This window comes from Platichthys flesus, chromosome 6 (genome assembly GCF_949316205.1).
Source record: "Platichthys flesus chromosome 6, fPlaFle2.1, whole genome shotgun sequence".
Classification (NCBI taxonomy): domain Eukaryota; kingdom Metazoa; phylum Chordata; class Actinopteri; order Pleuronectiformes; family Pleuronectidae; genus Platichthys; species Platichthys flesus.
The window spans coordinates 10184403-10471475 of NC_084950.1; the positions used below are offsets into that span (position 1 = coordinate 10184403).

Sequence of the window (287073 nt, forward strand, 5' to 3'; positions counted from 1 at the left end):
TTTATTGTAAATGTTATTGACAAAAAAGTGTTATTCAAATCATGTATAATCAGTTCAAGCACAGTCAGTTGTTGAACTTCAGTAATAAAACTCCTCTGTTGATACCATAAAGATAAAAATACTACTGGTGTGTTGTACGCATGTCTAAGATTTGTTAAACACACAACTCACTCATATCAGGAATTCATTAGGACCAAGTGGGGAGTCTTTGAGGAAGTCCTGACTGAAAACAACAATCCTGTTGGACCTACATTCAATGAAAGCATCACGCAAAACCATAGAGATGCATTTTGTAAACACCACCAGAAGCACAACATGTCTCATGATGTCCATCGCATTATGATTAATACTTTTATTGGAAGGGGTTGACATGTTCCTAGAAAGATGGTTTCCTGGAAAGCCTAAAGTGAACACTCCCTCGAGGCTGTGGAATTAAAAGCTCTTTCTAAGGCTTACGACTGAATGAGACACGTTCTCATATACATGTTCAAAAATAATAATAAAAACATGTGTAAACAGCAGAGGGATTCAGGATTCAAGAGTTTGTTATCAAATGCACAGAGATAACATTAAGCAGTCGCTGGCCATGAAATGCTTGAGTCACAGGCTCTCTTCTACCAATGCTAAATAATTACAACAGAAAAAAAATTAAATTTGAATAAAGTAGTATAAAATAGAACATAAAAAAATAAAGAAATAAATTATATATATTTAAATCTTTTTATGGCTGGGGTGAAAGGGGTCTCTAATAATCTGGTTGCTCTTTTTCCTGCACCGCTGGGTGTAGAGGTGCTCCATGGATGGAAGCGCCGTCCTGGTGATGTGCTGGACAGACTTCACCACCCTCTGTAAAGCCTTTACGGTCCAGGGTGGTACAACTGCCGTAAAAGGCGGTGATGCAGCCAGTCAAGATGCTATGGTGCACCTGTAGAAGTAGCAGAGAATCCTGTCATCCACGTGGAGCTTCCGCAGCTTGCGGAGGAAGAAGATCCGCTGCCTGGCCGTCTTCCTGATGGAGTCTGTGTGATGGGTCCAGGTCAGGTCATCACTGATGTTGACCCCGGGGAACCTGAAGCTGCTGACTCGCTCCACCGTGGTCCCGTTGATGGCAAGGGGAGCGTGTTCCTCTCCTTGTCTCTTCCTGTAGTCCACATTCAGCTCCTTCATTTTGCTGACGTTGAGATGAAGGTTTTTGTCCTGTCAACAAGATGTCAGGGCTCTGACCGCCTCTCTGTAAGCCTTCTCATCGTTGCCAGTGATCAGGCCTATTATACTATACCGAACAATCAGCTAACTGATTTTGATTAGGTCGAAACAAATGTTGCACCAGTTGTGTCCCTAACATTTCAAAAGAGAGATTCGTTGTCCATAAAAGAAAATCTTTATTATCCTTCAAGGGCAATTTGATGTACAACTAGCAACCAATGCACGACAAAAATAACCAATATCAGAAAGCACAGCAAGTAGAGGAGGAGAAGACAGATCAATATAGAGGCAAGAATCACCCCGAATTTAAAATCTTGCCTAGGGCACCAACATTGCCAGGGCCGGGCCTGCTACCACTGCTACTGACGTCATTTGTCAATATTTGGGGGCGTGGCTTGTTGGAAAGCCTGCGGACAGCCTGTGATGTCAGCCTGTGATGTCAGCCTGTGATGTCAGCTGTCCTGGATGCCTGTGTTCTCTTTAGTGAGGGCGTTCTCCCTTTACTGTGTGCTCTTTAGTGCATGTTCTCTTTTGTGTGTGTTCTTCCTCTAGTTGAGGTAGTGAATGTTTGAAGTAGTCCAGGCAAACAGAGAGAGCACTTACCATACCCAGGAATCAACCTGATTTTTAAAAGCTAAGCCAATACCAGAAGTATTGAAAAACAATATCAGAAACAAGAATATGGATATCAACAGCATTTTACCCATTGTGACATCCTATTTCAAAGGCATGACTTCAAACCAATGGAATCTTTCGAAAGCAGGCAAACCTGATGTGGCCACAATAACCACACTGGGAGAGAAACTGCTGGAAATTGTCTTTTTGGTGACACAATCCATCCTAAAGAGTCATGTGAGCACCGCTGGGCCTGTGTCTCTGAATGGTGTGATTTGCTCTTTGGGCAACACACTTCCTCAGATTTTTGCTCAGGCTCTTGATGTTCCAGATGAGGTCAAGCTGGCCAGCTCAGACAAGTTGACAAGGTTGATTGCTAAAGAGATTGCAGAGTGTGTCAACTCTGTCCTTTCCATGAGCGTGGACAGTGTGAAGGAAACTATTCCTCGTATAACACCTCCAAAAAGACTACAATGTCTGATTCAACAGGCCGGCAAAATGATCCAAGGACTCATGAGGAATCTGAAAAACCAACAACTGGTCAATAAAGAAGACAGTCAGGCATCATCCTCATCCCGGAAGACAATCTCAGAAGACAGAGAAAGTCTTCTGTCTGCAACATCCAAAACTGTCCAAGAGATCATTAAGGATGAGGTCTCTCACTTCACCAAATCTTCTTCTGATGGATTTTTTTACTTTGATTATGAGCAGTTGGAATCTGGCTCCACTCTGGAGATTAAGAATGTAGCAGATGACGTTGCTGAGGTGATTGTGGATGAAATCATGTCGCAAAACCAAGTTGATCTAGAATCAGCCCAAAGCACACCCTCTCTGAAGAAAATGTGTGGAAGGATTAAGAAATGCGCTGCAAAGCAGTTTGCCCAAGCGTCCATTTGTCTTATTGTGGAGAGACTGAATATCAAGTACTTTGACAGCCCTGACAACCCAGCTTTTGACAAGGTTTTAAGTAGGCAGTCAATGCAGTCTGTCATTAGTGATATTGACGCTCTGCTTCCAACAGTAGTTGGTGAGATACAGCAGGGGCAGAATGTGTCTCAATGGATTGATGATATTTACAGTGGTGAAATCCTGGAGTTAACCAATGAGCTGAAAAATATCCTCATCAATCACATTGATAGGATGAGACCTCAGACCACCTCAGGACCAAAGCGCACAAGCTTAATGGTTTTACCGCCACGTGCTCTCCTATCAGCTGACATCCTTGCCATGGCGTGGTGTTTCCTTGGAGTAATGAGGTGGTGGCTTCACACACAGGCAGAACCTCTTACTTCCTGGGTGATAACAAAAAGTTTAGAAAAATCTGTGTCATGGGACCCGATCGGATTGGCCAGTCTGGTTTTTTCAGATAGTAAAGGGTCTGTCTTAACAAGCGAGGTGACCACTTCTGCAGATAGTCAAGGGTCTGGCCCTGAAAGCGAGGTGAAAACTTCTGAATCCGAGGAAGAACACAGCGAAGAGCAAGAGGACGGAAGGAAATCCCTCATCAGGATAATTGTTATGAAGCTGGTTCGGAGCATCTTTGATAAAGCAAAGGTGTTAGTAGAGCTCAGATCACCAAACACCATCATCGAGCGTCTGATCGAAAAAATATGGATCGAAATCAAGGATGAAGATTTGGAGATCACCCCAAGAACCATGAAACACATTGACAAAGTAATTTTCAAAAAAATCTGCAAAAAGTTTCACGGTGTTGGAAGTGTGCTTTTGGAATTAGAAATGAAAGACCCACTACTTGAAGAATATATTGTATCTTCCTTCAAAGATCAGCTTATGTCGCCAAGTTCCTGTGGATTTTTCTCCTTTTTTTGCTTCTCCAAATACTTTTCATTAAAAACTATTTTCTCTTAACAACAATGTAGTTTCTCTTGTGTTTGGGCTTTTTAGACAGATTGCTCCCCTCTGGGCCTCTGTGTAAGTCTCCTGTTGTTCGGGTTTCCTCCTACTTTGCCCCCCACTTAGTTAACACAATACAGAATCTCCCAACTGAGAGTGTGTTTATGTGCGTGTGTGAGAGTGAGTGAGGGAAACAGGGGGGAAAAAAATAAGAGAGAGTGTATTGAGGGAATGGGGGAGAAGGAGGGTTGTTTATGAACAGCGAGGCGTAGCTTGATGTGAGTTGTAAACTGACAGGTGACTTGTTGGTCTAACCTTGCAACTTGAATCCAAACAACTGAAGCAAGCACATGAGTGCACACACACACACACAAACACACACACACACAGATAAGTGTGACACGAGCGGCCGTGGGAGCACAATGTTTATCAGACCCCAAAGATTTGCACAGTAATAATTGACTTTCTCCCGTGTGTGTGTGTGTGTGTGTGTGTGTGTGTGTGTGTGTGTGTATATATGTGTGTGTGTTTGTCTGTTTTGTTGAAGGCACTGGTGAACTCTTGTGTGAACCTATCTCTCTTTCCACCTCCGTACCTCCTTCCCTCTTTCTCGATCACCCCTCCATCTCACAAACTGACACCTCCTTCATTTCATTGACACCCTCTTCTCTCACATTCTCATTAATATGACTGTGAGAGGATACTTCACGAAGTACAAAGGGATTTATTTTATATTAACAACAACTTGGATTGACAAGAGCTCTTTTGATTTGCCACCTATCATTTCCATGGCGATTCACCGTTAACTTGACATCTATCCACTGCCCTGGCTGCAGCAGGATGGTTTCTGTTTACACCGTGTGACTCACTCTGCTGCTGGCAGCTGGAAAATGGCAGGAAAAATAAATCTAGAAAAGACACAAAAGTATAACTTAATCACATTATGAGAAAGTAGCTGAGGCTACACAGCATCAGTGGTCACGTCTCCATAGTAACGCTGCTCTTGTCGGAATGTCAGGGACATCTAGAAAAATAAAATAAAAGGAACAACGCATGTTGCAATTGTTGTGGACATTAAAAAAAAATGTATGTATTTTTACTAATGATCAACTTTTATTTAAATTTTTACTTAAATTTAATTTTTTTCATATTAAATATTTTTATTATACATATCTTTTTTTTAATTTTGAACTTTATGTTGAGTTATTGTGAGTTATTCTTATTTCCCTTGTGTTAAAAGACCTGATGGGTGTAGAATACTTACAATAAAACAATTATAATTACACGTCACATTACATTCCTTAGGCCACATCGCCCACACGGTACATCTAGGATTCATTAAACACTTTAGCACTAACTGTCAAGGTAAAAGTACTTTTAAACCTGCTTGAATTAAACATATATTTATACAGTCACAATATATATGCTTATACATATACTTTAGAGCCCATTAATTAATTTGAAATTCTATATAATTATTATACTGATATGTAATTCTACATAGAATTATATAGAATTTCAACATAATTATTATATTGATATAAAATTTATATATATAGAATTATATAGAATTTCCAATTAATTAATGGGCTGAATTGTATCACACTGGACTAGAAATGATTAAAATGATTCTATCTCAGGTTAGATAATAGCCTTTTTATTTCAATTGAATAAACAACATTATTAGATTGTTGTTGTTGTCTTTGTTGTAATTTACCACCCGTATGTTGAATGGCTATATTTTTAGTTGTTGGTGCACATAGAGAGACCAACAACTATAAGATTATTTTATAAGTCCCGCAGTAAAGACTGCACTGGACAGATGTCAGCCTAGTTTAGCGTTTATTATGGACTCATGAGTCACCTCCTCATTCTAAACACTAGATGGCAGACATGACTTATTCAGAAACAAGATTCCAAGCGGCTTCTCAATCTCCTGATATACATTCAGGTAATTATCACAGATAATAAAGTCACAAAGTTACTTTCAAACAGCTGCTGAATGCACCATTTTTGTCAGAGCTGTTATGCTAATTATCAATCATATGAAAGTATTAAAGTTGAGAGTTATATCTGCAAAAAGGATGTACATCTAATTGTCATGTTCCACAAAACTGTCTCTGGAAAGAAGAAGGCCTGTGATATTTCTCGACCTGTCCACGTGGCATACCACCTCGTGCCCACACACACACACACACAAACACACCCCCCTGAGACCCTCAAAGGATAAGCAGTGTAAAAGAAGGGTTGATGGAGTATTGGCACAACTCTCACTAAGCAGTAAGTTTTCAACAGCCAACAACATGCAGTCCACTTGTTTAAGTTTTCAAATCTCAACCTCTATATCTTTTAATGCTATAGGCTCTTCAAAGAATGATCTTAACGCTGGAAAAAATGCATTTCAAATAAACTCCCATCACTGTCAAATGGTTAGAGATAAGATGTTGAAGTCCATGAATATTATATCTGTCCCTCCTCTGTGATGCAGACATTGTGAAACAGCAACATGGAGGAGCTGGCAGAGAGTGTGAGCGTGAACCTGGAACTTGATGGCTCTGTCTTGGGTTTCACCTGCTCGCATATTACACCACAGCCGCCCAGCTACTCCTGTCTCTCCTCCATGCGACTTGTCAAGCTTGTGCATATTTAATTGTTTGTCCACTGGGCTGCTATCAGATGAACCTAAGTAGGTGAAGGGGTGGTGCTGCATGGGGAGGTGATGATGAGGATGATGATGACGATAAAGATGATGATGTGTTGGGTGAGGGGCTGGGTTTTGGAAAACCAGCTCCACCTGCCCCTCCTCACCAGTGATGGATGAGTTATGAGATGGAGAGGAGATCTGAGCGGAGCCTTCAGTTCAGCTGCAGACAACGGGGTCTCATAATGCCCAGACATTAAAAAGTGGAAGCTACGCTTTTATTTATTGTTTGCCTTATGTATCAGTCTTGGATGGATCTTTTGGAGATTAATGTTCCCGAGGCTCTGACCGAACGGCACTTTGGAAGGAGGAGTACTTCAACACCATCTCTGAATCAGCTCTGAAAAGCAGACCAAGTCTGTGCTACCTCCGAGGGACCCTTGGCACCACTCTGAGGTGGAGCCAGCCACCGGTGCCACAAACTCAGTGAAGATGGAGAAAGGCTTCTAGCAGATTTCATTTTTTATTTTTCTCATACAAAGTGTGCCAGTGAGGTATCAAGACGCTGTTTTGAGACAAAGGTGGAGAGAGAAGTGAGAAGATCCAGGGAAAATGCCTTTTGGTGGGTTGAAAGGTTTGAAGGAGCAGGTGTTGAAGCCTGGGAAGGAGGAGGTGAAGAGCAGTGTGGGCGACTCTATGGGAAAACTGCAAAGGTGAGTGGGTTTATGTGGAGAGTGGTTTTGAGGGATGTTTCATCCACACCCCACAGTTTTTTCGAAGATATTGTTCGACTGCATGTAATAAGGTTAGGCTTTTCACTCATTGTCCGTGTATTACATTCACAGTGGAGATTAAAACAACTATACGAGAGCAGAAATATCTAGTGTCACTGAGCCTGGAGGCGAGCCCATTAAGCCCAGCGTGTTCTTAGAGATCCTGACGATAAATAAATATTTGATTCTTGTGCTTGCCAGGCAATCCCTGTGATGCAATCAGAGATTTTATTTTAAGACATTGATACATATTTCATATCTGATGCATATGTCACAGTAGGACGTGTGTGTGTGCTGGAGGTGGGAGCCTTCATATAGAATGGAATTTAAGGGATAAAACACTTAGATGGCAATTGCCTGGAAGATGAGTTTTGTGTGTGTGGCATTAATATGTATATGCTCTGTCATCATTTAGAAATACAGTAATCCATTATGAAGAAATGAAACATAAGAAGAAATTAATAATAATAACAATAATGTTATAAAAATGTCCCCATCATTTCGGATTTACGAAATGTAATCGTGAGTTTTTTTTACTCCTGGGTAAATTATTTTGTATTGATGCCAAAAGATAAAAGTGGTTTTAGCCGATATCAACATGAGACAGATTTAAATAAGATAGCATTTTTTATTAGTTTCTTAATTAATCCACCAGCTTACAACATATTTACAGCCTGATCACATGAAGTCAGTGACCAGACAGAAGCTGTTAATGCTTCTTTGCTGCTTTTTGAAAATATCATCTTCGTTTTTTTGCAATTTATGATTTACGATTTTTTTTATGATTACTACACCCTTTCTCTGAGTAAAAAGTGTAATGCATATTATCTCTGAAAGGATTATTTTATTTTGAGTACAGCGATGCGTGCTGCAGCTGTTTACATGCTGCTCTACAGGTGACATCGACTAACAGGGCTGTTTATTCGAAGACAAAGGAATTAAATGTCAATTATCAGGTCCATGTTGAATAAAAGTAAAATGTAGCTGAAGCCTTTTTAGTCTAATTTGACTACAACACAGACTATTTTTTTTACCCATTGCTTTTATAACTGACATTGTTTTAAAAATCTTGGGCCATTTTAACTCATGATTATTTACTTTTCCAGTGCGTTAGTCCATAAATACATAAAATTACCAGTTGACACTTCTGTGAGCATTGGTTGCTCATCAAATACTGAGATAATAAAGGCAGGATTTCATAACTTGATAACAAAGAACTTCCCAGTTTCTTGCTAATATCTGTCCTGGTGGACGAACTGCATAAGAGGTCTTCTGCAGGAGGATGAGAGCATTGGAGCAGCGACATAGTAAAAGAGATGGGTCTTTGGTTGTGGAGCAGGTGCTGAAAGCAACCTGATCATGGCAGATCTGTGACCCTTTACCTTGCGTGTCATGGCCTCCCCTCCTGCCCTCTGCAAGAGAGTGCAGAGACTTGTGTTACTCTGCTGTTTGGTTGCCAAAAGCAACAGGACACGACATTATCAAGTGAATAATGCAGAAATCCTTACTTGACTTGTGGCCAAATTCGGATATCATAGAATTTAGCCACAAAAGACACTGACAATAATAATTTTTTTACTTCAGGATACTCGGATGACAAATACTGTGTTCCCTGCTATTTGCTCCTAAGGAAAATAGATGGGAGCAACGTAGAAGAAGAGGACAATATTGAGCTGACAGAGGATGGGCGCCCCGTGCGATCAGCAGCACTTCCTGCCCCGCTGGTGGACTGCAGCTGTGGCGGTATCCCTAAACGATACATCATCGCCATCCTCAGTGGCCTGGGCTTCTGCATCTCCTTTGGCATTCGGTGCAATCTTGGTGTGGCCATTGTGGAGATGGTGAACAACAACACTGTCTATATCAATGGGACTCCAGTGCTTCAGGTACTCACAGGACCCTTTGGTTTATAGTTTTTGAAGACATTTTACAAATAGTGACTGTCTGGCCTTCACAGACTAAATTATAGGTTACTTAAAATAAAACAACTATTTTTTCTCAGTCCCCATTAATTCTATCAGGCTGCACCAAATCACACACACCTATAGAAATTAGTCCCCTAAGATCCATTGATTGTTTCCTGGGAAATCTGAACATTTTGAGAAATGCCAGATTTTCCTAGTTCCTGGATCTGCCCGCTGATCTAGATCCAAGCCAAAAATGAAATGAGTCCAATCCTTTTGTATTGAATTGAGAGACTGTGTTTTGCTGATTATGAGTTCAACATTGCATTTTTAATTTTGAGACACATATTTTCATCTTTTAAGTTCCTCATCTTCCTCTATAAGCCATTTTTCTTTCTCCTTCTGCAGATGGCTCAGTTCAACTGGGATCCAGAGACAGTGGGGCTGATCCACGGCTCCTTCTTCTGGGGCTACATCGTCACTCAAATCCCCGGTGGCTTCATCTCCAACAAGCTCTTTGCCAACAGGTCACTCACTGGCTTCACGGCTGATTGTGATTTCCCTGTAGCACTGTTTACTCAGCTTTACCAACTAAAGAGACTGTTTGACAGAAAGAAACTAAGCTATTTTATGGTGATGACGATTTGACTCCGGGTTTTTGTGACAGAGATTATTCTCTTTTGTCTGACACATTTTGAACAGAGGATTAATCACTTCTGTAAAATATTGTTGTTGTTGGCTGCCTCGGATACAGTGCAGAGGAAAGTGATGATGTTGATGTTGAAACAGTTTGATAAGAGTGAGGGGTGCTGAGTCAGATGATGCTTTGAGTCATGGTCACCACAGGCCCAGATCAAATGTTAAGAGATGATCACAGCAAAGGTCTATAAAACCAAATGAAGGTGTTTTTTTGGGGGGGGTGGGGGAGCACCTGCGCAGCGACTCGCAGTTAAAGGGTTAAAGCTGTACGGTGTGGTGAGCGGTGCTGATGGAGCAGATAGCGGTCCTGTAATGAAAGCTTCACAGGAAAAGAGGACACGCCACTGACAGAGTTAATAATGAAAGATCCTACCTCTGATTTCTCTCGGCAACACCAGCCACTGGAATATTACAAGTGTCACTTACACACTGTTTTGGAAAAAGAGGAGGACGGGGGGATGAGGTGAAGGAGAAAAGAGAAGGGAGCTATGTAGCACGGCGGTGATGAAGCAGAAACTTGGGGATTGAAAGGGATGTCTTTATCTCAGCCGGTGACCGGGAGAGGGATGAGACGTGTCTCATTGTGAGGCCGACTGTCAGATATGTGGAGATATACAGGATCCCAATATCACATATCTTTCAGACACTGGGTTTCATGTGTTGTTGTGTTTTTACCTCTTACAGACAGATCACAACACAGTTAAGGTGGTAAAGTATTGCAGGACTGTGTTATATCTTAAATGAGTTGAGAAATTAAATATTAAAACAGATAATTTCTCTTTAATTTCCTGAGACAAAAAAATTATTTTCACTTTTTAGTTTCACTTTAGCTTCGCTTCTGGGGTTGTCCTCATGTCGTCCATCCTTGTATAGGCTACCGTCATTATCTTGCTAGCTTAGCACAAATAGTTGTGGACTGTCTCAATGAAACAAAAAAAGGTTGGCTAAATACTGTCTTAGTATTTAATGGTGGTTGCAACAAATTGTCTTTCTTGCACTTTTAGTTCACATCAAACAAATTTCATATAATGTTATCAATCAATAACCTGTGGAAGGACCCGAACACAGCCATGCTAGCTCCCTCCTTTCTTTCTTATCTTTACGCTAAGCTAAACTTAGCCAACAACTTATTCCATCGTGACTAAGCATGATTCCAATAACTATTCTTGTTTTCTGTGAATGATACATGTGGACGTTGATGTTTTAAGCTCTTCTCTTTTTTACACCAAATGTTTTGCTACAGGGTGTTTGGGGCGGCCATTTTCCTGACCTCAGTGCTGAATATGTTTATTCCAGCAGCAGCAAGGGCTCACTACGGCTGCGTCATGTTTGTCCGCATCCTGCAGGGCTTGGTCGAGGTAAGACAGAAATGTTGGAGGCAAATAAAGGAGAATGCACACTGGGTCACTGAAACAATGGTTCCACATTCGGGGAAATATGAATATTTGTTTTGTGGTGAGAAATAAAATCAACATTCACAACTGTAGTATAAATGTGAAGCAGTAAGCATATATCAGCAGTAGCTGGTTAACTTATCTTAGCATAAACCCTGAACACGGTCCCCCAAAGTTCATACAATCTACACTGGAAAATCTCTAGGGCTTATATTCAGCAACATATTTTCTCATTTAACATATTAAGATTTCAGTGTCAGCTCAAGAAACAAAATCTAACATCCTCAAAACAAAACAAACAAGTGTTTCCCAAAATATAGACAACGTGTATCAGTGAATTCCAGGCTTCATCCCAAGTCAAGCTTAACTTTGACCTTTGACATCTTCCACGACATGTCCCTCCTACAGGGTGTCACCTACCCAGCATGCCATGGGATGTGGTCCAAATGGGCACCACCTCTTGAGCGGAGTCGACTGGCCACCACTTCATTCTGTGGTGAGTGATATTTCTGTTTCTTCCTCTTATGGAAAATGCTCCAGAAAACACCATGAATCAAAACCCTCTTAAATTGACATTAATTGGACATAGCCCACCTGCGTCCTCTGACTGAGGGTCTCCATCTCCTGTGCGTTGTTCACTGTCCTAATGCTCCCTTCCTGCCACATTAGAAAACACATTAAAACAGCGTCTCTGTCAAGGCACTGCCAATGGCTCATTTCAACGCTGTAACACTGAAAACAGTGTTATTCAAACCTTTTTTTGGTCAGTCTTTTTTTGGGTTGGTGAAAATATTGTGATCTGACTGAAAAGGTTTACAGAGATTTGAGATACGATGTTTATTTCAGACACATTTTCACGCTACAGTTTCGATTGAATTCGCTACAATCACATGACATTAATTTTTGTTTTTTATAAAATGCAAAGTTGTGAAAAGGAAATATAAACAAGAGACAACATCCTTTTTTATTTGACATTTTTGTCCTTGGTTCCCAGGATCCTATGCGGGAGCAGTGATCGCCATGCCTTTAGCTGGAGTGCTCGTTCAGTATGTTGGCTGGTCTTCAGTCTTTTACATCTATGGTAAGAGAGATCTGTTATGAACACACACATTAAAGAGGCAAAGGTCCAAAGAATGAAGAGTCCAGAGTCGTAACAGTCCAGAGTCATGACAACCTTTCAGGGTATACCTAATTCAATTGGTGCCACTTCTTAGTAATCTTAATAATTTTTTTGTAAATGGTCAGTAAGTAAATGTTTTCTTTTGACTATTTAATAACTCAGGTTGTTTCACATATGACTTGTAAGCCTTTATTGAAATACAATTTTCGACCGGCTAGAAAAACCTTTTAGGAATCTGGTCAAAATTACATTTAGTAAATACTTTATAACGTTTATATTTCATGCTTATTCGGGAAAATGTATTTGACAGAGGAGCCCGAGTTTGATTCATAAAGCCTCCGTCAGCCATTAATAAAGCTACAAGCCATATATGTTCACGTTGATTAAATACCCCTGGGTTCATGACGTCCTGATCCCTGACTCATGTTGCTCTGTGGCAGTTACACTTAGTCTGCTCTGCACAATAACTGCTATCTGAATTGCTTTTGAGTTTGATTAAACGGATTAACACTCGCACAAAATTTATACCTCGCCAAACGTGTTTTAATAAAAAATCTACTCTGCTTCTGCTGTGATACAATCTCTTGATTTATTGATGTGAATTAGCATTTTCCTGTCTGGGGCTCCGTGACTCATGCCTTACTCATTTAATTTTAATAATGAAAGTTATTGCAGCCCAACGAGGGTCTGGGGTTGTTTTAATTAGTCTGTCCTGTCCTCACGCTGCTCGGCAACACTTTACAGAGCCGTCACCTCAAAGATATGCATCTATTAGTGCACGTGTATAAATTCATCTGCTCTCTTGTCACTATCTTTTCATGAAAAGGAGTTTTTGGGATCCTGTGGTACATACTGTGGCTCCTGCTGGCGTACGGAAGTCCTGCCGAACATCCCACAATCACCGAAGAGGAGCGGATGTACATCGAGACGACCATCGGAGAAACAATCCACCAACTGAGTGCAACTGAGGTTTGTACACACAGTGTTGAACAGTGCCTTGCAACTGCACACACACTGCATCGATGACACACGCTGACATCTGTCCGTCAATCACAGAAATTCAAGACTCCATGGCGTCGATTCTTCACCTCCATGCCCGTTTACGCCATCATCGTGGCCAACTTCTGCCGCAGCTGGACCTTCTACCTGCTCCTCATCAGCCAGCCGGCTTACTTTGAGGAAGTTTTCGGTTTTCCCATCAGCAAGGTTGGTCTCGAAGTGTCGCCAAAGTAATTCCACCATCAGTGAGAAACATCCATGATGACAGATTGTTTGTCACATTCACCATGTACTGTCCTGAATGTGTGACCTGTCGACAGGTGGGGATCCTGTCTGCTGTCCCTCACATGGTGATGACAATTGTGGTCCCTATCGGGGGTCAGCTGGCTGACTACTTACGCATCAACAAAATCATGTCGACCACAAATGTGAGAAAACTCATGAACTGTGGAGGTACGTGATGGTAAACTAGAAGCAACACATTCTTTCTTTCTTGACACTGGAAATCCATGACTTGATAGGCTGCTATCTCTTCTCCTTTGCCACATATTTTTCATTAAAAGTTTTTTTACGATTCCATTGTGAACGAGTCAAGCAGAATCTATGCAAGATACTTTTAAACCTCAGACTCACTGATTCAAACACTTAGATGCACATTTTGTTTATTTTACGCACTAATCTCCTCCATGGTCTGGTCCTGTGTTTCCTCAGGTTTCGGGATGGAGGCCACTCTGCTGCTGGTCGTTGGGTTTTCTCACACTCGAGGAGTCGCCATCTCCTTCCTCGTTCTGGCTGTGGGCTTCAGTGGATTTGCCATTTCAGGTATTACAACATCTGCAAACAAAGATAAATCTGTGCCTCAACTGAAATCTGAAGTGTTTAGTTTGACTCCAAACAGAACTAAAGCAATTAAGGTTTTGCTTGAATGCTTTTTTAAAGTTCTGTCATTTCATCTGTCTATTTGATTATGAAAAAATCTAAAATGAAAATGCAGTACTTTTTCTTTGGATGTAACACTGTGTCCATGCCTCATCCTGCCAAACCTTCTCACTGTCCTCTCTTTTCACCATTTTATAGATTTACAGATAGAAATGTGCAGTCGGAACTGAATCATATTCAGTTTTACAAAATACAGAAATCTTTTTTTTCACATTAATCAAACACCGTTTCGTGTGCTCTGTGTTCAGGTTTTAATGTCAATCATCTGGATATTGCTCCTCGCTATGCCAGCATCCTGATGGGTATTTCTAACGGTGTTGGAACCCTCTCTGGGATGGTGTGTCCCCTGATTGTTGGAGCTTTGACGAAACACAAGGTACATGTGATTCTCAACACTTTTACTACACTATGTAATATATTAGCATATGTTTATTAGTTGTTTGCTCATATTTTGATTGCAACTGAATATGTTTTTACATAGGTCAGTTGTTGATCTCATATTCTACAGAATTTCATATTCTGTTGGAATTCTTTAATGTATTATTAATTATTGTATGTTTGGTCTGTGTATTAAAACAACGTCTGAGACTGAAACTCTGTCCTTAGATTTCCCTCATTAAATAAAAATAATACTTCCTTCTTGGTTCTATACTTAACTTGTATTTATAAATAATATAGCTGTGAAATGTATTACACACACTGCAGCTGTAGTATTTCCAATGCCATTAGTAATTCAGAGGCTTTACAGAGCTCATCCTCAGAGCTATATCATCATAAGATCACTGACTCCATTCATCTCCCCCACAGACTCGTCTGGAGTGGCAGAATGTCTTTGTTATTGCGTCCATGGTGCATTACACAGGGGTCATCTTCTATGCCATCTTTGCCTCGGGAGAGCAGCAGGTCTGGGCCAACCCCGAGAGCACAAGTGAGGAAAAATGTGGCATCATTGATGAAGACGAGCTGGCTGAAGAGACAGAGCTCCAAAGCGAAAACCCTGTGGCCCCCAAAATGAGTTATGGCACAACAGACAATTCATCTGGCCGAAGACATGGCTGGAAAAAGAAGAGAGGTGTGACCATGCAAGAGGAGGAGGAACATTGCGGGAATGGGGACTTCCAGGACGGGTACCAGTGAGCCTGGACTTCCTGAGCACTGGAATCTGATCATAGATGAATTTCCCACCTGTGGAATGTCATCGACATCTTTGAAGAAGCAAGAGATCAAACGTACCTCAAGACTGCTCTGTTTTTTTTTTTGGGGGGGGGGGGGGGGTGTCAATGTAGCATTTTAAATGTAAAGTTCAACAATCCACAATTTCTAGAAAACAATCATATGGGAACAGAACAATTACAAGGGCAGGCAGTGGAACACAAACCTCTGCCAAGGTCGACAGTCTCCTTAAATCCAATCGAGCTGTGTTGAATTGCACACCCTCATAGACACCAATCCCCTTAATATGCCCCACTTTAAACATTCATGCTTTATCCCCTGGAAAATAAGTGAAAATGTCAAAACATCTTTGTCCGGATCCAGGACGAAATGATATGGGTTCTTTCTTGGCCCACGTCCCATCCTTCCTCCGTGTTTCATGGAAAACTGTCTTTTAGTTTTAGAGTAATATTCCTGACAACCAACCAACCAACCAACAGGCAGACATGGGTGAAATGTAAACAAATAAAATGCTGAAATCAAATGTTATCTTATAAAAATCCTGCTTGAGCAAAATAAGAAACATCTACAAATACACAATGAAATCAGAAGTTGAACATTAAATCCAATTCTACATATACTTTAAACAAGTATTCTTATTAATAGACTAAAGAAGTGACATCAAACATCCAAACATCCATGGAGAAGCGGCTTCAATCCAGACTTGATTTCCACCTTCATCCTGTGCTGATCGTTCTCCGCCTGTGCAAACGTTTACTGGACCTTATGTAGCTTTCCTCTGAACATGTAAATAGTTTTTGACATTCTTCATGTCCGCTATGCAATGTGAATGTAATAATGGGTTTGACAGCAGACCACAGTGTAAATGTTATGAGCCTTCTTGTTTGTTGGTTTTTGCTCGTATGTATTTGCTGCTGCTGAATGATTACACTCTGTCACCGCTCGCCTCCCCTTGTCCATCAGATCTCAGTTCTCCATCCATTTGTAAGGCGCGTCTTCCAGCATTTTATCAGCTCCATTATTTATAGTGTGCTGAGCTCATAATGGGCTGAAATGGATGGTGACATAACTCTGTGAAGCTTTTAGTGTAACTCTATTTATTCTTTTGGTGTTTGTCTTTTTGCAACCCCTCAATGTTTGATACATTGAGACCCAGAATGTTTCCAAAAAACGCTGGAGGCTGATGTTTCACTTTGATCCTAGAAGAGTAAAGAAGTTCACACTCATTCTTCCTCAGCACTGCTAATGATGAGACAGTAGAGTATGATCATATTGTTTGAGGGGGCTTGGATTTGATTTGCACTTTACTTGAACACACCACAGATGTAATGAACAACATTTCTGTTCTGTATGCCGAATGTTTAGAAACATAAAATCCATCGAGAGCGTCAAGGTCCTGGATTTGTCATGTGACTTGGTGTATTCAAAAACATATATATAAATGATTTATCATCAAATGACAAATTGTTCTGTTGATGTAAGGGGAACCTGTACCAAATTATGATTTTCTGCTTCTCTTCTCCACTTCTCTGAGACACTTTCTCTTTGTGCATGAAGAGACATCTGTGTCTATAACAGTGCATATTGTAAATAGGCACATATAATTATTAACTAGTCCCCTTGACATAACAGTGAAACACCACACCACTGACTTCAGACACGTTTTTTAATGGTCAATCGCTTTCCACTGCCTTAAGTTAGTATTGCACCAACAATGCTACTGACCGAACCTCATTATAAAGGAGACATATTATGACTATATTAGGGTTCGTAATTTCAGTTAGTGTCTTTACTTGAATGTTTTAAATGCTCTAATGTTAAGAAAAGGTCTCACTTTCCTCTAACGTGCATTGCTGCAGCTCCTCTTTTCAGCCTCTGTCTGAAAAACGTCATGACATCATGATCATCTGGATGTGTCAGCCGTAGTACTGACGAGGTGTTTCAGGAGTTTCAGTGTTTTCTGCTCATAGAAACAATGATAAAAGTGGTGATTATAAAGTAACTTAAAATATTTGCTAATTAGCAAATAACCCTAACCCTAACCCTAACCCATACCTAAATGTCTTAGGACGAAAATCTGACTGTGAAATCTATAAAACAGTTGTTAAGATATTTCAGTCTGGAATCAAAGTGTCCTCTCTGGAGCCACAGAGGGGTAAATAACTGAGAGGCTAACAGGCTGGTATAAAACTTTCCCACTCTAGTGTAGGCCTTCAGTTCCATTATTATAGTTTTATTTTATTTGATTGTTCCCTTCACTTCATCTTATTTCTGAACTTATTCCTCACACAAAGCTGCCATGAAGTCAGTGTCACGTCTAGGTTAACTCCTCGTTATCTTCTGACAGTGTGAGCTATCCCTAACACGGCCTGTTTTTGTTAGCGTGCCTAGATATTCCAAGGGCTCCTCTGGTTCCCATCACTCTGTGGTAAACATCCTTTGTCTTATCTGACTTCATCCGTCTGCTTCATTTTCACCACGAGGACGATAATTACTGTACAGGATCTTCCTCGCCAGAGTCAAACTCGCGCCTCACATATACACGTAACAGTTCCAAATCATTTCTGTGCATTTGGTGGTCAATGAATAGTGTATTGATTATTTCCTCTTGCATGTTGATGATAAAGCTTCAAGGCCACGGACTTTGTTGCTGGTCCCGACCCTGCTCCTGCGTCCTTGAGCGCATGTGGTCGATTATGTCACTCGCCAGGATTTGTTTCTGTTGTTCTCACAGTGTATCTGGAATGAGAAACATCACACTGAGGTGAAAGGAAAGACGATAAAAAAAAGACCAGATCTAGTATGCCCCCTGGTCCTCAAGAAACTAAATTAAAAATAGTTTTAAACCTCATCAATACTTGTGAGAACCTCGACTACTGTACGTGTCCTCCGCTCCCCAGCGGACGCCCCTGCCAGCTCATTCCTCACATGCTGTCAAACACAGACCACATAGTCCACAAACAGCCAATGGCAAAGGTTCTGTTTATTTCAAAGAGACTTCTGTTGACTCAGAAGGGCCTTTGGATTGAGCAACAACCCATCAATGATTAAGCTTTTGTTTTTTGGGGGGGGATGAATTTAGGATTATAAAGACATCAGGGGAATTGAATTGCAGCGTGCATGCTGATCTTGGAGTGCACAAAGACACCAGGGCCGGTCCACTGAGGTATGAAGGTGCCAATATCAACAAATGTGGCGTAAACTGGCCGTGCACAGGCCAGTGACAAGATAAAAGGACTTCTACCATTTCAAGGACGATTACCACACATTTTAGTTTTATGTGATAGCCTCAATTTCCTGGTATGCTGATGGAAATATACTGTGAAACAACCACGAAAATGATTTGACACACAAAGCACATCATCCTCCTGTATTTCTATTCAAAGATTTAAAATCACATTTTAACTGTTGGACTTTGGACTGATAGCAGCTCATCTGCTCAGCTCAGATGTTTGTGTAATGCCGATGACTGGATGTAGGCTCCATGTGTGATGTTGGTGTATGTGGGTGGGATTTGTGACCCTCGGCTGTTAAGAGGGAATTCATTAGGAAGACTCTTGTCTTGTTATGATAAAGCGGGATTTTTTTCCTCTTCTTGTGTTTAGTTCGGGGTGGGGGGGGGGGTTTTGACATGGACAGTTTAATTAATAACCACCATCCATTTCTCCCTGACCTCAACTAGTCACACATGTTCTCACTGGAAATCCAGATACAAGCGACCGTATGTTCCTCAGCGGCTACTTATGGAGCTGTAGAATCACACTGTGGATAATCAGAAACCAGGAAAGAAAAGGAACAACTGGTACCAAGCAGGGATTGAGTATTAACCGACTGGAATAAGGTAAGAACTGCAATATTGAGGATTTATGTATTTCATGTTCACGAACCTGTGACTTCCTATGAGCTACTGGCGAGCCTCTGAATCTGACAGGTGGAGAGGTGCATGCTTGGCTGTTGTGTGGGCTGTAAATGTGGACTGGAGTTTTTTTTTCCATAGACCTTGTGGGCTGCTTTTCTCCTCTCAGGGGAAATTACGCTGCGTTGATTAAAAAAGAAATGTGCCAAGTGAGGTCCACACAAGTAATGTTTCAGTAGAGGACCTTGTATAACTTTGAAAACATGTCTGTTATTCATGAAATATAAGCACATCTACAGTGCAGCTTTTACAATAATATTAAAGGAGTTGTATGTGCAAACGGAGACTTTAGAAGATTATATTATTTTCAGAAAAATTACCTTAAAAAGACGACCATCTTTAGAGATACGTGCTATCAAGCGGCCCCTACAGACGTAATGTGTACTGGATATGGAATGGAATAAGACACACAATATATTTACTGCTTAGTCAGAGCGTAGATAGTAAAGTCTCCTGTCTTGGCGTTTTCTCTGGGAGGCCTCGCTGTGGTCTGACTTCCATCCCCCACCTCTCCGCAGGCAGCTACCAGACAGATCCCCCCCTGTGTGGGTGAGGAGACCTGTCTGGTGGGTTGATGTGGAGACACCCGGGCTGATGTTTAATTACTCTGTGGCGCAGGAGTGCTCAGGAGATTTGTTTCTCTTGTTACCATGTTCCACAAATACATACATTTTATGTTCTTGTTACAGCAGCTAACAGAGGGCTACCACGGTTCTGCGGCACGGTGCAAATCTGTGTTTTTTTTTTCCTGTGCTGGTGCCCGACGACCCTCCTGAATGAATGAGTGGGTGGGTCCCGACATCAATGTGGTGGGGCCGCTGCAGATCCCACCCAGCGATGAGTTCTCCATCTCAGAGAGCGCCCACTTGTTTGGTAAGTCTGCTAGGCCGAAAGTAGCTCATTTGAAGAGCTACATGCTAATATTGGCATAGAAATATAGTGACATGCTGTAGGTTGAATGGGAACAAACTAGTACTGCTAACACACTGCTAAGGCTCGTGTGAATAGTGATACTTGTTTTGAAGGAAAACTGAAATCTTGACCACATTATGATTCTAGATCGAAAGGCATCACAAGAATTATTACAGTTCTTCAACAAACTTTCACAGCAAACCGTCCAATAGCTATTGCGACATTTCTCTCAACCACAAGCGCCAACCTCATGGTGCTGCGAGAGGAGACATGCCATGATCATCACCACCATTACTTGGGTGCTCCCACTGGAAACCAGTTACTGTTATAGTGATCCAGTCTAATTGAAAGGAATGGGTTGGAAAAAAAGAACAGAAACCCCTGCCTACTACACAATTATACTCCTAAATGATGATGTAAAGTGAAATCAACAGTTTCACATTATACATCTCTGGTATGAGGATGAACTTTAGAAGGCTGTGGTTTATTATTACAACAACCAATCAGCTACCAGATGCAACAGGCTGATTATTCAAGATCCACCATCAACCGACCAGAAGCAGTTGTAACACTATGTGCTGCAGTTGAGAGGGAAAGCAGAACGTGAAATACAAAGCTAAAATAAACTGTTCCTAAAAGGTAATAAACTATTAAAAAGAAGGTAGATAACAGTTGCATCCATAAACTCGTAAGTGTGCACATGTTCCTCATACTAATTACATAGACAAACAATTTTCTCAGTAATCTCTGGCTCACAAATCCAGGCACAGCGCACAGTAGCAGTCCGCCGGTACCATCGCCCCAATCGGGAAAATGACTTTAAACATTAGCCGGCTACTTGTAATTATGTAAAGACATGTGATTTTTCGTGGTTAATGAGTAGCCGCGCCAACCTTTGCTCCCCTTGGGATTTCTCAAGCAAGCGCCAGACCGGCTTTGTTCTTCATCAGCTGTTCTCACGTCTTTCGATGACGAGTTTTCTCCATTAGCATAAACGAATGGCGGACGATTTCTTTTTAGTCGGGCAAGAAGAAAGGACTGACCCACAGAACAGAGGTGCACTGGGGAGATCAGAGAGTAGAGCCTCTGACAAGTGTGTCTGGTCACACTGAGATGAGCATGGTCCAGAAGAAGTCCTCAAGAGGTCAGTGATACGTAAAGTTTACAGATATTGAACTAGTAGAAAGAGTAGCTGCTTGTTTTAATGCTAATCTTTCAGTTCAGTCGAGGGATCATTGTTTTAAATTCTCTCCTCATCGCCCCCCCCCCCCCCCCGGACGTTTTTAAAGGAAATGTCATGTCATGAATTCTATACCAGCTGGGAAATCAGTAAAGCTGAAACAACATAATAGGATCACATGAACATTCGTGTATCAGTTTCAAAATTGCCAACTTGTTTGGAGTGGAGTTACATGTCATTCTAAAAGACACAGTGTGCCCTGTGCAAGCCAGCCGTTAATCATTTATGGGTTTATAGTATGTGTTGTGTGTGTTGCCGACTACTGCTGAGCCCGTCTCTTCTCTCACGAGTCCTTCAAATCAAACCAATAGTTTGGTTTTTTTTATCATAGTTCATGTTTCAAGGATAAATGTGTTGAATGTTGATCAGGTTTTAAAGTAAGAGGCGATAAATGATAAAAAATTCAATTCTAACTTGATTTCCTTTGCTATCTGGCTGATATTTTCTCTTCAGCGGCATCAGCTCTTATTTCAGTAAAATAATGATATTAAAGCAACATTACACAATATCTTTATTACCTCAGCCAATGAAGTGTGTCTGTTGGTTGTTTTGTTTGATTGTAAGCAAGAAACTTAGCGGAAAGATTAGTCACGAGCAATATTTGCTAAATTTAAAAATACATGCAGATTCATATGCACAAAATGTAAAAAAAAAATCACTGAGGGGAAAACGGAAAACATTATAAAACAGAAGCAACACAGCTTTACCTTAACACACCCTATGTCCAGCATTCAGGCCACCAACACTTATGATATCATGATATAACTATATACTGTATATATCACTGATTAGATTAAAAGTTGATAACTCTAAGTCTACAATGCCAGGAAAAGAGAGGGAGTTACGAGGACTCCAACTGACCTCCCTTCCTGGTTGGTGCAGTCCAGGTTTTATGATGTTGAATCATGTACATGTTGCTGAGAGTGAAAGTTCATTCATGACCTTGAAAATGTCAGTTTAATATTTACTCAAGGTCCATTTACAACTTTTTTCCTAAGCTTTCTACAACATTTTATGATCTTTCTCAACACATCAAATTTGCAGTCACCTGAAATCCAAATTTATGCCGTGTGATAACAACTTGCCTACCTCAACCTGCCAAGGAGGAAACCAGAGCTATTTATTCAAAAGCTCTGAAGAAAGACATTGTTTTATTGATCTTTTTTCTTGGTCAAACTTATGTTATTTATCCTCCTCCTCCTCTTGTCTCAGATATTCTGGCAGATCACGGCAGTTCGCTCCTGCAGGATCCCGACGTCTTACCCTTCACCGTCTACCCCGGCATGCAGTACCCGTCCATGGAGCCAACCATGCCTCCCGCACCATACTACTCCAGTCAGAACTACTACCCCCAGTACAACGGAGACGAGTGGTACTCAAACACAGGGATATATGAACTGAGGAAGGGAGCCCTGGAGGTCAGCTACGATGCTGAGATGGAGGACACGTCTGCTGTGGTGTCCACCGTGTGCAAGAGGACCCGGCACATGTCGCAAGCTGGACGGGTCAAAGGGGAGGAGCTGTGTGTTGTGTGTGGGGACAAGGCCTCTGGATATCACTATAACGCTCTCACCTGTGAGGGCTGTAAAGGTGAGATTGGAAATCAAAACATACACACATTGAGTAGCAGGCCTGTAAAGAAGTCACCATGAATTCCTTTGTGTGTGTGTGTGTGTGTGTGTGTGTGTGTGTGTGTGTGTGTGTGTATGTGTGGCACTCAGATGATAAAGTTAACCACTTTTCAGGGATATGATTATTTTCTTCATTGAACAAATATTTTCGCTTAATCAAAGCAATAAATTCCTGCCCTAATTTATCAAAAGATGATACAAAATAACCAATTAAACCCAACATAACATTTCAAGTCGCTATTAATTCAATCAAGACTTAAAACTGGTCAAGCTTTGAATTAATCAACTAATAAATTCGAAGAACACATTTGTGCACAGTTGTGAGTATTTTTGTTCAGTTTTATATGATTTTATCTGAGCCAGGCCGCATTTGCACTTTTTAAAGCAAACGTCCCGTCCCAGTCGAGGCAGTTTACATATGAGCAGGATGACATTTGGCCGACATTCCAAAATTAAGTTAATGTGTGTAGCTGTTGACTTTTAGGGGCCAGCCATGACAGGGCCGCTCGTATCTACAGTCCAAATAGAAGCTGGTGAAGAGGAATATGTGGACAACATGAATATTCTCTGTGTCTGCAAAAATAAATACATGTCTGATTAAATCATGTTTAGCTGCTACCGCTGACATTTTGCTGCTGATTCCATGTTCAGCTACAGGCCAAGGAACATGAAGTTTAACAAACCACTCAGGCGTGTCCCAAGTGAACAGATGACACTGTAAATGAGGAAATATCTCACTTACACTTTACAACCACGTAAATGTTCTCCACCTGGTGACAGTAAGGTTGTGGCCTTTAGCGGCTGCTCCCCATGTTTTATGACACTGTGAAATGTGCCGTGATTCCTGCCAACTGCAGGGTGAATGGATATGAGTGTAATTCCACACGGTGAGGTTGGACAATGCCTGGAGGGCAGCGGGGCCTGTCCTGCCGTTTGACGGAGAATGGGCTCAGGTCTACCTGGTACCGCTGCCAGATTGGGTTCCCTCTCAGCTTTCTGCTGCACAATGCAGGAGCAACCTGAGCTCAGTTACTCTAATGCATGACATTGTGCTTAATGTTGGATGTCAGAATGTCTAATGACTGTTCCAACGTTATTGTGTGTGTGTGTGTGTTGTGTGTGTCTGTGTGTGTGTGTGTGTTTGTGTGTATGTGTGTGTGTGTGTGTGTGTGTGTGCATGTGTGCGTGTGTTATAGGGATTCTCTGTGTGACATAATTAGAACAGTGTGTGACCTGTGAAACTGTAGTTTTATTTATTGATTAGATTCTTTACTTTTGAATATTTGTGGTTTCAAGAAAAAAGGCAGAATCTGCACTGTGGTGGAAGAACCTTTATTTTGAAAAGCATCATTATCGCACCAATTAAAAAAAATACTCAATTGCATTGCATAGGTATGAATTAATTATCAGGCGAATATTCTCAAAGTATCAACATATTAAAATCAATGATGCAGAAAGTATATATATTCTATTATTTAAGGATTATGATTATTAATATGATTGAATAGACCTCTAGGGGATTGAACCACTGACCTTCTGGTTGATGGATGACACGTTCTACCTCCTTAGCCAAAGGCAACCATTAATACAGCATTAATATATAAGCAGCATTTTAAGTAGCTGGTGGAGCTACTTTTTAATACTGTATCTACTGATGGATGGTGTAGAAGAATCTATGATAATTCAAAAAAGAAAGTAACTAATTTAGACGATTTTAGTTTTTTTAAAGATACATTTGTGTTTGCTCTATAAAACGGAAATAAGTACTTGATGAACACTTGATAAACACTTGAAATTGATAGTTAAGTTAAGTATTAGAGCACTGAACGTTACTTTCCATCACAACACTATGGAGCAACAGAATATAGAATATACTACTGTATGCATTCAATTTCTTTATGATAGTGCCAAATGTCTTGGCTTTGACCAGCATCTTTTTGTACCAGGCACATAACAATTCTTTGTCTTTCCCGTGCGCAGGTTTCTTCAGACGGAGCATAACAAAGAAAGCGGTGTACAAATGCAAGAATGGAGGAAACTGTGAGATGGACATGTACATGCGCAGGAAATGTCAGGAGTGCCGGCTCAGAAAGTGCAGAGAGATGGGGATGCTGGCTGAGTGTGAGTATCCCTGCTCGTCCGGAGCCTCTGGTGCTGACGAGGCTCTGAACATTCACGTTGGTTAACCTGATGACATGTTTCTATTGACTGTCATGCATCGATTCAAACTGATTTGCAGCATTCACACGAACACCGTCTCTTTAGTTGGTGAACCCCCATTTTCCCCTCTGACATGGGCTGTTTCATTTTACTGAGGATTGAATATCACATAAAAGTCAATGGAGAGGGCCTGGTTTTGTTGCAGTTACAGGAATAGCAGCAGTAGACAGACACCTTACGCTTCATAAAAAAAAAAACTGACAATAAAAGAAATTTACTCCAGAATTATTTTGGTCTCAAAGGTCTCAAGTATGAAGTGTTCCACACATTTCTGCGACTCTTCAGGGGATTATTAGTTGCTGGGTCCATTACGAGCCGTCAGTTGAAAAGAGCAGGAGGATAGACTGGACTCCTGTTGCTCATAAATAGTGCAGGGAAGCCGTGATGAGTATTGCAGGGTGGCTTTCACGACTTCACCTGCAGGCAACAAATTAAACCTTTTAAGTGTGAAAAGACCGATGATGATTTACTGGAGACATCGATGTTTTATCTCTTTCATTTCTTTCCATTTCTTTCCTCTCTCCGAATCACTTCTTTTGTTAAAAGGGGACTATCTTTCTTTTTGATTGAAATTAACAACAGAGACATGGAGATGTGAAGGGACTGCATTTCTTATTATCAGACGTTATGGGACGATGGACTTGAGAGGCCAAAAAAGGTTGCGAGGCCAATGTGACCTTTGATCTTTTCCCACCCAAATCGTGTCAGTTATCGTTTATAACTGCATGACACGGCTGTTGAATGAAGAGGTGAGATCTCTTCAACATACATAATGAAGCCCTCCTCACTGCTGGCAGGTCTGCTGACAGAGATCCAGTGTAAATCTAAACGGCTTCGGAAGAACACCAAGGCGTCGCCGGGACAGTCCACTGGAGACGAGACGGAGGGGGTGGACAACACAGACAGCAAGCAGGTCACCTCAACCACCAAACTGACAAAGGTCATCACAAATACACCGATTTTGTCACACACATTGTGATGGAAAAGTGTGCGTCACTTCTGAATGACTGATTTTTTTCTGTTTTTTTTTTAATTCAGGAAAAAGTTGAAATCAGCAAAGCGCAGCGGGCCCTCATGAAGGTCATCGTAGATGCTTATAACAGACACAAAATTCCTCAAGACGTGGCCAAAAAACTGGTACATTACCCTTAATGTTGTTTCAAACTTCATACTCTATTCTGATTAATGTCATTAATAATGTCCACGGATGTGCTGTTTACAGGTTGCAACAGAGAGTTGCACATTAGTACCATGGCCCTGAAGATAAATAAAACAAATAAAAAACCTCAGCGACAGGCATTTCTCCATTAGAAGTTAATGCTGTTGGGTTTTCTCATTTGCAGTTATTTGCCTGTCAGGGCCACCCTACATGCATCAGTACAAACATCAGACTACTGGTGCTCATCTGCTAAAGTTTGCACTCTAACATGTTTAGGAGTGGATTGTTAACATCATCATAGATAAGACCCAGAACACCAGCACCACACTAATGGTGTGAACTGTTTACTGCTGTGCTTCCCCCGCAGCTACAGGACCAGTACAGTGCCGAGGAAAACTTCCTCCTGCTGACGGAGATGGCAACGAGTCAAGTTCAAGTTCTGGTGGAGTTCACCAAAAATATTCCAGGTATTTTTGATTGTTTTCAGATGCTGTCGAATACAAATGGTTTTATGAATGTATCTCAAACTGGAGACCATTACACCCTCTGGTAGTTGCCTCGTTATTTCTTTCTCACAATGTGTGGTATCGTCTCTCTGGCAGGGTTTTTGTCTCTGAATCACGAAGATCAGATCGCCCTGCTGAAGGGTTCGGCTGTGGAAGCCATGTTCCTGCGCTCGGCTCAGGTTTTCAGCCAGAAGATGCCCAACGGACACACAGAGGTTTTAGAAGAGAGGATACGCAAGAGTGGTGAGTCAGCGGATGTAGTGGACCTGAAAATGTCTGTTTCTGTGACGCACCAGAGTTCTTACTTAGCACAGTGTGAACTAGAATAGAGCTCATAGGACCACCAAGGCCCAGCAGTCCCTTTAAATCAACCTGAACCCGCATGGATCCGCAACAAAATTCCAATGGGCTCTTCCCTGACCCACACCACATCCATCCCCTGGGTTTTTATGCTAGTTTTTGTATAATGCTGCAAACGACCAGCATCTGTACGTTCATCAGCTAAAATCTAGTGACACCTGCGCATCAAACCACAGAATGTTAACTCCTGATTCACGGCCTTCAAGCCTCCTGGGCCTTTGCTCCACCAGCTGCAGCAGGTTGAAGGTGCAGCATCCTGGCAGTCGTGGTTCCACCTGCAGTCAAGCTGCCAGGTCTGCTCGGATCCTCCTTGAATAATTGATCTGCCTGATCTGTCTGATGCAGGTGGGAGACGTGTGCTGATCTGTTGATCTCCAGTGGGGTGTGGGTTACACGCGCACACACACCCGCACTGGGTATAGTTTCACTGCTTTTAGATGTGTGTGTGTGTGTGTAAGTGTGTGTCCGTGTGTGCAGGGAAACTCACAGCCAATTTTAACCAAAGTGGCACTAGGTTGAATTCATTAAACCCTCATATATGATGTTTCTGCTATGGGAAGTTATAGTTCTCATAAACAGCCGTCTCTCTATCATAAGTCAATCAAATAGTTGATTGAGTGGTGGTTTAAAAAAATCCTTGATATGTATGCGAGGTGTCATTGTGTCAACCAGGCTGGACAGTTAGACAGGCAGCGGCAGTGATGGCAAGTGTGTGTGTGTGTGAGTGTGGGTGTGTGTGGGTGTGTTTGGGGGGGTCCCTTGGCACTTGGCTGGCGTGAATAGTAGGGATGGGAGATATTCACACTAAAGGCCAGTCTGGGAGAATCAGGGAGCAGAGCTGTCTGAAGAGACCATTGTTTCCTATCAGCACATCTAGAATGCTATTGTCCACTTCTCTCCCTCTGAGCCCCACTGGCATTTCTGAACGCTCGATGATGGGTCCGAGCAGACAGACCCCCACCCGCCCCTGTCGGTTTGAAAACTCAATGCAAACATTTATAATCAAATAGAGGGTTTAATATTAAATCTTTATTTACTGTTGAACCATTGTAAGAAGAGAAGTTGATTTGATATGAGTGTTAACATTAAAAGAACAATACCTGAATGAAATTAGCTCTTACTACAGTGACCTGTGCTCCCAGTTGTGTTTATAAGATTTGTTTGGTCTTTGGTCAGAGTTGTGTTGTTTTTCGGTAAAATGACACCAAGCACAATACATGAGTTTATGTGTAGTGGTAGATCTGCTTCTGAACCTTTTGTGTAGAAAGTATTTAATTGTCTCGGCTGTGGATGATCATTCAGGATGTAGATGAATAATGATGCAGATCAGAGAGGACTGTCGATTGACTGTCCCAGCTCAAAGTACAGATTGTTGTGCAAGACAAACTCCACTTTCATTTCCCGCATCTCATTCTTTAGATTAAGTCTTATCTCCATCACTGAGAGTGTATTTTCACTCCGTTTGTAACTTCTGCCAAGGAGGCTACTTGTTGGTTTGTAATCAAGATTACACGACAATGACCGTAAAGATTATCACAAAACTTGGATGGAAAGATCTTTCTAAAAATATTTGGATCATGGTGCAGATCCAATAAAAATGATTTTCTTTCCACAATGGGAGATTGAGTGTTTTATGACCTTTTCACCATTTTATCACAGAATAATTAATGGGTCTTGATGAGTTTATTAACATTAGTTCAATATAGTGCTGAGCGATGACAGTAGATTTAAAACTCAAACTGTTGTAAAACTTCATGAGACAGAATCTCATGTGACAGTTCTGCTACTGCCGTTTTCTGTTGTGTGAGTTGTAACCACGAATCCTTACTTTAATCGAGTTTGAATGTCGTGCTTACGAGTGAATTTTCATTTTTAGTTTAACTATCCCTTTAGAGACAGCTCTTAATCCAAGGTCTGAACTCAACTTTTGAGTTTTTAAAGACAGCTTCTTGTTCATAAAAGAAAGAATATAAAGAATATAATAAATTGTCATTTTCTGCAGGTATATCAGAGGAATTCATGACACCCATGTTCAACTTTTACAAAAGCATCGGGGAACTCCACATGATAGAGGAGGAACAGGCTCTCATCACAGCCATCACCATCTTAACACCAGGTATCAACGACTTCTTACCCCCAGACAGGCTGTGTCACTTTGTGAGCTGTTTAACTCAACATCTACAATCTTTGATCCCCTAAAAGACGTATCACTCTTCCCGTCTCCAGATCGTCCCTTCGTGAAGGACCAGCAGGCTGTGGAGAGACTTCAGGAGCCCATGCTGGAGGTGCTGAGGAAGCTGTGCGTCCTGCAGCATCCGCAGGAGCCGCAGTACTTCGCTCGTCTCCTGGGCCGTCTGACGGAGCTGAGAACACTCAACCATTACCACGCGGAGATGCTCACATCGTGGAGGATGAACGACCACAAATTTACCCCCCTGCTCTGTGAGATATGGGACGTGCAGTAGGAAACGGAAAGAGAGAGATGACATTTAGACCTGTGAGACAAAAGTCACCATTCAACTACATGATGAAGGAATTAAGTCCCTGCAAAACCTGTGTTGCAGCACCTTGATATGTAGGGACTCTGTGAGTTCAGATTATTGCTCTACTCACACCCTCATTATGTCTATTTACTCACACATGCAGAGGAACTTGAAATGATGGAGGTGTTTCCAGCAGAGGAAACTGTTCAAGGGTTTGGCTGAAGCAGATTAAGACGTCTAACTGCTGTGGACATCATGTTAAACCCTCATGTAAAACTTCATGTAAAACATGTTGAAGGCCCGGCGTGATTCGTCAGGCAAGTGCAAACACTGGAACTCATTCAAAGCGAAGGGGTGCTCATATCAAGTGTAAGGGTTTTAGACGACATTCAGTTTGATATTAGCTTTGTTTATTTTATAGTCGTAAAAGAAAACTTCATACAACTTGCTTCATTTAAATGCTGTAAATATGCAAATGTTTTATGTTCTGCCTCAATAAATTTTAAGATGAAAAAGTAAAAGATGAGGCTTGTTTTCATTCATGTTTGTACAAAGGGAGGAACCAGCTTTTTCAATGAGGAGAAGATCTAGAGGTAAATCACCTGGTACATGAGAAGAATTATGATATGATTAATAAATTAAACTTAGGATCATAAATTTAAACAAATCTAAAGTTTCTCTGATTAGATATGGATTCCCTTGCATAACCTAAAACAGCAAACACACAGAATTTTTTTTAATTAATTACTTATGTCCATATCTAATATTTCATTTCAGTGGGGTATCGAAAAAATACTGTTGACAATTTCTTATCATTAAGTTATGAAAACAGGATTTTTCTCTCTTTCTTCCTTTCATTCTGTTGTTAATTGTGGTAGCAGTGGCCTGACTGGTTGTTGCAGGGACACGTCATTCATCCAGTTTATCTCTCATTTGTCCTTTCAGTGCTGACAACATAACTTTACCTTAAAATTTAATTGACCTCGTTCCGAGGGCAATTTTTTTTTTAAAGAAAACAATAAAGTTTTTAATCGATTAAAATGTAGGTATTTATTGATGCTAGCCTGAAATGCACAAAGCACAATTACAGATACAGTTTATCCACAAAAAATAAATTCCATATGAATCACAACTTTCCCTCACGACTCATGATGTATCTCAGCCTCATTTTTAGCACTTTACAGCAAATAAACTTTACATGATTTACATTATTGTCTTAATGTCACATATAATCAATTTGACATGTTAAACAAAAAAAATGAAATAGAAACACATGTATATGAGATCCAAAACCCGATTTTTATTATAAACACCCATATTATATCATCTTTCTCTGTTTTACAGTTAATTGCACGTTAAAGACATAAATAACCATCCTGCGGGTCATGTCCATGATTGTGTCATAGCACCATCTTGTGGAGTTATTTGGCAATAAATATTGCAGCTGGGATGGGATTATGTTCTATAAAAGAAAAGAAACAGAGTAGTAAATGAACTGACGCTATACTGACCACGGATTCAAGATTTAGAGTCAAGATTAGAAACAACCTACAGATGGTCTGCAAAAACAATTTTTTCTTTTTTATCCTTTTCTGCTGTTTTGACAAGAAGACATCTAGAGGTGAGTTCTGTCCTGGTTGGTCGGAGATGTGAAAAGTTCTGCTTCAGGATAAACCAGGAATCCAGAGAAGGTGGTGTAGCGCCCCTGGTTGCTGTAGACGGCGTAGCGCTCGTCCTGCTGACTGTACAGCCACACGCTGTCGCCCCGACGGAGAGACAGCAGCAGACTCTGACTCTGCATCTCCCGCCTCTTCGACGTGTCCTCGTCAAACACCATCGCCTGCACCTCGCCCTTCCCGGTCATCAGCTTCACGGACACGGCCTTACGGGGGTGTTTCCCCACAGTGAAGGCAAAGAAGTAAGCCCCTGGGTAGTGGCAGGTGAAAAGGCCTGAGCTTTTGTTGAAATGACCCCCGATGTTGACATACTCCACGTCAAAGGTCAGAGGGGGCTTGTCCTGCAACCTGCTGCTCTGACCCATGAGTGTGGACGTCCGTGCCACAGAGAAGGCAGAGCGTGGCTGCTCGGACGCCTCGGGAGGGCACTGGGGGTGGGACAGGCCCGGTGGGGACAGGTGGTTGCTGATGTAGCTGGCTGTGGGGGCGTCAGGGTAGATGAGGTAACCAGAGAATGTGATGTAAGGCCCAGCGTTGCTGTACAAAGCATACTGAGGACTCTGCTGTAGAAGCAGCCACACTGTGTCCATCTCCTTCAAGCCGATCATGACACTCTGACTCTGAACTTTCCTTCCTTTCTTGCGGTAGTCATCGTACGCTATCGCCTGCACCTCCTCCCCGTTCTTCACCAGTATGACAGAAAGCATTTTCTTTGGAAACTTCCCCACTGAGAAGGAGAAGTAGTACGCCCCAGGGATGCGACAGCGGAAGCGACCAAGGTCTGGATTGAAATCCCCTCCGATGTTGACCAAGAGCCTGTTGAAGGTCACGGCCTTCTGCTTGCCTCCCACTACGCTGCTGGTTTGTGTGGCGGAGAAGGCAGAGCGCACACTGGTTGTTACTGGGGGAGCATGAAGGGGAGAAACTGGTCCAGAGAAGGTGAGCATGATGAAAACACATGCCAGGAGGCAGTGTGTGCTCCAATGAGCTAAAAGAAAGGAAACCAAGGAAATAACAGTTACAGATGACAGACACAAATCACTGTGAGGGAGTTAGAATATTTAAGTTTTTTGATGTTCCAAAAACAAATCTTGTCTGGGATGCCAGGACAACCAGAGGATTCACAAGATAAATCTGACATCATCAGATGGATGGAATGGGAAACACAAACATTCAATTAATAATAAACACTTCATATCAGGTTTGTTTATTATTTGCATTAAAAGAAGCAACATTTCCTGTTTTATCTGGCGTAATGTACTTATTTCTTTCTTATTTCTTGGTGATAAAGTTCTAGATGGTGGATTTTTGTTACTGTTGCCTAATATGAGATTAGTATTGATTTTCTCATTTAACTCCCCACAAGAAAATTAAAAGACATATTTATTTTTCAATAAAGGGGGGGGGGGAAACAATATGTCAGAGAAAGTTCTCTATTCTCTCTGGCCTCTCTATTGTCTTTGGTTGTTTCTTATAAAACGCTATATGCGTCTTAAAATACTTAAATGAAACCTGATCAACAATAAAGTAAGACAGTTAGTCAGTCAGTCAGTTAGTTAGTTGGTTTCTTAGTTACTTAGTTAGTTAGTTAGTTTGTTGAACTGCTCACAGCTCAAAATATATCACATTGCATTTTGACCTTGCTTCATATAACTCTACAACAATAGGCCGAGTCTTTTATATCAGCCTGACCTCGACCCTTAATGTCTCAGAGACAAATGTTCTGAGTTGATATGGAAGTCTGTCTAAACCCTGTCAACACAGATGTTCCTGCTGGAATCCGGCGCTCAGTGTGAGCAGCAGCCCCTGTAATGTGGCTGATACTGCCTGTTCTCTCTGTGCACTGAGAGACGGGACCAGATTAACAGCTGGTTCATCTGCTCCTGTGTGTGTTGAACAATGGTACATTTCAGGGGGGACGGTGAGGTGAGGTGGGGCAGGTTAGAGAGCTGAAAGACACCCCCGCAAAGTATAAATGGAGCATTACATTGAAGTGTGGATGAGTGTCGGCAAATCGGTTTGTGCTAATACGATATACCGGTAATACTTGGAGAATTGTGGATTTTTGAAATCTTTTGAGGACCTCATTTGTTACCATACCTGAAAATCTGGTAGTTTATTAAACACATTCGGATTACATTAGAAAATACTTTTCTTTTAGACTGAGCTACTGAAGAAGCCATAAAAATACTTTGATGAAATGTGCAGAAACAGATAATTTTTTTAAATCAAGCATGGTCAGAGGAGCTTCCGTGGTCAAGACATGAGCATAAACGTTGCACCTGTAAAGGCAGAAAACATGAGTTGTAGTTACAGGCTCAGATTGGACACCTGCCTGTTTCCCCCTCTGCTGCCTGTAATACACAGAGTTTACAAAATACTTATGATAGATGTTAAACGCTAAACTGTGGCGTCTATCCCAGGGTCAGGAAATGAGTGAAATAGCAAAGGAAAAGTTTGAATCTCCTGTGCAACGTACTGTGTTGGTACTGCAGCAGAACTGTGAAATGTTAAATAAACTGAGAATCGCTTATAATTCTAAAAAAGCTTAACTAACTCCACCATGTCTGGAGACTACTGTTGAGGCAAATTATAAAAAATCAGTACATTTTCAATTCTATTTCTACGTAGCATTTGTGCTAAAAAGATGAACCCATTACAAAAATATGAAACCCACCTGTTGAGCGATGTTGGAGCAGGAACGACATGCTGGACCTCTTCTTCTTCTCGGTCGGAAATTTCAAAGAAAGTTGTTCCAAGTTTGCTGCACTGCTGATGTCCACGTAACAGACCTGACACCCGAAGGGACAAAGCTTTTGTCCGTGCAGATGCGTCAGGGAGGAGCTCCACACTCTCCCATCTATAGCTGCCATTCCAACCTGCAAAAAACAAAGGGGGAAAGTAGCTGTGTCAGGCAGCTTTAAGAGTTGTGTCTAATCCACACTTTCTTTGGTTGGAAACAAGTGGAGCAGCACAACACACGCAGACTTAGATAAGAACACCACAACAAATGTGCTGACAATTTAGACTCAGTTGAAAATTTATATTCACAGTAAAATCTCATGAAAATACCTTTTCTTATCGTTTTCAAATTAATCAATAATGAATGTGTTAAATGATTGTAATCACCATTTTAGTGTTGTAAATGAAAGATTTTGAATGCAATAATTTTTTCTTTGTGGGATATGCAGATGCAGTCATACACACGATATTATGCAGTTCTGCGTAGAGTCTTTGTATAGACGCAGTTGTACATGGAGTATTTGTATGAATGCAATTGTACATTAAGTATTTACATAGATGCAGTAGTACATGATCTCTTTATAAAGATTCAGTTGTAATTGTGGTCTAAGATGCAGTTGTACATGATGTGCTTATATTGATTGAGTTGTACATGTAGTCTTTGTAATAAGAAAGCTGCATTTTAAGTCTTTATATAGATGCAGGTGTACATTCCCTTTTTGAATAGATGCAGTGATACTTTATTTATTTATAAATTCAGTAGTACATGATGTGTATATATAGATGCGGTAGTACATGATGTGTATATATAGATGCGGTAGTACATGATGTTTACATAAATGCAGTAGTACATGGTGTGTTTATATAGAGGCAGTAGTATCTGTGTCTGTATATAGATGCGGTAGTATATGCAGCAGTACATGATGTAATTATATAGATGCAGTAGTACATGTTGTCTGTACATAGATTCAGTAGTACATAGATGCAGTATCATTTGCAGTCGTACATGTTGTCTGTAAATAGATGCAGTAGTATATCGTCACCCTCTTAAACGAATGGCCCAAGTAATTTTTTCAGGTTTCTCAGAAAACACCAAAGAAATGATCAAATATTGAATATATGATATTTATTAAACATTTCAGTCAACAAGGTTATGAAAAAAATGCAAAAAACGCAACAGTCGCTCCACCCTTTGACCTCCTTGAGTTCTCTATGGTTTTGGATCACACCGTCAAAGGACTCGTCACAGAATGGGGTATAGTCTGGATCGCTGATGACATCATCCTTATCAGATCCGTCCTCTTCATGGTGTGGATGTGTTTGCTCGGCATCTTCAACAACATCAACTAGTGTTTAAGGTCTTGTCTGCTCCATCTAAAACAGTGTGTTGGCCTGGTACGTGCTGCTTCATCTCTTCTCATTGTCCTTTTCAGTGGATGAGGCCTGATCAGTGTCAGAATTGCCAAGTGCATCTCCTACAGAAAAGGATAAACATTTCAACATATGGAGCTGTACAGTCACAAATGTGTGACCATTCTGAAAAACAGTCATTGCCTTGTGGTCACTATTAAGCCACAGATTCTAGAGCCTTTCCACTCTTTGCTAAATGCTACGTTCGTGGACTTAGCTATTTTGCTGACTAATATGCTGAATAAAAACAATGAATAACTATGCAATATTTATAGCTTAGTCTATATTAAAGTAACCTCATCACTTAGCGATGGGGACGAGCCCTGAATCATGGAAATAACTTAAGTGACTAGGTCGATTTTTGTTCTTCTTGATGCAGCCGCCATCTTGAAAAGCTTGTAAAAGTCAAACTCTTGACATAGGCCATTATTCAACAGGCTCAGATGATCTGTTCAACTGAAGATGTAGGCGATTTCACCAGAGGTGACCAACCAGCATCATTAGGGGATGATTTAGGCAAAAAAAAAAAAAAAAATGACTAAGACCATTAATTTAGGAAGGTGAAAATATGATGTGTTTATATAGATGCAGAAGTGCATCATGTATTTAAATAGATGTAATAGTTCACGGTGTATTTATATAGTTGCAGTAGTAGGCTACATGTTATCTGTACATATATTCAGTAGTATATGATGTGTTTATATGGATGCAGTAATACATGATGTGTTAATATAGTTGCATTAGCACATGTTATCTGTACATATATGCAGTAGTATATAGATGCAGTAGTACACGCAGCAGTACACGTAGCGTGTGTTTGTCCCCGATCTGCTGATCTGCTCCTCATCCTCTGTCAGGACGCACAGGACCCGGAAGACGTGTGTTCGCTGTCAATGCCAACGACGGAGAGAAGACACCGAGACCTGAAAGCCCTCATTTAAGACAAGATGGCAGGTCTGCCCCGTAGGATCACCAAGGTAAGGATTCACACCGTGAACAGAGACTTTTCTGAGGCGAACTAAACACACGTTCTCAGAATGAAGCTCCGCCGGTGGACAGTTTTGCATGCTAACGTTAGCATCTAGCTCGCCAACGCTGGTGTGCTAAAGTAACTTCCGCTTCACTCCTCGGCTCACATACACGGGCGCTTTTTTAAGATGGCGGATATAAATGTGCTCTGGGTCGGGCTCCTGTCTTCTCAAAATACCTCTGAAGCTCTTTAGTTTTTATTCAGACCAGACTAGTCTGCTAACTGAGTGGCTTGCTAACCGGGCTAACTAAGCTAACAAACAGCTCTAAACGGACATTAGCTAACCCGGGCTAGCTGAGTGTTAGCTGTGTTTCTCGATTGGAAAAACAAGAACACCCTGTTAGTCGGGTTCTCCCGGCTTTAGACATTTAATCTGGCTACATGCGAATTGAAGATGACACGGTTGCCTCTTTACTAGTCCTCTTGTTATATTCTTATTAAATTGCTACTCTGTACCAACCAGTAGCTGAGCATTAGCATCTTAACGTGGTCATAAATAGTATTAACTAAGCCAGCAGGATGATAGTCCTGGTGCATCAGACTCCATGGAGCAGTATCACCTGATGTTGGCTCGCTAAACAAATATGATCCATTATTATCTGCGCCACACAAACCCACAGCTACCTTATTTGAATGGTGACGTCATGGTGAGCCATAAGTGCAATGTGCAGGGACACATCTAAATGAAATGAATATTTAGTGGGGGACCCCCCCCCCCCCTGTTTTGTGGGTTGACTCAAGCATCTTGGAGAAATTGCCCCATTTCTTCTGTGGGTTTAAGCTGCCTTGGGTGCATCTGTCTTTTCACGCAATCCCATAATGATGCTTTAATTTCTGGGTCTTAAGAGCTCCAGCCGAACTGTCTGCACCACAGTGGAGCACCATTACTATCTCTCCACCACTGTGGTTGCTGTCATGTTTTATATTTGCATGAATTCAATCTCATTTACCATCTATTGAGAAAAAAAACTAGAGCTTGCCTATTTTGTAAAGGAAGTGGGCCTACCTTTGTATTGAGCCTGATTTAAAAAAAAAAATGCATCATGGGAGCATGATTAGTGTCTAAGAGGAGTTTGCACAGGTGGGTTTGTAAGCAAACCACAGATCAAGGGGTTGGTGGGAAGGCTGGGAAAAGGTGCTCAGAGACTCGAGCCCTTGAGCCCTTCGACCGTGTGACTGGGACTGGGAGCCCCTCTACTGTCTGTGTTTTCACTGCATGGTTTTGTCTGGGAGTTATCTGAAATATTTCAGGAATCTCACCCCCAGTGGAATTCAGGAGAAGAGGGTCCAAAACAAGAGGGGTGACCTTTGAAAACGATGGTTTTCATACATCGCTGGTGATTTCACATTTATGTGTTTATTATCCAGATGTAGTCAGCTGTGATATGGTGACGAGGCTACATTAACAATGAACAACATCAAAGGGCCTTGAAGAGCAGGATAAGTGTTGCACAGATCTACATTGTAGCATCCAGACTGCACAGTACAGAGTATTAGACTGTAGTTTCCTTGTTTCAGGGACCTCTCAGGTGTGGCACTCGCATACCACAAGCCTGCTTCTCTTTCACTGGAGAGGTGTGATTCTGTAGGTCACTTGTCTCTCAGAAGAAGTTGGGTGTTGCCAAGCTCCCCTGGCTGATGAGACTGTCAGAAATGTTCTCTTTCCTGCGTAGTGTTGTGAAGCGGCCACCTCCGTCCAATTTATTGATGCCTCCTGACAAAATTCAACTAATTGTTACTCCTATCATACAGAAGCTACGCAATTCAGTTATAGTAGTAAACCCCTTATATTGATTATTAGTCATGGACAAAGGGGCTCCCTGTGAGCAGTTTCCCTCGTACTAGAATAACTGTTGATAATTTAGTTTGTCGGTTTAATGAATACACCTTGAGGTGACTGTACCAAGGCTTAATACACCTGCCTAATTTTCAGCTAGGAAAAAGCCTGCTGCTGTGCGGTGGCTGAGTCAGTGTCACCTCTAAAAGACAGTTAAGTGCTGCACAGATTCACAGCATTGAGTCACTATTGCAGTCAACGCCTCCCTTCTTCCTTTCCTCCCTTGTTGTTAGAACCAAAATGACAGTGACTCTTTTGCAGGTCTCAACAGGGATTTTAACATCTTTCCAATTAATACTTACATTCATTTTTATATACTCATATATCATTTTGTTTGTTTCTTTGTTTTTCTTTTACCAGGAAACTCAGCGCTTGCTTACAGAGCCTGTCCCAGGCATCAGGGCAGAGCCAGATGAGAGCAACTCCCGCTACTTCCATGTGGTCATTGCCGGACCTCAGGATTCACCATTTGAGGGTGGCACGTTTAAACTTGAACTCTTTTTACCGGAGGAATATCCCATGGCAGCTCCTAAAGTGCGCTTCATGACCAAAATATATCATCCCAATGTCGACAAGTTGGGAAGAATATGTCTTGACATTTTGAAAGGTAAGTCAGCACATTAATGTCAATGTTACTTCTTGTGCACCTAGAAGATTGTGTTTTATGACCTTTTGAGTTGGATGGGTTGGTTCTAAAATGCGACAGACACAAAAATGAAATCAGGTCAGAAAAGAAAAGAAATATCTTGCGGTGAATATCTCTATACAGCAGAGTAAATAAGTCACTTCCTGTCTCTGCCTGCTGCACCCGGCTGCTCCACCTCTCGCCTGAATAATGTGGAGGATTCAATGCTGTTATGAAGGTGTCTGTGCAGAGAACCTCCCGCTGTGTTGTGCATATGGGAAAGGCAAAATCTGGGTAAACTCCATAGTCAATTTTCCGATATTTTACCCGGAGGTCATGTCTGTAAACGGCTCAACAATCAGGGTGACGCTTCCCACAGGAGATCATACCTTGACTCACCAAAAGCATTGATAGATAACAGGCATTTGGGTGAGCAGTGGGTGAACTATCAAACTCATTGTCACCTGCTATTTTAAGGTAAAACAGTTGCTTTAATATACATGTTCCTCATCAGATAGTTACAATAACACTTGACAGAATGTGTATCTTCCCAAGCAGCTTTAATAGGAACTTTGCATTGGCATTGTTGAGTCAGGCTTTTGACTGTAGGAAAGCATTGTAGTTATTGTGCTCTTGATGTTTGATCTATGAGTGACTTGACAATTTCAGCTTATTCAAAACTTGTGTTACACTTTTTACCCTGAAATGGAGGTTCTAGCCACAATGGTTGCATATCACCTCTGTCACTTCACAACTCCAGCAGCTTTAAAATAGATGAACTATTCCTGTGTTTTTTCTTTTACTCTACTTTCATCATATTAAACTTGATTGTCACTTTGCTTATCTTATTCTCTATTTTGGTCTAGTAAATATCTTTTATTTTTATTTTCCCCCAGATAAATGGTCTCCAGCTCTGCAGATTCGCACAGTGCTGCTTTCGATCCAGGCGCTTCTAAGCGCGCCGAACCCTGATGATCCTCTTGCAAATGATGTTGCAGAGAGGTGGAAGGCTGACGAAGCTGAAGCCATTGGAATAGGTGAGAACTAACTGAGTAGGCTGTGGCTGGGGGGGGGCTTTGTGCAGAGCTTTGTAACTTCTACACTCAGCCATTACAAGCCTCACCCACTTCATTTTTAACACAGAGCCATGTTTACTGCACTCTATATCCAGCTCTTGTCTGGTCTGCTGTCCATTTAGGCAAAATCTCAGCATTACATCCTTGAGTCCAACTGAATGTTTGTACCAAAATTAATAAATACCATCAAGGGTTCATGAAACATTCTGTTCACCAGAGCGGGAAATTATAATGCCTCAGCTCACAGGCTGTTGCTGGTGCAGAGACATACAAAGTTAACGTCCTGTCCTGACTATATATATCAGTTACTGGAATATGATGAAACGGCAACACTCTCACATTTTAGTAAACTGTGAAACTCTATTTAAAAGGTAGTTTTCTTTATGAAAAGTTTTTTAAATAGTCCTCATGACAGAAAAGTCCAGAGGGTAAATGTGATATATGACTTGTAGTGTCAGTTCAGAGCTCAATGACAAATTTACAAATCAAGTTGAAAAAATATGAAATTACGTCTGTTGGTGATGTTAGTTTTTCTAATATATTTTACTCCTGACTTGGCAATAAAGCTGTTTCTAATCAAAGTTGTCTCAGTGCGGTCAACTTTCATCAGTTTGTGTTTTCATGGTGTTTGTTTGTTTTTCCCTTTTACAGCCAAGGCTTGGACCAGGCTTTACGCCGGAAGCAGGAATGAAGTGTAGAGCAGCCTGACAAGTGGAGACACAAGCGGAAGTCAAGTGTGAACACAGCTCTTCACGTTCTTCCAGGACCTCTTCCTACTTCATTTGCATTTAAAGGACACAGTCTTACATGAGTAAATATCGAAATTAATATCTCTAATATAAATACACACACATACACGTTTGTTACAAAAATAATAATGAATATAGCGTAAAGGAAAAAAAAACTGCTGACAACTGGTGATTTGAATGCACACTAGAGATTAAATGGCTTGTCCTTGTCCTAACCCACTACTGTTGAAATGCATGGGCAGAGGTTTTAGATCTTCTCACCTGGCTTTCTTCGTCCATTGATTTCTTTTGGGGAGGATTTTTCCAACCGTGCTCAAACATACATGTTTAGGGGGGAAGAGGGTGTTCTGTGTAGGGGATGGCGTGAGATGGGTGGAGAGGAGAGATTTGCTAGATTTGGTCAATACGGTATACATTTTATGTTTGTCTACTTTTTTTTTTTTTTTAAAGGAGCTTTGTTTTATTGTGCTGTTGTGTGTTTATTAAAAGCAGCTAACCGCTACTAACCCGCTGCAAACACTCACCTGGAGTCCGAGCAGAGTTTCATCCTGTGAAGGTGATGCAGCAGGACACATTAGTAATTATAATCACGCGTCTTCTTTAAGTCAAATCTGGCTTTATTAAGTTAAAAATAAAATGACTAAAAAAAATATACTCGCCTAGCCTGCCACATTAACTTTCAACCACTCTGTAGACCTGGATATAAGCTTGGGAAGTTGAGGTTGAATGCAGAGGGTGCGGTGGACATTGAGGACCTTTAGTTTTAGCGCATAGTGTTTGTTTTACTACCATATCCAGCCTTTTATTTGTGAATCGTTCTAATGCCATACTAACTCCTCTTCTTGTTGTTTCCCCTGTGTGTCACCTCAGTCTAATACTTCAAGACGGTGGTCTACTTTTTCCAATGGCATTTATTTCACAAAGCAGGGATTATACGTGAGCTGTCCTCTGTTTGATAATTTGAGTGGGTGTTGCGGGGCTGACCTGTTTGGGACATAATGCTTAGTAGTTGCGGGATCAAACTCCAAATGATCGGGGGAGGGCCGTTGGGACTCGTGATGGTCGTAGTTGGTCTTTGGCTGCAAAGTCTGTATTCAATTCACTGTCTGTAAATTCATTCTCTCTATTCATCTGGAGTGGAAATGTCTTCCTGCTCCCAGGATGCTATGGAACAGTTCACCTGCATACTTTTATGTTCTGTAAATAAAATCTATTGATTAATAAACAGCTATCCGTGTGGGACTCTTGATTGAAAGGACATTTGAGGGTGAAACCTTCTGTTGATGTATATGATCGTTTGTAGGAGGGCTTACAGGTCGGATTTCGAGACCTTGGTCGGACAGCTCATGAGCAAAGCCAGTGAGGAAATAAGTATGTTTATAAAGTACCAACTTCAAAATCCAGTGTGGAATTTAGGTGATGCATGAAATACCACTATATCAACAATTACTTTATTGTTATTTGAGAATAATCACCTGAAACTAAGAATTGTGTCCTTTAGAATCAGGACTTTATATCAGGAGCTGGTCCTCTTCCACAGAATTGTCCAAGTCTTCTGCTTATTAATTATTTATTTGTGTAAACATGGTTTGATCCTTGACTTTCCACACACCTTTTAAACCTCATAGTGTTGTTTTGGATCTGGATCAGCATCACTTCCATCATTCCCAAATTCACGATGATTGGGTTATTTATTTCATTTAGAAATAAAAATAGCAATAGTTATTATTAGGGCCCCAGCACTGATAGGCACTGACAGGCCCTATTGAAATTGTAAGGATTATTATTTATTTATTATTCAACATGCTCAAATTCTTACCAAAATTTGCAGAAAATCAGAAAGTTGTTAAAAAGTACCTCCAGAACTGCGCAGGGTTCATTTAATTAAAAAAAAATAATTTACACAGTTTAAGATATTGTGCAATGAATAGGTGGTTGACGTTCTGCCAAATTAAGAGGTTCAGTATCTTGCCAAGGACACTTCAGCATGCAGATGGGGAAGAGTGGGATTGGAACCGCCAACCGTCTTGTTGGAGAACGACCACCCTTCCCTTTAGGCCAAACGACCTACTATCACGAGAAACTAAGCCCACTAGAAAATGGACACATTATTGTGTGTGTGTGTGTTTGTGTCGGTGTCATTCTATGCTTTTTTTGATTCACATTTCAGAGAAAACCATTGTATTTTCTACTTTACTACATATATTTGACATCCTTACTTTAAAGTTACTTTTATATTTTTGGATTTTAGGTACTGGATGGTTTAACATGCTTTAAAAACCTATTGTTAGAGAATAACCCAGTTATTTCCAACCTTGGCTTCTGACACCTTAAAAGAACGGTGCCCCGAGACCCCCAGAACATGTTCACATTGACCGATCTTCACAAAAATCGATGTATCACATGTATCGCTTGACCAGGCGAACAAAAAAGTATGAAGGTGCAATTTCGAAATACGCAACAGGAAGGCTGCTATTTTGTATTTAGCGGCCATTTTGACCATATTCCACATTTTTACTTTGAGGTACTTCTACCAGGGCTTACATCAGATCAACTTCAAATTGAGATGAGTGAGAACAACAAAAGGAAACATGGGAGCTGTGAGATGAAATAATTAACTTGTTTTTATACAATGTAACAGCTCATTAGCTCAAGTGGTAACAAATACCTGGTTATTATTATTAATAGTGATCTCTTCTTGTGCTTCCAAATGTCTGTGGTCCTAACAGTCAGGCACGTGCACAGATAGACCCCTAGTGGTGCTCAAGCACTGGCCCTTTTGCCCTGGATGAGAAAAGTGCCCTTCTGCTGGAGCCCAATTTTTTCTTCATTCATCAATATTTAAGAATAAAAATTACTCTCTCTCTGTCATCAATTGATGATTGCTGGTTGTACATCAAATGACGTTTGTCATGTTTAATGAAGAGAGAGACGGAGTGAGATACCGACAGGTAGACAGGCAGACAGACAGACAGACAGATAATTTAAAGGCAGTTTTACTGTTCTACAAATTAGACAAGTTCACTAGTAATTATTGAAATGAAAGGTAGGTCTTAAGTTGAGCTACATGACAGTCTGGTGAGGTAAATTGTGGTATATTTCTAGTGTAATGCTGCTTATGCTTCCACTCTGTCAGAAAACAGTAAAAAAAAATATGTGTGTACTGTGTTGTCAGCTTTATAGAGATTATATAAGTCACTCTTGATAATTATGCACAACATTGATTTATCTCATTTACAAAATTTGCAGCATAATGCCAAGAAAAGAGAGACTCCAAGAGCAGAAGGCTAGGGAACTGCAGCAAGCAGCTCAGGGTAGCAGTTCTCTTTTATCTTGGATCAGGCCATCAACTTGTAAAACAGATGAGGGAGAATCAGTAACCCTACCTAGTCCAGAGGAGCCCATTACATCACTAACCCTAACATTAACATATTATTTGGTTATTCAATATGGCCTTGTTTTGTCTGTTTTTGCCTGTTATTCATTTATTTATTCAAAAATAAATGAATACGTTTTTTATTTATTATTATTATTTTTAATGTCATAAACAATTTTGGCGATGGATGCCCTTTTTTTGGTTTGAGCACCTGCCCCCCAAAATGTCTGCACGTGCCTGCTAACAGTCTACAATGGGAACACGTCAACACACTGACACATTGTCACTTTGAACACGTCTAATGGATGCAGAGTGGATGACATCCACTAGAGGGACACCGTCCTGAGCTTTGTACCTTCTATACTCAGCAGAAACACGTTTCAGTCCTCAACCACTTCACCAGAAGAAGCTCAGTTTTACCACCAGGCTGCGTCACTGCTCTGACAGTGGTTTAAACATTGAGTTTAATAGTTATTTGTCCTTAAATCCGCAGGAAATTACCTAATGTTTCCTTTCAGATATTATGAGAAATGGGGCAAACCTAAATGCAGATTTAAGTTCATATGAATAATATTTAACAAATATTTACCTATAGTTGCTAAGATATAAATCAAGTGAGTCATACAGGTGGAACATGCATCAATAGGCAATGGCCAAACTTGATTAATTTCACTTTTAAACGATACAAATAACACAATGTCAAATGTAGTGTAAAAAAAAGCTCATATATGCTTTCAAATAAGCACTCAATGTTATTTATATGTATCTCCTCCCTGTAAATGATCACATTTCTGTATAAGTAATGCAAATTGGAGAGATAACGCTCTTCTATGGGTAACATAGAGGAACCTCAGTTATAGAGGATGAAATGTAGGGGGTTTCTATAGAAAGATGATCATAAATGTTTTCACACATTATTGTAGTACTGGGAATAAAACAACAAATAGACTTAAATGGCCTTAAACTAAAAATGATCTTCAAAGCAATTGAAAGCAGCATTAGATGCATCACTAAGGCCTGGTGATTCCTGATCAGTTTAAAGGAAGAACATGAATAAAGACACTTGATGCATGTTTGGCTCATTACTGCGTGTGTGTGTGTGTGTGTTGTGTGTGTATGCTTATATGCTTGTGTTTGTGGGGCAGCTGGTGGCAGCTCGCCCACCCCAGATGTGAGTGAGAGTGTGTGTGTGCGTGTGTGTGGTTTACAGCGGCTCTGCTCCTCCATGGTGTACACTGACTCCATATATCCACACACACTCACACACACACACACACACATGCAGAGTGACAGGGTGACGTGGTGTCGGGGCTCAGAGATGAATGAATGAACCGAGGCTCCGGCTCCTCTTGTTCACTCAGACCGTGTGAAGAGGCTCAGTCTGGGGACAAACTGCGGGGACACCACGCTGCTCCCGCGGAGAACACAACCCCCTCCTCTCCAGTGCGTGTTGAAGAGCCGGTCCTTCTCGGTTCACAGCTGTTATCTTCTTCATATTGAACGTTTGCTGGCGCTGGACGAAGACTTCGGACATTTATGATGAAGTTTAAGCCCAACCAGACCAGGACGTACGACGGAGAGGGCTTCAAGAGGAGGGCAGCGTGTCTGTGTTTCAGAAACGACCAGGAGGACGAGGTGAGGGGTGTGTGTGTGTGTGTGTGAGTGTGTGTGTGTGTGTAATGTGTCTGTGGGTGTTATATCCAGGTATTACTCATATCCTGTAGACCCAAATCCGTCCACACGGTCACATTAAAGGGACTTGTCCTCCTTGTGGGGTCAGGTTCCCCATCATGTGAATAAAGAAAGTTTAAGACGAGGACAGGTTTGTGTTAGGTTAGGTTAAAGTTTGATTCAGGTAAGAATAGGTTAAGTTATGGTTAAGGTTTGTTTAGCCTATTGTTAGAGTCGGGTACGATTAGGTTAAGGTAAGGGTCAGGGTTGGGTTATAGGTTACGGTTAACTTTAGGTCAATTTTGGTTAGTGTTTGGTTAAGATAGGAGTGAGTCTGCAGGAAATCAAAGAAAATGTATTTAATATCCTCTGAAGTCATAGAGAAAGACGTTTGTGTGTGTGTGTCTGTATGTGTGTTTGTTTGTTTGTGTGTGTGGTTGTGTGTGTGTGTAACCTCTTAATGGAATAATATAAATTCTAAGATCCTTGTTCTGGTGAAGGTTAATGTTTTGCTAAGCTGTCCACAATCAATGCAGTTTCCTAACAAGGATTTATGTTTGTGTGTGTGTGTGTGTGAGGAGGTAACATTTACCTACATCCTTTCCATTTTTATACAGTTTCTGCCAAAGTCCTGAACTCTGTTTTATCAGCACAATTTAACAGACCTTTCACACACATGCACATTGTCTCAATGTGTGTGTGAGTGTGTGCATTCACGTGTGTGATGTTAGCTGAGGTGAGCATAACTTGGCTGAGGGGCCAAATGTTCGACCTATTAAACAACGGGGGGTCTCATAACCTGGCAACCGCAGGAACCAGCAGCCCAGCCGGAGACCCATCACTTTCATTTTGTGTACAGGAGGAATTCCAGATAAGTCATTACTCATGAAGAAGAGGCCTCCTCACTGTGTCCCGATAGAAACTGTGTGAAATACTGTCAGTGACACTCAAGAGGGCAGCTCATGACATCCTGTGTTAACTGCAGATGCATTTATAGGTCTAATGTTACATGTGATTATAGGTGTTCAAGAACCTTTAGCAGAGACAGGACTCAAACACCCACTCAAAAGTTGTTACCCTTTTACCTAGAATGGCACACAGTAGAGTGCATACTAAGCCGACTCAACAACCCCTTTAAAATTCAATCAAGTTGCACCTAATTGCACACACTCAGATAATTATGCTTGTTTTTTTCCCATCCAGATCTTTGCATTATTTCTTGAGTTAGAGAGAAACTATTGAAAAACTCAATGTTAAAGAAAGTGGGGGGGAAATCCTGTATCCACCTTCATAATAAAACTCCAACAGTTAATGGGTTCCTCCTTGGCCTATGTCCCATCCTTCCACCAAGTTTCAACAAAATCTGCTCAGTGGTTTTTTTCGTGAAAATTAGACAAAGAGTCCGATAGCAATGAAAACATCACCTCCCCGGCAGAAGTAATTAATGTGGGGAGTGCTGTAGTTCACTATCAAAGGCTATGTGTTCTCTTATTAATATGAAAGTGATCATACCATGTAACAGGCTTGTGTGGCTAATGAGAAACTGAATAAGTAATTAACACTGACACTACTGACATTATAAATAACCATGTTGGAATATGATTCATTCAATCATAAAATAAACCTGTCACTTTCTGGAACATATGATGCTATTTGGTTTCTTATTAGGCTTGATAATAAGTTGTTTGTACATACGAAAGTACACTGGGGGCAGATGGGTGTCCTAGATCACAACGTGTCTGCCCAGTGACGGCAGGCCATCTCAGGACCACATGTGATAGGGGGAGTGGGGTTGGGGGGGGGGGGGGGGGGGGGTGTAGAGTGTTACACTGTGTGCGAAACACCAAGTGACCTATCGGCTGCAATTTATAGAAACAAGGTGCAGGCACTTGCTGTCCCCTGACAGATTTTCTTTCCTGCTCCCAGTGCCCTCACAGTACTTCTGTCTCTCTCTCTCTCTCTCTCTCTCTCTCTCTCTCTCTCTCTCTCTCTCTCTCTCTCTCTCTCTCTCTCTCGTCTCTTTTTCTCTCCTCTCCCTTCTATTCTTCTGTGACGTCTGTGCTGAGAGTCACGTTGATTATTGTTGATTGCAATAAAAGAGGCAATGAGAGGAGAAGGATCTGTTCCAGCTTCGAGTCCCATGTTGTAATCTATCCATCCAGTCTGCATACCTGGTTTACAGTCTCTTCCTCAACATGTCAGCTGGAGCCCAGGCGGACAGGGGCAAACTAAATATATATACATATAAAAAATAGGGATGGAATGTTACTATTTGTTATTGATCGTGTTAACATAACTGTAAAACAGTACGCTATATTTCCCCCCAGTATGTTTCTGCTAAAAGCCAGTGAACTATATTGAACAGACTTGTTACTGGATCTTTCTGGGGAATAATATCAACAAAATGTTTAAATATTACAGAAAGTATCAGCGTCAGAAGTCACTGGACCAGAAATCAAGATGATATTCTGAAAGAATTGGAGCTTCCATTTTCTCATGATGCCTGTGTTACATCAGTCCCAGGCTCTTGAGCTGGCTTGTGATCAGGTGGGATCACCCTAAAGCGGACGTACATGTCCCGACTCAATGATCATCCTCACTCTGAACCCTCAGTGAGGTGTGCTAGTTCCTGTCGGGGTCATTCACCTTCTCTGCTATAAGCTCCTTTGTTTTCATACAGAAAAGCAACTGCTGATCCAGTAGTTTTTGAAAAGCCTTTTGGCTGCGTGTGTGTGTACGAGTAGCTGCCTACGTGTTCCACGTGGTGTTTGTGTGAAATTGCGCATGCATGTGTGTGTGTTGTGTCTGTTCAACAGCAGCCAGTGTTTCTACAGTGCAGGGGCACAGACAGACTAGTTGTCATAGGCAGTGAATTCTAGGTTTACTTATTTAGTGTCTGCTACAATAATTCAAGCAGGAAGGTGCAGGATTGATTTATGCTTCCTCATCTACTCAATGTTTTGCATTGTCATATTACTGTCCATACTACCTCATGTTTTTCTAAGAGGCGAAAGCTCTAACTCAGCAGGTTTAAGTGAGTCAGCAGCTCCTGCAGACGCAGGTCATTGAATGTAATATGTCACTCATACCTCAATATTGACAGTTGTCTGTGTTAGGAAGAAGTTTGTAAATGCAGCAACAGATACAGAGAACACACTTTGTCACACCCATGAACCCATGTTAGAATTCTCCACGCAGTTAACGATAATCTCGGCTGACAGTGAGCCTGTCAGAATATAGTTCTCATGGATTTCAAGCTTTACACTCGGTACAGATATGAGAGGGATTTCCAGAGCTGCTGAACGTAGTGGCTGCACGTGTCTGGTTAGCTGAAGGCAGGATTCAGGAAGTATTCACATGTGAACTTAATGTGGGTCAGCGTGATGCCAGATGGGGTTTGAGGTCAGATAACTGCCTTCTGGAAAAATACCAAACTGCACGTGATGGAGGTCAGGTAAACATTGTGTGTGGCTTAAGTTGTTGTTTCAGATTAGCTCAAGGATTTGGTCAAAAGTTAATTTTATTTTGAGGTTGTTGTTCATGATAATATTTAATTGTTTTGTAATATGTGAAAAGGTTAAGCTAAATTTAGCTTTTATACGGGCCTAACCTAGTCATATCTTAAATGAGTGGGGCTGTTGTGTTTCAGACGCATACTTTCTTTACTTGTAATGTGTTCTTTTTGATTATCAGTCATTACTTATAATGTGGAAACAACATGTTGGTTGATGAAAAATCACACAAATTGCCCTCATTCCCTTAGTTTAACTACGTGGTGACGAGTGTGTCACGTACAATAGTCCAGTCAAGTGAATGATATGTGAGATGTTCACTACTCGTCCTGGTAGAATTTGTGAGCAGGCATATTGTATAACAAGCAGTTTTGCTGTAATCACAGTCCATGATCAGCCCCCCGCCCACAAACATGATCCACCACCAGCACTGACAATCCACGGTCACGATCCACCATCACAATCACTGCTTTATGAAGACAACGGGCAAGAAGTCAAGTCAGTTACATGTATTGATGTTAGTCATTAATGTGATAAAGAGGGAGAAAAGGAAAGAGAAGCTCCATGTGTCATGTGATGATAGACTCCTTGGCACCCTGAGCTCAGCTGCAGAGACCTAACTGAGGCCTCTCTTCTCTGGTAGGTGCTGCTGGTGAGCAGCAGTCGACACCCGGACCAGTGGATTGTGCCGGGAGGAGGAGTGGAGCCCGAGGAGGAGCCCTGTGGCGCAGCCGTCAGGGAGGTGTATGAAGAGGTGAGGTCACACACACACACTCTCACACTGTCACACTTTCACACTTTCAAACTGTCTCACACACACACACACACACGCACACACACACAGAAATCCTCCATGTTTGCCTTTCTGTTGTACAATGTGTGGTTAAACTTTATCCAGGTCCATACTGGTTTCACATGGTCGTTGTTTCCTGAAGCATTGTGCTTCCACTTCCCCACAGCAGAACATGAAAATCTTCTTTCAGAGACTTGGAATTAACTTGAGAGTGGTAATTTATCGAAGCTTTATTTACTCTTCAAGGTTGGCATATTTTTAAAACTCATTCAGGATAATACAGATTAGAGTAGGAGCTTTTTGTTGCTGCGCGCATTCTGTTTTTGGGATTGCACTGAGGTTTGATGCCGAAGCAGTGGCGGATAAAGAATTTCTCTCAACCAGGGGCCATAAAGGGGCAACAATTAACTCAGAGGGGCCAATTATATGTCAAACAACCAATTCAGTAAGGTGCACGTTTAGGTCATTCCTTGTTTACCATTGTCTCTATAGCTTTGAGCAAAGCCAAAGATCCTTTGCTTTATTTTTATGTTCTGGCACACAAAGAATTTCCTGCGCAATTATAGTATTGTTTTGTCAGTATTGTTAGTAAGTGCCACTGCCCCTCTGGCCCCGCCCTTGTGTGGAAGCCGACTCCCTGATAATGGAATTCACCACAATCATTGAATGGATCAAGAAGAAAGGTTTTTCAAATTCCATATCTGCACTGCACGGCCCTGGGATGATAACGTCGACATAATAAAACCACTGGTTTGAGCATTCGACTTCACCTAACACAAACAAAAACTTGTCATCTTCATTGGGTAATCTTCATTGACGACTCAGTAACAAAAAATATGTATTCATTAGCCAGTGGCCCACACCACATTGTCATTAGCAGAAATTCTTGGCAGTTGTCGTTGTCACTGTTCAGTGTGAGACACTCCCCGAAGCTGGATCCAGATGACGGATAGAAATATTTGCCGGCGATGCATAAATGACCACTAAGTTGTTCTGTGGTTTAGTGCAGGCGTTGCTGGTTGTTGGCCAGTACGTGTCCACAGCGGAGTGAGCTGTGAGCCTCTGCCCAATGTGCTGACAGCTTTTGAAGTATGGCAGTGACATTTGGGAAGGGTTTCCAGTTACCCAGCGTCCTGTGCTTCCCAGACCAATCGTGTATCTGAATATAGATGAGCTGCAAACCAGCCTCTGTGGCGAGCTAACGAGTCAAATCGTCATGTTTTGATAGGCCGCCGTCGAGCTCAGCACATCAGCCAACATCACGTCCATGTGGTAGTTTTAATTTGTGCACCTGTGAGATGTTAGCGATCCTATTAGGAGAATGCAATCTTAAAATCCAGATTGACAAAAGTCTTGCTGGAGAAAAATCAACTGAATGAGTTTTGAGCAACGTTCAGAACTGGTGATACAACACTGTCGAAAGGAAATTGACTTGTAAATGTACTGAATGAGTCTAGAACTATTTTCTTCATGTGTGTGCAGGCTGGTGTGAAGGGGAAGCTTGGCAGACTACTTGGGATATTTGAGGTGAGCTTGTTAAACTGTCATGGAAAATTAACAAATTCTCATGCGGTGGTTATATTAAAATATTTTACACTGTTCAAAGTTCTGTGTCAACTGTTAACTCCACTACTATGTGTAGTATGCCTTTATAAATATGTCGGTTCATTCGTCAGTTAGCATGAAGATCACAATATTTCTGTAAAAGAAGCAGTGCAGTAAATCACCGTTTTCAAATCGCTTTGTATAAAAGCGTGTGCATGTTTTGCTTTGACACTGATCTGAGGTCGTTTGTTCATCTGAACCGTTGCAGCATAATCAGGACAGAAAGCACAGGACGTACGTCTACACGCTCATAGTGACAGAGACGCTGGAGGCCTGGGAGGACTCTGTCAACATTGGTATGTTCAAGTCTCGTTATGTAATATTGCTACAATAAAAAAAACATTAATATTTAATCCTTTAGAGGAAGTAAGCAGGATAATATACAATATTTCATGGACCTTTTACACAGACCTAAAACACAGCTGTCATACACTTCCTCCATTGGCCTGATCAAACTGACTTAATTTTATTGAGGATATCAAACCCAATAAAGAAAACTGAACATTTTCAACAGTTTTTTTTTATTTTACAGATAAAAACATTAATCTGCTCATTGGGGAAATTCTCAGCAGATAAATAATAATCGAAATATAATTAATTACTAAAAAAGATTTCGGCCATATTTTGCCTCAACTTTACAAGAGTAGCTCTTAATGTGTATTAATTAAATGCATGTAATGAAAAAGTTGCCAAAATAATAGCCACTATTTGTTTAGAATGTGTTTTGCCTTTTGAAATTGTGTTTCTCAGCGGACTCGGAACATAAACTACTTCTAACTGGTCCAGGAAGAAGCGGTCATGATCATTGGCTCCCTTCACCTACACAAATAGAGTTCAGCCTTTTCACATGGGGGAGGAGTGTTTGCTATGCCCAGTTGTTTTCCAGTTATCGCCGCTCACCACAGCCCCCTCCTTACTTGTCCTCTCCTGCCCTGCGCAGGGCTGAGACTGAGCGGAAAGGGTTCGGCCCTGCTGGCCTAGTTCAACACTCCCTCCTACTGAGAGGCAATGGTGTAGTTCAGGGTGTCAACATAAAGTTTGTGACTCCTCCTGTCTCCCACCACCGCCTGATTATCACAGGCTACAGCTAATTCTTTAAGAAAGGTGCTGTTTGGTTTTGAACACATTGTGAATAATTAACAGCTGATGGAAACGATCAGGAATGTGCTGCACTTCAGTTTTAAGTGAGTTGTATAATATTCTAACGAGTACGTTCTGACTGCATTGCTCAGTGAGCAGTTGTAAGCTGCACTGTCAGCACATTTTCTGAATATTTTCCATGTCTGCAAAGCGAGCGAGTGGGCGTGGTGATGACATTTACAACACGTGACTGAGGCAAAACTGGAAAAAATAAATCCAAATTTGGAGCAATACAAGCAGAAGATACCGGAAAAGTAATGACTTGGGATTCCAGAGTTTTTGGTCCAGTTGACAGTCGATGTGATGTGAAAAATTATTTTTGCAGCTGAATCAAGACGTCACTTCCTGCCTCCCACTCCACCCCTCGTCTGAAATGTCTGCATATTTTCCTGTTGTTCCCACATCTGATCTGGACAATCTCTGGCTCGGTTTTCATAGGTGACGGCAGAGTCTGGAAAATGTCGGGACTTTACTCACATCTCATTCAGGTTCTCCGTAGAACTGTTAAAGGAGAAGATTAGGTGCTGCAATCCAATTGGGCATCGGAGGTTGCGGCAGCACAAGCTTCTACTCGTGGGCCTGTGTACAAAAGTGTCTTTGAATGAAACAACAAACTTCTGCCTGTCGTTGACTTTCATCCACATACTGACAACGTGTCCTTTCTTTCATGTTCTTGCAGGAAGAAAGAGGAAGTGGTTCAAGGTTGACGAAGCCATCAGGGTCCTGCAGAGCGACAAGCCTGTCCACGCAGAGTACCTACTCACACTCCCCAACACCTGTAAACCCCCCTGCGGCCCCGGGTGCAACCCGACTAACGGCAACAGCCCCAGTTCCCAGGGGACGGACAACAGCAGCCCTCACTGCGTGGTTTGCTCCACACAGGGCTCAGACCTGGTCAACAGATAGGACCGTCACCAGCAGCGACACCGGGATGCACGGTTGATCTCTTCTGCATTCATGACTTCTATAAGTGGGCTTGAAGAGTGCCAACGTGTATTTGAGATTTAATATTTTTACCAACCAGCACCAGGTAATAGAGATAATGTGTTCCTGGATGGGCTCTCTCAGTGTGCTGCCTCTGCACTGTAAAGATCCTTATCTTCTTGTCTTACAAGCTGAATATTTGATTGGCCGTGCACACAGTGTCGGTTGGTCCTACGGATGCCAGTACTGGGGAAGGGTTGGCTCTTCACAGGAAGTCCCCCGGTGACATGATGTCATCCTGCGAGACATTTTGAAGAGGAGTATCTGCGCGTTTGTGAATATTTTTACGACAGATTTTTGTTGTTTTTGTGAATTGTTCAGACACATCGGAAGCAAAACTACTGTCACTCACCACTGTCACTTTACGGTATCGTCTCTAAGCACGACTAACACTGAAATGATGCAAACCAGACACCACACTGAAATAGTCCGGCCTTAAACATCCTTTCATTTGTACGCAACTGCTGCAAGCCTGACTACTAAATTAAAGGTGAATACAGTATGCTGGCACAGTTATAATGAATATCAACGTATGCATAGTGGAACAGACCTGCAGTCAAATAATTACAACTTACAAAAAGAAAGACCGTATTTAACACTAAAGATGTGCAGATATCATAGAAAGAGATACCACACATCATAGGAAACTATCACTATTATATGCATTTGATAAATGTCTGAGAAAATTATTATAGACCTCTGTTTTACAGGAGCATTTATGTGTTGTGCTGGTTGTTTTGTGTGCCTTCACAAACTCAGTGATGTGTGTTTGGATTATAAACACTGTGCATCCCACAGCGCTGACTGGAAGCAGTGCCGACGGCCTCTCACAACCCGCTGACCCTTTTTATGTCACAGCATCGGCAATGAACTGAAACTTTGGGCTTGTCGCTATCACTGCACAGAATTAAAGGTTCAGTGTGTGGAATTGAGTGAGATCCCGCATCGCCCTCCTTTTCCCTTTCATAAAAACTCAAAAGGTGTTTAGTTTGTCCAGTTTGGGCTACTGTAAAAGAAACATGGCGGCCTCCGCGTAGAGGACCAGCTCCTTATGTAAATATAAAGTATTAAGTATAAAGGGCCCATTCGCAGGTAAAGAAAAAAGTGTGTACAATTTAGAAGAAACAAACAAATGAAAACATCTCTGGGATAATTTTATATTACATTTCTGCCAATAGATCCCTTTCACCTAAAACATACACACTGGACCTTTAAGTACACGCTGACTGAAGTGGTTTGAGGGATAATACTGTGGAAACTAGGAGTAGTTCAGTCAGAGACAAGGAGAAAATAATGTTATAATTTCAGTTTATTGATGATCAGTGGTTTTCTTGTACTCTGATGCATTGGAAAGATCATTTAATAAACACTTTTCTATGTGTGAAGGAGTCTGTGATATTCTGCTGTGCACCATCACGTTGTATATAAACCCTTTTGAATAAAGACTCCTCATTGCCACAGTGTTTGAATGAGTGCAGCACACACACTGGTTCTTATTCGAGTCCTGAACACAGGCAGCAGGCTGTGTCAACCATCCTCTCCATGACCCGCCCATCCGCCGCCGCCGCTGCCTGAGCCAGGTCAGGTGTTCGTGCTGCAGCTTCGTAAGCTCCGTGTTTGGGGAACTGCTTGGATCTAGTGTGCGGGACAGACCCGGTCGAGGCCATGCTCAGACGGATACTTCAGATGGTAAGAGACCGGCGCGACGGACTCAACCGTGTTGCTGCGGTTCTTGGCTAAAAACCGAATCGTTTTCCTCGGAGACGCGGGGCCTGTCCTTGTCTGTTTTCATGGCGGGGACGCGCGTTTTGACGCGCTGTGTCTCGCTGGAGGGGTGGGGGTTACAAGTTTTAGCCAAAGGGAGTCGGCCGATTGGAACAGCCCCACCACCCCGTCTGATTGGAGTCGGCATATCAAGCGCTCCTTACGTGGGATTGACACAGCTAGCCACCAAATGCTAACATGGCTCGTTTGATTGATGCTACCCTTGGCAGAGATGTAGCGAGCACATAACAGACCAGCTAATGAATTAGCTAACCCGTCCACCCTGAGGCTTAGCTGGGTAAAGAACAGCTCGGCTGGCTCAACACCTGGGTCACTGACTCGGGTTATTTTCCGTTTGCTAGCTGTGTTATAGCGGCAGGTTAATTCATCGTCCAGTCGTCACATGCTAACATTGACGTTAGCATCAGACTGTTGTGAAGTCCTGTGTCAGCAGCTTCACGTTAACAGGTGAAATACCTGTTTTAATCAATACGACTTATACTAGTGTTAATAGTTCCATGGTTGTCTGGATAAAACACCAACTTGCCACTAAGGTTACAAGTGGGAGTGAGAGAGGTTAGCTACCCGGCTAGCCTCCCCACAGGACTACATTTACCGTCATGCATTGCCAGCAGCAGTATTGTGTACACTTTCAATTCCTGTCCTGGTGACCAGGAAAACCCACATTTCAACACTTTCCATTTTGATGAGGAATCATGAGACTGTGAGATGTTATCTCAGAGGGATTAAGACTGAAATGGTTTAGGGAGATAAATCAAATTAAAACATTTCATTTAAGTTGGTTGGATTCATTTTAACACCACGTAGCTAACAACACATTGTCATGGGCACAGGAGCTTGTAGGAAGTAATCTGATTTAAGCAGGACACGTGTATGACCAACCGTATTCATGAAATATATCTGTTGATCCACTGCCCTGGGATCATGTATGGTCATAAACACTCCTCCTAATGCAGACCACACTGCCAAGATAATGATTACCAAGGATTTTATGACTGTGTCACCTTTGAACAACAGTAACAACAGCTCTCTACCTATTTCATAAGCTTCAATTTCTTAATAGGTCCTGGGTTGAAGTAAATATTGTAGAGAATTGGCTTATTTTGATTAGGGCTGGGTATTAAAACAATATCAATAATTATTGCTGTATAATCTTCATCATCAGGAAAACAGTGTTTAAGTGTTTAATACACTGTACATGGAGTTGTTGCTTATGCATTGCACAGGCTCATTCAGGAAGTATAACACAGAATAGCTCGATGCAGATCTGTTTAAAATCTGTCTTTAAAACTATAATAAATAACAATGTGACATTTATCGTGGGAATCATTGATATTAATTGTTATTATATTTTTTATCTGGATATAATTATTGCCCGTATTGGCCAGCCCTAAATTTCATTTAATATCTTATTTATATCAATATATTTATTTGGTCTGTCCAGGGCTGTTCTCATGTTATTTATGTAGCGTGTTTGAATAAGGTCCACTTTGCTCCATGATGTAAACGTTCCACCTGCCTGGTGTTTATCCATCTCAACCCTCTTGTAGGCTCTGACATGATTGGTTCAAAGGGCTAACAGTCCCCCCCTCTCCCAACACACAGGTCCACATACACACACACACACACACACACTCACATATTTTGACCTAGTTCATTCATGCAGACAAACACCAGCCCAAACAAACCCTTTTTGTGAATGGGTCAGCAACTTCACATCCACCCCATGTGTTTGCACTTCAGGACAGTGGATTTAGCTGATTCCTGGTGAACACTTCCCAACCTACTCCTGAGTTGTATAGAGATAATTTTTGTTCTTGTTCCTTTCCTGTTTCATTGCCTGGGTTTGCTCTTTAGCAGAGCTTGGCCCACTGCCTGTTACACGACCAACAGTATTAGGAGGGCTGCGATAAACAAAAGCCAAAGACCAACCAGGGAATTACAGCATATTCATTTAAAAAAAGTAATTAATTGTTTAATCACAAAGATCAACTGGAACAGAGAACACCTGAGGTTAAACACATAGTTATCTAGAATATCGAACAGCTTGTTAGTCATTGTGCTTATTTAAACGATTTATGAACTTTTTAAATATGTACACAATAATCAAATTGAAAAGCAACAGGGTGGAGAAGTCGGGTCAAGGACACAAAAGTTTTGCAGCAGTGAATATTATTTATAAAAATGGAACAAATATTTGACAAAGCTGTAAAGCCGGCTTGATCAGTCTGTCTTTAAATACAGTGGATGTGTGAGGAGACCAGAGGCCTGTGAACACACAGATGTTAGACACTGTGCAAACTTTAGCCTGGGTGGTTCACCAGCTGCAGGATTGTACAAGTTGGAAAAAAAAGCATGTGGATTCTTCCACACACATTACTCAGACCAAATTTATATTTGTGCATTTATCATCATCACTATTTCTAATAATTTTTTACTTCTCATTACTCTGTATTGTTCAGTTCTAACAAGGCAATTTCCATACATGAATATTGTGTTGTTATCGATTCTAATTATCCAGTTACAAATAATACAGGTAAAGAGCACACGCATCAAATTATTGACTATTGTAATATATAATGTGGCTATTTATTTGTTTTGATTAGTTTATTTGGTTTATTTTATTATACACAAAAATGTGTGTAAGGTTTGGTTGAAACCAGTAAATGCTTATATGTAAACCACACCCAAATATAATCAAAATAAAATACATAATATACAGAATCTTCAGTACAGTTTATATATTAGTATAAAAGAGACAATTTCACATATAATACATGCTGTATACATAAAAGCAGAAATTTGAGTAAACTAAAAACAGGGATTTAAAAATTTCCCCATTACTGATTCTCTCAAGAAATCAGGTCATTATTAAGTATTATATAAATATGTTTTTCCCATTCCACTTGAGTGGTCTCAAACCCTTGTTCATAATGTTTATAAACTGAGTGTATATATGTTTATAAATTCAGAGTAATCGCGTCTTTTTTTCTACTCTCAAGACTCCTGGGAAGGGAGGCTCCCAGAATGCAGAGTCAGAGCAACCCACCACAGACCTCAACCATGATCAGACGTCTGAGGTAACACGGATGTTTTGGTTTTGCATATTAATAACTGGCCTGTTTCTAATCTGCGGTCAGAGGTGCTGAATTGAAGCTGTCTGATAAGTTATCATGGTTGATTCTCATGGTGTGTTTCTGTATCCAGGGCTTCATCTGTCCTCAGTGCATGAAATCGCACAACTCTGCAGAGGAGCTGTTCAAGCACTACGAGCTGTTCCATGATACCGGAGACCTCCCCGCTCACATGGCCCCCACTCGGTGAGACAGATATTTAGGTTACATAAATTGAGACAAAGTGTCTGACGTCATTGTGCACTTTACAGAATTTTACTTTACTTTATTTTGGTTGGTGGACTTTTTTCTGAATTTAGGGAAGACCTTACAATGCTGCGGCAAGAAGTTCAGGACCTGCATACTTCTCTCAAGGTATGGTTTGGAACTGAGGCTGTTACAGATGTGTGTAAACGGATGGGTTAATACAAAGACTCACTGCGTGTGCACGTATGTGTGTTTTTCTCATTTTATTAGGAGGAACGGTGGTTCTCTGGAGAGCTCAAGAAGGAGTTGGATAAAGTCCAAGGACACCTGAAGCAAGTAATTCCACCAAGATATTTAACATGATACATTATGAAACTTTCTGAATAAACAACTGCTTAATAAGACATAATGGTGATGCCTGCTCTTACTGTACATGCCCTTCTCCTTCATCTTTCACAGAATGATGGACAGGTGACCCCAGAGGATGCAGGTTAGTGGTTTTCTATTTAGAATACCTCCTGACAAAAATAAAACGGTGTCAGTTTCAAAACAAAATGTGTTGCTTTTCTTCCCACAGTCCTTGAAAAGAAGCTGAATGAAGCAGAGACAGAAAAGTTCAACATCAAGCAGATGAAAGACCTGTTTGAGCAGAAGGCTGCACAGCGAGCCACGGAGATAGTAGGTCAGTGTTGGCCCAGACAAGTGGAAGGCCTGTGTCTCCATCATTTAACAACTGTAGTACTATCTTACCACTGTTCAACTCAATCCACCCTCTGTCCTTTATGCCGTCGTGCATAAATTGTTGGCACAGATGTTCAATTTGACTCTGTGTGAACCATTCTATTCAGCTAGGGAAATTGTTATTCAAGTGTATATCGTTTTTTACTTAAATTGAATGATATTCAATGAGATTGCTTTGGATTCTTGTTTGCAACAGATTTAAAGTCCCGCTATGATGAGGAGAAGAGCTTAAAAGAGGCTGCGGACCAGAGGCTGGCCAAGCTGACAGAGCACCTGCAGAAAGAGACGCAGGAGAACGAGAGGCTCAAAACAGAACTGGTACAACACACACTTCAAGTCTCTGTTGCTATGTATACTCTTTTTATTTGGCTTAACAGACGTGCTTTGGAGTTTGAAAGAAATCAGTTTGGCTCTGAGCTCTGTGCTGAATCGACACGGCTCCTATTCAGATAGTCCTCTCATCGTTGTTATAGAAACACAAACAAGAACTTTGTCCAAAGAATTTATATCAAAAGAGCAAAAGGTTACTTTAGACTAGAGTACCCAGTCAGACCCACTCACCTGTTATCTGATCCGAAATGTTCTTAACTATTCAGAGTGGTTTAAAAATACTCCCCTTAAATTGAGTGTAGTGCTAGAATTGAGAGCCCCTGCTGATTTTTCCATCTGTTACTTGAATTTAATTGAATGTCTGAAGGCTCCTACATACACCTGATTACCTCAGCCATTCCTCAGCACACAGAGTTTTGATTTATCTCAACACCAAAACATCTTAAACTGGAGGTAAAACCGGAGTTTCGAGCTCATCTTTCTTCCACCCAATCTTCCTGTCTTCAGCCTCTGCTCTTCCCCCTAGCTGCAGCGACCGGGAGTGGAGGACGTGGAGGTCCTGCAGAAGGAGCTAATACAGGTGCAGACGTTGATGGACCAAATGACGCGTGAGAGGGAGGACGAGTCTGAACGCCTCAAAGGCCAATACGAGCAACTGCAGGCTAATTACACTACCTCAGAGGTGAGGAGGGCACATTATATAATGTCATGAAGGTCAAATGTAGCTCTGCTGATTGAAGTTTATGTTTTTCAAGGGCATAAATGTGCAAAATGATTCCCACAGTTTACATAATCATCTGTAGCACTAGAGTTCTGAATGAAAATATAGTCCAATGTAGTTCTGATTCTACCCCCTTTCCATTTTAGATCCTTATTTAAAACTAGCTGTGAAATAATGTGGAACTACTGTAGTTATGTCATATCAGACAACTTTGTTCCTAATTCTAATTAATTAATATCTGGTGAATAATTCATCTGAGTTTCCTGCATTTTTGATCCCTGAACAGGAGAAGTATTAATAAATCTCTGTCAGGAAGCTCCAGGCCTCTTCCTGCACATCTCTGCAAATAATCTCAAAGCACAGATTCATGTTCTCTGAACATAAGAAAGCACATTTTATAAAATATTTGAAAACTGTTTGGTTTTTGAGTGCAGTCCTGATCATTATCTGTTTTTCATTTCCATGTTATGAATTGATGGAATCAGTGGTCTTCAGGTCAGACAGGGGAATTTCAAAAAAGACATCTAAAAATATAAGGCTAACAGTTAACATCACATTCAGCCTCATGTATCTAAGCGGCTTCAACTGTACAAAGCAAGAACATCTTGCTTTGTTCTTTATTTTGTATAAAACGTTGTAGCAGCTGTGTGGTACAGAGTTGCCTGCTGCTGTTGTTTGGTGACTTACCTTTGGTCGTGTCTCTCTTTCCCTTTCCTTCTGCCTCTCACATAATCCATCCCTCTGCAACACTTAACCCTTTCCTCAAGATCCGTAAACTGGAGGTAAAACCCGTCGTTTCCAGTTGACCCAAAATCCACTTTCATCTCTATGAGTTTCACCAAAGTGTTTTTAAACATTATATGAACTCTTTATTTGAGTTTTTGTGCGACTCATGCCTGATTTATTTTTAACCCGATAGATATTTTTAATACATCTTTTTACTTCTGTTTCAGTCCTTCACAGTGGTGCTTCACCTCCATTATTGTACACTACATTTCACTGGAGAAAGACTGTAATGCTCCTGTCTATTTTATTGCAGTTGACCATATCCCAACTAAAAGCAGAGCTGGAGAAGGGTCCACAAGAAGCAGCCGTCTACACCCAAGAGATCCACCAGCTGCAGAGCAATCTGAATAATCTGCAGCAGCAAAGCCAGGTAACACACCCAAACACACACCCAGACAAACACACACACTGCCAAAACCAAACAGATACAGTTGATATGGTTATGTGACAGTGTTGCCCAATATGCAGCAGGATTTACTTTGAATAACAAGCCTTGCCAAATCTCCCTTAAACACAGCTGCCCTCTCGCTTTCTGTAACTGTCAGCTCTGTGTTCCTCAGAATCTGGCCCGATCACAATGCCCAGGTGTCATCGGTCTCCTTTTGCAGCTGCGACATTAAAATGACAACAATTTCACAAAGCTCTATATTTAAACCAAAAGGGTAGCGTCTCTGCCTATGCCAGCTATGCCAGTGTGGGTGAAATGCAAATATAGGTAACTTCATTGGTGCAATGGGAACTGAAAGCACTGGTCTCCTGCAAGATTAAATTGTCTCACACCAGACACGTCAGTGCCCTCCCAGCCAAATAGGTTTCTGGGTAAGGGGAGAGGGTTACAAAATTGGATTTTCAGTGCTGTGCACCTCTCTTAGCTTCTACCCAGAACAGGATACCCTGAGACCTGATGCAGATACAAAACAGGGAAACAAAGACGGTCAGGACTAAGAATAGACAGTCAAAGCACCTATTAGGATTTCATAGGTCAGTAACACAGCAGGAAGCTGTGACAATGACAAAATGACAGGGCTGTGAGAAAGACAGGGAGAACAAAAAGAGGAGGACAACGTTACAAAGTTTACTGGGAAGGTTGTTAATGTTGGCCAGCTGCTGTGTTTGCCCTATGAGGTTTATTGGATGTCTGTGGAGTCCAGGTGCCCTGTCACACTCCTTAGTTAGCAGCACGCTCCTCTATTAACAACATTTTGTTCTTTATCACCTTGTTGCCAAGTTTAATGCCATGCTGTGCAAATATCCCATTTTTCCAAGTCATAAACCTTCCACTAGAAATGCCACACCTTCGCCCTACAGGCCACTGTTCTTTTCCATTGGTTATATCACACGTGTTGGTATTTGTGCCCTGTTGCTACAATCACACCAACCGTTTTAATATAGAATGGTTCTTGGTTCTTGGTTCTCTGTGGCTTAATAAATGACTAAAACAATTCCTGATTCACTTTTTCAATGCTGTCAATCTTTATCCCCTTTCACAAGAGCCTGGTGTCCATGGCTGCCTTCATCCATACTTCTGGTCAACCAGTGGCCCTGTGAATGATGTTGTCATCTCCCTCTCCAACAGAGCCTGTCTGAAAAACTGGCACGTAAGGAGAAGGAGCACCAGCAACTGGAGGAGAGTCTGGGAGCTGAGAAAGCTGCCAAGAAGGGAGTCCAGGGCAGCCTGAGGGAAAGAGAGCAGGAGGTCCAAGAGCTCCAGGCTCGGGCCTCCGGGGCTGAGGCCTCTCTGCACAAGACCCAGACAGAGCTTGGAGAGAGAACTGAGGAGGTGACGAAGTTGAAGAGTGAGATTGGTGAGCTCGAGGTGAAGCACGCAGAGCTGAAGGTTGAGAGGAAACAGCTTAACCAGCAGAGGGAAGAAAAAGAGAGTCAAGGTGCTCAGCAGCAGACCGAGATCAGTCAGGTGAGTTGTACTCATAGAGGAGACAAACACAGGTGACTGCATGTAGGATATCAAGACAAATTATATAGAAAGGATTTTAACTTTTTCTCAAATCAGCCAAACAGAATCTCATTCTCCATTTGCATCTCTGCAAAAAGGCATTGTTATCCTCACCATGTCTAAAAACACTATATGTCAGCACTAATTAAGAAACCCAGTAGTATTTAACCCACTCAGGCATAAAACCCAAGAACTCATCATGCTAATCCTATTTTTTGTAAAAATTCACAATAACCGAGATAATCCAAAAAGACATCACAAATCCAGTAACGTTAATATCTAATGTCAAAGAGGATTCCCGATGTCCATATCCTTCATCATAGTATTTGACACATTTCTTGCCATTTGTCACCTTTTCTTCTCCATCTTAATCGTCACCCCTCTCTCTGTACTCCTCTTAGCTTCACGCCAAACTTCTGGAGGCAGAGCGACAGCTGGGCGAGGTGCAAGGTCGTCTGAAAGAACAGAGGCAACTGTCTGGAGAGAAACTGAAAGACCGCGAGCAGCAGTCAGCCGATCTGCAGCTCAAACTCTCCCGTACAGAAGAACAGGTTGGTGTCAGATGAAACTTTAAACGATCGCTGCGGGGACACTTGATTAATGCAGCACAACAGTCAGAACATCTGTGCAATAAGGTGTCGCTCGTAAGATGTGATAGACGCTGTGAGATCCGCAAAATGTTACTAAAACTGAAAGAAGAGTGATTCAAAGCAAGTCAATCAATGACCTGTAGTAAGATTCACAAAGTTACTATGATATCAACAATAAGTTCAGGTTTATGGTAGAAACAATATGGTTTCCCTTTTCAGCTGAAGGAAGGTGCCAGTAAGAACACCGACCTGCAGCACCAGCTAGAGAAAGCCAAGCAGCAGCACCAGGAGCTCCAGGCGCTGCAACAAAACACAAACGGCAAACTCCGCGAAGCACAGGTCTGTTCACAAGACACACCCTCACATCAGGATTAGATAATAATAGAAGTGAGTATGAAGCCAAGAGACGCTGTGTAGAACAGTGAGTTTTAAAATAACTAAGAGGTCCTCTTTGGAATAATGTGTGACATAGTCTTATACTAAGTTATTCAGCTCCTGCTCTTGTGTGCCAGTGCTTTAGAATAAAGAAACTTGTAAAACAACATAAAACTTTGTCCTTTTTTGCCTTTTCTTCATTCTGTAGAACGACCTGGAGCAGGTGCTGCGTCAGATTGGGGATAAGGACCAGAAGATCCAGAACCTGGAGGCTCTGCTGCAGAAGGGTAAAGACATTGTGAGCCAACTGGAAACCGAGAGAGAAGACTTATGTGCCAAGATCCAGGCCGGGGAGGGAGAGACGGCTGTGCTAAACCAGCTGAAAGAGAAAAACCACGCGCTACAAGAACAGGTAGCTGAAAGCACAGATTACTTCCTCTTTTTGGTTGTGAAAAAGTGAAATGACAGCAGACATATGCTAACCCCCTCGTCAGTCACATTGACTCTGTATATGTGGATCTTAAGGTGACGCACTTGACAGACAAACTGCAGAACCAGTCGGAGAGCAACAAGCAAGCCCAGGATAACCTACACAAGCAGGTCCAGGAGCAGAAGTCTCTGCTGCGTTCGGCCCAGGACCGAGCCCACACCCTGGAGACATCAGTCACCGAGGTCACCACCCAGCTCACAGACAGCAAGGAGAAAGTCGCCCAGCTGGACGCCCAGGTAAGCCTCTACCTGAGCATGTCTTTGTAATACATGATATATACAACATGGTGGTTTCATGGAAAATCCTGAGCTAAATACAGTATGTTCTTTTTGATTTACATTTTTTGATGGTTTGCTTACTTGCAGCTGAAGGCAAAGACAGAAATGTTGTTGTCTACTGAGGCGGCTAAAGCTGCACAGAAGGCCAACCTGGAAAGCAACCTGGAGACTGCCCAGCATGCACTGCAGGATAAGCAGCAGGTGAGCTTCAGCTGAAGTTTTCCATGTCATACCCCATATTCCTCTAGCCCCTTCACTTCACTCAAGCCCTAACTTCTCCGTGCTGTGTTTTTCCCTACCCTCCTGACTTATTTATCGCTCTTATCCAAAACTCTCGCTTGTCTTCTTGTGTAGGAGCTGAATAAAGTTCAGCAGAAGGTGGAAGAGCAGGTCCAGAGGCTCAAGGAGAGGCAGGAGCAGTGCACACAGCTGGAAGCGGGTCTTAAAGAATTCAAAGACAAACTGCTGGCCTCAGAGCAGAGTGTAGAGCAGCTGGAGGGGCTAAATAAGGTTTGAGTCTATATAGAGTGACTGATATGGGAACTAAAGAACCCAGCGACTGTTCTGTCTAATGTCATGAGTATGAAGACATTTTTAATGTGAATTTGATGTTTTGCATTTACAGAAATTGGAGTCACAGGTCGGGGAGATGCAGGCTACACGTGATCAGGCGCAGCAAGAAGTTGTAAAGTTGCAGAAGGAAGGGTCAGAGGTTAAACGGAAAGCTAAGGAGCTGCAGCGCTCACTGGAAACAGAGAAAACAGGGTGAGATAGAAGTTGTCGGATTCACTGGTTTTGAAAATAATTAATCCTTGCAAGGGATATTTTGTTTATTTTACTATATTTTAAATTAATTGTTCCGCTGTTAAGGGCTACTACGCTACAAGAGGAGTTAAAGAAGCAGGCGGCGGCTTTGAGCGACACCCAGCAGCAGCTGCAGTGCTGTGAGCAGGATAAAGCTGCTCTGAAGGTGAACCTGGAGAAGGTGACACAGGAGGGAAAGACTCAGCATGCAGAGCTGGACAGAAAATCTCAGAGTCTGGCAGCAGAGCTACAAAAAGCCCAACAGGAGAAGGAGGCTCAAAGGAAGGAGCTTGGCTCTACTCAGGAGAACCTAGGAAAGGCTAGAAAGGCTCAGAAAGACAGTCAGAGTCAACTGGACACGGAGAGGAAGAGCCATAAGGCAGCCATGGAGGAAAAGGTAGGTTCAGTAAACTGAAGACAGTGATAGATGCAGCTCAGAAACATATTATCAATAATCATATTCATCTGTCTCAACCCTCAGGAAAAGTCCAACGAGAAGGCCCGACAGGAGCTTCTTAAGAATACTGAGATCATTACCAAGACAATGAAAGAATCTAAAGAACAGTTGGAGCAGATGAGAGAGGTAAGCTTCTTCTTCTGAAAAAAAAAAAAAAGACACAGCATTAATGTTTTAAATGCAACACCTTAAAAAAAATGTTTTTGTCTAAAAATGATCAGGCAGAGAAAAAGCTGAAAGGGCAGCTGAGCTCGATAGAGAAGCACCAGTCAAAGACTCAGGAGACACTGAAGGAAAAGGAGAATGAGCTGGAGAAGCTGCGGGCACAGCTGAAGACAGCCCAGGGGTCCTTTGAGGAGGAGATGAAGAACCTGAACAGACAAGTGACAGAGTCACAGGAAGTCAATGCCAAGAAAGTAAGTAGTATTTTGGATTTTGTATTTTATCATCCAGAACCACATACATACATTCACTGGTTTAAATTATTGATATTAACTGTATTTTCCACAGGCTTGTTGTAAAGGGAATTGTATGATGATATTCTTCTTTTATATTTGTGTATATGTTTATAAACGTGTATTTGCCTCTTTATCTCCAGGCAGAGGAGGAGGGTCAGCTGAGGGCCCAGGTGTCGGCGCTCGGCCAGGAGCTGACCTCTAAGAAGAGCCAAGTGGCCGAGCTGCAGAAGAGCTTTGTGCAAAGTCAGGAAGGTCTGACTAAGCTTCAGTCCGACTTCTATGGCAAAGAGTCGGAGGTCTCGGCTCTACGTCAAGACCTCAAGGTACGTTAATGCAGGACAGGAAGGAGGAGCTACAGGCTGATAATGACTTGATCTACGGAGGTTATGTTACAAGTTGAATTCATAGAGATCAACGTCTGAAACTCTTTTGAGGCGCTCTCACAAGGTCTCTTCTCGTTTTTAATGATTTCTGTTCTCACCGACACTGAGGCTAAGTTAGTTAATGACTTTTGACCTCTCTGTTACTGAAGGCATCAGAAGAGAAGTTGGGTGTAGCCCAGGAGGAGCTGGCTGCTAATCAAACCCATCTGACCGGTTTGGAGGCTCAGATCCAGGAGCTGAGGACCAGTCGCAGCTCGTTGGAGCAGGAGCTCACCAATCAGGTCCAGAAGCGCCACCAGCAGGAGCAAACACTGAAGGAGCTACAGAAGCAACAGGTCAGTCAAAATGGATTAGCACACATACACACTTGACTTTATGTGATAAGGTTAATAAATTCAGAATTTGACCCACTCGCCCAGAACCACACGAACGAGGAGCTGGAGAAGGAGAAGAGCAAAGTGGAGGAGCTGAACAAAGCCAAGAGTGTCCTGGAAAAGAGTAACAGCAAGTTAACATCGGAGTTAAAAGTCCTAACAGAGAGGAGTGAAAAGGTTAGTTCAACCATGTTGTTTTTATTTCAGGGAGAATATAGAATTTTCATTTCAAACAACACCTCAGAAAAATTCTTAATATTACAACTGTAGGCTTCGACTACAGTATGATCTCATTCTGACTTGACCTGCTTCCCATGCTTGTCTCTTACCCTAACAGCTTAACTCTGGGACACTGCAGGTCATTAGGGCCACATTCCTCAACGCCATTACTGAGCATACTTGAATTGACAAGTTCTTCATATCTTAAAACTAAAGCTTCAAAAATGTTGCTCTAAAGAACTTAAAAATAAGAGGAATTGAGACATTTAAACTAAGCCTTAAAACTGATCGGAAGCAGTTCTCAGAGCAAGAATTTCCCAAAGATCAAATCAGCTCAAACCCTTTAAAAATCTACATTCACATTTTTCATATGTGAGGCTCTTTTTCTTCCCTTAACCAAACCAAACACCCACCAGTTATGCCTGTGGTTTCTTATCTGTTTATTTACAGGAGCTGGGTGAGCTGCGAGAAGCCAAACAACTGTTGATCCAGCAGAAACTGGAGTTGCAAGGTCAGGTGGAGGCGGTAAAGAGAGCACTGGAGCAAGAGCAGAAAGAGCATCAGGCCACCACGGACAGCAGGAGCCACAGGGAGGACCAGCTCCTCTCCAAAACCAACGCTGTCCATGATCAGCTGGTAGACCATCCGTCTGATTAAGCGGATTAAATATAATTTTCCTTTTGATTTCCTTTTTTGTGACATGATCATTGTCTCTAATCAAGGCTGCAGAGAAGCGAGCCAGAGAGGAGCAGGTGAAGCTGCGAGAGGAGACTGAAGCAAAGCTGGGCACGCAGGTGACGGCGCTGAATGAAAATGTGGCCACACTGAAGAGAGAGTGTCAGGGCAGCCAGAGGAGAGTCGGTGAACTGGAGAAGCAGACGGACGAGCTGAGAGGAGAGATCGCGGTGCTGGAGGCCACCGTCCAGAACAACCAGGACGAGAGGCGGGCTCTTCTGGAGAGGTGTGTTGATATTTGTTCCTTGGACTCATGTGTGGCGTTGCAGGTGTTTACTCTTTTAGTTGATGCTCTAAATCTTAAAAAAAGGCTTGGAATGTGCTCTCTGAAAAGGTAAGCAGCAGCAGGAAGCTTTGTTTCTGTCTGAGTTGGTTACTTGACAAAGTTCCTAAGACGTTTCTTTCCCTGAGATTCAAAATGTGGCTCTTGCATGCAGTGGTGTTTGAGAGTGGCAGGAGAGAAGCTGAGAAAATCTCATGGGCAGATTTAAAAAACGAAAAGTTTACATAGTTTGTAATAGAAGAGATGATTTGTCTCATTAAACTAATTTTGTAATTTGTATTATATATTATGTTTGATTGACTGGCCTTTGAGTCCTGATGTGTTTCAGCATTAACTCCTTATCTCAACTTCTAATAGCACAATTGATGAGTTACCTCTGAAAACATTCATTCATCTCTTAACTGTCAATACTGAAAGATTGAAGGTTATTTAAATTTGTCCCAGTGCTTCATGCTGAAGTGAATGTGTGTAATGTAAAGTGATGCAAAAACACCTGCTAACAAACCGCTGTGGTGAATAAACAATCAAGCAGTTGGGATCATCATTAGTCCCAACACATAGTACTAATTAACAAACCAGCCAAGTGGTGGTGGTAGGAAATTCTCCCGAGACATTAATTAACATGAGCACACACAAACGCACACACACATCACCAACGCTCTGCGGTCGTGTTTCAGGTGTGTCAAGGGAGAGGGTGAGATAGAGAAACTGCAGGCCAAGGTGGTGGAGATGAGGAGGAAGGTGGACGACACGACGGCAGCCATGCAGGAGCTGGGCAGAGAGAACCAGTCGCTGCAGGTCAGTCGCAAAACCACAGACGTCGACAAATATTGTCTGTATGTTTATGTAGCGGTGATGTACCACAGTAAGTGAGTAGCTTGTCACAGGGGAAAGTCGAATGTTGTCTGTTGCTTATTCTCAGATCAAGCAGTCCCAGTCTCTGACCAGGAAGTGGGCCGAGGATCATGAGGTGCAGAACTGCATGGCCTGTGGGAAAGGCTTCAGTGTCACCGTCCGGAAGGTAAGAATAAAGTTTCCTTCAAGAGGTTTTTGTTTTTACATCAAAGGGACATGATATCAGTTTCCTCTTAAATGTTTTGCACATGATTGATCGTGTGCCTTCTTTCTCTCCTCCTCCTCCTCCTCCTCCTCCTCTGGGAACATCCAGCACCACTGCCGACACTGTGGGAATATTTTCTGCAACGAGTGTTCAGCGAAGAACGCCCTGACGCCGTCCTCTAAAAAACCAGTACGGGTGTGTGAGACATGTTTTGAGGATCTCCAGGGCTGATCCCCCCCCCCTCCAATGGGTTCTACCTAATCCCAACACCCCCACCCCCCCTACCCTTCCCTCCGCTCCGTCCCTCCTTGTACCTACTCCAGCGGGCAGAAGGTCTTTGTCGTATTTACTGTGCACTATAAAAGGACAGTCTCCCACCTGCATGCGACTTGTGGCTCTGGCGCGGAGGGAAGTGACCGGAGGGAGCCACGTGACGAGATGGCGTGGGATCGGGGTCGGGACTGTCTGTATCTGTTTTTGTGCCTTTGCTCCTCCTGTGGACTGCCAGAGAGCGGAGACAGCGAGAACCCAACGCCATCCATCTCTTTACGTTCCCGTTCACATCTCAATCTTTGTTTGGCTTCATCAGCGCGACTGCAAGGTGGCTTCTTCTTGTGCGTTGTGATATACGTAAGAGGGCGAGAGAGGTCAGCGAGAGTCTGAGAGAGTGAATGAGGAAGTCACTGTGGTGATGTTGAAAACCACTGCTGCCCTACAAAGGTATATGCAGGTAACGATTGTGTCCCAAAAAATTGGATATCTGTAAATGTAATTAAAAATACCACTGTAAAGATTCACATCAATATTCACATAAAATTGATCACTAACTAAATAATCCGATTTGTATAGTTAAACCCAAGTAATATGATGATGAAAATATTTTTCTAAAATGTTTTGGTGAAGCAGACGAACTTTATTTTACAACAGAGTATCAGAGCCATATTGAAGAGAAAACAAATCCATAGATTTTGAGTTTAATGTAGATTAAACTCAAAGATCTATTCCTTCTGGATCCAAAGTCTGAAACCCACGGCATTGTTTCGTGAGACTTCAGATTTGTGTTGCCTTAACGTGCCTCTAATTCTCTGTTGTAATATTTAATTGGTGAAACACAGATTCCATTCCCTTTGGCAGTAAAAACTCAACAGTCAACAGTTGGACAGCTGCAGTTATAATTTTAGTTTGTGGACAGGGTTTCATGTACGTTCATGATGTTGTGTTCACGCACATGAGTAAATGTGGACACTGTACAGACACTGTTGAGTGAAAAGCGAGGAAAGGACGGCTTGAGATTTTTCTCTGAGCATTTTGTTTTGATTATTAGTCTCGAACAGTAAACACAGTTTTTTAAAACCTTTTAAAAAAAACATGCCATCCGTCAGTTTATGCACCAGCGATCTTCTGTACATAACTCGATGTCAAATCAGTTCCTGCACGATTCCTTTGTGTGGCAGCGCGTTAATGAACTTGTGGGAATTAACAAATGTATTTCACGACCAAAGAATGTCTGCAGCAGGAAAACAGGCACGACGAAAAGCCCCGAGTTTGGTTCTTCACATTTCAGTATTTTTACGAAGCTTTTGAGTTTTAAATCGCAGGGTCTGACAATTTTTATCTTGAACAGAAGATGTGCTATGATCTGAGAGGCTTTTTTTTGATTTGTTTTAAATGTACAGCTGTGTTGTTTTCTACAGATTGTGGTGCTTTCTGCCGACTCAGTCATCGAAGGTGTCTGCATGTTGATTTCTTTTAATGTTTTGTTTTCTTGCTGCTTGTTTCATCCACACAACAGCCCTGACTACTGTGTGTGTGTATGCGTGTATGCGTGTGTGTATGTCTGTGTGAGAGAGCAAGGGCTGTAGCTGGGTGTGGCATCACTGTAACAGAGTACGTGTGTGTTAGTTTTTAGGCCTGCTTGTGCTCGTCTGCTCACATGCACCTTGTGAATGTCGGCCGATGAGACGTCTGTGCTGCGTTCAGGTGCAGCGGCCACCGTCTGCTCTCTGTCCAACACGCCTGCAGCTGAGAACAGTGTAAAAGCTCCTCCCTGCTTTGTTAAATTTAAATGTGTTGACAGATGTCATTAAGATCTTTTTGTGCAATTGTCTAAAGACCGGAGTGGACGACAACACTGAAAGCCCGGCGACACCGCAGGTTGTTCTGGTTCTGTTGTTTTGCAACATGCCGCTTGTTTCAGACTCAGGTTGAACCGAATTTAGATCGATACACTTTTCCATCTCAGTTGCAAACTCTCAGAAGCGCCTGCCTCTTTCTTTGCGTCGCCTCACTTTTGTTTCGTCTACCTCAGATTGGCACAGGAACAGCACTATTTCTACAGATGTCACAGATGTTGTATAATCGCCTGCGTTCGAGGAAATGAATCCATCAACCTCTACAGTCCGGAAAACCTCTAGAGATAATTTGCACCTTACTCTGCTCTGGGCTCGTCCGTACGAGAACCCGGCCACAAACATTAGGACTTTATTCAGGCTTCAGCGTTTCTAACCCCCCCCCCCCCGATGTACTTGAACCTGCTCATTAATACAAAGTCGGTCATAATTATCTTTGTAAATGTTTGTAATGAAAGAGAAAAAAGGAAATATATAACACACATGGATGTAGAAACATGAAACTGTGGCTTCATCAGTGTCTTACTCATTTTCTACTAAACGTCATCACAGACACACACACACACAAACACACTGAATAGTGGCCTGCTTCGTGTTGCTGTCAGTTATCGTGCATGAGGACTTAACTGGCCTGTGGCTCACACTTCATGTTGTCTCCATGTTTAGACTCACATCTGGTGGTGGCGAGGTTTTGCCTCGGGCCCTCGGCTCGCCGCACGTGGCCGCTCGCTGCCGGCGGTGACGTGCGGCGAGCGATCCCAGAGTCAGGGTGACCTGACTTCACCTGAGGGCGCGTTATTCATGTAATTTATGTTCACATGCACCAGTTGATTTTGTAACATGTCATGACATAAGTAAAACCTACAGTATGTTTCTACTTTTGTGTCTTATTTTGTGCACATTACATTTGAAGGTTTAGCAACCGAGTCTATCAATATTATGGACATTTGAGTGATTCAGGTCTTTATTGTTTTCACTTAATCTGCATTGTTTTATTTCTGGGCCTGTAATCCAGGATGAAGGTACATGAACTAAATTTAGAGGAAGATTGTCCTAAATCTAGGATTATTTTATATTATACAATTGTAAAGTAATTGTAAGTGTTATTTTCTATATTTTCATTATTTGTAGGACCCAAGGTTGAGTTAGGAAGCCAGATTGAAAACACAATATATCTACAAGAGGACACTGACTTTCTTTGGCACAGCAAGAAGAGACAAGATGGGCCCAGGTTTAGATGTTTCTCCAGCAGCTCCATGTGAAGACTCAGATTATAATGCTCTTTGTCGTCAGCTTAGATTTGTTGCGGGCAACACAGCTTTGAATTTATTAGTTCTCAATCAGCTTGGTCTCACTCATGCATCCGGTGTTGAGAATGAAAACTTCAGCTTTAACCACGTTTCATGAAAAAACTTGATTCCTCGTCCCTGCTAGACTTCCCACACAATCGATACCTAAACTAAATGTAGACAGACATTGAAATTGAGGATCAAACTTCTTGATTTTGGACGATTTCAACTCGGGGTCCCTTTAGTAGCTGTTGTGGAGCTTTCACTCGCATCACACGACCTTGGTCAGCAGATGGCGCTGTAACCTCATGTCCACTTTTAAGGTCCTCTTGTCCATGCTGGTTTTAAAAATGTGATGACAAACATGTTTAATGAAGTAAAATGGACTTTGAGGTGAGATTGATTTATCGAACCTGTGAATCTCTCTACATGACGAAACCAGATGAGAAGCTTAAAAAAAATCTAAATGAAGTGATGTGTTCTTCAAAAAAGGAACCACCCTGCAGAACAATACCTTCAGGTATTTATTGTCCACTACTGCAGCAGCTGCCGCCTTTAAAAGCCAATGTTAGGTTTAGTACAAAAGGATCCTAGTGCAACTACAGTCATTTACAAGAGTCCAGGGGTCAGTGAAGTGCACAGTTGACAGTGGAGAGGCTGCACAGTGGCTCAGATCTGAGAAGACTCCAGCCACAGGGAGGCGCTCTTCATCCGCGGCTGCTGAGAGTCCAGCTTCAGCAGCGCCATCACAGCGCCCTCTATCTTTGACATCCACACTTTCTGGAAAACACATGAAGTTGACATGATCGCCAGTTAGTTGCAGCAGTTTGGGTGGATTGATCAGATTCTACTGAATATTTGTACTTTATTGTGTAGATCTTTATTCGTTAAATGAGTTCAACTGTGCATGATTTTCACATTTAAATGGCCACAATCCAGTGAAAATATCTCCATGTAGTGTGACTGTGCATGTGTTTGGGATCAATAAATGTATCTTGTATCTTGCATATGTAGAAATGTATGGAAATAATACTTGAACATCCATTATGATAAAAGCCATGTAGATATTTTAACATTTTTAAACTCAAATGTCACTCATTAGACTCCCCTTATTAAATCACCTTTTAATTCACTAGATCATGATTTAGAATCTGCAGCAAATTACACGCTCTCATAAATGTCAGTCCCCTAAACATGTCAGTTGTTTTTTCCTCCATTGAGATCCATGAATTATTTTCTCAAACAGAATCAACGAAAATGTTAAAGTAGGGGACAAACAGTTCCTGGATCGTTGTGTGGTTCTGTGTAGCTCTGATCACATAGCAGACATGTTTTTGTTTAATTAAAAACATCATGAGGATATCAGAGAGAACAGAATGCACAGGCTGCTCTGCCAGCTCTCAGCTTACTGCAGCCTCACAGAGTTCTCACTGGACTGATCTACCTTGGCAGATTCGGACGCCGCCTGCAGGATGAAGGCCCCGATGCACTGCTGGTAGCGGTTCTGGTGCATGATGATGAAGGAGTGAGGCAGCCCCGATGCTGCGGGGAAAACACAGAAGAACAAGAACATCAAATAACATCAATGAACAGAGCATCATTGAGTTCGGCTCAAATCGAACATATGAACACTCTGACCTCAAATAGAGGCACAGAGTTGAATGTGTCACTACAAATACGTTGTCCTCTCTGTGTGTTCTATTTACTTGATGCATTCAGCTGATCGATGTTCTTGAGCTGGAGTCGGTCCAGGGAGACGGGCTGGTCCAGAATGGTGAAGGTGCATCCCTCCTTCAGCAGCTGATCCAGCTCCAGGTTCTGCGGCAGCCTCAGAGGATTCTGGTCCGGACCCATCAGCCTCTACACAGGGAGACGAGTGGAAGACGTTACGGCGCTGTTTCACTTCTCCTGGACATCTGTCATGGGTCCAGAGGACAGTGAGGACAGCACCAGGGAGCCACGTACCTTCTTGTTTCTCTTTATCTTTGTGATGAGCAGGAACTCATCGAACAGGAACACGTAAACATCGACTGGCTTTGTGTTCTCTGCACAGGAACCAAACAGAGGATGTTTAACATGTTGTGCAAATCAAATCCGTGAGAGTAACAATGCAAAAAATACAGCGGTCCAATATGCATTTGTAATATTTATTATAACTAAAGCAAATGTGTGTAAATAGTCCTGCATTGTCAATATGTGGAACGTTTGACCTGTAACCCTCGTTATAAAGGGTGTGACTCCTGCTTCACTTGCCCTCTTTCTACTGAGCTCCATGAAAGACTTTACATCCAAATCCCTGTGAGCCTCTCTGAAAGTGTATGTTTAAGTTTCCTCGCTTGTTTAAAGTTATAGTGTTGTGGTTGTGTTATTTAAGTTGTGTAGGAGGATTTTGTTGTTTTTGGAATCGCCTCCAAACACATTCACTGTTCGGCCCTTTTGCATCACAACAAATCCCAACGCCGGCCTCGTGACACTCCACCGGTCACAGGTCAAATGTGGGGGACTAACGGCAGCTGAACAGACCTGTGAGCAGCACCTTCCCTTCGTGCAGCAGACTCCTGTGAGAAATGAGATTCTCCAGCGTGACGGTCTTCAGGAGATGTTTCAGATTCTGTAAGAGAAGCAGCAGTTCAGAAGAAAACATGTCTCACCTTCATCGTCTTATCTGCACACGAGAGGTATCGGAGAATGAAGTGTCGGTGCGGATCTGTCGGTTTTAATCTTTGCTCTGCAAACATGCACGAATGTTACACAAACAGACCTCGGGGACGAAGGAGCGCTTGTCTCTCTCCCACACGGGCAGCCACACCAGGGCGTCCCGCAGCTGCTTCACCTTCTGGTAGTTATCCAGCCATTTCACCTTTCCCTCTAAATCACCTGGAAAACAGACAAGGGCCTCTTAAAAAATTAACCAATAAAACCCATATTCTTGATTACATACCTTATTGTAATTAAGAATAATCACATACTTTAGTCACATTAATGACACCTTTTATTTTGATAGACATTTAAACTGTTCTCTGCCGTGTGACAGCACGTCATGGTAAAACACTGTGTTTGCCTCTGTAGTGATGGTTGCCTGCCAAACACAGGCGTGACGGTATCACGACAGATCACAGCTCACTCTGGTTTTACAGTAAATATCCCTCCACACCCAGAGGACGTTGGCCTGCACATCTTCACGTCACGGCTGCAGCTCAGCCGCACCTTTTTTTTATAGGTAATGTGAAACGCTTCAACTAAAGATTTGTGAGGCTGCGCTGGTCGGCTTCATCTGGGTTGTTTGTTCAATGCAATTTCCCACAGCCTGTCCGTCTAGTTAAAGAGTAAACAGCCCCAGCAGGTCTGTAGGCAGCGGTGTGGTGAGGCCTGTTTGCTCTAAAACACACGAGCTGCTCTGTTTGTGTTGACGGAGATAAACCGCCTCACAAGCGCTCAACATCATTCCTGCATCTTAATATGCTGACACACAACCGGCACATTTGAGTCCCACCACTGAGCAGAGGGACTCCGCTGAGACACCTGACACCTGGAACACTTGTTTGTCATCAGCAGCTGACAAATGTCAAAGTGTTGTTGGTGAGTCACACAACCAGCGGCGCAGCAATACACACTCACGCTGTCGTTTAGATTCTGCTGATAGGGCAGAGCTGAAATGCTCAGGGTGTAAAGGAGTCGTTTAACAAAGAAAAGAGTAAAAACAAAAACGATTGTTAAAAAACAGCTAAGAGAAGGAAAGTTCCAGTTTGAAAATATTTAAACAAAAAATGTTCACAAGGTATAAGACGTGAGTGACTGTGTCGTGTACAGAGCAAACCTGCTGCAGGACTTTTGATTTCAAAAAGGTTTGTTGCTATGAAACCAGGTGTTTACCAAGTAACAATTGAACTGTGGAGAATTCTCAGACTATAAATAGCTGCCTTAGGCATAAAGATGAACATATTAGAGGAAGGTAATTAGTAAAAATTTAAAAAAGAAGCAGTCCAGATTTAGAACCTTGTGGAACACCCTTTTTTAACAAAAGTCAGACTGAGAACCCTGAGAAACAACACAATGATGCCTGCCTGTCTATCTATCTATCTCTCTGTCCATCCTTCCATCCGTCCATCCGCCATCTTTGAAGATGTGTGTGTGTGTGCTGCTCACATATGGACGTGTCCACCTGCTCTGCTATCGCCTGCAGGCCTCTGGTCTCGTCCTCCGTCTCACACCTCTTCGCGAGGTTCCGCAGCAGCAGTGGGTATCGGGTCAGCCTCTGCAGTGGCGCCACCAACAGGTCGCGCAGCTGCAGCCGCCGGCACTGCTCGTTCCTCTCACACCACTAGAGAGAGAAAAGGGGGGAGAAAAAAAGAAAAGAGGAGAGGGTGAGAGGAGGGCTGCACAAATTAGGGAGGTCAGAGGGGAGAGGGAGCTCGTCGAGGTGTTTGTTGAAACAGGGAGGGGGGGGATGGGAACAGATTGTGAACAGAAATGATATCTAAGATCAAAACATAATAAAATTAAGAATATTTAAAGATAATGACATCAATAAAAGCTTATTGGAGTCAGGAGGTAACAGGGTGCAGTCGGCTGTGAGCTGGAGCTACTTCACTTTGATTTTTCTGATCAAGAGCTGTTGACGTGCCCGAAGCTGAATGTTTCACAAACTCCTCAAAAGACTGTTGATACGAATCTGATCAGAGAGAAATTGGCTTTTCGGAGCGGCCGAGTCCGAGTCTGATTCGAGCTCTTGTTTGAGGATAAAGCTGCGTAAGGACGCCGAGGGCAGGGGTGGAGGAAGTGAACAAACATTTGACTTAAGTAAAGTAATAAAGACGCAGGAGTTTCTGCATAACCAACTGAAGCATAATGGGATTATCAGTGATTATCAGTACTTCTGATAATCACATTTTTACGACCAAGTAATACTGTAAAGCAGGTAATCGTTTTCCTTGCCTCTCACGACAGACGAGGTTACACAAGAGACAAATGCTCACATTCCTGTTTTGCTGAGCCGTGGTGACACTGAATTGGTTGTTTGCTGTCTAGGCAGCAACGTGGCTGAGTGTCCTCTCTCAGAGTTGGCAGCGCGTTGTCGATTGGTACATGGTGTCCCTGCCACCGCGCTCACTCACTCACACACACACACACACACACACACAGACACACACACACACCCCAGTCAGCTGCCCTCCTGTACCTTCACGTAGGTCCCAAAGTCCTCTCGAGGCTTCAGACTGTCCAGATAAAGCAGAGACGTGGAGTAGTTCAGGCAGTACGTCTGCAGACTGTGACATATGCCCTCCTGGAAAGCCTGCCAACAGAAAGCGCTGTTACAGTAGAGCCTTCCCTTCAGGCCGCCGATAAACAGATCATTAAAGGGAAACCGGTGAATCATTTAACTTTGTGATGGAAAAAAAACGTTATCATTATCTTCCAGAGGAAATTTCTTTGGAACTCACTTTATTATTGACAGAACATTAAATCAAATCAAGACTGTGTCATTAAACTAGTCTATATACTCCCCCCCCTTTCCATTTCTTGTTTGTTTTATACAAAAATTACACAAGAACTTCAGAACGCTTTGCTGCAAAAGTTGGAGTAAGGATGGGCGAGAAGGTACGGATTGAATTTTGACTTGGATCTGGTGCACATCTAGAATGATGTTCGTTTTTACATTTTGGCCTAATTATTTATGAATCTAAAAACAGGATTTAGGAGATATCTATGAGTGTGTGAAATTCAGTGCTGATCCATATTTAGATTGAGATATGTTTTTACGGGAACAAACAGGAATGAGAACCTTTAACTATCAAAAAAGAGTAGCTGAGATCACATGCATTCAGCAAGAATCAACAGTTTACATGCATCTTCCACAGAACTGTGTCTAAATGAATATGACAGATTCTTTGCAGAATTCAAAAGGACAGTTGGCGGAGGTATGCACTCAACTGTCATTCTGGTTTTACCTGCTTTCTATAGTCAGTGTATAAATAAAACAAAACACAAACCAATTAAAAATGTGTGCATGATTAGGAAATATAGTAATTCTATCAATATTCCTAATTATTATTATTTGTCATTATGAAAGGAATTGATTCACTTTAACGTTTGAGGGTTTAATCTCTGCAGTTTCGCAATATTTGCACAACTCTCCAGCAAATATTTTGAGAGTTCAGGGTGAAATGCTTCCTTTGTCTGCTTGTTGTTTCTGTACAACTCTGTGAGTGTAGCCTGGGATCAAAGAGTTTGTGTTGTGTGTGTGTGCATGCACAGGTTGCTCACACTTGCCTTGCTCAGCAGCTCCAGCAGGGTGGACCCGCCACCCGTGGTAATCGCCAACGTGTCCTTTATGACGCGGAGGAGGTTGGTCAGGAAACCGAAGCTCACCTGCAGCCGGAAAAACACTCGGTGTCAAATGTCCGCGCGGAGCCATGAGACACTGTCCTCGCTCAGTTTCAACAGAATCACATTACACAAAAGAAAGAGAGGGAGGCGAGCGGGCGGCCGAGCAGCAGCACATCGCCATCACTGAATGAACCAGTTAATAAACCACAGCGCTCGTGCTTCTCGTTGGGATCCAGTCTCACCAGGCAGAGCTCGTTGAGGTTTGCAAACAGTCCCCAGGTGTCGACGTCAGTCAGGGAGTTCCTCATCTGCAGGTTTGTGAGTGTAGCCGAAAACACCTGAAAGCAACAAGAGGAGTCAGACAGAGAGAATGGACTCACACTATCTACTGCATCCGATTTCTAATCCAGGGCCGTAAAGAAAAGAAAGAAACCTTTCATTTAAACTCGGTGACAGGAATTCAGTGAGAACACGAAAAACACAAAGCAGCAGGGGTCGGGTTGCATTTGGTTTGGGTCTATTTGCATTTGTGTGTTTGTTTGTGTGTGTGTGTGTGTGTGTGCTTTTAGAGTCACCTCTTTGAGCACCATGAGCTGATCCAGGAAGTAGACACACTCACTAGTGAAGAGCTCCCAAATGGCCTCTTCTCTCTTGGAGCCCTGAGGACATGAGGTGGTGTTCACCTGGGAAGACTGGTCCCGCAGGAACTCTGCCACAGTGAAGTCCTGCACACACACGCACACAGACACAGACACAGACACAGACACAGACACACAGACACAGACACACAGACACGGACACGGACAGAAAGACAAATCACGGTGTAAGCAAAAAGACGAATAAATGAACAAATACGAAGGGGATCTGTATCTTCACATGTTCCTCAAACATCTCGTACAGCATATTTGTATAACAGCTTTATGGTCTGTCACTGCAGAGCTCCATCCACCAGCCTGACACACATCTAACACATGTCACGGTTTGTTTACATACGGGCTCAGAGTCGACCGGACGAGTTGCCGCCTAGAAATTCAGGTTTTTGCACAACGTTGCAGAAAAAGCTTTGAGCTGCAAACCTCAGTCCTGTTACTCGTGAGTCACTTGTTAAACACTGAACTCTATTTGGTTTGGGAATCTGGATCTGTTCAAACTTTGCTTGGATTAGAAGTCGCTGTGCAGACAGAACCAACGTGATGATTTACAACGCAGCACAGATGACAGTAATCATTTCTCACCTTATACTTCTGAGGCTCAGAGTTTCTCCAGTCTTGAATCTGTGCCTTGGAGAGATAATTCTGTATGTCTGACACCGTGCCTGTCTGCGACTTCCCTTTAGTCTGAAATGGGAAGCACAAGGATAAACAATGACAAAAGGAACATGTTGAAAATACCACATAAAGGTGTTGTTTTGTCTCTAAATCTAAACAAACAGATTTGGCTAAAGTTCTGCAATTCCAGTGTTGGCCAATTACAAAAGGGCCTGAAGGGACTAAGAGGAACCACATTAATCTGCTTGGAGAAGTGGGTCAGAGAACAATGTCCCGAACCAACCGCTCACTGGGAAAACAATCGGTTCAGACCACGAGCTTCACACAGGCAGCCGCACAACAACCAGTGGCACACAAACAACACACGCACCGTGCCACGCCTCGAGAATGGCCACTTCGACTTCTTTGTATCTGTGAATGTCAAACATGAAATGCCGGTTATTAACATGTCCAGCAAATGGGATTAGAATCAAACAAACACATCGGCGTGTTGGGATAAAAAACTGTGAGGAAACAGTAATTACGGCGGAATAAACACAGATCTGAGAACAAATAGTGTATTGTGTTGCTGATGTGCCTTTGGGACACGGTCTGTGGTTTGACACCACAAACTGAAACACTGATAATGTAAAATATTTTGCGTATTTAGACAAATTAAAAACTGGACACGGCTAAAATCTGTCACACCCAGGCTGGAGCTGATTCCATTTATCTGACTCTCTTATTGATTTGTGGTCCCTGAATAAATGTTTGATGTGGGATGTTTTCAGTTTTCAGGATAAACCCAACACTACTCCGATTATCATGAAATGCTGTGTAGGGTTGGAGGACCCATGTTGGTGCGGATCTGTTTTTTTTTAAATAATGTTCGAAGAGATGAATTCATGGATCCTGATGAAAGTATGATTATGTGATTATGATGTGCAGGTTGATGCAGATCCCCGAAATCTGGATCTAGTGACTTTAAATGTGGTTTCATAAGGAGACTTTCAGGCTTATGCTGGATCATTCACAAGCAGAATTTGTGTCTGCCAAGGATATCTTTTTTTAATTCTTAAAATGTGAATGATAAAAGTTAATTATAGGGTAGGATTTCTGTGAGGGACTTGATGTAACTGATTAACTACAGGCTTTAACAGATTAAGTATAAATATAATCAGTGAGCTCTCTAAAGCCTCTTTCCTCATAATGCAACGTTTGCTGCTAGGATCTGTTGAGGTGTTGAAATATAACAAGATATGTTCATTTCAGTTAACCGGGAGAAGCCTCATTTAGAAACACAGGTCTCCTGCTGGAGCTGAAATGGTGGAAGTCACAGTATGAGAAACAATATTAACAATATATATATATATATAAAATAATATATGATTTTACCAGAGAAGTTTACAACACTTAATATTCCTGCTGCTCCATTGGACACAAAAAGATCTCCGGGGGAAACATCCAATCCGGGCAAACTGACCACCACAGAACTCCGTCTCCTCTCCTGGAGCCTGAGGGAACAGAAGCCGACAGGTGAGCATCTTCGTGCCGACGTGAGAACCGGACGCGACGCTGAACATTTTACAACCAGCGACGAGAGTCACTGTAACAAGCAGCGTTATTATTCTATTGTCCGTGTAATCCAGCACCAAGAGCACAGACTTAATGCGAGCCCACAGGAAATAACAGAATTCCTTTTGTCGTTTTACGTGGTTGAAATACCACTGACTACCATCTGCTTTGTGCGGCAAATTGGTGATTAACGTGAGTCGGGGAAATCATAAAGGATAAGTGTTGTGTGTCTGGATTATGGGGGGGGGGGGGGGTGGATAGCTGCTGATTAATGGATCACCCTGTTTGTGTGGAAGGCGACTGTCAGTGTGAACCAGTTATAATCCTCTCAGTGTCCCTTTCATAGTTTTGTTCCGGCCTGCCTTTTGACCTCAGGCAAAAGTCAAACAGCCACTTTTCACAAGTGCTCTGACTTAATCTCTTACAATTTCACTTCAGGGATTAAAGCTGAAAGAAAAAAATTTTGCAATCACAAATCGAGGACCCTTACTAAATAGAATTCAATCATGTGACGAAGCTGTGGCTGAGACGCAGAGTGCAGACCGATCCCCTGAATGAACGATTTGATACGAGAAAGGTTTTAACGCATGTAGTAACAATTAATCTGCGACTGTGTGGCTAAGAATCTCGGTCAAAAATTAGCAGGAGTTTCCCTTTGCATCAGTCGTCAGAAATAGGACGCGTGGCAACCGGACGAGCTGGTTTTGCAAAAAGTTAGGTTCACTTTCAGCCGGCTGACATTGATCGACAGCTTGTCAGTGACCCATGCAGTCACGCTGCGATGTCACGTCTAAAGTTTTCAGGGGCTTGACTTCAAAAAAGAAGAGTTTAGAGATAAGAGGACGAGAAAAAAAAGAAAAGAAACAATTACAGGAAACCAAACTAGATCCTTGTTATATAAAAATCAGGTGGTGCATTGTAAGAACATCCTCATTTCTGGAGAACACTCTCTCTGGCTGATAAAGGTCGGGTCATTAAGGAAGTCTGACTTTACAGTTAATGTGTTTATGATGGTGATTCAACAAACTGGAGCAGAAGTACAAGCAGGAGGAACAATGCTGGCTCTGCTGAGTCACTGAGTAGTATTATATGTAAAATCGGCCCTGCTGGACTGAAAGGTCACTCTCTCCTCTCCTGGTACAGTAGCTGCACATTTCTGCTGCACGGTTGCACAAGCAGCAGGGGAGACAAACACATGTGAGGCCACATGGCTGCAGGGGCCAGGAGGAAACTTGGTCTGCAGCTGAACAGGAGAAACCGGGATTTTCCTCCAGGGAGCTTTTGTTGAGCTGCAGAGGCACCGACTGTTCACGGAGGCCGTGTTCCCCGACTGGTAAACGGATACAACCGCGAGTGGGTGTCGCAGTAAACGGTCAGCGGCACCTGGGCGCTGTAGAGAATGCGCAGCTGATGGGACAGCGAGCGAGGCACTCCTCTAAACCAGGTCAGTGCCTCCTTGCAGTTCACTCCGCGGCATCCTCACAATGACATCCTGTTGCTTTGTGGCCGCGCAGAAAGAGCCTCCTCTGTGTCAGCCTCTCTGCCACGCAGGGCACTTGGGAAAATAGGCGCTTTGTTCCCGCCCAAGACGAGAAATAATGATGCCCCACAACAAAACTGTCCCAACCAATGGCTCAATGGCCCGGCCACTGTAAGAGGCGCAGTGCCAGTGTGTAATTACTGGGACAATAGCTGCCTAATTATCCAGTGAGGGGAAGAGCCCAGGCAGCCCATTAGCAGGGGTGTGGGTGGCAGTGAGAGAAAACCGCCTTAATGAGAGCCTGTCTAGTCCGTCCATAACCATGGGACTCTCAAAACTTAACCCACCAAGTTTATGCTCCATTAACAAAGGCATGAATGACAATGAATGCACAATGGGGCTCCTCAAACCAAAAGTTCCTGTCATCCCGGGTCGCAGGCCTCTCCTGAGGCTATGTCGTTACACGTTAACAGCTTAGGTTTCTGCGTCATTTAAAGTTTTTTGCATACCTCCATAAAAAAAAAAAAAAAATAGCATAACGCAACTGCAAACAAAATAAATGAGTGCCGGTGTGCAGCTTGTCGGCTACAGGGAATATTTACTACATTCGTGTTATGCAAACATGTTCTCACACACAGGCAACATGCAAATCAGTCCAAGGTGCACCTACCGAGAACAGCAGTGGTCTTTCTCCTGCGAAAAAAAACAAACAAAAAACTCAGCATCAGCCAGTGTCAAACTTTACACTGTGCCCACATTACACACCAATACATCACTGTTCACTGGAAACACACAGAGTGATGATTCACTTACTTTAGTACAAATGAATTCTCTACTTCTATCCTTGAAAAGGGGGAAAACAACACTTTAAAGGTTCAATGTGTAGAATTTAGTGACCTCTACTGGTGATGTTGCATTTTGCAGCTGAACACCCCTCACCGCCCCCACCCCTCCCAAACATGGAAGAGAACCTGTGCCTTCATTTTCAGCCTGTTTCGATTGTCCAGTCTGGGCTACTGTAAAGAACATGGCGGCCTCCATAGAGAATACCCCCTCCTGTTGTTAATATAAAGTAATTAAATATAAAGGGCCAACTCTAGGATAAAGAAAACATAATTTTGTACAATTTGGATGAATCACACGAGTGAAAACATAACTAGGTTTATCTTATATTTCATTTCTGCCAAAAGATCCCTTTCACCTAAATCTTACACACTGAACCTTTAATGCGACTGCGTGTCTCACTGTCCTCTCAGCAGTGAACAGGGGCCGCGGGGACCCCCTACCGACACCACTGTATCACTTTCAAACACATTCAAATCTCAATCAGTGTTTTAAGTGGCCGCTCGGATTCAAAAGCCTCTGATATCTGAGGAGAATGTCGGCACTCCATTGAGAATGTGCGCGCTTGAATACCGCCAGTTGATGAATAGATCTCTCCATTATCTTTCCCCATCGCTCACTGACCCCTTCCATTATTGGGTGACTGCTGACTGCGGTGAATGGGGGCCCGAGGAGAGCACTTCCCAGGGCTCTCCGGGGCAGTGGGCTTGGCCAGAGCTGTCAGTGCATGTAACTGCTGATTCATTTGCTGTCAAAAGCTCGCATTGTGAGTGACCACCGCAGGAGGCAACGCAGAAGGAGGCGGAGAGAAGGGTTTCTCTCCCAGGAAGGAATGTGTAACTATTTCATTTGCAGGCTTTGGGATAAAAAAATCCACACCAGTCCGCAGCGCATGACTTGTGGTCTTCCTAGATGTTTGCGTGGCGATTAGGGGGAAACAAATGGTTTATGCTGGACAATGGTCTTCTTTATTGCGCGGGCTTGCCTCAATTAAAATAACACTTTGCCCTGCAAGTATAAGCTCACCTGTTCCTCCCCATCTGGAAATCCAAAGGCTTTCTCAAGAGTAGGAAGAGCACTGTGACATTCCAGTCTCACGGAGCTGCTACCATTGTCAAACGTCTTTGATCTATGTGATCTGGTTCTCTGTCGGCCTGAGGATGAAACCGGCTGGTGATCGCGACAGAGCTCGCCATCGGAGAGCGTCCCTGCCGCTAGAGGCGATTTGGCTCTGTGTGCTCGGGATAGCGTGCCGGCGGAGAGGGGCTCCTCCTCCGTGCTCCCCATCCTCACAGGGTCCCGAAAGTCCATCAGAGGACGCCGGGTGCTCCTCATCCTCCTCAATGTGGGAGAGGTGGAGATGCGTGCAGGGGCCTGGCGGTCAAACTGGAACAAAGGTGCCACCAAACTGTCAGTGTCCACCAGGGATGAATGTCTGAGCCTGGAGTGTGTCCGTGTGAGGTCTATGTGCATGATGACCGGGCTGCTGGTCTGGCTCTCCTTGTGCTCGAAGGGCCCACAGTCCGTTTGAGTCTGTGCGTTGGCAACACCTGGTCCCACGTCTTCATTCTCGGCCCAATCGATGTAACTCCAGTCCAGCGTCTTCTCCACGTCCTCGTCTTTGCCCTGCAGGATAACGTGCTTCAGCGTAGACATTGTAGCCTCACAGGCATGGTAGTGCAGCAGGGATCAGAAAACGTGGGATCTGACGGTCTGCTCTGGTCTCGCCTCCTCTGGGTTAAGGTCAGATGATAATCCTGTCGCATTCCAACACTCTTCACACCGTGCACTTCTCAAGCCTCTGGGAGAAAAAGAGCAGAAAATGCGTCAATACACACGCAAAATAAAGCAGACCGGGCACAGACTTAGCTCCTAATCTTCTGAGAGGGGATTTGATCAGGGGTGTGCAGAACTCTTACAGCTTTAAACAACAATAAGGTGCAATAATTCATGTGTCTGTGAAGGCGGATTAGACTTGGTCCTGATGCTACGGCGCAAATATCACAGTGAACAGTTAAATGTATGAAATGTGCTGCACAGTGTTAATCTCTGACACACAAAGAGGAAAAGGAGACAATGCACCTGACTACAGCTCCTATGTCCCAGACTATTATCTGGTGAGTATGTCCTCCTTCCTTATGGAGTCGACTGCACACAACATATCTGCTATAATATGTCTTTACTCCTGTTTGCCCACCATGTAGGATTACTGTCATTGTTCAATCACGTCCACGAGGTAAGAAAGGTGGAACAGAAGAAACAAACAAACACCACGTGTTCTCTAAATACATTATAACGTGAGAAAGTCTGGTTTACTTACATCCACCGGAGCCACGCGACGACCTGAGCGACTGGTGGAGGAGTGGAGCCGGGGAGAGAGAGAGAGAGAGAGAGAGAGAGAGAGAGAGAGAGAGAGAGAGAGAGAGAGAGAGAGAGAGAGAGAGAGAGAGAGACTCACACACGGTCTCACACACACACTCACGCTCTCCGTATAAAGAAGCTCGCTGATCCAGAAGCAGAGGAGAGTCTTCGTCTTTCTCTTCTTTGGTTGTGTGAGAAACAGAGAGGGACAGACAGAGAGAGGGAGAGAGGGAGAGAGAGAGGCTCCGGCTTCTGGTGGCGACGGATCAGGTCCGAGTGGAGGGACAGGAGGAGGAGGAGGAGGAGGAGGAGGGGAGCCGATCACACTGCTGGAGGAGGCGGTGGAGGAGGAGGAAAGGTGCGACTGTTCAGACTGACTACATGGAACATCAGTGTCTCTCTCTCTCTCTCTCTCTCTCTCCCTCTCTCTCTCACACACGCACAGTGCTGTCATAGGAGAAGAAAACAAAAACAAAACACAACCCTCCCTGACGATTATAAATAGAATATATGAATATAGCCTATTTATATATGGGAAATCTATGAATGAAGTTATGTGTTACTGCATTGACTACTCATTAGCTACAGATGCTCAAAATGTGTCTCAATTTGAAACAAAATTACAACAATGTGTATTTCGATCTAAATATCTGATCAGTATTGTCGACAACAAGTTAAGACATAGTTTCACGTTTTGTTTTTACTTTAACTTTCAACTATCTACTTAATCTTAAAATACAGTTTTCTTTTTATGGATTAGAATTAAATATGACATTTTTTTTTGTAATTTATTGCCACTAAACAGTTGGTAGTGAACTGCAGTGTAGTCGGCCTGGTCAAAAAAAATGTTCTCCTTTTTTAACTAATAAATCCCCTGTGGAGAAATACTCAAATCAAGTGGTGTACAAGTACCTTACATATGTACTTGAGATCATTAGTTGAATGAATGTACTTTGTAACTTTTAACCTCTGTATTGTCTTTAATGTGTGTGTCAGAGAGTAACATGTATTTCTTTCATAAGGTAAAAATTACTGTTCTCGACTAAGGTCTTTGCCACAGAGGCCATTTTTAACTGACCCGAATGTGAGGTGTTCTTTAACTTCTTGTTTTCTGTTACAGATTTATTTGCATCACACTGTTTCAGCCTGTAACCGTGTTGACTTCCCAGATGGCGTGCCTTAGTTTGCATGTAAACGTTAGGTCCGTGTTGGCATACAAACATTTCAGTATCATTTGATGACGTTACAGCATAAAAAGGTCAGTGATAATCTCTTTCTCACCTGCAGACTGTGTGTATGGCCTGAAGAACAGGTCTTTGTAACAGCTAACCTTTCATGGCCCACTTGTTTGTATATACCACACAGACAACAGAAGCTGAGTTACCTGTCACTTCACTAAGATGAACACTAGAGGGTGATATAGTTGAGATAACTGGATTGTCTGTGTGACATTTGCAGCAGATAACTAGCGGCCTCTGGTGTATGAATGTAGGTAGTACATTAAAATATCCCACGTGAGCGTCGGCCACTGTTTTCCTGTCACTGCAGCTCATTCAGATAATTTACTGATGGTCAAAGATAATTTACTTCAGTACAAGCACTATGACAACGATGTAAAAGGATTTTACTTTCTTTAAAACTCAGTAAAAACTACTCATTCTGTTCCCTGTGACTCATATTAGATCATTACTTTAATGCTTCATTAATACTGACACATCCAAGTTTATGCAACATTTCAATGTTTCAGCAGGCGAAGGTGGAGCTACGTTTGCATTTGTCTATTCAAATGAGGATCAGACTGTATCTTTCGACAACTTCATACTATTTTCTGCCACAGTATTGAATGAAGGTATTTTTGTTACTTTCCACATCTGGTGGTTGTGTATTTCAGGCCTGAAGATTTCCGTCTGAAAGGAACAAACAAACAAAGCAGAAAATATCAAGATTCGAGAATACATGTAAAAAAAAAATACTTTAAAACGGTATGACAATTTTTGGCTTCTGTGTGAAGAGAAAAAGATACGTTTATTATTTTGTGTGTAATTTTGTTTGTCAGTCCTGCTCCTGTATCAGTGTGGTGGCCTGAGAAACAGACTCGCTCCGACCATGTGTCATTGTTTGATTTCCTGCCAAATGCTTGCACAACCCTACTTTTTTTGCTGACAAAAATAAAAGAAACAATTTGAAAACATGTCAAGACACTGTTTATGTGTGATTTATGATTACTGCAGTTGCATCACCATCTAGTGTTCTCCTGGCTTGTGCTTTTACTTTTAATGGATTTCACAGATTTTTACTATTTCTGAGCTGCTGCCATACTTCACCTCAGTTGAATGAAAACCGGGAAACTATTTGATGTTTTAATGACATAATTTATACCAACTGTGTAATTGTGGAATGACCTGCAATAGAAGCTGTGATACTGAAAAGAAGCAGAATTAAATGTTATTTTAGAAGATATTGTGTCATTACATGCTTTTATTTAGCCTATATTAGCTTGTTTATTAAATACTGAGCACTATGGTTCCACACTGTCACATATATAATGTTATCTGCTTGTCTACTCACACACCCCCCCCCCCCACACACACACACACGCACACACAAATGTATGTTTTGGTCCTTGCAGGCTTAATGAATATTTAAATGGAGACAAGTTGGCCTCATTTGTTTAAAGGTTCAGTGTATAGGATGTAGTGACCTCTAGTGGTGACTTTTGCATGTTGTACTCCTCACCTCACACTCCCCATCAAAAGAGAACCTGTGGCAGCCTGTAGTTGTCATAACAACTCAAAAGGTTTTTAGTTTGTCCAGTTTGGACTACTGTAAGAGACATGGTGGTCCTAGAGGACCACCAGAGGAAAAAAACAACAATTTGTACAATTTAGATGAAAAACAACAGTGAAAACATTTCTGCCAATCGATCCCTTCACTTAAAATCTTACCCTGGACCTTTAAGTGTATGGATCGGATTTAATCTTATATTTCTAGTTTGATGCTCCTAAACGACACTATAGTTAAACGTTCTCTGCATCCACAGGTACCTCGGGATGTGCCGTTTCCAGCGATGAGATGAAGAGCAGCTCCTCCTCATCAGAGGCCCTGCGATCTGAATGAAAACCAAAACATGTCATTGAGCGGAATTGGCTCAGAGCTCTGACAGCCGGAGTCTCCTCCCCCTGAAGTGGATGTGAAGAAGAGCTCTCTCTGCCTCTCTCTCTCTCTCTCGGCTCTGCCTCACATACAGGAAGAAGTTAAATAAGTGTAAAGAAGAAGAAAACAGCAACAACCCAGAAACGCATTTTTTTGTTACGCGCACGTCTTCGGCAGTGTGCTTATTTCTTGAATTCTCTGCCTCCCTCGCCTCCTGTCTGGCGCCCTGGCTGAAATGCAGAAGAGGAAGAGGAGTTGGAGGTGAATGTGAGGAGGAGGCGCTGCTCTAACGCGTGTGGATTACTTTCAGACGAAGGCAGGAGCCAGACTTTCGCGCATGGAGAACCAGGGGGGATCTTCTTCGTAGTTTGCGCAAAAGTTCAGAGAAGAATCATGTCAGAGCACAGATCCAGTTTCCTTCACCTCGGAGACATTGTGTCTCTTTACGCGGAAGGCTCGGTGAATGGCTTCATCAGCACTCTGGGGTATGTTCCTCCGTGCTTCTCCTCTTATTCTCACCTTTACACCCCCCACATGTGCTGTGTTTGTAATGCCTTCGCTGCTTCTGTGTCACTTTCCTGATCTCTGATCGGCCCCTGGGAGCCGATCGAGGAAGAGGTTCCCGTGTGGGACTTGTTGTGGCACAGGCCTGTCAACGCGTAATCGGTCGCTTCTCAGGAAATTCTTCACGTTTACGCAAATGCAACAGGAATGCAAAGCAGCGTGTTGCCCAGGTGGACGCTGCTAAAGGTTGCTAGAGCTCTGTGTGGCATCTGGTAGTCAAAGTAGGGACCCGGGGACCCACTTGAGGACACGAGAAGACTTCAGGGAGGCCCCTTTCAAAAAAACGTCTGGGAGATCCAATAATGAAGATCAAATGATATGCAGACGATATTCAACTAAATGTTTAGAGTAACTGAGACATTTACATGCATTTACATTGTGCCTGTATGGGGGCTTAGTGGCTTTAAAGGGCACCACAATGTCTCCCCTTGAAATACTGTGATTATATTCATTTCATTTATGTTCCTTTTATTGTCACTGCTCAGGGTTCAAACAAATGAATTGTCCCAGTGGTGCAGACTGTAACGATAAATTAGATAAGGATAACAAAAACACAAGTGATAGATACAATAGTCAGCGAAAGAAAATCCTCCGTGTCTGTGCTGACTAACATGAGGATGAAGAATCTGAGAGGTCACCAGATAAGCAATTGGCTATTGTCTGTCAAGGATTTGCCTCTGGGGGAAACAACTAATATTTTGGGGCTTCCGGTGTAGACAGACAATATCCAGGCCAAGACTCATTCCTTTGTATCAACGTTTAAAGGCTGTTTCACACAAAACACCAACAGTGATTATTTTTGTAGGTTTTTCAGGTCCACATGATATTTTGGGAGGATCTCTATTAACAGCCACCTGCATATGAATGCAGATGAATTAAAAAGCTGATCGCCTGTTTGTGTTCAGCCTCTTTTGCTCTCTACACTTACAGTTTGTGTGTGTGGACGACCGAAGGCGGCTCAAACGTGACTGATCAAACTAGAAAAAGATACCTGAAGGCTTCTGGCCCCCAAGTGTTGTCCCGTGAAAAACAGATTCTGCATATACAACTGTAGAATCTGTTAATAGAGATTACCAGATAAGTGGTGGGTCAGGCTAAAAAACCTATTAACTATTAACTAATCTAACTATTACATTTGTCAAACTTCTTTTTGTAAATAATCTCCTAGTAAAAACTCAAAATACGTTTTTTGGGGGAAATTGCTCATAGGAATAAGTAGACACTGCTTTATTTTAAGGGGACATACCCATGTAATGTTGACCACTACTTTTCAATGTTTTTTTTTCTTTTATCTTTCAGCTGACTTTTGTATAGTTGTGATAGAAACTACTTTTCATTGGTCATTCTCCTGCAGCGTCACTATGGTTTGCTTTGCTGTTTTCCCTCGTGTGCGGACAGGGTAAAGTGTCAGTGTAAGGTGAAATACCTTTGGTGGTTCCAGTTGCTCTCTGGCCCCTAAACCCACAGAACAAGTGTGGAAAGATCGACTGGCTCTGAGGAATGAGCCCTGCCCCTCCCACCTTCTCTCCCTTTTCCCTCGTTTTCTGTTTCCTACTTTCGGTTGTTCCTGTTCCTGCCTTAAATTCCTCCAACAGGCAGAGCATGCCTGTTGGATGTAAACACCTCAGCTTTAAGGTCTTGTTCTTTGGAGGATCTAGAGAGTATTTGAGTAAAAGGCAGATGAAGTATGTTTTACCTTCACTTACACAATGTTCCCCGACTCACTGGCTGCAGGAAAACACACGGCCAAACTACTTTATGTGTCTCGAAAGCTCTGTGCCAATGTAAACAGCACACAGGGGCAGACAACATTTAAAATCCCCCCACAGCAATTGTTCACACCTCCTGTTTTTGTGAGGCAATGAAGTGAAATTCTTATCAGCGTTGAATAACTCTTGCAGTTTGACAGGGGCACTGTGTGTTTTATCAAGGGCTGAGCTCACCAAGGTCCAGAGAAAGGAGTATCTAGAGCAAAGAGCTGCAGGAACCTCGGCCCTGGTGAGCTCAATGTTGCCACGGCCGCACAAGGCTACCCAGGCTGTTTGCTCAGGAATATATTAATGAATCAGTGAGTTCCTTACACACCTTATACTGTAAACACACACAAACCGGATGATCTTATAAGGAACACAAGGGTCATGAGGCTGATTCAAATCCACAGGTGTCCTTGACCTTTTGGATATCGTGCTTTCAAATGTTTACGGTTGCCAAGAGGGTTTATTTTGGAGATCTGTGAAATTTAATGTTTCTCAGTAATCAAGCGATTCCTGGTATTATCCAAGATTGGTTTGAATCACGAGCAACTTGTTTTTTAGTTACTACAAGATGTTATACTCCCATGGATTAGTCTATAGCTTTCTGCAGAAAATGAAGTATTGCAGGGTAATAAAGAGGAAGTGCATGACTGAGTCTGCTCGGTCAGCAGGTTGAAACATGCAGTGACAGAAAATGGTTGTAAAACCTTTTTAACTTTAGAGTCATTCTATGTAGTTGTTGTGCAACATATCAGAGTGTTTTTTTCTGGTCATCATCACACACTGTGTTGTTGTCTCAGTCCACTCCACACAAGCTATGCAGCTATTATTAGCTCGTCTGTGTCCAGCCTGGTAGATTTATCTTTGGTTCATGTTTAACTCGGTTACACAGAAAACCTCTCCTGCTCGCTGAGTGTCAGCCACCGTCAAAGCCCCCGTGTTTGCAGCGCCGGCCTCTCTGCGGACCTAGGATGACTTATTAATGAGCTGGAGGGCCTTTGCCACAGGGCCTTCCTGTTTAGCCATGTAGCACTTGATAATGTTTCCTGTTGGGCCCTATTGTTTCTCATTTAGATGTAACCCTGATACAGAGTTAGAGGAAAGAATACACACACACACACACACACACACACCTTGAATTGACACACTGATCAAGTGTCGTGGCATAAAAAAAGGAAATGGCTCAGTTCATTTAAGCAGAGCTGCTCTCTTTAAATGAATTTGAGGAATTGTGTATTGCTTTATGGTTCTCTTTGGTGGATGAATGGATGGGCTTGTCCATCTGTGCATGGGAATAAAGTCTGAGATCAGTCATACATGGTGCCTCAGAATCTGATTAGGTCTGTCTGAACGAAGACCAACAAGCAGCACAACCTAGACACTGATTTACCGACACAAGAAACCTTAAAGTTCAACCATTCAGATAAAATCAGACCTTTCAGACATATATGAGGAAAATTAAGTTAAAGTAGATTCACCGCTGGAGCCCTGACCTGAATTTTGGTCTCAGAAAGAGAAGCCAGCTCCTTTAATAATGAGCGTGTAAAACATTTCCTCAGGGGAAATTCCATTACCCTTTGTATTTTCTGGTTTCACGCATTCAGTTCCACTGAATAATGGCCGACTGAATCCAGTGTTTCAAATGTTCCTTGTGGCGAATGGGATCAATTAGCTTGTGTTTACAAATACCAGCAGGGTTCACAATTGGCACCGTGCCTACGTTGAGTAATACCCCTAGTGTTTCTAATTGGTATTACTGGGCGCAACATGACAAAAAGCCTGGTTCCTGCCAAAAGCAAGAAACAGCGAGGTACAAAATCCCCATTTACACTAGACCCTTTTAAAAGGCAGTGAAGTAATAAGGCCGCGTTGTTGATGGAACATAAAAAACATCCGTCAAGTTTTCACTAGCCTCATCAGTCTATTTATCAGTGAGTCATTCGCGGCGTGCAGAGAGAGACTACTTGTTTTCCATCTGTCCTTCTGTTCACCTTGTTTTCTTCCTCCTCAGACATCGAGAACCATTTTCTTTTGCCGGGTAGAGTTTCAAACAGTCACTCCGCTGGTTCCATCTGCCTTTTCCAGTGTCGGGGGGAAAACTACCGATAGCTGCCGGGGAAACAAAAGCACCATCCTCTTCCTGTTTTGGTTTAACAGTGGCGGACGTAAATTTTGCCTAAATCTTTCCATGAGATTTCTTACATGGTGGTGACTCTTGTAGGGAATCAATTCCAAAACAAATGGTGCAGCCGTCACAGACTGCAATCGGAATCGACTTCATAATCACAAGTTAAAACAAAACAAACTGACAACTTGTGAACCACGGCGGTGACTCTAGATATCGGTCATCATCAGCTTTGCAGCTTTAGCAGTCAGTGTAGATTTTTAAACGTGTGAATTTCAGAGACCTGCTGATCCAGTGAAATGTCTGTAGTGTGTAAAACAGTCAGCGAAGAGAAGCTACAAGTCTAGGATGTGGGTAACTAGGCCGTTATTCAGTGGATGACACCACTTCAAATTCCCTCTAATCAACACTGCACAGAAACCACATGGTTTCCTCCAGAGGCCTTGAGGATCCTCCAGTCACCGAAACAATGGTTGTTTCTAAACGCTTCATCTTACACACAGACACTGTGCATTGTCATCTTGTTTGATTGTTACTCGTAATATATTTGACACAACAGAAAGTCGGATGTCATTTATCTAAATACAAACCACGAGACTCAGAAGACCTTCCCGCCGCTGGCTCGGTATACTGCGATCAAAGCAGCTTTAGATCAGAACATGTTTATAGCACCAGTCCAGACTCTGAGAGCTGTGTCACCAGCTGAGCTTTTCATCCTGCAGGTGCCAGGTGAACTGCCACTCAAGTGTGGTTTTGAGCCGTGGATTGACATGAGTGGTTGTAGAATTCATGTATTTGCATTTGTATGCGACACCACAATTGGAACTGCTTGTGTCATGTAAATCTTTATTTTTCAGGGACAATAACTGGCCAGTGGAAAACACGGCATACGAATTGCACCTAAACACTAAATCATACGTCCATGATCTTGTATCGCAATACAGCAGCAACCTGCTGCCATTTTCCATTCATCATTATTTTTGAAGTATGGGAAAATTGCATATTAACCTCCACCAAGAGATTATGTGTTTTCGTCTCTATTTGCTTGTTTCTTTGTTAGTAAGCAGGATTACGCAAAAACTACCCTACAGCATTCCATGTAATGTTGTGGAGAGGTGAGCCATGACCCAAAGAGGAACCATTTCTGTGCTGATCAGCAGATCAAGGAGTATTTTATTATTTTTCTTTAACTTTGTGAGATCGGAAGTTTTTCAGATAATGTGTTTCTCAGAGAGTGATTCATGGATATTGAATAAAAAAAATCTAAACTTTTATTAGATTTAGAGGGTGAATCTTTACTCCTCTTGCTACAACTGTAATGTACTTAAGATATTATGGTGAGTGAAATGTTGTATTTGTGTTTTTCTCTACAGGCTTGTCGATGACAGGTGTGTGGTTCAGCCTGATGCCGGAGACCTTGCAAACCCGCCTAAGAAATTTAGAGGTATGTATGATTAGACTACTCACACTGGTTCAGGGTTACACATACACTAACACACGCAAGTACGCAAGCACACACGCGCGCACACACACCCTCAAACAGACACAGGCACACACACAGACACACAAACACACTGTCAAAGCTGACCATATCCTTTGCTTGCAGTGTTTTTAAACACAACATTGTGGTTTACATGAAGCCTTAATAGGTTTAACTGGCTCTGCAGTCGCCCGGTGGGTAAACAACCACTAACCTCAAAAAGGCAGCTTCACCTCATTAACACCCTTGAGTGGAACTCAACCTGACTTACAGGGAATGACTCCTGTGTGCCTGAATGCTTCTCGTCCTCTGCAGATTGCCTCTTCAAGGTGTGTCCCATGAACAGATACTCGGCCCAGAAGCAGTTCTGGAAGGCAAAACAAGGAAAACAAGGAAATAACAACACACAGGGAGATCTTTTCAAGAAGTTACAGGTACAACCCCCTTTTTTTTAAATCTCAATCTGCATCTAGATCTCTTTGTTCTTGTGAATCCGAAAGCTCTAACAGATTTCTCTTGTATTACCCAGCATGCAGCAGAACTGGAACAGAAGCAGAACGAGTCAGAGAACAAGAAGCTGCTCGGAGAGGTTGTCAAATACAGTAATGTCATCCAGGTACGGATCTCTACTGCAACGCCACACTGGCTCCAGTCCACAGCTTTTTGTTTTGTTTTTCTGTTTAACCAGGGTGACGTTACTGAGATCCAGTCTGATTACTCAGGCAGGTCTGTAAAAGTCTGAAATGATAGGACGTGTTGTCAGTGATCACTTGGCTCTTGTTCCAGGTGTTGAGTTGAGAAAAGAAACTTCATACTTAACTGCTGTTGGAAAAGCATGTTCAAACAGTTTATGAGGTTTGACTTTGAAAGCTGGTGTAATTCACCTCTCGTCTGAGGTCTGAGTGGAGTCCTGTCATGTGCAGAGTGGTCGGACACCCTTTTTTCAGACTGTCAGACTGAATGAAATTCGAAGCCAGTTCTTTTGAAATAAACAAGTTACCTTGAGGTGATAAGCAACCTATTTATTTTAAAAGTGGATATCTTATTACTCTTGTAAAATGGTGGGAGGTATTTAAGTGCTTACGCAGCACTTACCTTTAGATCACTAATTATTGAATGAAGCTATTTACTATTTGTTAATAGACTAACTTTTAATTGTTTTAAAACTGTGATTTATTTCTATCTTATATTATAATCATATTTGAGTGCATTACTTATTATACTATATACTCATCCAACACCCTCAGCTGCTAGTTACTTTCCACAAAACTTATATAATATGATGCTTTGGAATATACCCAAAACATACAATATAAATTGCTTAATTCATTAATTGATCAGTTGATGATATGTCAACTATTTTGATGAGTTTTTTAAATATTTTCTCATGTAAAACCTCCACAGGTTTTCAGGTTTGAGTTGTAAAATTAAGAAATTCTGAATTTATAAAATATCATAAAGTAATCAGTAGATTAACAATCAGGAGGTACCTGTCTATATTCAATTATATAAAATCAACTGTTTATTGCTTGAGTTATAACAATCGTATGATGTAATATATAATAGTGCGGCACCCTTTGGGGCCTGTGTAAACTGTGGCCCCCCTTTATGGCACCTGGGTTAGGAAAGTCTTAGATTAGTCCCTGTCTCAACCCTGTGGTTCCTCTGTCTCAGCTCCTGCACATTAAGAGCAACAAGTACCTGACGGTGAACAAGCGACTCCCCGCTCTGCTGGAGAAGAACGCCATGCGTGTGTCCCTGGACACGGACGGTAACGAGGGCTCCTGGTTCTACATCCAGCCCTTCTGGAAGCTCCGCAGCGAGGGAGACAATGTAGGTGTCCCCTCCGGCCGGAATCACGTTTCTGTACAAAGCCATGACGTGTCTCTCTGTTTACACTGTCAGGTCAATGTTTGTCCTGTCCCAGTAACATTTCTGATTTTGTCCTCCCCCCTTTTGGCTTTAGCATCCTATGGTTAAAGGTATTGCTCTTGATTGTGCATGTTGTTTGTGCAATATTAGGTCAGACACAGAATATCATGTTAAACGCATGGATGCACTGGCCTCCCCATTGCATGTAGATTTTCAGGTTGAGCTTAAAAAAGTATTCGGTAAGTTTCTCCCTCCTGTCTGCTGTATGACATTGAAAGTGACATCATAGTGTTTGTTATATTCCTGCACAGAATTGAAACAGATGTGATGAACCACCCACATCAAACCTTGTGTGCTTGTGCACAGCTGCTCAATGAGATACAGTTGACTGTGGACAGTCTATTATAATAGTTTATTATAAGTAGACTGAGCATGTATTATGCAAAACAACGATACAATAACAGGTTGTATACTTTTCAGCCACCATGTCTCTGTATGCTGCATTCGTGTCCACTCATCATGGTCTGAAAAAAAACACCGCTCTCTCTCTCGTGTGAAGCTCGGCCTGTAGCCGCTGCACTTAGCACCTTCTGTGTTCTGAAGTAGATGTTTGCAGACCTGAGAAAAACCCCTTCCTTTGCATGGAGCCCACTCTTTCTCTCTGTTCAAATCCATCTGAACCCTCTGCTGGAACTTGACCCCCCCTGTGTCCCCTGCTGCGATGTGACTTGTCTCTGGTTTGGTTCAAGGTGGTGGTTGGAGACAAGGTGGTGCTGATGCCGGTGAACGCAGGTCAGCCGCTGCACGCCAGTAACATCGAGCTGCTGGACAACCCCGGCTGCAAAGAGGTGGGACTTATTCATCTATATAATTTCATGAGTCTGTTAAACAAGATACTTTTAATTTTAATTAAATGATGATCTCTATCTTATATCTCCATGTATGATTACGATGTGTTTTTTAAGTTATTTGCTTTTATCTGCTTTATCAGTTTTTTTTTTAGTCTATGAAATGTGTCTGAGCATTGTTCATAGCACTTTACGAAATAAGATGTATTAATATTGAAACAGCTCGTAGTTTAGGGAATAGTTTATAATGTTATATATCGATGAAATATGTCTATATTCGATGGAATGGAATGATATACACACATCGTGTTAACTGTGGTTAAAATGTGAAGATCAACAAAAAAAGTTGCCTTTCAAGGATTTAGGAGACGGCATGAGACTTGTGCATGATAAAATAAAATCTTGATTTTGTTTTCTGTTTTTCTTCTACTCTCTTCTTCATGCTGCAGGTTAATGCTGTCAGCTGTACCACCAGCTGGAAGGTCACCCTGTTCATGAAGTTTAGCGACTACAAGGAAGATATCCTCAAGGGGGTATTTAGATTTTATAACGTCTGTTTATTCAGTCCGTATTTTAGCAGAATTTGTAACGGCTAAACAACCCCAAATCCTTTTTGCGTGTGTCCTCTGTCAGGGAGACGTTGTGAGGCTGTTTCACGCCGAGCAGGAGAAGTTCCTCACTTCGGACGATTACAAGAAGCAGCAGCACGTGTTCCTCAGGACCACGCTGAGGCAGACGGCCACCTCCGCCACCAGCTCCAAGGCTCTGTGGGAGGTCGAGGTAACACACAGACGCAACTGATAACATCTCACTTTAATTTTGAATTCATCAGTGATGCTTAATGTAGCTGGAGTTGATAATTATCATGACTTTTTGGTAAATTGAAAGTCATACCGTACATCAACAAAATAAAGACCCCACTTAATAAACCTAATATATTCCTACACACTTAGATTTACAGCTTTGTCAATATTAAGGACAGTTTCTCACGGGTTCAGGCCGTTATTCCCCCCTTTGTTATACGTTATTATAATGTTCTTCTTTCTGCCATTTCAACCTATAGTTTTTTGTCATCCTCTATCTGTTGTACTGCGTGTTCCTCTTTATCAGTTTACACTCTAAACTGGAGTTCCTCTTGTCCCTCTGCTGTTTGTTCCTGCATGTTCTTAACATATCTGCGGTTGACGTGTTTTAGTAACAGTATGACAAACACAAATTCCTTTTGTACTAAGCGAATCGGATGACTTGCATTCTGACTCATTCGGTCGCTGCAGTGACGTTGATGCAAACGCTGCAAATGAAGACGTGCATCTTTTTACTCCATTTGGTTTGTGAGGTAATCCGGTCTCAGGGGAACCAGAGATATTTAACAGAAGTCATCCTTATCTACGTGTGTTGAAATGTCATAGTAATCCAAATACAGACAAAAACTGAAAAAACTATAAAAAAGTCCCCCTGCTATATTAGAAGTTAGATTGAAGGAGGAACTGGCTGACACTATTTCCAGATTTGTGATGTATTATTTGTTGTTCCCAGGTCGTGCACTATGACCCCTGTAGAGGCGGAGCCGGCCAGTGGAACAGTCTCTTCCGCTTTAAACACCTTGCGACTGGGAATTATCTCGCATCCGAGGTGAGTTCTGCTCTTACGCTCGTGTCAGAGATTCAACTATCGTTTTAATTTTTTAATGATGCTTCTCATTGTGTCAAATTACATAGTTATTTTTGAAGAGTAGCAGAACCTTTTATTTGAAGGACACTGTCTGCTTCTCAGTGTCTGAGTAAGCACATTTGAGGGGGACTTTAGGTGATGTGCTGTAGGTGGCAGTGTTCCCATTGATATGGCCTGTATCCCCCATCTTCTGCTGTAAAACAGTCTGGATTTGGGTGATAAGGACGATAATGACATGATGATCATCTCCACATCCGAGATCTGAGACTGTTCAATGTCTTTTATAGGCGAACCCTGAATTCAAAGAGACCACAGTGGAGTCCCAAGGAGAGGTGAGTCATTCAAACAAGCACATGTAGCTGCAAACCACTCACAGCTGACTGTTTCACTAACTACTCTACAGGGCTAATAATTACAGTTATGCGCATCAGCAGTGCAATGAGGTCGTCATTTCACACCATGAATGAATCAGATTGCACTTGACTGAAAGATAAATGAGTTTGTGACTAACAAATCAAGTGTTTTAGTGCAAAGAGTTATTATCTCCGCTGTTGAACATTTTTTGGTTGAATTTGTGTCCCTTCTCTGTCTCCTTATCCGTTGGTTACGCAACACCACCAGTTCTCTCACTCTTAAAGTGCACACACACAGACACGCACACACGCAAATACAAAGTCTGCCAAAAGTCTGCATCTATATCGAGACATTTCTTTCAGCTCTTCACTGCCTCGCACATTTGTATTCCGGCAATGCAAGGAACGCGCACACAAACTCTCTCCGCCTCACACACTTACTCATGCACATGCTGAGTTTCAGACACACTGGGGGCTCCTTACATAACATCTGGGTGTGGGGGTGCCCTGCAAGAGCGGATGGAGGGGGGAGGCAGACGTGCTGTCTGCTCTGCTCCACTTGCCTGTGCTAAGCTGGTGGGGTGAGTCACCGGCGGAGGGGGACGGGAAGAAAGAGGGGAGGGAGTGGGAAGAAAGAGAAGTTGAGGCGCGGAGGCAGCTCTAGGGACCCTTCCATTGACATGCAGCGAACAGCGGGAGAAATGAACCCGCGTCATTATGGGTTGCATCTGCAGCCTGCAGAAGGGCTGCCAGCCTACGTACTGCAGAGTCTCACTCGCAGCACAGAGAAGTCATGGATCTCTGGCATCATGTCTGTGTTAAATGTAGTTTGTCTCATCCATCCACTCTCACTGATGAAGTTTATCAACAGTGGAGCTCATCCGTCAGTATTAAGGGGAGCATGTGCAGAGAGATATGAGAGCCAGAGACAAAACATGTCCACGCTCCCCTTTATGGTCACAAAGGTCAGAGAGACTTACTTCAAGAAGTTTATATCATACTTTTCACCGCCCCTGTGTGTGCCTGTTTGCCTGTGTCCTTGTGTGTGCGGCTGCAGAATGAAACCGACGCTGTGTTCTCCAAGAGGAAGCATCAGGCAGCGGAGAAGATTGCGTTCACCCTGGTCTCTGTTCCCCACGGGAATGACATCGCCTCTCTGTTTGAGCTGGATGCCACCACCCTGCAGCGGGCCGACTGTCTCGTGCCCAGGTCAGTCACTCACACTGGGGCAACACCGACATTAACAACCTAACCCTAACCAGCCACAGGGGGACCAACAACAGAAAATCTGCCATTAGGGGAAGACTTTCACTTTATTGAAATCATCTGCTCATGTGTTATTTTATTGTCGGTAAGGAGAGCAGTCTAAAACAAGTATGCATACATAACTGAATCAATTTTGAAACAAGTGAAAATCAAATAAAACATATTTGAAGTTTCTCATTCAAATTGCAATATATTTTATATATCCTACCAAGACAACGAGTCTGCAGTCATTTTAACAGGCGAGTGAGGCTGCTCCTGCACAATGCTGCCTATTGCTACATGCTAGCATTAGCATGCTTAAGTGTTTGCTTGATACAGAATGTGTTACATGCTGATATTTAGCAGAGATTGTTTCACGGGTGTTTATATTATTTTAGGATGTTAGCATTCTATTTGCTAATTCATGCTAAAGACATAGTAGAACTCTGATCTATTGGAATATCATCTTTTTCAGGTATGTGATAAACTATAGTTTGGGATCACAGGATTGTGCTCAATGAAAAGTCGGATGTTTATGATGTGTCTAGAGGTTGACCAGATTTCATGGCAATTCATCTAGTTGTTTTTTTGTGGCACCAAACTTTGTGCCTAGTAAACATTGAGCTATGTATTGATCACATCGTGGAGCTAAAGTAAAAGTAAGGTCATCACCACAGTCAATTGGATATATCCTCATTGGATCATGAATGGTTTGACCAAATACCATAGTAAACTATTCTTTAGTTGTAAGTTATTTCAATGGTTTTGAAGCAGACCACATGAACACATATGTCCTGAGCCATCTTGCTACCACGGCTAAGACATCATATTCTTGTAAAATTTTCACATGGCTACTTTTCAGTTAAATAACAGCATCAAGGTCAACCAATCAAAACAAAAATACACATCTGATGTTTAGATTTGGTTCCATCCTTCCCCAGAAACTCGTACGTGAGGCTTCGGCACCTATGCACCAACACCTGGGTGACCAGCACCAACGTCCCCATTGACGCAGAGGAGGAGCGGCAGGTTATGCTAAAGGTCTGAACCCTGACACACACACTTATTAGATATTCTGAATATTTTCTAAAATTCACTCAACTAAAAGGACGGATGCATTAATTGGACATTTGCTTGGACTGTCACAACAGATTGGCACCTGTCCCACTAAAGAGGACAAAGAGGCTTTTGCCATCGTGTCAGTTCCACTGTCGGAGGTCAGGGACCTGGACTTTGCCAACGATGCCAGCAAAGTTTTGGAGTCCACCGTGAGAAAGCTTCAGTACGGCAACATCGCTCAGAACGAGAGGAGGTGAGGAGACGATATGAGCGTGTTGACGCAGGTCGTACAGGGTCGTGTGAATATTTCATGAGTTCACGTGTTATTTTGTGCCTTAATATCGATTTCAGGTTTGTGACTAAACTCCTGGAGGACCTGGTTTTCTTTGTGTGTGTGGTACCAAACAATGGCCAGGATGTGTTATCGGTGGTCACCTCTACACCCAACCGAGAGAGGCAGAAACTCATGAGGGAGCAGAACATCCTCGCCCAGGTCAGCACAAGTACACACACACAGACACACACACAAACACTTTTCCTTAATGTCCCTTATGTTGAGACAGATTCATCTGAAGTGTGACAGAAGGACAGTAATGCCCAGAGCAAATCTTAATTGTATTGTGTTTCCATTAGTGAGATATTTTATAATAGCTACAGATTAGCCTCAGGAAGTCTGTTTATTGCATTACAGGCTGTAGAACCTCAATTCTTCATTGCCATGTCTGGGTTTCTGCTCCTCCAGATCTTTGGCGTCCTGAAGGCACCCTTCACCGATCAGGGAGACGGTGCCATGCTGAGGTTGGAGGATTTGGGAGACCAGCGCTATGCCCACTTCAAGTACATGTTGAGACTCTGCTACCGGGTGCTGCGGCACTCCCAACAGGACTACCGCAAAAACCAGGCATGGCTTTTCTACACATGTCTACTATTTAGTGTTCACTGGGTTATCATCCGGCTCATTAATATGGTCGCTATGAACAGGTCGCAGGGCAGTGCAATGACAGAGGGGTGGAGATTTAACTGGAAGCTTAGAAGTATAGATTCTTCAAGATTGACTTGGAAAATCTATGCGGGGCAAAGCAACTACTGTAATGATGCTTCCTGTTAAAAACCTAAGCAGTGGTTAATCAGCCTTTCAATAGATCAGTGGCTACACAGAAATAATTCATGACAAATCTAATAATGAACGTGAGCTCACAGCACAGATTATTTTACGTAAATGAAAAGATTGAATTTATGTTGAATACACTCGGGACTCAGGGCACTCATTGGTATTTCTGCTACACTGTGTTTGTCTGTCAGGCACAGAAATAGATATCAGGAAATGAAGCTAAAATATCCAAAGTAAACATTGGCCATTTTTGCTCATTTAGAGTCAGATTCTGAGCAGTAAACGCACCAATCAAAAGCTATGTCAGCTGTCAATCATGATGGTTCATCCCGTTTTACAGCATTAGGTCACTAATCAAAGCCAAAATGAATCAATGTGATAAGAACTACTCAAAATGTATTTGACTTGTGCTTTGACTTTTATGTGTCCCATCAATTAACATGGAGAAGAATGGATAAATACTGCAGTCAGCCACTGGGTGGTGGTGGGCTTCAATTTGAGGAGCTGTCACCTCGTCCATTATTGTGTACAGTCTTTCGCTAAAACCTACAAGCAGTTGAACCTGTTGAACTTTAGGTTCTGATTGTGTAAGATCAATCAGTTGTGATTGATGGGTCCAACCCTCAGCCGTGATGAAAGTAATGTGAACCTTACATCTAGCTGTCAGTTGTAACTGTGGGAAAACCTCTTGAAAGTGAATTATGGCCTAAAAATAACAGAGTAAACTTGTTGAACAAGTTCTCTCTTGATAATGTTCAAACAAACACAAAGATAAGCGCAGTGATTCAGCTTATTTAATCCGTCTGTGTTACTGGCTCTGAATATTTCTGCGTGATTTCACAACCATCTACAAAAGTGCAGTTTTTAAAACCATACGTTTCTTGTTCCTCGCAGGAATATATAGCCAAAAAGTTCTCAATCATGCAGTCTCAGATCGGGTATGAGATCCTGGCCGAGGACACGATCACTGCGCTGCTGCACAACAACCGCAAGCTGCTGGAAAAACACATCACAGCCAGAGAGATCGAGACGTTTGTCAACCTGCTGAGGCGCAACAGAGAGCCCAGGTCAGAGCCGTTCCACCGCCAGAGAGCAGAAGAACCCAGGGGACAATTCAATTACAGAAAATACAGAACAATCCTGACGCTGTGAAAGAAAATTAGAAGTCATCATTTATCTAGCGAGAGGTTAAATTTGATCACGTAACCCGTCACAATATGTGCACCTTGTTACATAACAGGCTTACCCACTTTACATGTCAAATACAATACCATATATCCTGTGAAAGACAACTTAGACCAACTGTAACGTGTTTGTGTGTTTCTGTGCTCGTGTCTGCTCTGCTCTTCCAGGTTCTTGGATTATCTCTCCGATCTCTGTGTGTCCAACAAGACGGCCATCCCCGTCACACAGGAGCTCATCTGTAAATTTATGCTGAACCCGGCCAATGCAGATATCCTCATCCAGACCAAGTGAGTGGGTTTATTTAAAAAAAAAAAAACGAATTGCTCCTGTTGCATTTCCCTCGTTCATTTTTAAGAACGTGTTCAATCTCCCCAGCACGTGCGATTGCTGTTTCCTCCTGCTCGATAGATATCTCCAGCAGCACCTCTGCGTCAAAGTGTAACGTGTGCAGTTCTGTCTCGTAACCACTTTCTGTCACACTCTCCCCCTCCTTCCTCATCACCCCCCTCCCACCCCAGACTAATCTCTAACACAGACAATACCCTGGAGCCCACCCTGCTGCAGGACGAGGTGGAGGACGAGGAGGTCTGGCTCTACTGGATCGACAGCCACAAGGAGCCTCACGGCAAGTCCATCCGCCACCTGGCCCAGGATGCCAAGGCCACCCACAAGATGGATGTCGACATCATCACTTACTACAGGTGGCGGTTGGGCTCTTACCTTCAGTTGTGCCAATGTGCTGAGTCTTATTTCCCTCGGAAACACAAAAGTAGCTGAAACAAATTTTGTTCAATCTGCAAAATAAAAAAAGGGTTTCTTCTCCTTCACCTCCTCTGCAGATATCAGCTGAACCTGTTTGCTAAAATGTGTCTGGACCGTCAGTATCTAGCCATCAACCAGATCTCCTGTCAGCTTCCCGTGGATCTGATCCTACGCAGCATGTTCGACGACTGCTTGCCGTACAACCTCCGAGCCTCCTTCTGCCGCCTGATGCTGCACATGCACGTGGACCGCGACCCGCAGGAAGCTGTGGTGCCCGTACGCTACGCCCGCCTCTGGACCGAGATCCCTTCCAAGATCACCGTCCATGAGTGAGAGAGCGTCCTGAGATTGAGTAAGCGCTTGTACGGTGTCTGATGCACAATTAGACAGATTGTGTTTGTTTGGCGCAGGTTTGAGTACGATTCCACGGACAGCTCGAGAGAGGACATGAAGAAGAAGTTTGCTCCCACGATGGAGTTTGTGGAAGACTATCTCAAAGACGTGGTCTGCCAGAATTTTCCATTCGGGGATAAAGACAAGAATGAACTGACACTAGAGGTAAAATCCATTGCAGCATATATTCCAAATGTGATTACTCATACCGTCAACCCCATTTTCTTGAATAGTCTCAAATTGAACTGCTCTCAATTCACATCTCTTTTCCAGGTGGTGAATCTGGCTCGGAACCTGGTTTACTTTGGTTTCTACAGCTTCAGTGAGCTGCTGCGTCTAACACGCACCCTGCTGGCCATCCTGGATATTGTCCAGCAGCCACTCGCCTTCACGAACAAGCTCAACAAGAGCCCAGAGGCTGGTCAGTGCATTATTACATTGTAATGTAGCCCTTTAAACAGTCAATAGAAAGTGAAAGGTAACAAGTTATGTTGTGTTTTGTTGTTTCCTTATAGAAGGGGTAAGCTAATTGAACAGGGCAGAGAGAGCGTTCAGGTTTTAGATGCAGCAGATAAAAAAAAATAGCTTAAGGTGATTTATAAAAGTATCAGGGAGAAAAAACATGGGGACCTGATCGAGAAGCTGAGGAACAAACACCAGGTTCACATTATTATATTATATTTGTTCCTCAGCTGATTCACAATAAAAATGAAACTGGATTGACAAAAGTTTTTTTGGAAGTGGACAAAGACATTAATAACATAAAACTTTTGGTTCAGTTTAATGGACTGAAGAGAATAACACAATATTCTCCTAGGCTATCAAATTTTCACAGGCTGCAAATTTAACTTGATGATGATCCCCTTCACACACACACATATACACAAACACACACACATAAAGTAAAAAATATGTAAAGATAAATGTTTCCTTCAGGCAACAATGTCCTTCGAACTATCCACGGCGTTGGAGAGTTGATGACTCAGATGGTGATGAGTCGCGGGGTGCCCCACAGCCTCGCCGACACCCCCCCCTCTCTGCGCTACAGCAAAGGGCACTTCCTGCCGGACAACGAGGACGTCATGGTGATGGACACCAAGCTAAAGATCATCGAGATCCTGCAAGTAAGCACTGCTCTCTGGATATAGGTGGTGCTATTTAGAAAATGTTCACCTTCCTGCACAAGTGAGTGACTTTATTTTTGTGCTTTTCTCTACTTGCTGTTTAGTTCATCCTGAGCGTGAGGTTAGATTACAGGATCACGTACTTGTTGTCCATCTACAAGAAAGAGTTTGGGGACAAGTCCGTCATCGACACCTCGGCCTCAGTGGCTGAGATGCCTTTCGTGATGCGTGAGAAAGAATTTCTCTTACTGCAAATATCCTACATCAGGCCTTTTGCTGCCAACTGTACTGAACTGACCTGTTGTTTACTTTATTTTGTCTGTAGCGTCTGAGCCAGACATCGATGAGATTGCAACCAAAGCAGAGAGCATGTTTGCCGGAAGGTGGGTGAAGCTCAGACTGCCAGTTTTTTGTTTAACACACTATTCGACCCTCGCCAATGAAACTTGAAAGCTGGATAAGTGCGGTTTTGTGATTCCAGCTCCGAGCTGGGAGCAGTGGAGCTTGACGACGAGGGCGGCAGGACTTTTCTGAGGGTTCTGATCCATCTCATCATGCAAGACTACCCCCCGCTGGTGTCCGGCTCGCTGCAGCTCATCTTCAAACACTTCAGCCAGAGATCCGAGGTGCTGCAGGCCTTCAAACAGGTGAGGACAGAGCAGGTTACACACAAGCATTCCATAGCTGGCGAGTGGAGAGTGTGCGGCATCAGGCGCCTCCTGTGTAAAGTGAGTTGTCTGTCATGGTTGATGTATTTTGATCATTTCTCCAAAGTGGTGCTCTGAGATTTCTTGGCAGAGATTTTGCTTTCACGCGCGTTCTTTCTTTTAACATCTCTCTGTCTAGTTTATTTCTCACCCAGAGTGTGTGTTGTGTGTGTCCGTGCGTTCTCCAGGTCCAGCTGCTGGTGTCAGCGCAGGATGTAGAGAACTACAAGCAGATCAAGACGGACCTGGACCAGCTGCGTCTGACTGTGGAGAAGTCGGAGCTGTGGGTGGAGAAGAGCAGCGTCTACAGCAGCGAGGACCTGGTGGTCAGACAGGGCAACGAAGAGAACACCGAGGTGCGGCACCATCCCTTTTAATGGTATCCATCATCTAGAACAAAGTTCGGCCTTCCCGACTTCACAGTGACATTAAGAGCTCCACAGGAAGTGGGTGTGGCCTAACGTTCCACCAGTCACTCAGTTGCATGGGGAAAGAATGCTTTCTTTGTTGTTGTGAATCAGGGTTGGTGGAGACTGTTTTGTTATGTCGAATAGGACGTATATAAAACATAATAGCAATGCTCTTCAGAACAGGACTACAGCTTAATACTTTATAAGAGTCAAGCCTGCAACTTGTTTCATTTCTCAAACATTATTCTTACTTTAATGGTTTGAGGAAAGTTACGACTGCTGGGTTTTCCCCCACTACACTGTGATAAATGCCCATTAATTAGACACAGGATACAGAGGCTGCTTTGTGCCGCCGATAGACTGTCAGGGGCTGAATGTTGCTAAAGAGTTGTGTGTTTTTGTTTGTCTTTGTGTTTTTGCCAGGAGGTTGTTCTGAGCCCAGTCCAGGACGGTGATAATAAACCTCAGATTGACTCTAACAAGGCAAACAACTATAACATTGTCAAAGAGGTGAGCTCCATGTCTGCACATCCAAGTTTTTCTTGCTCTATGACTTTTTCTGCTCTTGTGTATATTACATCAAATATTTCTCTCTGTCAACTCACCTGGTGGATCGTGGACCCCATGCACTGAGACTGAGGCTTGAGTTCTCTGGAGCAATCACTGGGTCGGTTCTGACCCGGCTCTTTGCTGCATGTCTGCCTCTCTCTCTCTAACTCTCTCTCTCTCTCCCTCTCTCTCTCTCTCTCTCCCACTAAGATTCTGTTCCATCAATAAATGCTAAAGTGTCTTAAAATATCTTTACAACAGGATTAAAACTAATAATTAGAATGACACATAATAGAGTGCATACTACATAAATTCGCACAAACTCATTGATATTGGTCCACTGAATTATACACTGTGAAACATATTTGTCAGAGTTGGAGAAAGTAAAACATTTCCAAGATCTGTCGCCTAGTCCAGATTTGCACCAGCATGTAATGGGGTCTTCTCTGACCCATTTCACATCCTTCCACCATGTTTCGAGGGAGTATGTCTGGTAGTGTTTGTGTAATCCTGCTACCTGACAAATAAATCTAGACAAAAACATAACATTGGTAGAGGTAATAATATTTCTCTGTGTCATCTCCAGATCTTACTGCGGCTCAGTAAGCTGTGTTTCCTCGGTAAGAAGAGTCGCGTGCAGCAGCAGAGGCTCCTGAAGAACATGGGGGCTCACACTGTGGTGCTGGACCTGCTGCAGATCCCCTATGAGAAGGTGAATGGATGTGTCCTCCTGCTTGATGATGTCTTCTTGTGCCACTGTCTCACTAAACACCTTTGTTCGTGTTTGTTTGGTTCTGCCTTGGCACAGAGTGACGAGAAGATGAACGAGGTCATGACCCTGGCTCACACCTTCCTGCAGAACTTCTGCAGAGGAAATCCTCAGAATCAAGTTCTGCTACATAAACACTTCAACCTGTTCCTCACTCCGGGGGTATGTGGATACGACCTTGAGGTTCTTCTTCTTTGTTGACATGTGCAGTGGCATCATTTTTTATTAAGTACAAGGTTTCTTAAACAACTTTTTTTCTGTTACACAAATGAGTCAATATTCTGTTTGCGTGTAACCGATTTCCTCTTAAGACTTTAACTTGACTTCTGCCGTTTCTTCACCAGTTGCTGGAAGCTGAGACGATGCGCCACATCTTCATGAGCAACTTCCAGCTGTGCAATGAAATCAGCGACCGAGTGGTTCATCACTTCGTCCACTGCATCGAAACCCACGGACGACACGTGCAGTACCTCAGGTTCCTGCAGACCATTGTGAAAGCTGATGGGAAGTATGCGAAGAAATGTCAGGACAAAGTGATGACAGAGGTGGGAATTTGTTTTTTGTAATCCACATTTAATCCCACATTGCATGGATACTGGTTATTGTTTGGTGAAAAGTAAAAATATCGAATATCTTTGAGAACTGTTTGCACATATTTAGTTTGATGTTTACCGTGATATGTAATCTTTAATGCTGATTACCGTTGTGATATATGCCATGAGTTTTATAACATGGATTGTGGGTATTTAAGTTGGCGACTGTAATGATCAGAAGTTTGAGGAAGAGGCTACTGCCTAAACATCACTACGGCAAATAAAATACTTAAACAGGTGCTTCTAGATGTGCAGGTTATCACTTCTAGAAGGTAAACATGTTTTCTTAAATATTAATTATGGAAAATCGTACTGATGGGATCTTTGTGGAAAGTTATATCGGGAAGAGGATTTCTTATTATCACCTGAGCACATTCATTCTCGGGTACACACCTTACAGTCATATCAGTGTGTGTGCTGTTGTAGGAGGATTTTGTTGGATTGGAAGACATTTACTCAAGATTTTTAAAAATGTGTAAAAAATATAATTCTATGCTTGAAAATGTTAGTGTAACTTTTGAATCAGAATCAGAATCCTTTAATAGTCCCACAGTGGGGACATTTGAGGGTTTACAGCAGCAGCGCAGGTACAATGCAACAAGAGCAAAAGAAAAGGCAAAACAACATAGTAAGAAACAAAAACAACAATGAGCAAAAAAGTAAATCATAAATAAGTAAATAAATAGTAAGTAGTAGAACAACTAAATAATACAATTAAATAAATTGCACGAATTGTGTTGTGTGTTCAATGGGATCACAGCTGGTTGTACAGTCTGACAGCAGCAGGAAGGAAGGACCTGCGGTACCTCTCCCTCACACACCGGGGGGGAATCAGCCGGTGGCTGAAGGAGCTTTTTAGAGCTGCCAGGGTGTCCCGCATGAGGGGTGGGAAGAGTTGGCCATCAGGGGGGATAGCTTAGCAACCATCTCCTATTGATTTGGAAATATTTCCAAAGCAAAGCATTTCTTCTTCCCTGTGTATGCCGGTCAAGCTGGTGAATGTGTTCTGGTGATGGTGGTTGACCCTGCATGTGTTTATGCCTGTGTCCAGTTGGTGAACGGTGGCGAGGACGTGCTGGTGTTCTACAACGACCGCTCCTCGTTCTCCGTGCTGCTGCAGATGATGGGCTCGGAGCGCGAGCGGGCGGATGAAGACGGAGCTCTGGCCTATCACAACATGCTGGTGGAGCTGCTGGCTGCCTGCACCGAGGGCAAGAACGTCTACACGGAGCTGAAGTGCAACTCTCTGCTGCCGCTGGACGACATAGTGAAAGTTGTCACTGACATCAACTGTATACCAGAGGTAGTAGCCAGATAGCTTTTCTAGAAAATAATAAAACAGCTTGATTTATATTGTTAAAATTAATAATATTTTTAGAATTTAAAGTTTAAGGCATCACATTTTTTCTTTTTTTACTTGACCCCTTTAGGTGAAAACTGCGTATGTGAACTTTGTGAATCACTGCTACGTGGACACAGAGGTGGAAATGAAGGAGATCTACACCTCCAGTCATATCTGGAAACTCTTTGACAACTTCCTGGTGGACATGGCCAGTGTAAGGCTCAATCAACCAGAGTGCACACACAGTCACATTAAATACAATCAAACTGCACCAAGCTCCAAACACTCATTGATATCAGTCGTGTAAATATGACTGATGAGTTTCATCAAGATTCCAAAAGTGATTCCCTGGTTTATTTCGTTGATCTGCCCCCGGATCCAGATCTGCACCCAAAGACCTAAACCTATATTGTCAATCTTTATGGAAAACTGCATGTTCAGCGACAATAACAGTGACGGGATGTGAGAGTTTTCTGTTAAAAGAACGCTCGTCAATTTCCTTTTTGCTTTTTTAAGGTTTGCAACTCGACCACCGACCGTAGCCATGCGGATCTGGCCCTGGAGAAGTATGTGACAGAGACGGTGATGGCCATAGTTAAGGGTTTCTTCAGTTCGCCTTTCTCCGTCAACCATTCCAACCTTCAGGTATTGTTTTCCTCCACTGACAAGCGGCTGAACTGTGCCCGCAGCAGGAGGCTCACTCACGCCACATCTAAATCCTTTTGTCAATTTTTTTTGCATCTGTGCAGTAAAAAATATTTGACAGCAGACGGCTGCGTTAACAGGACTCCCACCTGAGACCGTGTTGTTTCTTTCTTAGAGCATCTGTCTGAGCTGTGAAACCCAGGAGTCTGACTTAACGTGTTCCCATTAAGCTCATATTTGTCTTTCCCTTCACTAGTGTCCTATAAAAAACATGATCCCCTCCTCTCTCCTGTTTTCATAGACTAACCAGTCTATCTTCATCAAGCTGCTCCAGTCATCTTTCAGGCTCTACAACTGCAACTGGCTCAACTCGGCTCAGAAGCCTATTATAGAGAGCTGTATTAAAACACTGGCGGATGTGGGTGAGTGCAACTCCTCCGGCCTTGATGGAGAAATAAGCCTCAAATCAATTAATGCTGCCCTATTAAAAGTTATTCGTTGTGTACCACCATCCATTTAGAGATTTCTTTCAATTCTCATGTTTATGTCCGAGCAGCTGTGGCCTTCGGATGCCTGAGCTATCACACTGACATTTACAGCTTCATGTTCGTCCACAGCCAAAGCTCGTGCCATCGCCATCCCAGTGGACCTGGATAGTCAGGTCAACACTTTGTCCCTGAGGGTCCACACCAACATGGTGCAGCGAGCGGCCAAGGACTGGAGGAGCACTGCCCGCACGCGACCACGCAAGGAGCTGCTAGGTGACCCCGACTACAAGAACATCATCGAGAAGCTGCAGGTGCACAGACAAGAATAGAGTCGAATGAAAACACCGGACTCCACATGTACTTTTATGAGGGCTTTATGTATTATAATCAGCATAGTCAATATCTCTAGGATAGCATTAGACTCAACATTCATCTCTGTGTGTTTGTGTGTGTGTGTTCAGGGGGTCGTGTCCCGTCTGGAGGAGCAGTTCAGCCCAAAGGTTCAGGCAGAGTTTTCCGTGCTGGTGGATGTTCTCCACAGTCCTGAGCTGCTGTTTCCAGAAGCTGCTCGGTTACGCTGTGAGAGCGGAGCCTTCATGTCCAAGTGAGTCTGCGTTGGCTCGTCTGACACCACTGTTTTCAGGAATGAACACAGAAAGTTGCTGAAAGCAGTTATTTTTTCTTTGCTAGTTTTCAACATGTCTTTCTCTAGATATTATTGTGGAAAAAAGAAACAGTTGATTTTTTTGGGGGGGGGCACGATGGAAAATCTAGCATCCACCTAAATCTTCACAAATGAATTACTACCAATAACTGTCATTTTATATTTATTTACTATGCTCAGAAACTTTGGAGAAGTAACAGTTAAAACCGAGAAACAAATCATAAAGAGCTGTATTTATATAATAGTGACAAAATAGTAAATATTTAAAGAAAAACTGATTCAAATCTTTTTATATTAGACTATTCACTATGTGATATTAGACGTACACATTTTTTGATTCATGATGGAACCTCTAGGGGTGCTGTTACTCTGCTGCAGCTCCCCGACCTCCCTTGAGAGCAGCAGAGGAGAGTTCACCTGTGGTGACAAATGAAATATTCCTTTGTTTTTAACGTGTGAGCCAGTGACTGCATTAGCAGGACGCCATGATGAATGACCGAGCGCTTGTTGTCACTCTGCCAGGTTGATCAAACACACCAAGCAGCTCATGGACAAAGAGGAGAAGCTGTGCATCAAGATCCTGCAGACCCTCCGCGAGATGCTGGACAAGAAGGAGTGCTTCCAGGAGGCTGTGAGTACCAGACCCTGAGGGGGGGGGGGGACGTCACTCAAACGTGGTTTTAATTAAAAAATATGTTTCTTTAAGAAGTCAAATCTCAATATTCTATAATTTGGTGAAGTCAATGCAAAGATTGCAGTGGATTCAGCCCCTACTTCATGTACCAGCAGTGCCGCGCTCCTACCAGCAGTGCAGTGTAGTCCTTGTTTTCTTCCAGGTCTGTCGGCCCAGAGCCCAGACTCCCCTTCATCAGTATGCTGTGGGCCTCGCTGTGTTACATAAGGCAGGGAGGCACTTGAGGACACACTTGCACTGAGAGGGAGAATAGGAGGGAGGAAGTAAGGGAAGGAGGAGGAGGAGGAGGAGTGAGGGTGGAGAGCGGGGGGGGGGGACAAACACTGAACAAGCAAATCAATACTGCAGCGAGTTTGGGGCGCGGGAGCCCATCTCCTGCTGCGCCCCCCCCCCCCCCCCCCTCTAAGCCAGAGAGACCAGGAGTGAGAGTAGACAATAGTTGGTAGAAGAGCCTGATGCTGGTTAGAAGTATGTGTGCAAGGTGACAGCCAAAGTATACTAAAAGTCTGTTATCTCGTTTTGAGGTGACACCGTGCAATCAACCGAACTCTAGTCGAGACTTCAGTCAGTGTGGGTATGAAATCTCAGTGAGAGGGAAACAACTCCCGAGAATGGTTCTTTGTTTGGCGTCGCCCGGAGCTGCTTCTTCTCCTGCTCACAACAAGTTGAAGTAAAGTGAGAAAACACGTGTCTTCTGACCACGAGGGATTCCGTGCAGATAGGAATATTTTTGGGCCTCTTTCTGTTGCATCGCATATGTAAATAGAACTTACAGTATGCATGTTGCTATACCCTCTCTCCGTGGGTGTGATTGCGTTCACAACACTGTCAGAACTAACTCTCTCTATATAGTAACAGACCAGGCAGCCAGTGTCGCTTACAGCAGCTGGAGGAGTCACCGTTTTGTTTTACCCCATTTGTGTCACTCAGCCAAGATGTTTGTTTTTTTATTTTCCAAAGGCAAATGATTCAACAGTTGTGTGGAAGAGGATCAGACGGATTCAAAGTGGAAAAACATTCACTTTTTTTTTAAAAAAAAGGAGGACAAAAAAGCGTCTCGCCGCATTCGAGCAGCCAGACAGTGCGGTAACGATATGTGAAATGTCAGTTTGTGTAGGTGTGTGTGAGTGTGATCGAGCATGTATTTGTAGCCGCTCTATGTCATATCCCTGTAGCCCTGAGCGTGGAGCTGCAGCATCACTGCACAGGAGAGAGAGAGAGGGACGGAAGAAACAGAGAGAGAGAGAGAGAGAGCAAGAGAGCGGTGGATGGAAATAATGAGAGAGGGAGAAGCAGACAGACAAAAACAGAAGGGGAGAGAGAGAGACAGAGTGACAGCACAAGCAGCAGAGGTTGGTGGCTCCCCTGGGGTGCAAGTGGTGGGTGGAGGAGTGTGAGAGAAAGAGATGGAGTGATGGAGGGAGGGCGGGAGGGAGGGAGGTAGTGAGTGAGGGAGCCATGTGAGGAGCCATGTGAGTGGAAGAAAAAAAAGAAAAGTGGGCAGCGGCTGCAGGGTGAGGGATTGGAGAGAAGCAGAGTCTGCTCAGTCCATGAGGAGACAGGGCAGGGGGTGCGCTTACGTAACAGCCTGCAGTGGCTGAGCCAGCGTCACGTGGATCATCACGTTCTCCCTCCCTCCCTCCCTCCCTCCCTCCCCTCCCCTCCCCGCCTCCCTCCCTCCCTCCTTACTCTCGCTGCTCTGTCCACTCGCTGCCTCTCTCTTCCTCCTTTGCCCCCTCCGTGCTTTGTCTCGGTCTATCGCATTCTGTCTGCCCGCCTGAATTACTTTTTTCTCTGCTCCGCCCAAGCTCTGCTCTCTGTTTACTTTGGGTCACACTCAGGGTGCTGGTCGGGCAGTGAGGACAATGTCTGCAGGAGACACTGTGTGGGGGATGTGTTGGCTCTTATTTATGCACTGACTGTCAGATAAGGGGAGCTTTGCGAATGCTCGTGCTCTCACTCGCCCTCAAGACCTCTCGGGGCGTCTTTCAATGTGGAAAGACTTGAAGAAAACATGACTTGATGCTTAACTATTTTGAGAGGATATTAAAATGTATAAATTCAATTCACCACATGCACTGGCATTCGTCTCTGGTTTTTCTGTTGTTAACAATGGGGAAAGAACAAACCCAGCTGTTTGTTCGTCCTTCTCTTCGGATCAGACCAGGCACTAACATCTGTCTCAGGTGATGGGATCAGCTCCCATCAAGGGTGAACTCATCCAAGACATTTTGAGGATGCATTTGAGATCCAATAAGGTTCTTTCAACTGTGTCAACGCAAAAGCTTCCTGGGCCACATGTGAAGGACCGCCCACTCAGCTGACATCCTCTGACATGCTACAGTTTCACAGGGAATTAACAACGTCTGCAATTTCCCCTACACGTTGATTCCAATTTTTAGAGGAGGATCATTTTCTTTTCAGTTATTTCTTATTATTTCAAAAGGGTTAAAAGAAGACAAAGTATTTTATCTGTGCCTTAGCAGTCTTGTACATTTTTTATAGACCACCAACCGAGAAGTTAGAGCATGAGTTAACGACTTTGGAGCTGTCCACTGGTGATCAGATTACCCAAGATGCATCCTAATGTCACGTTTCTCCACACTGACTCTGGCACTCAACCACAAGGCCAATCATTCCTACAGAGGACTGTAAAAACATACCAGTAAAATACATATATATTCCTTTATTTTTTTCTTCAATTAAGTAACTTTCTGAAACAGCCGGGCGCTATAGATTTAGCCTACGTCATTCAAACAGGGGTAAATATATCTTGTTGGGGATGATTCTCCTGCTGAAACATTTGACAGGAGCATTTAATTACAAAAGTAGGACCGTTTTGGACTTAAAATAAACCACCACCCACGCTAATTGTGATGGAGCAACAGTCAGAATATTTTTTATAATTTTCGTCCATGTGCAGAGGAAAACGATTTATTAGGGCTTGGAAGCATCAGTTTACTGTTGGGTTTTTCTTTTTATGACACTTGTTGGCAAAAAGAGAAAATATGAAACTTCTGTCCTCTGCAGATGACCCCAGCGTGTAGTTCATAATGTAGCTGTTGTTTTTGTGAAGACCTGCATGTACAGTACGCATGTAATGTGCATGCAATCATGTAATTGCGTCGTCCTGTTTAGCCGGGACTCAAAAAGCCAGTTATGTAACACAAATCACTCACACTCATTCTCTTCATTTCTCCCTCTCTTTCACACTCATCCCTGTCATTAGCACACCATCTCTGCCCGTCTTCCCGCCCCTCTCTCTCCCTCCCCTGCTCGCCAAGTTTTGCACCACCTGCCCAAGGCAAAGCTGATTTACAGATTACCACCTAAGTGCATCACATGCATGTATACTGAAAGCCTAACTTAGACACACACACACACACACACACACACAGTCACTCACTCACACATACACCCACACACGCACACACACACACACACACTCACTCCTGGGCATGCAGTGTCACGCTGGCTGTCCCTGTGTGAGCTCATCCTGTAGTGTTTTCCCTGATTATCTGTCTGTTGATGGGAGCAGTGGAACATGGCTTAGGTTCATCCAAAGGGAGCTGGTCAGAGGCCAGGGAGCAATCTGAGCTCAGGGATGGTTTGACCTTTGGCCGGTTCCAGGATGACGCAGCACCGTGGATCAAATTAGAAAGTTGGACTCGTGAGCTAAAAGAGATTTAAAATGTGCAACCTGAACAGAGCGTGACAGCTGTGATTCCAGGAAGTTAGGGTTAGGGTTTCCCATTTGTTTTCTCCCTGGAAGTCATGAGAATAGTTTGAAGCGATGAACCAGGCCGACGAGCTATGAGATGAATCGTGACTATAAAACAAATTCAGAGCAAAAATACATATTAGAAAATGGACAAAAGTTGAAGGTACAAGACTCTGTACATAGGTTTCTAAGAAAGTAAGAACTATGCATCCCATAAACCGTTGTGATCGGTCCATTTCCGTCGACTTCATGTGCCTCACTCCTTTGGACTGTATTTTCGCGGTTGTGGTCAATATTTCCAATGGTAACAGCGAGCTCCACCAACATGCGTTGCTTTTACACCTGGGGATTGTGGGTAATGTAGTCCTTATCCTTGACAATGCAGTTGATATCATACAGACTTGTGGCTTCAACAGGAGCAGATAATATCATTGCACAATCCCGTAGCTTGTGCTAAGTCTACCATGGATGGTAACAATATTATGGCTAGTAATAGAAAATCTCAATTCAGAAAATGTTGATCAAAGAACAACAATAACAACAATCTCAGTGCAAAACTGTTAGTGGTCTATTGTTTTTACCACTGGAGTTTCTCTCTCTCCCTCTCTCTCTCTCTCTCTCTCTCTCTCTCTCTCTCTCGCGATCGTCCAGTCAGGTGTCTGTTAGTTGAGTATTATGTTTTGGTTGCCATAGCGATGAGGGATTAGCCCATGTTGTTTATCTCTCCGGTCTGGTCCTGACTGGGCACAGGACGTCTGTGGAGAGATGCCCTCAGACCACAGACGATTTGCAGACCTTTTTTTTTGCTCTGAGCTCTGAAGGAAAGAGATGCAATGGGAATAAGAAACACTCTTACCAAAAGTTCTGAGCCGCTGGGAAAGAGATGAATTGTCAGTGTGAAGGTTGTTTCGACATGTGGCGTGCTACTTGAAACTGATTGCATGTGAGTTAGGTCACTTGTGCTCAAGGAGGCACATGACAGTTTTCACCAGTTGCTGCTGGCTTTCAATTTTGCTCATGCAGAAGATTTGCTGGACAAAATCCTAGAAATACCTCAAAACAAGAGCCCAAAAGTAAATCAACAATATGGGGAAGTTCACACCATTTGACCTTCGTTGACCAGTTCAGAGTTTGTAGTTTAGTTCTAAGTGTGCTTCAGTAGGTGTCATGGCTGAAGAATCTGTACATGTACTTTATATATAGATGTATATTTAGAGATATATTTGATTGATTGACAGCATTGCATCAGACACAAACAAACAAATCTGTAGTTTGAAGGAGGCAAAAGTCTGAAATCTTGTTGCAACATTTGGCGTAGTCCCGATACACTGACAGGAAGTCAAAGAGTCTACAGCTCCACTCAGGGCTCTCTTAATTCAAAGCTAGTGTCAGCGTGGCTACATTTTCACTACAAATGTTTTGGATATGTTACACTCAAAAGCATCAATGTGAACCTCAAGGTGGTGCAAGAGGTCACCACAGTCATCAGGACGTATTATCTGGAAACCATGACAGTCTGAATAACATTTCCCACCAGTCGGTTCAGTAAATTTTCCATTTGCCTGTGTGCACCTTTAACAGGAATGAGTTGATACAGTGTGAAAGATGATCTCCTCACGTTGCTCCACGTGAAACGCCCGTAGCTTTTCCACGATCCCGATTGTTGTACGTCATGGCAATCGCACGAACTGGGTTTCCTGGGATGGAATCAAATTCCCAGGCTAAATTACCGTTTCAGTCCGTCCCTGTTGTCAGCCAACCAACCTTCAACATCACAGCCCACCTAGCAAACACAATCAGTGCTTAATAGCGTTAAGCACGCTTCCACAGTGACTCTTCCGGCTAACAGATGGCCTTTTGCTGAATGCTTCTTGACCCTGTTGGTCCTGTATTTCCCTGAATCCGTTTCGCCAATTCCTTTCACATGTGGCCCTAATTTGCTTTAGCTTATGTGCTCGCTCATCTCATGTGCTGAGGGATTGCAGCTTGAAAGCTGTGTAAATGGCCGCACATGATGCGTACGTCGGCACGTGTGTCTCCTGCAGGCTCTCATCAGATGCATGGCGCACGGCAGACACCTGACCGGTCCTGTGTGCTAAGCTGCAGAGCTGTGACCACAGGGTCAGGAGACGATTTCTTATCCCACAGAAGGGAAGAGAGGTGGGATGAAACGGAGCAGAGAGGGAGCAGGGACAGTTCTGTCTGTGTTATCCTAACTTCATTTAAACAGGATCAGCGAACATACTGTTGTGTAGCACGGCCAAACATCACAGTGCTTCAGCAATAATTCACTCAGTGATTAGCAACAGCAGCGTGCCATGCTGACTCCAGCTCCTGTTTACTCCGATGCACGACTGCCAAGACAAGACGCCACCACTTATATTGCTGAGATTTGTTATTAGTGGCCAATACATTTTACTTTTAGATGATGTACTTCCAGGAGGCTGAACTTTTCTGGAAAACCAAGCATAGTAGCTTTATTACCTGACCGTTTGTTTGTTGGTTTCTTTGTCTCTCTGTCTGTTAGAAGCGTTGTGCAAATACTACTGGACAGATCCCCACAGAACCTAGTGGAGGGATGCGGTATGGGAGATGGCGTTTTTTCAACATTTTCAATAATTGATATTTACATTTTAAAAAATCTGGATCTAGTAGTCTTAATGTGGTTTCACAAGGGGTCTGTTGGACCTTTGTGGAGGTATGTACTCTACTGAGTGGTATTCTACTTTTTTTGTTGGTTTGTCTGTCTGCAGGATTACACATAAGCTACTGAACGGATTTCCATGAAACTGGGTGGAAAGATGGGACACGAGCCAAGAGAGAACCCATTAAATGTTGGCACAGATCCAGACAAAGGGTCGGGTTCAGGACTCTCTTTTTTTACTTTAATTACCTCACAGAATAAATCAGGGATCTTGATGAAAATATAAGGCATATTTAAGGGACTGATATTTATGAGTGTCTGCAACTTGTAGCGGCTTGATTGAATCTTAGGAGACTGTTGATCCTTGGCGGAGGTTTGGTTACTGAGTGCTTCTAATTTCTAATAATGTGTAAACAGTGTTTCAAAGCCCCGTTTAAACCGTTAGGGGTGAGACTGGAAATTATAGTTTAATTGGAAAAAAATAGCTCGTCCTAACAAAAGTGGAATCTGTCTTAAAAAGATTTCACCTTTGGAAATTAAACTGCTGCAATGTTGCAAATGTCATGACCTCAGTGTCTGTTTTCACTCTCTCTCTTCATATTCCCATCGTGCTTGCACACAAACCACAGGCTAGTGTGACTGTTGGGAAAAAAACCAACATTGAAATAGTTTTATATTACAGAGGGGCTCCTTTTCCCTCCAGTGACTCCTGAGAGAATGAAACTGAGTTCCTAGGTAACATTGAAAACACGCATTTTGACACTGTACATGATCAGATTGAATTTCAAACCGAGTTTTAGTATCGAGTGGAAGTGATAGAAAATAATACTCGGAGGGTAAAGTTTCCGGATGAAGCTCTGTGCTGAACAAAGTGTGTTGACTGGCGTTGCTGCATGGGATCTAAGTGTTGCTTCCTGAGGTTGTCGGATGTTGCTCGGCCCTCACATGGCCTGCGGGGGAAACTCTGCTTGTGCTGTGTCACATTGTACTCCATCACGGTGTTTACAAAAGACACACACCCAGTGTCCTCTCATGTTTCTGTCATGGGAGAAAGTAACACGGAAGAAAAGCTATTAGCCCCGCCAATTTGAATGTTGTTTGGGTAAGATTCCTCTCCGCTGCCGCTCTAGTCTGTAATCGACCTTGTGTGACCTGAGCGGCTCGAGCCTCCTCCTGCCTATTCCTGGCAGCGACTGTGTTGTTGCTCCTCTGGCGCTGTGTTGCAGACCACCTAAAGAAGCTCAGGGCAGTCTGTGTCTTTGTCTTTCTCTCCGTGCAACTCTCTGGAGCCGGAGAGATCTGCAGACAGAGGAGGGAGGGAGGGAGGGTAAGGAGTGAGGATACCAGAGGTGGGGATCGGCAGCTCATCTCCAGCCTGGACACCAGAGCCGCAGTGTGGCGTGCCGGGGCACATTTTAAAAACACCACGGGTTGTCTGCTGCTCGCTAGGTTTTTGTTTGTTCCTCTCCCCCTCCCCCTCCCCCTCCTACTCTTCCCCTTACTTCTATCAGATCTTCTCCTACCTCTATTTCTATCTCCCTTCTTTCTCTCGTGGCTCTTACATCACCTGACTGGAGTTTTTCTTGTCAATGCAGCAGCAGGCAGATGAGTCAGGCTCGGTTGACTCTCCTCTACAGCCATGCTGCCTCCCCTCTCCTCTCCCCGGCTCCCCTCTCACTCTGCAGACAGACTGCATCACCCCCCGAAGGGACGTGGACGCGAGCAGAAAAAAACTGTCACTACTTTCAGGCCCCCCCCACCCCCCCACCGGGATGTGTCTTTCACCGGTGATTGAGAGTCATGCAAAAGACACGTCCTCTGTCAGAAGTTTAACATATGCAATCAGTTAAAGACTGCATGGGGATGCGCCACCTCATAGAGAGTGTTGCTGAGATTGTATTTGCACTTGCACTGAGTTTGTGTGTGTCTGTGTGCGTGTGTGTGTGTGTGTGTTTGGGAGACAGCTCAGCCAGACAGTGCAGGCAGACAAGCGTCTCTGCTGACTGCAGATGAGATGGAGTGTTTACTGACACAGGGAGCATCAGCTGCACGTGCTCCTCTCCAGCTTTGCTTAGTTTGAGGCCCTTTCAGCTGGACTTTGCCCGGGTGGCCCCTCGTGGCCAAGCACGGACCTAATTTGCTTGATCTGTCACTGTCAGATAATTAAAGGGTGCTGTTTGGATTTTTTGGGTAGAAAACCTACCCTCAATTGATCTTTGATAATTCAGTCTCAGTGTCTAGGAGATGTTTTTCCTGCATTACAGTTTTATGACATTGCATATTGGAAGCAGCAACTTAAAACAACACGTATATAATGATCTTCACAAATGAGTCACACTGAGCTGAATACCAATTACACAGTGGCGAGACAATCCCAATAAGACACCTGTAAGGAAAAAAAAAATCACAGCGGCCAGCATCAATCACAAGAAAACAACAATAAAGATGCACAAGATATGACAAAATATGACCTTTTTATTTTCTGATAAATTATCAAACCTATAAAAACACCTGTCACTTGCACGGTGTCCTCAGATTGCCTTTTCTGTCTGAGCAGCCACACGTGTGAAGCAGCCACACTGTGAAGCTGGTGGAGAGTTTCATCACTATTTATTTTCATTTCTAATGCATTAACGTCCCTGGTGATGTACTTTCAGCTGATCCACTAATTGTTTAATCAATTAATAATTCAGCACTAATTTGATGCCTACAGCTTAAAATATAAATATGGTGAACAGTAATGTGTGTAATGGTGTTTGCACCATCATGCACACGTAATGATCGGTTGATTCAGCAGCGCAGACAGTTTGAGTTTTGTAGAACAGATACTTCTTTGGGGGGGGTATTTCTGTTTCATCTTGTCCTCCACCTGTACGGCCGTTTGGGGACAGGCTGATTGTCCTACTAACACGTTTCCATGGAAACCTCAGGTGGCTCCCTGCGGTCCATTCATCCGTCAGCTCCACCTTTCATTCAGTCTATTCATCCATCCTGCCCCCCCCCCCCCCCCCCCCCCCGCCGATCGCAAATGACGAGGCCGGTTTGAGTTGTCGGGTTGTCATAGAAACTGATGCTGACCACCTTCAGTGTCCGTACCTTCTTCTTCTTCACATGTCCTCCTGTCGTCCTCCATCCCTTACTCCGTGTTGTTCACTAACAAACAGGTGGTGACACATCCCCCCCCCGTCAGTCACTCTCGCATTGTAGGGAGATAATCTATTTAGAATCTAATCTCATGCTGAGGAAATGTTTTCAAGAGATGGAAATCACCTTCCCTATAAAGATGTGCTGAAAAAAGCTCAGGAGGTGTGTGATGTAGTTTGTCCCTGAATAACAAAGAACATCATCATCGCTTAAAGAATACCACATCCAGCTGCATTTCATCTCTTTCCACTTTAGAGTTTGTGTCCATAAACAATCACTGAAACCAATGTCGGTCATAAACTGAAAATGATACTTGGTAATAAACAGAAAAGGTTAAAAATGGCGAAGTTTGTGCAGCTGTCAGGTTGTGCAATAATGAGACAACATTTCTGGTCCAGAACTTTAATATCAAGGTCTAATTTATCAACACAGGATGAAGAAAGCGTCAATATTTAAGATTTCAGGAAAGATCAGCACTAATAACAAACAAACCAAATTAGAAGGGCTCATATCTTTCAAGACTTATGAATTATTTCCTGGTGAAACATCTGAAAAAAAAAACCTTCCTGGATTTGTCCGTTTGTGTGAAATCACTTTGTTTCATGAAGATCAGTGCTGTAATTTAACTGACAGCAATGAAAACATAATTTTCACTGTGGAGGTAAATATAATATATATTTTGTAATAGTTTTGATATATTTTTTTCAAATGATACCTCCCATAAAAGCTACGTGTAGATCTTCTCATTGGACGACAGTAATTGTCATGCTCCTCAGATTCTTTCATAATAAGTCATCATTTGGATCAAGGAAGAAAAGCATCAGTGTGATTCTTCACTTCAGATGCAAGATGAAATCTGCTATTATAGAGATAACAGTGATGATACCTCCCTTCAACATAAGTATCCTCATTTTTGTTAATGCGTCCTTTACTTTGTCAATATCTTCACGTTCATGTTCCACAAAATGACACTTTTTCAAATGTGGTAAAATGTGAATCTGTACTCTCTCAGACTGTGACGTGGATCCAACATTATGATTTCTGTCCCCACAGGGAAATGACTTAAGGAAGATTCTCCTCACACGATACTTTGGAAATCAAAAGCTTATCTCCAAGTCGGAGCTCGCGAGTGGGAGCAGCTCATCTGGCGGCTTTGTCAAGCCGTCTTCCGGAGGTACTGAGAACCCCAAATAAACCCGGTAGACACTGCAGTGACTGCTCACAGCAGGAGAAACCACAGAAGCTAACATGACAGCACTCTGCCTCATGGAAGAAGTGCTGCTTGACAGTCACTGGCAGACTTCAGGAATCGCCACATTCAAAGCGCCACATAAATATATACATTATTTCAGTCCAAACACTTTTATTATGATGGAAAAATATCAGTAATGTCTGCAGCTATGTCTCTTCAGAGCACAATTATGTTAAATGCTGATATTGAATCTCTGCAGGAGGCTCTCCCGCGCTGGACTCTGACAAACCAAGCAGCAACCTAGTGGAGATCCAGTGTCTCCTGGACAACGTCGGGGCGTCGGAGCTGGTGATCGACCTCATCGTCAACACTAAGAACGACCGGGTGTTTGAGGAGAGCATCCTGCTGGGTATCGCCCTTCTCCAGGGGGGGAACACACAGACACAGGTGGGTGCGCCACAAGTCTTTTTTATTTCTCCGCCATTTACATAAATGTGTAATCGCAGATTCAGATTTGGGAGATTTCGACTCACCACCGCTCTGCTTTCTTGCCCAGAACTCCTTCTACACCCTCCTGTACAAGCAGAAGAGCTCCGAGCGCTTCTTCAAGGTTTTCTACGACCGCATGCGTCTGGCCCAGCAGGAGATCCGAGCCACCGTGTCCGTCAACATGTTTGAGCTCAGCTGCAGGAAATGGGACGACGACTCTGACAACAGCGGCATCAGGTTAAGAAAAGGTGCAGGAATTCATTTTGTAGACGTTTATATGTGAAACTAGAAAAATTTGTATCTCCTCCACCCGCCCGGAGGTTGATTTGAACCCGCAGGATAATAACGTCACAGGTACCGAGGGATGTGCATTGAGAAGTGAAAACACTGAGTCATTGAGGTCATGTCCAGAGCACAGCCAAGCAGTTCAATGGAAACGGGCCACGGGGCGAGCGGAAAGCCACAGACGCTGCTCAGATATAAACTTGGAAATCCCAGTGCTTCTACAGCATGTGTGGTCTCGCTCGGCTCGGCCTCGACTTTAAACAATGGTGTCGGATAAATCCCCAAAAATGATCTTTGTTGCTCTGCCGACCTCTGTGCAGACTGTTGTTCCCGACTCCTGCAGTCACATGTCAGAGGCCATGTGACGGCCACACATCACAAGCCTATCAAAAGGCCATTGTATCGAGATTGAATGCTTTCTCCAGGGGGTCTCTGGATTACATTTTTTTTATAACGTGTCGAATCTCATAGTGCAGGTGCATCATTGTGCACGTTTAACGCCAAATCTGTACTGTCCAATCATGAATGGAAAGGAAACTTGCTTCTGTGTTTCATCCCGGATGCTGCAGGGAAGGACTCGGGGCTTCACATGAGGGAGGACATGCGAGAGCAGCTGAAGGAGGCTTCCTCTCAAACCTCGAAGGCCTTCTGCTACTTCAGGAACACGGATCCCGAACTCGAGGGCCTCGGCCACAACAGCGAGATAGTCGGGCCTGAGGAGGTGATCGAAGAAACTCAGATGAGCCCGGCCATCACCATCATGAATCCCATCCTGCGTTACCTGCAGCTGCTCTGCGAGAACCACAATCTAGGCCTACAGGTACTACAACCCCCTCTGCGATTGAGAGTGAACAACCTTTAAGTCCAGCTACCGTTGAATTGACGTCTGACTGACTTTGTTTCTGCTCTGAATCCAGAACTTTCTGCGGAACCAGAACAACAAGACCAACTACAATCTGGTGTGTGAGACTCTTCAGTTCCTGGACTGTATTTGCGGAAGCACCACAGGAGGTCTCGGGCTGCTGGGCCTGTACATAAATGAGAATAACGTGGGTCTGGTTCGCCAAACCCTGGAAACCATCACAGAGTACTGCCAGGGACCCTGCCACGAAAACCAGGTGAGTGGACATTAGGCTCGGTGCAGTGAATAGTCAAGAGGGTCATAGATTATGTATGACTGGGGATTTTGTTGACTCTAACTGTTTTTCTATTCTATTTTCTAGACCTGCATAGCCAGGCATGAGTCCAATGGCATTGACATTATCATCGCACTGATTGTCAACTCCATCAATCCACTGGGGAAGCATCGCCTGGACCTGGTGCTGGAGCTCAAGGTAAGAAAGAAAGGCCCGGAACCGTGACACTGATTTACCCTTTAGTACTTCAAATATAATGTTTTATATTTAATAAATGTGAGGGTCTTATTCTTGTGTTGCACTGTCCTGTTTGTTGGTTGCACTGCAGAGATTCAAATGGAGATTCTGCAAAAGACTTAATCTATTATTAGTGAAAAGGAATCGCTAAGACCTGAATCATTGATGATGTTGTGTGAGCTCATTAACGGAGCCTTATTTTCGATTTAGAACAATGCCTCCAAGCTCCTACTGGCTATCATGGAGAGCCGCCATGACAGTGAGAACGCAGAGAAGATCCTCTACAAGATGAGACCCAACGAGCTGGTGAGTGTGTCTGTGTGTACACAAGTACGTGAAACGCTTCACCCTAAGGAGCAGTGACTTTTCATAATTGCTGTGCCTCAGGTGGATGTGCTGAAGGAGGCGTACGCTCAGGGCCTAGAGAGTGAGGAGGACGGGGACAGTGTCGGGGACCACATCAAGCCCAAAGACGTCGGACACAACATTTACATCCTGGCCCACCAGGTAATAAAAGAGCCTGAGCTTTGTTTTTGTCTGTGACTTGAGCCATTACTGCGTTTGCTCTCAGTTTGTCTAACCATTTGCACACCTCAGGGCCCTCTGCTGCAGGAGCTGGTGGGTGTGTTTGTGTGCGTGCGTGTGTGCGTGTGTGCGTGTGTTTGTGTGTTAACATGCAATTCCCTATTAGAGTGTGTTGTCTGTGCTAAATGATGGAACACTGCTCTTCTGTGACTGAGCCGCTCTGCCAGTTTTGCTTAAATTAGTTTTTCGGCTTGCTACACCGGTTGTGCACAGAGGTAGACTGCCAGTGTTCACTGTGGTTTACCAGGGTCCCAACAGTAAAATGGAAATGAGACTGGTGCCGCGCCACTGAGAGAGTGGTGGTATTGTGAGTGTGTTGTGCGTCTCTGCCTCTCTCTACACTTTATGTAATTTGAAGAGGGCATGCAGAGTCTAGCGGGTTTTCACTTCTTCTTCTTCAGAGTCAGACAGGGTATTTCAGTCCAAACGGACGAGTTTCATAATGAAGAGGAAATGTTTTTTTTTACTGTTACACTGTTGATTCATTTTTGACCTCAGAGTATGAAAATGTGAAAATAACATGTACACGCACGCATGTTTGGCGCAAGATTGTTGTGATTCATTTTAGGATTCAAAGACTCAAAATCAGATAAACATTAGTTGAATTGTGTAAGTAGAGGCTGATCGATAGAGACTTTTGAAGGCTCATAGCGAAAATCATCCATCATTATTCAGACCAAAGACCCTCAGAAATATAATGAGACTTGCCATAACAAATATAAGAAAATAAAAGACGTAAGCATAAATGTTTGTTCTGTAACTAAAAGTTAAAAAAGTTATTGGATCATAAAAGTTAAAAAAAACATAACTGCCAACAATATGTCAGTGTTGGCTCATATTGGATGATTTTATTGGCCAAATGATAAATATATCGTGTGTATATATAAATATATATATATATTTGGAGGCTTTCTGACCTTTGAGTCAATTATGATCCTTATTTCTTGAAATAAGTCAGTGTGTGTTTTCTTCTTTGGATTCTAGCTAGCCCGACACAACAAGATCCTGCAGCAGAGCCTCAGGCCAGGTTCTGTGTTGGGGCAGGTGTCGCTGGTGGACTCCGACAGTGAGGAGGACGACGCTCTTCATTACTACGCCAAACACACAGCTCAGATAGAGGTCAGCCTCATCGTCACTTTGTCCTTTTATCATCTAAATCTCAAAAACCTGTAGAGTACAATCCACGGTAGCCTGTAACGAGGATCTGTTATAAATCCATTTCCCAGATAGTGCGTCATGACCGCAGCATGGAGCAGATCGTCTTCCCCGTGCCCAACATCTGCGAGTACCTCACCGAGGAGTCCAAGGTGCGCGTGTTCACCACCACTGAGCGAGACGACCAGGGCAGCAAGGTTAACGACTTCTTCCAACAGTTTGACAACCTCTACAATGAGATGACGTGGCAGAAGAAGATCCGCAGTAAGTTGTATCCCCCTGAATCCAGTGTATGGAAAATAATGATGGTGGCAGCAGAAGCCGGTTGCAGGATGGTAAATAATGATTATCATCCCGAGTGTGTGGCTAGTGTTATGTTCCGAATAAATTGAAGGGGCCTGCAGTGGTGTTGTGTTGTTTGTGTGTGTTGGGTCTGTGTCTCTGTTCATGCTGTAACCTCCCTGATTTGTTTGTGCAGAAAATAAGGTTCTGTTTTGGTTCTCACGCCAAATCTCTCTGTGGGGGAGCATCTCCTTCTACCTGGCCTGCCTCCTCAACATCGCCGTGGCCGTATTTTACCCATTTGGTGATGACGGAGATGAGGGTGAGATAAGTCCTGGTTCTGTGATGAGACTCTGTAAAGCTGTAGCTTTGTCTCAGGATAAGTGTCTTGGTGTCTGGAACCATCTGGGTATCAGTGTTTTTGTCAAATGGATGAAGTTAAACATTTTCTATAAATCAAGAGTTGACAATTATTGGTGTGAAGATGACATTTAATAAAAAAAAAAAAGGTATGTTATTATTATTTATTTAATTATTTTCCGACCAAGTAAAACCCTTTTTTTTACACTCTAACAATGATGCTAAAAAGTGCTATGATACACCAGGATTAACTCAAATGTCGACCAGTTTTATTAATCATAAAAACAAATTTCAGGAAAAGTACTTTTCAAACTAATTGTAAAATTCTTAATGAAATAATCCACATAACAATGCGCAGATTTTTTTATTATTTATATTTGTATGGTATTTATTGGTCCCACGGATCCATGATTCACCCACAGATGTGTTTTCTCTTATATGTGTGATGAGACTTGAAAACCAAGTCATTGAATGGGACTATGATCTCTTTTGGCAGTTTAAACCTTGAAACAGTATCTGTTACTTCTTCCTACTTTCCCTCTTCAACTCTTTACACAGCATTAATAGTATATTAAGTGTTGCACGTTTGTATATAGGTTAATTAAATGAATCACATTATTTATATATATAAGAGGGTTTTAAACATCTTACACACATGAGGAAAATTTGTTTTATTGTCCCACTACAATGTGAACACATGTGGTTCTCCAGCCGTACTAAGTGCTTTTTGAGTAATGCAGTTTGCAGTGAACCACTGTTTGACATTTTCAAGTGTTGCCTCTGACTGTGCTGAATTAGGGTCTAAACTCAGGTCTGAGAAACACCAGGTTCACAGTGTTTTGATGACTCGCTCCTCTGTCCAGGCACCTTGTCCTCGTTTTGGAACATCCTACTGTGGGTGGCCCTGGGGGTGTTCACTGCCTTACTGCCTGTCTTACCCAAGCCGTGTGGCATCCTGTTCTTCCTGGTCGCCCTGATTCTACGGGCCATCTACACAATGGGCCTCGGTCCTGCTCTGTTGTTGTTGGGTACCATCAATGTAAGTACAGGAAGGTTTAAAGGAAAGGAAGGAACTTATACGGTCTTGTGGAAGGATATGTAAATCGTTTTCTTCTTCTTTTTTTTTCCTCTGGTTATTTCCTTCTCTTTCAGCTCTTCAACAAGGTAGTCTTTCTTGTAAGTTTTGTGGGGAATCAGGGGACGTTCACCCGGGGCTACAAAGCAGTGGTTATGGACATGCTCTTCATCTACCATTTGAGCTACGCCATGATCTGTGTCCTGGGCCTCTTCGTGCACGAGTTCTTCTACAGCTTTTTGGTGAGAAATCCCTCTCCCATTTATCTTCCATGACATTGAGACTGATGGATCGGGGCAGCACGTCACAACAGTTCCGTGTACACAAGAGTTCTCAAATCAATTTGCCTATAATCCTCCACAGCTATTCGACCTGGTGATCCGGGAGGAGACGCTGCTCAATGTGATAAAAAGTGTGACGAGGAATGGCCGCTCCATTATTCTGACGGCTGTCCTGGCCATCTTCCTCGTCTACTTCTTCTCTATCATCGGCTTCCTGTTCCTCAAGGATGACTTCCGCATGCAGGTGGACCGCCTTCCTGCAACAGGTCTGGACTCCATCGACTATTAAAACACTCTCAGTCGTTATTTAGCCACGCTGTGAACTGTGAAGGGACCAGACTTGCTGTCTTGTAAAGTTTGCACAAAAGGGGTTAACCGAGGCACTTCGGCTTCACTTATTTGGGAGCTGTCATAGCGATCTGAGACTCTAATATACGTGGTTGTAGCTGCTATGCTCTGGAATTAAGCCTTGAAACATTTAATGTCCTAAACCTCAACTGTTTCACTGTCCTGTCATTATCATCGATAAAAAAAGTTATCAATATCTTAAGAGATTGTTTTTCCTACTGGTTTATAGAAAATAAGGTATTTCATTTTTAAATAGACCGTATCTCTACTTCCTTTCATTATTGAGAGTCCAAAATATCCAGGATATGAAAGCTCCCCTTTTGCGCATTTTGAGCCAGTAGCTAACAGGGTGATGGTACCAGGGTAGCGATATCCCGCTGGTTCACACGCTCGACCATTCATGAGTCAGCATCAGCTGTCTGTCACGACGTTTTGATGGCATAGATGTCCCAGCCATTGCAATGGTTTAGGACCTATGCTGCAACCAGCCACCAGGTGGCAATCAAGATGCTTTGGCTTCACGTTTGAGGAGCTATCAGGTCGTCCATCTTTTTATACAGTCAATGGTTAACGGTTTTAACTTCTGATGGAATTAAAGATACTTGACACAGAAGGGGCAGTTCGTGGGTCGACATATATCAAACATCTTAATATTTGGGCTCCATTAAACCATTAATCAAGGATTCTTGGGTCAGAATGAATCACTTGCTGAACTAATCTGTTCACTGATTCCATATGTACAATCTCTCCATGAAAATAGTAGAACATGTACAGTTCGCTGTGGTGTGTAGCAATTCCTGAAAACCTCAACTGTTGAGCCATAGCATAGTTTGTGTTGTTTTGGGTCTGGGGAGGCGGTTCCTCTTCCTGTAGCACGATACCAGACTGTGGACGTATGTGTCACGGGTTTGGGCTCGGTTTCAGAATCGCTGCACCTCCTCCACTGTATATATTCTGTACATTCTCGACACATGTTTTGAAAACACTGTGGAGAGCGGGGGCGCGCTAATGAGCTCAACCTGCCAGCACATGTGCACCTGTTGCATAACCTGGTGGCCGTGCCATCCTGTGTTTTGCTGAACAGAGCGCAGCAGGCACAGCAGAGCAGTGGCGGGTTATGTAACCAGCTTGCCTCGCGCCTGTCTGTCTGTTAGCTGGGGGCTGAGCTGAGACACAAGCCGGAGCTCCATCAAAGCAGAGGAGCACCCGGTCCGGACTGCTGCCGCCTCAGGCCTGTGACCCCTACGCCCCCTACGCCCGGTGTCAGTCGGACTGTCTCCTCCGCTCTTCTTCTTCCCCTTCCTCTTCCTCTGCCTCTTGATTTCCTGCCCTGCCCTCTGTCCCCCTGCCCGTCAGCGAGCACGGACCTCTCGGTGACACTCTGGCCCATGTGCACAGCTCTGCCCATCTGCGTGAGCTGATCTCATTCAAGCACGGCTCCTCTGCTGCTTTGCCGGTGTGCAAATGATTTGTTCAGGGGTTTTTTCAGCAACACTTCACCGCCCACCCAGCAGCTGCTGCCTCAGTTTACATAATGTCTGTCTACATCCTTCTGGCTGATTTTACTGCCGCTGATGAGAATTAATCAGGGAGGAGTTTAAATGCTAGAGCACAATTTAATCATCTTCTTTCATCTGTAAATTCTCCGTGCTTTTACCATTAATCCACTCTACATAATTTTGCATTTTTTTTCTCTGTATTTCTTTGTAGGAAAAAGGGATTTATTGAGTAACAGTGAAGTTGCTGACACATGTATAAAAGATGGCTGCCCAGTCTCAACAGCCAAATCTGCTGCTGGTAAGTTTAAAGATTAAATTAAAAACAAATTAGTTTTTTATTTTATTTTACCACCTACGAAATTCACTGTTAAGAGGACAGTAATGTCAGCATATTGCAGTTTGTGACCTTTTCTGGCAGTAGTCACTTCCTGAAAGGTTACTCACACACACACACACAGGCACGCACACTGAGACACACTGTCAAACACTGTTTCATACACACACTTGCAAGTGGACACACACTGAGAAATGCATACACACGTCAAACAGTTTCATACACACGCACACGCTCAAATTGTCACTCACTGTTTCTCACACACACACACACACACACACACACACCCACACACACACACACACACACACTGAGAGGTGTGCACACAAAGGAACTTGATGAGGCAGAGTGGGTGACTCACACTCCTGTTTGTTCTCTTGCGTCTCCATGGATCACCTGCACTATGGGGGCACGCACGTGATCTCATCCACATCCTTCGCTTCCCCTTGCTCCTAAGCTCTCAGGCTGTACATGGCATGTTCTCTCCACAGCCCTTTCATACTGACATTTCACATCTGATATGAATAATATATTTGAGTTCATCATAGATTTTCAGAACCTTTTTATCTTTCTTCTATTTTATTCTCACATTTAAAGAGAAAAACCAGATGGAGACATGTATTTTATCTGTAGTCAGACTCGTTTACAGCTGTTTATCAGTCAGTAATAAGAGCTAGGTGATCATTGTTTAAAATTAGGTCCGACTGCATTTGAACCAATTAAAGAGTTTGATTTTCCTGAACTTGAGTTTTCTCAAAATCACCCATTCAATTACTTTAATTTAATTTAATTTAATTAATTTCAGCTCCATTCATATTACTAACATGGAAAATTAAATCACAATTTGAGATTATGAAAGTCATATAAATCAAGTCATTCAAGAAGGAGGACAGTGTAATGAAAAAGAGACTAAGACCAAATCTAAGTGGACAATGTGTTCATTTGTGTAAAGAGGTTGTGTTTGACTGCAGTAGGATTACACTTAATTCAAATAAACCAATTTTGGTCATGGGATGGTGCGTGAGCCAATAAAATCCCAGTTAAATATCGGTGCAGATCTGGTAAAAGGGGTCGATTCAGGAATTTGGTTAATCCCTTTTTTTTATATTGTGAGAACAGGCTTTTTCCGGATGTCTGCCAGTTGTTTAGGACAAATGGTCAGACATATAAGTTTGGACAGTGTGTTGCAGATCCACATATCCAGGTCTGGTAGAAGAAATTGTGTATTTATTACACCGCAACCTTTTGCTGGAACACAAATTCAGATATTAAGGTGCCACCAATGTTGTGATGTATTTTCTGTTTCTTTCTTTTTATGTTAATGGCGTCTCTGTTCTTTGTCACCTGCCACTCACATGTTGTTCCGTGCATGTGTCTCGTTATAGGTGATGATGATGGGATAGAGCGGGTTTGCGACACGCTGCTCATGTGTATAATCACAGTGTTGAACCAGGGGCTGCGTAACGGAGGAGGTGTGGGAGACATTCTCAGGAGACCCTCCAAAGAGGTGAGCAGATGAAACAATATATTGATGAATTTACTTATCATGGAAATTGTTTGAATGCTAAATGGGCTGAACGACACATAAATGACACTTGTGCTGAACCAACTTCTGTCTAAAATGACACATTTCCATATTTAACCTCTGACCTCACCATCCAGGAGCCTCTGTTTGCCGCCCGCGTCGTTTACGATCTCTTGTTCTTCTTCATCGTCATCATCATCGTCCTCAACCTCATCTTTGGTGTCATCATCGACACCTTTGCGGACCTGAGGAGTGAGAAACAAAGGAAGGAGGAGATCCTGAAAACCTCCTGTTTCATCTGTGGTGAGTTCAGTGGCGCGCTTCACCTCCTATCGAGTGTAAATCGTGAAAACAGGATGTAAATAAAAAGGGCTGCTGCTGTTTTTCAGGCTTGGAAAGAGACAAGTTCGACAACAAGACGGTGTCGTTTGAGGAGCACATCAAGTCTGAGCACAGCATGTGGGACTACCTTTACTTCCTGGTCCTGGTGAGGGTGAAGGATCCGACCGAGTACACCGGCCCTGAGAGCTACGTGGCTCAGATGATTGCGGTCAGTAGAAGAAACACACTCACAGACCCACACACACACACACACACTATTGTTGCAATGCAGTTTCTATCGGCTTAAAAGTTGCCTCACACAGTCACCTTGAAATCAATGTTGCTACAGTGTTTTACTTCTGCAACGTGTATTAAAGTGTAGCATTTTGAGAGTGTTGCACGGTTGTGTTAATGTAGCACACAAGCACGTAAACACACCCGAGCCTGAGGGATTGTGTTCATTATTCCATACGGAGCATATGGACACACAAACACATTCATTTCACAGCCTAATTCATATTTTGCTGGCGAGCTGCACCAGTCAGCATACAGATGTCTGAGTGTCGGAGTCTGAAAGTTGTGCAGCCCTCCTCGCTGAGCAGAAGTCCACAGTGTGCTAGAGGAGCGTGCGCCTCCACAGCAGACAAGCGATCGAAAAAATGAGACTGAGCCTCTAGGCTTGTGCCAAGCATCCCAATTTATTCTCCTTCCCCCTCACTGAGAGAGATAGAGAGAGTGAGAGAGCGAGAGAGAGAGAGATGGCTCTCTGTGGCGAGGTAGTCGTCGCTATGCTGAGCTTCACTGGGCTCCTAACCTGCTGGGACACAGTGTGGCTAAATAGTAATTAAACCCAGTCCAGGTCCATTATCATCAATGCTGCAACTTGCTGCTGTTACACACAGAAGAGAAGTTGAAGGATGTTAGGCCAGTTAAAGGTGTGGCCATCAGGTTAATGGATTCATATGACACCCCCCCCCCCCCCCCCCCAGAGCACAATGGCACATTTTGTGATTACCATTCAGCCGTGATGGGCATGAGAGCGGTCGCATTATAACCAACGATTTACATAACAAACAAGTGACGGACATTGAGTTAATATGCATCAGCAGGTCTTCCTCCAGGTCACTTCTGTGATGCCGGGCCACAGTGTTACTGTGTGATGAGGTAATGATGAGTCAGGAATTCATACTCACACCTGCAGAGTAGACACACAGGGATGTGACGGACTCCAGCTGAAACAACCTGTGTCAACTTCATGTGTTTTATATACAATTCTCCATTCTCATGAAAATGGCTCAACGGGGTTAAGAATGACATAATTCCATTTGTAATATTGCAATCAATCTTATATTCAGACCAATGTTTTTTGAGATTTACTTTATCAGATTTAATTCAAGATTCAAGATTTTTATTGCCAAATGCACAACAATAACATTAAGCAGCAATGAAATGCTTGAGTCACAGGCTCTCCTCTAGCAATGCTCAAGTAATTAGAACCCCCAAAAAATACAATAGAAATGGTATTAAATAGAATATCAAAATTTAAAATAGAAAATAAAAATACAATTTGTGCAAATATGCAAATATGCCACGGTGCTGGTTTGGTGGAGTTATTGCAGTTCAGAGGAGTTTAAAAGTCTTATGGCCTGGGGGAAGAAACTGTAATACAAACAACATTAATATAAGAAGCATATGGGGAGAAAAGCATGTGTTTACTCTATATGTTTACATACAGTTTACATACTGTATGTAGCAGCCACTGGGTATTCAGGTTTAATATATGGTCAAGTGGTTTTAGACCAATTCGATTCTAAGACAGTTTGTAGTCGTCTATTTTGATCTATTTACGTTCAACATTGAATCAAATCTCGTCTCTGATGGCTTTTCACACCTGAAGACCAAGATTCATGTCTTTGTTCCATTGTTAACATTGATCCCTTTCACATTATAATTTAGGGAGAGCACTAAAGACCTTTGTTTCATATACATGCGTCCTGACGTCCTCACCTTCATGTGCTGCGTCAGCATATACTTGACACTGATTCATTTGTAGACTGGCGTGCGTCGGACATTGGCATTTTCTTGTTATCTTCTGATAGAATGACAAATATATAACAGTCTGTTAGATATGGATTATAAAACAGATCTTCTGATAATGAATAACAAATTATAAAATGTGTTTGTTGTTTTTTATTTTTCAGACATTTTTTTTTTTTTTAAGTTTCTACCTCTACTTGCCTTTGCTTTGATTCTGACCATTGATTTGAATCATGGTTGCATGATATGCAGTAGAAACATACAATGCAATGACCAAACAATGGCATCCAGAAGAAATCAAGTGTTGAATGACTTCGGCAAATTCTTAATCTCTAAATTAAAGAGTAGATGAGTTCATGATGTCTGCAGCCGCCCGGCTTCATTTGTCCTCTCAGACTCAGGTTTGACTCGTGTCTAGTCAGGAAGTGTCCGTTTACACTTCGTGGCTCAACTTGTTAAACTCCATCTTTATTCGAAACACTCACTGCACTACGGTACGACTCAGTGTGAAGCTCCTGGACCGAGGAAAACTCTACCCTCCCCTCCCCACGCCTGAAACTCGATGACCGAACACACACACAACACACAGACACACACTGACTCTTATAATGAGTGCATCTGCTAGGATAGACTGATGCGGTGCCGAGCAAAAGAGTAGGATCACATTACACTGTCTGTTCTGTTGCCGTGTTGTGCATGTGGATGTGAATCAGTGTGGGGGGTGTTTGTGTGTAAAATAATGACAGCGACTACAGGCCCAGCAGGTACTGCAGCAGCCACAATGCTGTTACATAACCCATCTCAAGTGGCCTGCTAATAGCTCAGCCCTGCCTGGCACGTGCTCTCCTGTCCCTGTTTCTCTCACACACACACACACACACACACACACACACACACACAAACACACACACACACACACACACACACACACACACACACACACACACACACACACACCCTCACTCACCCACAGTGAGTCACCGTCACATCACACTCTTCGTTTACAACACACATGTGACATGTTAACAGCAGCACTAACTAAATAATGGATAAATAAAAAGGAGCCTACACATGTGATGATGTAAATTGAAGTCAGAGGTCAAAGATTGTTCTGTTACATAACGTGGGTCTCTGATCAGCTGAATAACTTATCTGTGTACGTGTGTGGGTGTGTTTGTGTGTGTGTGTGAGAGAGAGAGAGAGAGAGAGTCTTTGATGAAACACCCCAGCTGTGTGGTGACAGCAGCAAAACAGAAAACGACAGTTTTTTTTTTACTGCCATCAAAACACAATATTTCACAAAACACAAAGATGTTTCAGATTATGGAAAGGGAGGGACGATATTTCCTGTTTGTGATTGGTCAGAATCCAAGTCCCTGGTGACAGTTCAATATCACTTCCTGTCTCTGTGCCTTATTCCAAATTGAAGTGTTTGAATGAATGGAGGAGGAGTTTGAAATCGTCAATTTCTATGCTAAAGGACATTAAAATGATGTCATTCTCGACAATAAAATATCCCGTGGCTTAAAAACATTAGGACCTGGAGACGTGGCGGCCACGCTTTAACGAGTGACATCACAGGAGTTTATCTTATCAGAGCTGCCTGGAGTGGAGGCCTGAACTACGAGGCCAGTTCAGCACACCCAGGATATCTGTTCCTTATCTAGCTTCTCTGAATTTATCCTGGATAATCTGAGGCTGGTTATCTATGGTCTCACTTTACTCTGGATCTTCCTATCCTTTCCTATAATTAATTTCAAGCGCTGTCGTCTGAGCCATGAAGAAATGACCAAATTTGACACGAGAAGAAAGAAAGAAACGCTAATATCTGCAGGTCATAGCGAAAAATGAAATGTAAGCAACATTATCACATAACTGAAATAGAAATGAAACGCTAGAAACTAGAATAATACCAGCAAATACCTCCGCCAAGGCCTGACTGTCTCCTTATAAAACCAGATTTAAATTCAATAGGTTCAGATTTTTTGTTGGATCTGCACCAACTTGCACAAATCAACAGAAAATCTACATCCAATCATGATTCCCTGGGAGCGTGACATTTTGGGGAAAAAATGCCAAGTCTCGCAAGTTAAGTTAGTAAGTTAGTTGTCTGGATCTGTGCCAAAACTCAGTGGGATCTTTCTTGGCCAATTTACCATACTTCCTCCAAGTTCCATGGAAATCTCTTACGTAGTGTTTGTGTTTGGTGAAAACATATTCTCCTTGGTGGAGGGAATAATATCCCATCTCTAAAGTCTGGCTGAGGATATATTGAAAAGAAAACACAGGAATATTATTAAGTTTATTACTGAGTTGCAGAGGGTGGCAATATTCTATTATTATATTCAAATATTCATACTATAATGAATATGTGATGCCGACAAAAACAACCCACAAACCCTGTTTAGTGGCACAGGCCCCTTGACAGATGTTTGGATACAGACCTGTGTTAGGGGTTGGCCAGTGAGCCGTCTAAGTGTAGCTGAAGCCGTCTAAGTGTAGCTGAACTTCAAACCCTGAATCGACTTGGATTCCGTCCCATCACCAAAACAGGAAGCTATGTCCCACCCCTTCCAGGATCTGAACTGTCGTGTTCTTATTGAAGGTTGAGTTTTGTGAATTGCTGTTGTGTTTGTACCCTCAGGGCCACCGTAATGTGTTTAAAGGCCTCAGTGAAGCATCACTAAAGCCTGACTCATCAAGTCAGTGCAGCACAGCATACACTGGACTACTGTACATTCTAATGAATAGCAACATGCGGACCTGCTGCGATATTCAGCTTGTGTACAGCAACTGTTCAACGTAATTTGGTTAACCCAGAAATGATGCTTCAACAACATGAGTTAATGTATATTCAAACAGGACATTGTATTCACCCCTAATAGCAGCTCTTAGGTTTCTTTCTCTAATCTTTAGGGTTACTTAATCCATTATATACGAATGACTCTGTGTATTATAATATAGTCCCCAGTTCCAGGGATGCTTGCGCTTTATCTTTGAGCTCACAGAGACTTTTCTGTGTTTTCCGAAAAAATTGTGAGAAAAGAAACGATTCTTTTAACCGGCCTCTTGATGCCAGAGGCCCAGATTAGCCAAAGACCTTGAGGGAAGCGCTCATAGAATGACTCGATTCATACTGTATAGCTGAGCAGTCGTAATCAGTCTAACTGCTTCCCCTGTGGTCAACAAGTATTCAAGTCAATAGGAAAATTAGTCCAAATGTTGAAAACAAGTTCACTGAACAAGTGCTTCTTTTTTCCAGAGTATCTGCGTGTGTGCATGTGCATGTAGGCTAACATGGACACAGTAAAATGGGGGGGGGGGGTTGATAGAGAGGATGAAATATGTCATATTGCAGTTTAGAAACACGTGAAAGAAGAGTGACATGACAGGTTAACTAATTACTAATTAGAAACAAACTTGCTGGAAAAGTTTGGTTATAAGTGATGAGAACTACCTAAAAGGATGGAAGCCAGCTTTTGTGTGACGTGTATTTTGACTTTTTTGTTTGGTCCCATCCACTAACATGAAGGAGGCAGGATTTGTAACCTAAACTGCAGTCTGCCACCAGGTGGTGATCAAGATGCTTTAGCTTCACTTTTGGGAGAAGTCAAATTTTTTTTGTATATATATATAGGCTGACTATAGCTGAGCGAAAAGCTTAATTAGGATTGTAAGTTAAAAAGTTAGCACGTTAACATGTTAGCGCTCCATTGCTTTTCTATAAATATGATATAAATTATTGAACGGACTGCATTTTTTTTGCCAAAAATAGAATCTGTTTCAAATTCAATTTGTTCCAGCTTTGGACTGACTTCAGTTTTAGAATTAAAGCATGAATTTATCAATGCTAACCATTATGTCAAAATGGTTTGAGTTCCAAGAATAGAAAGTAAAGGCATTTTCCTGACAAAGAGAATTATATTTGGGATGATGCATGATATTTCACAGCCATTAATGTCTTACCCATTAAAGTAAGATAAACCCATCATTCAAAGAAAACAAGATCCCACACACTTCAGATTTGTCTCCGTCCTCAGACTCCACTCGGCTCCTGTCCTCTTCTTTTGTCCTCGGAGTCTCACACTCAGATCAGTTTCTCTATCGCTCCAGTCTATTTTTACTTAAGAGTAGGTGGGAGACTACCTCACTCCTCCCGCTGGACCTAGCGTGGTGCCAGTCAAATCCCACTCTCTGCACCTTTTAAGTAATTTTTATCGGAAGAAATGGCAAAGGAATATTACGTAAGATCGGCTGATGGCAGTCTGGGAAACCTGCCTCACTTTCAGATGCACAAGAGAAAAGCACACAGTCCCCGTAAAGCTGCTTTCAGACAGGCACTGAAGTCTAGAGAATCTCTGGACTTTCTCCAAATGCCGGGGCTCGTATGTGTGAGCACAAATGTCCGAGTGTGAGTTTCAGGGGATTTTCTCCCCCCCCCCCCCCCCCCCCCCCCCCCCCCCGAGTATAAAGTCCTCAGAAAGTCTGGAGGGGCTGTGAGGTGGAGGTCTGGATGTCTGGAGGGGATGTGAGAACAAAGCACAGGATTCTCCAAAGGATTCACCGTGACCGAGTGGGGGCGTTTCTAACACGTGACAGATGCAAAGCGAAAAGTAAAAAAAATATAGATATTTCAGGTTAAAGTGGATCGACTGTAAAAGTAAAAGACACTGACAACAATGTATAAGCATACTTTTGGTGATAAGAGTCAAATGCCTGTGTCCATGTGCTGTAAACAAAAGGCCTGATCTCCTCAGCAGAATTTATACGTATATAATTCTGTCTCAGTCCTGCTGCACCATCCCTCACATGAACGCCCCAGAGATTTCAAGCTGTGTTGTTGTGAACGTGCCTGAGAGGAGAATCTCCCACTGCGTTGTGCATGTGTGAGAGGAAAAACCAGCAGAGACTCTGGACCCAATTCTGCGGACTTCCTGTCGAGGTCATGTCAGAAAACGGCTAATTTCCATGCAAATCTTTCATTATGTTGCTTTACCTCAGCCTTTTATCCCTTTCGCCTTTCTCACTGTTCCTCTCGCATCTCCCCTCTTCCCCCCAGGAGAGAAACCTGGAGTGGTTCCCCCGAATGAGAGCCATGTCCCTGGTGAGCAGCGAGGGCGACGGCGAGCAGAACGAGATGCGCTCCCTGCAGGACAAGCTGGACGGCACCGTCACGCTGGTGACTCAGCTCTCAGGCCAGCTGGCCGAGCTCAAGGAACAGGTAGAGTGCCACTTCAGGCCCTTTGTCATGCTCTGGTGTGCTCACTGTGGTAGCACTCACTGCAAGAAGAAAAGCAAAATCCTCCTGTTTTAAAAAGTATATAAGTACAAAAGGTTTAGCTCTGTTCTTCACAGTCCACGTGCTACCTGACCTTGAGACTTCTTTCACCTACACCACCCCCCCCCCCCCCCATACAAAGGGTCACATGGCAGGGGCTACGTCAGCGCCCATTTTGCAATCCACTCGTGTGCCGAGCTCGGGAATCGAGATCGATTCTATCAGAGCCTTGATGCTCCTGAACGCAGCACGACGGTTTGACTATCATGTCGGCGATCAGCGCGACTCAGAGCCGCCACTGAGCCTCTGGCTGTTTGGATGACTGGCTCTGCTGCTGCAGTGTGACTGATCATCCTCATCACCTGCCTCCCTTGCATGTGATTCCAGTCACAGGCCTGTCCTTGTTCCTCTTTTTGCCAGATGTGTGAAAACAACTCCCACCGGGGGAGGATCAGACTCCAGTAAACAAAACAACAACCTCTGTCAACCTCGGCGTGCTGTACATTCTCTAAACATCTCTTTTCTGGCCGTGTAAACAGCCCCCCCCCCCCCCCCCTCTCTTTGATACAGCAAAATTCTTGTGCTGTTGTAGTGCCCTTGAGCAAGATGCAGTTGGGGTCAAATTCAGGTCATTTGTTTTTCTAATCCAGGTCTAATGCTTATAGGTCTGTACTCATATAAAGCTGCTTTAGTCTTGATGACCAGTCAAAGTGCTTTACAGTACCCATTTACACACACCCACACATTCATACAGTACATCTATGTGCAACACTTCTTAATGAGAAGGGGCAATTTTGAGGTTCAGTATGTTGCCTCAGGACATTTCCCAATGTGAAATGGGGAAGACTGGGATCAAAGCACCGGCCTTCCAGAGGACAGCTGCTCTCCCCCCGAGCCACAGCCACCGCCAATATGGAGGCATAGGGTTTAGGCGGGATCTCTACAGCCCTGCAGTAACAGGGGGGGGGGGGGGGGCCTGCAGGTCCGACACCAGCTCTGACTGGCAGAAATGTTCAGCTCCAGCTCCTCCAAATTCAACCTCTGCTGACCTCGGCGCAATCCACGCTGGGATCGCATATCTCGCCTTTGTGCTTCTGTTTGGGTTTAGGGGTTCGGCACAGATCGCTCAGTATCCTTCGATCTGCGTGTACAAACCTTCGTTTTGGCAAATGCGGTTGTTGTGTATGATCAGACGCTTCCTCCACACTTCCCCACCGACAAACGTGCAGGTCGCAGTTCTGCAAGAAAACACGCCCACACACGGCTGTGTCCTCCGCTGAAGTTTCCGAGGAACATTTTAGTTTCCAGTCACAACACTGGCGCTGAATGGAGTGATTTGCATACCCCTGTGGAAACAACATGTACCTCTTTTATAACATTTCAATTATATGAAAAATTAGAATTAAAACAAAACTGTTGCAATAATTGTGTGTATTGTTTGAAACGTCAAGAGATTCAGAGTGTGATTTTACCTACACGTCACATTCAAATGGATGAATGTTCCCCCCATTGAATTTAATGTTTGAACGCAGTGGGAATACTGTGTTTTGCATGATAAAGTGTCTACTAGAGCAGCAGTTGCAAATACACAGGTTAGTGTTTCATGTGTATGCGACATGCAAAAACCAAACTGCTCAGGTTTGATGTTTATTCCCTCTTCATCCTCCGCAGATGACAGAGCAGAGGAAGAACAAGCAGAGGATGGGATTCCTGGGTCCTCAGCCCAACAATCACATCCCTACACACTGACGGACTCCAGGTTTCCACAGGACACAGACACAGGCCTCTCGGGGGTGCAGGCCTGCAATAGTAATTGCACTCACACAAACTCCAGCTTAACAATACACAGATGTCAACCTACAATTACTGATGGCAGCAAGATTTCACACTCGGTGCCTTTTCTGTGACACAACACTGCCTTATCGGATACGGACTGCGCCATTACGTGCCTGGGGGAGAACCCTTCACCGGATCTCGTGGGCTGAGGAAGTCGTCCCTGTGAAAGATTGGCCAGGCACGGCACACATCTGCCAGTGTCGTGTTAGTGCACCACTCAGAGACGGAGGGAGGTGTTAAGGTGACTGGTTAAGTGCTGTCAGGTCTGTTCACGGACATGTCTCGGCCTCCACTCCTCACCTGCCTCAGCGTGGGCCAACCTGTCGCCCAGAGGTCAGGGATTGGCTGAGATAAGAGAGCCCGAGGGTTTTGTGCATCTCTGATTGGCCTCCAGGGGGACAAGTGTGAGTACTAACTATCGACTATTCAAAACTTTACCTTTTAGATGGTATTTATAAAACATGTGCTGTTAATAAACTGGAGTATTATTTTTGCATTTTGGATAAAAAAAAAAAAAGGATTCATGCTGCCTTACTCATTTTATAATCAGTAAACTGCAATTACTGAATGTGCACTAAAAAAAAGGGTAAAAAGTCGATCGTGAAACTGAACTGGAAGCGTAGTTTGGGGTATTATTTGTGTGTTTGTCTTGTTTTTAAAAATGCCTTCGCTGCACCATTTCAGTCGCCTTTTTTTTTACAGATTTCTATTAAACTAAATGTGAATACAAATAATAATGACTTGCTCATAACTTACTTGAAATTTATTTTTTAATCTAAATCTTATATTGGTACATGATGTGGGGCTGACTGATGATGGTGAGCTTACAGTTCTTTGTTGCAAAATGGACGTCCTCATGTTTATTAAGCTGTCGACCAATACTGAAATCTTCACTGTCTGCTCAGATCATCTCCTACTGTTTGTTAACGTTGTTTTATTTTGTGTGTTATTAATCTTTACCAGTCCCTGTCAGACTGCAGATGATTGTTAAGTCAGAATTTTTTTTAACTTGCACATGCGAATGGCAGATAGTTGCACTTGATGGTAACTGTCCTGTGACACTTCCTGTTGAAATAAACTGTATAGACATATTTTATGTGGTTGTAATAAATTTGTAACAAGACTCGTTGCTTTGCTGTCGAGCTATTTCCTTCAGTGAAACCCTCCCCCCCCCCCCAAAACACACACACACACACACAGAGTCCCCCTGACCCACTCTGCAACCACCCACACGGTGTTTACTCATACATGTACTTGTCCATGCAGGGAGCACAGGACCTTGGAAAATACTTTATTCAGACAGGATCTCATTACAGCTCAAGCTTCTATTTGTTAATTGTCATCACAAATTGTAATTTTACTGCAGCTAATAAACCTCTGATATGAGGCATAGAGATAAGAGCAGACTCTTGAATTCGATCTTTGTTCTCACCCCAGTCCACTTTAAAAGCTGATTCTCAATTCGAACACTCTTCTGAATAGACTAAGTTATTAAAATCACAGTTTATTATTGTAAACTGTGATCTCCAACCAGGGCTACTTGAAACTTCAGATTAATTTAATTAATTTGGCAAAATAAAACTATTCACACATTGAGGGTGTGTGAAAAGTGAGTCTGACCAGTGGCTTAGAGTCGTGGATATGTGATAGAAATGGCTAAAAGTAATACAACGCCAAGTGGCAGTGGTGAGAATCCAAACAGAACTTAATATTGACATTTCAATTGTACAAAGACTATTGTGTAACAATATAGATTCCTGTAACAAATACCGCAGATGCAAACATAGCTTCATCGGTGAAGGTGATGATGTGTCAGAGAAAGGGTTCATCTGACAGAGCTGAGGGATTAAGACAAACAAAGTTGGAACCTCTGATGTAGAAAACTGTTAATGGGTTATATGTCGGCATGTTACCAGTATTTTGAATGTAATTTAGTATTTGTGGATATGTCAAAGCTATGACTGGATGTCTGCTGGTGTGTTTGTGCTTGTGTAGCATATTTCAGACGACACACAGTCATCCCAGCAAGGCCTCGACCGGCCCTCCATCCCGTGCTGTCATTTACCCTCCACAGAGAAGCCCGTCCTTCTTGGCCGCAGCTCGCTGTTTACGCTGGCAGGCCTGCATTTGCTCCTGCTGCCTGTGACAGCCATTAAAATTAGCTCATGCAGCGCCATAATGGTGAGCAGCTGTCACTGCATAGACAAGAAGGGTAAAGTGCATCACGACTGGAATGTGCTGGACTCAGAGAGGCGAGGGAGGGGAGAGGATAATACCGGGGCCGCCGTGTGATAGCAAACAAACATGCAAACACGCGCTGCCTCCCGAGCAGCCTCTCTATACGCTGCCATCTGTATTCGGGTCACGCAGAACATTCGACATTAAACTTCGGTGTCCCCTTAGCCAAAAAACTTGTCAAATTACTTCGGGGAAATCAGCTTAGGGGTAAAACACTCCGCTTCATTTCGTCCTCTCAGCGCACCGCGAAGCAGCCGTGCACACGTGAGCAGTGTATTATTTACTTTTGGAGCACAACCTTAGACACATTAGGATCCCATCATTTTTGAATCTCTCTGCGAGCCACAGCCGAGGGGGGTCACGTGCTCGGGCCTGTGTGTGTTCGGTGGTAAGAGCGTGAAAAACAACCAGCGTAGGTCAGTAAATACAAGGAAACATCCAAAACACCAGTGAGGCTGGAAGCAGGGTGAGGGACTAAGGGTAAATTAACTGGTAATAACTTTATGCACACAAGTGAATGTAACGTTGTTGGCTCTTCAATCAAAACACTGGACGGGAGTTCACTGTGACGTTTTTTTAAGTTGAAGTGAAAGTTGTGTCTCAACAAGAGTCACATATCTTTTTATTTTCTGCTGTGACCGACTGACGGACCACACAGAGAGCAGGAGGTGGGAAGGTCCCTCCTCGCTGTCATCTTTATAAATAAACATGCCCCCATGATGACTGGCATGTGACTTCCTGTGTCCGATTGTGAGATTTCATGCTTTTTTTTTAAGTCACATTATATGCGTCAACATCATAAAACTTAAGTACAAGGAAAAATACTGCAAAGCCCCACCCTGATCACACGCTGTGCACACAGCGGTATGCACAGAATCAACTTATGGAATGTGTGAAATGTGTCGTTACAAAGACATGACAGGTCACTCCCCTAATTAAACGGCAGCTATTTTAATATCCTCATGATTCGCTGGTGTTGTAAGAGAAAGTGGTGAAGATGTCTCATCAAAACATGATCCTTGAGGAAACCAACGTGAGCAGGGACAGGTCAAAAAAGGCCCTTAAATTCAATGAGGCAGCACCAAATTTCACACACTCATAGATAGCAGGATTCTCAATATACCAGATTGTTATTGTGAAGATACATTAAAAATTCCTAGGCAAAAAGTGGGAAAATGTAAAAATGACTCAGTAAAGCGTTTGGATTCTGTATTAATTTGGAAAACTGATCTACTTCTGATATAATTTGTGTTTTCCCTTCACTTTCAATACCGTCCTGGCCTCATGTTTAGGGAAACTGGTTGAGACTTGAGGATACATAGAGTGTGACAGATTCTTTTTCCTGCTCTCAGTTTTCAGAATTCTCTACAAAGCAAATCCCTTCATTTTTTTTGTCCATTATCTTCATATTAGTGCTAACGAAACGGAAAAATGGGGAAACTTAATTTAGCTGAATCAAAGATTTGTATTTGTAACCACAAAACGTTAGACAGCTTGCAATGCACATCCTGGATTCTTTATTCCCAGACAGTACGCTCTTTTCTGGCTTCTCCCGAGAAATAAAACGGTCCGTCAAACTTTTTTGATCACTGACAAATTAGATTCAAAACTGCACAGGAATTACACTCCGCTCAATCTGCAGAGGAGACTGACTCACGTTGAGGCCTCCAGTCCCTAAACTCCTGTGCTTGTTTCATTCTTTTTGTGCTCGTCCCAACAAGTGAAATGCTGTAAACACACAAAGATACCTGGGTCCAGCTGCCTGTCTGAGTCCCCCCTCACCTCACCCCAGCACTCCCCTCCCCCCTCCTCTCTTTGTGGCTGCAGTCTTTTGACTCCTACAGGCTGTTTTGAGTCACTGCTGGCTCCCGGCCTGGCATCCGCCTTCACGAGCCACAGCCCGGCTCAGTCCGGATCCAGTGTCACGGAGCAGAGAGTCTGTCAGGATCAGTTCTCACTGTGTCTAACTGAGCTGTCTGGGTTTTTGATCTCTGTGAGCACGGTAGCAAACTTAATAAAAATGGTTATTTGTGGAATTAATCCACATAATTGCTCTTTTTGTGATAAACAACATGGAAGTGAGTCGCAATACAGGGTTTAAACTCCAGTGTTGTAAAGCAATGAACAAAGCTTGAGGCTGCATCTTTGTGTATTCGCAAACCACCATTTGTTGTATCAATCATTGAAGCAGCTAATTCGGATCAATTAAAACAATGTAACTCAAACCAAAGGACATTTTTGCTGATATATTTTGAGAGTTAAGTGCAAAACAAATACATGTGTTGTCTCGTTCTGTAATCATATATAAGTCATATGTCTCAAGATCAACATCAACATAATTAGAAACATTTTGAAGAATTCATTATCGTGCAGGAACACAAAAAAAATCACTTTAACTTTTCCCAAGTAGACCAGATCTTCTTCTTTTCATTCTATACAAGTTGTATAACATCAGCAGCTGGAAGTGAAAAATCGTACTTATACAAAATCTGTGCAAAAAGCCATTCAAGGTTGATATAAACGTCTCAGAGTAAACACACACACCAGAAGCAGATTCCCTCCATCCTGAACCGGCTGATTAGACTCATCCCATCAACCCTGTCCTCATCACATTAAACCCTCTGCCAGTGCTGAGTGGAGGGAGCGGCGATCTGAAGCCCGGCGAAGAACACCTGGTACCGGTCCTTCCACATGATGAAGGCCCCGACGGCACAGACGAGCGCTTGGGCCACGTTCAGCATGATCTGGATCAGGAAGTAGAGCGTGAGCGTCCCGCTGATCGCCTCACAGTCGCCGGCGGCCTCGTAGACGAAGGTGCGGGCGATTGGGTCGTCTCGGTCCAGGGTGCACGCGCAGTCCCCTTCCACCTGCTCGCAGCTGAGGCTACTGGTCAGTGAGTAGTGGTGTCCAGCGAACGCTATGACCAGCACGGAAATGACCAGGCCGATGACACACAGGATAAAGTAGAGGAGCTGTGGAGGGAGAGAATGAGGTCGTGCATTTAACCTTCAAAGCTTAAAAAAAAACAAACTCCTTTTTATCCTAGAAATCTGACTCCTGCCCCAGCCTGTTGTCTCGTGATCAACCCAGAGAGCCAAAACTGTAGCTTAGAAACCGACGTGGACGGCTCAGTGCCTATGGCGAGTTCATTTCAAAGGGATTACCCACAATACCACAGGGCAAGGTCTGACCATCAGAGCAGGAGCCCAACTTCTAGCACGCAGCAGACACAGCACCAGTAAGACAAAGACAGGCCCTGCAGCTCCCCACCTCGGTGCACATCCTGCGTGAGTGTGTGTGTGTGTAGCCTCAGAGCGAGTCTAAAAATACAGTTGTAAAATGTGATGGAGGCTTTGTGTTGTTTATGCAATTGCACAATCTCAATAACACTAAACCTTCATCTTAATCCCGGACTTACACAGCGGCGGCGCTCATTCGCTGGTGTATTTTGCTCTCTGTTATGCTTATGGAATTATGCAAGTGATGAGCCGCACACGCTTTGAGACGGAATTTATGTTCATTTGGGAGCAGCTGTGAGATCTGGGCTATAATTGGTTACAGGGAGACGTATGTACAGCGAGCGCCTCAACAAGTGCTGTAAAGCATAATGTGATTCACTAAGTGGAAATGAAACACCGAAGCGGGAAGAAGACGAGAGGCATCAACATTCATATTGTGGTTGACAGTCCGTGTTTGCACGCTGCAGCACTTTTTTAGTGAGCACTTAGGAACTCGCAGGGCTCCCATTTGACAAACTGAGTGTCTTGACACAATGCAGGCCAGGCTGATCGGGGATACCGGAGAGCCAGGATCCTTATCTGCCACAACAGTAACCCTTAACTTCAGGAATATCTCCACTTACAGCACATTTGCTACTCACTCCACTTGTATCTCCCCTCTTGCAAACATTGAGCCGAGGGCAACTGAAATAAACGGTCCAACTGTAAAGCAATACAATCTTAAAGCCCTGGTTTCATTCAGCTCTTTGAGTCAAGCACAAAAAGACAGTAAATCTCGGTAGGTTTGAGACACATGATGGACTGACTGCAGCTACTCTGGTTTATACATTTATAACACGTATATGCTGATACAACAATGTCAGTGAAAACAAACAAGACCACAAACATTAAAGGTAAATTTTAGTCGATAAAAAACTAAAATACAGCACAAGATTTAGTTGAACAAAAACTGCTCCAGGAAAAACTAAATATTAATGTTTGTATATATGTAAGAATAAGTAATAGAATAGAATAGAATCACTAGAACAACAGAATTATAAGTTCTACTTCTGAAAATCTCTCTCTCTCTCTCTCTCTCTCTCTATATATATATATATCTATATATATAGATATATATACAATATTTCATATCAGTTACAGGGAACGAAAGTGTGTATATATGTTATATCCCTTAGTATTTTCAGACATCCCTAATTTTAGGATGTACATTCAAATGTAATTTTGTGATTCAGAGAGTTGGCTTTTAACCATTTTCTCTCTGCTCATACTGTTCAGTAAATCTTTCTAGACAATGCGTCTGACTTGTTTTGAAACAGTCTGTGTACATATTTGAACCCGGTATGCACAGGAGGAGAGAAACAGGAGGATGCTGCTTCCAGCGACCTTCTTCTCAGCGGCAAACAATGGTGGACTGATTTTAATTGCCTTGAAATTCCAACTGCATATATTGTATAGCTAATTAAGCCGTACAATCCGGTCGCATTAATCAATGCACTAATCCACTCATATCCCTGCAGAGCTCCGTTAAACAGGAATGCAGTTGAATGCCTCCGTCTCTCTCCCTCTCTCTCTCTCTCTCTCTCTCTCTCTCTCTCTCTCTCTCCACGCCTCAGACAGTGGCAGTTCTCAGAAAACAGAGATCTAACAACAACAGCGTTACTGAGTAAAACATTGTTCCTGCGAAGGTCACCGAGGAAAATGGAAAAATACACTGATCCGGTTACAAAGAGTCCTGTTGTGCATCCTCAAGGAACCTGGTTTGACTGCGTACGTGACACTCGATCACATATCCCACCTACTTTCATTTGTTTGCAGAGGGTGTGCGAGGATGTGCGAATGTGAATCACCTTGACAATGAACTGCAGAGACGTCCTCTCGTCGGGGACGTAGGTGATACAGCAGAGGACGAAGCCCACGATGGAGACGAAAAAGAGCTGCAACCACAACAGGAGACAACATTCAGCATAGTCTGGTTAGATTCACTCTAAGTGGAACAGTTCTGAGTCATTTTGTGGCCTCTCACGATCCCGAGGAATGTGATCGACCCATTCAATTCGGTCTCTGAGCTCTGATGGATGATATTATTTATATATTCTGCACCGTGTGGCTGCAGGTGTGATATACAGGTTTGCATTCGTGCTATAGAAACAGGATGTTTGTTGAAGAAAACCTCTCGTGGCCACGTTTTCCTCTTAATATTGCATGATTCAGCAGAAAGCTGTCGTCTGATTACATTGCTCTCTCTCTCTCTCTCTCTCTCTCTCTCTCTCTCTCTCAGACACACTCACACTCTGTCTCTTCAGTGCAATTGGAGTCTTGTGACCAACGTTCAGCATCTTATTTAAATGTTTTTCCCAGGTTTGTAAGTGTTCAGGGCTCTGTGGAAAGTTCCTGATGACCTCAGTGTTTTTCACTGGGCTGGATCTCGTGAGCCTCTGACTCGGGATGTTAGTGTCCAGGGATGTTTTTCGACAGAGGAAATTGCATCTGTGACGGGCGAGGAGCCACACACAGGAACACCACAGGGTTTTTTTTCTTTTTCTTTTTTTTTTTAACTCTGAAATGTGATTTTAAATCTTATTCAGAATTATGATTTAACAATTTCTTGTTTCATGATTCAAAATAAGACCGGATGTCACTTGTTGTTTGTCAGAGACAGTTAATCATTGTTCACTTGTTGTCAACGGAAAGATCCGCCTCTACAGCTTCGATTGAAACTGACATTAATAAACTTTAAATGACACTTCATTTGTTTTTAATGTATTAGATGCGATCTGTCAAGCGCACTTCAACTTTCTGTGTTTTTTCAAATTAAATTTTCAAATCGAATGAAACTTACACCCCCCCCCCCACACACACACACATACATCAACTAACAGCTTTTGTGGCTCTGACATTGACGGAGATTTCGACTTAGTTTATCGTTTAAAGTTCAGCTGCTTCCAGCACTTACCCTCTTCAGCTGTTACATCCAACTACTGAGATTTCAGTATCACTCAGTGTATCAACCTAAGCAAAAACTCCAAACCTGATTTCACATGTATCATTTTTTGTTTTTATTAAGTTTTTAGACTTTTACGAAAAACGTTACCTTTCCGTTTGTCACTGAATCACAAATATCAGTGTTGAAGTGACAGATAAAGGGAAATGGAGTGCACATCAAACCTTATGATAACGTAGGTAAACGTGTGGTTAATTTATCTGAGTGTTCCGACAGTGATGACGACATGTGAGTAAGCACAGCAACACATTTGCAAATAACAACAAGGTGTTCAGATACTAGTTGATCAAAGGTCTAGCTAGAACAGGGCATTCTGGGATTGGCTGGCTTGTTTCATCCGCCCAGATGTTGAGGATTCACCGGACATGCAGCAGAAGCAACAGGAGGCTCAGGCAGGACCCCGGAGACAGAGTGGAGATCCAGGTGTGGGCAGTCAGACGAATGTGACAGATGAGATTTATCAGAACGTGACAACAGCAGGGACTGTGAGAGGAGGGTCTGGGCCGGTGTTGACATGCAGTGTGGAGAGAAGTACCCATGCAAACGTGTGCATGCAGAGGCTGATGTTAGAGCGTGAGGACGGAGCTTACGATGATCCCCGCCCAGTGTGGCGTCTCCCGAATCAGGAGCGAGGGGCTGATGGCCGACATGAGGAAGGCCACGACTGCGACAGCCACCCCCAGCAGCAGCTGGAGCAGGGCGACGAGCAGTGGGAAGCAGCAGCCTCTGCACCTTTTGCTTTGTCCTGGCTCTGGACTTCCATCTCTCCTCTTCTTGCCCTCCGTCTTCTCTGTGGAACCTTTCTGCCCCATTTCTCCTCCTGTTTTCTCACTCCCTTTCCCCCCTCTGTCCCTCTCAACTTGAACTATTGCAGTGTTTAGGGTGGATGAGCCTGCCTGTCTGCCTGCCTCCTGCCCCGTCCCCTCCCTGCTGAGGCCTCCTCTCACCAAAAGCCCGCAGCCCGGTTGCTATTTGGAAACAGAGAAGGCTCTGAACTAATATGGAAAACATTTGGACTGGATTCCTAGAGCCGCCCTAGTGCCACATATAGAGCAGGCGGCATACTGTGGAGGAAAGCAAGAGAGGGGAAGGAGGCGTGGGGGGGAGGAAGACACAAAGGGGTACTCCAACGTGCGGCAGCCAGAGGGTTTCACTTGTAGTTACATTAAACACAAGAAAGGGAAAGTGCATGCAGGGCCACATCAGCAGGTACGAGTTAATGAAAAGCCAGTGCAGAGGAGGTCACACTTCATTTGAGATCAGGAGTGATTGGATCCCTCTTTGTCAGCACTGTTACACAAGAGAGCCATACGCTGCCAGCCCGACAAGTCACATGACTCACAGGGAGAAGTAATGTGATCATAAGGCATGTGAGGGCATTACAGGGGCTCGGATTTGGTTGTTTTTGAACACTTTAATGTTCCGAGCAGGGTAACAGGTGTCACTTAATATCAGATTAACTTCCCGGAGAGGTTGATAAATCACTGGTAATGTGTATATACACAGTTCGGTGGCGAGATCCAGACCCTGCTGACTTGTGTCATTAGTGAGAACAGTAACCAAACATCACCAAACCAGTGACTCTGGGTTATTTTGGGGGGTGAATCCGCTCAAATTATGTTAGTGGATCTGAAAAATCTGCCAGAGTCATTAAACCTTCCATTAGAAATTATTATAATCACCATTATTATTATGATCACCGTCATTTCCCCATAGTTAGACGGAGACATCGAGATGAAGGTGGGAGAGCAGCGCACATGCTGAGATTAATAAAGAGGAGAGAGGCACGTGTTGGCGCACACAGCTGGGCCGGAGCCATGGTTACTGACAACGCAGCTCTGAGTGGGTAAACCTTCCCTGCTCCGGGCAACAACACACTGACACACACAGACAAACACACACCAACAGGGGCGCGCACACGCACACACCTTGGGAAGAGGTCGCGCCATGTTTACGCGCGGTGTTTACTTCCCGTTAATCCCCGTGTTTTCACCAAAGGCGTTAGAACGGGGATTTTTTTTGGTGGTTTGGAAAGATTAGGATGTTGAAAGTTGAATTTGTATTGCCAAACCAAAATAGACCTGATGTTAAAATGGCAGGGGGGGAGAGAATGCACCATTTAAGAGACGTGGACATTTAACCCCGTGGACTCCACTCCGGGTAATTCCTCATCATCAGCCCTCACACCACGTGCCACTCCTGCAAAGTTTGAGGACACTGACACTGCTCAGCATTAAACCTGTCGTGAGCCTGATCTTCCCTCTCGGCTCCTCTTCACCCCTGTGCCACGTTCCGCGCACGAATCACGTTTCCCCCCAGCAGGTCAGCGTGGCCCGGACGACATCGCTATAGGAACAGCGGCGGCAACACAGAGAAAGCTCTAATTACCGGACTTTGTGCTGGTGCAGGCTACACGTGAGTCGGAAGCTGTTCCCCACCGGAGGCGCGCGTGCGCTCTAACCACAAGCACCGTCGGCTTTGCAAAGTGGCAGCTCAGGGAACCATAGACAGATCAGTCTGAGGAAGCAGCTCCACCGGAGGACACGCACTGTGCATCTGTCGCCCCCGCAGCCGCCCCTGTGTGGACAAACCCGTTCCCAGCAGAAGAGGAAGAAGCAGAAGCTCGGGAAGGATAAACAGCAGCAGCAGCAGCATTAGCAGCAGCAGCAGAGAAGTGATGGATGAAAGAATACCGCATTTACAGGACAGACAGTTCATGGAGCACGCAGACTTCTTGGGGTGAGTGTCGCCTTTTTGGGCAAAAACTCTTGTCAAACTACCTCTGGTAAACTGTGATGGCGGTGTGGAGAATAACGGGACACTTTGCTCTTCATTCAGGGTGGACTACCCCTCTATCTACATGTGCAAATCCAAAAGAGGAATAAAACGAGAGGATGGAGGGAAGGTGAGAAACCCACTTTAATTTTCATTTTTACGCACAATCCGCGTGTGGCATACAATAACTTTTGGCTTTAATATTTCTGCCATAAACCAGTAACCGGTTGTGTTTTCCCCCCAGCAGGACGCGTACAAGTTACCACACCGGTTGATAGAGAAGAAGAGGAGAGACCGAATCAACGAATGTATCGGGCAGCTGAAGGATTTGTTACCCGAGCATCTGAAGCTGTCGGTGAGCTCACCAAACTTTTTTACACGACCTTGCGTATAAATCCAGTTATGTGATGACAAGAAATCCTGGTGAACACACAGCTGCATGTTTTGTTTCCCTCCACAGACGCTCGGGCACCTGGAGAAAGCAGTTGTCCTGGAGTTAACGCTGAAACACTTAAACGCACTGACTGCTGTGACCGAGCAGCAGCACCAGAAGATCATAGCTTTGCAGAATGGTAAGAGGAACACGTATTGACCATTGTTATGTAAGAGAACCGGTTGCGTGGGTTTTCTTGGGTCGCATGAACAAAGTTGTGAGATTAAATTTAAATCTATGAATCCATGCTAAGTGTTTGGAATCACAGAGAATGTATTTGCATTATGCAAATGTCATTTTTTTGGGGATAAAACTCCTTAGATTTACGCAGTTGATCGAGGACGTGTTTACTCTGTTAGTATGCAGACACGCAGACGTGCTGTTGACACACGTCCGCCTCGTCTCGTCATTGACTTTAGATGAGCTCAACTTTACAGAACAGTGCTCTGTTAATCTCTGAACTGCGTGTCTCGCAGGGGACCGGTCGATGAAATCTTCCATTCACGCGGACCTGGACGCGTTCCACTCCGGGTTCCAGGCCTGTGCCAAGGAGGTCCTGCACTACCTGAGTCAGTTTGAGAACTGGACGGCGCGGGAGCAGAGGTGCGCGCAGCTCATCGGCCACCTTCACAAGGTGCTGGCGCAGGTCCAGCCCGGCGCGCCGCTGCTCCAGCACCAGCTCCCAGCCGGGGACGCACAGGAGAGGCCGAAAGCCGACAGCCAAGCAAACTGCGTCCCGGTCATCCAGAGGACCCAAGGCGGGGAGCTTAACGAGAATGACACAGACACGGATAGTGGATACGGGGGCGAGGCTGAGAAGAGCGATGGCAAAGATAAAGACTGTGCGCGCAACAAGGGGCAGGCACCAAAGGCTGTGAAGATCAAGCAAGAGTTTGGAGACGAGCACGCTGCCAAGAAGCCAAAGATGAGCTGGTCTGGGAGCGGGCTAGGGGGCGCAGACGCCTCCAGGCCTGACCTGGCGCTAATGAACTCTCTGATGGGAATAAGCAGTGTGGGACAGCAGACACCGATCTGTATGCCTTTTTATTTCATCAACCCCTCGGCCGCGGCCTCTTACATGCCTTTGTTCGACAAAAGCAACATTGAAAAGTACATGTACCCAGCAGCAGCAGCGGCCGCTCTTGCGTCCCCATTCCCCTGGCTTTACCCTGCACACGCGTCAGCCGCTGCGGCGGCGGCTGCTGCAGCCGCGTTTCCCGGCTTGTCTGCGCACTTTGGCGGCTCTGATCAGTCCAAGGACTGCGTCTCCCCGGACGGAGAGGAGTCCCACGAGACGGAGGCGAGCTCACCTGACGAGCGTGAGGAGAGTCTCGCCAGTGACGACGGGGAGGGTGACGCAGGTGACGCGTTCCAGGAGAACAAGAGCAGCACTCGTGATCAGTTCCCCGCGTGTCCGATGAGCTAATCTGTCCGTGTTACCTCTGTGCGTCCTGCTGAGAAATGTATGTATTCCGTAAAAACGAATGAATTTGGCTACTTTTAAAAAACGAGGTCTCACTGAAGAGTTACTCGTGTCCAAGATCTTGGAGAAGGGGACAGTTGTGACGGCGCGTGCCTTTTGCACTCATGTTAGAATGATCATCGACAATGATTGACACTAGTACACGACTGTGTAGTGCTGGAGTTAGTTTTTTATCCTCTTTCATAAAAAATATTTTGAAATGGCAGCATTGGTGCCAAAACTTTGAATACTTGGACAGTGCGCAGCGCAGTCTCCCAATCAGCGAGTCTTTTTTTGGATGTATGAAGTTACAACTGACCTCTGCCAAGGTTATTAAGAGCCTGGCTGACTTTTGACTGTAAATATTATTACCTGGAATACGGTGTGATTCATTCACGTGTAAATGTGCACTAAACGGGCCTATGAAATAAAGAAGTTCCCCGGGAAGCTGACAGGACCTCATCCCAAAGTTTGCACGGGGATAGTCTTAGTGGAACACAACACACACAGATATACTTTAACAGTTGCATATTGATAATAATGAGATTAATGGAGAGGTGCTGGATATTCTGGTTATCTTCCCTTTAAAGAAAACATTCATCAAACGATCATCAAAGAGCAACATGTTGTAAATCCCCTGACTGAGGCATTTCTGCCCAGAGGTGCAGTGACCTGTGACCTCCAGGAACCATTGTAGGAAGTAGTACCTTAGGCATCAATGATATTGAATGTAAGATGATCTTTACTCTTTGAGATGTAAAGTGCACTTTTTCCCCCGCTTTGACCCCCCCCCACCACCCCAACAGTCAGCTCATCCTTCTCAAAGTCAATCACTGTATTTCTCTTTGAACATTTTCATTGTGTTGAGTTGAATAAAAAAAAAAGAATCATAATTTCGAAACGAGGGAGCAGAGTGACCAGATGCTTTGTGATGATTTCTTTAAGTAAAGAGATTTTTTTAATAAAACATGACTCGAATGATGATCCGACGTGAGAAGCCCATCCCACGCCAGGCGTCTCCATCCTCTGTGTCGTATGCTACCACTCTGTAAAACCCCTCTTTTCATATATTTGACTAAGACAGGAGAGAAGCTGTGGTCCTTTGACCCTCAGCCATGATTCTCGCTGTCTTAAGAACTTTAACTTTATCTCAGTCTATTTTCTAAGAGATTAATTCCTGCAGTTGTTGTGTCATCAGCTTTTTTTTTTCCACACGTGACAGAATGACCAGATGATTTTCATGCTTTTTTGCATACATGACGTTGCTTTTGTAGTTTTCTTCAGCTGTTTTTGGCCTCAAATCTATCATCAACTGTTCTATGAAGTGGCATGTGTGTCTGTAAATAGTATTTTTTTTTCTGTGGATATACCATAAAGTATACATGTCTGTCAATGTTGTAGAAGTCTATGGATTAAAAAAAAAAAAAAAAAAAGATATATAACTGAGCAACTGTTGCACATTTCGTTAATGCTTTACACATATGCTGTTCTAAATTATTGCTGATGAGTTGTAAAATAAACATCAAAACCATACTCTGCAGGCCTCTTCTTGTTTAACACACAGTGTGGACTTCATATGCTACTTTTAGGTGATGGGGGTCAGCTCACTGTTTTTTTGCCAAAAGCAGAAGTACAGTATTCAAAGGAGAACATTCCTGGAAGTCAAATAGATGAAAAGCAAAACTTAATCAGCTGACAGGTCACAGAGGAGGAATGTACAGTAAGCCACGCTTTTTAGTCATGTGATAAAAGGATGATGAAGTCAGATTACCCTCATGATGAAAAACAAGAGGCCTCCTCCAAACCAGCCAGAAGCTTCAGGCAGACTCAAATCTGATCTTTTGTAGTTGCCAATAAACTCACAAACTGCAATATTATTTTAATCCTCATGAATAATGACATCTCGCCTTCGTGGTGATATTAGAGACGTCCAAAATGAGTCCCAGTTTATGTCTTTCAAAGCTTGCGAGGAGTGTGCATGCTGCCTTAAGGTGCAGCCCAGTTTCCAGTTAATTCCAAGTGTAGTGATGGGACAAGGCCCCGTTTCCACAAACTTTCAAAATCATTCTTTCTGAGCTCAAGTTATTCCACCAGAGCTCTGAAAACTTCCACAAGTGTAGTTTTTGTCTTTAATTTACTAGAAACCACCCTCCAATAAACCTCATATGAAGCAAGGTCAACTTACTGCTTGAATATCTGTTTTAGACGGCGACAATATTCCTTTTCAAAAAATGGTTTTCCTATCACTCTCTCCCAGCCTTGTTGCGTCCCTTGCCTCTTCCATTACTGAGCAAATGTCTCCATCTACTGGTGAAAGGTTTGGAGATCGTGGCACTCAGTAGAGTTTATACCTCCACCAGGGCCTGACAGTTCCTTTGTGAAACCACTTTGCAATTCATTTGATCCAGATTATTATTTGAATCTGTAATGAATTGCACACAATCCTAAATATCAGTCCCTTACCTTTGTAGCTTTCACCAAGATCCATAAATGATTCTCTGAGAAATTAAAGCAAATGTTGAAAAATGCCCCCTGATCCGTATCCACATGAATTTTGAATGGGCTCTTCCTTAGGCCGTACCCCCCCTACTCAGAATAACATGGAAATCAGTCGAGTAGTTTTGGCATAATCCTGCTAAATAATAAATACAACAAAATGAATACGTAAAACTCCTGGGTGGAGGTAATTAATTCCAAATTTACACCTACAAGCCCAACAGTCAGTGAATCATTGACACCATTTGTGACACATATACTATCTGTCAGATGGTTTATTGAAACATGCAATCCAAGTCATATCAGCAGCCAGACACAGCCGTACATCTGTCAACATGTTGCAGTATATTAAGGCAGGAAAAAAACAAAAAAACAGGTTATGTACAGTCAACATCTTTTAAGAGTTCTCTTGAACATATACAGTTGTAAACAGCGACCACGGCTACTTATGTCTCATCCCCCTCAGTGGAAAAAATGCACACAAGTGGTTTCTTAAAGGGTCACATCCACCTGAAAATATAGACTATCGTGGATAAGAATCTTAAAATGTGTCTCTCCTTCAACTGAGAAGTAGAGACAAATTTTTTTTTTTTTTTTCCTCTCCCCTCGCTTTCACATCAACTTTTGTTACTCCTGGTGGACACCGCTGATCCCAACGACAGCACATGGTAATACAGTAGCAAAGTGGAAAGTACTCTCATTTATGTTCTTTCCATTGACATCTTTACAGAATACTGACAGACACAAGGTCACTATAGTTCTCCTCTATCGTCTGTGCAGCGACGTGGCACTAATGCAACTATTGAACTTTTTTTTAGCTTAACTGACTACGAGCGTTACGTCAATGTCTCAGCTAAAGCTCTACTGTATAACTCTTCAATACACCTACTGACAATATAAGGCACTTTGATGTGATTAGTAGCTGAACTACAACCTAAGAGGGGTGTCTTATCTTGGCTACTCTGGCTCCATACACACACACACATACACACTGTAACTTTAGCGATCCGTTGTTATTATTACATGCCTGCGTTTTTAGATCCACCACACGGATTTATTACTCTGTGGCTGCTCTGCACGTCCTCGTATGTCTATAATAACATGACAATCATGCAACAAGACCTGCTAATCTTTGGCCACCAATCCTCACACGGAAAAAAACAAGCACAATACATTTGGCAAAAAATGATCTGTGTGTAACAACAACAAGAAAAGACAAAAACAGCTCAAAAGGATAATTAATACTGCTTCATTATGCAGCTTGTGCATAATGCGGGATTGAGGGCACTGCATTCTGCTTCGTAATAAAATATATAATCATTCACTTAATAATGATAGAAAGTAAGAAAACATTTACAGTAAGCGATCATTTTGATACACGCAGACGGGAACATTCTTCAGTAACAAAACTATTAACTATTTGTGCATAGTTTTAACATGAACAGACAGTCCGAGCTACAGGGATAGATTCTCATATGCAAAAAGATCAAATCTAGACACCTACAGACACAGGAGGAGTTCTCTTTACTTATATAAGACCCAGGTAAAATGCATTTTACTGCAGAGATAACATGATTTCAAAGATATAGAGTTCATAGATTCACAAACCAAGAATATTGTTCAAAAGGCAACAGTTCTCAATCATGATGCTTGTGAGAAAACATTACAAATCATTCAGCAGGTACTAAAGTGAGAGTAAAAGTACTTTGAGTGGATATGTCCATGAATAAAGTCCACATCAGCCTGATGTTTAGAAAGTCCTGACATGTTCAGAGACGTCTTAACATTTTGATTCTTCATGCTCTAACTTCTGACGGCTCATCACTAAGTGCTAAATGACTTCCATTCCATGATCGACATCATTCCTCCACTATCTGAGTCTTTACAGTCACGGCTGCCTCCGGTTGATTGAAACAACAGTGCATAGTAGTGTGCTACTGAGGTATCCTGTACTATACGACTTCCACGCATTGATGGGTTCGGGGGCTTGGGCGCGGGGGGGCGGGGGGATGTCTGCTCTGGAAGGGAAACAAGATGCATTTCCTTCCAGTAGAGCAGCCTTACACGTAGATCCCCTCCGGGTTCAGGCCAGACGTGAGAGGGTTGTGGAGGACCCGCAGGTGACCAGACATCGTGTGGGTGGACCCAGGGCGCTTCAGAGAGCCAGTGAGGGGAACTGTATTTTAACGAGAGAACAACAGACAATTAATTTAAAACTATGCACTGAATGTAAGTCCATCCATCATTTGTCTACGCCTATCACTTTGAAGGTCACACAGGAGCTGGAGCCAATCCCAACTGGCACTGAGCAAGAACTGTGGCACAACCTAGAAAGTTGGTTTAACGCAGGAGACATACAACCAGTGACTCATTCACACCTACAGTCAAAAATAAGCCGTTGAGCAAAACATATTTTGCTGTGATTTTCTCAGATTTTTGTTGAATTTCTTTATAAAATTACATTGTTTTTAAATGTGCCCTGTTTATTTACATCCCTAAAAAGTATCAATACATTCCCTGATAACAATATAGATTTCATGTTTGTGCTATGTGATATCTTTGCCACCAGGGGCCACTACTGAGCCGTGCAGTGAATCAGCAGATGCAAGGGGTTTATGGCCCAGCACAAAAGATTTTACACACATGAAGAAGAAGGTTATTAGAAGGACATGAAGACTCAACTCATTACTTTTCCTAATTGGAAACCATTACCATGAAGTTTGATAATGCAACAATGGAGTGCATGTCCCGCAGAAAGAAAATCTCTTGGGAGAGGTCAAATATTTAAGTTTGATTAAGACTGTTAACTGTTGTGTTAAGGATTTGAGCCAAAATTCAAATCAGGTTACCTTCCACTGTTTCACACAGCCACCCAGTTAATTTACGACTACGGTGGATAAAATGGTTCAATCAAGTTTAAGTCAAACATGAAATCCCAGACACTGCATTTACTTGCTCATTAATGCAGAGGGAATGCGGAATACTAAATAATTCATTAGTGCTCTATAGAAGAGCTTAAACCTGAGGCCTGTGCTTGTACAGTTTGATTTGTACATTTATTTCTTTGCATGCACATTTATTTGTAAGTTCGTATATTTCTTTTTCAGCCTATAAACTTTGCTTTGCAAGGGTGGATACACACCTCTTTGCCCGGAGGGCTTAATTTGACAAATTGGTGGTTACGTCCCTGGTTACCTCACATAATGCACTTATCTAATTTCCCCTTAAGCTATATAAGCAGCTAGTCAATTTAATGTGGTGAGCCCCTGTTGCATTGTGGCTTCTCTGTGCTGGTCTCCTGTGGGACAACAGAGCTTTGGTCCTATAATGCCATCACAGAAGCATGTGACAGAGGCAACGGGTGATGGGCGGAGTCAGGAGGAGAGAGAACAGTGAACGAATGACGCCAGGTCCGCCTGTATCCTGGCAGCTGTTGGCATGGAGACCATAACTGACACTGGAGTGGGTAAAAACTGATATAAGACTTCATTGCCCCCCCCCCTCACTTTATCTATCACAATTTCTTGCTCTCTCTCTCTTTCTCACACACACACACAGCTAAGTGATTTCCTCCAGGCAGTCTATCAAGACATTAGGTAGAAAAATAATACGTTTCTAGATGGAAACTAATTATTTCACTAATGCACAGTCAAACTGCCATTTAAGTGAAAGTGAGCTATTTGTCCCCTCGATGGCAGCCATAGCCATTCAGACATTCCAGATATCCATAACGTACATTTAAAGAATCCAAAAATAGAAGTGTAACTGTCAATATGATTATTAAAAATTGCATCTTAGTCTCTCAGGATGTTGAAAGTGACTGATCAAATGAGCTGTAAGTCCCTGTCTCCTCCTCCAAAGTTGCTGAGCGAGAGTTCTGCAGTTGCGATCACACAGGGATGGTTGAACTTGTGCTCATCATAACTTACTGCTTGAAGAACCACGTGTGCACACAGAGCACATTTGTATCATATGCAAGGTTTTTATGTGCGTGGTTTTGAGAATAAAAAAATCGTCATTATGCATACCAAGAGTGATGTGGCTACTATCATCCTCGCTGGGCTCGGCTGGCAGCACCGTGACTTTGGTGCCTGTCTGCTTGATGAACTGCTGCAGGTTAACTTGCCTCAGCTCCTTGGTCAGTTGCTCCAGATCATGGTGCATGTCCTTCAATGAAACAATCACAGTCATTCAGAAAACTGTAAATCATTAATAGCAGCTTGAATCCGACCTCTACAGGCACAGGTGACAAGAAACTGAGGTTATATATATATTTATATAAAACAGCAGCCAACATGTGTTGGTATAGCAGAGTAATGGAGTCCTGAGCAGAGAATGATGTCACGCCCTGTGTTTGTGATCTGAGCAGCCATGTTCTTTGTTTTAGTTTCTGGTCTGGTGCACATTCATGTTATAAAGAAAGATGGTAGTGATGTAGGTATTACACGCATGTGGACACCTTTAATTGACCCCTTGTTCACACTGTGACATCTTTCAGAACTCATCCGTCACCTGCCCACAGTGATGTTACAACCAGTTTATGGGCTACACACAGCTGAAAGTGCTAGCCATACTAACTAGTAAGTGTAGTGTCTCACACAGAGGCTCAGATACGACAGGAACATCAGTCGCTGATGAGATTTGATAGATCTATTTGACTAGTCAGCACAGCAGCCGCCTAGATGGACTGTATATTGTAAGGTCTCTTAAAGATAGAGTGAGTTTAATCTGTTTTGCTTCTGGTTGTGTGTGTTTATGAAGCTCTGTGCAAAACCCATCTTGGCAATGAATAGTGTATATGAAACCTTTAAAAGGCATCTTCTTGAAGGATGATCCGTCTCATCACTGTAACACCCTGCAGCACTCGTTTGCTGAAAATCTCTGGTAGTGAAAATAGGTGTTTAAATGCTCACCTGCAGTTTTTTACTGCTCTGTCCAAGGGACCTGTCCACAGCTCTGCAGCTACTCTCCAGCTGCACAGCCTGTCTCTCCTGGGCTTTCAGCTCGGTTTTAACCTTGAGGACCTGAGCCCGAGCCTCTGCCTCACTAACCCACTGGGTCTCCTGCCGCTCCCTCTGCAGCCGTTCCTCCTCCAGACCGGCCTCCACACCCTGATGGAACAACAAAAACACTTCATGAAAAAAATAAACTATGACAATACACAGACGTGACTAGAACATCTGGTAATAATAAGGCAACTATGAAGTAACGACACAACTATTCTTTATTTCTTGGCTGCTTTTATCTTTCAACTTTTCCTTTCCAAATCTTTCAACACAAAAACATGTTTTTATCCCAGATATAGCACACCTGTACCATTGACAGTTTCTCTTCAATGTCGTGCTCACAGCCCTGCAGGCGTCCTCGGAGCTCCTGCAGTCTTTCTTCCAGCTGCCTCTCACTCTCCAGCTCAATCTGCAGTTCAGTGGCCCAAAACTCCTCCTCCTCCATTTCCACCTCAGTCTTCCTTAGGTGCTTCTCCAGCCTCAGGATCTCCTCCTTCAGGCCTCCTCCTGCACCTAGGTCTCCAATGCACATTCCACCACGCAACCCTCTCCCTTCAGCCCAGGACTGCAGCTCACTCTCATAGGCCTCCAGCTTCTTCTCCAGCACGTTGAGAGTCTCTCTCTGTAGACCGACCAGTCTGACCAGATCTTCCATGCGACAGGCCCACAGGCTGGGAGATGCGGTCCCGATGGCCGTACCTCCATGGTGGTGATTCCCACTGTTTGCAAGGAGAAGTCTCCTTTTGGCCTCAGCCTCCCCGATGCGACCCCCGCTCAGTATCTCCCTCAGTCCTCTGGGTGCACCGGTGAACGTGAGAGACTTGCGGCGCGGTTCGCGGCGCCGGAGGGAGCGGTCGTTGGGATGACGAAGCTTTGCTAGGGGAGGGAGGCTCTGCCGGTGCAGCCCGCGTTCAGGTCCCCTGAAACCGGGCCCTTCAGAGGGGGGTCTTTCAGTTAGGGAGGGGCCTGTGCGGTGCAGGATCAGCTGGACATCACCAGCATACTGGCCCCAAGTGTTCAGAGAGGCCACAGGGCTCTCATGAGGGGCGAGGTGACGCTCTGTGTCTCGCCATTTCTCTACCAGAGTGTATCTCCCAGTGCGACCTGTAAACACCACAATAGATGGTTACGAAAGTCAAAGACATAGAAACACAGCTATAATACTCCCAGCTTACGGAACTAAAATGTTGGAAACATAGACTGTGAAGATGGACGGCATGATGGCCCCTCCCAAAAGAAAAGCCAGTGCCTTGATCGCCTCCTAGTGGCTGTTTGAGGTCAACGTCATGAATCCTGCCTCCTCCATGTTGGGAGATGGGACATGGAACAGAGTATAAAGTAAACGTCAAATAGACATTGCTCAGAGATGGTTTCTGGTTTAACTAGTTCTCATTACCCTGATGTATATATTATATAAAATGGTTATTTGATGTTATTAAAACAGGGTGTAACATCATGTTGACGGCTCAGAGTCTGACTCACGACTGTTGGAGCGTGTGTATCACCAAAACCCCCCCAACACTGTTTACTTGGAGTGGCTACAAATAAGATGAGATATTTGGCTTTGTTTCTGTACAGTGAGAGGAAGTAGAGAAATTTTGTCCATACGGCCTCTGGTTAGCACACAACCGTCTGCTTAAATATTCAGCAGACAGAGGAATATCATCATCCCCATTGGTGTAATGTTTCATAGTTTTTCCACTAGAAAGTTGAAATTGTGGTTTCTGAAAACGGCTTGCAGCAGTTTTATAAGTGAGGAGAGCAAAACGCAGTGTACTAGTAGAAAAATATGAGTATAAGAACTGTATAGATCTATAGGTTGGTTGGTGTAACAGTATTTCTCAGTGGCTTGAGCACTAAGAGAAACATATTTACCTCACATATGATTCAGTGTTAATAACCTATACACAGCACTTGAAGTAATGTGTACTCTTGTGATCAATGTTGACTTACTATCGTGTATATGGTTTAATATATTGTGGCGGTAGAGGACGGGGCTCAGAAGTGCTGCATTCTCAGTTTGGCAGGACATAGAGCGATGAGTCAGACTTTCCCTCCTACTACCCCGCGCTTTGTGGGAAGTGATGTCAATAAAGTCTGCTCAAGTGCCCCTGTTCCTGGAGGAACCATATGGGAAAGGGGGGGGGGGGGTTGATTAGAGAACCAATAAAGCCTCTGACTAGATCCACTGAATCTCAGCAGGAGCTGAACATGTAGGCAGGAGACTCCTTCTTTATGTGCCTCAAGACGACTTCTTCTCACTTAAGAAAAGGCTTTTTGGAGAGCTGCAAACCCAGATGACAGCTGTGGGTTGATGATCCATTGTTTTGCATGTTTGGATTTTCCAAGTGTGAAGAACGTTTGGGGAAGTTTTCTCCACAGAAATGCGAAATGAATGTGAATAACATATAAATCATCAGATGTATTTTGGGGTAAAAAGAGCTACACTGCACTGCACACATTCACTGAGTGAAAATGTTTTCTGCTTTACTTGAAATGCAGAATCTTGAAACTAAACAATTTCTCTAGTCTTTAACAAAAGTAGTCACTCTGTGACAACAAGTGGCACCTGATTAAGAATCATTCAGTTAAATTAATACTGTTCCCAATGAAACATAGATCACACACAAATCTGATGTGTTACCTAACAATTCCATCTGATCTATACAATCATTGGACGCATATGTTCATGATACAGTTTGAAACCCAAAGCTAACCAGCTAACATCATTTCTTTAAATAGCAGTTGATTCCTTTATGAATTCTGATGAGTGATTCATATAGAATTCTATATGTAAGCGGGAAACATGACACAGGAAATTTCTCATGATGGAGTAGCCTAATTCATTAAGACCAAGTTAGTGCAGTTAAAAGTTTAACGGTAGCTTCAACCTTAAGTGTGTGTGTGTTTTTTTCCAAACCTATAGCCTGGGCCAGAGCGATCACCACTTCCTGGCACGTGGTTGCCTCTGTGACCCCACAGACGACCCTCTGGACTCCATCCACCCAGACCTTGAGCTCCATGTTGGGTCAGAAGCGAGGAGGCCGGTTGTGATGTGTTGGCCCCGACATTATTGAAGGCTCCAGCGGTGCAGGACAGTTGAAACCGCTCTAGGTATTTCACTGGGGAGGAAACCAAAGGGAAAACAGGAAACGGTGAGTCAGGATGTGTTCACGGCCAGAGTTATGATGCTCAGTCGGCCTTAAGGATAAAAGTCTTACTAACAGTTCTGCCTTTTGGTTACACTGGCTAACACAAGTGGCCAAATAAGCAGAAACTACAAGCTGCAGTCAGGCTATTTTAGCAACAGCTTAGGTAAGGTGAGGGTTGCCCAGTTAAGAATGGATAGACAGGTCTGCCAAGACCAGCTGGCCATAACGCTGTTGTTTTGTTCTTCTCTATGAATAGGTACATGTCTGTTGGGGGTGCAAGATGAGTGTGCGCAGACACATTTCCAAGTCCAGTTCCTGCTTTTGTATAAAGAATTAGATAGAGGCAGCGAAGACAGAGCAGGAAGACCAGGACAGGAAGAGAGAGGGTAACAGAGAAGGCAGAACATGTCAAGTAATGTAAAAAAAGAAGGAAAGAAACTGTCAAGAGATGTTCTGATACTGATGCCAGCATTGAAACTGTGGGGTTTGGCATCAGCAAGTTCACTTGTGTATCGATCCAATACCGTGTCTTTTAAGTATACTGGTTTCACCCAGATAAAACTGCAATTTCCTCAGGAATCACATCTTCCTGTCCGCTTCAAAACAGCAGTTAGGTTGCACTGCCACTGGCAAGTACTGTTCTTAGAGTGATGAAGAGTGGCGTTATTCAGACGTAGCTAAAATGTCAGCAATTTGGAAACATTTCACACTGTCCTGCAAGTTAAATGGCGACGTGTACCAAATGCAACACTTCAGATTCAAGTAATTGAAGCGTATTCCTAGATTAATACATTTGTATTTTCTTTTTCAGTTGCGACTCTCAATCTAGATAAGAAAAGAAGCTCTATGGCATTTATTCTCTGTATGTTTTTGTTTTCCAAATGGTAGAACCTAAGTCAGTCCATCGACAATAGAATGAATAGATTTCATTCAGGTTTAGTAGAAAACAGCTGATAAATACATCATATAATCTGTTATTTAAAAAAAAAATACACTGGTACTATTATGAACATGACATGAAGCTTGTTTCGGACTTAGAAAGCACATCTTAAATGTGTAGGTTAACCAGCGAGAGCTTACGCAAAATCCATTCAAAAGCAGCAGATCCTTCGAAATGTTCTTGAAGGACAGGAAGAGAATGAGTGGCATCTCTCCAGATCAGTATCAGTCTCCTTGGATCAACCTTCACTGCACCTACACCGCTGAGTCAAAAGGTCCTTTTGTTCGCCAACCCCCCACTAATTACACCTCCCCTGGCCCACGGGTTCTATCCACACTCTAGTCACCAGACAGTCCTACCCACAACCCACTGCTTCTCCAAATGTGGTTAAGACATTAAGCAGCGCTGCGAGGTAACATCTGTAGCGAGAGAGAGAGACCACCAGAGCTGCAGCTAACGATTATTTTCATGATTGATTATTGTTGTTATTGAGTTGATTTTTTCGATCAATTAATCGTTCACTTTTTAAAAAGGTCAATCACAAGTCCTACGTTCCCAAGCTGACATAGAAACCACTTGGTTTGATTAACAGAGCAAAAAGCAAAAGGTGGAACAAATCCTGACTTTTGACAAACGACGACAGCAAATGTTGGAATACTTGCCACTATCCAGATGTGTTTCAAGTGCACACATTTTGTATCAATCCACTATCAATCTGTGGGTTTGCAAGTGTCCCTTATTTTGGCGGCCAGACTCTTGATCACTCTATTCTTGGAGTATTCACAGCTGGTTGGAAAGTGCTTTTGTCCTTCATTCAGACTGACCTTAAATGGCGTTAAGGATGGAGGATGGAGAGGAACAGGAAAGTAGTCAGACACTCAGGCACGGCACCAAGCAAGATTTCTCTGCAGTGACCCAAAACCCTGTCACCATTTTGTTTAACCCTTTTTTCTGGGCGGATGAGGAATCAGTAATGGGGATGAGAAATCTTGATGCAAAGCAGGCACAGGGGATTTAGCCAGAGAGAACATTTGGATACTCTGGAGGCGGAAGACGAAAAATAAATACTACCTGTGTTTTACAACACTTGTAAAGACTAATGTCATCGAGTCAAAATGGATAAACACAGAGCACTGCATGAGGTTCTGTGCATTGGGAATGGTCATGAAACTTTAATTTGTATCAAAATGCACAAACAATAAAAAGGAGAGTGCTCAGCCACAGCAGAACATTTCATGTGCAGCAGAGACAAAACAAACAGGCTTATCCAAGGTTTCTTCCTCAGAGAAAACTCAGGGGGGCATTTACAAATGTCACTCAGACTCAAAACATTTATTGAATATCCATTAACACTAACCCAGAAAACCTAACATATGATACAGGCACAGCGGCGTGGGGCAGAGTGCCATCCTGAGCACTGCGAGCTCCATTCCTCTGGCCTGTCAAAGCCACAGCCTGGGGAGATGCCCGCTCCCTGATTTGTGCAGCCCGTCTTGTGCCAGAGGAGCATTTCATGAGGCGAGAGGAGGGCTTAAATTCCTGTGAATTCCACTTAAGCTCAGTTGAGAGATGATCAACTTCCTGCAGTAAAACCTCCGACACGAGATGATTTTCAGCCCCCGCATTCATTTGTTTCAGTCGGTTGAGCGGGGTGGACTCGAGATGCATCCCCCCTCGGAGCAGCGAGGTGTGTGAGCCTGCCCACTGCACACCCGGCTGCTGGGGACAGTTCTCCAGGCCTACATGAGCCCACAGAGCTGGCAGGGAAAAGACTTCAACTGGCTGCTGGTGTAAACAACAACCTACCATATGCTACTGTGGGGGCTCCAACATGACCAACGCGATGCAGCACCCTCTAAGACAAACTGAGGAGTCTTTAATGTAGGAGCTTTAAAAAACAAAGGCCTCTTTTGGTGGATTTATCGTCAGGAATTACAAACTGGCCAGTGTATTGTGCAGTTGAACAGTTTGCTGAACAAGGGGGAAAACAAAATGGGCGTTACGCTCAAAACATAACCAAGAGTGCGTTTTACTCTGTAGAGCTCACTGTGGGGCAGTAGCTGAACAAAACTGAGAAAAATGATGTCACAGGAAATCAGTAATGTTCCACAAGTACTGCCACCCTGAATAGATGCCATTACCCTCTGGTTCCCTGCCGACTTGTTGACCATTGTTCACTAGAGGGGAAAACAACACATCCATTTCATGCAGCATGGAGGTTCACTCATTGTGAGTTGGAAGGAATTTATATCCAGTTAGCTAAAGAAGAATTATCACTTATCTATTATACGATTCTGACATGCAAAACTCCACCGCACTGCTTTTAATTAAAGACAATGGGATACTTCTTAAAGACTGGAGAAACAGCGGTCTGTTAGTATTTAAACCTCCTTTCCCTATTGCTAACCAAACTTTAATTCAAATTGCACTCCCTGTAGAGAAACATGTAATTACTAGCAATTTATACGCTGCTGTAATTGGTAACAGATCTGTTGTGAAGTAGATTTCTGTGAGCAGCCAGAGACAGACACTGGTTTACTGAGGAGGAACTGGTGGTAACTTTGTTGGAACAAATTGGATGAATCTTTTTTTTCCTGCAACTCAGTTCCTTCAGATTGTCATCAGGAGCTACCGGCCCAGACTAATCCCCGAGTCATCAGGTATATTTGGGTGGCAACAGTGGTGCGCTGTAAGGATTACAGCCCCTTAGTTAAAAGTCTTACAGTGGGAACAAGATAAAGTAGATCCTCATCCTCAACATGCCAGCCGGGCCCGCATACAATACTCTCTGAAAATATAAACACAACAGAACATGACAGAGAAAGACTGCTGCCAGAGATGGGCCTTGATCCTGGAGGGTGGAAACTGATAACGTCCCGGGTTTGCATTCCTGGGCTGTGAGAATGCAACCGGCCCTGACTAAGAGATAAGAAAGCTATATGGGTCTGTCCACTCTGTGATCTCTGCTATGCACCATGCAACAGCTACACAGTGACACTTCAACGAGCTGAGGCCAAGATAAAGTGTGTTCAATGCAACATTCTGGATAAAGGAAATGAGCAAGATCCAGCTCCTGGTTCTGAAGAACTAAAAAGATGAACCCCAGTTTCCAAATGTTTTCTATTTGTTTTCTCTTTTACAAGACCTAATGGCTGCAATAAAGATAAATATACACTTAAATGAAGGGGGCATTGTTCATATCAGAGAGGATGAAAGACCATTCAAACTCACCTTTTTTGCATCTGAGGTTTTTTGAGAACAGTGAATGGGAGCCCAGCTACAGACAGAGCCAAAGAAACCGCAACATTTTGACAAAAAGGTGCTAGCATTGGCCAGCACCTCTGCAGAATTTTAGCTCCAACTCCTAAGTTTTGCTGGTTCACCAATCTGTAGGCTGGGGTGCTTGGAATTAAACCTACTTCCAGTCACGCTATACACAAAACCCACAGCTCCCGAGAGCGCTCCAGTGGCCCCTGCCCCTAAGCAAGCCTCCCCCTCTCTCTCCCTCTCTCTCTCTGCCTGGCTGATATTAAACTATTAGGCGCTGGAGCAGCCTCCCCTATTCCCCTATTTGGGAGGTCAGCGCTGGCAGGAACTGGAACATCTGGACGGCACGTTCAGCCAGCTATAATGCCGCCTTTGTTCCCTTGCCATGTTCCCTGCTCTCTATCCAGCTTTGAAGAGCCAGCAGGGCATAGGCAGCAGGCTCCTGCACTGGGGCACAGCGGGGCAACAACCAAAAAATAAGAGGCCTCCGAGGCTTGAGTTTACATGTTCCAGCGGTTTGTAAAAACACCATTTGTAGCTGAATCACACTCCAACATATAAGCATTTATATAGACCGAAAATGGTTTAAACAACAGCAGCTGTAACGGACGACTCATGAGGAAAAATAGTTTTTTTAACCTATTTTTCCAGTCTGTGAAAGTTTAGTTTGCAGCCTGTCTTCTTCGTGCTTTGACACCAGTAAACACAGCAAAGACCACTGAATTACAGGATTCTATTACCAAAATAAAGCAATCCTCGTAGATCACAAAGCATGAGAATGTAAGACAGAACAGCGTTTTGACTGAATGCAGCTTCTCCACAGGTTGGTTCTGCTACACCTGGTGTATGTTAGAGAAGAAGTTATAGACAGAAATAACTGTGGCTGACTTTTTTAAATAATGACTCTGTCACGAGAACTGATAAATATAAACATTTCAGAAGAATGGAGGTTGTAGTGTTTACAGAAGAGGCTCAATCTGGGGAGACAGTTATGTGGGGAATAATAACAATTTAACTTAACGTCAAAGTAAATATTTTCCTACTAAGTTATTTTAAGGCAGAATAAACCAATGCCTTCGTGAGGTCATTTATAGGGCTGGGCGATATGGCCCAAAAAGTTCTAAATATAAGAAACATTCATATCAATCGATATCGATAATTATCACGATAAATTGTGGTTTCTTTCAAGTTTAAAGACTATTTCTCATGGACAGAGAATGACAAACGCTTGGTGGACAGCAAAACATTTTCCAAACCTGAGGAAGATCAGTTATGTGTTTTACCTCCTTACTTTGCAATTCAATCGACAAACAATACATCAATGTATATTGAACTTTTGAGTATTGTTATCGAGGAAAAGTTACATTGCGATAATTATCTTTTTATTCAGCCAGGTAGCAGATGAGGACACACAAACACAAACGATATTAGCCAATAAACATCCTAGAAGACCTTCCTCAGTGGTGTTTTCCAGTGTTAGTTTTAGTATTAATAGGCACCACCGCCTCAGAGTTGCTGTGGAGGAGGACGAGGTTGGAGAAATGGCGATAATTAGCTGTAGTGGTCTCACGGAGGCAGGAGAACTATTCTACTACAGAAATGTTTCCGTTATCCGGCGTCACAACTATACGACGCGTCAAACCGTTATATCCGCTCTTATCTCACCTCCACTGCGCAGAGCCGGTCCGGCTTAAGGGCTCCTTATCCCGGGAGAAGTTCACGAACGGAAACCGGAGGTGAAAGACGTCAAATCCGCGGTGGGAGCGTTTCCTCTCCTCTCACCGTCTCCCGGTGAATCACTTCAGACCAACTGCGACAAAGTAACGTTTCGCTGCGGGACGACGGAAAACGCGACGCACGACTCGAGGCTGCGGACGTGACCGAAAAACAGCCGACTGCTGTGTTATGGTCCGAAACTTTGAGTCCGTCCGGTGTCTGCGCGCTGGTGTTTTGCGGTCGCTGCGGAAATTGCCCCTCTCTCGCCGTTTCAATACTCCTGCTGGTAAATACTGTGCATTGGAAGTGGGACACCGCAAGGCATTGTGGACTGTTTTAAAGCTGCAATGCACTCTGCCGGGGCGGAGGGGCCGAGGGGCCGAGGGGCCACCTACAGCCCGAAGACAACTCCTACACTTCCAGGATATTTAAACACCTCCCTCCATTAGATACTCACACAGAGCTGCGTTCACACTGCAAGACTTACTGCTTAAGTGTGTGTTTCCTCCTGATCTTATTTTTTTTTATGTAGCTGTTCACAATCATCTTTTAAAATGTTGCCAGGATCAGACTCCAATGTGAACTGGTCATGGCCCTAATGTAAATGGTCTGGATTTGAATTGTCTTGATGGCCACTCAAAGCACTTTACGGTACAGCTTTGCCATTCACACACATTCATACAGTCCATCTATGGGCCATTCTGAGTTCAGTATCTGGGCCTAGGACGCCTCGGCATGTAGATCGAACCGCTGACCTTCTGGTTGGATGTCAACCCCTCTACCCCACAGCCGCCATGTGTGCATTGGCAGAGGAACAACAAGACGTCCCACGTAGCAGTCTGTGTACACAGGTAACACAGAGAAGATGTCGGTAATAAACATGGAGGCCACAGACGTGAGCGTACACAGACTGGTCCCCATATACGACCACTCAGGTTTTGCTTCACAGTAGTCAGTCAGGTTTTGGGCCTCCCTGTTGCTTGACTGACTACCTCTGTCATATTTGCCTTCCATGGTTCTTTTCGTAGGGCTCCTTCCGAAATAAAAAAATCGGATTCAGGCCATTTGGGCCTGGCCTGTCGTAGAGCTAGGCAATGATCAGCAGTGGATTTCAGCCACTATCACTATAAAAGTCTAATGTATCATGTAATTGGACTAAAATAAATTGATAGTGTCCAATGTGCAGTATTGAAAGTTTTCAAAGCAGAACTTTTGAAAACAATGAAACACGTGCATTGCTTTGATTTAAAGGCACAGCAGGATAATCTTTAAAAAAAACATAACTTTAACTATAATGCATAATATAAAAATTACTTAAATATCGTGCAGTTGCAACAAGACACATTTGCCAGAATATACCATAAGTGAAATACTGTATAGTAGAACACTTCAAGGGTTAGTCATAATTAAATAAAATGATTAGTGTCACAAACAATAGAAAAAAAGGGTTTCTCACAAGTCAACTTACATAAATGAATAGTATAATATAGTTATTTCCGTTTCAACTCACACATTCTCTGTATTTGCAAAAGCAAAGGAGTAATATTCTAAAATCAAGTGGCGCAGCTGCTGAACCATGGGACCATGTATATATGGAGGCCTACTGCCCTCTTGTGACAGAATAGAACTTCCTATTGAAATGAAATGTCAGCTGGAGCTGTCATGTCTTTTCTCTCTCAGGAGTCTGCTGGGTTTCTAGTAAACCAGGGGGATGTCTTCAGCAGGTTTAAGTGCTTTTACTCATCAAGTCTAGTTATATAAAAATAACAGACTTTTATAATGCTAGAAAGACGAGCTTCATTTTATATAAGTGAAATTAAATCTTTCGTAACAGCCATTTTAATCTTAATCTTAAGTCAATAATGTATTTTTTCAATAAAGCATTGGTACATTCCAGTGAGTCACGATATCTGCATGAATTCCAGCCATTGTTTATGTCATCAAGTACATCTGTGAGTGCTGTTGATTAATCAATTATTTTAAATATGCATTATGGAATCCCTTCAAATGAAGGCAGTTTTATTCTCTGGTGTTTTTTGTAATTTTATGCAAATATTATTGTTCTGTAGTTCCCATTTTCTAAGCAGTATATTTCACTGCAATGATTTCATATTGTAGCTTTTACTGGGTGATGTCTGAAACTGTGGAAATGAACCGAAGAAGAGATATTTTAAGAGCTGAATGTTAAACTACATTTTCATTTGCAAACTTTAACTGACAGTAAATTATGTGAGTGATATAAAGCTGCATATCCATTGTGATATAAATACAGAGTGACGAATAGCCTGTGTGATGCGGTTGTAAATAGGAAAATTATATTTTGTCCAAGTGACCTTTCTGCCAGAGTTGTTAATTTCTATTCTCAATGTCAAATTATTGACGCTTTTATGTGAAAACATTCATTTTATAAACATTTGAATTCTGTTGGACGGGTTAGTCACAAACAGTGCATCATATAAGTTTGTGATTCTGCATAACTATAAGTTAATGCTGTGAGGCCAAGTCAGAGCGTGTTTCTTTGTGATGTAGATTAAAGAACCTCATAAAACACCAACAGAAAATGAATGATTAATTCCAGTCTCAAAAACAGTACAGTAATCTTTGCACACAATATAACAGGTGACATTTACCCTAAATGTTTATGATACATTCACTTTAGCCTAAATAGTAGGCCTCTGCTAATTCAGTTCCTATTATTGACAAAGGGTTGTGTTGTGAGATAAATGTAATTTAGACAACACCTAAACTTAGTCTTTGCTTAAAATTGACCTTCACATATTTTCAATTAAAAATATTCTGACAGCTGACAAATTTAATCAAAAACCTGAATAAATGAAAAACATAATTAATATAAGTGCTTCCATGCAGGTGCACTGAAAGGCACAATTATACAATTAACATCTGATCCTGCACCATGGCATGTATGAATATGCTCAGCTGTGGACTCTGATTTGTATCAAGATGGCTAATGAAAGGGTCTGAAAGAGAGCTCATTATTGCAGCAGGACACAAGACTGCTCAGCTGGCTACTGTTTCAATTGGAAATCAGAATCAGAATCAGAATGTATTTATTGCCAAGTAGTCTTGCACCTACCTGGAATTTGTTTTGGTTGAAGGTGCATACAATGAACATAGCTTAACTGCATTTAGATCTATGGGGAATATATCAGAGAGTGGTCGGATATTGTGGAGATCGTGGTCGATTGCGCACATTTGATGACTTTGATGCAAGTTCATTGGTTCATTGTGGTGAAATGAATGATCCTTCAACAACCTAACCCAAAGTTATTTTGTTGTCTGTGGAAAATGTCGATAGCATGGTTTTAATCCACTTTTCTCTTTAGAGGGAAGAATCACTGCGAATTCAAATATGTTGTGAGTGTTCTCCTTCATCAAGGAATCATTTATATTCTGGTGGGAGGGGTCTCCTCCAGAAGAACAATGCTCCTTTCCATGGGCCATGATCGGTTACTGAATGGTTTGATGGGTACAACAAGAAGGACACACAGAGGGCACATACCTCCGCCAAGGCCCAACAGCCCCTCTACAAACCTATAGTCAAATTCACTACATCCACATTTTTTGGGGGATCTTCACCAACTTCCCCACACACTAATAAATATTAGTCCCACAAAAAATGCCTGATTCTTTTTTTAAATCAAGATTCATAAATTTTTCTCTGAGAAATCGATGAAAAAGTAAAAAAAATTCAGATCTCGCAATGTTAAAGAAAGTGAAAATGAAAGATCCTGGATCTGCACCCAAATTGAATGAGCTCGCAGCCTTTTACCAAGTTTCATGGTAATTCATTCAGTTGTTTTTGCCTAATAACAGAGAAACAAACAAAGGCAGACAGAAATAAGACTTGCTTGGCCGAGGTAATGAGCTGGATCGTGAGCTATGACCTTTGCAGTCAGCAGCTCTCAACCCAATTAAACACCAATGACAGATTTTGCACCCTGTCAGACAACTCTTACCACCACCATCATTAAAACAACCAGAGAGGGACTACTGAATCTTTCGAAAGAAATCTATGACGCCCCTGGGCCAGAGACTCTAACTCAGGTCTAACTCTCTTGACTGTGAAATATTTATTTCTGTCTGTGCGATTCAATGAATTTGTGCAATCCATTGCAACTATACATATATATATATATATATGTATTGAACTATACATATATATATATATATATGTATAGTTCAATGGATATATATATATATATCCATTGATATATATATATATATATATATATATATGTGTGTGCGTATTCTCACACTGTGCATATTGTGTTTACACTGTATTTTTTTTTATTCCACTTTTATTCTTTTGCTTTTTCTTACATTTTTAAAGGTTCAGTGTGTAGAATTTAGTGACATCTAGTGGTGAAGTTGGATGTTGCAGCTGAATACCCCTCACCTCACACTCCCCTTCCAAATATTAAAGAGAAACTGTGGTAGCCTTCCGTTGTCATCCAAACTCAAAAGATGTTTAGTTGTGAAGAGGACACGCCCCTGATGTTAATATAAAGTATTTAAATATAATTATATATATATATATATAGATATATATATATCTATATATATATATACCCATTCCATGTATTATTTGGTATTCAGCTCCTGCCACTCGATCCCCTTCATCTAAATCTTACACACTGGACCTTTAAGTATTGCATGTGTTCTTATTATTCCTTTACTGGTATCTATTTTTGACTGCCCGCTTGCTTCTGTAACATTGCAAATTCCCTGTTGTGGGGCCAATAAAAATGTATCTTATCTTATCTGATCTCATCTTTACAGCTGCTCTGGTAGAAACACATTACATCTGGATGGTTGCCGGCCTGTAGCTGTGGTACTTATAGGCTGTGCAGATTGGAGAACTGTCAGAGAACAAGGCATCAGTGACATCCGCGGGTGTATCATTGTGTTCTCTTTTACACCTCTTATGGTTCTGCATTGCTGCTACAGGCTAAGATTTGTAGTGTAGCCTCATCCAGTGGCTATTGCAGGGTTTCCATTTACCGGTGCAGGGACCCATGTATGTGTGTGTGTCACAGACTGCGCATGCGCGGTGCACACGCAGCGAGCCTAGTGGACACTCCGGAAAACTGACAGGGGATTGCCAAATCATTTCCGTGCCTGGGAATGACGTCTCTCCTGCACATTCCAGTTATATTTAGAGCCTATATATAGTGGAGTCGCCCCCTAGGCTGTGTTGACTCCGCATGAGGCAGCAGCGGCATTGGCGGAGTATCACGGTCCTGAGAGGAGACGTCCTGAAACCCTCTCCCTGTGACCTACATACCTACTGGAACACTTTACACCCATCAAAGCTGTCGTGTCACTCACTGGCTGGTTTCGGTTGAGATTTAATAAAAGCATAAACGTTGAGCGACACAAATAAACAGCGTGTACGTGCGTAGTAACACGGGGTGTTTGGTGTTATATAAAACGCGTGAGATACACCGACGGGGTGATTATTGGAATATTAAGTATGAATTAGTGCACGAAGACTAGATAAAGGGGAGATTGTGTGTGGTTGTGTTATTGCGACAGACCGAAGGAGCGATAAGCTACAAACCGGTTGAAATCCCCAGCTATGCTTTCTGGGTAAAGTGCGACCCGGTATCCGCCCATATTCGCGTGAAGGAGGCCAACCTGAGCTGCAGCAGCGAGGCCGGACGCACGGACGCTGGATCAGATGGAAAGTTCAATCGATTGAATTTGTCCACTTTTTTTTTTTTTTTTAAATCGTCTCTCTCTCCCCGTCCTCCCCCCTCACCCCCCCGTCCCCACCCCAACACCACGCATGTTCCCGCATGAGCGACGATAGGACGACTTTTACATGCGGGCGCTTCGGCGTGAAGAAGGAAATGCGGAGATCGTGTGTAAGCGGAGGATTATCAGCTTGACTTTATTACGGACGCGGAACTCCCCTCGCTAAAAGGTAACACGCACACACACAAAAAAAAACACCCCAAAAAATCCAACGGGTGGGATTCGTACGTGTGTGTTTTTTTTATATTGGGTCCTTGCGGGGTTTGGCGGTGTGGTTCTGGGGACTGGGTCTGTCGCCATGTCCGCAGTGCGAACGCCGAGGAATAGCCCTACGGTGGAGATCTCTCATTTTCGCCTGTGAGTGCAAACTACGCCCAATTGTTAACCTCACGTCTGGCCCTGCACTGCAGACCTGCGGGTCTAGCGTATCAATGGCGGCTCCGACACCTCTCCCCGTCCCCTCTGAATGACTTGTAATGAATCTGTCCGGAGACGCGGTGAAGAAACTACAGCCTCAGCTTAATATTTAACTATGTGACACTTAATTTAGACTCGCAGCGGCTGGTTAGCTTAGCCTTCGAGGCTGCTAGCTAGCGAGCGTCGGTACTAAGCTAGCTTGCCGCACAGCTAACACAGCGCTCGCAGGTTGTCATACAACCGACCTGAGGGCAGACAGCAGCGGGTTCGGAGCAAACTCCCCTCGGGTTTTTTTAAAGCCTGTTTCACGTGTTGTCTGCTTGAACAAACATTAAAGGTTTCCACTTTAAAAGTTTGGCACCGTTGTAACCTCAGCTAATTCACACAGGAGGCTAACCAATGTAAAACTACCCCAATATTTACATGTGTGTCCTCCATTTCTCAGTTGGTCCGCTCCTAATGTTGCTGACTTTTTTGACTGCTATTGTTTGTTGAATGTAGTTTGGTCGGTTTGGTGAATCCTTGTTGTCATTTTTGCAGTAAATAAAAAGGTGGGGACACTTGTGCCATTCAGATGATGTCAGCATAAAGTAAACAACAACAACAATGCCTTGTATCGTCACGTTTCAGCAATCATCACAATACAATTTTACTCATATATTTACTCATATATTTACTCATATATATATATATATATATATATATATAGCAAAGGTTCAATGATATATTGCTTATGCTTTGTGTAAAGATTTGTCAAATTTGACATTCTCTGCCCACAAAGAAGAGTTTAAATCCAAACACTTCCAGACAGCAGCACCTTTTAAACTAAAAAAAAAAAAGGGTTAGGGTTAGTTAATCTTCACCATATCACCTACTTTTGAAACAAACATTGATTTGCTCACTGAATTTGACAACCTTAAAATAACGTTTCCTCAACTACTTCTCAATGGAGGATGAGAAACTTGTGTTAACTTAATTAATGAGCCATAAAATAAGCAGTATCCCATTATATTGAACAGACATAACAGATACCTATTCAGAAAATCAAAGGAACTTTCACTGCCTCTTAAGGTGAAACATGTCCAGGTACAGGCATGACAAGCATGCAGCATACAACTTTCAAAGTGTTAACTGGAATGATTTGTGATAGTCACTGGTCTTATCTGCTCAGGTAAAAGATTAGACTGTTTCCTAGTGGACAGAACAACCTCACGGTGATGTGTGCATTTTAAAGTGTTGAGATAACAAGCAAAGGAACAAGTAAAAGTAAATTTTGTGTTTGCCGAACAAACCGCATTCTGGTTTTTGTTTGTCTAGACAAAGCCACAATATTCAGTGCAACTCCTCCCTGACTGCAGGCCGTGCAGCGCTGTGAGCAGTATGTACTGTAACTTCTGAAAAGGCCAGCTGCCGCTATTGATGGGCACTGCTCCACAAAGCAGTCCGACAGCAGAGAGTCTCCCAGTTGCTTGTCAGTTTTTGAGCCTTAATGTCATGTCATAGATTTCTGCCTGGGGCCGGTTTCTGTTGTGTGGCTGCTATTCAGAAAATACCAGGGAATATGTTGCTGGATTTAGACATTTGATTCCATACAGGGGATTCACAACTACCTTCATGTCTTTTTTCATCAGTATTGTTTTCCTTTTTATGGCTGATGGTTAGATTTAATGACCGTCTCATGAATTCTGCAACAGTTTCTGAGCTGTTTATCATTCCCCATTTGCCCATACTGTTTTGTAGATGAACTGTTGTGTTCTGTTTTTGGTGCTTGTAGTTTCTTCTGGACGATATTGGCTTAGTTCTAAAATGAGTCGTCTTGTAAATACTAAAAAATACTAAAGCAAAATAAAAATGGGATTTTATACATTTTACATAATGTGTATTTCAGTGATGATACATGGACATTTTCCTATGTTCACCAAACCTGAGATTGCAGATTTCCCAGCAAGCTGAAAGCTCATTAGACAGAGATGAAAAGTTTCAAATGCAGCTAGCTGACAAAATGGTTTCAAAATGTGTTTTGCCCCCCTCAACAGAAAATAGCATCTTCAGTGCAGAAGGGTTTAACAATCTGAGGAATACACTTCTGAACAATTCCTTTTAAGGTGTTCGATGGTGCGAAAGATGTAATGATGCCGGGCCAGATGACTGCCTGTGTGAATACCTGAGTTTACTGATCCTATTTTCTGTTATTTTCCTGCAGGTGAATCATGACAGAATATAAGTTGGTAGTGGTGGGAGCTGGTGGTGTTGGCAAGAGCGCACTTACCATTCAGCTCATCCAGAATCACTTTGTTGATGAATACGACCCCACCATTGAGGTAAAGACACTGTTTGTTTACATGCATGTCAATATATGTGTGAAAGTTTGTGCTTCTCCGGGGTTTTCTGTGTATTTTGGTATGGGCAGAACAAGAAGAAGAAGAAAAAGAGTTGCAGCAGGTTCTTCTGGTTTAAGTCTTTAAAAGATACCAAACAGGTTTTTGATAACTTTCCATGCCTGTCTGCTCTCTCAAGGGGCCAGCCCGCATTGAATGAACAGTCTCATTGCGAGTGCAATCAATTATTGATGTGCTGCTGCAGGTTAGAGCTTTCACTATAGAATATTTGAAAACAAGATAACATCTGAAACAATGGCTGCTCACTGGACCAGACAGCAGTTATTTGTGTGGAATCAGATTGAGTGCAGCCATCAGTGTGATGAAAAGCCAGAGAGCTTTGACTTTGTGGAAATTAGAACCTCATTATAATTTGAGGTCTGCTGGAAAGTGGAGTGCCCTACTACCACTAGAGAATGCAGTCCTGTGTAAGTAAAGTCATGCCAGGATGCAATAACGGTTCTTGAATTAATACAAATGCTCAACATGCTTTAAAATTTGATATCGCAACTTTTTAAAGAAATATGAAAAAATATAAATATTATTATGTATGCCTTTGAATACCAGTAAATTGCAAGAAATGTGGTCTCAATATCCCTTAAATGGGCTGAAATGCATTACATAGAAACAATTTTAGCACAGCATTATGATCATCGCAGCAGGGAAGTTTTCTTTTTTTATATAACTCAATATATATATATATATATCAATAAGTATTATATTCTTTTTTTTTTTTCATTTTGTGTTTCTTAAGCTGCCCGTTGGACCCTTAAAACCACTTAACTACAGCTTCCTGATAACCTTCTGACTTTTTCCTCTTCCAGGACTCTTACAGAAAGCAGGTAGTGATTGATGGAGAGACGTGTCTGTTGGACATCCTGGACACTGCAGGTCAAGAGGAGTACAGCGCCATGAGGGACCAGTACATGAGGACAGGGGAGGGTTTCCTCTGTGTCTTTGCCATCAATAATACCAAGTCCTTTGAGGACATTCACCACTATAGGTGAGCTAAGACACCAAAGAGAATGAGTATTTTCACCTGGTGTGGATGCAGTGATAAGTCAGGTGCTTATCGTATAATCTCAATATCCCTAATTTGAAGCTGGTCATGGACCTTCTTTCCAAACCTTTTCTATTGTCTCTAACCGTTTACATCTTGTCATGTGTCAGCATTCCACTATCTTATTACTTATGAACATCACAATAAATAGCAATCAGATTACAGATATTGTTCTGAGCTGGATTAACCTCAATGGAATCCTCTATTGTGTCTGTGCAGAGAACAGATTAAGCGGGTGAAGGACTCTGAGGACGTCCCCATGGTTCTGGTTGGAAACAAGTGTGACCTCCCGTCCCGGACAGTGGACACCAAGCAGGCTCAGGACTTAGCACGCAGCTACGGAATTCCCTTTATCGAGACCTCAGCCAAAACCAGACAGGTGAGAATCCAGCCTCAACACTTTAACCTTCTATCTGTGACTAAACTGATGTAGTGTTCCACTGCAGGTCTCTAGACTTGAATGGTGAGAGGTTGCATGTGGTCTCAGGGCTCAATAGACACAGCAGTCCCTCCTATAAATTTCACTTTAAAATCACTTTTTATTTTTCCGCTCAGGTAAACTCGAAGCCCTTGCAAACACTTGATTGGACTTGGGATCACAGGAAGTGTTTGTCTCTTGAGACATGTGGTGCTGTTGATTCAGTGGCTCTGATGGGTTCTTTTATAATAATGTTGATTTGAAATCTCTCGGGAAATGTGCGGCACATCATTAAATCCTCTATGGCTAATTTAGTATTTTATTTATGGGTGTAACCATTGCATGCTTTTTTATAATAATGGATATGTGAAATGACATCATCATTAGAGCCATCCAGAAAGGGTCCTTCATTATAAATAATCAGCCAATCACTAAATGTTTGTTAAGGAGGGGGGTTAATGATTCCGCTTACTGGTTACCATGTCTGGGTGTTGGAAGGTTAGCTGTGGCATAGTCGGATCAAATGGTGTTTTCGTGAGCATGGCCTTAGGTGGCTGGTTGGCTGATGCAGTGATCTGTTAACACTTCCTTCTTTGATTTCTCTGAACTGGGGTGAATCACGGCTCCTTCTGGTGTACGGGAAATAAATTACACAACAATGCATTTCTTACAGCTCTGCTCACCTATTCATAACAATAATTCTCCATCAACACCATACTGCTGTTGGGACAGGCAACACTCTCTTTCTTTCAAAGCCACCTAGTGTTTCCCAAAGCTCACTGATTAAATCTGACTTCTCTGGACAATCTACTACATATCTATCTATTTAAATAGGTGGTAGGTTATATATATTCCCTAATCAAAAATGCTTGCCCTCATCCTTTATATAAGGTAAAACGGTTAAACTGATACTCCACCCTAATCTTTTTTGCATTACTCACCTACTGTAGTCTTGGAAGGTGACCAATTTAATTTTGTACTTTTCTAGTTCAGTTATAGTGGATTCTAACAGGGCCATTTTCATGATATCAAAATTGATCCATGTATTTGCTAAATATGTTGTGACATCGCCATTTAGAAAAAAGTTACCGCAAGGGGTCGGCCAACAGCAATCATGAAGATGGATAACCGATACATAGAATGGATATATGCACATTTGTAAATCTGTCAACATTTAGAATATTACAATCACAATATTACAGCTACATGAAGTCTAGGGCCCTCATCATGGAGTCGAGGTGTTTATATTATTTTGTCCAACCCCAAAAAACACATTTTAATGTTTATTTTAGAAGCAAATTTGTAAAACATTCTGATATTGCTGAATATTCATTCCAATAATTGGCCTCGACAATCATCGGTCCACTCTAGCCACAGCCCCTCTTTCCTCAGAAGAAGGAAACAGACCTTTTCAAGGCAACAGGAGCTTGGTGTTCACCAAATAAATTTAGGGCGGAGTATCAGCTTAGTTGCTAAGGGAGGACAGACATGGCTGGTAGACCCATATCAGTCGGATTGGACTGGTTCGCCTTGTTGTACCTGTAGGCTGTAACACATGCATCTATACAGTTTGTCCCCTGTATTTCTCAACACTGAGGGAGGTTGTGTCTCAAACCACAGAGAGTGGAAGATGCCTTTTACACTCTGGTACGGGAGATCAGGCTGTACCGGCTCAATAAGCTCAGCAAGGAAGAAAAGACCCCGCGCTGTATCAAGCTTAAAAAGTGTGTTGTGATGTGAAAATGGGTAAGTGTATGCAGCCGCGCGCCCACCAGCTCTGTGTGTCTGTGTCTGTGTTGTTAGTTGGGATTGTGGAGAAGGCTATGGGATATAAACAAGCAGTGAGTTCTGGTGCTTCATGGGTTCTCAATGCTAACCTGCTGGTTTCTATTGGGGATGTTTTGAGGCTCTCACAGAAGGTTGATAATTTCTTCCCTTTTCAGTGTCTCTATGTATCCTGGCTGATTATTGTCTAAGACCGTTTTCACACTGGATTCATTAACTTTAGTCTAATGCGATTTTGAGGTGTGTTTGTGTTTTTAGTTACTTTACAGCAGGGCCAGGCTTTATCATCATTTCAACAAGGAAATGATGGTGCGCATTTGGATGTGTGCAAGAGGAGCGATATACACGCAGGCAGAGCCACACAAGCATGATTCCAATAACACAACCATCTAAATGAAATCGAAAAATCTAAACATAACCACATAGGTGGGTAGAAAGCTGTGGTTGATCTCCACTCATACACAGATGAAGAATGATCTGTCCTTTTAAAAAAATACATTTAATATGTGTACTTCTTTCTGTGAGAAAATAATTGTGTTTTAACTGCACACAAGCCATGACACAGATCATGATACACAATACAGCGCACCAGCTTCAGGTTGGCTTGGTAAAGGGTCTGCATCCAGGTTCAGGAACACTGTTCGAATTGTCAATTTCAAACTTCCCAAATTCTGATTAAACCACCAGTGTGAAAGCGTCAATCTGCTGAAATCAACATGAGGAAAAGGGTTCAAAGGGTTGAACATGTGTGATTAAAAGAGATCATGGGAAATCTGGGACAAAATAATCCACTGAATTGAAGACGTGTGTTGGGTCATTTTATGTCGAATCAGAAAATCCAGGAAAGTGGTTGCAGCACATTGTTTGCTTTGGATAAAACGCCTCATCTGGGAGGAACGGTTGGCTAAAACTGTCTAAGAATTTCTCCTTACCTCACCCAACTCTATAGGATGGAAGATATATACACATGCTATCTTGATGAAAGAAGCATTACGTTATTAGCAGGTATTAAGAATAAACCAAGGCCTGGAAACATTCTTCACAAATTGATTTTAATGGAACCAAATTGTAATTGGCCATAAAGGAATATGAAAATATGTGTAAATAACTTGGTTTCATATAAATGCACAGAGTTGAAAGCATTATTTTATCTTGAGAAAAAAATGTATAATAAATAAATTACCTTATTATCTTGTATGTCAGACACTTATGAAACATTGATTTTAGATTGAAGAAAATGTTTTTTTAGGTTCATTTTACTATAGGCCACAAAAGAAATGTGAAAACAAGAATGAAACAGTTTTTTCACAGACCTTATAATCGTTACAAAGAGTCTGAACTAAATCGGAGACGCTGCTGCAGCCACTTTATCTGATATGACCCATTTCAAGAAAACGGGCAGATCTGTTGTCAAATGAGTGTATGTTTGTTTGTGGGTGACACAGTTTTTCTTGCGAACACAAATCCCTTCATCTTCATTCTTTCGTTTCTCTCTGTCTTTGTCACAACATGAAGTGACCTCAGGCTTTTCTCTCTCCAGCTCCTTTCAGATTCAACACACATTTACTGCACCGTCCAAACGTTGCTGGTGCTTGTGTCCTCGCCTCAGTGCGGTGGCAGCAGACACCAGCTGCTTTTACATGGAGCCTATTCTTCTTCTTCAGTAATCTGGCTGAGACCTCAGTGAGAATATGAACGCCTTATTTAAACACCTCAGGCACAAACAAACAGTTTTTTTAAATAAGTTGTTGCCTTTGAATCCTTGAACGTCACACGTTTGCCGATTTAATTTAATCCAAGCTTTTCACCTGAAGATGATGTGCCACTCGCTCTTTATTTATAACTTATAACAGTTTCTACCATTTTCCTGACTGGTGCATCTTTCCCAGGGGAGCCATCTTTCACTGGTTTTATGTTTATTAGCTTTGCGGTTATAAACAGAAGGCTCGCCTTCTGCTCAATAACTCTGTTAGCAGAATATTTTCATAAAAATGTTGCCTCAGTTCAAACCCACAGCAGTAAACCAGTGTTTGTGCCAAGCGCTCGATGCAGGTCCATCTTTTTTTATTATTGTTTTTTACAGTCGGCTTGGGTTGGCAGACTACAGACGATTGGAAATGTAAACAGTACAACTGGTTCACTAATTTTATTTCGCCGTCATTTAAAGACACCGTGGGAGTAACTTGGATGTTTTGAATTCTGAAGTGAAGAAACCGGCTCATGTAACTGCAGCTACTGTTTGTGTGGTCGGTGGCATTAGGGACACTGCTGACTTTTAGATATTTTAAATAGACAACATTACAGTTGAGTTTGATCTGTTTCTTTCAGCTGTGTCTCACTGGGCCTGAGCTTGACTGATGAATTTACTGGCACTCTGATGTGTCGTACTCACAAACACTTGACAGAACACCAACTCAAACTCAATTGGACATTAGCCAGGATACCGTTAGAGGTTTTAAGTGGAATTTCAGACAAAATACAATAACATTTTACTGCGACATTAAAAACTTAAGCAGTTAAGGCTACACATGAGTTTGATATACACAATTGGAGGGTTGGTTGTCTGGTTTCTAGTTCTGAGCACAGCTGTAAATACAAACAATTGATCTGTTGTAATTGTGATTCAGTATAAAGAAACTACCCTTTAAATTCTTTAAATGTTATCGGCTATATTTGTCTGTCTATCCTATGTACCTTTTATGTTGGTGTTTACTGGTAGTTAGGTATTCAAATTATAACTTGAAACCTGTAACAGTGTTTTGTTTTATTTTTTTCCTCCAGGGTGTTGATGATGCCTTTTACACATTAGTGCGAGAAATCCGGAAGCATAAGGAGAAGATGAGCAAGGAGGGCAAAAAGAAGAAAAAGAAGTCCAAGACAAAGTGTTCACTTATGTGAATTATCACCCCTTTTCAAGACAGACAAAAAAAAAGAAACTATGTTGAACAGTTCAAGTAATACATTTTGTACATTACACTAAATTATTAGCTTTCTCAATACCCACAATACTGAATACTAAACCTGACCTGATTCTTTTCTGCCTTTCTGTTATTTGCTACTTTGTCACCAATAAGCTTTATTTTAGTGCCAGTTGCCCTCATGTGTTGGTCCAGCCGGTTTGATTCGGATTCTTTTATACAACTGCGGAGCATGAGCTCATTGCATCATAACTCACGCTTGACAAATTATTCATTATTAGCTTTTTTAAAAAACATTTTGTTTTTCCTGTGCTCAAAAGGGCATGACCTTCAAAAGTTGTGTGGTGCCCCTTGTTAAGCACGGGATGCCAAAGAAAGGATTTCCATTCTGATTCTCAAAGACAAAACAGACATGAGGAAAGGACCAAGATTCAGCCAGATGAGATCCAAATGTCCCAGCCACTGTCTAATGTCCCCATTTAGTTATTTCACTGATATAAGTATGCATGCAAACTCCTTTTTAACACCCTAATTAGCTATTAATTCATTTGTCAATGCTTTGTACTGTGTGGGAGGTGATTTCTTACCTCTGAGAATTTGGTTTTTGCATGCATGTGTCCTAGGTGACATGGGTATTGCAAACTGCCTTTGGTTGATACATTTAACAGAGCCAGCGACGATGATCTCTGACCCAAGTGTAGCTTTTCAGGTCTATAACCAATAATCAATATTTGCTGTTGTGAGACAGAAATCAGCCATTTTTAAGGTTGACATGTGTGAAAGATTCAATGATCCCTGATGGTCTGGATTTTTACAAACTGGGAACAGTCCTTCTCTGTTGCAGGGACTGATGCCACGTCACAAGCTAATGTTTGACTTTACTGGTTACATATTTCCTGCTTCTTTATATGCGAAGGCTTGACTGCAGGACTGTTTTTTATCCCTCCTGACAAAAATCATTTACTAGTAGTTACTCCAATTTGTCACTCAAATTTATCAACAGTTTAACACTTCTCCTGATAGAGAACATAGTATTATAAAAGTGTTTGTTAGGTTAAATACACAATTTCAAGGAAATGCATTTCCCAGTAGCCGGCCACAGAGGCGTAATGCCTTTGCTCTTTTTCCTCAGCCGTCGACTCATTCGCTTGTGACTGGCTAGAAAGCAAATTGCATCTTTTTAAGCAGCTTTCAGGAATATTCTTCTTGGTTTGGTATCATGGAAGTGGTTTGGATTCCTCCTTATGTGTTCTGTGTTTTATGGATTTATGTCCACAAGTGTTGGAATAATTTTTTTAGGGTGGGCTGCCTTTCAACAGAAACGATAGTCAAACAGAATAATTTGTCATTTTCTCCCACAAAGCTCATCTATCGTAGTGATGTAACAGGAACTAATGTTTGTAAACGAGGCAGTAATTGCCATAAAATTGGTTTTTAGAGGAGATTGTCCAAATTTATTAAAAGTGCTAGTTTCTTTTCGAGGTCAACCCATATTTCACCTTTTCCGTCGTACTTACAAGCTGTTCCCTGGGGGGATGTTTATTTGCCTTTTTATTGTTTGCATTAGGTGCTACATTTAGACGGCAAAAAGAGCCGAGACAACATTCACTGTGTCTTGTGTGTGTGCGCTCATGAAATACACAAAATGCTGTTTTAGGGGAGTGATGGTATTGACACAGAAAATCCAGACATGATACATTTTGCTTTCAGGATTAATGAGGTTTGACCCAGTTTATTATTACCTCCTTTTTCTTTTCTTTTTTTCATGAAGTAGATAACTGTTAATGCAATTTTAATTTAGGAACCCTATTGTTAACAATACTGTTTCAAAAGTAGTTTTACTGAAATGTTTGAAATGTTCCTCTTCCTTTATTGCGTGCCAAGAGCTGATTTCTGAAATGTATCATTTATACCTGGATCGTATTTTAACAACCTTTGTATAGTTGTGATACTGAAAGGTGCATATTTTGTAAATTGTGCTTCATTTCGTTGGTGTGTCTAGATGAATGTTGCTTTAATGGAGTTTCACTCCGCTCTGTGTATGTGACTACAGTGTGACTGGGTCCAGGTCTGGGGAAGTGAATGAATGACCACTTTACAACACACTTGTTGTGGGCAGTGTAGAGTGGTAATCTGATCTCAAATGAGTCTATTTTTTGCCATGAATCTCACCACTCCTATTTAATGTGTAATAAAGAACAAAGTAAAGAGGAATTCATCTTTGCCTTTTCTTTTAAAATGTCTTCTGATTCTTAAAAATAAATAAATGGATTCACACTTGAAGCTCACTAAACCATTGAGGGATAACGTGTTCATCATATATACTCTTATTTACAGTTAAATGTTTGTCACACTTTCCATAGACAGGTATGTATTTAGTTTCAGCCTGTGATGCCAGAAGATCAAAATCATTTCTCCCAGTAGGTGGCACTATTCCCTCACTCAGGAAGAATTATTTCCATAAGGTCACAAACTATGAAGGAGAGATTCTCCAGCTACTCACGGTCCCTGACAGACTGAGCCTACTATTAGCTTTTACAAGTCATTTACATCTCCCAGAGTAAACTGAGACTAAATGTGTTCGTTTAAAAAAGAACGAAACTGGTTATATGAGCAGAAATGCTCCTGAAAAACACAGGCAGTCATATTTGTTAGGGAGAAATCGTTTCACGCATTGTCAAGTTGATTATCTGAGGTTTAAATGAAGCAAATAACCTGAATTTTCAAAATCCGTAAAACAGTTTAATTTGCCACTTGTGGCTTATTGTAAACAAATTTCTGACTTTCACACGAGCAAAAAAAAATGTAGACAAAAACGTAATTATCAAGTCATTTAAGCTCTTTAGTTACTCTATAAGTGCTTAAACATGATAGAAATGATAAACCTGATTAATCAGCACTTTCAATAATAATGTTTTATATTTGATTACATGTTTTAAATGATAATCAATTAAGTGACTAATAGCAATTAAGTAAATCCCCAAATTAGATTAGATAGGCTCTGTCCAGTGCTCTGCAGCTGCAGCAGAGTGACGAGTGTGTTCAGCAAATAATTGGTTCATCAGATGCATAAATCAAAGAAAACTTTTTAAGTGCTCACAGGTACTTGTTTTATGCAGGAATGTGTGCAGAAGTGCAATGCACCATTTTTTATTGCAGGCAAGTGCTTGCAGCTGGACTTAAAATATGCAGCTGCATTAAAGTTAAACATCCTTTCAAATGCAGCTATTAAAATGATGTCATCAATTAAATTGAAGCTCTTGAAAAAGAAATAGAAAGAGAAAACTTGTATAATTATACCCTTAATTGTTTTGTGTCACCATATCCAAGCACATTTTGTACTTTATTCTTGAACAGCAGGTTCAGGTTCAACACGATGAACTGCTCAGGTCATTTTCTACACAACAGTGGTTTAATGAAGCCATAACTCCATATTTAGCTCACATCAATTGGTCATAAAGTGCAAAAAGGCTTGATGTTAACCAATTCATGTCAGACAGAATACATCCGTCCGTCTATTATGTCTACACTGCTTTGGGAACTGTTTCGCTTCACATTTGAAGGTCTCCAGTTTAACCGAAGCACTAACGGGCCTGAGCACACGCACGTGTGAAGCCTGTTGTGGTCGGTGGAGAGAGCGATTGATGACCAAGCGCACGTCTCGGCATTGCATTCGTTTTGCGCACTGCGGAAAGGATAAATGGTCACTTCCTACGTCAGTCATTGGATGTTGATGCTTGCCTGCTAATTGCTCATTACGGTCCACGCTATCAGATAGCATATCACACTGGGAAGATTTTATGTAAATCGAATGATAGTTCTAAAGCAAAGCTTACTTCCTATTGTCAGTAGGTTGCACCATCTCTATTATTACGTACAGACTAATATATCTGTTCAAGTAGCTGCTCTGATGTAGCGTGAGCAGTTTGTGTGTCAATTGGACAATGTTACAACAACTTAATTTTCACACTGATCAGTAGGTGGCGCTATGAACCTGAACTAGTATTCATATATGGAGCTGTTCAGGTCAGGATTGGTAGTTCGGAGCTGGTTGGATAATGCAGAGTGGATTTACAAAGTACTTCCTGTTTCATGGCAAATCAAGAGGTGGCGCTATGATACTGAGGAAATATTGACACGTAGAGCGCTTCAGGCTTAGTCTCTGATCATGTGACATAAGTTTGGTGGTAATAGCACAATGCATAGTGGAGTTATGACAACATCGTTTCCTTTGGCCAAGGATGATCCTTCGCCGCATATCAATGTTTATAGGGTTTGAGGACATGTCACAATTCTGACCATGATCCAATGACTTGACTGAGCTCATTGCACCCAGGAGCAGTTCATCAAAGTATAAAACATTCACTCCCTGTAGCCAGCAGGTGAAGCTGTGATTTTAAGTCATGATTTCTGTGTAGATGTCATTAGATCGAGACTCCTGTCTTACATGTTCAGTCTGGACTCAATTGGACCAAATAAGCCAGAGATACAGAACATCATGTTTTGATGGCGTGTAATCAAACTTTGGTGGCACGCCATGGTCACACCGTGTGATGAAATCAAATACAAATACAAATACCGTCGGTGCTCGGGCCCTAATGAGGTGAGTTCAAATGAAAAGAGGCTATTAACTCGTGAAATACTGAACTGAAACAATTAACACAAAATAAACGTAACTATCTGTTTTTATATAATACTGATGATGAGGAGGAGCTGTATCCTAACATATTGCAAAACACAACCAAACCCAGGGTATTGTGTGTGTGTGTGTGTGTGTGTGTGTTTGTGTTCAAGATGATACTGTGGATGAAATGAGTTACAACTATCATTAAATTCAGTTCAATTGTCAGGGGCACATCTAAGATTCTCCTAAATCAGGGGCCATAAAGGGGCCCCAATTTACACAGAGGGGCCGATTATATGTCCAACACCACTCCTGATTCAGTAAGGTGCATATTTCAGTCATTCCTTGTTTACTGTGGGCTCTCTGGCTTTGAGCAAAGCCACATATCATTGAATGTATTTTGAAAGTACTTTCCTTGTTCAAGCACGTTGTATTCTTCAATAAAATAAAAAAACATGCAAGTAATTTTCAGTTACTTAAAAAAAAAAAATCCGCCCCTTGATTTCAATTGGATCTGCCTCAACCTGTTGGGTTTAAAGGAGCGAAATGGGGAGAAGATAAATAAGGAGAGAAGAAGGATGGGGAGAAAGAGGAGGAGAGAAATCAACCGTGCAGCGATGAGAATAACGAGAAGCCAAGAGTGCTGAAAAATAAACTGTGAACTTGAGAGAGTTTCTGTTAAAGTTCATGGTAATGTGCAAGTTGCTTCTTGTGTTTCCTGCGTGTGCGTGGTACAGGCCTCCTGAGACATGTGTTGTTATGTTTCTCCATCTTTCTCTCTCGGAAAAAAAAAAAAAAAAAGTCCAACTGTTTACTTGTGAATACTTCATGACCTTTCAGGCAAGAAAGGATTCTCCTCTTTACTCGTGACAACTCTGAAATAGGAATTAATAACAGTAATGCTTGTTTGAAAGGCAACTACAGAGCAGGGAAAGTAATAAACCTCTGGCAGAAAAAGATAAATCTGAAATCGGTACAAAATGATATGAATCAAGAGCATATTACAGACACTCCTCATCTTTCTAAATACTAAGTTTAGTTCTCACCTCTGTCCTGTTTGTTGGTTTGTTTTGAAGCAAGATTACTCAAAAACCACCGTACAGATTAACATGAACGGATGTGGTGTGGATCATAGAAGAACCCATGACTGTTTGATGCTGATTTCTGAACCTTTTCATTAATTTCCAAGGGAATCAGGCATGTTTAGATAACCGAAATCTATGAGTTAGTGGATTTTGTTGCAGCTTGAGTGAAGTGAAGGAGACTGTTGGGGCCCTGGCGGAGGTATGGGCTCTCCTGAGTGACACTCTAATAACAAACTGAAGCCGTCTGCATCCAAATGCTCACTACTACACTTGACACACAAAATCCGACCAACAACCCAAATTGACAAAATGTTTGAAGGCACCGTCAGCGTCGACACATTTCTGTCGTTTTGCGACACATGCCAGGTGTCAACATGATCTGTATTGGCATTGCTTCACATATAGTCCCCCCCCCTCACAGCCCTTATTTACTGCCACGTTGACAGAAGTCGTCCTCTGGCTTCAACGTGCAGGATTGTGTGTTGGAGGACTTGTTTAGTCATATTCTGTGAGGGGGGAATGTCATGTAGCATCAAAGATAATTTATTTTCCCTCGCACATTTCCACGAAAATAAATGCCAGCCAGATCATGACCAGAGACAGAAGACACGCTTCAAGAAGACGGGCCTGACTATTTGTCATATGCAGACAATGCTGCGGTAATTGGCTGCAAAACAATGTTTGGTGTAGAGGTAGCTTGTATCGCTGTATCCTCTTCTGGATTAGAGTCATTATAGTTAAAGCCGTTTATTGATATGGAAGTTATGATTATATTAATGAATCCGTTTTGATGTTGTCAGCCAATCGCACACTGGAAAGTGGCATTAGCTTTTTACTCCTTGAATTATCCGATTCTTATAATTATTCTACACTGGCTTTGCTTGTTTCAGAAGAAGTTAAGTTGTTTTCAAACTGTTGCTGGGAACGATAGACTGTGTTAACATATTGTGACAAGTTCCATTACTCTTTCTCCTTAAACAATGGGGCTATGGCGCCTGCCACATAGCAGCCGAGAGTGAAAAGGAGAGGAGATCTAATGAATTATGCAGAGAGAGCTTTCTCTAAGCCTGACAGTCTGAAGCCAGCCTGGAGAAAATTGTAAGAGAAGTACGAGTCAGTGCAGCCATCACAAATCCCCCTCCCCTTTCCCCCAGGGACTGCTGAGGCCAAGGCCTGTCAGTCAAGCGCCCCCTGCCTAAACTGTAATCTGGGGACAGAGCTGAGAAGCCTGCAGGTCTGATAAAGTGCTGAAAGATGCCCCAGAAACTCCGCGCTCCTGTCAGGGAGACGGGCGGGGGAGGAAAAGATGCAGCAAATGTTCCTAAATTTTCCAACAACAAGCCTGGTTCCACACACAAGCCACACAACCTTGGCGGGTAAATTCATCCGCGCCGCTTGCCCTGCGACCACAATTGGCAGTCGTGACCCCGGCTAGCGAGTGCAGAGGGGTGAAGTCACAATCATCCGACGGTCTGACCTCTGCCTTGTTAGTTCAAGGAGCGAGAAAAATCTCCCTTTTCATTTTAATGAGAAGTGGCTTCCCTCTCTGGCAGGCGGCTGAGCGCGGCACGGCAACAGTGCAGTGTGGTAATGAGAGGCCACAAGGTTCAGGTGTCTTCAAACCGCAACACATGGAAGAGACCTAATGCAGACGTGTTTTCACCAGCCCTGGAGGAAACACAGGGGCGGATGAATATTCATGGTGAGGTGATGAATTGGGTTGCCTGCAGCGACGTGCCACTTTGAAAGCCCTCATGCTGCTTCTTTTATCACAGGAGGTCCTTTCCACCGAACCTCACGGGCCACGGCACAGCGCCCCGGCATCCAACCACCAATTATCATCCGAGATCATTAACTTGTTATGTTGACACAAACACTGTAATTTCAGATGCCCTTTTTTATTCAAATGACCTTATTCATGAGGAATGGCTGACTGAGTTGATTGGATTTCTTTCTGCCGTGCACCGCAATCACTCAACAAGTGATGTTTGGACACAAAACTAATGAACAGCGTGCAGCGCTTTGAACTGTGTGCGTGCTGTGATTGGAGATGGATAAACAAGCTGCATAATATCTTCCAAAATATGCATTAGCACAGATTGATACGGCGGTGGCACACTGTTGAATGTTTGCGCTTTGCCTCGTTCAGGCGGAAATCTCCTGGTAATGACGATAAGTCACAGGGCAGAGGGGCGAAGGCAGGAAGGGACAGAGGCGGAGTGGCGGGTGGCAAGGCACAGGGCCTGGGGATTGAGCAGCGTCATGTTCAGCAGCCCCAGACGGGTGATTCATACCAGCCTCATCACTGGCAACAGACAGGACATCCAGGCCTTTATTACCTCCATCCATCACCATCACTTCATCAGTCTGAGCTCCTGTGAGCCAGCTCTCCAAGCAGTCCCCAAACAGCCATCCCAACCTGCTGCTGGACAGAGATTTACACCCGCCCACTAACACCCTCACTTTAACACACACACACACACGCACGCACGCACACACTCACACACACACACACACACACTAACACACACACGCACACACACACACACACACACACACACACACACACACACAAACACAGCAAGAGAGATGAGCTCCTGTGTCGATTTCAGACCCACACTGAACGAGCCGGAGGAAGAGGCAGTGTGTAAAGGCCATTCTGCAGCCAGACGTGGTGTGAAGCTGCTCCCCTAAGGGGCTCCGGCTGACAGCCTATCCTGCATTCTGAAAGCCACTTACACTTCAGCCACATCATACCACCTGCTGCCGCTGACCAATGTGTCAGAGAGCCATATCATGATGGATACACTTTGCTGTGGGAGAAATCGTTAAATCATTCCCACTGCTCTCACCATTATAAAAACCCTATATACCATGCACGCCTTAACACAGGAGCTGATGGTCTAAAGCTGGACCCAGTATTATCAAGGCTTTCACTGTGTAATGCAGCAGACCTGCAATAAAATCCAGCTTCTTGTGTGACTTAGCTCTGGTGAAACCAACGTCCCCTCTCTGTACGTTGTAACAGGCAAGCAGCAAAAATACAAGCCAAAAAAACCAACATGTTCATCAATTTCTTCAACCAAATACAGAAACATGGTGAAAATACACACAGCACAACACAAATATAGAAACATGCTGCAAACCCCAACATTGAAAATAGAGCCTGATATTGCCCTTGAAAGATGGTGGAGACCAAACCAGAGCTAAAAATAAAGTGTATATTGGTTCTATTACAATTAGGAAGAAGCAAATGACCTTAAATGTGAGCTCATGTTTCTACTGGATGTGTCTATACAGTTAATGTTTGCTAACATGTTGCTATATTTATCTATGAGATAAAGATTCCAGGCTTGTTCCGTTTTCCCCAAGTGGCTAAAAAATTATTCAATACAACTTGAAAGAATGGGATCTTCAATAAACTCTGGTGGCCCTGATGACGCAACACACAAAAAAAGACAAAACACAAACACATTTTTAAAAAGAAATCCTCCTCAGTTTGACCTGTGCCCTGCAAATACTCATAACACAGGCAAACACACAACAAAAGGAGGGAAGGAGAGAGGAATAAAGTATACTGGGTCTAATTTGCTGAGAGCAGCTGCATCTGAAAATGATGCTGAAGGGAGATGAGAGGATCTCGACATTAAAGATGCAGAACAAAAGCCTCACTTGAGAGATGCTGAAATTCTCCGTAGGTGCTGGAGAGAAAAGCCGAGCTGGGCGATGGTTCTCTCCCGGTCTCTCACTGACACGTTGTTATCAGAGACGTACGATCACAGACACAATTATATAACTTTTTTTGAATAGTTTCTACAGTGATGCATTTCTTTGGAACTAGTTTCAGCTGTGGATTAAAACACATTTAGTACCAGTGAGTATTTCTGGCAGCAGGATGGTGTACATGGCACCGACTCAAGATAAACTACAGCTCCAATGTTCAGTGTCACCCACTGCAACAGTTTGACTCATGCTTGTGTTATTAATAGCGTTCAGACAACAATGTAAGTTTGTAACACAGAAGAATGTATCATTCTACATGGGTGATAATTGTTGGTAAGATGCATTAAATTGTACATTGATCACCTACTATACACAAAGAGGACTCACTATCATTATATATATATATATACGTATATATTAGATGCTGCTGAATAAAAATCAAAATATTGATAAAACAATTTTCTTACTCTTTATCTTATTAAATTGGTCCATGATTCATGATTTTCTCTTATTTGCTCACAAATATTTCCCCGGCCGGCTCGTTTCATGCTCACAGACTTTCTCTCCCAAACAAATAATCATTTCATATCAGTGTTGTGATTGGGGAGAGAAACACACTCCATGAGGCCATGTGCGGAGTGTGAAGGGGATTCAAAGGACAAAAAGAAAACCAATCACTATTGGACATTATGTCATATTGATTTATGGCTGCTATTATAAACTCCTCTACCTATTCCGTACATCCATGTACACAGACCTTTGTCATAGTATATGCTGTGACACAGAGGGTGTCATTAGAGAGTAGCCAACTTGGAGGAGATAAATCAATGTTCTGTTCAGAGAAACATTTCACTCTGGGCCTTGTGGTGTTATTGATCCAGGCACCACATAGTGTTTCCACCAATAGCTTTAATTTATTAAAGAAAAACATGTTGAATACGCTGTGATTTTTCTTTCTGGTCTTTTGAGCCACAGCTTTATTTTCCTTTTCAAAAGAGAAGCACAGTTTCCTCAGAGATGTTTGCTCTTTTGACCAAAATATGGCGACGACAATGTTTTGTGTATGGCAAACACACAAAGAGATATGTTGTGCTTTTGGGTGCACAAGTTCCGGTTTTACAAATACCTCCTTGAGAGCTTTATTGAGCTGTGGTCACCGTGTTTTGTTCAAAGTGTGTTGGCATGTGTGTGTGAATACGTGTGGGTTAATATGCGTAGGGATGAACTGCACGACATGACACACACCCCCTCACACACAGATATAAATAGGCGAGCCAGAGTACAGGGGGGGAAACTGAATAATAAGTTGTTTCACTGGCAGCTATTCCAAGTTACAGTCTGTCACGCTCGCTTGATGAAGAGCGAGCAGAATGCGGCATTTGATCGCAAATATTTGGTCGGCACTCGCAGCAAATCAAATCACCGCGTCATATTCTGCTGATACGGACGGAATTTATTGCAGGGCAGATTTGAGATCATTATACAAATCATATCGTTTCATCTCCTCTGTGCCCACTAGCTGCTCTGATTCATGAGACAACTTTGTGTGAGCAAAAACGGGTGTGTAGGTTTTGTGCTTTCGCTTAGCTATTTTTTAGGCACCTGTGTGTTTATCTCTTCCTCATTCAAGTCATGTCACAGGCCAGACACTCCATTGTCAGAAGAGGCTTTCATCCGCTGACTTCAGATGTGCCTGTCATCCAGTCCAATTATACAGAGAGAAATAGGTATTGTTACACTCCGGGGATTGATTCAAGACAAAATAGAAAAGTGAAGAGAAGGCTACACACTCATCTATGGCCAATGTGCCACTTGCCTGGAGTCAAACACACGCACACACACACACACACACACACACACACACACACAGGTATGGTTACAGTCATATGAAGTGGTGGAGTATTGAGTGCTGCACCTCGGCCTCACTGTCAGGGTGATGATACCGTGGCTTTATATGGAGATACCTCGGCGGCTGATGGAGCAGCGGAGCTTAAGACGACTTCAGCCGGCTGCCGAGAGCGGCCCAGACTCGAACAGTCTCGTTTCACCACCTTTTCCTGACGTTTCTTCGGGGGGCTCTTCCCAACTCTCTCTTCATCCCTCTCACTTTTTGTCTCACACAAAACCAGAGAGTATGTCAAGAACCCCCCCCCCCACCCGTCCACCACCAACCGCTCACGGGGAACAGCTCCAATTTATCTCATAGCATGCTGCCATTGCATTCAGATATGTGTGGCTGCCATGTTGCTCATCGTCAGGCGGCGAGAGACTGCAGAGAGAAGCTTCAATAGGTTAAACTGTTCTGTTTTGTTTTTTTTCAAGTCGCTCTAGAAAAGTTTCCAGGGACTTTCTGGGGCCTTGTTTGGAACGCGCTGTATTATCAGGAGAGTGATGATTGAGAGGGGAAACAAAAGTTCAGCCTTGCTTAGAGGCTCCATTTACCTCATCTGTCATTTCATTAGGTTTGTCAGGTGTATCCTTGTTTGTACGCGAGCGTTGTGACAGCTCAAGATGGCAGACGTCTCAGTTTAGACAATCCCCTTATGTGTAGTCAACCCTGCGCCTCAGCCGAGCCTCCAGTGTCCTTGCCCCTGATACTGATTCACTGAGGTGGAACGCAGTTGGCTGAGATGCTGGAAGGGCATGGGGAGAAGGGATTTGCTCCTCAGTTAAGTCTCCTCTCTGGGCTGATTCCTACTGGGCCACGAGAGGAGATTTAAACAATATATATATATATATATACACTCTCAAATAGGCTCACACATGCACACACATGCACACACACTGTGTTTTCCTGCCATATATCTCCCGAATCCACCCAGGTTGTTTTGAAAGTGATAAATCCAGCCATTTAATATCCATAATTAATCATTTATTACACACAGCACGCCACAGATTTAGATTAGGTAGTATTTTATCTAGGTAATAGTCGTACCCTTGAAGGTCATTCTGGATTGTTTTTCATTATCACTTCCTAATGCGTTCCATACAGAGGTGCAATTATGTACAAATAATGAGTGACATTAATGGTAAGAATGTTTTTTAAAAGCGCCAGATTCTCGGGTTACATGAGGATCCGTAACAATTGTGTTTTCTTGTTATGTACTATTCTTTATTTAAATAACATTTTAACCTCAGATTAGACGTCACAATGCATGAGAAATCCACATCTCAGTATTAAGGATATCTGTTTAGAAGTGGAAGTGAAAATAACCAAAGTTTTTTCAGTATTAGCATATTTGTGTGTATTTTTAAACCATGTGTTAGTTATATTTTCAGTAGCACTGGCAGCCCCCACAGTGTTTATTTAGCACAGTGTGTAATCAATTAAAACTCTGAAGCCGACACAGAATCAGTGCGTACTATTGCTGGTATCACGGATGCAGCAAGGACTGCTTTATTTTGGGATGTTGCAGAGCCATTTGTCAAAAGTTAAGCAACTTACTGCTGACAGCCGGTGAATAGAGGAACAGAGGAGGCTTTCCCTGATGCCGGGGAACTGGCTGTGTGCATTTCTCGCCTCTTCTCTTTTTGTAGTGAATAAATGTAAGTGAACCAAGTTATCTTGCTGTCATCCCCCTCCTCTCTCCCTCCCTACGCCTGTCTCTCTCCTCTCTGTGTGTCTCTGAAATACACACATCCTCTCTCACACAAAGGAGGGAAAGTGTCACTATGGAAACAAGGAGGCGAGAATCTAAAAGCTACCTCTTGAGACGAGAGTTAAGACAACAGAAAGGAGTCCACAGTGTGAGTGGCAGGAAAGCAGCAATATACACATCATCTATACCTCTCCTCCCCTATTCTGCTGCTTTATCCCATTATTATTTCCAGTCTGTCTGAATCTGTCTGAGCAAACATGTATGTGCATTTTAACATGTGTGTTTAGGAAGCAAGACTAGTGTTAACAGTTAAATGTGGTTCTTTAGACAAGTGTATGTGTGTGTGTGTGTTTGTGGGTCTGGGTGTAATATGCACCACACATTTATTTAATAGGGCTAATCCATTTTAATCCCACCTGCCACTGTTACCTTACAATGATGAATGTAAGCCTAAATGAGTTAAGACGCAGAGAAATGCCCCCGGGAAACAGAGGAGGAGGCTGGGAGGTAGATGTAAGTCTCTATATATGTGCGTGCGTGTGTTCATCAGTGTGTACACCCAGGTGTGTGCGCCTGCATGCGTGTGTGTGTATTTATTAAGGCTGCCGTAGCAGCTGAAACAGGTTTTCCTCCATCCTGTGTTCAAGGCTATTTTCTGTGGGTCTGCAGGGTCAGTGCTGTCCTTAGTGATGTCTCCTTCAGCGGTAATCAGCACCACGGACAGCTACAGCGAGCCCCACCACCGCAGGCACAGCAGCAGGCATCCATCTCAATAGACTCCGAGAGATTCCCTCTGCTTTCCCCCTCCGCTGATCAAAAGGAAAACAGATAGGTGCTGGTTACACCTCAGTCTTCATGTTCTTATCCAACCCTTTGATCTTTTACGGGGGTGGAGGGGAGATGCAAGGAGAAAGAGGAAGAATCTATTGGCTGGTTTTGACAAAACCTCTAATGGAAAACTCAGTGGATACGTTTCCTCTGTGATGCCAGATTCACGTGCTTGTTTTATGACGATGGAAGTCCGGACTGCTTTGAATAGGGAAGTCCTCTTTTAGCACTTGTTACTGTGCATAGAGCCACTGTTTTAGTGCCAATGTGTCTCGCACACTCCGGCTTGGACAGATGAAATGAAAGAAAGAAAAGGAAGGAGAGATCAAACAAAAGAGGAGAGGAGAGGCCGGGTAGGGAGAGATAGGGGAAGTGCACTATACTGTACAGAGTGAGTGAGTGGCTGAGCTATGGTGAGAGAGAGAGAGAAAGAGAGAAAGAGAGAGAGAGAGAGGGAGAGATAGGGAGGGAGCGAGCGAGACAGAGCGAGAGGGTGCAGATAGCGGGAGGGGAAAACCTCCTCTCTGAAAGGGATGATGTCAGTCTCTGCAGCTGAGCTCCGGTCCCCGGCTCGATGGGGTGAAGACTCTCTCTCTCCTCCAGAAAACAGGCAGGCAGACACAGGCGCGTCCACAAAGAGGGCGGCAGAGGGTGAGAGGGGAGAAGCAAGCAGAGTCTGGTGAATGGAAAACCTGCAGGTACGTATGCCACGTTACCATCCACCTCGGAGTTCATTCATTAGTGCCTTTTGTTTCGTTCTGCCTAGCGTTACGCTTTAAACTGCCGCCAGCTTCTCATCTGTTCACAGTGATTATCATGTTGTGTGTCTCAGTGAAGCCCAGTGAGTGTGTAGACTTCTGTATCCCAGCCCATCTGTGTAGAGAAATTACATTGAGGGGTTTGTGTATTTTTTTTCTCCAGCGGGGGTTCGGATGGAAGGGCAGTGCTCACTGTAAATGTGTGTGTGTGTGGGGGGGGGGGGGGGGGGGGGGGGGGCTGACACACACACAAACAGATTAGTGGAAAGTTTTTAATGAAGAGGAAACTACTGTATCCAGACCTCTGGGGAGCAAAACAGTTTCAATTATTCAAATCCAAATCAGATGCAGGGTCACCGGAGCAGAGGGCATGACAGAGATTTGAGATTAGAGTGAGGGGATTTGGTGCAAAGATAACCTATCGACATGGTGGGGGGGGGGTATTTTCTCCGTTGCGTCATTGTTACAGAGCTCTTCCTCTGTCTCAGGAGGAATTTGCCAGGTTAAAGCAATGCCTCCTGGGATACTGGTGGTCAGACAGGTGACATAGCTGTGGTGAGTCATCCCCCAGCATCTGTCACTGACACCTTCAGATCTCAGGTCTGCTAATGCCATTGTCAAACGTGACGATCATGTTTCCTATTGCTCGAGGTCAACCGGTGTGTAGGATGCGTTTTGTATTATAGATGTAAATCAGGTTTTTTTCACTGTTGCTCAGATCGACTTATTCATGTAACAGGCAGCCAGACAGCAGCTTGTGCAGGGTCACGCTCAACAGGAAACAGCAAGGGACGACATTGACAAAGGATGAAAATGTGTCTTTTTACTCAAGAACATTTGTGTGTGTGTGTGTGTGTGTGTGTGTTTGTGTGCGTGTTTGTGTGTGTTTTTGGTATGTTTGTATGTGTGTCTAACAACAGCACAGGCCATCAGATAGACAAACAAAACACAACAAAAAAGAAATTCAGGCCACAGACACATTTCACCGGCAGCAGCCATCCATTTATACACTCAGGCTGTTGGCATGCCACTCAATTAGTCACAGCGTGGATTACACTCCATGAGGGGCTCAGCGCGAGAGAATCACGCTAGAAATCCAATTTTGTGCCGCATCAAATGTCAGGCTAGAGCCTTCAGATTCTCTGTGATAACACACACACAGAGGCAGCGGGGGGAGAGGCCGGGGGAGCGCACTGTGGAGCTGGAGGAGGAGGGGGGGAGGAGGGGTGAAGAGGATGAAGGTTATGGGGGAAGAAGTGAGGAGCAATGGGAAGGGGGGGGGGGCGCCTCAGAGGTAGGGCCACCAGGTCCAGCTTTGTGTATGGTTCGTACTATGTGTCGGTCTATGTGCAGCGGACCTGTGTGTAGATAAGCCCCCTTCTTCCTTTTTGGCCACCTCCCAGTTAGCACCTGCTGATTCTCACTGTAGCCCCCGTGAGATGAAGCCGAAGAGAGAGCAGGAGAAGAAAAAGAGGATTAAATAGAGTTTACTGCTGGTACCTTTTGTGTAATTAAAGAGGCAGTTAAGTCATTACAAAGTGTGTTTCAGAAACTTTCTTTGAAAATCGGCTGTGTGGTTTGGGAGGCTGGCCGCCCCTGAAGGAACCCGCTGTTAGCTGCAGTGTTCCAGACACATTTGTTTGCGTAGCCCCTGCAGAGCAATCCCATTTATTCCTGTAAACCTAGAACATCAAACTGGTTCTTTTAGCCATTGTGTACAGCCTGTTCCCTGCCTGGTGCTGACTGGAATGACAAATGGTTGAGTTAGATAAAGGCTTCATTGGCGGTGAGGGGCCGTGGCCTCCCGATGAGAGGCCATTTATTAGAAGTGTGTGCCTTAATGTTTCATCCACCACATTATATTTTCCCCAAACCATGATTAATTTTCATGCTCATTTGCTCAGTAATTCATTTTGATGTTACAACTGCCCCAGTTCCTTTGACTCCTATTTCAGGTGCCAGTCTTGTGGGATTGTAGTTTCCCTGAGTACTTGTTCCTTTGAGAGTTTTAAGGGGGCAGGCAGTGGTTTTGATGGTTGTCAGGCGAAATAGTTTTGATGTCTTGATCTCAGGTTTCCTCTTCCTCCTTCCTCACGCCAGGAAAACGTGTTCACGATGAATAATTCATGAACATTCCTGCTGCCTTACACAAATGATTTCAGATATCATGCCAGTGGAAATTCATTACAATCCCCCACCTGTGTGTGTGTGTATAGAGGGTGATGCTCTGTCGTTACTTCCCTTTCGCTCGACAAATCCCTCCCCATCCATCTATCTACTTATTTCTCTGTGATAGCTGAAGCCTCCGATTCCCAGTGGAGGCGGCCCGAGTGGCCCCTCAGTCCGTGTGTCATTACCGCTGACCAGTAGCCCATCTCTATCTGCCCCCGATCTCCCGACCTCCCAGAGAGGCAGCCAACAAAATACTCTACAGCGAGGGGGGAGGAAGCAGAGGGTGACGGTGAGGCAAGAGAGGAGACAGAAAAGGGAGAGAAAACAAGAGAGAGAGGTGCAGGGGGGCAGCAGGGATGGATGGAAGGGGAGAGATATAGAGAGTGGGAAGAAATAAGGTGAGATGAACAACAGGGGATGGATGAAAACAGAATATAAAAAAGATAAAGCAGAGGAAGAGGAAAATTGGAAGAGTCAGAGGGAAAATGGGGAGATGGGGTGTTTTGCTGGGGAGGTAATTGATGGGAAATAGAGAAAGAAAAACAGGGGGGGAAGGGGAAGAGAAGGAGAATAAAGGCGGCGGCAGAGGAAAATAGACGGGAAAGAAGAAAGTCAGAGATCAGATGAGAAGGGGAGGGAGGCTCACAAATGGAGTGAGAGGGAGAGAGAAGAGATGCTATTTCAAGACCATACTTACAGATAATGTCGCTCTACTTCAAAGCGCAAAGCGTTCCTGTCATGCTCCTGCACGACTCTGCCCCTGGAGAATTTCCTCATAGATCAGATGATAAAAGGATGCCTGACAGAGCAGCGCGTGGGGCTCCCGCTCACTCTGTGTGTGAGACCCATTCTGGGCTAATCTGTGACAAAACATCAAAATATACTCAGGGTCTCTGCTTTAATTCTGTCTCAACCAACACACAGCTGCTGACCAGAGGACCTGGAGGAGATCGACGGCGGCAGCGAGGCCGAGCACGCAGGTGGAGCAGGTAAAGTTCAGGTACAAAGCTGTGTGAAGTTAAAATATTAAAGCTCTAATTACTGCGATAAATTGCATCAGGACAGCTGAGGAGGAAATAGACAAATCAACTTATATGTAATTAGATTAGCATTGCAGAGCCTATAGCTCCTCTAAGGCCCCCTTAAGTTCAAGCAGCACCAGATTGCACACACTCATAGACACTAGTCCTCTAAATGTCCCTTTCCTCAAGATCAATGAATGATTACCCTAGAAACCAAAGATAATGTTGAAAAAACTAAAAGAAAGTGATTAAAATCTGGATCCACACCAAAATCCAATGCCCAACCCCTCCACAACATTCTATGGAAATCTGTTGAGTATTTATCCTTCTAAGAAACAAATGCAGATGAAAACAGAAGCTCCTCGGCGGAGGTAGAAGTGACGTGACTGATATTTGGTTCCTGTTGCAATTGTTCAGTGTGAAATGTTAATCATTTCATTTACACGTCTCGCCGGCTCACACATCACTGAAGTCATCACTCAGCCTTGAGGCATCACCCACATCAATGAATCGCAGGCTGGCAGAGATTCCTGCAGCGTAATGAATTCAATCTCAGATTGTAGAATGAGCCGTGCGTCTTCTTTTTTAATTGACTATTTAACTAAAATTAAATGGATAATATTCATTTTAAAACTGATAACATGACACAAATTACTTGATTTGTACATATTCTAGTGTGAGATAATGTCATCTATTGACACAGCACCTTATTTCATTAGTGCTGGTATCCACCTGATGACTGGTGACGTTCAACAGACCACCAGTCCATCAGAGTTTCCAACACATAATATGACATGTTGACTGTACAGAAAAAAACTCTATTACTATGTTAATGTTGGAAGTTTAAATGATCGACCTCTCCAATGAATTTGATTCAGCATTTCATCCTTCTTTGTTCCATAAACACTAAGATTCAAGTTTCCTCAAGACAATGGCAGCTATCGATGGAGGCAGAGAAAATTGTAAAGTAGTATTTCTCTGATTTATGTAATAGATGAGAACCAAAAAATTACCAAACACAGTAGTCAGCACTTTTCCTTACGACACGACAAGGCCTTAAATTAAACTGAGGAGACTTTTAAACGATGAAACCAAAACACAAATTACTTGCAAGTGAAAATCATGCAACATTTTCTGATATGCATATGAATTTATAATAGATTCATGATTGGATTTGATTTTATATTATAATTCACCCCAAACACCTAAAAGGGAGGATTTTAATGCATCTGCTCAAAATGCTCTTATTCAGTATTCAATTTAGATACATAGAAAACTCTTTGAGTCAAGACCATGTACATGGTGCTGCAACAACTTATGTACAGCTCATTAATCAAAGATTTAACACGTCTGAAAAGACTCATGAGTAACACAGTTATTTATGATTCTCGAAGCTTCAGCAATTTAAATTAAAAAAAACTTTATAAAACTCTCTTTAATCAAGATGATTTCTGGAAGCCAATTATAAAGGATGAGGAGAAAGTTGCTCGCTTGTGTGTGTCCAGTATGGTGAGAGTTGATCTAAACGGTTAACGTGCGGCTCATGGTGTTTACTGTCCTGTAACATGGGTCAACATGAAGCTGAGACTCTGTGCTGCTGCTGACACGTCGCTGCAGCGAGTGAACAAATCTTCTCACCGTATTTTTCAGCTGTCATCAAAAAATATTGTCTCAGCGGGAGCTGCCAAACCAATACTCCCACTAAATTAATTAGACAAGTTATTTCATCAACTGCACTGTGGTTCTCCACAGCTCCACTGAATGTCTGCCGCGGTCTCTGGAGGACGGCGTTAGAATCAACACGCGGTTCCCTGGTTGTTTATCATGTGAACACAAACTTGTGACATGTTCTGGACGTACTTATGAGGCCTTAGAATTCAGTTACATCACATCACAAAAGGATATTAAGGCTGTGAGCAACTCGTGAAACATTATGGATCGAGATATTGTGTTATACAGCCGTTGCATGCATTTCAATATTTGGCCCTATATGTAAGAATATCTTTATATTCAGTTTGTGGTTCATGTATATTTGTACATATCTCGATTTAAGTACCTCTACCCCGCTAAGATAAATATAGTCTATTGTATTCCACTTTGCAGTTGAAGTTTCATTTCTTGACAAAAAAATAACCTGCTTCCCGTCTCCCCTCTTTTCTTGCCCCACCCCTTTCCCCAGGTCTCATGTTAATTCAGTGGATGACGTGAGAACACAACTTGTCATCTGTGCCCTGTGGGTTTCTACATGTGCGCTATGGCTTTTTATTCCTATGTGATGATGACAAGTGTTCACATAAGAATAGAAGCCATTTTACACGTGGGGGGAATGCGACCGACAGAAGTGAGAGCTCCCTGCCACCTGCTCAACTGTGTTTGTGATGACTGGAACATATGGCTGGATAAATGTAACTGTCTTGTGTTGAATGTTCCTCTGTAGTAAAGATGCATTTATGCTGATCTGAAGACGGAAAAAAATGAAGTCAGACTTTGTTGTGCGTGCACCTGTTTTTTGCCTCTAGGCACAAGCAGCTTCCACTGCTTCCAGTGTTTGATGCACGCGGTGACAGCTGCAGTCCGCAGGGATGGAAGTGGGAACATTTGCAAAAACATGTCATGAAGAAAAAAGAGGAAGAACAGAGCAAGGAGAGACCAATACAGATCTTTAATAACCAACTATAAAAGATGCACTTAGTGAACCACTTTACAACTTGCAAGAGGCACTGCATTTTCCTTTCTTCTCTGAATCTTTTTTGCACATTATTAAAATAAAACTTTGACATGAAGCATTACACCAAACAATCCTATACCTACAATATTGTACAATATAAGATACATACAGTATAAACAAGATAAAGCACCTTTGTTGTCTTAGTAAATACTATTCATAATCAAACAGTTGTCTGAGGAGTTGCAGACACACATGACTGAGTTTGTGGTTGATGTGTGGTATTATCAGTGCATGGGAAGAACTCTGAATACAGGGATTGGGACTGTGAAGTCCTTGAATGCACCTGAGTTCATCCAAAGAGCTTTAGGAAGATATCAGAAGCTTTTCCTTATTTCGTGTCTTAACAGTCTACATTTGAAGTATTGAATGGTTTACACAGTATCTTTAATAAACATTAGGGAACCAGTAAAATCATTGGGATGAAAGTACTGCAACTGCTACAGATCTCATGTTCCCTTCCGAGGACATTGGCGTTCACATTAAAAGTAAAAACACAACGTAGCACCAGGTAATGTTTATACAAAAGGGCTAAAATGATCACTGTTGATGCAGTACAGTAAAGTTAAAAAAATAATACAAAAGGAATATGTTGTAAGCATTTACGAAAGGTGAACAGACAAAAGTCCAGGTCAGTTATGACGTCATTTGCAAAAAAAAGACTTAAACTGATAAAAATCATATAATGAATGCAAAATGAACATGCATTTCTTAGAGGAACATATTTTACTGTATTTTCAAGTATTATTTTTTTTCTTTCCTTTAGGTAAATGAAATATAATCTCTGAAAAGGACAATATCCAACATAGGGGAAAGCAGTTTATGGATTTTCCCAAATAGCATATTCATTTTTGATCCAAAATTCATATCTGCCATTCGTCCTCACATTTGCATAATAACAATGTACAAATAAGACATAAAGTGACTATGTAAGTATTTAAAGATAGCATTTCACAGAAAATAGCTGTGCAATATCATTCACCATTATTCATTCGTCTTAAACATTTACAGTCTCTTGTTCACAGATCCCTCAAACCCCACTCAGTTAATCGTTTCTGACGTGTCCTTCCTTAAAGGAATCTTAAAGCTAGTGAGTTTTTGGCCAAACAGCTGGCTTAAGAGGTGGTTCTGGGACTCTGCTGTCCGGTAGGAATGGCTCTCCATCGACCTCACCCCCATCTTTGGCCTAGATTTGTTCAGAGAATTGTTCATGGGAACTGAAGACGCTTTAGAAATAGGGGGATGCAAAGAGCGCCCCAAAGGTCCCTTTTTGGTTTTATAATCCCCATTTAGAGGGTTCACAATGTCAACTTTCTTTGGCGTGCAGCTATCAAGCAAACTTCTTTTGGACTGCAGACCCAAGTTTGCAGTCTTGCACTTGGAAACTATTTTGTTGATCACAGCGTCGTCCCGCACGGACGACAACACGGTATAGTCGCTGGGTCCGTCTGTCTTCCGTTGCAGGGAGGGAATCGAGCACTTGCTTGGCCGGAATTTCTTTTTGGGCCGAGAGTCAACAACAAAGTTCTCCTGTGTGGTCGGGGAGGAAACCCTCTGAAGGCTGTGGGGGGATTTCATGTCCTTCCTCTTCTTCTGTGGTCTCAGAGACTCTTTATCCTCATTTGAGAAGGAGGTGTTGAGGGAGACCTTGGAGTGGAGGACAGGTGTTGATTCTGGTGCCTTGGTGCTGCTGTTTTTAGTGTTGTCGATGCTTTTGGCAGCTTTGTCTTTCGCCTGACAGCTGCCGTCTTGCTCAGCACCGTGAGAGCAAGTTTGCTGTCTGCTGTCATTACTGAACGTTTTTGAAGTGTGCTGCCACCGCTCATCATCCCTCTGCTGCTCCGTCACGTCAACAGCTAATTCATGCTTTGCATGTGTCTTTGAAATGATTTGATTGTCTCTTAAGCCGACAGGAGACTCCTCACCATGTGCAAACAAATAGTTGTTTCCTTCCACCTGGGCTTTGTCACCTCCAGCTGAGCTTTCCTTCCCTTTAATAATCACCTCCCCCACACCGCGGCTCTCTCTAGATGCTGACCATGAGGTCGTCTCTGCTCTAATGCAGACTGACTCATTCTCCTCTTTCACATCACATGGCTCAGTCATTGATTTTCCCTTGCCCTCTTTATCAGGAGTAGGCGAGGGAGTTGGGTCAACTTCCTCTTTCTTGGGTGAGGCCGACTCTGATGAACCCATGTGTATACACTTCTCCAGCTCCACAAGTAGCTCAGAGTAGTCCTCCACCATGTCCTCGGTCTTCACGTTGGAGCTGCTTGCGATGCTGTGGTATTCTTTTGTGTTGGTCTGTGTGGAGTCGTCGGCTGTGAAGGGTTTTGAGGACAGCGTCTCAGAGTCTTGATTTAAGTGCACTGAGCTTAAACTGCCAATTCCGCTGTCTGAGCTACTGTCTTGCAAACTGTCAGAGAGAATCCGTCTCTTCTTACTTGCAGGAGAAACACATTCATCTTCATTGGGTGCGGATGCTTTGACAGGTCTGAGAACACCTCGGAATTTGAAAATTGTATTACCCCCAGACAGGTGCTTTTCCATGTGACGATCAAACTGCTCCTTTTTGGAGAAGGTGTAGTTGCAGGTGCTGCAGATGAAGGACTTTTTAATCACATGCATGACATCGGCACAGAGCTCGCAGGTGTAGAGGGTGGTGTGCTTCGAATCGAGCTCCTCCGCCTCCTCGTGCGCTCTCTTCAGGTGCTCTTTAAGCGCCCGCGCCTCCTGATAGGTGACGGGACATTTATGACACAGGAAAATCTTCTCCAAGTTGTGAACCACTAAGTGCCTCTGGAGTTTGAAAGGCTTGGGGAACTGTTTCCCGCAGTGGTGGCAGTCTCTTGAGGGGTCTTTGCAGTTGGGATGCATCTCCACACTTTTAGATGTCTCCGTGTTGTGGAGGACCTCCAGATGGGTTAATGTGCTTTGCTTCCCGCCTGCTCCGCTGCTGCTTTTAGCTTTGTGAAGTTTGGGCTCAGCCCCCTCTGAAGGTTTCCCGTCTCCCATGGCGCGGCCAGCAGCAGCAGCAGCAGCAGCAGCAGCAGCACCAGCAGCTTTCTCCTGCACTTTACTGACTTTGCTGGAATCTCTCATAGCTTTGCTCGGGCGGTGCTGCATGATCGAGGTGATAAAGTTCTTCACGGCCGTCTCCTGCATGAAGCAGCCTGGCATGTCTAATATGGAACCTTGATTCTGACCCCTCCGGGCAAACTGGGTGGCATGTTCCCGCAAATGCTCATTGTACATCCACACATCTGATATCTCCTTCAAGCACATTCCACAGGTCCAGATCCCCGTCTTGTTCTTGGCGTGTTTCTCCGTCAGATGGTCTCTCAGTTGCTCGCGGGAGCTGAATTTGCGCTGAACACACATGTAGCAGGTCGGAGGTGGAGACGGGTTGTGGGATAACTTGTGAAAGTTCAGCTCCCCCAGGGTGAGGAACCAAGTGAAGCACACTTTACACTTGTACTGCTTTTCTTTGATCTTTATTCCACCATCTTGACGCTTCCGGCCTCGCCGCTCTACCACTTTCTTGGACTTTTCATTATCTCTTCTCTCCACGTCCACATTTGCAATATTTGGAGCCACCGAGATATCGGTGTTAGAGTCAAAGAACTGAACCTCAGGAAGCTGAAATGTGGTGTTGATGCTCTGGATGTCGATGCTGTGGAAGGGTTGGACATTCTCTGTGACACATGGCTCCGCAGGATATGGGGCAGCAGGAAGGGATGGGGGGCAAGGTGCTTGTGGAGCCTCTGGTTTACAGGTGCTGGGGTCAGGGGTCACGCGGAAGTCAGTGGACCCACTCCATTCTATCAAGGATTTATCAATGGTGCTCTCAAGTGGATTCAAGAGATTGTTGACAGGCCCTTTGACATTTTCAGGTGCATCCTTCTCCTCTCTTTGTTTAATGTCTGACAGCGGCTTGTCATCGGCTTTTAAAGAGCTTTTGTGGCACATATTCAACAAGATGGCATCATCAATAGATATCGTCTCGTACTCACACTGTTTTGTTTGATCTTCAGTGAATATCTGCTTTGACTGGTTTTCCACGAATCGATTTTTACTTTGCACCGAAGTCTCTGAAGGAGGATAATCCTGAGGCTGATCCGAGTCGGGCAGGAGCTTCTGTCTTTTGTTTCTTTTGCTGTAATCCCTCGTGCACTTTTTCCTTTTGGCCTCCTCATCTCTTGGGAACAGCTGCGAGAATGTGGTGTCGTCGTCGAGTAAGGCCTTCAGATCGCAGCTTAAGGCAGGGGAACTGAGGGGGGACGCATTCAGACAGGAGAGAGGATGTAACTCGTCTGATGGGACAGTTTTCTCGCATTTGATCTCGACTGCCACTTTCCTAAGAATCTCCTGGGCGAGGCTCTCGTCCGTTCCTCTCTGGTAACACATCTCCTCCACGGGACACGGAGTCTTTCTGGACTCATCACATTCGCTAATTATATATTTGTCTGCTCCTATGTCACTTTCCTCATTATTATCTGCACATACTTCGCCATTTGCCCCCTCTGTGACGCTCGTACATTTCATTTCCACCATATGAGTGACCGGATTTAGCTCTGCAGTTTCAGTAAGTGCATTTGTGTCTTTTGTTGGCGGTGGTGGTACATTATCAAAGCTAGAGCCTGAAGTGACGGGGAATTCCTCTGCTCCACCGACAGTTCCCTCATTGATTTCCACCTGCTCATCGGGAGATTTGCGGGGCAATTGAAGTGCAGCACTTTTGAATTCCGGAGTTATTGCTTGAAGTATGTCTGTTTTTAATATATTCAGGATCTCATCAGAGAAAGGGTCGGGCTTTATGTTTAGCTCGCTGTTCTTGTTCTTCCTGGCTTTGTTGTTCTTCCTGGCTTTTGTTGGCAGCAGAGAGTTCTGATGGCCTACTTCATCCACTGCCACCGCACTCGTCTTGGTTGCCATTTCCTCCCGGGCTGACTCAGTCTCTGATGCTTTAGATTTGAGAGTGTTATTTGTCTCAGACAGCCCATCTATTTTTGCAGAGTAACAGGTCCGTGAATCATCTTTATGTTCTTTCTCTGTAGTTTGGGACGATTCATAAATAAGCAAAGTCCCCCGTTGGTTAGATGTTTTCTGCAGGCCGATGTGTTTTTCAGCTCGGACCAAATGTTTCATGGCCTTATGTCTCTTTAACCCCGGCACCGTCCTGAAACACATGAAGCAGATTTCACAGAGCACTTTCCCCTGTTGAGTGTCGCTCTTGGTCTTTTTCTGCTGCGTTTCTCTGTGTACTTTGTGTGTTATTGAACACTGGCCAGTCTCTATTGTGGCATCCTTCTCTGCCGGGTCTGGTGGGAGAGGCATTTTTTCGTTTTCACAGATGATGAGTGGCTTAGGAGTGGGCGTACCATCTGAAATGTCTTTTCTGAGGAGTGCACTGTCCTCAGCCGAAGCCTTGTGAGAGTTTAAATTGACTGACTCATCCTCTCGCAGCATGTCCGCACGGATTTGCAGTTGCTCAATAGGTTCAGATGGATCAGGGCGAATCTCCGAGTCCTTTTCTAAATCACCAGCTGAGGAATTTGCACTGTTTGTTTCAGCTAGGAGACCCATTGAAAAACATGTGAATTTGATATGCTGCTGGAGGTCTAGCAACTCATCTGATCCATTCATTTCAGATGTGGTGTCTGTGTTCAGTTTCATTTCTGTTTCAGTTTTGTTGAAAATCAGTGCAGGGTTAACGCTCAAGTCACATGGTTCACAGTCATCTCTCTGCTTCATGTCTGCGTTGTCGTCAGGTTTGCCGGCTGGTGAAATTGGTATGTAGTTGTACTGGTTCAGGTGGGGAGGCTCATCTGCGATGCTGGTGTAGTTGAGGGGGCTGAGCTTGAACTCGTACATTGGATCTCGCTCCCTCTCCACCTCTGCTGTTCTGGTGGGACTGGTGGTTTCAGGGCTGGAGATTTGACTCTCTGTTATTCCGAGATCCAGGTGAGGAGGACTTATCAAAGAAAACTCCATCTCAGCTGTTGTGTTCAGTTGCTCCTCCTGGTTTAGAGCCACGTCTTTGTTTGAGGGCGATTTCCCATTTGGACTTGAGTCTTTCTCGACAGTCCCATTACTGCCTTCGATATGTGGCTGACATGAATCTTCCTCTAGCTCCAGTTTCTGCTCGGGTGTTTGAATAGAGGGTGATAAAAGAGGACTGCTTGATGGGGCAGCGTTCAGGAAAAGGCAGGGACTTTCCTCCATCTCCTCTCTGCACGGTGAGTTTTGGTGACTTGCCATGAAATCAATAGGAAGATGCTCTTTAATGTCCTGTACATGCAAAATCCCTTCTTGTATCTGAATAGTGTCGAAGGTAACACCTTCGTCGGCTTTCAAAGAGTCATTAAATGGAGCGGCTTCACAGGAAACACTGTCAATGAGGTCGTCGGCCTGTGAGAGGATCAACAGATTGTGTTGTCCCTCTAAAGACTGGGCTTCCTGGAAGGGCGAGCAGTGACTGGAGCTCCCCGTGTTGGCGTCCTCTACTAACGGACTGCAGGGCTGTTCCGTTATAACGATCTCCACTGACAAATCAGCTGCTGGACTTCCACCGCAAATTTGAGAAGGGCTACACATTTTGGGAGAAAGTCTGATCAAATGATCTTTTCCTGCTGTTTCAACTGAATCGACCAAATCCCCTGAATGCTCCACTTTGAATTCACCAGCATGTGATGTACTAAATTCTCCATGGTTAAAAATGGGGGAGGATTCTTGCAGATTAGCCAGGGTGTTAGGTAAAGCTGGCGATGAAGGATGGCTGCCAGTTTGACCAATGATTCCCTTCACTGCCTCTGCTGCCTCACAGCTAACCATAGTCAAGTGTTCTTGGCCATCACTTTTGTTTATAGATAAGTGATTCATGTTTATTTCTGCACCGCCCCTCCCACAGGAGTCCTGGTGAGGGCCTGGTGTCACCACACTCGAGCAGTGAGCAGACTCAATCAGATTCCTATTCTCAGCGACATCCTCCTCTGATGTGACTTTCGTCTCGCCCTCACCATCATTGCTTTCTGAGGGCGCACTTGGCTGTGATGAAATTGGCTTGTTTCCATCGACGGCGGGGTCAGTGCTGGTGGAGAGAGACGACTGTGACTCACTCAGAATGAATTCAATATCATCCTCCCGCTCATTGATATTTGGAAGTGATAATATATTCTTCGTCTCGGTAATTGCTTCCTTTTCGCTGTGATCTTCTCTCTCAACTGCATCAGCTGTCTGACTTTTAGTTTCTTGATGCTGTTGACTGGTGAGCGAGGTGACGTTCGGCTCCTTGTGTTCTGATATAATGGGTTCTTTTTTGAATATAGAGTCGGAAATCACTTCCAGGCTTTTCATGAGGTTTTCCGTGTATCTCTTCTGTTCTAAAATATCTTCCTTTGTTTCTAGCGGAGCCTGTGTTTCCTCACTTCTCTCCTGTGATTTCCCGTCATGGTGGAGCTGTGAGTTTTCAATATGTGAGGCTGTGGCGATCACATTCTTTGCATCATTGTCTTTTTCAGTAAAATGCGCCCTTGGTTCATTTTGACTTGACGTATGGGGACTGTGGTGTCCACCCATCAGTTCAAACTGGAATGGACTGGACCACGGGAGCCCGGGTTCGGTGAAAGGCTCAGAGGACATTCTGGTCATTGGTTCGTCCATCGTTTGCACAGTGCACCTCATATCCAGACCAGCAGGGTCACACTCCGACTCATCACTCAGACGTAAAGGTGAAAATTTGCTCATTTGCATCTGCTTGGGGACGTCCTGAGCGAGCAGTGGTGGACTTTCCAACTTTGTTGTTTGCAGCTGGGTTTCAAGCTCGTTCACTATTCTCTTTATCTCCAGCTCATCCTCCGATGCGCAGCTGTTGAGATTTGTGCTGTAGTCGATTATTTTTTCTGGCAGAGACAAAGGGACGTGATTGTAATCTGGTTTCTTTTCATTTGATTTCTCAGAGTTGTCTTTGTACTGAGATATCTCATCTGGCAGAACCGGGCTAACGATAAGGCTCCAGTCTCTTTGTTCCAGAAAGGGAGAGAAGGACGACACAAATTCTTCCTTTTTGTCGGAGGTGCTCTCTATTGAATGGAAACCCTCTTTCTGAATGGGCAGATCTGAGTAGATGCCACCGTCGAAGCCTGCCAGTTCCCCGAACATCGACGAGGTGTCGAACGAAAGTGGGGATTTCATGAGCCCCTGTTCCTGATCCAGAGGATAGGGCATGAGATGGAGCGTATCTTTCTGTATCAGCGGGGCCTGGCTTTCGGTGGGAGATAGACACACCTCATCCATCAGAGACGTGCATAGAGACACAGGCTTGTGCTCCTCTAGTTCGTTGCTTAAAGTGATCGCCTCTTTCACCATGCAGACACTCCGACTGGTACAGTCCGATAGCTCTAGCTGTGTTTTTTTAGCCCCCCCTTGGCCTTTACCGTTTGTGTATGCGTCATGATTGAAATCGGTTTCTTTGTTGATGATGGGAGATTGTGAATCAAAGTGGAGTTGCTTGTTATCCGTACTCTGCATTGCTTCTTCTTTGGGGCATGTGCCGTTGGCTCTGTGCAGAGTGTCTCTGTCTGAGCTGACTGATGCGCCGGCTTCTTTTGTATGAGACAACAGCTTCTCTCTGGATTTTGAATGGGAGATTCTGCTTCTTTCATAGTTTCTCATTGTGTCTTTTGCTTCGTGCAAGGATGACACCGGATTGGCATCGCCTGTGTTCGAGTGATGCTTTGGATTCGGTGGACTGTCTTTGTTTTCAGTAAGAACCCCTTTGTCAGCGTTATACTTCCTGACAGATTTAGTGAACGTTAGTGCTAGTGTGCTGGGGTCTTTACATAACTTCTGTGGGGAGGACCTATCGTAGGTTTTCTGCTCCGGAGAGTCTTTCTTTCTCATGTCCGTCTTCTTCTCACAGTCTGAGTCAGTGCGGTCAGTGCTTTTGGGGCTGTTGATGCTATCACTTGAAACACTCACAGATGTGCTGAGTTCACTGCTTGTCGATGACCGGCTTCCCCTTCTCCGGAGTCTCTGGTGAGAACCGTGTTTTTCAGGCGAGAGAGAAACTTCCTCGCTTTTTTTCACCTCAAAACACTCCTTTGACTCGTGCCTCCACGCCGCCTGGTCCCTCTCGCTCCGTGCTCGCCATTTGCACTCTTTGCTGTACGTGTATTTGCAGCGGCTGCTTTGATTCAGTCGACCTTGGCTTGCTATCTTCACAGGCTCACATTCGTCCTCTGAGTCTGAGACATAGTCGTATTCTCCAAACCCAGGGTTCTGTACAGTGGGAGTCAGTCTCTCCATCACCAAGGATAACTGCAGATTTTTGGTGCCTTTAACATGAAGCTTATTGAGCTTATTTTTCTGCTGAACTATTTTGTGGATGAGTTCTTTGCTCCAGGTGCCGCCTCCAGAGCTTTTCCTCTTGCTGTCTTTCATTGCAGCCCTTGAGTTTGGAGATGTAGAGACCAGTGAGGGCTTTGACCCTCGCAGTGTGGAGCCGTCCTGAAAGCTTTTCCCACCACACCGTTCGGACAACTTGCTGGATAAGAGGAATCTGTGTGCGCTTGCATTTTCATCCTCCCTCTTGCACAGCTTTGTCGCCTCTTTCACTTTGCTATCTTGTTCCCTCCTCGTCTCCCTCGAGGCGATTCTTGCATTTTTATGAGAGGCTTCTTTTTCTATGTTAATCTTCTCATCTTGTTCCAAATTCAGAGATATTTTCTCAAGTTTGCTCTCTGTGTACTGTTTACCTGTCTCGGTGCTTTCAACATCAGAGTCGTAAAAACACTTTCCCTGTGTGAAAGGCCTGTCATCATCTGCTGCTTGTTTATTATTGCTCTCAATGACCAGGGACTCTTTGGTTTTCAGACATTGCTTGTGCGATGTAGCTTTGACGGTGGTGAGCTCGTCATCAGCGAATGCATCGATGAAGCTGCTGTCTATCTCTGCATTGTCTGACTGATAGCCCAGTCCATTCAAGGCCTCTGTGATTAGGCTGTCTAATTTGGCGTCCTCAATTTCCAAGTCAGGGAGAGGGACAGGGATGTTGCTTGGGCCAGAGAACAGGTTCAGTTTCATGGGATCATCTTTACTGTCTCCTTTGGTTTCACTGTCAGACATCAGCTCTCCATTTTTATTGAGGCCCAACAGGGATAGGTGAAGGTCGGACGGGCACCTGGTCATTGAAACATTCGACACGGACGACACTGCTTTAGATGGTTCTGCGTGAAACTTCCTGCTGTCCTCCATCTTTGATATGTCTTTGAGGTCATTTTGTGCAAACGTGTGTTGAGCACAGTATTGCTTATGGCCGAGAAACGAAGCCAGGTTATTGAAATTCTGATCACACTGCTTGCACGTCAGAAGCACGTCTAACTGGTCGAGATTGGCTGTGGCTAATGAGGTGGCTAACAGCTGATGTGCGGAGTACGGCGGTGGAGGCTGGTGATGCTCCACACCAAAACTGTCCATGTAACCTTTGTTTCTGTCCAAAGCCGTCTTTTGGTGTGTGCTATTTTGCATGTAGCTCATCAAGTCATCTTTGGCTCGGTCTGGTGCGTACGTGAGGTTTCGTGACGCATCCGAATGAAACTGGTGGTGGTGAGGGCTCAGGTGATCGGATGGTAGCTGAGTCTTTGTTTGGTGCTGGTGGTAAAATGTGTGCGGCGGTGCAGACTTTAACATTTGAGTGTCCTCTGAACTGATGTTTACAGGGCTGTTTGATGCCGGGGAGAGGGAGGAGCAGGTACTAGATGCGTGGTTCTGAACTGGGGAGGGCAATGGGGATTCATAAGGCGACACCATCATAAGTCCCATAGGCGGGACCTGTAGTGGTGGATAGCTGTAGTTCCTTGACGCCACTGGAATAGACTGGTTGAGTCCAAAGTATACAGCCTTATTTTTTGACTCGCATACTTGTGCGTGGCTCATCCCTTCTTTGAAAGTTGAGACTGTGTTATGTTTCACAGTCTCCTGTCTCTGGTTTGAAAACCCATCGCTGGTCCTGCTGGTTTTCAGGACACTGTTATTATGTGATTTACTGTCATCATGCCAGTCGGATGGGGAAACAATGTAGGCTAATTTTTGATTGCTTATTTGCCGAGTTAACTCGACTCTCCTTTGGCTTGGCATGGCAGGGGTGGGCCGTATCTGCTGCCAGGGCATTCTGCTAGTCTTAGATGAATTTGGCCTTTGGTCAAGACCTGGCTGCTCCTGGAACTGAAACTTATCGTTCATGTCAGAATACTGAATTGAGTTTTGATCAGCTGGTGAATATGTCTTACTTGGACCTTCCCAGGAGTGTGGTATCCTATTAAGTACCTTATTATTAATGTTCTTATCAAAGGTCATTGAGCCTGTGTGAATGCTATTGACCGGGGGGCTGTTAAATGTTTTGCTGGAAAACCGCATTTGTGAGCCCTGGCCTTGTTGTGAAATATTTCTTGTGTGGTGCACAGTTCCTTGTATGAATGTTCTCTTGTTGGCAGCTGTGTCTTTAGGGTGGCAGCTCCTCTTACTCCCCGAGGTGATTGTTGCATCTCTGTTGTCTGCCTGTCCGTTAGTTTCTATGCTCTCAGGCAACAATGTCTTCCCCTGCTCTGTCTGCTGTGAGCTGGAGCCAGAGCTGTCACTGCTGGCTGAGTCCTCACTCATATTCCTCGGACACTGGATGGAGGACGCTACCCCTTGAATATAATGTGACGGTGGGGAGTGAGAATAAGAGCTTCCATCCTCCGACTGCTGCTCATTACTGAACTGATTGCCGTTCGGAGCACCGTTTTCTCCTTCTCCGGCTGTAAAGGAAAATGAGTTGTGGGTCACATGAACTGAACCTATGGAGGAGTCTGCAAAGTCTTGTGATTGAGAGTTCTGTTCACAGGAAAAAGAGTCAGAGGTCGCTTCTTCCAAGAAATTATATCCATATTGAAAAGGACCCGGCACGAAGGCACCTGCTTTGTTGGCTTCTGAAAGGGCAGTGGATTTTTGTGAAGAAACCCCATAGGTAGCACCATTAAAAGTCCGTTCAGGGGACTGCCATGTATTAGAGCCACTCAGATGAAAGTCTGCCAGCAGTAGCTGACTGCCAGGCTGCGTGCTGCTGTTCTCCATCGAGGCAGACTGCTGCTGCTGCTGCTGAGACACAGGTGGGTGCGGGAGGGAGGAAGTTGCACTTGAGGAGACCAGTGCCTTTGAGGTATAACTTGGGGAGGTGAGGTTAGAGGAGGCCTCCTGGAAGCAGCGGCTGTAGTTGAGCTCTTCTTGTTGTAGTTCGGCCTCTCTCTCTGGTATACTGGGGACGTGGAATCTGTAGCTGCCCATGAGCGGGCCACGACTGGTCTCCAACTTCTTGGGTGGCGCAACCTTCTGCTGTGGGTAGGCGATGCCGATGGGGTTGTTGGAGCGAGGATTTGTAATGCTAAGTCGGTACAGCTGTTGCGGATTGCCACGCTCTGCCTTCCCCGACCGCTTCCCCTTCTCTCGGCTGCGGCCCTTTCCGCTCGGGGACTGGGGGCTGACTTTACCACTTGACCAAGTCCTGTCAGTGGTAAATTTGGATCTCTTCTGCAGTGACCTGAAGTCAATCTTCCCTGCTTGCTGTGGCCGTATGACAGCCTCTCTCTGCTGAGGACAGTCCCTTCCCTTCTCTAGTTTTTCAACTTTGGCCCCTATGCCGCTGGCTCTGGCCTCAGTGCCGGTGTTTGAAAAGTGCTCTGAAGACTCCTTTGTGGTTTTGTCTCTATGTTCCAGTGCCTTCCCCTCATCCTGCAGTTTGGACTCAGCGTCCAGCTCTTTGACAGCGTGCAATCGCTGAGTCTCTCCTGCCATGGTGCACAATGCGTGCTGTGAAGGCCTGGTCCTCAGAAGTGCTGTCTGGGAGACAGGGGCATCGTCCTCTGGGTTGTATGAATCAGTAAATGTCCAGGGGCGGGACCTGCAGGGACAGGACTGCTTGCTGCAGGCTCATCTCTGCACCCTCATTGTGTACCACGGATCTGGCACAGGAGCAAGCACCTGGAGAAAAAAGAGAGTCGAGACGATCAGATGACAAGATTCAAATGAGATAAAATCTTTGCATGTTGGAATCTATTATTCCTACATGCAAACAAAGCATCAAGCACCTTCATGAAAGTATAATCAATAATATATAAGCTAAAATGTGTCAAAAGGCACAGTCTTACACAATTACAGGTTAAAAGATTCATTAAATATAATGGAAGCATCTTCTTTCATAAAAAAGACGAGGTACCATTACTATAGTCTCTTACTCTCCGCCAGCAGGGAGCACTATTGCATCATTACACAGAGGACAAAGATCAGCATAATCAATAGGGAATTTTCCAAATATGGCCAAACTCAAACTCAAAGGCTTGGAGAAACCACTAACACTTTACTTTCTGAAAACAAGTCACTTTTAACAAAACAAATTTGGTTCCATATGAGTGTTGGGTAAGTGTTTCTGCTTTGCAGCTGTAGATTCCTTGTCAAAATTAGTTTTCCCTGAAGTTTCAAAATGATGGAGCTCACTCCAGTTACTGACGATGAGAAAAAAACTACAGTGCATGGATCCAGAGAGTGCTGCCAGTAAATGAATCACAGACTCCTTAAGAGCAGGGACACAATGCCACAGTGTTCTATTGCTACACAGTGCTGCAGGTTTAGATCATGGAGGAATATCAGGGATTATTCAGTCAGCCATTCGACAGTGAGAACCACTGGCACCCTGACGTGTGGCCTTTCCTCAGGCATCCCAGACGCCACCTCTCAGTTCCCTGTTTACTCTGGCCCTCCACTGATTTAGCTTCTTTTCAGGACACACCAGAAGGATCTTGGAGTTAGCACCAAAATGATAATTGGTAACCAACTGCCCCCCCCCCCCCCCCCCCCCCCCCCCCACACACACACACACACCTATCCCCTGCCTGTTACCAAAGCCAGAGAGATCCTTAGCCAAAAGATCTGGGCTCAGAATCTGGCTGAAATCCAAATGTCCTTGAGCAAGGCACATTCCCAAGAGTTATAGCTGTGCTCTTTAGGTTTGATTAGATGGTCCTATCTAGGATGAGCTAATACAAATTGTACATTGAAATTCCAGTTTTATTAAATGAATCAGGCCTCTTCCTCATGAGATGACTGCCAGTGTCCAGAAGGTCATCAAACCACACTTTTTCAAACCTGTGGGGGACTGGCTAAATGTGCAAAGATGAAACGATGCTGTTAATGTCACCACCACAGCACTGTCCACCAATCACGATATTTTGTTGTCAGGGTCATTTAAAGATCACCTGATTTAGTTTCTGTGTGAAATTCCTGAACGCCTCTCTATCAGCCCCGAGGGCTTTCCCTCTATCGGCTGGTTTATTGCATTGATTACATAAAGGCTTTTGTCTTACATAACCAAGTACAAGTGAGAGGTCTCAAAGTGAAAGAGAGCCTGTTATATTTTTTAAAACAGCCACTTCAAGGAGGTGTGGTAAAAATAGTTAGAGGCCATTCAGTACAGTTGGCTGTGAAGAGAGTGCTTTCATTTTTTTCCTGGAACAAATGCAAATTCCTTTTGCAGGAATGAAGCTAGAATAGGATTGTTTTACATGACAGTGCTGCCCACAAGTTAATACCAATCCATTTACAATCATGATGGAAATTATATGTGGTCCGATTCACAATCAAAGACTCAAGGATGAGGTCTTGTCCCTGTCTTGTCAGTGTCCTATGGGCCCTTGTTGCAGATATGTGGCCCCAAAGGGTACATTTATTGAGTTTATTAAGTCAAGGCCATGAACCAATATATTCATGATACCACCTGACAAAATAATTGAATATAACGTGATATGACCTTCCGCTTTAACCCGGAGGAATCACTCTCTGCCACGTTTTCCCCCGTCTCATCCTCTGGTAAACATCCTGGAGGCATTTAGCAGGTTTGGAGGGAGTCTTGAGACTGAGACCTGGCTGGGTTTAGGCCTGGTTGTGAAAAGTCACATCCCCTATGCAGCTCCACAGAACCTGAAAGCCGGAGTGTCTGTAGCCATCCCTTCCAGTGGCTAGGGAAACCAGTATGAATGACCCAGCCAACATCTGCACCAGGCAGCACTTGATTCAGCTGAGGGAGGCAGCAGACACGATCATACATCATTGCCCCAATTGTATTTGCTCAGACCTGCCTGTGAAGTTGGGGGCTGAAGATGAATGCCCCAGGCAACCGAAAGAGCAGCATGAGGATCACTGGGGCCTCACAGAAGTAGCACCGAAGCCTGAGCTGTCAGTTTACAAAGAGTTAGGGTTCATTTATATCCTAACAAATGCCCTGCCCACTTCCCCTACAGCCCTGTGCAGCTCAATAACTTCTCCTGCAATCTCATCCACACGAGCCAAAATTACTAAATGACTCACTCAGCCAATCTTTGGTGCAGTTTCTACAGTTTAATCTTGAAACGTATAAATTGTTCTTGGACTGTGCATAAATACAGTGTGTTGGGGAAAGAATTGTACGCTTGGCAGAAGTTGATATCAAAATCTTTGAGACTAGTCTAAAATTTGTTCCATAAAAGTGCGTTTTAGTGGAGTTTTACAAGTCAATTAAGGCGGTGTGTGTGTGTGTTTCTGTTTGTGTGTGTGTATGTGTGTGTGTGTTCTTTGGGCCTCCTATCAAATCCCTAAGTCTCTCAAGCTGTGGCGCCCCATATGGCTTCACCACAACACCACCCTGATGCTCAAGACTGCTGAGTGCTGAAGAATTGGTGTGTTTGTGGTATAGGCACATGTATGTGTGTGTGTGCGTGTGTGTGAGCACATAACCAGAACAAAACCAATGAAACTATGTATTTCCCTCACTCATGTCTTGGTTTACCCCTGAGATGAGGCAGTGGGTAAAAGGTGCTTGAATGAAAACTCAATTTCCTGAAACCCTTTTTCCTGTAATTTATGTGAAGGATGTATGTGGTGTTGGCTTGAGTGAAAATATGCTGGTAGCACTGGGAAAATCTCTGTCCACTCATCACATCATGGCCTTAAGCTCATAATTGATTTTACATTTTCCATGTGGCCAAAGCCCCCAATAAGCTCTGTATCTCTCAAAGTCAGTTAACTTTAAAGACTACAGGCCCCGGCGTCTCTTTTCTTTGAGCTATTCAACATTTTTGTTGATGTAAGTTCTGTAATAGGAGAGCACCCAAAGAAATGATAAAAACAGACCACCGCCACCAAGATAGGCGAACTCAACAGCGTAGGAATTCAACATCTGTGTAAGATACCACACAAAATTCATTATTAGAGCCGAGAGAAGGGCAGCATCAAGCTGAGAAATCCACTCTCCCCCATGGCTCCCTTTATAATAATATAAATCAATAAGTGGCATTAGCAGGAATTTCCCAACTTGTTCAGCTTTTCCATATGCTCACTCACAGAAATCACCACACAGTAGTCCCAAGGATCACCTAGAGAAGGAAGGCAGATGAAGATGAAGATGAGTGGGATCAGGAGAGAAAATGAGGAGAGGACTTGAGAGGAAGAGGAAAAGAGGAGAGGACGAGAGTTGAGATGAGGAGAGGACTTGAGAGGAGGAGGAAGACAGGAGAGGAAATAAGAGCTGATGAGAAGACACAAGAGGAGAGGAAAAGAGAACAGGTCATGAGGAGAGGACGTGAGAGGAGAGGAATTGAGAGGAGAGGACACAAGAGTAGAGGAGGAAGAGATGAAAATACACGAGAGGAGGATGTGAGAGGAGGAGGAAGAGAGGAGAGGACATTAGAGTAGAGGAGGAAGAGATGAAAATACATGAGAGAGGAGGATATGAGAGGAGGAGGAAGAGAGGAGAGGACACAAGAGTAGAGGAGGAAGGGAGAAAAATACACGAGAGAGGAGGATATGAGAGGAGGAGGAAGAGAGGAGAGGACACAAGAGTAGAGGAGGAAGGGAGAAAAATACACGAGAGAGGAGCATATGAGAGGAGGAGGAAGAGAGGAGAGGACACAAGAGTAGAGGAGGAAGGGAGAAAAATACACGAGAGAGGAGCATATGAGAGGAGGAGGAAGAGGGGAGAGGACACAAGAGTTGAGGACGAAGAGAGGAGAGGACACAAGAGTAGAGGAGGAAGAGAGGAAAAGACACGAGAGAGGAAGATGTGAGAGGAGGAGGAAGAGAGGAGAGGACACTAGAGTAGAGGAGGAAGAGAGGAGAGGACACAAGAGCTGATTTGAGAACACGAGAGTTTACAAGAGACGAGAGCGGAGGAGGAGAGGCGATGAGAGGAGAGGAGAGGAAAGGACAGGAGAGGAAAGGAGTATCAGTAAGTGAAGAGGAGATGATCCATGTGCTGCGTAGCCCAGTAGGCTGTGTAATGGGAGATGTGCAGGGGGGAGGCCCGGGTGGCAGAATAGAAGCTGTCTGACTGCTCTCATCACACCTCTCCCAGCAGGACGGGTCCAGCGAAGTGAATGTGCTGTGAGAACAGCTGGCCCAGGGCCCGGAAGCAGCGGCACACCGCCAAGACCTCGGTCTGCCTACTCCTCTGTATTTTTGGAAACATACATTATGCAAGCAATTTGCCTTTTAGATCTTTGCGCATTTGTCCGTTCAATTGCACAACCAGGAGGAGAGATATGTCAGCGATGTGAAGAGAGCTCCACGTGCATTCACAAACCACACCACCGCACAGGAATTCATACAGAAGCTGTGGATGTGCACGTGTGAAACAGAGTTGTTGTCAGTTTACGCACTTAATTCCTAGATTCATGATTCACAGAGTAGAATTCCTCGGTCATCTACTTTCCTTCACGCTGGTGAAGTTCTGTGAGAAGCTTTCGGAATATTTGGAAGATGCCAGAGAACGTCGGAGCACTTCAAACAAAATAGTGAGCACAGTACTGAAGGAGGCCTGTTATACTCGTGCCTCCACCAACCCCACCCTTAACCCAACGTGGTTAGCTGAGCAGTTGGGAAAAGGAAAGAAGTGTGTGTATGTAGTGTGTGTGTTAGTGTCTGTCTGTGTGCATGCTTCTGTGTGTGTGTGTGTCTAAGGGGGTTTTGGTGTGTAATTCCAGAGGCTCCCCTTACCCCTTCCTAAGTTTTTCCTCTTTCTTAGACGGGTTTTTTCTTGTATTTATTTTTTTCTAACCACTGGTTTCTGGATTCAAACTGTTTCCATATTGCGAACCACTGCATTCCACAAACATGATGGAATCTTTGTTTTAGAGCATTTAAAGATGAGTTTTTTTCCTCTTTTTGACATAATTTCCCTTATTTCGGCATTTGTTTAAGGATTATTAATTGTGCGGCTCTGCAGAAAATGTGGGATAGACTGTAAAACATGACCGAGTGGAACAGGATATTGGCAAAAGGACAAGCTAAATATCCTGACTCGCACTTATAAGAACGATAACCTTATCCCTAATGGACAGAATCCTTCTTTAAGGTTTAATCGACAGAAATTCCTTTTTTTCAGTGTATCAATATTTGCCTGTCGCTTGCTCTACCTGGGGCAAAGTATTTGGTTGCTTCACAAAGCTCAGCAAAGTTTTATTAAATGTAAAAGAAACTTTTGAGACAGACTGGGACCAGGATTCATTAATGATGGTCCCCTTTAACCTCAGACTTAATTATTGTAGTCACATCTGGAGAGGTCTCACAAAGCCAGACTATTCTCCAGTGCTGTGTCAGCACTGGAGAATAGTTTGGCTGGAGCCATTATCAAGCACCCTGGTTTGTTTGTATTTCTCTAAACCAATCAAAATCGTCTCGGGCGGTGCTAGTTGAAGGATAAAGTGACAGTGCCCCGGCAAACCAGTTGCTTGGGTGGGACGTTTGCACATGATTTTATAGGGCGCCAATAAAAACAGCAAGATTTATGTCAAAATGTGCTTTCAACTTGAAAATCAATTCCTCATACATATCACACAAATTATCTAAAAACATGTATCTTAAATTGAGCAAACTGACTTCATATGTGTGCTTTTTTCAGTTTGACACTTTCTGTGATCTGTTACAAATTTGTGTTTCCCAAAGCGAAGGGGATTTGACTTTTTAACACTTTTTAATGGGTGAATTTGATCACATTTTATAAAGCACACACTAACAAGATTACCACTTAAAAATCTAACAGGGCAAAAACTGCAAGGTAACGCAAACTTTACGTGCTGCTCTCTCAGATAATAAGACCTGTGTGTTAGTATGGACGACCCCCCCACACGCATAGACAAATGGTGAAGGATGAAATACAACTTTGACTTCAACATTTTCTGCCACAAACAACAAGGAAACCATCAATCTTTAGTTTGAACTGTGCTTCGAATTGCTCAAGAGAACCGAACTAGAAATGAAACAAAAGATTTTTAATCTTTCATTTACACTATTCAAAGGTTTACAAGGTCGGAAGCCCTGAGCACATCAATGAAAACAAAATGTAAACAAAGTTTATCTTTACCTGCAGATGTGAAAATGTTATGTCTCTCCCCTCAAACATTTAATGTTTATGTTGAGATAAGGGCATGTTCGGATATGCAGGCAGAATCAAGCACCTTGTGCACAGTCACACATAATACCAACAATAAAATGTAGCTTTAATTTAATTTACTTGTTTCAAAGATTTCCACTCATTCAGTAGATCCGTCAAGCGTCCTTCAACAAACTCCCTTTGGTAATTAAGGACAGTATTACAAAGGGAGCCGTTAATTTATGTAAGAACTGCATGTTTTGTTCCATTTACATATCGTCTACCAGCAGGAGGCCGGTGGAGGTGAGGGTTCTGGCCGACTACAGTTTAGGTGAAAGTCCAGAGGTGAGACTGGACCTGCAGCAGCAGCAGGGTTACAACTTCAGTGTCGGTGGCCTCGGGGGCCTCGGCCTCTTCTTACTGACCCGTCACCCCCCCGCCCATAAATCAATGAACCAACTCAGGCAAGACACGCACGCACATGCAGGAAGGGCTCTAGATCTCTGAGTTCCTTGTGACTCTAACCCCCACATTTTTGAAAGGCCCTCTTTCAAAAGTAATGCATAAATGGCAAAACACTTAATTCAGCATTACACAACTGAGGGTGCAGTGTCAGAAAAGCTCAATAATGGGTTCTACAGGTGAAACAGGGGCTGCGGCTCCAGCGACAGGGCTAACGTCTTGGGCAGTCAGGAAATTCCAAACTCCTCCACAAACTAAACAAAAGGTAAACCTGCCAGCATCTGCAATTTGAAGCATTTCATGTGTCTGTGTGAAATGAATAAATACAAGGAGAGATGAAATAAAGTTGAATCTAAATTTTAAACTACGCCTTGTTTTGATTTATTCCTCATGTACACAGCTGTGTCTCTGGACGCTGTGGAGGGCTGATGAGCCTCCGAACCATCACTTTCCTCTGAATGTTTTCTTTGGCAAATGCGAAAGAGCGATGGGCTCTCAGCGGCCGCAGTGACATTTGGTGAGAAAGACTTTGAAGTGGGACTCTGAGTTGTCGGGAGGGGCAGAAATCCGTCAAAAAATATTAGGAGAAAGTTAGTTGTGTCTACATACACCTTCAGGCCACACGCATGACCTTCGACCTTTAGGTAAGACCTCTGCTTGTAAGATTTAGTGGGAAGTTTCTGTGGATATACGAACGACAAAGGGGCAGACAGTCAAGTTCCAACAAGTGACTGCAAAGGTGGTTTTCCTTCAAACTTTGGGAGAGCAGGCTACGTAAATGCACCTCACATCAATGCCAAATGAAACAAGTCAATTCTCATGAAATACAGTTTCCCCTGTGAGACTACGGAGCCGGAGGATACACAAACGCTCTGTTTGTGAACGAGCCTTTGGTCTGAGTTCATGTTTGCAATTAAGAGAGAGGGAGAGCACTGCAGCCTTTACACGAATGCAGTGAATGAGCATGTGTGAGAACACTTGCACACTCAATCGAGTTTAATTGTATATATATATATGTGCATGGATGTCTGTGCAAGCCTGCGAGTGCTTTTATGTATAATTCCACTATACATTGTGTGAGTGACGTGTAGTTTGGTGTTCCGCTTTTTATCGGGTCGTAGGTATAATGTCTACTTTTCTGAGCGTTTCAGTCAAATTTAATGTTGTCTCACTGGGGTCACCGACTGGCACACAAACATTTCAATCAAACGGTGACTGGGATCAGGAAGTGATTCATTTCCTGTAAACTTGGCATCAGGTTATATGTAATGAACGCTGAGAGAAAAACAGAACCAGGAGGGCGGGACGGAGTAAAGAACAGAGTTAAAAACCATCATCAGTAAACATCCACCTTCTTGGGTTTCTCTGTTTGAAAGCACAGAACTGGAAGCATCATCTTTTTTTTATACGTCTTTCCTTCAATCAGCCTTTGTTACTCTCTCTCTTTATAGTTTCTGTCTTTCTCCAACCCGAGTGCACATGAAAGAGGATCTCTTCGGTTTTGCATTATGTCACAGGACCTGTGAGCCAGGTGGGGAGGAAACAGCAATATTTGGAGAAGATTTAGGATGAACGTTCATGAGGCAAACGCATGATTGACAGTCACGGTTTAATGCTAGAAGCAACATGGCTTACTCAAGGAATAAGATCATGAGCTGAGGTGATTCTGTGTCAAATGTTCGCTTCTCACTTCAGGACCAGTCAGAGTAAGGGACCGGTGGAAAGGGTAGCAAAGAAAAAACAAAACACTGAGTAATATTTTTCTCTCTTTTTTCATTCTTCTGTCCAATTTGCATCCGTGCCAAAATCAGTAGTCCCCTGGCCAATGGTAAAGAGGGAATTCCAGGCACAGTGTGCGTGAGTCAGTATCAGTATTTTCCAAATTCATCCTGCCTGGCTTCCTTTAAATAGTCCAAGGAAATGTCCAAATGACCTAATTATGACTCAAGCTTTCCTAAGTAGTCTGTGACATGGTATTCAAAAATATACATAGTCACAAAACAGCAGGACTATGGGGGAAGTGAAGCATGCTTTCCTTCTGTTTGGTTTTAGAAGTGTAATGGTGGGACAGTGGGCTGGTCTCTGTCTGTCTGTGTCTATGTTCCTCTCCACTGCGTCCTGGTTCTCGCTCCCCCGGCCTGGGCAGCCTTTCAAAGACTCACATGAGCTAAACGATTTGCCAGGGACATAGATCTGACCAGATCATATCATCACACTTTAATCTATGTCATAATAATACCAACCGCCGACTCTGTTTCAGCAATTCTCACTGCAGTGCTGAAAGAACAACTGACCCTCCAACTGTTGGCATAGACGGGCATTCGCACACAAAAACGGCCCTGCCCGAAAAAACACCATTAAATAATTGTTTCTTATTTCGGGTCCCGACACTTTGGTCCACTTCAGCAGCTTAGCAGCAGCTAAAGTAGTGCTTGGAAACAATAACAATGAATCCTGTTCAAACAAAAGCCTCATTCATACCATGTAAAAGCTGAGGTGAGCTGTCATTTAGTGACGTTTCAGCAGGATTCTAACTTCATCCTCTTGCTGTTTGTTTATTTAGTACTGCGGCAGACAAGGTGGTATGCGTCGCGCTCAAAACCACTTTATGGTAATGGTTTGGAAATAGCCAAGACAATTAAAGCAAAATGAAGGGGGAAGTGACGGACTTGTTGGAGTGCCTCACATTCCTGCACAGTGTTTTGTCAATGGGCCACCTTTGTGAAAAAGGCCCTTTTTTAATTTGCAGCTGCAAAAACTGTCTATAAATACCGAGCGGGGAGGGGGGTTGGGGTGGGGTAGGGGGGCTGACCTTGGGAAGCTACAGGATCTGAGATCAGATATAACTGAGTTCGGCAATTCACCTACAACCATTATGTCGCCTGGGAAATCCAAAAATCACGATCGTTGGAGAGAGAGGAGAGGAGACTCCAGCTCTCTGAGCTCAGAGCGCTGGAAGCCAAATCTACATCAGATCCAGGATGGGATCATACGGCAGCTTTTCTGCAAGAGATGGATACAGTTCGACAGGTTCCTCTATAATGCGCCCTGGAAAAATGAACCTGCTGTACACCTGTAGCTTGATCTTCCATCTCTGATGTCAGCAAAGTCACGACAGAAGATTTTACAGATAACAATTTGGACCGTTTTGCAGCAGTAATGTGTTTAACATTTTTTCCTATCCGATCAGTGACTAGAATAGCAGAAGTCTACACTTCTATTTTCCAGTGCACTTCTTCCTCTTACTGCACCAATCTGAGTTTTGTTCCCCTTCCTCCTGTCCCCCTTCCTATCTTTTATTCTCATCTCTCCCTCCCTCGGCTGTTGATCCCATGTGGGTGTGGCCTGTGTCTTGCTGTGGCTGCAGCAGGAGGACTACCTGACGTGTCGCTGTGCAGAACGCGACCAAGGGGTCTGCAGTTGAAAAGGGGCTCTGTGCAGCATCTGCAGATCACCTTACACGACCACTTCCTGCTTCCGACCCACTCCTCACAGGCAACTCTGTGTGCCAAGGCCGAAAAAAGTGCAAACAGAGGGGTTCAGTCCACCCAGGGGCTGAGCACAGGACCTTATTCATCCTCTCACCCAAAGCTCCTCCCTGCTTTTCCTCTACCAACCTCAGGTTAGCTTTATTTAAAAATTCACAAATATTCCTCTCCCGTGGGCACTAAGATCAACTAGCCACTCATTCCCTTTTTTCTGTGGTGCCTGATCGATGAACGTCAGTGCGGCCCCCTGACTGGGGAGGTGAAGCATGCTGGTGTCAAGTATTTCTACGATGTCTTTATGTCTGGCACGGCCTCATCTCTGGCATCTGTGCCGTTACATAACAAGGGAAAGAGAGGCAAGGGTTGTAAGGACAGGTTTGAGCAAACGTTAAGGAGATGGTTCATTGGTAAATGACTCTTATAGCTTCCTGTGGAAAAAGAAGCGCGGCATGGGGGCCTCCACAGTAACACCTTTTACGCAGTTTTTTTAAGGTGGGAATATTGGGCTTTTATGGTGACATAACATACAAACACAGAATGAAGGAGCATTATAGTTCTGCCTTTAAACCGGCATCAGGGGTACTCACATGACGAGTCGACGTCTGTGGGAATGACAGGGTGGTCAGCTGCAGGACAGATGCCGACGCCATTGTGTAATATGTCGCGCCTCTGATTGCAGAATGCTGGTGTCCTATGTAAAATCACATGCTGCAACAGCAATATGCTGGCTCTGTTTGGTTAAAGCAAGACTGTGACAATGAGGGGTCTGCTGAACACCAATATAACCTGTTTTCTGTGAAAAAGAGCTACAAATAATGTTGCGGGGGGGGGGGGGGGGGTGGTGAAGTGTAAAAAAATACCCCCCAACTGTGGGGGAGGGGAGACGTGGGTTTGGGTGCTACAGTTGTATTGCTATTCCTGGAATGCTCACTTTGTCTTATCTAGACCTGGAAGGGCTGGCCAGGGGCTTGGGGATAATGGACTCCCACCAAGATGGACTATTTGTGCAGGGACCGAATGAGGGCCAATGGGGCAGGGGTATTAAGATTCTTGGGGAAATGGCAGAGTGGGCAAATAGCTCTTTAGACAAACAAACCCAGAGCATTAATAATGAGTCTGTCACTGGACTGGATGTTTTCGCTTTTGCCCTTGCATATTGAAAAGTAGGGAGTCTGAGCCACAGTCTGTTTTCACTACTGTCCTTGTCGTTTCTACCATTGGTCACTAGACACTGCCTTGGGTTTCTACTTTAAATGCATTAAAACAGCACCTGATACGTCCATTCCAACCAGGGGGATAGAAAAACATTTAGCCTGCCGGCTCCCTGGGCTTCCCCCTCGGATGTCAGCTTCAGATGAGGGTGAGAAGAATGACGCTCTGTACGGCCACTGCAAGAAGCCATTCATGCAGCCACAGCTCAGCCAGAGAGAGTGTGTAGCACTGACCCATGGTGGCTAGAACAGAACCAGTACTGATCCAGTCCCTGCTGTCCCAACACTACACAACACTAGTATTGATCTTATCCACGCTGGACAGGACACCACTACAGAGACAACAAATCCACTGATTCAGCAGGATCACCGCTGGGTCTGACCAACGTGCAACACTGCCCCTGATTCAGTTCGAGGGACAGACCCCTGCAGAACCCTTCCACTGGCTCTGTCAACACCTGCACAGATGAGAAAGTGCATGGAGATACTCGACCTTTTCCAGCAATGAATCCCTGCAGCCTGTCAAATGCAACACTGATATTACTGATGGAGCTCTACTATGGCATTGCAGCGTAACGGAACCAAACCTGTGTTTACAGGGCTATCTCTGGTTGATCAGCCAACTAAATCAAGCTGGAATACAGTAAATCTTTTCCACTCTCACCGTTTCCTAGGCCATGCTGAACAGGAGGCCTTATGATAGGTCAGATGCTAACTGGAGGCTGAGGAACGGACCAGAGGTCCCTGGCAGGGCTCACGTTATTCCCCTCAGAGCTGCTCAGGCCCACTGGAGACCGGTGCTGGAGGCTGAGATAGAGAAAGTGGCTTCTGTGCATCAACCGTGACCGACCTCTCTGGCTTCACATGCCTGTGTGTGAGGCGGGCAGCCGCGCCAAGCAAAAGAGTGACCCAAAGAGAAAGTTGTGTGTTTTGGGGCATTTTTTAAAACACAGGGGAATATAGTGCCGGTTCAGGAGCAGCTAATAGTATATTTATGTAAAACTGACAAAGATTACACAACTAACCCTCCTGTAATATTTGTAGATGGTATATAGGATGAATAGTCAGCACAGGGGTGGAATAGTTTGCACTGTTGCTTAACAACAAGAAGCTTGTGGGTTTCGAACAAGTTTGCATGTGCTTGCTTAGGTTTTTCAGCTGCACCGGGTCGGGTACACACAAAAAGTCCAAAAGATGGACCCGTTCAGAATCCGTCTCTCTTTGCCAGTCTGATGCAGGTTAATCGGTTACACTAATGTGAGCGCGACTGATTGTTTGTGTCTATATATCAACCTGCAGAAACCGTACCCAGCCTCGTTTCCAAAGTCAGCGGGGATCGGCTCCAGTCCCCCCGCGGCCCTTAAAGAATAAGCAGTATAGCTAATGGACGGATAACTAATGGATACACCAGAGGCCCTGAACACATTGAAAGCACAGAAGTGGTGCTGACATATGGCTTAGTGGAGCAACCTCAAAGCAGAAGATTAAAAAATCCTCTTGATACCAGTGACCGTTTATAGACGTTCCTGCAACAAATTCCTAAGCAAAAACTTTATGAGGGGCATTATTCTTCATGGGAAAAAAAATCACTTGACCTGTGATTAAAATTGTATCACAAGTCACTGCTGTACCTTTATCAAACGGGTCTTCATCCATATCTATGTCTCTGACTAACTGTGGATCTGCCTGATAAGGCCGGAAATGGGCAAATCATATGGTTTACCTAAACAATAAATGCAAGCTGGCGTAATCCTGTCCTCCCTCACATGAATCATACTTTCCCTCTCCTTCCTATTTTTACAGCTGCCGCACAACTAGACCTGCTCGAACGCTTTATTCCTCTGTGACTGAAACAGACAAGAAACCCAGAGTGTTCAAGCCTCAGGTTCTCACAGTCACTCTGCTTCCTCGTACTCTCTGCATAAACAACCACCAATGATCCTCCTTTGACCTTCAAGCGCACGCAAGCCTTCATGCCACACATGTGTGTGTGTGTGTGTGTGTGTGTGTGTGTGTGTGTGTGAGTGTGTGAACTTAAAGCTCCATCCACATGAATAAAAAATAAATCTTATCTGAGAATGAGTAATGATTTGCAGCCTCTGTTTTTCTACTTTGCTTTAGCCAATTGCCTTCAAACTGCAGGGCATAATGCGATGCCAAATCAGACTGTCACAAAACAACACTTGGAAATCATTGAACAAACACTTAGCTATTGTGCTGACAATAAACAGCATTCGATTCAGAGACAGGACACAATATACGAGTCACTGAGGAGTTCTACAGCACACGCTGCCAGCTATCTGTGCTTTCATAAGCACATCAGTCAAATGAAACCTTTTTCACAATCCAAAGTAAGGATAGAACACTGTAATTTATGTGTCAACTTCCATAGGCATGAAAAGTGCTCGTGCTGCACCCAGGAGCAGCTTTGATGAATAAACCATTTGGCCCGGTTGTTTGGATCTGAAACCCTGTCATAGTCCATTAAAAGGCTGCAACAGAGGGACCTGCTGGGCTCTGTAACCCCGAGCCTGTGACCCCTCAGCTCAGCATTGTGGTCCGAATGCTGCCTTTATGCAGCTCCACTAGAAAGACTGGCAGTGTGGACTGTGGTCGACCTTTTGCGCTTTTGCCCTCACCTCAATTTGTCATGCCAACATCGCATGGCCAGCCATTTGTGTTGGCACGGCCCAAATCTCAGGAAACAGGAAAGGCATTAATCTAAGGCTAGTGGGTCTTAAGGGACCTTGCAAGGACCATTGGTCACTAACACACTCTGATCTGAGTTAAAAGATTCAGGTGGAAATAGGAGCCACAATTAAAGGAATATTTGAACCGGTGGAGATGCTAAATACATAAGAGTTGTTTGCATGTGAAATGATATTCATTTGCATGTCTTTGATAGCATTCTCCTTTCGTTTTCCACTCACTGGACTACATCTGATGTATGTGCATCGGAAAAGCCTGTGTTAGTATGCAAGTATGCAACATCCCAGACGTCCCATAACTGGAGGGCTGTCATGGCATGTCCTCCTCATGGGCTATGATATGAAATTAAGGACTAACAATTACGTCAACTTTCTGTTTTCACAAGAAATACATATTTGAAGTTCATGCACTGAAAACTATGTGGAGGAGTGTATGTGTGCAACAGTTCCAGGGAAAGAATTACAAATGGACATCTCTCGGGTGTTTTTCGGCAGAAGTAGACGCTCTACCTTATCCACCTTGCATATCAAGCATGCAGACTGAGGGACGGCTGGCGATTAAAATGATATACAACCTCATAAAGTTTTAGAGGATTTAAAATGTTAAACTACCAGCAGACCAACCTCAGAGAGTGAAACACAAAATCTCGATTTTGCTGTTTTGAAGGGTCAGTGAAAGCTTAGTGGAGAGATTTAACCGCGGACATGCTCTTATCTCGCACTGGAATACCTTCCTTTCTATGGCGAGGTCGGCGACCACCATTTCTTCAAACCTGCAGCAACAGCCAGCAGAGAAAATTTGTGGTCAACAAAGTGTGCAATCAGGAGAACGGACGTCCACAAATCACCAGCTCCTGTGCACCTGGCTTCAATCTGGGAGGACTTTATGAATGGTGTCTTGATGGTCAGGGCCTCCGTTCGTTCCATTTCAAGTCTCAGGCCTCTGATCCTGCTGCTTGATCTCAGTGATGCAATCGCTCCACAGACGCTCAGCTGATTTTCCGTTGTTAAAAACAGAAAAAGGTTTCAAATTGTACTAGGTGGGGTCAGCGCTCCTGCCTCGAGTGGGGAAAATGACATCAAAGTAGTAAAAAGGCATCGCTGATAAGGAAAGTGACTTCAGTCTGCACGTTTTGTGCTCTGAACTTTAAGTCCTTTATCAGTGATGCTGGATAATTGCAGCCGCTGTGATTATGCACTTGGCAACCGACGCCTGAGTGAATATTAGAACAATATGTAGTTCCTGGCTATCACAGTGTATGTGTCTGTCAAAAAAAAAAGAAATAGGCTGTGGTGAGGATGATTTCCTCACTAGCCCCTGTTGGAGTTGAAATCCAACCAGCTGAGAGTCTGGTCAGAGGGAGCGTGCTGCTACCTCGCCATGTGATGACCACAGTGAACCCACTCGGAAGAAACCCTGACACATTTCTTCTTCAGGGAAGACAAAGCCATGGGTGTGTGCAGTCTGAAGACGTCTCCTACCCCTGGGCAGATGGGTGTGAATCAGGCCAAAGATTGTTTAAGTTTCCGAGGGAGGATCAGAGCGTCCCCGACACAGCGTCTGGTATTCTTAGAACCCGTTCCCCTCTTTGTTAAACGTTTCTCATAAGTCTTTGGCGCAAATCATAAAATCCCAGTCCCCACTTAAAACAAGCCAGCACTGTCCTGTTCCATTCACTTTGCTGGAAGCAAGGGGAAAAAGGAGAACGTAACAGAGGTGAGGATGACACATCGGGCTGTGCGGCTGGCCTGGCTGCTACAGTAGCAAGCTGTGACTCAGACGTCCAGACTGGAGAGCAGCGAGGCATCTGAAGAATGGGTGACTATGTGCTGTGTGTGATTCACTGCTTGTGTGGTGAACCTCTCAGAGAAGGGCCATGCCACCGGGCCCTGTAAAAGCTCATCTGTTATTCCACATTTCCAAGCACTAGGTGTTTTTATTGCTGCACCAAGACTCACAAAAGCCTTGGGGCCAGATAGGTGTGTAATGGCCGTGTATTGAGTGCGTCTGGGTGACAGGCGTGGTGAGAGGGAGCAGCTGACAACAGAGGAGTCTGATCCACTCAGCAGTCTCTGAAGATTCATGAAGTCATTCTCACTCCCTAGAAGATTAATCTGCCCCATATCTTTCCCAGGACTTTGCCTTTTTTGCTCTTACTCTTGCCACTGGCCTCCCACTCATGCTCCATTTTTCCATCTTAATCCCTCCCTGTTTGCTTGTCCCTTTGCTCTCCCCTTTTTGTCTGGTCCTCTCGAACACTTCGACTCGCCCTCCCTCTCTCTCTCTCTCTTCGGAGACAGACTCTTTAACAAGCCTGCCCAAGTGGGCAGTTTACAGAGAGGGGAGGTTATTTTTAGATTGCACACAGATTAAAAGTGCAACGTTTTTCTTCATCCTTGTAAAGAGTCCTCATCCCTCTCTTTCAGTCTGTAATGGAGTTTAGCATCTCTGTGGGGGATCTCATGTTACCTCCCCCCCCACACACATACTCTAGTCTTCCTCTCTGCCAGACTCATCTACCCCCCCCCCACCCCCACCACCACCACCACCAACACACTCATTCTCTCCAAACACTGACATCATTTGACAGAACGAACTCCTTCCTCTGCCTGTGGGGGCTGTTCTGTCCTGTCTGTACAGCATGAAATGGGTGAGTCTCAGCTCCTGACACAAATCAAGGAATGGGAGAGAGAAAACAAGCTTTCAGAAAACACACATCTGCTACAGAAGAAAAACAAGCCAGATACATCATTACATCCTCTGCGCAGTTCTCCTCACATGACCTTTCCCAATGCAGCACCACCGCATTAAGACTGGATGCTGATTTTACACACTATTAAATGCATAAATCTCACCACTGCATTAAGTATAATTAGGTCAGTGCATTACCCGGGATCTGAGAGGCGATTGGGGGCTTACTTGAGAGTTTTCCTGTCTTGGACTAAAACCAAAATCTGACTTTTCCCTTCTGTCTCTACACACACACAGAAACACACGCACTTCCTCCCACCATGTGGATCACCTCATCTCTGGCCTGAACTCGGGAAGTGAGAGGGGGCGAAATGGCCCTCTGGGTTTTACTATTCCAACTCTCACTGACCCTCACCAGGGTCTAATGTCGGATGCGGCTCCTGTTACTGCTTCTTGAGCCTTATCCAGTTTTTGCATTGTTGTGACCTCTTAAGGAGGGGATGATATTGCGTAGTAGTCGGTCTGGCGGGGACCAAGCAGGAAATCTTCCATTAAAACTCACTCAAGGTCCACCATGACTTCAGGTATTGGAAAATAAACAGTATAGGGCAGTTCTTGTGAAGCTTTTATAATGTTCTCCATCCCAGTCTGACCACTGAGTGCTGGGAACTCAGGTAGAAACTAGAACGGGCACCTAGAGGAGCGTCTTCCTCCATCAAGGCCCAACAATGCCACTGAACAAGCTAGATTATTTTCATCAAAACCCATAAATAATTCAAAAATAATAAATAACTTTTGGAAAATGGAAGGGACCTATCTCGCAATGTGTAAAGAAAGTGGGAAACTCCCTTATCTCTCCGTATTTTCAGATCTGCACCGAAACATAATGAGTCCCTCTTTAAGTTTCACAGAAAACTGCGTGTTGAGTGTAAAATGTGTTTAATCCTGTTAACAGACAAATAAACCCAGAAGAAAACCATCTTGGCGGAGGTAGCAAGCAGTCAAGATAAAGCGCTGAAATGTTTAACTTCTGATTGACGGCTGTGTATGAAGTTGTCTGCTTTTGGCTGCCAACAAAGAGCAACAGGAGAGAGCTGTAGTGTGAAAACGAAGAGGGAGAGTGATAAAGACAAACCGAGGGAGACTAATGAATCACAGAGTCACAGCACATCAAACCGCTTCACATGGCTCCGTCTCAAACACACTTTATAGATGCTGCGGGAGCTGCAGTCACACAACAAGGAACACATCTGGGCTAATTGTCTATAGCATGTAAAAATATCTATACGTTACTTCATCTAAAACACATGGTACGTCTGAGAATAGCCGCTCACCAACAGAGACAGATGTATACAGCTCTTTTATCAACACACTGCACCCCCCCCCCCCCCCCGCTCTTTCTTATCCTTCATCTTGCTTGACAGAAAAATCGTGGAAAACCAAGTGTCAGCAATAATGGGGAATTTCTACCATGAAACAGAATAGCTGATGTCCAGGGTGTTATTTCATGAGCAGAATGCACACTGGGAATATGAAGAACCCTATGGTGGCTCTGGCTCAGACTCAGCCTTAGTAGTTAGAGGGAAACTTGATAGTAATACCCCCTGGTCTGCCCACTCTCTGTCTCCCTGGCTGCGTTGTTCTGAGTGTGTCACTCTTCTCGAGGGAGGTGCCTGGGACACGGTGGCGGCCGAGCATCTCGCAGAGCCAAGACAATTTGAAAGGGCCGGACCGAGGAGGCTTTCCCCCGCTGCATCAGTAGCTTTCCCTGGAGCATTGGAGACTGAGGTGTGTGTTTATGTCTGGAGACAAGAGTGGCAAAGTGGCAGAGGTGGAAGGCAGACAGAAAGGGAGTTGTTCTGAATTAAGAGACTGCCGATAATAACGTCTGTGCTCGCCGCTGATAATGAGAGAGTACGGGGGGGGATTCCCTGCAGCCCCCTCTTCCCAGTGTGCGCCTGCGTCTACAACACAGCTAAGCTTCTTAGATGTGTTTAAGTTCCTCAGATAAAAACTAGCTGAGAGAAAAGAGGTATTTGTTGGTCTGGGGGATGATCTGCCCATTAGGTGTTCTATTGTTGAGAGAAATCTGAAAGCCCAAGGTTTCCTTTTTCAGAGCTGCAGCAGGAAAAGGTTTTCTGCTCCAGTGCTACAGAGCATTTATGTTGTTAGCATTCCTGCGGAAAGCATCCTCATTTAGCCCAAGGTCTCTGGAATAATAGTTTTCTGTCAGTGAGCCTGGTTGCCACACGTAATGTCCCCTTAGAAATAACTATTCATAACATCTTCAATTCAGAAAGACATTTCTTAAGACCTGTAACTTTGAGATGAACTGCTTAACCCAAACTATGGATTGTGTGAAACGTGGTAATACGATGTATATGTGCAGCTTTCTGTTTGAATTAGACTGTAGGGAAGAGAAAGAAAACATATGCAACAAGTCCAGATGTGCTTTATGTGGTTACACAACTACAACATGATGACACTTTTGGACGAACCATAGCCATATGCAGCTCTCCAGAGTCAACATCCTTATGATAATGCTGTTGGCATGAGATGATTTAATACTGTGCTAACATGTAGCAGGACAGACGTCCCAGGGCAACATAAACACCACACAGCCCAGAGCAGCAATAACCCACCGCACCTCAAACCGATGAGGCCATTGTTAGCCCACTGCGAGCGGATCACTCCCATGATCTGTGAATACACACGCCTATCTGTTGTATTGACTTGTGATATCACTGCAGCTCACAGGGAGAAGATCTGTTAGCTTAGTCCAGCTGCATAAGCCCACTCACTTGATCCTGCTGAAGAGAGTCAGGCCCCTAAATAAAAGTCCCATTTCCAGCAACCTACAAGTATGCAATGCTGAGCACTACTTGGCTTTTATTGTATCAAAAAGTTAATTTGATATCCTGGCCTCAAGAAGAACCCAGAGGGCTAATAAAGATGAAAAACACTCTTATCTCCCTGATCAGTGTTCATTTTCGGCCTCAGTAGCTGTTTGGCCGCTGATAGCATCTCGCCGACTGTCAATCTCGCGTCGGATGACAGATGGAGGGTTGAAGAGATTGAAGAGATCCCATCTGCATCAGTAGAGTCGCACATGGTTCACATAACAATTCTTACTTCTCATTGGCAGTTTAGGGCTACATTCAAACACGGTAATGAGACACACACTACTGTGCCGAGGTTAGAATCCAGAGAGTGGGCACCAACCTCCTACAGCAGAGATATGACAGATAGCCGTGAGAAACCGCACAGGGCCATTTGAACAGAACCATATGTAGGCACGCGCACGCACACGCACAGACACACACACACACACAGACACAAACACACACACACACACACAGGGAGAGATAAACTCAGCTGTGATGGAGATGACCACTCACAAATCAAATGGGTTCAGGTTCAGGTATGAGATGCTACATGAAACAGGGTTCCTACCGCAGCGACAGGAAGCCAAACGTCTCCTCCAGGGCTGGTTTTATGTTCAAATGAGACTTTTTTCCCCCGGATAGATTTCCTGCTTTGCAATCAGGGACAAGTTTGTTTTTTTGTGGCTTGGCAAATGTGCTTGTCCGTAGACAAGCAGTGGTACATTTACATGAATTACCTGATTCCCTTCCTGATCCCTTTAGATTTACAGCCCCTTTCTATTTTTAAAAGCAAAAGAAGCATCTGGGATAGAAACAACCAAACTGCAGAAGCAAGCAAATGAAAGGTACATTTTGCCTGTGACACTCCCCTCAAATGGCAATGTTTAACTTTAATTTAACCTGAACTTTATCATTACTCCACCTCCTCACTTCACCCATCTGCACCTCCCAGGTCGACAGCCGGGCCACCTGTTTTAGCCCTATAAAACCTGAGCCTATTACCCTTGAAAAGTGAGTGTTTAGCGCTCAAGGACTTTGTGTGAACAAACACATTTTTTTACTCAATGTATATATTCAAACCTGCAGCACTTTCTCTGTTTCCTGCATGAATACATCTCAACCCATTGACTCCCATGGACCAAAGTGAGGGGGAATGTCCACAGTCAAATACAGGCTGTGTTAGATCAAGATAGAGGAGCCCTGCATCTGGCGCACACTGAAGAATTATGGAGCAATCACTCTTTTATTTTGCCAACGATAAATAAATCCAATACAGTTTGGCTGAACTTATTTCCAGAATTGAAAATTAATTGAGTTTGGATTCCTGTCCAGTATTGACCTACAAGTCAATCAAGTATGCGAGTGAGCGAGCTTGTTTGCCATGTCTTGGGTTTTAGTGTGTGGGTGGCGGCTGATGACCCCTGAAGAGCGAGTTCACACACACGCAAAATCACTCACACAGAATAGTTGTCTAAATACCCCCATGTGGACACCCATTGACAATGCATTTCCAAGCCCCTTATCCGTACCATAACCAACACAACTAACTGTCAAAACGTAACCCCTTGCTCTAACTGAAACCCAAACCGAGTTGTAACCTGAATCCTAAACCAAATCTTGACGCTCAAGAGGAATCCTACGTTTCTGCACCCACAGCGGGTGATTCCCTGTAGGTTTAAGTTCCCTGTGTGATGTAGAAACAAGCGTGCGCACACACACACACACACACACACACACACACACACACACACACACGCACACCCTCCCCCTTCCCTAAAACAGACTGTCAATGTTTGGCTGTGCCAGCTGTGTGAGCTTGAGGCTGGGTGTGGGGTGTATACAATTGTCTGACAGACTGCATGGTGTGTATACACAAGTCATAAACAGAATCTGGAGCGGAAGTGCTGATCACCTAGATGTGCTTGACCTTATAACCCCAGGGTTGAACTGTTATGCTTTCACCATGTGTAATATTTGGCCACTAAGGCTGGAGGACCCACTGGGCGCTGCACTGGACAGCAGCAGGAAAAACTGTTTGTGAATGTGTGTGTGTGAGAAAGAACACACGTGCTGGCGAATTTTCCTGATTTCATCTTAATTGTTTATGTCCTTGTATGGAGGTAAATATAAATACCTAAAAGTAAATTTGCGTGTCTGTGCATGCAAGCGTGTAAACATGTCTGCGTCCAAGTATTTGAAGCTGACCCCAGTGGCACTGCACTGTAGTGAACTTTACACGGAGTAAGAGAGAGAGACCCACACAGACTTGCATTTTTTGTGTCAAAAACATCTGCATTTATATATAACTACTCTCAAAATACAAGCACAGAATTATATGTGTGCTGTAAAAGTGTTGAAAACTCCGTCTAGCTTTGCCAACTTGTTGGGAGCTGCTTGAATATCCTACATACGACAGCTAAGGCCGAACACCTGAGAGAACAAATGAGCAGCTCACCTGGAAGGTCATCATACCAAACAGGTGACACAAGCACTGCTTTTAAAAACTGTCAGAACCCTGTTTTCACAGCATGACAGTTTCACCGTCTCACCTGAGGGATCTGCGCCTCAAAAACACTCGTGATTGAGTGTCTTAAGGAAACAGTGCTTTTGAAAACAAAGTGTTTGAGATGCTAATCATCGTCAGGATGGGGAGTGTTTGCACTGTCGCGTGGGTCACCCTGAGGCCGTATGGATACAGCGACTGTCTGATGACTATATGATCCTACTTTCCCTTTCTCTGTGCCTGTGCGGGTGATTGACTGAATGGAATTACACCAATTGTCTACTATAGCACTTCATGTCATTCCAGCTTTCAACCCCTCAAAGGTCAAGAAGCCACTGTGAACTCCTTGAGCAAACACTACGGGATAATGGCGGGGAGCGGCGAGGGGTGAATATCTGGCACACATGCCCGTTTGAACCGGAAATATTCAGCGGGATTACAGCTTATAGCTGTTTGAACCGGGGACACTAGAGAGGACCTGGCAAATAGATGTGTGTTTGAGGGCCAAACAGTGATGAAGGCAGAGTCCTCATGGGGAATCTGACAGTAGAGCCCGATAGTCAGCTGCTGCTGCTGCGGACTCTCCGGTGAGCTGCATGTTTAAATAGGAAGACACAATAAGCTCAGTCATCGAGGAAAAGATCCCCTCGTCACTTTTATGAAGACAAGGTGCCGGGTTCAAGTCTCTGGAAAGAAAATATTCTTTCGTAAGTACAGTGATGGAGAATACCCGTCCCCCACACTGAGAGACTTGGAGAAATTATTTCATTATGCCATTCCTCAATGGCACGAGGTGCCAGGTTCACTGACTGACAGTGCTAATTAGGGCGGGCAGTTAAGGCAGCATGTGACTCCTCTGACCCATAAAGAGCCTGTCTTATTTGTTGGTTTATTTGAGGGCATCGTCTTTTCGTTTCATCCGACTACAGGATCACGTTTCACTCAATTATACCGTCAGCAGCCGCCGTGAAAAGCCTCAGATAAACCCGGTACTGTTTCTTCACATGGCTGACAGATTATTCCAAATGATAGTGAAACTGAGATTACCCAGCAGACGATGTGAGAATTATGATGAACAGAAAGAAAAAAAAAAAATCCATCTCTCGGGCTTCTGCGCTGCCTCCTCTCTGAACCTGAAAATGACATATCTGTCAACACTTCAAATGAATGTGGTCATCTGTCCATGACACAGATTGCTGTGCCATGGATGGCAGTCATCAGTAGTACCGGGCAGACGCTTTGAAGTGCGACCGCAGCACACTCCTTTTTCCACCCAGTTCTCATGGCTTTCCCTTTAAATAGAGCATGACATCAGACCCTGCCCAAAACAAATGTGTCTAAACAATGCCACATCTGGAGCAAAGTGCAGGAGCGAGTGGGGAAGAGCAGGAATGCAGCAGAGAAGGGGTCGAAAAAAGGGAAAGCAGTCCTAAAGCTGTTTAGCTCAAAGACCCTCGCCAAGGTGTCTGGGGATGTGCCTGGGCTTAAGTTTACTGGTGGTTCCCCTCGCTGCGCCCCCCCCCCGCCAAAAGACTTGAGGTCACCGATGCAGATCAAAGACTCAAAGGCACAATGAAACGGGTTGAACCTCCACAGTTGTGGCCTGGGAGCTGCTCATAACACTATTGCGTTTCTCTTTGTGTCATAAAATGATGTCTTGTATATTGTAAACTCAGCACACCGGATAATTCACTCAGTTTAGACTAGTAACAAAAAAAAAATGATCTAAAAATGATGGTGGCATTCCAACATAAATGCGGTGTAATCTTTGTTTCAAAAGAATTTCAAAAGGAATCGTATTTTAATTTTTTTTGGCTCCTTCCTCTGACATTTCTCTGCAGATAAAGAGGGAGGGGGGAGGGGGGGGTTCTTCAGCAAGTCTTCTCAGGCAGCCTGTTCTTGTTGTCACTGTCAGAAGCAATCAGAGCTGCTCGGCCTGCGTTCACGCAGCGGAGGGAACAGAGGAGCAAAGGCAAATATTCAGGCCAATTCCCTGCCTGTTGCATAAAGTATCGAATAAACACATGATACCTGATCCAACCGTTTACAATTTGTCAGTAGACACATTGTGTTCCGCTCGCTATCGAATGGAGATACTAGGGCCTCGAATCAGGATCGTGTTAAATGTACACAACAATACACAATCGGTGCACACGATAAAGAACCCATGAGTCTGCGAGTCTGTGGATTTGTGTGGGAGCTTGGTGAGCCTCATGAGAGTGAAGGTGTGACCTGACACACAGAGACGTACGGAGGGATGGAAAGTATGCAGAATTAAAAATGACGACACAGATAGAGAGGAAAAGAGAAAAAGGAAGGCGGTGGAGAAAAGAGCTAAAATGATGGATCCCGCGGGACGCTCCTCTCCCACAGGTCGTGTATTTTACAACTGCATGACTCTGAATCCGCTCAGTTATGCAAGTCTCGGTAATCAAATCCCACTCACAGGCCTGATTCTAGATGTGGGCAAACTACAGGTGATGAGAAGGGGAAGCATTGGCTGGGGATTGGATCAGACAGGCTGGAGGAAGATGCAACTGATGATTTAAAAACCTTTTCATAATGTGTGGTTGCACTACACATCTCACTGTTACCTGCTCAGCTCGGGTAGCTGCAGAGATAGTAAGTGTGACTGTTGGTACGGCTGAGCTGAGAAAGCTATGGCAACATAGTGAGTCATGGTGAGTTCAAGCAGTTCATTTCTAAGAGCTTCCTGATGTTACACAACAAACTTTTATCTGCACAATGGTTTGTGCACAGAAAACTGAATTAAACAAAAGGGGTGTGTTGCAGGCACATGCAGTTTGTATTGAGGGATAACAGTGGATGCACATTTTTTACTGTCTGTACATAGACTGCAATAAAAGGCGATTGAGAATGCGGTTACTAACGCTGCTCTACATTCAACATCCCCACTTAAAACAATAAAAAACTTCTTATCTGCCTTTAGAGCAAAATTACTACTATAACTCTGTAGAGACATTTTACAGCATAGCATTAAAGGCTACTGTGACAGAAAGCTCTAGTTAAACTATGAACGTTCTCAGATATACTAAAAAATATTTTTCCAATTTATTTTATTTTCCTGACCCAACTCAGCTATAGCTCATTAAAGTTTGAGGCATATTTTATCATCCAAAAGAGAGGAATGGATGTGGAAGCACCAACAAAATTAAAAACATATGAACGTTATTTTGGTTGGGACAGGAATCCTCATCCAGATAGGGAAAGTGTTGACAGAATCTATATTTATTAATCATGAAATAACATATAAATCATGAAGGCAATTCTCCAACTATACATTTAATATAGTTGAAAATGATATTGGCATAGAAATTAGGACTCAGCTTCTTAGTTTGTTTATGGCGATTACAAATTTGGAGGTTCTAAAACGTTTAATGGCCGCGAGCAAATCCTGGGAGTCTGTCAAATGAAATTATCTCATTATTTATGATGCATTCAAAACTCGTGTGCTTCAGGTAGGATTGAATACAGGCTTTTCCTCTCGCTGATGTTGTATTTATGTTTCACATTAAAGCCGCAACGGTGTCAAACTCCTCTCGTTGACATTCCCAGGGGCCACATCACATCTCTTTTTGCATTTCAGACTGAAGGAGTAGTACTTGTTTCTCAGGGGAACATCTAAAGTATGGTGATTTTAACTTTGGTAGCAAAGCATTGTGGGTGTTGTCAGTTAAAATTTAGGGAAAGCAGTGTGCTACGTGCCTGCAGAGCTGAAATGAAAACCAACCTTAAATCTGTTATTCTGACCTTTAAACCCTTTGTGCACTAACGTCAGTGTGTGTACGCAGGTTTGTGAATGCGAGTTAAAATGTGATTTAACTTTAACGCCACAAGACAAGTTTGCTTTTCTTTTTTTTTTATGTAAGAAAGTGGTATGAAGGCCAGTGTCTACGTTACAGTGTTTTCTTTTTATGCAGTTCTTCTCCAGTCTCCTCAGACTCAAAGCCGACTGAATGATTACTGAGCGCTGCTGGAATCGTCAAAGCTGGAAATTGTGGCTGCGATGGCAAAGAGTTGCAGAAGTTACTGACAGAGGCGACGCACATCATCATCAGCGAAAATTAGCGAGTCCGCTCCGATGTCAATATACCTCAATGCTGATCGGAGCTGGAACCGATAATAGTCATTTGATGCTGGAATATATACCGATTGTACCTTTTCCCACTGAGGACTAATATCCAGATGTTAGCGGGTGTCACTGGGTTTTGCTGTCCCGTGCATTCTGAACTTTAGCCAGTGAACCAGATCTAGAACTTGGTGTCAATATCTGGAAGGTGTATTATGATTCAATAATCTTCAGTAAAGATTAATGCAAATGTGCATTAATCATAAAAATATTGGGTTTGCACCTCTCCTCGGTGTCTTAAATCACACTTCCTGTGGTCATCGTTCTTTTCAGACTTCAGTCTCTGCACATTCTGGGAGCTTAAAGTCACTTTGCCGAAATGTATTTTCATCACACGCTCCCTGCGGAGTTCTCCTGAGAAGAAGTCTTTTCACTAAGACTGCTAGCAAGTGATGGTATTTTCATATTTCTCCCTTTCTGTAATTGTGCACGCGTGGTGACGGCGGCGGGGGTGGTGGTGGAAAAGGGAGGGGGCGTGTGCAATGGAGCTGTCAGGGAGTCTAGAGCCACAGTAACGGGCGGCGTGAGAGGCAGGAGTTGGTTGCAGGGTCAGAGGTCACGTCTCCCGACAAACAAATGAGCAAACCATTAAGGAAGTCAACAGAAGATGCTTCCCTCTGTAGAACTGCGGAGCCAGGGCAACGGCAGCTGCTGGCAAACACATGTGGGACAAATGTGCCCTCTGAACCAATGACAGGGTCTCCAGCTTCACCATATGGAGTGTCACACAAACACAGAGAAAGACAGTGTGGGGGGGAGAGAAAGTTTGCATGGGGGGAGGCAGCAGTCACAGTAAATAAATGATAAATAGATAGCGAGACGTTGGATATTGATAGGATGTGACAAGTATTGTTCACATGGGAAATTCCATAACACATAGGCAAGTTCCCTGAAGACTTGCTGGTGGTCTGGTTACAATACAAACGCTCTCACTGCCGAGCAGGCTTCTCCACTGGGGTGAAATGTTATGATGAATCCCTGCTGGGAAAATCATGGGAGAGATGCTGCTGTTAGCTAGACTGCAAACAAGCAGGTTTTTACTGAGGGGCGCTATTGTTGCATGTCGGGGCTTAATGACCAGCAAACTTTCTACTGGTGGCCATTAGATCCCACTAAAATCCCCTTTGTACACACTGTCCTGAATGACAGAGCAGATGAGGCCAAATATCTTCACACACAGCACTCCTTTATTCTTCCTCTGGGTTCCTGTAGGAGAGTTTTCATATATAATCCTCTGAGCCCCCCTGATGATCCCTCTTCATTCACTTCCATATCTACACTACATTGTACCCACATTGCCTTTAATCACTCCTTTTGATTTTCCATACTTTTGTTTCAAAACTTTATTTTTCCTCAGCTTATCTCATGTTATTTCTTCGGTATTTTCCTCTCTCTTTCTCTCCCCCTCTCCAGCTCTGGAAAGTACATTCACACAGTTCAACTGTGACACAAGGACCGTCTCCTTCATGGCAAACCATGCTTGTGTTTTTTCAATTAACTCAGGCTCCTGTACACTATTCATTTGGGAAACCATAATTCTCGTGGCCCGGCAGAAAACTAATGGAAAGTCGCTTAGGTTTTTTTTTTTCCGGGAGAGGTATTGGAAAGACTCGTTTCGCTAGAAAGCGTGTCAGAGTAGAGGGGATGGTGAGTAAAAGCATGGGAGCAGCACAGTAAGAATACAGTGCGGGTGAGTGTTGACGGGAGGCAAAAGGCCTCAAGCTGGAGTATCAGGGTGCAGGAGCTCATGGGGTGAATGAGAGCAGGAAGGAGGTGAGGGAAGGTAGACAGATGGATGGATTTCCAAGGGGGATGTGGATGAAAGTGAGCGAGCTGCAGGCCGGATCTGATTTGCCCAGCGGGGAGCAGGACAGAGCCACTGAAATCACTTCAAAGCCTGGTGTCACTGGGCTGCAGATGAGCACAGACAGCCTCCTGTCCTTTTTATTTACAGAGATAAACCCCAAGAGCCTGTTGCATCAATCTACCTTCAGCATCAAAAGGGCAAATAAACATCTCCACACATGCCCACACTGAACACATCCACATATCCAGCTGCCATAATATTACCCTCTGCATTCAACAGCTCGTTTGATATTAGAGGGCGGTATCACTGTATGGCTCTGTGTCTGAAGAGAGCTCGACCAAAGCCACTGTAAATGTCAACAGAGTGAAACTAAATCTTCCCAGGAAAAAGCTTTTCTGATAAACTAAATTATGACTCTGTTACAAAAGTTCCCATCCCTCTACTGGTGTCCCATCATCCTTCTTACACAACTGCTAAGCCTCCTTCTGACCCTCTTCCTCGACTGACCAGTAGGAGCCATTTATTACCATTAACATAAACCTTTCACTGAATGCTGACTCAGCCTGCGCTCACACATAAACAGTGTAGGAAACTTGCATAGACGCACTCATACAGTATACCCATGTGTGCATGCTCACACATGCACAAGCGCACACATACCTTACACTGCACGCACACAAACACGCACGCGCACACACACACACGTGCACATTGAAAGTGGGAGGGACCTAACCCTGACAACCCCCTTTAAACCCCCACCAACCCACCACCACCACAATAATCAACAGAGACAGACAGACAGTGAGAGAGTGAGACAGGCAGAAGCAACACAGCAGCACAGTCTAGAGCCTTACCTCAGGAGTAATGCTGGGGAGCCGACACGAGGGAGAGCCTCATGACTGTGGCCGTCTCTCAGAGTCCTGGTCTCCTTGTATGTCTCAGCTGTGGGAGGCTGAGCAGCGACACACACCAAGCAGCACACTGTGGTGCGGCGCTCGGCTCACTTTACAGGCAGGGCAAGCAGGGGAGCCACGCAGATCCTGGGCTCGTCCGCTCACACTCTGCCTTCTGAGGATGAAAAGAGAAGACTTCATTACCAGCTGCAAAACCACGCCTCCACCCCTCCAGTCTCCCTCCTCCCAAGCCCTCTCCCTTCCTCCCTCCCTCCTTCTCTACCTCCTCGCTTCCCTTCCACACTCCCAGCCAGTAGCACGCTCCAGGGCCTGTCCCAGCCAAGAGAGGGGGGAGCCGTCTGCCAGAGAAACCCTCCCAAACCCACCGCCTGCCAGGGCTGTGCGGTGCACAGAGAGAGAGAGAGGGACAGAGAGACATGAGGAAAGGAGATGGACAGTCAAGGAGATGGCATATGGCATATGGTTTAATTCCACAAACTCTTCTTTGTCTTGAAGCTTTGTTAAGTTCATTACCTCAGAACAAACAGATTTGCCAGTGGAGCACAGGTGAAGGTCGAAGAGTGTGTGAGGTGGAAGTGTGAAATTAGTGAGACGGGAAATGAAGAAGGGAAACAGAAGGAGGAGAACTAAATTTGGTCCAAGTGAAGTGAAGAGCGTGTGGCAGTGGGGGGATTCACGGGAGAGGTGGAAAGAAAAACACAGACGCTCAGAGGAAGGCAGAGAGCGAGAGTGATCAGTTTGACGGCTTCAGAGGGGAAATTAAAAAGAGAAGAGACGAGTTTTACAAGGGGTTGTTCAAAGGCTTGATGTAAGAAATTCACATCAAAAGTCTGTCGCTCAAGAGGAAGCGTGACTCTGTGTGTGTGTGTGTGTGTCTATAAAAGTGTGTGTGTTGGGTTCGAGGGAGTGGGGACAGCGTCTGTCTAGGCGTGTTTGGGTTTCTATAAACCTGTCTGTAAGTCTCACCAGCTCTTTACAAACTGCTTCCATCATCAACACCTTGGCTGAGACTTTCTGTCCGTCTTCAGCGAGTCTTTCCCCTCCACCTCATTCTCGCTGCCTTTTCTTCTGAAGCCAAAAGTGAACTCTCTAGCCCATCAGACTGGGGGAAAATAGACCTAAGAGCACGAGCTGTTTACTGTCTGTAATTATGTGGGGCTGGGTACACTCAACCCAGGCGAGTGCTGCACCCTGCCCCCAGTGCCACCGCACACAAAACCTAGCTATACCAAGTTTAAACCGGGCCATGGCACAAGAGGAGAGGGGTGAAGAGAAAAAGAAAAGAAGGTTTAATGTCTTGGATCTATTTGTAAGACAAATTCATTTAACATCAGGAAAGAAGCAGATAAAGCACTGTGTAGTTCCGTGTGCACTGGAGGTCAAAACATACTGTAGGTCCCTGACATGACAAAAATTGTTTGGAAGCTCATTGAGAAGCAAAATTTCATGTGGTAATTTCCTAGAATCCCAGAGGGCTCATTTACTGGGAACTGCTCTAGGTCAGTCTTCTTTTCATAGCATGACAGGTCAGCCTTGATCCTGTTGAAAATTAGAAAGAGCCGTCACCACAGAGCATCCTACCTCCACCACGACTGCGGCCTGCCAGTGCAGCATCTGGTGTCCCATCTGAAGGGCTTGCACAGTGCTGAGGCAACATGTATCCAAGATACAGTGATATCAACTTCAGTGAAAAAACCCACTTGGAGATACAATAAATATCATATTGTAATAGGGCATAACAACTTAAGGAGAGCAGCGAAAAACAATTCACGCGATAAAAAAAAAGAGGAACAAAAGAACTGAAAAGTCACGTTGCACATAAAAAAAAAGAAAAAGGGAGGAATCTTCTTTGGGGCAGCACGTGATGATGTAAGCAGGGACTATGCAGATCTCCCACACTAACATTAACACCTATACAGGCCCTCTCTGTGGCATTATAGTGTCACATTTACACAGGTCCACAAAACAGCACTTAAAGGTTATGGGCTCCCTTCAATGTGGGCTGTGAAAGCCCAGGCCTGGGTTTGGAGCTCCAGACAGTTTAGACCGGGCTGGTGGAGGGACGACAGAGAAAGCAGTGAAATTCATTTCACTGCCATTTTTTGTTTTTACTGCTAAGAAACACTAATCCTGCAAAACCAGAGACATGAACAGCCTCTCTGTGGCGTTTTATGTCTGTAATCGGAGGCTTTAGTGACAGAGAAAAGACTAATCCAACATCTGAAAGCTGTAGTTTGTTTACTGTCCTACTGTGCAATCAAGAATTGTTATTACCCTAACGATAGTAAATAGATAAAAATAGCATTAAGCAGTGGCATAATGAGGACAATTAAAAGAGTGATGACAGGCTTTCAGTCGTACCTTATTGCACAAACGTATATGTGGGCACTCTGGTTAAAAAACGGAGATTTATATATCCTGCCACTAGGGGCTGACTTGAGCTGCATAATGTACATACAGTGGATTTAGAGAGAGGGAGGAAGTTTTGTACTTACCATTTTGCACAACACCACTCTCACCCTCCATGTGTCTTTTTGGGAGGATACACCTTTGTGCCTCACACTTATCTGAAGGGTTCCGTTCATTTTTCAAGAGCAATTCCTCCCACGTTTATTTATCATTCATTTAATCTGGTGCAGCACACACACTGTACAACAATTCACTAGAATGTTATCATTCCTGTTGCTGTAAAAGTGAAATCAGTCCAAAAACTGAAACAAGCACAGCTTTCCTTAATGTGGTTGCCACGCGCTGCATGGTGCAAAAAAAATCTGCTAGTCGTAAACAATAGATTAGCTTATATGTCATAAAATGTCCAATGATTGCATGTAATAGATGATTTTGATTAATAAAAAAAAAAAAAAATACAACATCAAATATCAAAGTAAGAGGGGGGTCTTAGCACAGCTGTATCAAAAAAACAGCCTTTGCACAGAGCAGGCTGCAGAAAACACGCCTCCATCATCTCACAGAAACTCTGCCTAATTGACTGGACTTCAAAAGCCACAGGAGGAGGTCTGACGCCCGGGCATCGCACACATTTGGCAAAGCACCAGACTGGTGTGGGCCAAAAGGAGAAACACATTAAAGTAGATAATGAAAACTTTGTAACGCCAATAACCGCAAATAGCTTGCAGTAAGAACATACAATAGGATAAATAAGACGAGTTTTGGAAGGAAGCTGGAATCATAACAGACTTTAGGATTCAGTCATAGGTTGTTGTGAAATAGAAATTTCACATTTAACAACCTGAATTAAAAGCAGAGTTGCAGCTGAAGGAAAAATAGGGACTTTCTGTGTTCTTCACAGGAAACTTTTGTGAGATGCATCAAAGTGAAGGAACCTACAGTACGTTTCCAGTATGAATACATAGAAACCTGGCCCAAAGGCATATGAATATCAGGTTACATCAATGGTTTGTATTATACTAGTCTAAACACATATATCAGGCATTAAAACACATCTTCATACCCTACCCTGGACTCAAGTTCTCCCTGATGTGTCTCATAGACTGCAGAAGAAAAATAATCATATAAAACACCAGTGATCCCCATATAAACTGTTTTAATGACCTTGGACTATTCTAACCTTCCCTATGGGAGCTACTCCTGGGTCAAAAATAACTAATTAAACTGTGTCCTTTAGGAGAGAAGCTGCCGGCAGACATTTATTGACCCACTGTAAAGTTAAATATATTCTTCGAGAGCTAAATATAGCAATGGGAAAAGCGTGGTAATGTAAATGCTCTCCACAGTAGCCTCTGTTTTTCTCCTAAAAAACACCGGGAGACGATATTTAGGAACCAATGATGGACTTCATTGTAAAAGAAGATGAATCAGTGCAGCCACGGCAGGAAGACGGAGTCAAGTGTCGAACCCTGGCCGTGTGCCACAATAGCTGGTGCAAGCTGAAGCACACAGTCATTAATCTGTGGTAACCTGGACTGCTCCTGGAGCAAGACTTGACAAAAGTTGCCACAGCAAAGATGAAGCCTCGGGTCTGTGTTTTATAAACTATTTACTTCAGCTTGACATGCCAGTAGCTAGTTAGCATGTCAAGAACAGTACGACCACTGTTTTCCTTCCAAGTTGTAAAATGATATCTGCGATTTGATTTTGCCAAAATTCTATGAGGATGTACAGGACCAGGGTCATTCCAGGCTCTGTTGGGGACACACCCAGAGCCCCAATGAGAGGCCTTCCCATCGCCACCAATACCGACACTCATGTAACTGTCAATTACGTGTACTGAGTGTAGGCACTGACTACATATGGTGACATTATTCCATGACTCACTGAGTAACCCTAACACCTGAAATGTCCAATAAAAACAAGTATGTTAAAACTTTATAGCAGGAAAATCCAGTACTTTATAAACACAAGGATCAGTTTTATGTGTGTTTGTGCATGGAAGCGAGACATGAAAGCGCTGCAGACAACTGAGACTGGGCTTACACTCCAGCTTCCAGTAATGGTGTCTGACCAAAAGGTCTAACACATCCACTCCCGCCCTCTGTCTGTGCAGCTTTTGGGTTCTGGAGCAGCTGGGTTGAGTGAACAGCCTCAGCTCAGGGAATTTCACACCTACGATGGCCATGACCAGCGAAGGGCAGAGCCCATCACACCCTGGTGTGCCATTTCTGACCCAGAGAGCCCAGCAGCCATGAACACATGCTCTCCCCCAGGGCAAACACGGGGCACCCCAGCCACTGTAGACTTAGCAGCATGGCGATGTGTACTCGCCCTGCACTGTGGACCGGGAGTGATGATGTTCCCAGGAAGCCATGGGCTGGGGGTTAGGGCTGTGAAGAGGTGGGTTGGGACAGTGGGGTTAGAGGTGAGGGACGAGGTGTAGAAGAAATGGGTGAAGGACGTTCCTAAGGTCATTTAGTTTTTGGAAAGAAAAAAGGTTCAAAGCCAACTCAGCTCCAGGAACAAAGAAAGGGCTGTTTGAGTTGGACATAGTGGTTATGGTCTGTGATGTTTACATTTGGCTTGTTCTGATAACTCCTCAACTCAGAGTATCTGGTGATACCCAATATTCATTTTTTCCAATTCAAAGCCTGTAAACCAACTGTTTGACACTTATTTACATGCAACTTTTAGATAAGGTAACATACCATAAATCTAAGGTGGCACCTTTCTGTGGATGAGGGAATGTAAACGATAGCAGATACACTTTATTTAATGATGATGACAAAGTAACAATCTGGATGAGTACCACTGGATCAGGTAGCACAGACGCATACCTAGGCCAGGTTGGGTTACACAACTCTGGAACGTGGTTAGGTAAAGATCATTAGCTATGGTGGATAAAATGGCAAAAAGATCAGTAGAGATCATAAATCCACAAAGGCCCAACCGTCCCCTTATGAAACCACCTTTAAATTCCCTTGAGTCAGATTTAGATTTTTATCTGCAACAAATGTGACACTCATAAATATCAGTCCCCTAAAAATGCTGGATTTGTTTCTTCTTTTCCCTTGACCTGGATCTGCATCAACAATGTAATGTGTTCTTACTTGGGTCAATGTACCTTGCACCCATCCATAACCCCACCCCGCCCGGCTTAAAGTGATACTTGTTCCAAACATTGAATTGGCTCTGAATGTTGGCAATGAATGTAAATCATCCACCATGAATTGTTTTTCTAGCAATGCTGCTGTGAGTTCCCCATTCATGATTATACCGTGCTGGGTGCTGAAGAAAGCAAGAATTATATGAGAAAAAACAACAGAAAAAGGATTCAGCATACACACAAAACTTGGCTTCTCCTTGCAATTATCTTTCATGAAGAATAATTATTATGTTGGTTAAACCTGATGAATGCTGTGGCTAAATGTATTGCTTGCATAGCTGCACTTGGTATTTAATAGAGATCCATAGAAGCGTTATTTTACGCCTGATTTATTTAAAAGAAGTTTCATGTATTTCTTATTTTTCTCAGCAAATAAGAAATAATGTTTTCATCATGGGACACTTCAAAAAGCCCAGCTCATTTACTAATCATGTTCACACAGTGAAAACAAGATAATCACTATGCTGTGCTCCGCTTGACTGGAGTCTCAGGCTAAACTGTACTTAATTGAAGGGTTACTGAGGCAAAATGTAAATTATGTCTGGAACACAGTGATAAAGTGATACAGTTAAATACTACAACACATATCGGTGTTTCCTCTTTGGGCTCCATTTTCCGGTGTCTTTATTTTGTTCGATTGAAGCGTCTGGGTTGAAATAGAGACGGGCGGCGGATAGAGCTGCCATTGAACTGTAGCGGAGCCACGGCAAAGCAAACACACAGATGCCTGGCCCTCATCTGCACAAATAGGCCTTTCAATCCTTCCCCTCACTTTTGTCCCATCAATACTTCACTCTTCATGGAGACCAAAGCCACCAGCTCCCACCTTCCCTGTGTGTGGCTCCCCCCTCCTCAAACACACAGAGAGGTGAATGGTGTCTACTGTACCTTCCACCACTCCCCACTCTGTGGGGTAGAGCACATTCTGACAGACCTGTATTTATGGCTGGCTGGAGTCATGTTGGAATGAATCATGAGACGGACCAAAATCATCTCGCTGGACTTTCATTTATATTAAGTGTCGGTCAGCTGTGTGGATCTGCGTGTGTGGCCTGTGCAGAGAATGGGGCATGTGTGAGTGTGTGTGTGTACGGGGGTGGAGGATTAAGATAAGCCCTCTAATGAGCAAGCGTGTATTCTTTTTTATCACATGTTTATTATCTGTCTGTGTCCGGACGGCCGAAGACGCTACGTGTTTTCTCTGCTGAGACTGTGTGTTCTGGTCCAACATTATCAATACAGAAGGTCCAGCCATTAAATTGTACTTCAATAATCCAGTGTTTCCCCTTAGAACTTTGAGGCACAGTAGTCCTCACAAAGAAAGAAAAACACAATAATAATGAAAAACTTTTTACCCTAGTTAAAAAAAGATGAAGAGACGACTTTCCATCTCAACTAAGGGAAATTGAAAAGTTTAATCAGGGTTTAATTGCAGGCTTCTCCAGTTATTCAAATCCAGAGGGTATATTTCGAAGTTATGGCCGTATTACTGCAGAATGTTGCTAAAATAAATGCTGAGGGGGAAGCAAGACTTAAGATTTCATGCTAACGTAACTACCACAGGCTAATGTTATCTTCAGCTTTAGAAGATTAGAGTGGTTTGTGTGTGGAGCGAGGCCTGAATCTGAAGTTAGACCTCATTCTAATCCACTGGAATCATGTCAGGAAAGCTCTTCATGGAACAAGTACTCAAACTTAAAAGCTTATATTCATCACTTGTCTCTTCCCTCAGGTAAGACCCACAGGAGGGTACCAGAGACAGCTGTACCGAATCTTCTTCGTCATGGCTTTTATTGTAAGTCGCTTTGGATATAAGCGATGGCGCGTTGTTATGCCATTTAGTTCTGGGTTGAAATAAAATATAATATTTGTTTTCATGGTTTCAGAAATAAATACACAGAAAACATTTTGGAAATGGTTTTGGATCAAATAAACATGAAGGTATTGGTTTAACTAAACCCCTTCCTCCTTACAGGGACTTTGTCGCTCTTTGTACTTCGTCACCTGACTTTAACTTTCTCCAATAATAATTAATGAGGCCGCTAGAGGGCATCTATCAGTAAAATGGAGCTGTGGGTCACGATGACGTGCTGCAGACGACCTTGGGGTTGGTCTTTTTTACAGGAAGTCAGTGTCTCGTCATGGCCAGTAACAGAGGAGCAATTATTACAGTGGCCGGTAAATCTTTCAAACTGTTTCATAAGTTCAATAAACAAATGGGCCTGTGAGTGTTGTTTTAAGACTGACTCGGGGGGAAAACCCTATCCTTTAATTATAAGCACTGTTAGTTTTATGCAATGTTAAGCTTACAGGAAGCCTTCATTGCACACAAAGTTCAAGACTCAATGTAACTGCTGAAGTGCTCTAATTGGAGACCACTGCTGCAAATGTTGGACATCAACATAAGAGTAGATAACAGCACAATTCAACAGAGTATTTTGATAACAGTGATGCATTTTGGGTACACAGACAAAAGTCCAACAATTCCCTTTGAGCGATTGAAGTCATCTTTAACTTTGACAATAGTCCATCATCAAATTACTTTTATTGTTGCTTATGTCTCTGTTTTGGTCTGTCCTTCAGGACACACCCGCCCCATGCATCACCCTGTGAATCCCTTGGTGCACTGTCTTAGTGGGTGTTTGGTAACAATGGGAGCTGGGGTGAGCTAAGACAGACTTCTCTGGTCCTTCTCCACATAAACCTTTAATATGAGGCCTCCTCAGCACCAGTCGGCCATCTGAAGGCACTGTACCCTGTAATTGACCTTAAAAATACTTTCCGTGGAGGTCGGCAACCATGTCATTGGCCTTCGGCCCAAGCAGTGGCCGCATCTCCCCAGCCCAGAGGAGCCTGGGAAGGCCTCACAGCGTATATTTAGTGGCCCTGTCCTTTCAGTGGAGTAGGAGACGCAGATAATGCCAGTCTGTGTATAAAACCACTCTGCCGCCCACGAGTGGGCCTCTCACAGGCACAGTTCCCTCTCCCACGGTGATGTGTTTCCTGAAGCCAGAGTTTGGCAAGGCCAGGTGAATCTCGACACACAGGAGACACTGACCACTGCATCTCCTATGAAGGAGGGGCATATCAATAGCACATTTCCTAGCTGTGTATGGTAGGTCTGCAGCTGGATACACATCTGTGGCGCCATGTGACATTAAGTGATGCCATACCACACACCGGACACTGGATGAGACAAAATATGTTGTCTACTGGACAGTAGCTGGGATCTTTGGTAAAAATGTGATGAAACGGCTGCTAATCCCAAGAGGTAAGGGGATGTGTCAACTCATGATGGCGTGTGTCAATAAACCATTGGTTTGTTTTGCCTTTTAGTCAACATGACTGCCACCAGGCACTTAAGATGGAGAGGCCTCAAAGAGGAAAGAGAAGGATCTACTAGCATACCATAGTGGTGTCCAATGCTCCCAATGCTCAGGTGGTTTTGTGCTGCTGTGCAGGCAGATCTAGTTAAAAGTAGGTATTAACACACCATTTGCTGCAATTCTGATAAAATGTCTAAAAGCCAACACAAATTGAAAGCATCTGTGTCAAATTGTCAGGATATAGCAATTTCCTATATCTCAGGGTCAAAGCATGTCAGCTAAAATTTTGCATATTTAACACAGATTGTCATATCCAAACTACCGTGCCTGCTTTTGGTTAAACAGGAACCACTTTTGAACTACAGTATTTTGATTATAATGTCCAAATCCAGTCCGATTATTCATTCTTTACTTATCAACACTGACACATGGTCTCTTTAGATATGTTACAAAACATACACAACTGACTTTGAAGGTTCATGAAAAGATTAAAATTAGGGGACGTCATTGATGTGGTTACAATAGTAAATATGAAGGATGGTAATAGAGAAAAAAACAACACAGATTAATGGCTCCACACACGTGTGTTGGTCCTGTCATTGGTTCCTACCATTCATCCTGTCAGTATGAACTACTTCACCTGACTTCCTCCTTTGCTCCGGTCATAATTACTGCAGACACTAGAGGCAATAAAGTGTAACTGGAATATGTGACAAACATCTCGCACAGCTCTACGGGCTTAATGTTTAGCAAACAGTCTCATCAGGTCATAATCAAAGTTTTGTTTTCCAGTTTAGATTGTTTGATTTTGTGTTGTGCAGATGTACAGTGTGGTTTGTGCTGCATGTGCTGAGTAGTGAGTAGTAACGACTGAAGCAACCAGGCGGTCGAGCCTGCTTGCAAGTTGTCACTCACACCGACCCTGATATTCCTGCTGGTTTCTGTTAGAGACTCTTGTCAGGGGCACATGCGCGATAATTTATGATTTCTTGCATGAACGATCATCGCTGGAGATAAATCAGAGCTTTCTTCTGTCTTGTAAAATTTTCAAAGGTAAAAACTGGAGTTCATTTAAGAGTAGAAAAACGTCCCGCCCAGCCTCCATCACTGACCTGTTCTCTCTGACTGGCCCGAGCACGCCACTCTGCATCTCAAGCACGTTTACGTGTTTGATGACAGAGGAGTGATGCAACCAGCCCTTTCATCTGATGCAAGGGTGTAATCTCGTCATTTTCACAGCTAAACCATTCCAAACAAAACAGCATGGCTAACATCCATGACAGCTGGAGTTATAAGTCTTCACAGCAACACTGCTCAACTAATTGCCGCTGGGCATTGCTACTACGTAATAATCACATCTATGTCTTGTCTCTCTGAGTCTCTTGTCTCTCTTACTGAATAGGATAGAGAAATATTTGTGTGTCAGTTCTGCTTAGTTATGAGTGAAAGAGAGTGGATGGGCCAGTGTTTACTTGTAGCGCGTTCAATCACACCTTTAAATTCCTCCGAAATAGCAGTTAGAGAAGCTGAGGTCACTTGTACCTGCCTCTACTCCTTACCAGTGGAAGCCACAAGCCATGGCAAGCCTTAGCAACACCAAGCTAGCTCCCCTCATCTAACTATAGATTTCATGGCCTCCAGCAAAACTCATTTGGATCTTACTCAAAAACAAGGCACAAGTTTGACTGAGTCCTGAAAGGCATTTTTCAAATGCCGTCATGGTCTAAAAGGACATTTTCAAAATTACAGCTCCTCTTCTAATGCATGGCCATCTCTTTAGCCGGTATTTGTGTCTCTTAACACATGCACAGAGTCACACAGATGAGAGAAAGAGTCTCAAATCTTGTGGATTTGGCTCCAGACCTGCTGCCCCTAAGTATCAAACCTGAGCCCAACAATAACAACGACCCACGTATGGTCCTCTGTATGAGAGAACAGCTACACAGGTCCACAGACCAGGGGTCCATGTGCTCACCCTGGTCATGGTGACAGATCTGCCGACCACTTCTTGCCCATCTGGGCTGCCGGTGGCGCCCTGCCTGCTCTCTGAGGACAGCGAGTTCAGACCAGTAATTTAGTTCAGATGAGCTAAAGCAATATTTCCAGATTAATACGAGCCATATTCCTTTAGAACTGTCCTTTCTTTCTTCTCCTCCTTCCTGCATTTTTTTACATTTTACATGTCCAAAAAACTCCTGGCCGAGGATGAAAGGAAGAAGTAGAAGAGAGAAAAAGAAAGTCAGCGAGGCGAGATGAACAAATTTTATGTGTTGTGAGGCAGACACACAGGGTAGTATCAGTAGGACAGTAATGTTTCTTTCATTAACTTACTTTTGATCAGCTCCCACCACCCCCATTGATCTGATTGTATTATGAGGCTAATTTGATAAAGACTCATTCCCTGTTTCATTTGATGCTATGTACGAAGTGGATTGATTTATGAACTCCTGCTCCCTCGCAGGGTGACGTCAAACAAGTTAAATAAACCCCTCATGTCGCTAATGGGCAGACGCTCTGAATCTTGCATACCTGGAATAGGTTCAACCAGCTGTAGAGGACAGTAGTGGATGCTCCATACAACCCAGAGTACTTTTGATCTTTAAGGTAACACCTATGATCATGGAGTGGGATTCTCAAGGACCCACTGTAACATATCACATAAGAATGATTAGCCAGGCTGGACAACAGTATCAGTAGTTGGGTTTCAGGAAGTCACAGCTGTCCTGCAGCTGTTGAGTGAGCATGTGACTGGCTGCAAAATCAGCCCATCCTGATGATACAGAGTGCTATAAATCTCTCCGGATGTCACAGAGACACATCTCAGCTACAGTATTTCTGATATATGCTCTGATGATGGTGAACCAGATTAGAGTTAGCAGGAAGAGGCTCAAACCGGGGATTAATTGGCATCTGGGCAGCTGGCTGGCTTGTTGGAGCAGCACCAGCTGGACGGACAGTAACCATTCATGCCAAAGCTTTCATCAACTGGCCATTTTGTTAATGTCCATGGAAAATTGGAGATTAATCAAATGTCCCCTAAGAGTTCCTGGAACAATACCTCAGATGTATACTCCCTGTGCAGTGTTCCCTGTAGTCTTCAATTATATTCTGAAGGACGTTCCTTCATTTACTTAATTTACACGGGGCAAGGCAAGCAGCCACTTTGGCTGTGCTTCCCGTCGCCTCATAGAAGAGGCATGCTGATGAGGGGCTGATGATCGTCCATCATCAGCCCCTCATACACCAATGAGACTCTGAGGCTGGGATTATTCCTCAGTTTCCTTTTTCCTATAGTAGCTGTGGAGTGTCACTGTGTTCCTGCCTCATAAGCAAGCGCTCGGCCGGATGCCACCCTCTAACCACTTCTGCTGATCACTGCCATGAATCATGAAGACGAGTTTAACTCTTGCTTCTGTTGCCGTGTTTCTGATGTGTTTTCTGGAACGTTCACATCCATGTCCCACACTGCGTGACTGTGATGTCATCACTGGACGTTCTCATTGGCTGGGCCCTGTTTGCCCGCAGTGCTTGAACGCTACAATTGAACGGCGGGTTCGAAAGGAAACGTGAAATTAGTGGTGACTCATCTCTTGCCGCTATGTTATTATATCATTTCTTCACCAGCAATGATTTCAATCGATCTAAAGTTCCATGAAATCAAACCAAAAAAGCCTCAAATATGCGTCTGTTTCCGAAAGATGGAAAATGTGATTTTTTTTTGTAATTACCATGTTACTTTCACATTCTATAGATCATAGACGATTTAAAATGGGTACAAAAGGTCAAACATGAAGACGAGCTCCACACATGGAGGACATTTCACAGAATAAAATGCCTCTTTGCATTACAACTAAAAACCGGTAACCCTCAGCATTATTTCCCCAACCCTGTAATTTGTCATACAAGGTGACATCAGAGACATGACAAGGGAATATCATAGATATTAACAAAGGGCACAGTGATGTGGAAAACTGCTCGTTTTACAACACCATTTGCAGGGGCCCCTCCATATGGTCTGTGCTTTGCCAAGTTGGAAATGTTGGCGCCCTTGTCGGTAGGTTTAAGACATGTTTGACAGGCTTTGTGGTGTCCTTTGGCTCAGCCAGACTATTGGTTATATAAGGGAATATAACCACATTTTGTTTTGTGAATCTGCATTGTTGACAAGCCCTGGAACACTTGTAGCAGCACATACTGCCCCGCCCAATGACGCAAATACGGCTCCTATTAAAACATTGTCATCAGCACTAATAAGATGACGTTTTTAACAGCAGGGTATTGCGATACCTCTCTATGGCTGGAAAAACCTGCGATAGATATGAATGTTCTAATTTTAATCTCATGCATCAACACACAATATTATGCTATGTCTTGGCCCTCCACTGTCTATACAATAGACAGTGGAGGGCCAATACGTAGCCAAGCACAAGGACATTGAAGCTGCCCTCCCAGTCTCTCCAGAGGCAAAACACACCGGCAGTTTAACATAGCAACTGTCATAAAACAGGTTGGTGGGAAGAATCATTGTTGAAAATCTCCAGCCCATCTGCAGAGGACAGGCACACCCAACTCATCCACACAGCTCCCTGCTTGAGCTTTACTTTAACCCTGGTGACCTGTAGCAGTGTGTGTGTGTGTGTGTGTGTGTGTGTGTGTGTGTGTGTGTGTGTGTGTGTGTGTGTGCGTGCCCTGTGTATTTGCACATCCACTGTTCCTTGTGTAGTGTACGGCCAAAGGACCACACCAGAAGAACAGAAGAACTTTGCTTTTATAAACATCTTTTAAATCAACCATCGCCTCGCTGCAGTACTTTTCCTACAGATTTCTAGCCAATGGTTTGAAGCTCTGATTCACACGTCTACTGTGACAGCAGCGCATTCAATGTGATTGTGTTAACGAGGCTCACTTACTTCTCTACATGTTGGCAAGTTGTTAATTAAATATACAACAACTCCTCACTATCACAATTCCAAGCTGGAGAATTGGTTGTCAATACACTTCTCGTACTTGTCCCAGATCAGACCAGTGTCCTGACCCAATCATTGGGTTTTGCCTGAAGTTGTACAGTATATGTGCTTAATATATGACCCGGGTCTGTTTGATGCATGAGCCGCACATTTGTGTGGAGGCAGCTAGCCAGTGGACGTTTAGCCTGTTGGAATGCGGCCTTGCATTGCTGAGCATGGCGGAGATTTATGTGACTGCTGTGGGGCGGGCATGTGGTTAACAGATGGTGGCATCCTGCTCCTCTTTTCTGCCTCGTCATATCACTGCTTACTCAAGCCCCCACTGTGTCTGCCACCATTCGGCCTGTGTCCCTGCAAACTTGAACTTGAATTAAACACTCACATGGGCAGTTACAGTCAGTCTGCAGCAGCCGTAGGGAGTCGGGACTTGCAGTTGCATGGTGGGTTATCAACACCGGTCTCACCCACATTACACCCTATCTCACCACCCTGTACAACGACCATTCAGCACCACGCTAATAGACACTCAACACCATCTCAGCTGAAACAACAAACACACTTCAAGGGCATTGAGACTCTCAATCTCCACACAGGCTTCACACACGCACCCACGTGCACTCACACACACACACACACGCACAGATGCCTGGACTATAGACCAGGAACATAAACTGTATACAGATGATCCGTGAATCTCCTCCCATTGTACAGAAATGAAGCCAAAACATATCACACTGCCATCACGCATTTGGAACCAGAGATTGTTGATGTGCAAATGTATTTGATGTGTACTTTTATATTTTTCTTTGGAACTTGTCCAATCGACTAACATGGAGGACACAGGGTTTAGGACTTGTACAGTTTCCAGACACCAGGGGGAGATCACTACATTTTGGCGTCACTTTTGGAAAACCGTCAGATTGTCCATCTTTATAAAGTCTATGACCCAGACTTTACAACCTGTCACTCTTTCTCAACATCGTGCTTAGAGTGATACCCCACTTAAAATCCATCCGCCTTTGATTATCAAACATTCCCCTCCTGTAGGTTTGAAATGTGGCTTTGGTTTTCAAAGTAGGAATATAGTACGTGTCAAAAACAGAAACCAAAGCACTCGTGTAAGGATAATCAGCCTAACTCCTGTACATCTCTCTGCTCAGTGGTTCCTGCTTCCTTCTCACCGAAATATGGATACGCTGTATAGTATGCTGCTTTAAGTTGCGACGTCGCTCTTCTTGCTAAACAAATCTCAGCCTGAAGCTGTGGGAGATATCCAATCTCATTAGATTGTCTGTCAGCAACAAACACCATGCCAGCAATTAAAAAGCCACTGTAATATAATTTCTAGGTCTACAGCCTCAACGCAGCTACAGCTGAGTGTGTTTGACATGTGCTTCATGGGATAAATTGATACCAAGCGCTAACGTCTGTGATGACATTCTGTTTCACCCTTTGAATAACTTCACATGAGGTAGGATGGTGCTGAAGAACAAAAGTGGGCCCTGCTGACTCTGATTTAGCCTTCACATCAGAGGCCGGAGATCTGGTGCACATGCATACCATACGGTAGAGGAGGCACGAAACTACACTGGCACAGAACAGGTGTGAGTTTAAAGCTGAAGCTAATATAGCTAAATTTAAAAAGAGTGATTTTACAAAAAATACATTCAAGCATTTGATCCAAAGGGTAAGTACGCTAACATTTAATCAGAAAAATATCCTCTTGTGGCAAGAGTGGAAGCACTGAGCCATACACGGCTTGTGTGACGATCACATTTAGTGTAAAACCATTAAATTATTCACAAACTGAAGTTGGCTTATGGCAGACAGAGCAATTTGTGCCACCATAAAATACTGACCCACGGGTTCTCACTGGAGAGCATTCATATATAATCCAATAAAAGTGCAGCCGCTGCCGAGCGTTCCTTCCCCACACACCTTGAGCTGGAATGAGCCTCACAGGCCGGGTTTATGCGCAGACACAAATAAACATAGAGATGCAATCAGGCAAACACACAGAGCCATCGCCCACAGATTCAAAAGTTCCACTCGACTAATCTAATCCCACTCTGGGAGTGTGGGAATGCACAACTGTGTGGTTTTGTGACACACTGGGCACACTGCCATGGGGAGTCACCTCAAGGTGTTCTGACTCGTGTGTGTGTGTGTGTGTGTGTGTGACGTTCGAGTTCATCTAGTCCATGCGACCACAGAGCTGCAACCACAAGGAGTTAAGCACTTTTACTATTGTGACAAACATGTGTACACACGCACAGACACACAGAGTCATAAATACACAAAGACGCAGTCGTGCAACCACAAAGCCACATACACACACCCACACATTAACACCCCCCCCCCACACACACACACACGGAAGGAAACGTGAGTCATATTACTTATCAGGGATGGGAATGTCTGCATATACCACTTAATGCCATCTTTAGGTGTGTCCCGCTTTCATTTTTAGAACAAAGCCATTTAGTGGATCACGACTCCTCTTATTAACACAAAGATAACTCGAATAACGGCCCAAAGGCAAAAGCTGGAAGTTGGAAGACTCTCCTCACCTGAACCACAAAGAAGCATTTGTCTGCCTTCTTTCTAATTAAATAAACTGAATGCGGATTTAAGTAAAGATGAAACAGGGATTGTTTGCTTGAGGGCAACAGACTGAACTTCCGCTCTACCGCCCTGAGTTACACCTTCCCCATTCAATTAGGTCCACATGTAACGTATACACAGTCAAAACCTCAGGGGCCGAAATGAGAAGTTGTCCTGGCACATGATCTGTGACAGGATGGGGACCACATGAGGTTGTGCGTTTGGTAACAGCGAGGAGCTGAGGATCTCGCAGTACGGCGACTGACGTATGTGCAGTATCATGGGAAACTTCAGAAAGAGTCCTTTCTTGTACAGTATGTGATTGTGTGTCTGTACACTGTGTGTGTGCTTGACTCCGGGCTAATCCCCCCCTGGCATCCTTGCTTACACTGCCTACTGGCAGGCTTTGTGTCCTCAGTGGCGTTGTCTCTAAATCAAGTGAAGTGGTGAAGAGGGAACGCTATCCTGCTATTAGCCTGCTCCGGCCTTCACACTGAAGAGGGTGTGGGATTGTTAATTTCAACCAGGAAAAATATAATAAACACAACTGATGCAACAAGTGGATGAAGCGTCAGGCAAGAATTTGAGTTCATTAAATAAGACATGTGCTGTCAAACAGAGCTAAAGATTGTGGTAGTTTTCAGGACATTATTATCTCCACACCCCCCCCACTCCGAGTTCCCTCCGGAGGTCTCAGAGAAAGTGCTGAGATGGGTTACAGGCTTTGATAGTTTGCTGCCTCAGGCATTAAAAGCAGCGCTGCCTCTATTCGATCTTATTTGTATGCACAGCAAACATTACTTACACATTAAATTCTGCATCCAATTGAAAAATCAATGTTGCTGAAGTTTTATAGTTTGAAATATTAAAAAAAGCTATTAAATCATTATTTATGCTTCTATCTCACATGGCCAAAAAACATAAAACTAGCCCGCCAGTAGTGAGTTATTAAATTTTTAGGGGACATTTTGTTCCCTTTACACTGCTGTTACATGACAGTGTTCCATCATTCCTCACAACGGCAAATAGCCAGAACACAGAAGGACAGAATTAAATATCCAGTAACAGTATTAACAGGAATCTATACTCTAAACCAAAGCAAAGACACATTAAAAAACTCCCAAAAAAGATTACTGCTGGAGATTTATGACGTCACACCAAGTGCGAGGATTTGGGGAAGTATTTTTTATTTGTTTTGTTACCAATTAGACAATCCAATGATATGTCAGTTGATAGAAAATGGGAGTGGCTTTTATATCAAGAGGAATAGGGTGTTAACTGCTGATATGAATTGCTTATTGAACAAATTTAGGCAGCAACAACTTGAGCAAATCAAATGACTACACCTCTTTTCCTCTGGCTGAGCGGAGGAAACACTCCTGTGGGAGGAAATGCTGAGCTGGGTCGATGAGTGACTCTGGTTTAATGATAATTCGGCTGCGCTCCAGCTCCGTCTGTGGGCTCTGGTCCCATTCATTTCTTATTTTCTTTTGGTCAACCGATGTCCATCAGTGAAGAAAACAGTAGCGTGCATCCAATGGCTGAGTGTCCTCCAACATCTCAGTTTGAGATTAAGCTGCCACAGCGAATACACAGCCTACCGCCCACTGCCCAGAACTTTACATCCAGCAGGCTAAATTGCCTCCAGCTGTTTATCCCTGGCCCCACCACACACTCTGACTGTTATTGTAGCACAGTGCTTATATACAGCTTTACACATAGGGTGTTAACTCTGACCTATTAGCAGCTGCATTTGGCTGCTTATACTATACAGTAATGTAGTAGTAATTAATCAGCTATGTACGTTATGAGTGCAAACCTGCAACATGGCACCCAATACATTTAAGATATTACAATATTTTAAACTGAAAAAATCAATAGGCAAGTACTTGCAAGTTTAGAATTTGAATGGAATATTTTCTTGGTTCCTTCCCATGCCATGGGGCATGGACTCTGTGTGATCCCATAGACATGACCAGATCACCACATTTTGACAGCACAGATAAAAAATGGCATAAGGACATCTGTCAATATATCTTTGAAATGTTTAGCGTGTCACTTAGTTTTTAGTCTTGCCTCAGGTTGTTTTTAATGCTTGACTAGTTTAATCCCAGATGGAATATTGAGGTATCCTATTGTTGCATGCATTGATTAATGCAAGAGCAAGTGAGGGCTCGCATGTGTTGGCTTATCCGAAACGTGAGAATGTTCTGTGTGTCTTGCATCTTACATTTCTACCTACAGATGCAAGAAGCCGGTATGCACTATGCTCGGAAGGTAATCGGTGATCTTGTAGAGCCTTTCAAATTTAAAGCACATCAAATTTTGGCATTCTGACAAGAGCCTGTCATAGATACTGCTATATCATATGGGGCACATTAGGTACATAACGTACTGCAATGAGTCGCCGGTTGAGCTGCGATAGGCAGTGCAATTCCGAGGGTGAAGAAAAAACCAGAAGGAATATGTTGCCGAACAGAATGAAAGGCGACCTCAGAAAGAAAAAGAAGTAAAAATAGGAAAGAAAAGCCGCCAGCCTCTGAGGTTGTAATTGACTAATGAAAAGCATACCACTGCCAGAGGAGCCCCACTGAGGCCATAAGACAGGGACAAGGGAACATGGGATAAAGGGGAAGGAGCAGGAAGGGGGAGAGGTTACATGAGGTAAAAGGTCTGCAGCGCTGATATGGTTTTCATTTCGGCAGCAGTTACTGAGCCATTGGAGAGATCTGTGTACCAGCCAACACTGCTTTCATACAGCTGGACGGCGACTCTCCTCTCACTTCCCTGCTGTCTCCCTCTCCTGACACACCCTTCGCTTCACATCTGTCCCACTCCTTTCGCTAAGTGCCTGAGGTTTTACTCACGTGGCCATCAATGACATCTTGAGCCTTCTCCTTCTCCGAGCCAACGTCTCAAGTGCACAGCAACTTTATATCAAGCCTCCCTCGTCCATTCTATTGTCCTCAGTGGAATATTTGTCTGGCGCCTTCATCTCGCAGTGTTCTACACCTGGATTCCTGACCTCACTGCCGCCTCCAATCTCATAAATCAATCAATTCTCCTGTAAAATAAATACCTGGCTGGTCCCTTGATAATGAGCGCATGATTCTGATTGCTGACTGACGGACAAATCTGGCAACTTGTTATAATTTTGTAGTTATATCCCGTGCATGGACCGTTGTCAGTCCAAGGGGTCCATGCATGGGATATAAAAGATATAGGGCTTTTTATATTTATGGTATATCGCATTCCAAAAAGAGATAAAGAGAAGGATCAGAATCCAGGTTATACAGTCTGAAAGGCACAAGACGCTTATTTATGTGCTCTTGTGATTGCAAGGGGTAAAAAAGGGTTTATAGTCTGGTGCTCAAAGGGTCATACACTCTCTCACACACGCACACACCCACACTACCCAATTCCCTTGGGAGTGGAACATAGCAATCTAAGCTAATTATCGCAAACACTGATAGAAAGTATGTAATATACGCACACATCAACAAGGACAAGACATGAATCCTGGCAGCTTCTCAATAAGGGTTGTGCCCCCGCGAACATAGAGAATCAAGATCAGTCACCAGGCCAGGCCCAGGCCACACCCCACTCATAACCACTGTAATATTGATGTCTCCTTCTCACAGACATGCTAATGGCACACCTGGTAAAAGAGAGCATTAAACTCGCGGGGGGAATGCCACACCTGGTCGTGCTGAGGAGGATTTTCCATCTTTTTTTTTAAAAAGAGTGTGGTAGTTAGGCTGGCACAGATAGGCAGGCTGGCATGACTGAGCAGGTTCCAGTCACAGGCACAGAAGATAACGTGGGTGGAAGAGGAGGAGGGGAGTGCCTGATGCGAGCCGAGGAAACAGAGGTTCGTTGGGGTTATGCAGGTTAAGGGGCTATGGGCATATTCACTTCACTTCACTGGAATCTCAAACATTCAACTATGACCTGTGGGTGTCCTAAACCTGAGCCCCAGCCTGAGGTACCTCAACCACACCCTAGAATCCCTGAGCTGTCAGAGCAGGACTGAAAGTAAAGCAGCCTCATCTTGCAAATAAATGAATCAGAGGATAAGAGAGAGACAAATACATGAAAACCAATCTGTGTGTAGGATCAGTGAGCTATGGGCAAAACGGAACCACCAGTGCCGCGTCTTCTTGCATTAAACAGAATGTTATGGTGGATGCATGCCTGCAGATTCTGCAGAGAAGCTCTCCCATCTATCGGCTACAGATGTTTTCTGCTTCTCATCACAGTCATAACTTTTCATGTCTGTTGCAAATACAAGTCTTTTCAAAAAGAAACTCGCCAATTTGAAACATGACAGTGAAACGTGCAGGCAGGCCATATTGTGGCCAGATGAGGTGTTGTCTCCGTCCAGTCTCTGTCCTTCACTAGGTGTTCACAGCTGACACAGCTAAACAATCCCTTGTAGTTTATAGATCCCTCAAAAAAAGAAACCGCAGAGAAATCAAAGAGAATGAAAACAATACTCTGCTTGCACAGCCATAGATGTATTGGCAGCTGCATGCAGTGATTTTCACAATGTGTCTCTTTTTCCGCTTCGCAGGGGGATTCAAACACACACACACATAAACACACCTATCTGTGATGCTGGAAAGGCAAACCTGTCACACACACTTCAAACTGTGACACTGACAAGAGAATGGTTTACACAGCACAACATGAACAGCAGCCTTCAATGAGGAGGATTCATAGAAAAAACCCTCTCCTCAACATGCACTTGCTTGCTCAATGCTCTAATTCTAATCATGGTCAGACTGCCCTAAAGAAATGTTTACACACACACACACACACACACACACACACACACACACACATACACAAATGCTCACACTCATACACAGGGAAAGTTGACAAACTGGGAAGATTCTCTCCTCACCTCACCTTTGTGGGCTGCACAGTGAACCAAACCAATCTCCAATGTGTGAAGTGTGTATCAGTCCCTCTCCTCTCCTTGGTCTCCCTTCCTCTCACTCACTTCCAAACCTGTAGTCATCGCGTGGCTCTGGATACGCTCTACTGCACTGAGTGGAGGCACGGGGGGGAGGAAGGAGGCGGGAGGGAGGGCGGGAGGGAGGGATAGAGGGACAAATGAGTCCTGCAAAGACTGATGAGAGAGAGGCTTCCAAAAAAACGCCCTCAGGAGAAAAGATTAATACGGTTCACATCACTAAAATGTTGTTCTGTTCACACTGATTTCTTCTTACCCAGTTTCTCTGAAGGTCCTTTTTTTTTCCCAGCAGCATTTAAAGTTTTCCTGAAACCACTTTTTTTGTTGCTTTCTTAACGTTCTGCCAATCAGTAAACCAACCACCCTCTCTTCTTAAATGATCTTTCTGCTTGTTTCACTCGCAAAAATATTCCACACCATCTCCCTCACACCAGTTCCCTCGCTCTCTGCTGTAGTCTGTCACTGTTGACAGACAGAATCCCCTCTCCCTTACACACACACACACACACACACACACACACACGCACACACACACACACACACACACATTCACACACACACACACACACTTTGCTTATAGTATGCGCCTTTCTGCCTCAGTTTCAAGCTCTGGTGTGCAGCTGTGTGATGACGGAGACACACCTGTTATTATTAAAGTGTGTGTGTGTGTGTGTGTGTGTGGTACTGTAAGGCAAAAATAGGGAATCTTTTTGGACTTAGCTGTCCAAACAATACTGTTTCCACTGTAGTCTGGTTTCAGAAGCAGTCTACTGAAGGTATTTATGGGATGATTCAGAGAAATGCACACTTCGGCCCGTGGGTGCCCGACCGCTGCAACACTCTCATATACAGTACCTTTCATTTTACGATTTTAACGGCCATGACACTGTCTTCTTAAGAATGCAAAGAATGCATTATGCTTACTGGTCTGTTAAAGGGCAACCCTACTGGGTGTCTCCTCAGGATGGCATGGCCTCATTGACTGAAAGGAGGAGAGTGCAAAGGAAATAGGGGAAATTTAGATAAGTTCCATGAGACTTAACAAAAGGGCCAACAAAACCTTATCCAAGATTCATGGGAAACTCTGCATCATCTTGATTTCTTAATTTCTTCAGAATCGGAGTAAAAAAGAGTCCAGTCAGTCCAGTTCATTGGTCATCTTGTAACTGATAGGAGATAAACCGGAGCAGCGCTGACACCCTGACCATGACCTAGACACGCACAATCTCTTTCACATCCCCCCCCAATCCTTTCAGGAGACGAAAGATATGTACTGGAAAACCAGATTAAAGCGCGGAGTCATCATCGCACACTTGGGGATATCCTGACAATGTTCACACATACTCCCTCCCTCTCTCCTGACTCCACTGATAACCAGTTTACTATCCCTTGCATAATTTCTGACTCCCGACTCATCTCTCCCATACTCCCTGGGAGATTAGTTACGACCTAAATCAAAGTGATGGAAGCAGAGTGTGTGAGAGCAGCATGTGATTCAGCATGCAAATTACCAGAAAAATCCTGTTTACAGGCTGTGGGGCCTCGACCTATGAGTCATTGTGTAGGCTTTGAGAGCTTGGCACAGCATCCTCTTCTTCTGGTCATGGTCATCCCTCACTCCCCCAGAGTTTTCCCAATTCCTGCTTGTCTTCTCCCAAACATTCCCACTTCTATCTCACTCAGTAGCATTTCAAAAGAAGGGTTCGCCCCTGTCATGGATCCTTATTTGCTAAGACCATATAGCTGTTCTCATAGTCAGTCCATTTACCCAAACTTCTTAACCAAACCATTAAGGCATACTTTACATGTCTGTATATGCACATTCAATTATGCATGTGCAAAACACCAGACCTATAGCTCGCACTGGATGTGTACAGAGCGTTGATGTGTATGTTCACATGCAGGGCTGAGATGTGAGTCATAATACAGATAATGGACTATTCCAAACATAGTATGTCATACCCAAAGGCAACAGATTCTGCCCTCTGAATAAACCCAATTTGTTGTTGCCTAGTTTGATTACCTCCAAGATGTGCTTTGTCACACTTTCCAAGAGAGTAACTTTGTTAATTCACCTCTTGGAATTTATGATCCATCCATCCATGCATCGCCCTCAGCTTATCTTGGCTCGGGTTTGCAGAAGTAGCCGGCCAGGTAGGCTATTCAAGATGTTACTCTCCCTCGCAATGCTGTCCAGCTTTTCCTGGGGGATCCTGAGGCATTCCGCAGCCAGATGTCATATGGAATCCCTCCAGAGAGTTCTGGGTGTACCCTGGGTCACCTCCCAGTTGGGTGTGCCCATAAACCTGGGTAGGGGCCCAGGAGGCCTCCTGAACACCCCAACTGCTCCATTGGAGTTCCTGATAGGTGAGCAGATTTAGGTATGACACATTTTATCTTATGTACTGCAGTGTTTCTGTGATCATCATCCGATTCAATTAATGTCCATCACTGTGATTTGACTTTAATGTGTTCGCCGGCTGACCATTAAGATTCTGCACAAATTTCACAGTAATCCGTCCAATCTAGCGATCTTTTAGCACATCATCACATTCTCTGCTGCACGTGAACACAGAGCACTTGAAGTGAGGAGAAACGTTGCTAGAGTGATGAATGGTTGTGTGCTGGAAATTCTGCATCCCAATTCCAGTTAGGAGCGGGGCTTACGAGCATCTATGAGGAGCATGACGAAGTATATAAGGGACGACAGTGGTGAAGAAGGAAAGCAGTGGGTTTTCGTTTCGCACAGCTGTGGTTTGGAAACATTTCCAGCAACAACTAGAATCATTTAGTCATTGCCAGTAAGGTTTGCTGTATAATGGCACAGGTCATAAACACATTCCGGCCAAAGCATTGAAGTGACTACAGTGGAAAATGAATCAGCCTGGCCTGTAACTTGTCGATAATTTTGCTTTATTGAAGTTCAAGCTCAGGTCTCATTTTCTTTAGTCCTGATTGATACATCCTTGATCCTTAATAAAACCACATGATATGAAGGTCCTGTATCTACTCCCATTCTCCCATTCTAATACTGATGAAACCCTTTTTTTTCTCCTAAGTAACTCACATTATAACCCCATACAGGAGCTCCAATGGAAAGAAACCCCAGTCTGACCCCATCGTTTGCCCCATACTCACAGTGAACTATATAAACTCATCAGTCTAAGCAGGTACACTTCTGCCAGATTATACTCAAAAGACTCTACATGACGTGGTCAATGTTTAGCTGTCAAAGTTAGGAAAAGAAAAAATGAGCCACCGAATGATGAATTACAACAAATCTTCCCTGAAAGAGTATAAGTGAAGAAAAAAATAGAAAAGTAGCCCTTGAGCTATTATAAAAAAAATGCATGTGCGTTACACAGTTGATTTCGACAGATAATGACTGGAATCCAAGCCCTGCAGTGATGAGTCGTTGCTGGGTGACTTCACCGAGAGGCAAAGAGAAGGTGAAGGGTGTTGTTGGAATGTGCACAGGGAGAGAGGAGGAGAGAAAATGAGGTAAAATCTAGAGTTTCTCCCATAAGCCTTTGTTTGAATAAACCATAGGCCATATATAAAAGAGGCATCAACACCTGCTCCTTCGATCATTTCCTGCAGGAGACAGGCATGAGTTGATGCAGGTAATGGCTGGAGATCATATATGATGACACTACAGCACGCATCACATTGCAACCCTGAACGGCCAATGGATACTGCTTATAGGTTTTGATTATGAGGGTGCTGCCTATAGATTAGCCACTTGACTGACATACAGAGACCTCGAGCGCCTTCCCTATGTCTAATGAACGACCTAAATATCTGTAATTTCAAGAGAACAGTGAGTGCAATATAATAATTATTAACAGGTCTTCCTTTTCAAACAGTCACTCTGCCTAAGGCAAAGGCTCCATGCTGTGACTGTAATATATATCTTATCTGTCATATCTTATCTGTTGTTGTCCATCAAAGCGATTGGAAGAGCCCTCTCTCATGGATCTTCAGTAACACACACTGATAAATGTAGATTTTAGAAAAATATCATAAAAAAAAGTTAACCTGTGGAGAAATATATTAGCTATGGCTGCTGTTGTAATAAGAGGCATCTGACACCAATTTTTTCGGATTAGCCTGTGCGCCGGCATAGCCTAGCATGCAGGGTAGTTTTTGTGTGTGTGCTTATTTTTGTTCCTCCTTCAGGACCTTTCTCCAGTATTAAAGATCTTGTCAGGTCCAGTGGACCTCATGGGGACCAAAGCCTGGTCCTAATGAGGCAAAAAGTTGTTAGGTTAGGCCTCCGGTAAGGTAAGGTTAAGATATGTTTGGCGGGGGGGCATTTCTCAACAAAACAGAGGAGACTATAAAAAATACTTTCCTCCATTAACTACTATTTCGAAGGTTAATTCTGAACTTGACTCTCAGAAGGCGGTGTGATCTGTTTTGGTGAGCTCTGCTAGACTCATAGGAAAAGAGGCGAATGTTGAAATAGTTTGACAACACATTATTTTCCATGGGTTTTCCATGATTGTAAAAGTAGTCAACTCTTTTCCAGGTTTTCCAGTGGTTGGATCATGTAACTTTGTGTCCTGGAAATAGGTCCAAAACAAAGTTTTCTGACCATCACTCAGATTTCAACACAAGTGATGTAATAACTCAGATACAGCTTGACCTGAGGACCACTTGCTGTCCCTTTATCTACCCCCTGCTGTGCTGTGGGGGTGTGTCAGACAGGATGGGGATGAGACAGGATAGGATGAGGAGGACGTGTAACCTAAATATGGCTCTTGCAGCCGAGGCCACAGGGAGACAGAGCAGGGGACCACAGACCTCGGCAGCGTACAATTATCCAAAACAAGAGAGTCAAGCCAACCTCCTCTCACCGAGACTCACGACAAGAGCATAACAGAGTAAAGCCAACACAGTATTTTACTGTCCTTTAGCCTTTGGATCACATACAACCATCTGTGCAAATACAGTATGCACACACACCCAATTTGCAGATGTAAAAACTGTAAACACACTTGACTATCCATCTATTTATCCATCCATCCATCTATTCATCCATCCATCCATCATTCTGCCCGTCCATCCATCCATTCACTTTTAGCCAAAGCCAAAAGTCACCCTGCTTCAACAGGATAGCACATGCCTGATTACTCAAAGACATGAAAAAATACCACAACCTCCTTGGTCGACCAAAAAACTTGACAGGAATGTGTTTCATGCACCTTTCACACTGTAGCATAAGGTTTCCTCTGCCGGAATGAAATAACTGTCAGAAGGAAGGCCTGGAGGAACGGCAGCCGCCGGCATTGTCTGGAACTCAGGGCCAACAGGGGTAATACCTGGACCTGCGGTGCACAAATACTTGCACGTCCACTTGAGAGGCTGACGCAAACTGCCATAAGGTCAAACCCTGTGGTGTCATATTATTAGCATAGGTGCAGAAGATGAAATCAGTAAAGTTCCATTCCGCATCAAACCTGGAGCATGTTCGGCTACAAGCATCAAGGCTGGACGAGCACGAGGAGAATCAACGTTACCGAGGAGGCCCTGGAGGGGAGGGAGATCAAAGAGCCACCGGCGGCAGGCCCTGGTGTATGTGCCGGCTGGACCCATGAACATGTTACAGATGAGCAGAGGCGCCAAAGAACCATCTGGGGTTATATAATGGAAGTGAGTTCAAGGCTCAGTACTGCGGACAAAGAGAACTCAACAGGGAATGCAGAAATAACTGAAATGTATTTGTGTGACTCACCGCTCTTCTGGCCTTTTCTTGGACTTATTTTACCATTGGGAACAAAGTTTTAAGTAGCAGTCAGAGCACTGTTGTTAAATAATAGTGACAGATATTTGTGTAAATGAGTCAAGAAATAATTAATCATTTGTGTAAATTCGCTGACATGATACTTACTGGAAAACAAGAGTCGTACCCATATCAAGACATTTTGTCCACATGGAGAACATTAGGCTGGAGAATGAGGTCAACATTGCTGCATCTGAACAAGTTAATGTGAAAAAGTGATAACTGATCCTATTACACTTGGAACAGCCTCATGGAAATGAACAAAAACAAACTTTAAAAAACAAACTTTAAGCTTAACAATGGCTAAGTGGCTCTAGATATCTAGCTTGTCTAGCACCTCGATCCAGACTGAAATGAAAGCTACCGAATGAATTTCCAACCAATTTTGCAGTCATGTCATCACAAGCAGATCCAAATGGTCTACACATATTTGTAGTTCCCAAAACTTTTTTACTTATGATTGAATTAGCACGTTTCTGAAGATGATGAACAGCAGAATTCTGCGTCATCTCATGTAAATGGGTTCAGCAGCAGTTTATCTGATTTGCCAGATGCGCTCATGAATAAGATCTGGTGTATCGGACTTTTCTGATGCGTCTCCCAAAACAAGTTCTTTCTGTCGAGTTAGAAATATTGGTCGAGGGGAATTAAGACATTTTCCAAACTGCAAATTTACACTGCACAAAAAAATGTCTGTCTGTGTTGAATATCTTTTCAATGAGGCGGCGCTGGGGTGAGGGTCGGGGGTTTGTGCTCAGTCCACTGCTGTGCTCCCTGTTTACACACATACATACTGCGTTGCCAGGTACAGCACCAATATTATTGCTGATGATGACACCTTCCGAGGCCTCATCGCAGACAGTGATGAATGCTCAATACCCGATTCAACCGCATTGAGCCGGTTACAGTGGCTTATGAGCTCCTCATCTCACCCAACGCTGCTCAGGAAAACCTCGGATTTGAGCAATGTACCTGCTCTTAAGGACACGGATAAGACCCCAGCAGTCGTGGTTCCCACCCTTCCACACTTATATTTTAGACATATGCAATTACACTTCATAATGATTTTCTTTTGTATATCTACCTCTATGTTTATAAATAATAATTATGCCTACAACGGTGACTTTATGTATTTCACAAATGACGTGAGTGATTTGATTAAATAAATTGTCGTATACATTAATGTTTAACTTCTCACTAACTCAACCCTTTTATTGAACTTGTGTAATTAGGTTACATGGAAAGTGTGATAGGTATTAATAAATTACCTTGTATCGTGCAGATTTAGTAAGGTTATGTCTGACTGCAGAATTCTCCGTCTCGACAGATGACAAATACGCTTTGAAAAAAAAGAAGAAAGTGTGTTATGTTTTTGTTCAGGTTCATCACCTTTGGCTAGAAAAACAAAGCTTTCTTTTTTCCTCAATTCGTTTTTCTGTGGACTCCTCTAAAAACACACTTTTCTTGAACCCCTATCTACAGCATGCAGCTTTCTTGGGAGTTGAATAATGAACTGTCACCACGGCGCTCGAGGGGGAAAAAAGTGGAGAGGGTGAGAGAGAGACATGACAAGGGAATGCTTTCTCTGACAGATCACTGGCGTTTTTGCTCCAACACATAATTCTTTCATTTATATTGGAGGTGAGGACAGTACAATGAGCCTGTGTGAATAAATGTGTTGTCTGTGTGAGTGTTTGTGTATGTGTGTAAGTGCGTGTGGGTGGGCTTCTTTTACTATATTTGTGGGCTCCAAGAACTTGTAATCCACCGTTCTTCATGGGGAAAACAATGATGGACCCCACATGTTTAAATGTCTGTTTGAGGGTTGAGACTTGATTTTAGGTTTAGGGATAGAATGAGCGTGCGTGCATATGTGTTTGTGTGCACTGTATGTGTGGTTGGGTGCCTACATGCATGTCCCTGACTTTGTGCAGAAAGTGAGGATGATCTCACTTCTCCCCGGGAGGAACATGGAGTGACTGGGGGTAAAACTTGGTTCTTTAGGGATACCTCAACAAGTCCTAGCTTGGGGTTGATGGAATCGTTGATATCTTGCCATCTGTGGGGTTGAGTGACAGAAGCAAAAACACAAGGAAAGGAGAGCCTGACGAAGAGGGCTTGCTGGTCATGGTAACTGATAGTATAAGTGGCGATCGGAAGTGGAAACAATGTCTTAAAAGCCTAAAAAGCTTAAAAAGCCACAAGCAGCGTTTGCGGGTTCTAACCTTTTTTGCGATCCACAGGAGGAAGCAGCTCAGTTGTTCACAATTAGAGCCACAGGCAGCATTTCAGGCTGGACAAAAGTGGAGCCAAGTCACTTTGTTGATTTGAGTTAATCTGAAGAAGAGATTTATATATCTAGTGACACCAATTCAGTTGTATTTTACAATATTTGACCAAAAAGAAAAAAGAACTGGCAGCAATTGTGAGAGGCTAACGCAACAAGAGAGAAAGAGCAATTCAATGGAAAGGGCTGTTCTGACACGGCGATGTTTCTTTGTCCGGTTTCAGATACAGTATATCCTACAAGTGATTCATCCTTTAGTTGATGGGATAGAGTTAAGTTTGAAAGGCGGTAAGGGGTTCGGGACATGCAGCAAATGACCAGGTTGGAACCAAACCTGAGGTTGCTGCAGGAGTACAATCGAGTGCCTGTTCAACCAGGTGATCTATTGGGCACCCCATACAAATTGTGTGTTAAGCATATTGGTGTATTTATTATATAAGTTGAGGACACAGGGCTTGGTGTCCCCTGCTTTGATACTTGTTATGGGCCTACCTGACACATGTTACTGGTGTGATCCTCATAGTGACAAGTGACCAACATGATCAGCAGGCGTCAAAGGGGAGAAAATAGGAAAGAAAGTCTACAACCATGTGAACACACACTGGTTGCCTCCTCCCTCCAGGCTCATTTTGATGTTTAGGATCTGTATTTGCGTTGCATATACATTCTAAGTGTTGACTGGCTGGTGTTTACGCTTTCGAGCTGTTTTCAACATTAAACAACGCGTAACGTAAGCAAAGCAAAGCAGTGGGACCACGAGGCTGAATCTCTGTGCAGGACGTCCCACTCAAAGTGAGAGAGCAGCGTTTCCAATCATTTGTGAGTGGTCTTTTTTCGACCTTGTGGCAAATCGAATATTTCTCAACTCCAACCGCTTTCATTTTCAAAACAAATCCATCATGGTAGACTTTGAAAGTCGAAAACACTTTCTTTGTGGAGCAGATTGAGCTAGACTTGTGTATCAAATTTGTCAAAATTTCATAGAACTTATCATAGAACAACCCTCAGTCCAATGGGACCATATTCGTAGAGAAGCATCTGCACACCATTTCCAGATACTGGGCCACGTTTCATGTATCATTTTTATTCCAGCTCGAAGCAAATGGAGCCTTGCACAAGAGACAAATAATAACAAACAGACACAAGCAGGATTCTACTCCTTCAGGGTAACAACTCTAAATATTACCAATAAAAATAAAGAAACCTCAAGAAATTCATTGATATTCTAATTCCTTAGAACTTAAAAGTATCATTTTCATTTGTAACTATTAACTAACTTGATTAAAAAAGGCTGTCATTGATTAAAAAAGGCTGTCAAAAGGTGGCCTTTGTGATTTTTAAGGGTGTGGGGATCTCTGAATCTAAAAGCACTGCAAGAAAACCATAAAATTGTGAAACTGACAATTGCAAACTTTGACTATTTAGAGAAAACTAGACCAGATACGCATGAGATCAATCACGCTGGTACTTATTCTTTTTTGCATTCATACAAAATGAATTATTACCAACAGGCAAATTCAGACATGCAGTAATACAGTATGTACTGCAATGACATTTTAAGTGTTAAAACATCTTGAGTTGATGATTTACAGCAGCTTTTGAGAAACACTGAAGCCTGATATTATTGAGTCCCTTACAGTAAGTGACTCAGCCGGAAAGATTTACAAGGCACAAGCTAAATTACATTCATTCTAATATCTAAACAAAATAGCACCAGGAGAATATTATGTGTCCAGGCTGTTATTATATTCCTCTTCAAATGTACTAGTCCCGAGTCCAGAGTTACATTTAGCCTGCTAGTACACAGCTCACATTGTTGTATTACTCAGTGTGGTCATCTTGCAGTTCGTAAAATCAAAGCTGCATAAACACTGTAATTTTGGAGACGTATAATTTACCTGTTTAAGTTTATAGCCAAAGGTTCACCCTGGGTGTAAAACTATGCATGAGCTAACTCTGTGCTCCGAGTAACGCGTGGAAGTATTTTGAACAGTTGCAGTTTTATGAGGGTGAGGGCCGGGCTGGAGGGGTCAACTAGGAGGGGTTGGGCTTCCTTTTGAAAATATGCAGCAAACAAGTCCATTGCATAAACACTGGATTTACACTGATGTATGGCTGAATAATAACCTCACAGAACTACATTTAAGATGAAAATAAAAACAGCATGTTTGGTTTTTCTTTCAAGTTCTGACCCTCACACAAACCTAGAGGCACCTTGAGATATTGACCCATGCTTGAGGTATTTCTGTATTTCTGCAGGATTTGAGTGAAGCAGATGTGAGAGCTCTCGCCTGTTTACTACAGAACCTAATTGACAGTTATGGACGACCTATAAACAGAAGTCGTTTGTCAAATGTTGGATATTTAGACAGTTTTGACATGACCTTCACTTTTATATAAGTTGTGCTGATGTGATAGAACTAAAAACAGTTTGTACAGTGAAAGATGAATACAACTTCAGAAAAATCCATGTTTTCTAAGTCACACTTTAACAAAGAACGCAAGAAGAGCAGAGGTCAACACTTTAAGATCTTTTTCAATTATTTTAAAGCTTGAACACAATTTCCTTAAAATAAGATTAGGCTTTTAATATTGAAAAGATTAGAGTGTTCTTATCCTTGATATGTTTATTTCAATTCAATACGTTACATTATCTCAAGGCACTTTACATAGAAGGATGGGACCTTAAAGATTATAGAGAAACCCAACAGTTCCCATAATGAGCAGCACTTTGGCAACTGGGGAGAGAAAAAAAAGTCCCTCACTAACTGGAAGAAACCTCCAGCAGAACCAGTGTGGTCGGCCATCCGCCTCAACCGGCCGGGGAGAGCCGGAAAAAATGGGAAGGAGAGGAAAGGTGGGGAGAGAAGAGAGAGATGTACAGGGGCGGGGGAGGAGAAGGGGATGAAATAAATATAATGTATTCAATATTGAACTGATTCCCCATGAATCGCTGAGCGCTGCCCAATCGGTGATCTAGGTCAGAGATCCACACCCCTCACTGAACCACTCGTCTGTCACCAGCAGACATGAGGCTGCCTGCGTGTCCGGTCATGAAACGGTTCCTTCCCCTCGAGTCTGTTCTTCGTGACCCCCAGTATCACTCCTGTCTGTCAATAACCCAGCGTGAAAACATGGGATCAGTACTGTCGCTCAGCAATCATTGTGCAAGGTGCTCTCCGATCACTCACACTGACAGGATAAACAGACGCGGCTGAATGAGCCCGCCTCCGCCGGACGGTAAGTATTAAATACTGCAGATGCAATGTTGGACTGACGGCTGCTGAACATGTCAAGAAGGAGAGTGGCTGAGGATTAGGATGTGAACACCAAGCAGATCCTATCACCAAGGCCTAATGATAGGTGCAGAGAGGGAGGCGGAGTATCACTGTCACTATGACTGAATGTATCTCAAACATATTATGTTCATAGACATCTGATCACAAAAGACAGTAGTGACAGAAATAGTGCTTCAAACAGGAAGTTCTCAAATTTTAAACGTTGAAAAGTAATAGGACATTTGGCGACTAAATGTTTTGAAATATGAGAACCGAAAGAGGATAGACAGAAAAAAGAGGAAAAGCAGCAGCTGTTGATCTCAAGCCAGCAGCTCACCCAGCAGCTTGGTGCTTCAACGACGCATTGGAGATAAACAGCTGCCGGTGTTTTTTATTGATGATTGCACTGCTGTTAGAATGAATGAAGAAATTAATGCAGATCAATAAAGGAGTACTCAGATTCAGTCGAATGCATACAATTTAATTTCCTCTGGACTCAGTTGGACTGAGCAGCATTACAACAGGTGTACCAGGCGAGAGGCAGACGGAGCTGCAGTGAAGCTCAATGAGAGCATCAGCAGATAAGATGAGTGTCTGTAGGGGCCTGTAGTTCAAAAACTATTTTCAACCTATTATTAAATATGATGAATTTTGCTTCATATATGTCTGTTCAATCACATTCAACTCCCTAAGACTTTGGCACTCTGGTCCATATCTTACACCTGACACAATTTCTTGATGCATTTTCTCACCTAGTGCCGATGTTGTTTAACATTTTGGACTAAAAACCATCTCATCTGAAGTCAGTGGCTCAACTTTTCACAGTTATTTTAAGGGTTCAGTATCAACATGGTTGTATGCTCCTACACAGGGAGGTGCCTATCACGCAAAGATCATCTACTTGCGTGCAAAGAAATATTCTTCTGACTACCTGGTAAATCCATTCCGATAATAGCAACCCACCAAGGTGCAAGCGCATGGCTTTTTTAAAGGAACGGGAGATGGCTCTCTGATTGGTTTACTGCATGTTTCACCCCCCCCCCCCCAAAAAAAAAGCCGTTATAAAGAAACTTTTCTTTCCAACATAAAACTAACAAAAGTATATTTGGACGCACCCTGAATCAGCTGGCATTATACTTTTTAGACTCTGCATTGAGACCATTAAAACAGAGCCCCATGTATTTAAAGACCTGTGTCTCCCACACAGTTCTTCAAAATGCATATATAAAACTCAAACATAAGCTCATGCTTGGCACGTTAATGTGATACGCATTGTTATGATTAAAATCCAATGTGCTGAAGCTCGGAGACTAAAGAACAAACATTTCCAGCCTCGATTGGATGAGTCCACCACCTAAGAGTTTGGTTAATTAAAAAACTGTGGGTAAACACTGACATCTTCAAAGAGTAATCTGCACTGGAGGGAACAGACATAATGACTCATTCACACCTGCACTTGCACGATATTACCTCAGTGATTTACGTTGTAATCATTAACACAACTCCTCTAATCCACCCATGAACAATAGTTGATTTATCAGTCGGGCCTAAAATAGCCATTGGTGAAATGAATAATTTCTATTGACTGTTCATTCTTTCCATCCTTCCTGTTTCTCTGCTAAACATATTTTTTCCACAGGCCCCACTCACTCACCATTTCTTCCCTGAATCACTCAGCCCCAAATCACACAGCGTATCATCCTCCGGGAGCATTCATACGCTGACACACACACTCTTCCGATCTCGAGTCCCATGGTCTCATTCCTTGAGACTCATTCTTCCCAGCGAGCCTCTTCTTCACCCACGTTCCCGTCTGCCCTAAACTCTCCAGTGATGTATTCCCCGTCCACTGTCGAGGTCTTTGTTTTCTTGGGTTTGATCTACCTCCTGTTGGGAAGTGACTGCTTTTCCAGGTCTGGGGCAGCGATGGCCTCGAGCTAATGTAGCCATTTGCAGGTTGGATGGCATATGTCCCGGCTGAGCATGTTATAAACTGCAGGTTTTCTCATCATTTGTATCCAGAATATGACTTTCATCTCAGCTGCAGAAGCATTCCTCCCAACGTGGACGGAACCGCGCGCCTGTGTAAATATAGCGTACGTATTAGTGTTTGCATGATTAAAAGTCTGCATTAATATGAGGCCACAAATCTTGGTGAGTGTGTTTTGAGGCCAGATTTATCTTTATCCAATCTATGTCATACGAGCAAAGCAGAGGGAGGCCAAGACCGTCAATCATTCACAGCAAGAGACCGCGGCGTGAGAGAGGGAGCGATGAGACTTAATCCTCTGAACTGTTTCACAGTTTATGTCCCG

The 287073-nt window shown here is 43.5% G+C and overlaps 13 protein-coding genes across 20 annotated transcripts; 8 read left to right on the plus strand and 5 right to left on the minus strand.

Moving 5' to 3' along the window:
- Window positions 1–6928: 6928 nt before the first annotated feature.
- slc17a8 (solute carrier family 17 member 8) lies at window positions 6929–16668 on the plus strand. 3 transcript variants are annotated; one of them, XM_062390184.1, is made up of 12 exons: window positions 6929–7029; window positions 8720–8975; window positions 9402–9520; window positions 10936–11050; window positions 11495–11582; window positions 12081–12167; window positions 13033–13175; window positions 13263–13412; window positions 13526–13658; window positions 13917–14027; window positions 14393–14520; window positions 14952–16668. In XM_062390184.1, exons 1-12 carry the CDS (start codon window positions 6929–6931, stop codon window positions 15279–15281), a joined length of 1761 nt encoding a protein of 586 aa, XP_062246168.1. In that variant the 3' UTR covers window positions 15282–16668. The 3 variants fall into 3 exon arrangements, with proteins under 3 accessions (XP_062246168.1, XP_062246169.1, XP_062246170.1); XM_062390185.1 differs by having other exon boundaries at window positions 13033–13166; XM_062390186.1 differs by lacking the exon at window positions 13263–13412 and having other exon boundaries at window positions 13033–13166.
- A 2247-nt stretch (window positions 16669–18915) lies between these two features.
- Window positions 18916–30265, plus strand: nr1h4 (nuclear receptor subfamily 1, group H, member 4). 3 transcript variants are annotated; one of them, XM_062389677.1, is made up of 10 exons: window positions 18916–19158; window positions 19923–20106; window positions 22598–22975; window positions 24997–25137; window positions 26034–26176; window positions 26275–26373; window positions 26763–26862; window positions 26998–27144; window positions 29264–29377; window positions 29488–30265. In XM_062389677.1, the coding sequence occupies exons 2-10, from the start codon at window positions 20010–20012 to the stop codon at window positions 29724–29726; spliced, it is 1458 nt and encodes a 485-aa protein (XP_062245661.1). In that variant the 5' UTR covers window positions 18916–19158; window positions 19923–20009; the 3' UTR covers window positions 29727–30265. The 3 variants fall into 3 exon arrangements, with proteins under 3 accessions (XP_062245661.1, XP_062245662.1, XP_062245663.1); XM_062389678.1 differs by having other exon boundaries at window positions 19926–20106; XM_062389679.1 differs by lacking the exons at window positions 18916–19158; window positions 19923–20106 and adding an exon at window positions 21158–21289.
- A 510-nt stretch (window positions 30266–30775) lies between these two features.
- c1qtnf13 (C1q and TNF related 13) lies at window positions 30776–34204 on the minus strand. The gene is made up of 2 exons (XM_062389681.1): window positions 34098–34204; window positions 30776–32408 (listed from the first exon to the last, which is right to left on the minus strand). The coding sequence occupies exons 1-2, from the start codon at window positions 34126–34128 to the stop codon at window positions 31360–31362; spliced, it is 1080 nt and encodes a 359-aa protein (XP_062245665.1). The 5' UTR covers window positions 34129–34204; the 3' UTR covers window positions 30776–31359.
- Window positions 34205–36389: 2185 nt separating this feature from the next.
- ube2na (ubiquitin-conjugating enzyme E2Na) lies at window positions 36390–42116 on the plus strand. The gene is made up of 4 exons (XM_062389921.1): window positions 36390–36549; window positions 38800–39046; window positions 39961–40101; window positions 40792–42116. Exons 1-4 carry the CDS (start codon window positions 36520–36522, stop codon window positions 40836–40838), a joined length of 465 nt encoding a protein of 154 aa, XP_062245905.1. The 5' UTR covers window positions 36390–36519; the 3' UTR covers window positions 40839–42116.
- A 3331-nt stretch (window positions 42117–45447) lies between these two features.
- Window positions 45448–55355, plus strand: nudt4a (nudix (nucleoside diphosphate linked moiety X)-type motif 4a). The gene is made up of 5 exons (XM_062389348.1): window positions 45448–45900; window positions 50092–50202; window positions 51724–51768; window positions 52055–52142; window positions 53666–55355. The coding sequence occupies exons 1-5, from the start codon at window positions 45802–45804 to the stop codon at window positions 53890–53892; spliced, it is 570 nt and encodes a 189-aa protein (XP_062245332.1). The 5' UTR covers window positions 45448–45801; the 3' UTR covers window positions 53893–55355.
- Window positions 55356–55443: 88 nt separating this feature from the next.
- eea1 (early endosome antigen 1) lies at window positions 55444–73119 on the plus strand. The gene is made up of 29 exons (XM_062389346.1): window positions 55444–55659; window positions 58758–58835; window positions 58963–59075; window positions 59189–59243; window positions 59346–59411; window positions 59535–59565; window positions 59653–59757; window positions 60013–60134; window positions 60673–60828; window positions 61907–62023; window positions 63230–63568; window positions 64009–64158; window positions 64417–64536; window positions 64781–64984; window positions 65098–65298; window positions 65428–65541; window positions 65695–65850; window positions 65966–66105; window positions 66211–66541; window positions 66626–66727; window positions 66823–67017; window positions 67200–67382; window positions 67592–67777; window positions 67862–67993; window positions 68486–68671; window positions 68758–68996; window positions 69731–69851; window positions 69976–70074; window positions 70222–73119. The coding sequence occupies exons 1-29, from the start codon at window positions 55636–55638 to the stop codon at window positions 70342–70344; spliced, it is 4188 nt and encodes a 1395-aa protein (XP_062245330.1). The 5' UTR covers window positions 55444–55635; the 3' UTR covers window positions 70345–73119.
- A 913-nt stretch (window positions 73120–74032) lies between these two features.
- On the minus strand, window positions 74033–87777 carry plekhg7 (pleckstrin homology domain containing, family G (with RhoGef domain) member 7). Its single transcript, XM_062389347.1, has 17 exons — window positions 87324–87777; window positions 86030–86804; window positions 84831–84853; window positions 82501–82619; window positions 81497–81537; window positions 81094–81195; window positions 80434–80583; window positions 80101–80196; window positions 79802–79900; window positions 78711–78824; window positions 77678–77852; window positions 76293–76408; window positions 76055–76142; window positions 75497–75576; window positions 75238–75391; window positions 74976–75073; window positions 74033–74311 (listed from the first exon to the last, which is right to left on the minus strand). The coding sequence occupies exons 2-17, from the start codon at window positions 86657–86659 to the stop codon at window positions 74201–74203; spliced, it is 2196 nt and encodes a 731-aa protein (XP_062245331.1). The 5' UTR covers window positions 86660–86804; window positions 87324–87777; the 3' UTR covers window positions 74033–74200.
- A 2796-nt stretch (window positions 87778–90573) lies between these two features.
- itpr2 (inositol 1,4,5-trisphosphate receptor, type 2) lies at window positions 90574–145811 on the plus strand. Its single transcript, XM_062389349.1, has 57 exons — window positions 90574–91002; window positions 96334–96404; window positions 96756–96874; window positions 96970–97056; window positions 98115–98273; window positions 99062–99160; window positions 99610–99693; window positions 99794–99940; window positions 100697–100792; window positions 101119–101163; window positions 102242–102393; window positions 103371–103470; window positions 103581–103741; window positions 103840–103981; window positions 104231–104389; window positions 105494–105666; window positions 105952–106071; window positions 106303–106485; window positions 106624–106875; window positions 106957–107104; window positions 107213–107360; window positions 107876–108063; window positions 108168–108291; window positions 108389–108446; window positions 108545–108710; window positions 108959–109126; window positions 109604–109690; window positions 110316–110441; window positions 110538–110660; window positions 110843–111043; window positions 112143–112394; window positions 112522–112647; window positions 112950–113078; window positions 113380–113500; window positions 113696–113877; window positions 114028–114170; window positions 114753–114861; window positions 125487–125607; window positions 125885–126072; window positions 126182–126362; window positions 126969–127219; window positions 127317–127517; window positions 127623–127733; window positions 127983–128078; window positions 128160–128279; window positions 129342–129476; window positions 129584–129776; window positions 129991–130116; window positions 131018–131193; window positions 131307–131471; window positions 131593–131776; window positions 133569–133655; window positions 135077–135198; window positions 135354–135519; window positions 135606–135766; window positions 142634–142795; window positions 144524–145811. The coding sequence occupies exons 1-57, from the start codon at window positions 90911–90913 to the stop codon at window positions 144599–144601; spliced, it is 8064 nt and encodes a 2687-aa protein (XP_062245333.1). The 5' UTR covers window positions 90574–90910; the 3' UTR covers window positions 144602–145811.
- A 3346-nt stretch (window positions 145812–149157) lies between these two features.
- sspn (sarcospan (Kras oncogene-associated gene)) lies at window positions 149158–154140 on the minus strand. The gene is made up of 3 exons (XM_062390115.1): window positions 153757–154140; window positions 152013–152099; window positions 149158–149898 (listed from the first exon to the last, which is right to left on the minus strand). Exons 1-3 carry the CDS (start codon window positions 153976–153978, stop codon window positions 149539–149541), a joined length of 669 nt encoding a protein of 222 aa, XP_062246099.1. The 5' UTR covers window positions 153979–154140; the 3' UTR covers window positions 149158–149538.
- Window positions 154141–155035: 895 nt separating this feature from the next.
- Window positions 155036–159372, plus strand: bhlhe41 (basic helix-loop-helix family, member e41). Of its 2 annotated transcripts, none has more exons than XM_062390112.1 (5): window positions 155036–155905; window positions 156005–156071; window positions 156186–156296; window positions 156402–156513; window positions 156851–159372. In XM_062390112.1, exons 1-5 carry the CDS (start codon window positions 155844–155846, stop codon window positions 157798–157800), a joined length of 1302 nt encoding a protein of 433 aa, XP_062246096.1. In that variant the 5' UTR covers window positions 155036–155843; the 3' UTR covers window positions 157801–159372. The 2 variants fall into 2 exon arrangements, with proteins under 2 accessions (XP_062246096.1, XP_062246098.1); XM_062390114.1 differs by having other exon boundaries at window positions 156189–156296.
- Window positions 159373–160591: 1219 nt separating this feature from the next.
- Window positions 160592–174709, minus strand: LOC133955301 (ras association domain-containing protein 8). Of its 2 annotated transcripts, none has more exons than XM_062390083.1 (6): window positions 174363–174709; window positions 168259–168460; window positions 165649–166442; window positions 165246–165443; window positions 164361–164499; window positions 160592–162508 (listed from the first exon to the last, which is right to left on the minus strand). In XM_062390083.1, the coding sequence occupies exons 2-6, from the start codon at window positions 168359–168361 to the stop codon at window positions 162393–162395; spliced, it is 1350 nt and encodes a 449-aa protein (XP_062246067.1). In that variant the 5' UTR covers window positions 168362–168460; window positions 174363–174709; the 3' UTR covers window positions 160592–162392. The 2 variants fall into 2 exon arrangements, with proteins under 2 accessions (XP_062246067.1, XP_062246066.1); XM_062390082.1 differs by having other exon boundaries at window positions 165643–166442.
- A 5238-nt stretch (window positions 174710–179947) lies between these two features.
- On the plus strand, window positions 179948–191381 carry kras (v-Ki-ras2 Kirsten rat sarcoma viral oncogene homolog). Of its 2 annotated transcripts, XM_062389398.1 has the most exons (6): window positions 179948–180360; window positions 182812–182929; window positions 183811–183989; window positions 184266–184425; window positions 186085–186210; window positions 189031–191381. In XM_062389398.1, exons 2-5 carry the CDS (start codon window positions 182819–182821, stop codon window positions 186202–186204), a joined length of 570 nt encoding a protein of 189 aa, XP_062245382.1. In that variant the 5' UTR covers window positions 179948–180360; window positions 182812–182818; the 3' UTR covers window positions 186205–186210; window positions 189031–191381. The 2 variants fall into 2 exon arrangements, with proteins under 2 accessions (XP_062245382.1, XP_062245383.1); XM_062389399.1 differs by lacking the exon at window positions 186085–186210 and having other exon boundaries at window positions 180049–180360.
- A 17790-nt stretch (window positions 191382–209171) lies between these two features.
- On the minus strand, window positions 209172–222159 carry LOC133955047 (uncharacterized). The gene is made up of 3 exons (XM_062389689.1): window positions 221226–222159; window positions 217382–220568; window positions 209172–216268 (listed from the first exon to the last, which is right to left on the minus strand). Exons 1-3 carry the CDS (start codon window positions 222025–222027, stop codon window positions 210745–210747), a joined length of 9513 nt encoding a protein of 3170 aa, XP_062245673.1. The 5' UTR covers window positions 222028–222159; the 3' UTR covers window positions 209172–210744.
- Between the last annotated feature and the right edge of the window lie 64914 nt (window positions 222160–287073).

Excerpts from the sequence above, each read along its gene's own strand:
- slc17a8 (XM_062390184.1), top strand. The coding sequence starts at position 6,929 with ATGCCTTTTGGTGGGTTGAAAGGTTTGAAGGAGCAGGTGTTGAAGCCT. Across the intron at positions 7,030-8,719 it reads TCTATGGGAAAACTGCAAAG|GAAAATAGATGGGAGCAACG; the intron begins GTGAGTGGGTTT and ends TTTGCTCCTAAG. Across the intron at positions 9,521-10,935 it reads AACAAGCTCTTTGCCAACAG|GGTGTTTGGGGCGGCCATTT; the intron begins GTCACTCACTGG and ends GTTTTGCTACAG.
- nr1h4 (XM_062389677.1), top strand. The coding sequence starts at position 20,010 with ATGAATGAGTGGGTGGGTCCCGACATCAATGTGGTGGGGCCGCTGCAG. Across the intron at positions 26,177-26,274 it reads CAACCACCAAACTGACAAAG|GAAAAAGTTGAAATCAGCAA; the intron begins GTCATCACAAAT and ends TTTTTAATTCAG. Across the intron at positions 26,863-26,997 it reads GTTCACCAAAAATATTCCAG|GGTTTTTGTCTCTGAATCAC; the intron begins GTATTTTTGATT and ends TCTCTCTGGCAG.
- c1qtnf13 (XM_062389681.1), bottom strand. The coding sequence starts at position 34,128 with ATGTCGTTCCTGCTCCAACATCGCTCAACAG. Across the intron at positions 32,409-34,097 it reads GCTCCAACATCGCTCAACAG|CTCATTGGAGCACACACTGC; the intron begins GTGGGTTTCATA and ends CCTTTCTTTTAG.
- ube2na (XM_062389921.1), top strand. The coding sequence starts at position 36,520 with ATGGCAGGTCTGCCCCGTAGGATCACCAAG. Across the intron at positions 36,550-38,799 it reads TGCCCCGTAGGATCACCAAG|GAAACTCAGCGCTTGCTTAC; the intron begins GTAAGGATTCAC and ends TTCTTTTACCAG. Across the intron at positions 40,102-40,791 it reads AGCTGAAGCCATTGGAATAG|CCAAGGCTTGGACCAGGCTT; the intron begins GTGAGAACTAAC and ends TCCCTTTTACAG.
- nudt4a (XM_062389348.1), top strand. The coding sequence starts at position 45,802 with ATGATGAAGTTTAAGCCCAACCAGACCAGGACGTACGACGGAGAGGGC. Across the intron at positions 45,901-50,091 it reads GAAACGACCAGGAGGACGAG|GTGCTGCTGGTGAGCAGCAG; the intron begins GTGAGGGGTGTG and ends CTTCTCTGGTAG. Across the intron at positions 50,203-51,723 it reads TCAGGGAGGTGTATGAAGAG|GCTGGTGTGAAGGGGAAGCT; the intron begins GTGAGGTCACAC and ends ATGTGTGTGCAG.
- eea1 (XM_062389346.1), top strand. The coding sequence starts at position 55,636 with ATGCTCAGACGGATACTTCAGATG. Across the intron at positions 64,159-64,416 it reads TCTCCCGTACAGAAGAACAG|CTGAAGGAAGGTGCCAGTAA; the intron begins GTTGGTGTCAGA and ends TTCCCTTTTCAG. Across the intron at positions 67,994-68,485 it reads TAACAGAGAGGAGTGAAAAG|GAGCTGGGTGAGCTGCGAGA; the intron begins GTTAGTTCAACC and ends GTTTATTTACAG.
- plekhg7 (XM_062389347.1), bottom strand. The coding sequence starts at position 86,659 with ATGTCTACGCTGAAGCACGTTATCCTGCAGGGCAAAGACGAGGACGTG. Across the intron at positions 81,538-82,500 it reads AAGTGTTGTAAACTTCTCTG|ATACAAAGAAGTCGAAGTGG; the intron begins GTAAAATCATAT and ends TGACATTCACAG. Across the intron at positions 75,074-75,237 it reads CGATCAGCTGAATGCATCAA|CATCGGGGCTGCCTCACTCC; the intron begins GTAAATAGAACA and ends TTTTCCCCGCAG.
- itpr2 (XM_062389349.1), top strand. The coding sequence starts at position 90,911 with ATGTCAGAGCACAGATCCAGTTTCCTTCACCTCGGAGACATTGTGTCT. Across the intron at positions 91,003-96,333 it reads GGCTTCATCAGCACTCTGGG|GCTTGTCGATGACAGGTGTG; the intron begins GTATGTTCCTCC and ends TTTTCTCTACAG. Across the intron at positions 108,711-108,958 it reads TGCTGCAGGCCTTCAAACAG|GTCCAGCTGCTGGTGTCAGC; the intron begins GTGAGGACAGAG and ends TGCGTTCTCCAG.
- sspn (XM_062390115.1), bottom strand. The coding sequence starts at position 153,978 with ATGGGGCAGAAAGGTTCCACAGAGAAGACGGAGGGCAAGAAGAGGAGA. Across the intron at positions 152,100-153,756 it reads CACACTGGGCGGGGATCATC|CTCTTTTTCGTCTCCATCGT; the intron begins GTAAGCTCCGTC and ends TTGTGGTTGCAG. Across the intron at positions 149,899-152,012 it reads CTCTGCAGTTCATTGTCAAG|CTCCTCTACTTTATCCTGTG; the intron begins GTGATTCACATT and ends CTCCCTCCACAG.
- bhlhe41 (XM_062390112.1), top strand. The coding sequence starts at position 155,844 with ATGGATGAAAGAATACCGCATTTACAGGACAGACAGTTCATGGAGCAC. Across the intron at positions 156,072-156,185 it reads AACGAGAGGATGGAGGGAAG|CAGGACGCGTACAAGTTACC; the intron begins GTGAGAAACCCA and ends TTTTCCCCCCAG. Across the intron at positions 156,297-156,401 it reads CCGAGCATCTGAAGCTGTCG|ACGCTCGGGCACCTGGAGAA; the intron begins GTGAGCTCACCA and ends TTCCCTCCACAG.
- LOC133955301 (XM_062390082.1), bottom strand. The coding sequence starts at position 168,361 with ATGGAGCTCAAGGTCTGGGTGGATGGAGTCCAGAGGGTCGTCTGTGGG. Across the intron at positions 166,443-168,258 it reads CGCTCTGGCCCAGGCTATAG|GTCGCACTGGGAGATACACT; the intron begins GTTTGGAAAAAA and ends TGGTGTTTACAG. Across the intron at positions 162,509-164,360 it reads TAGTAGCCACATCACTCTTG|TTCCCCTCACTGGCTCTCTG; the intron begins GTATGCATAATG and ends GTTAAAATACAG.
- kras (XM_062389398.1), top strand. The coding sequence starts at position 182,819 with ATGACAGAATATAAGTTGGTAGTGGTGGGAGCTGGTGGTGTTGGCAAG. Across the intron at positions 182,930-183,810 it reads AATACGACCCCACCATTGAG|GACTCTTACAGAAAGCAGGT; the intron begins GTAAAGACACTG and ends TTCCTCTTCCAG. Across the intron at positions 184,426-186,084 it reads CCTCAGCCAAAACCAGACAG|AGAGTGGAAGATGCCTTTTA; the intron begins GTGAGAATCCAG and ends CTCAAACCACAG.
- LOC133955047 (XM_062389689.1), bottom strand. The coding sequence starts at position 222,027 with ATGGGCAGCTACAGATTCCACGTCCCCAGTATACCAGAGAGAGAGGCC. Across the intron at positions 220,569-221,225 it reads TGCAACAATCACCTCGGGGA|TGGCGTCAAGGAACTACAGC; the intron begins GTAAGAGGAGCT and ends AGTCTATTCCAG. Across the intron at positions 216,269-217,381 it reads CCTGCTGGTCTGGATATGAG|TCCAGCAGCTGATTTGTCAG; the intron begins GTGCACTGTGCA and ends TTGCGGTGGAAG.